This window comes from Anguilla anguilla, chromosome 5, assembly GCF_013347855.1.
Source record: "Anguilla anguilla isolate fAngAng1 chromosome 5, fAngAng1.pri, whole genome shotgun sequence".
Taxonomy (NCBI): domain Eukaryota; kingdom Metazoa; phylum Chordata; class Actinopteri; order Anguilliformes; family Anguillidae; genus Anguilla; species Anguilla anguilla.
The window spans coordinates 5,798,212-6,031,347 of NC_049205.1; the positions used below are offsets into that span (position 1 = coordinate 5,798,212).

At 46.2% G+C, this 233,136-nt stretch overlaps 8 protein-coding genes and 1 long non-coding RNA gene across 16 annotated transcripts; 3 read left to right on the top strand and 6 right to left on the bottom strand.

The window, feature by feature from the left end:
• Positions 1-4,106: 4,106 nt before the first annotated feature.
• On the bottom strand, positions 4,107-9,773 carry ap5s1 (adaptor related protein complex 5 subunit sigma 1). Of its 5 annotated transcripts, none has more exons than XM_035417843.1 (5): positions 9,668-9,773; positions 6,961-7,067; positions 6,532-6,794; positions 4,989-5,280; positions 4,107-4,590 (listed from the first exon to the last, which is right to left on the bottom strand). In XM_035417843.1, the coding sequence occupies exons 3-5, from the start codon at positions 6,711-6,713 to the stop codon at positions 4,462-4,464; spliced, it is 603 nt and encodes a 200-aa protein (XP_035273734.1). In that variant the 5' UTR covers positions 6,714-6,794; positions 6,961-7,067; positions 9,668-9,773; the 3' UTR covers positions 4,107-4,461. The 5 variants fall into 5 exon arrangements, with proteins under 5 accessions (XP_035273734.1, XP_035273733.1, XP_035273732.1 ...); XM_035417842.1 differs by having other exon boundaries at positions 6,532-6,813; XM_035417841.1 differs by having other exon boundaries at positions 6,532-6,831.
• Positions 9,774-18,327: 8,554 nt separating this feature from the next.
• cdc25b (cell division cycle 25B) lies at positions 18,328-29,750 on the bottom strand. The gene is made up of 15 exons (XM_035417832.1): positions 29,130-29,750; positions 28,506-28,588; positions 27,629-27,680; positions 24,909-24,950; positions 24,404-24,440; positions 23,832-23,948; positions 23,610-23,729; positions 23,238-23,372; positions 22,918-23,001; positions 22,646-22,825; positions 22,202-22,300; positions 21,979-22,041; positions 21,628-21,726; positions 21,105-21,350; positions 18,328-20,065 (listed from the first exon to the last, which is right to left on the bottom strand). The coding sequence occupies exons 1-15, from the start codon at positions 29,348-29,350 to the stop codon at positions 19,925-19,927; spliced, it is 1,719 nt and encodes a 572-aa protein (XP_035273723.1). The 5' UTR covers positions 29,351-29,750; the 3' UTR covers positions 18,328-19,924.
• Positions 29,751-46,366: 16,616 nt separating this feature from the next.
• Positions 46,367-49,758, bottom strand: LOC118227481 (cingulin-like protein 1). The gene has a single exon (XM_035417984.1). It carries the CDS (start codon positions 49,756-49,758, stop codon positions 46,384-46,386), a length of 3,375 nt encoding a protein of 1,124 aa, XP_035273875.1. The 3' UTR covers positions 46,367-46,383.
• A 5,734-nt stretch (positions 49,759-55,492) lies between these two features.
• On the top strand, positions 55,493-73,614 carry LOC118227410 (5-hydroxytryptamine receptor 7-like). Its single transcript, XM_035417833.1, has 2 exons — positions 55,493-56,046; positions 72,779-73,614. The coding sequence occupies exons 1-2, from the start codon at positions 55,529-55,531 to the stop codon at positions 73,602-73,604; spliced, it is 1,344 nt and encodes a 447-aa protein (XP_035273724.1). The 5' UTR covers positions 55,493-55,528; the 3' UTR covers positions 73,605-73,614.
• On the bottom strand, positions 56,010-136,484 carry LOC118227416. The gene is made up of 4 exons (XR_004765273.1): positions 136,267-136,484; positions 100,008-100,056; positions 61,304-61,445; positions 56,010-56,076 (listed from the first exon to the last, which is right to left on the bottom strand). It is a non-coding gene; the product is annotated as an uncharacterized LOC118227416 (long non-coding RNA).
• Positions 119,504-120,958, top strand: noto (notochord homeobox). The gene is made up of 3 exons (XM_035417837.1): positions 119,504-120,017; positions 120,133-120,317; positions 120,567-120,958. The coding sequence occupies exons 1-3, from the start codon at positions 119,651-119,653 to the stop codon at positions 120,750-120,752; spliced, it is 738 nt and encodes a 245-aa protein (XP_035273728.1). The 5' UTR covers positions 119,504-119,650; the 3' UTR covers positions 120,753-120,958.
• A 2,486-nt stretch (positions 136,485-138,970) lies between the features above and the next one.
• On the top strand, positions 138,971-147,053 carry emx1 (empty spiracles homeobox 1). Its single transcript, XM_035417839.1, has 3 exons — positions 138,971-139,609; positions 143,938-144,122; positions 146,250-147,053. Exons 1-3 carry the CDS (start codon positions 139,264-139,266, stop codon positions 146,415-146,417), a joined length of 699 nt encoding a protein of 232 aa, XP_035273730.1. The 5' UTR covers positions 138,971-139,263; the 3' UTR covers positions 146,418-147,053.
• A 4,929-nt stretch (positions 147,054-151,982) lies between these two features.
• Positions 151,983-176,685, bottom strand: sfxn5a (sideroflexin 5a). 2 transcript variants are annotated; one of them, XM_035417835.1, is made up of 14 exons: positions 176,504-176,679; positions 174,524-174,592; positions 173,459-173,536; positions 172,894-172,920; positions 172,186-172,240; positions 171,025-171,050; positions 170,577-170,630; positions 170,100-170,156; positions 169,902-169,967; positions 167,293-167,383; positions 165,259-165,374; positions 165,068-165,153; positions 161,072-161,189; positions 151,983-154,487 (listed from the first exon to the last, which is right to left on the bottom strand). In XM_035417835.1, exons 1-14 carry the CDS (start codon positions 176,558-176,560, stop codon positions 154,410-154,412), a joined length of 978 nt encoding a protein of 325 aa, XP_035273726.1. In that variant the 5' UTR covers positions 176,561-176,679; the 3' UTR covers positions 151,983-154,409. The 2 variants fall into 2 exon arrangements, with proteins under 2 accessions (XP_035273726.1, XP_035273727.1); XM_035417836.1 differs by lacking the exons at positions 151,983-154,487; positions 161,072-161,189; positions 165,068-165,153; positions 165,259-165,374 and adding an exon at positions 165,381-166,660 and having other exon boundaries at positions 167,316-167,383; positions 176,504-176,685.
• A 367-nt stretch (positions 176,686-177,052) lies between these two features.
• rab11fip5a (RAB11 family interacting protein 5a (class I)) lies at positions 177,053-216,824 on the bottom strand. 3 transcript variants are annotated; one of them, XM_035417828.1, is made up of 6 exons: positions 215,866-216,824; positions 194,263-194,771; positions 192,815-193,358; positions 184,892-188,539; positions 181,683-181,839; positions 177,053-181,535 (listed from the first exon to the last, which is right to left on the bottom strand). In XM_035417828.1, the coding sequence occupies exons 1-6, from the start codon at positions 216,240-216,242 to the stop codon at positions 181,278-181,280; spliced, it is 5,493 nt and encodes a 1,830-aa protein (XP_035273719.1). In that variant the 5' UTR covers positions 216,243-216,824; the 3' UTR covers positions 177,053-181,277. The 3 variants fall into 3 exon arrangements, with proteins under 3 accessions (XP_035273719.1, XP_035273721.1, XP_035273722.1); XM_035417830.1 differs by having other exon boundaries at positions 184,892-188,254; positions 215,866-216,242; XM_035417831.1 differs by lacking the exon at positions 184,892-188,539 and having other exon boundaries at positions 215,866-216,242.
• Positions 216,825-233,136: the final 16,312 nt, after the last annotated feature.

Here is a 233,136-nt window from a genome sequence, read left to right on the forward strand (position 1 = left end):
TCTGGGTCGAGGTTCCGGATCCAGCGCCTCTGTGATCAACGTCCAGATGACTCCCCGGATGCCCGGGGGGGGGTCTGGGTTTTGCATCAGTACGTGAGGGTCCGTTCTGTTTCCATGGCGAGAACCAACGATGAACTGGGCCCTGCGATATTTGCAGGTACACGGCAGGGGAGTTGCAGTTCACATCCCCTTCCCAGAAGTGAAACAAGATGCCAGCTCTCTTTCTGGTGCTCCTTTTTTTAACACTTTGCCCCTGTTTTGTCACCGTTTGGAGAGGCCAGTCATATTTGTGTGCTCATTACTGCAGTCCCCTCTGTCAGTTCTGGAGAGCACAGACCGTCCCTTTTCTCCAAAAACCTGCCATATCAAGCCACTGCCCTGCAGTCCCCAGTTAAGCTGGCACAGATGCGGGCACAGAGTGGCAGGAGGAGGGCTATCGTGTTGTTTGCGCGGGCAGACGGGCATTTCCAGCCCTGTGCAGTACACGTGTCTGTGTCGGAAAGCACAGCGTCTGTGTCAAAAACCGGAGTACCCACAGGAAGCCCACATAAATGGCGGGCTGGGACTAGAACTCAAAACATCCTTGAAAGGCAACAGTGCAAACCACTGCACCACCGTACTCCACACCTCCCCCCCCCCACACTTCTAACCCCTGTCTCTGCTAAAGCTCTCCTCAGCCACCCCTTGTTGTCAGCGGCGACCGTGGCGGTAATGGCCTCTGAGCGGGGAGCGGGGGGGGGGGCTCTGGCGGGAGAATTGGCTCTAATTAGATGAGGGGCTGGAGCGCCTCTCCAGATAAACGCTGTAATTACCGCCAACAGCGTCGCGGTCGCGCTCGTCCTCCCCCCTCGCCCCCCCACCGCCACCTGGAGCGAAGCATCGAGGAGGGGGGGACACGGAAAAGGGGTGGGGGGGTTAACGGGGTCACCCCTTCCCCGCGCTCCCGCCGCCGGTCCCCCCGGAACGGCGAGGGCGAGGTTCGCGGCGGAGTGGGGTCCCAGCGCGCCGTTAAAAACGCAACGCCGCGCGCCTCGCTCGGAGCGCACGCGCTCCCTCTCCAGAGGCACGTCTGTAAGGCTCCCCCAAACACAACCCTCCCGACCCTGTGACCCGATCTGGAACGCGGTTCGACCGGCGTGATCTCCTCACCAGGCGTTTAGGCTCAAATCTGAACCCAGACTGCCTCCAGATTCAGATCTGGACCAATTCAGCCCACGCCCAGGTTCCCGCCATCAAATAACACGGATATGTTCAGTGTATGAGGAAATGAGTTACACATAGAATACGAAGAGAAGCGTAAAGGGAGCCTTCAGTGACTGGAGCACTAGGAGGACTCAGCCACTTGACTGACTGCACACCCAGCCTTCCAGCGTGGGCCGGGGGAAACGGCCACCGATGTGTCATCATTAATACCTCCATCACTCCAGGGACCAGAAAAGCATGGTCACAGTTTTATTCGCACGCCTGCCTGTAAACCTGTAATTCATTCCCTCATTTATAAAGGTTAGCGAGGGAGCGGGGTGGCCATTTCACAAGGGCTGGGGAGGAAGGGGAATGCAGAGGAGACAGGCGTGACACAGCCGCACGCTTCGGAATTCGAAAGGAACGTCTCTCTGGAATTCCTGAAAGGAACGTCGCTTTGGAATTCCTGAAAGGAACACCGTTTTGGAATCCGGAAGGAACGCCGCTTCGGAATTCCTGAAAGGAACGCCTTCTGCGAACGACAGGCTGGGTCTGCCGCCCGTCTGGTGCGTGATCTACGCGCCCCGTTGGATTCTGGGCTATTCTCGAGCTCTCCAGGTGCGGTTGAGTCGAGCGCGGCGGAACACCGGCGCGTCCGGAGGCCAGAAGGGCGGAGCCGGACGGCGCCATCGCAGGCTCTTCAAAGAGCCTCTGATTCGCCCCACTCCGCCATCTGTAATTGGCCGCCCGCTTGCCGCCACCGCCGCCACCGCTCTCAGCAGGACGAAGCCTCCCCCACCCCCCCCCCCAAACCCCCGCCCCGTCGCGAAGCATCACGCGGGTCTTTCCGGAACGTTCCGCCATGATTGAGCCGTCATTAGGATGCTCCAGACACAGACTCGCAGCCCATCAACGCGTCCCTCCTCATCTCCGGAGACGGATATTTTACCGCCCCCCCCCCCCCACTCCCCTCCCCCCACCCCCGCCCCCACTTCTTCCCCCCTCCCGACTGCTGCATCTGCCAGATCAGATGCTTCCATCCAGTGTGTCACACCGTATGAGAACACAGCGATGGAAAAACACATCGGATTTGGAGTGAGAAGTAAGCACCCTCTGCCCAGGGCCTGGAACAAATTCGGTCCATCACCTAAAACAAGGCACTCAGGCAAGGATGCGTGAAAACCGTTATATAAATACATGTATTTCATTAAACTTGATAATTCCAATTAATTTACCACAGATTAAGTTGCGGTTAAGTTTTTTTTTATAAATAAAGTAATCTCTGTCTCTCTACGCACACAGACTAGTTCACCACCATGACCTCAGTAACCCTCCAGTATCTGGAAACATAAGTACATGAGACTAAGCTTTGGGCTAAAACTGAGGCCTGATTTTTAGCTAGGCTTCAATAAAAGATTTCACATTTTCAAAAATCCTGAGCCGCAACTGAAATCTGTCACCTGACCCGCGTCATCACCTGGCAACCATTTAGTCAGACTCAGCATAGGTCAGGTCAGAGTGTAATGTTTACTGCGCGAACTGGACTTAATGCGCTCGTGGATATGAATAACAAAATGAGTACTGTACCTTATCCGACCTGCGTTCTCCAGCTGTTCCAATGACCTTCGGCATGCACTTACTGCTTTGGATAAAAGCGTCTGCCGAATAAATGTAATGTAATGTAATGTAAAACTTTTGTACCAAAGCGAGCATGACAGCACTGATCATCATGCGCCTGAAATGAGGCCGGCTGGACCGTCCACGTTACAGCAGGCGAAGCGAACAGGAAGGAGTAGGAGGCGGAGAGTGTAGCGGAGAGATTGCGCTTTGATGTCTCCTCTCCAAAAGAACAAGGGAGAGGGGAAAACACGGATATATCTTCAAAAACGGCCGTCCTTCAGAGCAGGGGGGAGGTGGGGTGAGAGAGCTGGGGGGCGGAGGAGGGGGGGGGGGTGAGAGAGCCAGGGGGTAGTGGGGGGGGGAGAGCTGTGGGGGAGGGGGGTGGGGGACAAGGGCTTCCAGATCTACAGAAGTGAGAGAGAGAGACACATTGCTGAGCTGCAGTTCGACGGCAAAACCATGAACAGGCAGCAACGAGAGCAAAGAAGGTCAATTAAACTCAACGTCCCAGAAGCACAGCAGTTGCTCAGACCTCAGCGTGCGTCTCTCAACTCCCAGCCTCCCAACGCTTCCAAAAAACAAACAGGAAAAAAGGAAAGAGGGCCCCAGAAGCTGTACTCCCTCCAGACGTCTCGGCCGCCTGAACGAATTCTCGCTAAATAAACGAGCCGCTCGGCGGCGTTCGCCCGACGCTGAGCATGTGACGCGGTGGGCGGGCCGGCCTATCCTTCGCGCGCGTCAGTCCGCGAGGCCGGCACCAGGGCTTTACCCCCGGTCCTCATCGGTATTCGGGGGGGGGGGCTGCAGAGCGCGGAGACCAGCGGCGGCGACGGCGACGGTCTCCGGGGTCCGTCCTGCGGCACGACCGCGAGCGGCTGCATCTTAACGTCGCCCCGAAGAAAAAGCACCTCGGATGCGGGGGACGCGAAGTGGCGAGGGGGGCGCGCGGCGTGGGGGGGAATGCTAAGAGCCTCGCAGAGGACAGCTGAATAACGGGGGGCGGGGCCGAGAGCAGCTCGCTGTCAATCACGCGCCCCCCAGGCTGGAAACCGCGCACTGCTCCAGCGCTTCTGCCTAAGAAATGCCTGGTCAAATACTGACCTCTAGTGGACAACCGGTGTTTTTTTTTTTCTCCAGCTGGTCGCTGCTACGCTGTTTTTAACCTGCCAAAGCCAAGGCCTTTGTGATTCACCTGTGAGCGAAAACCACTCTAGAATATTATGATGTTGTTATGCTGTTATACAGGCTGACTGCCATAGCAGAGGTGACTTAAACCAAACCAATAGAAAGACCATAACCTAACATAATACTGTGAGGATTTTTTATTTTAAGGATTTAACTAAGTGAGACAAACATGTTAAACTACCTGCAACATCACATTCTAAACTGATAATCGGCAACCTTGTGGCTCGGTTCAGTCAGTGGGTAGGGGCCGGTCTGGACCGGTTCAGACCGGTTGGAGCCAGTTCAGGCCAGGCAGTCTGCAGGTGTGTCAGGTGCTCCGGGAGCATTGCAGGGAGTCCTCCTTCTGTCCACCTGAGCAAGGAACCCCACAGTAACGAGAAGCACCGTCTAAGGCACGAAACGCTGAACACGCACAGCATGGAGATCCACCAATCGCAGCTCTCTCCGCCCTGTCCAGTGCCTGGGGGAGGGGCCTCATTTGGCCATGTAGGCAGCCAGGTCCTTGTCCAGGATCTGGGCGAAACGATGGTTGAGGAAGAGGAGCTGGCCGTGGGGGAGGAGCCGGTGGAGCGCTGCCTCGATGCGGTCGCTCTTCAGAACCACCTGAGGAAGAGCGGTTCAGCTCGGGTCAGCACAAACCCAGAACCAGAACCAGAACCTCTGCAGTAACGACACTCTACAGAACCCCAGAACCTGAACCAGAACCTCTGCAGTAACGACACTATACAGAACCCCAGAACCAGAACCATCTGCATTAATCACACAATTACCACCCTCGCCTTGCCCACACAAACTTATCCCTGCCCCACCCCGCCCCCCTCCCCTGTCCCTGTCTCTGTAGCCCTCCCTGCCCTGGCCTGGCCCTGTCCACAATAACCCCATGCCTCACCCTTCCCTGTCCCTGCCTCTCTGTAGCCCCACCGCTCCCTGCCCCTGACCCCCCCTTCCCTCCCCTGGCCCCGCCCCTCCCCTCCCCCTGGCCCCGCCCCTCCCTCCCTCACCTCGTTGCCGGGCGCCAGCATGCGCAGGTTCTCCAGGCAGATCCGCGCCAGGCCGCGCAGGCAGCTCTCCCCCAGCAGCAGGTTCTCGTGGGGGTGGCACACCAGCGCGAAGCCCACCGCCTGCACCGCCAGCCACAGCACGCAGCCCCCCCCGGGGAACGGGTCCCCCGCCCCCAGGCGCAGGACCCCGCCCTCCGCCTCCTGCAGGGCCGCCAACTCCTCCCCCTGCACCGCCTCCACCACCGGCCGGCCGGTCGCCTCCCGCTGCAGGGCACACGCGCTCCGTACCTGCCTGGGGGGGGGGGGGGGGGGGCGGGGGGTGGGACCAGGGGGGCAGGGGGACTGTTAACAAAAACCTGACATCACCAAGACCCCACAAAAAAAAACCTTCAAATAAGGCTTCTGCATAAAAGTAAAAAAAAAAAGGAACATCAACCCTGGCTATAAATCAATTTACAGTATCAATTACTTTATGATTATCAAAGTGGAGAGGTGCTCGTTGACTGGTGGATTTCATGTCCATGTACAAGGAAATACAAAAAAAAACTCCAAGGTACTCAATTTCCAGAATAAAAGGATTATAAAGCCTTTATTGTTCGGCTCTACCTTGATAGAAAAAACATGATGATATCAAGATACAGCCAAACAAAGGCTTTTTAATCTTTTTCTCTGAGTGTCTGGGAGTTTTTCTTTTTTTCATTATTTTCTTCTGCAAGGATTCAACATATTAGAGAAGCCTATTGAAAGCAATCACACTGAGCCAGTGAAAGATGTTTTCAGTGCATTTATACTTATGTGAATGTGTGTATACGCCAGTGCTCACACGTGCTCTTCTGTGTGTTCATTCCATGCTAATGCACTGTGCTATAGCTTATGCTGCCATTCCTTGGCTAGTCCTGTTTCTTTAGTAGACTTTAGTACACCATCAAGTGACTAATTAACAATGTCAAAGTCATCACTGAGAAGTTTCGATTTCAGGCCTAAAATAACTTGCTGGCTCTCTCTCTGTGGAAATGTGAAATTGTACTTCTGCAGCCGAACAAGTCTACATCTCCACCACTCTGAGTGCCCAATTTCTAATCTAATTCACTATCACTCTACTTCTCCATAGGAGTCCCATTTAATTTAATATTCATTTCCGCTAAATTAAAACAAAAAAACATGCCAAATTCAAGTGGAATACTGTCACATTTTTTCCAGTAAACAGCCTTACCAAAACAGGACCGAATGTTGACGTAGCCAGTTTTATTAAAACAGGACAGAGTATTAATATAGTTAGTTTTATTAAAACAGGACTAAATGTTAATGTCGTCAGTTTTGGTATAAGAAAACAGAATGTTAATGTAGTTTTAGTAAAAGAGGACAGTGTTAATGTAGCCCATTTGGCTAAAACAGGACCGAATGTCAATGTAGCCCATTTGGCTAAAACAAGACTGAATGTCAATGTAGCCCATTTGGCTAAAACAGGCCTGAATGTTAACGTGTGCAAGTTCAGTGAAGGTACCCATAATGCCGCACTGCGTTAGCGCCAGGCTGGGCTCACCTGGCTACCACAGCCAGCTTCTCCTTCTGCAGCAGCCGCCTCTCCTCAGGACCCAGCTCTGGGCCGGGCCCGTCCAGCGCCGCGTCCTCCGGGCCAAACACGCGGGAGAAGAGGACCCTGCTGCCCCCCGGTGGCAGCCCAGCGACGGGGCACAGCGTGTGGATGAGGAAGCACAGCACCATGGCGGGACTGGGACTGGGGACTGGGACTGGCACAGGGCACGAGAACAGGCACTGGGACTGGCACGGGCACTGGGACTGGCACTGGGCACGAGCACGGGCACTGGGACTGGGACTGGCACTGGCACTGTGAGAGGAGGACAGTAGAGCATCACTGGATAATAATGCTTAACAACAATAGCCAAGCAAACAGCGTTGCCCTGGCAACAAACCGCTCTGAAGTCCAGGACAAAGAGCGGTCAGCACTTACCTGGCTTACAGTGCACTCCACAGGAAGTCCCACAGGAAGTTCCAGAGATAAAGTCACCACAGGGCACTTCTCTGATTGGGCAGACACTCCAGGATGTGGCTATCTTCCTTAAAAAAAAACATTGATAACAGATAAGACTGAAGATAGAGTAAGGGCCCTGTTTTTAGAGACAAGGACCAACAGAGATGAAAAAAGCACTGCAAGGGGCAGATGGGAGGATTCTGGATATGCGTGTGTGTGTGTGTGTGTGTGTGTGTGTGTGCGTGTGCGTGCACTAGCATGTGGGTGACAAGTGGCTCACGAAGACCTATGAACACTATGTAGAGCTCTGGCAAAGCAAATTTACAAATAAATATCCTCTTCCCTTTGAATGTCATTGTCACGATCAATATCCATTATTTCTCCTTCCCTTCCAACGCCCCATATGGCAGATAGTTAATGGAGCATGGAGGGCCTCAGTGGTGCATGCAAAGCCAGACTGAGGCTGTGTGTTATTGACTGGAGATACACCATTTAGGCTCCGTGGTCTTCACATTCATGGCCACCTCTACAGTCCTCTGTTTTGTTTTGTGAATAAAAAATTATAATTCAACTTTGCTTCAAATGACTACATCACAATGCAAGATAAAAAAGGAGAAGTACATTCACTTTATTTTTGGCACAAGATTTTACATTGCTCTGATAAGATTTTAAACACTGGCATCTTCATGAAAACTATTTTTATTTTGAGAGTTCTATTATTGGGCTCTTCTGCTACCATGGGGACAGAGATACACTAAAGCCCCAATTTCACCACAGAGCCATTTCACAAGATACGAAAATATGTTACGGACAAAGTCGCTTACCTAAACCCTAAACAGCACGGATTACCGTCTTTCTGGAAGGCACGCTTCAGATCCTAAAATAAGCACGAGCCGTCCGCGGCGGGCCAATATTACCGCCTGTACATCTGTGGAAATATCACGTCTGAAAGACGTCAGTAAGGCCCCGCTGTTGGCTGAGACGCACGACAGACGGCTAATTTGTCCTCATTAATCATCAGCAGGATGCCGCGGCCGAAGGCAGCTAACGGGCTAACCTGAGAAAAGCAGGAGCGTGCCTGCAGGTAACCGGTCGCCTTAGCGCACGCTTCATTCCTATGAGAGAACCTCTCCCAGTTGCTCGTACTAGTGACAAAATTCCAGTTTGTTTAGAATTGACGTGGTGAAGCAGTACTGCAGGGAGTAGAGGAACGCTTGAGTGTGCCCTGCATCTGTCCAGAAGTCTTTTTTTTTTTGGAGTCCGAAGAGCAGAACAGTTGATTTAGCCCTTTGAAGAGCAGGCTTTTTGGAATGTTTTTTTTTTTTTTTTTTCAAAAAATCTAAGCCAGTGTTCTAGAGCTCAAGTGCTTTCAATTACCAGTAGTGATTGTTACATCAGCATTAGAATACTCAGTTAAGGACATTCTAACAACATATTTGTGATCTCACACCTTAAAGGGTCAAAGGGGGCTACATAAGGTAGGCTGGACTGACTGACAAAATCATTAGATGCTAAAGGTTGGATGTGCAGACCCCCAGGGACTGGAAAGAGCACGATGAAAGCCTGTGTCTCTGTGCCCTGGTTCCCACACTCCCAGCTTTGCCACTCCTCCCCCCATATGCTAGTCTGACCACAGCCATCAATTGCATGGATAGCAGAAAAAGTGTAAAAAGTCGTCCCAGCTAACACAAAACATTCTCAAAATGTTGCTGCCATGTAGCGGTAATGTTATAACATTGACAAAGCATTTCAGGAAAATTGCTTGTAAATATTTGTGAAATTGTTATTCATTAACATTGCATTGTATCATAATGTTTTTTTTTTTTTTGTATTGTTTTTGATTGTACTTCCTGCCCAGGGACTGCAAGCTAACTCTCGTGCAATTGTATTTTAATTGTGCACGGCCCCTACCCAATAAATAAAATACGAAAGATACGAGAACATTTTGTGTTAGCTGGGATGGTGCTGCAGGGATATGCAGCGTGATCTCCACATCTCGACCAAATTATGGCAATTATCAGCCGTCTTTTTCATCAACAAGGCGGTTCTACTTGCACCTCTCGCTGATAAAGGAGACGTTTACCAGACTGATGATTTCAAGGGCCCATTTCAAAATTCCGCTTCTTACCACGAGTCAATCGGTATCTGGAGTCCAGACCTTTTACACTTTTCTGATCAGTCCAGATCTGGACTGACTGCCTTATGACACCTCGGCAAGTGCCTAAGTGAAAGTCCATATAGCTGGGTGTGAGGGGAAAGACGACGTGATATCACATTAATCAAAATAGATTTTTTAAAAATACTGTCGGGTATCGGTTCCCTGTTGACCGCCAATCACGCAAAACATTTTCGCTTCATCCAATTTTAGGCATACTTTTTTTTAAAAATTTGACTGTTTGTGACACATTACATGGCCAGGTATAGATCAGACATAAGTATATGTGCATAGTTAGCTAGCTAACATAGCTAAATAGACTATGTTACAATATTGACTGAATACTGAATACGGAACCGAGCGTATTGCCAAAGCAAAATATTAGCTAACTGGCTAGGTTGTCAGTGGGTTCGTTACTGTCATTCATTGTAAACTAGCGTAGGTAGCACACTAGAAACATATGTACGCCCTCTTTTCTTACTTTTCTCTTAATATTTAGTTTGCTAAATTTATCTTAAACAACATGCTCACCTTTCCCTTAGCTTAGATACCGATTTTGGTTCTGCATTTTCAAGTCAGTTTACAATTTCAGTCAGTAGAGTGTTAAAGTAATTCTGGGAGATGGAGTTATTTGCAGAGAATAAGCACTTTGAATGGCCAAATATTAAACTACAAGTCCTACAAAGCAATAGCAACTTCCGTGCTATAAACTGAACGTCATTCGTATGTGTTCTGTGATTGGACTAGACCATTCGAGTAGGGACTTCAAGCCAATCATAGGAGCTGCCTATCATTTCTCAGCTTGCACAAGATTATTGATCATATCTAGTTGGTCGTACCTACACTCGAAGAGCAATCTTACAACATTCCTACAAAAACTACAAAATAGTTTTCATTACAAGACTGCTTTTTTTTTTTTTTTTTACTATGCGTGAAAGTCAAACACAGACTTAATAGACTCAAGGGGGCAGCAATACCCTACATCATTAGTTCGTGCTGTTCTGTCCGCCCCGTTTGTTTTCGGTTTCTTCCTGTGCGTAATAAGTGCATCTGTTTACGTTTACAGCTTTGCCGCTGATTAATGTAAGAACACAATGGGCCAGTTTCACAGATGCTGATTATGCCTAGTCCTCGACTAAGTCCATTTTCAGTTGGGATTCTCTGCACAAAACTAAATTTAGTCCTCGGCTAAGCTTTATCTGTGTCTGTGAAACCGACCAAATAAATTGTGAAAACTGTGATCGGAGCCCTCACTGTAGCCAATGCCGACTGTGCACTGCTCTCTCCTAGTGCCAGACTCAGAGGTTGCAGATTTGATTCCCAGGCTGGGTGCTGTACTTAACCTGAACTGCTTGAGTAAAATATGCACCTGTGAAAAGGTGCTGTATGTTAAAAAAAACGGTAATCCCTGCAAGTTGCTCTGGATACAAGGGTCTGCTGTATGCTGAAATGTAAACATAACTACATTACAGGCATTTAGCAGATGCTCTTATCCAGAGACTTACACAACTTTTACATAGAATTTTACATTGAATCCATTTATACAGCTGGATATATACTGAAGCATTGCATGTTAAGTACCTTGCTCAGGAATCAAACCTATGACCTGTCGGTTACAAGCTCAGTTCCTTCCGACTGTGCTACACTGCCGCCTAATGTGTAGTAACATCTCTCCCTTTGTTGCCTTAATGGCAGTGACCCCCCCTTAGCCCTTGAAATCCTGGATCGACCCATTTGGAGTACCACTGATTAAAATTAAGCCAGGTGTTTGTGCCCGTGGAAGTGAAATAGGCTATAGACTTGGTCTCCACGGTATTGAAAGTGGGCCCTGCCTTGTGTCCTCAGAAGCTTTGTGGGTGAGATTGCATACTCGCAAAGATCTCAGAGCGTAATGAGAAAATGATCTTCTCCAGCAGGGTTCTGTAATCATAATCATCAGGAAAAAGCATTTAAAAATGAGTTTTCAAGAGCCCAATTTTAGATTCTGCTCAGGTCGTGGAGAGTTCTTTGTGAAATCGTAAGAAAATTTCTGTATGGTGCACTAAAGACTCATTAAACCCATTAAACCCTCAAAGAGAAAACCCATTAATCCCCCTGATGGATTTAAAAGTGCAAAAACACCGGTAATCATTAGTTAAGCTTTCTGCCCTCACATTAACATTAACTATACTTCCAATGTAAACTCATTTTAATTGCTGACTTTATAAATATCTATTCTGCTGAAAGAATTTGCCACTCTAAATAATAGCAACTGTACTACATAAAACACCTATGCCTTCTGGAAAGTCGCTGATTATACAATGGCATGTTGCAGTTTCATTATGCATGAACATTTCTTGTGCATTGCGCAATCATACGAAGAATCCCAGAGTGGCTGTTCTGCAAAGTTCTAAGTGTGATCATAAAACCTGATCTGCACACAAGGGCTATTAAAGCTATAGCCTGTGTGCTACATGAACAAAATGGAAGTTATTCTCCAGCCTTTTGAATTCTGTGGAATAATTCATGAATCTCAAAACAAACATTCCACTCATCAAAACACAGCGCCTTCTTTTGTTTCAGTACAAGTTGTTGTTCGCAAGGCTAACATTACATTTAGGGATTAAAAGCGGACCTCTGTGCCTTCTTGGTGATGCCACATTTTTGTATTTCTGAGTGTAACACTGATGTTCTCCACTTCTGTTTGTCTCTCTGGATAAGCGTCTGCCAGGTGATTGTAATGTAAAAGAGGAGGGAAAATTCCTCTTAATTGCAGTTCTACACATCGCCAAGACATCGACAGCTGTGCCGGTCGCCACCACTGCTTTGCTTGTTCACTGATCGCGAGTGTCATGGTAACAACAGGAAATATACGAGTTCCTTAGAATTATGAATGACTGTCCCCAGGGTGAATTTTGACCTCACTCTATTTATGAGTGAAAGGGGGGCAGGTGCTAGACTGCTAAATCTCTCCCCTATCTATAATATAGGGTTTAAAGGCTCAGTAATGTTCTGAGGGTGAAAGAGGACTATTGATTTGTGGGTGGGCGGGGGACCACAGCCACCGATTAATAATTGGGCGGTGGCTGGCATCCTCTGGATTCGTGATTCAAATAGGAGTCCCGTGGAGTGTGTGACCAGATGGGCCTGGTGAAATAACCAGGTTGTCTGGATGAAGTGAGAAGTTTTCTTCATCCGGACATCCACATTTGTTTAGGGCGAAAGATTTGGCCATTGGTTTACTGCCAAAGCAAATCCCTGTGGTTACGTGGACTGTGCCATATCACAGTGCCGACCAGATCAGGCTCATAGTACTGTAAGGTTATCAGACGGACTACTGAGACAACTTGGCTCCACGCCTGGTCTGAACATTGACCTGCCGTTCGTGAGGTGGTGGATAGCTGCCAAAGCTATATATCTATGGCCACCAGAGGGAGTCAGTATCTTTGCATATTTTATTCAGACATTCAGCCTCAAAGATAAAGTAGATGCGAACTCACAGTAAGCGAAAATGTTAGCATGAAAGTTATTTTCAGGCGTACTGAGTTTTGCTAGCATATTAGTCAAAATGTGCATTCAAGATAAATTATTTATTACGAATATTATGATTATGAATTCCTTGTTAGTTCTAAGACTTAGCAACAGCTATATTTTTTCGGGGAGAATATTAATTTAACAGACACCCTATTTGCCCGGCTCTGTTGTGGTTTTAGCGATCTTGCGGGGGCATTGGGTATCTTTGACTTTCTAAAAGGAATATGGTTACTTTTTTAATGTTAAATTTTAAACAGTTGTGGGGCGAATGCAAAATAAAAACTGCTTTGCGACGTTTTGAACTTTACAACGAATGAGAGCGTTTTGGGTGGGGTTCCCACATCCTGTTTTTAACTTCTGACACGCATGTGATAGTACCCACTTCTTCAGTGGCGTATGGCCCGCAGTGTGTCAATCCGATACAACGGTATCCGCTCAGTTGGTCCGGAACCAACGCCTTACTTTTGTTTTCAAAGTGTTACTCTACCAGAGAAGATGTTTACGATTGTGTTGGCACAGTCAACACAACAGGAAGAGTCCGCAGAACTGCAGTCTGGCTAGAACAGGTGAACCTGGTCTCTTGCCTGTAGCGTCACCACTGACGGAGACCCTCATTATTGACAGTGCCTTACACTAGAAAGTAGAAAATCATCCGGTTAGATCCAGACAGATATTATTTACACATGCATTATACATTTTTAAAAAGTCATGTGCCGTGTGCGATGTGTTTCGGTAACCATAGGCCTCTGAAGAGCTCTTCTCCGTGCTCGGGGCTGCAAACCTCCAGCCGTTTCCCAGACACCAGTGTAACAAGCGCACAGCGGTCTGTCAGTCAAACCGCTCATAGAGGCGTGATGTAACCGAGTCTCACTGCGTCAGGCAGAACCTCAAGATTCGCACTTACTGGAACTGCTAGAGCGGGGTGCGCTAACTACAGCTGCATATACTACAATGGTGCATACTGCAGCTACACATACTACAGTTGTGCATACTACAGCTACACATACTACATCTGCGATGGTGAGTCTCAGCAGGCCTATGGCGGGAATGATGTCAGAGGACTGGAGACCGACCGGGGGTTGGGGGATGGGGGACACCCACTGGGACGGGACACAGGAACAGCTGTGCTGAACAGCTGCCTGTCATGGTTACTTAAGCTGAGGCGGTGCCTGGGCCCCAGGGTCCTTGTTCTCTCAGCTGCTGAACACTAACTGAGCAGAGGCCTGTGCTTTAAAATACAGCCTCCCTGCTTGTCAGCAGTAACTGACAAGCACACGTCAACTGTCACTGTCCAGCTAAGCCAGCTTTGCCTTTTCTTATAAAGAGGAACAAGGGATGCATGCTGCAGCCTTTTGTCTAATTTCTTAGTATGCTTGATGTTGATGTAATGTGGCTTTTATATTCTACACTAAAATATATATTTGCGGAGTTAAACATTCCTCAAATATGAATCATCGCTCTTCCTTTGAATAAGGGCTCGGAGACTGAGACAAGGACAAACAGGAAGTGACCTCACAGCGACTGCTGGCCCCTGCTCTCTGAAAAACCAATGAGTGTTCAAGGCTTGGGTTTGAAATCGGAGGAAGAAGCACAGTGTGACACATGGCCTCAGCTGCAGAATGATGGCGCAATGGGGGAAGAGACATTTTGAGCTCACTGAGAAAATCCTTACAAGATAACGAGTGATATTTAGCACACCGTCTTGCACCAGCATACATAATGGCCTGAAAAGGCCTTGTGTTTTTTTTTTTTTTTTTTTTTTTGGTTTTTTCTTTTAGCAAAGTTAAGGTAATGTGGAGAAGAAAGGACGAAATAGCCATAGGGTGAAAAATGAGAGGGGGAAGGATCGAGAAAAGAGGTGAATAGAGAGAAAGCAGAGATAAAGAAAAGGGGGAGAAACGAAAGAGGAAGAGGAAATGAATGAAAGAGGGAGGGAGGGAGAGAGAAAGAAAGAATTGGTGAGAGAGGAGAGAAAGGGAGATATGCTGTATGTATAATGAAGAGTTACAAAAAAAATGTTCCTTGTGGAAGAGAAATAAAAATGTTAGTTTGATAAGAGGAGAGACCATATGACCGATATTACTGTGATGCGGTGGGGGGGGGGGGGGGGCAGAGAGAGAGAGAGAAAGAGACTGTGGGAGAGAGAAGAGAGACAGACAGAGAGAGAGAGAGGGAGGGAGAGACAGAGGGAGGGAGAGAGAGAAGAGAGACAGATAGAGAGAGAGGGAGAGACAGAGGGAGGGAGAAAGAGAAGAGAGACAGACAGAGAGATAGAGAGAGTGGGAGAGACAGAGGGAGGGAGAGATAGAAAGAGTGGGAGAGACAGAGGGAGAGAGAGAGAGAGAGAGAGAGAGAGGGAGAGACAGAGGGAGGGAGAGAGAGAGAGAGAGGGAGAGACAGAGGGAGGGAGAGATAGAGAGAGAGGGTGGGGGTAAGCCTTAGGGGGAATTAACTCGAGAAAAAAACCCCTCAAAGCCTCGCCATGGCAACAAGCAGAAGCAACACCCCTGGCATCCTGGCTGCGTTCCACACAGAGCTACAGCAGAAACAGCAGTTTCACTTCGCCCCACACCACTCACAGCAAACAGGAAGGCTGCGTTTCCCACACCGCAGGAAACTACAGCCGCACTGCGTCCTGTTCGCCTTCAGGAGGCGCTCTCTCTCCCACCGCACCTCATTTCATCAGCTAATTAATGCAAGTTATTTGCTAAATGATTTACAGAATGCTTGAATATGTTTATTTCCCATATGTTCATAACCTGGAGAGATCGATGGGGGAAAAGTCTCTGGTTTTTTCTCTTTTTAAAGTTTGTTGTTAAATTAATTCGGAGTGCACTTTGATCACCGTACGTCCTCTGTTGAGCCAACACACAGCTGTGGACCGCCTCCCCACTCCTGACCCCCCAGCTATCAAAGAGAGAGGGAGGGGGTTTGTTGAGTGCCCAGTTTACGGTCGCCCTTGGCTACTGGGGGAGGTGCCCCACCCATAAACACGGTTCCCTTAGGTCCCATTGAGAAGGAAGAAGAACGTCCTTATGATGACGTAAGAACAGCTGAAATAGAGAGACTACAGAAAGATTAACAGCCCTAGCTCAAAAACCTGCCCCAAACTCGTGATACACTGGGCTTTCGCCCAGTATATCTTCCAGAATTTATTTCAACAAGACGTTTTAATTTCTATTTGTCATTTTAATTACTTGCGGGCGGCAAGTCAAAATGAAATATGCTGCGCACATGCATGGATGAACTTATTATTTTTGAAGTGGGGTTTAAAGAACTACACTACACAAATAGCGATTATGCTCCATTGAGGTTGACAGGCAAGAAATCAATTAGTGTATAACCATGATCAAACCAGACACATCTTAATCGCCGTCTCCAAGCCTCATGCGAATGCAAATTCAAAAAAAGGCAGATGACTGCAATTATATGAACTGCAAAAGAAATGTAATTCATTTACTTTGAAACTTTGGCACCAGCGAAAACAATAATGGCAGGTCATCTGGTTCAATTTCTTGACAAAAACCAGTAATTTAATCTTCAAGCATCATCATCTCCACAAACACCTCATTATCTCATTGTCCTAAAACACATGGTCTCCCTTGGATAGGCAGTCCAAACCACAGTGTGCACCTTGAAATAGATCTGCTCCCCTGGCCAGCTGGAACACAAGCTCCTCAAAACATTGGCGTGTCCCTGGGGGGCACTGCCTCCCCAATAAGTGTGATTAGCCACCCCTGTGGTGTTCCCCCCCCCCACCCCGACACCAGATTGGTTCTGATTGACAGCGCTCTGAGCCAATGAAAATGGCCGATATTGGAATTTTTTTTTTTTTCCCCCAGTGCCCCTACTTGGCTGGTTGTTGCCCCCCTCCCCCTCCTAAAAAGACACAACCCTGCTTCACAGGGGGGCCCCTGTGGTGTCCCAGGGCCACGCTTGGGGGGGGGGGGGGGGGGGGGGGGGTGAGAAACGACGCCTGGTCTCGCTAACGAGGCATCGACCAGGGAGCCAGCGCACGGCGGAGCTCTGGTCTCCGGGGGCAACGGGCCGGCGTCCGCGCCACAGAGCACCACAGCACCGGGCATGCCCGCACCGGGACGCCAAACGAAAGCGTTTCCATGGGAACCCTGGTTTGCGCCACGCTAACCGTGCAGACCGAATGATCCCTGGGGAAAAGTCAGACCCACAGAGGACCCTGTGGACTAAACCACGCCGTCTTAAAACTGCAAACTGCAGCGAGACTCGAGACGTCATTACGGCAGGATTCTGTAACGCAAAATTTAAACAGATTTCGTTTTTTCTATTTAACGAAAATTAATAATCGGGTGCAATAAAAGACGTTTTTAGTTATAGTACAAAAGGACTCCAACTTAGGTCATCACATAAGTAGCTTCAGCTTGACATGAAGGATGATGTTCATAAGATGTTCATAGACATTAGTATATTCAGGTTCTCATCAGGGCTGGTCCAGTGTTCCAGCAGAGGGATGGGGACACTGCGCCGTAGGAGGTCCTCACTTACTGTGGTCATTAAAAGGCACCGATATAGCAGGTTGTTAAACCAGGTGTCAAAATCTCTCTCCCCACGTCTGGCCACCTCATCATCGCCTACATCAGACCGGCCACACGCACATTCCCTTCCCACACCAAATTCCCAGGTCATCACTGCGTCAGAGTTCCTCGTTGAAATCGCTTGTTTAATGAACATTAAAAATGATTAAAATTTAAAAAAAAAGATTTTACTCTCCTTCGTCACCAAAAGTGACATTTAAACACACTGTTCCGAACTGAAACTGAGTAAGATGATATTTGGCCATCTGTGATGGCCATTAAAACACAAATAGCAGAAAAACAAACAATGCCCAAATAAACACTTCCTCCAGGCTAATTTGATGTTGCTCGTTTTCTCTGTAAACTGAAAACCCATGTGATTTGATACATGAAGTGTAGGCAACAAGGACATTTCTGGTCTTTGTTCCAGGACAGTCAGACACTCAAGCACATGACCTTAAACATGGAATTCAGTTAAATAAGATTTTCACCAGCCCAAACTCACCAGCCCAAACTCAAAGCAGTCATTCTGCAAGTAACCACAGCCTGCATGATTGTAAAGGAAAAGATCGTCCTTTTGGATTGAAATCAGACCGCTTTCATTAAGCCAGAGGATGTTTGGCAACTCGATTCGTATTTTTTTTCCCCCTCATCGCTAATAAGCCTGCAAACAGCTAAAATAAACAAATATAAAAGTTCCGTAAAAAGCCAGCAGTTCATTAAAGTCGAAGAAAAACCAGGCAATTAAAATCACGCCCACGGAAAGGCGCTCGTCTGGAGGAGGAAGCCGGGCTTCAGATCCGCGGAGAGGAATCCGCTGCAGGCCACAGCGGCCAATGGAAACGCGCGGCCAGATTTGAAAGTTTTCTCTGGATGAAGGCCAAGAGGAGAAGGGGGGAGGGGGGAGGGGGGGGTTGTTCTGCAATGTGCGGCGCAAACCTCTCACGTGCCGTCCCCACGTGCCCCCGCTCACCCCGGGCTGGGGGGAGGGAGGCCGTGCGTGACCCAGCAGATGAGAGGAATGTGCAGTTGTTTCCAAACACGTGCTGGGGAACCCAGACAAACCGCTCTGGGCGGGAATATTTGAATGGAATGGGAAAGAAAAAAGAAAAGCACAACACACCAGGATTGAACTTTCCACGTTTATTTGTCCCAAGCTGAAACAAGGCAGTTATGAAAACTCTGGTGCGCGCACACACACAGACACGGACACACACACTGAAAGAACTGGGGCCAACAGATCATATCTACACACACACTGGGCCAATTTGGAAAGAGTCCCCCAATTAGGGGGTCTAGCTGACCAGCAGCAGGATCAAAACCCCTAAAACGTGTTTAAACGTGCTCGGACACAGAACGGCCATATTAAATTAGGTAGGGGAGGGGGGGGGGGGATGGGGACCAATGAAAAACAAGCAGTTAGCCATTTTTTTGTTGCATTTTGTCTTTAATGGAGGGCAGTACATTACAGGGAAAGGGATTCTCTTGCAAGAGGGAAGAACACACGGAGCGCATGGCAGGAGGCTGATGTGGTCGAACAGGCTGTGATTCGCCAGATCACTGTGCAAGGTTTCAAAGTTTGAGATTCAAGGCAGTTTATAAAGATATTACACTTGGTCTAAAAAAAAAAACTAAAAAAAAATTTAAGAAATAATTGAAGATTACAAAACAATAAAAATCTTAAATCTGCCGTCTCGCAAGAAAGTCCCATCCGGAACATCACCGCAATACCACAACAAGCTATGAAATTCACAGCATAACCACAGTGTTCTCGGTAGAACGTTGTGGTTAAGACATTTACTTAAAATAATATATTTAAAAAAAAAAAAAATCAGTGCAAAATTAAAACAAACAGGATTTGACATTTGCCCCAATCCCACCCACAAAAAAACAAAAAAAAACCACTTCCCCTTTAGATGTTCTTAACATAAAAACAGCTCATTCAGGCAGCAGGCCATCACCAGATCAGTTATCGCTTGAAAAGGGGAAACTGGATTCTACAGAGACCATGTGCAGATTTGAACACATTTATCCATCTCGTTTCACCACAGCCTACAGAGGAACCTTTCTGAGATTCAACGGGTTGCCAGGGACAACCAGGGGGATGAACCAGGGGTGGCCAGCCTTCGCCACAGAACCAGGGCTGGGCGAGAGAAACCCCGCGACGACAAGGGATCACATGACCTGAACCAAGCAATCAAGTCACATGACTTCTGCACACAAAAACAAACCGCAGTTCCAAAGCCGGCCGTGTCACACCGGCTCCACCCGCCTCAGGGTTCGTGAAGCCTCGCGACACCGCTAGCCGAAACCCACGGACACCGGAGGCGACACGCGTCACGAGGAGAATTAAGTGCTTTAGAGGGAGGAGCAGAGGATTGTGGGCCTGCTCAAGTCGCTTCGACCCCCCCGGGGGGGGTGGCACGGAGGACTACGCCAGGCGATGTTGCCGTGGCGCCAGCACGTGGGGGGGGGCGGGGCCTGGCGGTGAGCGCAGAGCGGCGACTCAGCGTCAGAGCGAGGGAACACCCGCCCGGCTACCCAGCATGCCCCTCTTCTCACCCCACCCAGCGCTGGCATCGCAGGGCCACGACAAGGACATGAAAAGCCAGACGAAAACTTGGGAGAAAACAAAAACGAATAAAATAAAATAGACAGGACTGCAGAAGTGAGTGGCGGAGTGGTGGAGGTGAGGAGGGCGAGGGTATTGGGGGGGGGGGGGGCCTCAGAGCTTCTTGAGCCGGCTGTACAGGTCCCTCTTGCTGCGTTCCCCCGCCCAGGTGCGGCTCTTGAGCCGAAACCTGCGCAGGTCCTCCTTAAAGTCCTCGTGGTGCATGGGCCGGTAGGACTGGGGCTCACACTCAGTCTGCATACGGGGGGGGGGGGGGGAGGGGGCGCTCGGGGGGGGGTATGGTGGGCAGTTCAGTGCGTTCGTCAGGTCAGCAAAACCAAGCCAAGCCAATACAGGTTAGCTGTTTACAACTTTGCACGTCCACATAGCTGCGATAGTCTGAGCAAAGGGTAGTATCCAATTTTGCCACAAAAATGCTCAAATGCACAAGTCCCCAGGGGATGTGGACACAATGCCTTTAGTCGGTTAGGTAGCTGCCGCAGTCTTCTGACAGAGCGAAGATTACACTTTACGGACACCAGTGTTCATCTGTTTCTGCAGCATTGCAAGCTAAAACCCCCACAAAAACGCATTTCCTTTCTAACAGGGTCTTAAATATTTTAAGTCATCAGGAGGAGAACCAGCAGAATTCCAGACCAGCTACGGCACCCAGATGGCCAGCTGCCGCAATGCTTCTGGGCCAATCACCTGCTGGCAGGTTACGGTTGGTAACGAGAGCCCCTTCGGCGCTATGCTCATTAATATTCATGAGGCAGCGTGCTAAAGGACAGCAGCTGTCGCCACCCGTCGCACCGTTAGTCACAAGCGCCACCGAAATGGACGACTGTCTTCGCCGTTAGGACAGACACCTCAGCGGGCAGAGCGGCGAGCTGACCATCTGGTTCCTGTACAGGATCGCTGGTCACCACCGGTGCCAACAGGACCGCGGCTCTCCCCTGCGACCCAATCCCACAGACCGACTACGGCAGAACCGCCGATCCCGCCACGTACAGAGGTGGGTGATCTGCAGCGACCGAATCAGCCTAAATCCTGTAGCTGAGCAGCAGTTAAGTGGATATAGCCGCTTATGAACGTTTTTAAAAACATACAAATATATCAAGAGGGAAGTGTATTAAGTCAGGTTTGAGGAGGGCTTAAGAATTGCACAAGACTGAGAAAGAGGGCTGCATGGCGGTTTAAATTCTCTCCCGTGACCTCTCTGCTGTACCTCATTCTCAGGCATTAATCCGGCTCATTCAGAGGGTGGGGAATGGGGGGGGGGGGGGGAACGCACCTGGAAATGGGGGAAGAACTCCTTGTATCCGCCCTTGAGGACGTAGAGCTCGGGGTAGTGCAGGTTGGGGTACTCGTTCAGCATGCGGTCGCGCTCCCTGACGAAGCGGCACATCCGGGGCCCGCGCTCCGAGGAGAACTCGCAGTGGAACACCAGGAGCACCCGCTTCTCCGGGCAGGAGGGCAGCACGGGGGTCTTCAGCAGCACCTCCTCCACCTGCTCCTCCTGGTGCAGGTTCAGAGCTCCCTGGGGAAACACGGGAAGGGTTGGGAGGAGGCCACACGATTATCATCACCATCATCATCATCATCACCTGACCCTCTGAAGAGTAGGTTGTCTGGAATGTTTTTTTGTTTCCTTCAAAATCAGTGTCAGTGTTCTAGAACTCCAGTGCTTTCAGTCACCAGTAGCAATTGTGACATCAGCATTTAGAATGTTCAGTTGAAGGACTCGCTTCAATTCCTTAACGTTCTAGTTTGAGGACATCCACCAGACTCACACAGCAGGCAGTGGGGAAACTCACCTTGATGTGTCCCCCCTCAAACTCATAGGGGTAGCGACAGTCGATGACAAGGATCCGCTCCACCAGGCGGCTGAACTGTCCATTCAGTGCTGCCACCATCTGGGGGGGGGGGGGGGTAGTCCACGTTAACAGGGTTACCAAGGTAACAGCACACCCAAGCTACTCACAGCCTACTCCCACAAAATCTCTCTCAAGGAAAACCTGAGCAGTAAATGCCCGTTTATAAACAGATTTAGGAATCAGAAATTATGGGATGTACGGGGTGACTGGCAGGCCGGAGGCCCGCGTTTTAAACCAGAGAGCAGAAGCCACCGTCTTAGGAGAGGCACACTGGACCTCAGGGGAGCTCACCATTTCTGGCGTGATGTACTTCAGATCCTGGTGCTTCCCCTCGACGGTGGGCAAGGCGAAGGGCTGCAGGTCAAAGCAAAGCAGGGGGGCGGAGTCAGACCCAGAACATTCGACAGTAATACAGGAGCACCGCTGGTGTTCACTTCAGTTCAACAGTCAATCAGCAAACTGGCCAATGACGTAGGACCGCTGGACCAAACACCGACAGCCCGGGGCGACTCACCTTCGTGAAATCTCCAATCAGCTCCTTGACGTCGTTGTCCAGGAGCTTCTCGATCTCCGTGTGGCAGAAGGATTTGGACCTCTGGGCCAGCCGGGCGGCCTGCGGGGGGAGGGGGGGGGGGAGGGGGAAGGAAGGGGCGCAGGGATTTAGAGAGTCAGTCACATACCCCGCTTGCTTCGTGACAGGCGCTCTGAGCTCAATTTACGGCTACATTAGATCCATTTAAAATCTAGTCACAATGTTCACTCTCACCAACGCCACATTTACACAGAAAACCCATATGGCCGCCAGCACCAACTTCTGAATTTAGCGCTTTAAAATGAAGCACTTATCAAGACATATAAGCGGGGGAATGGGAGAGGTACGGGGGTATGGGAGGGGTACAGGGGGGTATGGAAGGGGTGCGGGGCGTATGGAACAGAGGGGTAACGGGGGGGTACTGACCGAGGGCACCTCCTCCTCCGGGGGGCAGACCTGTGACCCGGCCACGCTGCGGCGTCTCTTCACGCGCACCGGCGTGTTCTCGTCCTGCGGCCGGTCGGGGCGCTTCAGGGGGGCGCGGCCGGGGGGCGACGGGAGGGAGGGGGAGCGGAAGAGCCCGCGCGGCCGACAGCGAATCACGGGCTGCGAGGGAGAGGAGGGGGAGGAGTCAGACGGCTCTGCGGGAACGCGCGCGGTCCCGTGCGAACGCGTTCCCCCGCGGCGCCCAAACCTACCGAGCCGGGCTGATCGGACGCCCTCTCCCCGACCAGCGGAGCGGTCAGCAGGCTGGACAGTCCCATCGGCATCCCAGAGTCACTCTGCAACCAGCAGGGAGACAGGGATCAGCGTTTAGGCAAGAGACACTTTATACAACAAGCAGGGAGACAGGGATCAGCGTTTTGGGGCGCACACACACACACACACCCACACACACGCGCGTGCACACAGAGACAGGGATCAGCGTTTTGGGGCGCACACACACACGCGCACAGAGACATGAAGAGAGACAGCGAAAGAGATGGACAGCCATCCGCTCTGTTATTTGGGGACTCACCTCCACATCATCGTCTAGGACGTCCAGGAAGCCGTCGTCGTCGTCATCGAGGGAGCAGGTGAGGGAGGAGCGGCGCAGGGCGATGGGACTGCCGTCGTCCAATGAACAGAGCCTCTCGGTCGGGGGCGGGGACATCTACACAGTGAAGCAGGGAAACCCAGTCAGTCGAGTTCAGCTCGCACCACCCAAGCCCCAGCCCTGAATTAAACCTGCATATAAACGGCTGATTGGCTGCTGCTATTGCTGCTTTGGATTCTGGGTAATATTTTCCTGAGTGGCCCAAATGACCGGGCTGAACTCCTGCAGAGCAGCTCAAAGGGAGCTCCACTGGAGGGCACTTCACACACGCGCGTTCGGGGCGAGGGGGCGTACCATGAGGGCGGGGGCGGAGTTGGGGCGCTGGGCGAACGGCTCCTTGCCCGTCCCGCTGTGGAAGGACTGCAGGCGGCAGCGGGACACGGGCCTGGCGGGCTTCTTAAACTCAAACCCCTCCTGGAGAAAGAGAGCAGGGAGGGGGGTTAGGGTTAGGGACCACACAGGTGGCGGGACGGTGCTGGGGGTGGGGTGGGGTGGGGGGGACCGCCGGTTCCTTACGTTCTCCTTGTTGCCACGGCTCCCGGCGGGCAGGTCGCCGGGGCGACCGAAGATGCCGAAACGATGGGACTCCGGCTCCTTCCCCTTCAGCGCAGGGCTGGACCCCAAAAGCTGCAGCTGAAAAACAGACAAGGGGGGAGGGGGGGGGTGAGCCACACGGGACAGGCAGGACCAACACAGCCCATCAAAACAAAACAAAACTCCACAGGAAGTGACAACACACAACAGGAAACTCGCTTCCCCAAACAGAACCTCCTGTTCTTTTTTTGGCATCTGGTTTAAAACAAAGGAGAAGGAAGCTGATCTAATGATCAGCTACAAACAGCCCTGAAATGGACAGAGCAGCTTCACACTTATCTTTAAAACCCTCTTCACATTTAATCTGAACACACTGCAGTTTCAACCAAATTTCATACTATGGCTAATATACCACCATTGAAAATGCCTTTTTTTTAACAATTAAATTGCATAATCATAAAGCTTTAAATTTAAAAACATAAAATATGTAAAAACACACACACGCACACGCACACACACACACACACGCAGGCACACACGCAGCATAAACCTACTGGGAGCGAGTTAATTCTTCGGATTGGCATCTTGTTGCTTGGGTAAGAGAGGAAGGAAAAGAACACAATGGCAGTCAGTAATTACAGTCAGTAATTACAGTACGAGACATCAGGGATCAGTCACTGGGGGGGGGGGGCGCTTCCGGTCCTGAGGGTATAGCTATACTACACAGACAGAGGAGAATGCGCATCCACAATAGACACCCTCCCCCTAACTGAAACACAACTCCCCCACAGGGTCCGACCAACACAAACAGCCTGTAATCCCACACCCATTGGAACAGTGCCCAGCCAATCATAGGACGGGGTGAGGAATTTTGCTCAGGGCTTCATTTCATTCATAAAAAGAAGGCGAGAGAGAGAGAGAGCGCACTCTGGGATAGCTCATGTCCCAAGACAACCCCCTTTTTTTGGGCCTCTGTGATTTAGGCGTTCACTTCTAAGCAGTCAAGCGATGATTGGGTGGGGGGTGGGGGTTTGGGGGGGGGGGGGGGCTGATACTCACTCCTTGATCACTTTTCCAGCCTCCTGGATGGCCCTCTCGAACCTACAGCAGCAAAGAACACAGAGGAGAGGAGGTCAGCTGCACATTCGGGGGGGGGGGGGGGTGTCCGTTTCTGCTACCCCAAACATACAACTAAAACATACAACATACAACCCCCCACTCCAAAGTCCTCAATTACACGCCTGACCCACATATGGAGAGTAAGAGCGGTCCAGACAAAAGGCTTACATTCTGAAAAATGTGAGGGGGGGGGGGGGGGGGGGGTTTCTAGGAAAAAGTATTCATGGTTAGGGGGTTTGGGGGGGGGTTAATGACTGATGCCCACCTGTATGCTAAACAGCCAGAGAGGCTATGGGCTGCAGAGGGGGGTTTGGGGGTAGGGGTGGGGGGCAAATCCTCCATATGCCCGATTTCAGCCACCACAAAACCAGTTCTTGCTGGGGGGCTTTTGTTGGGGGTAAGATGGGGGAAGCGGGGGGAGGGGGGGCAGGGGTACGGAGTGTGTCCAACACAAAGACAGCCGGTCTGGTCAGACGTGCCCAAGCAAGCAATCTGCAAGGGCCCCCTCTCCATTCAAAAGAGCCCCATACAGAGGCCCCATTCTTCCATTCAGGAGGCTGAAATGGCAGGGGGGGGGGCACAAAAGTGTGCCAAAACTGAGGGGTGAGCTTTTCATGTCTATAAAGATGGATGAAGAAGAATCCTGTGGAACCCCTTCTTTGGGGGGGGGGGGGGTGTTGGAACAGCTGTACAGCGGAAGTATAGAGGGGCCCCTAAACCACGCGTCAGGAGCAAGACTTAATTAACATCCACAGACAAAGGGGCCCCCCCCCCAGGTAATTCACTCCTCTGGCAGATGGTGTGGGTGCTTGCCACATAAAAGGCAGCTCTTCTTCTTCTTCAAAAAACCCCACCCAGGATTCATTCCAGAATTAGAGGGCAGACTCGTACCTTAAAACACACACACCAACTTTCCACTTTGACTTAGAGATCAGAGCAAGCGTCAAAAAGCGCTCTTAGGTACGTGGGACGCGTCCGTTTCACACCGAGCGGCGTCCGGTTTTCCCCCCCCGCACCGATCAGAGACACGAGCGCCGCAGAGGGCAGGGTGTGAGGAGACGCGCCGTCGCAGGAGAGGGAGAAATTCGTCACGGGCGTGCGAGACGCGGGAGAGAAGCCGAGGCGGGAGCTGAACACACAAATCCCGCTGAACGCGCGTTCAGGAAATCCTAAAAAAAAAACACCTGCGCCCCTCAGCAGCCAGTGACAGCAGGGTGCGTCACCTTCGACCGGGGCGGTTTTGTAAAGTGTTACCAGAGCCCAGCGCCGTTTCTCAACCCTGCACACGGCGTGACGCGCAGCGCCGTGGCGACGTCCTTCCTGGACGCGACCGCATCGTGGAACGCTTCCTGCTTCCTGCGCGAGAGCAGCAGCGCAGCCGCTCGAACCCGGGCTGCGGTCTGACATTTAAAAAACAGACGCGTCAGCCTTCCCGGAGGGCCCGCCCCCGCCCCCCCCCCCCTCCCCAACTGTGAAACACACTGGGGAAAAAAAAACAAAGAGCAGGTACCCCCCTTTTCTCTGTCCCGGGGAACACACCGAACCGAAAGTTAAAAATGACGAGGCACCAAAGCCGCCTGAGTTTCAGAGCTGCAGTCAAAACTGCCAACAGCCACATCCACACAAGCTCAGGGGTCAACAAGTTTTTAATCCATATTATTGCCATTGTTCACAGGTTATAGAAAAGTATACACATGAACTATTCAACTTTGTTATTTTCCATGTGATTAGGGCTGGCTGTGAACCAGGTGCCAATGTAACACAGGCCAGGGCCTAAACTCGACTCCTACAGGCTTTGAACAAAAAGCGAAAAAAAGACTACGAAGCTTTAATTTTCTGTCTAATGAGGCGGTTGTCCTTGGTACTAACGTACTAACGCGTGAACACACACACACGCACGCAGCTCTCTTAGAAGGTATAAAGGATTGCTGTGAATAATGCTTTTTCAGTAGTGTTGACTGTCGACAGGCAGCTCGTTCTGCAGAAATAAAGACCCTTAAAACTGCATCAAGCAAGAGAGTTTTCCTGACTCAACTGCCTCTATTACAAGACAAGGGTGGATTTTCCTGCTCAATCCAACAAGTGAAATTCCAGCAAGAGGGCTGACGTGGATTATTATTGTTTTTTAATGATTTCCTGACTTAAGGGAAATGGAAATTATACTGGTCTTAGCACTTCCAAACCCTTGCAAATCCTGCACCGGACCCATCGCCATCTAGTGGCAATACATCAGTACTGGAAGCCGCATAAGAACAACAGCCTGCAGAGTAGAGCCTAGCGTCCTTCAATCACAATCAGAAAAAGAATAAATATGTGCTGTTCACACCCTCGAACAGCACTTTTAAGCAGTCCACTGGGCCATTACATTTCACCCAGGCACTCTTCCTCCATTAATTTGGACCGGGTACTATGGAAATAATTTAGGAACCTTTTCCACGTCCCCTTGTGCCCACACAGCCATCCAAGACGTGCTAATCAGTTTAATCACATTCAGCAGCACGTTCGCCCCTCATCCAGGCCCCACAAAACCAATTATAATAATCCCAAAGCCAAGCCAACATGGCTGGGGACCAGGAGACAATCAAGCACCACAAAACAGAAAGGGGGGGGGTTAGCAATTAGCGAGACCTGTACAAGCCAACGAGGAAGCCGCCACTTACGTCTCCTCCATGTCCAGAGGGTCCACTGGACTGGGAGAGTCCATTCCCACACCTACGAAAAACAATACATAAACATTCTTAAAAGATAATAAAATCAACACAAACATGTAGCAAGGGATGCCAGAGTCACATGATCTGCTCACAGAACAGCCACTCAAGTGTAATAACTACATTCAGACAAACACCTGTTTTACATTGCATTTCCCCCCTTCAATTAAGAACAATTTCCTAAAATTCCAGCATTCTGGGCTAGGGGCAACTCCCTTCCACAGCATTACAACACATTAGAAGACTTAAAAAAAAAAAAAAAAGAGGAAGCAAACCTTTTTTCAAAGGGCGTGCATCTTAACTGAAAGAGGGGGCATTTTTACAAAGGGAACGGACTTGTCTAGACTGAATGCCGATGGCTTTGCAAAGCACTGGGCCCCGCTGAAAACTAATTTGCATTATATATGAATTTAATCTTGCCAAGGCTTCCTTGATACGGAAGGGAGCTTAGAGTTGCCCTTTATCATAAGCAGATGTAAGAGGACATGCCACAGAATCAGGAAATCTATACCTACTAATGACATGCAATGAGAGAAGATAAAATCAAAAACATTAAATGTTTACTTGCATAGTGTGTGTGTGCCTACAAATATGAATGTGCATGCATGCATGTATAGACACACACGTAATTACATAAAATAAAATGCGTTAAGTTAGTACACACACACACACCATTGGTGGTGGTCGAGGTGATTTTCCACTGTAAAACACTTTGAGCGTCTGGAAAAGTGCTATATAAATGTAACCGTTTCATTTATTAATTCACACACACGTAATTTCTGCCAAAGGTTTTACATTTTGGGGCATGTGAAGAATTAGCTCGACTTACCGGCGTCCGAGGAGGTGTCCGAAGCAAAAGATGGTATTTTCAGAAGGGGTGCAGGGCTTTTCCTTTTCGGGGTATCGCACTGGCTGTAATGGGAAGTCGATCAGTGATTAGACACGAGCAGGAACATCCCCGCACACTAACACTGAATTCAAGAACACAATGAGAAAGATTGACTGCTCCTCTTTCCAGCATTGAAAACAGACAAAAACATTACACATAGCTGGAGTTATGACACTATACAAGCATCTACAGCTACTACAAAGCATACCCTTAAACGTTCCATGGCTTTCTCTGTAATCAAGTTTATAACCCAGCGAGAGTGCAATATTGCTTAGCTAAGCCAACTAGCCTCAAAGCTAACTAGCTAGAAAGAAAAGACACAGCTAGCAAGTCCTTATCATTTAACTACTTTGTCAAATGGCCATATTTAAAAAAAGAAGCTTACTTAGCCAAGTTAACATTATCTGAAAGAAACAGTGCGATTCCATCAAAATTAAATAAAGCTCCATTCTTGCTAAAGTTAGCTAGCTAGCAAGCTAATGCACAAGACCACACGGGTGGAGAATAGCTAATGTAGCATTATCTAGTTAGCAGAGGCCCGTCAGACTAGTTTTATTTTCCTACCTTCCAAGAACAGCGAGGTTGGTCATGTTGAGAGCCAGATTGGTCACAGGGGAGAGCACGGCCGCAGGCTCGGGCGAAAAGAGTTTCCTGAGACAAGGCGAGTTGCTCAAGCATTTTCCAGGTAGCGAAAGCGAAGATAGGCCGGGGATCCCGTCCGGCCTCGCATACCCAAATTTAGTGTTAACAGGACTGAGCTCGCTGGAGACCTGATCGAATTCCATTCTGAAGCCAAATGCAAACGATGCGTTTAAATAATCGACCAAAATGTAAAAATAGAGAAAACCAAAGATCAAACTTGATGGCCAAGTATCAAAAAATATAATGTTACAAAAATAAATTAGCTAGTTGTCTTTATATTAATCAAATTTAATTATGAAGTCTAGATACAAATACAATCAGGAACTTTACACAATTTGCTAGACAGCTAGCGATTTACTTTTAAAAATAAATGATTGAATCGAGCATTGTAAGCAAGTTTGCAGCCCCGGTTAAAAGTATGGGGAAAGGGGAAAAATGAAAGAAAAAAAACTCAGAGAAGCATCTTATTTTTCAGTCAGAGAGCGGCCTCCTCATAATCCACCCTCACCTCCTCTCACTACTGAAATTCGCATTTGCGACGTCTTCTATTTATGTTCAAAATAAAAAGCTTACAAGCGCCAATCCACACATCCAATTACAAGCGAGCTTACAATCCTCAAGGCGTCATATCGTCCAATCAGAACTGAGTTTCCTTTCAGCTGACGTTCTGGTCCACCTTCACCAATAGGAATAGCGCGTTGGGAAGAACAACGCCGCCTGGCAGCCAATCGAGAAGGAGACTGGAGAAAAAGGCGATTGTTTTACGCAAGCATTCTTTTTCCCGCGGAACATTTCAAGCGCGGGGTAACGCCCAAACCACAAATACAGCCAATCAAACAGTAGCCATGAGAGTAACAGAATGCAGCGTGTGAAAATACGTATGAAACAATTTATAGCTTAAAAGCCCCAACGGAAACAATTATTTCGCTTCCAAAAATTAGTTTTTTAATGGAAACACACGTGTAACAATAGAATCTTTACCTTGAAGAGGAAAGCCTATATAGGCAAAAACACTACCCCCTAAAGAAGAAAGCACCCACGAACAGATGATTAGATCATTTTCAAAAAGAAGAGGGAATTTTAAATTCTGAATGGAACTGTGTAGAGTTAATTTAAGATAGCCTTTAGCGTGGTGTGATGTGAATTTTAAAACGGCAAGACTGGATTTTACACCGTTACTAGCCACTGTCACGTTTCCTTAATGTATAGCTACAATTTTCGTTCAGTGTTATTTTAAAGTAGCCAGGGCCATCCACCAAGTTACGGGTTGGCGGGACATTACACATTTCTAAGCTGCACAAGGCTTATATTTGAGTTTAAAAATATGCATAGGCTATCGGTGTGTTGTAATTCCTCGTGAACACGAATTCGCTATTTAAATGGTTCCATGGGGTATTTGGTAGGCTTTTTTTTGTTGTAAAATGATTAAATATAAATATTCAGTAGCCTATTTTAAGCCTGCGACATAAACGGGTTGTTACGTTGAATTTATCATCGCATGAAAGTGCGTCAGCATTCTTATCTCACTTTTGGGTGGAACCTTCATTATTATCTTATATGACTCTCAGTTGTAGAATGCTGGAGACGATGAAAAAAAAAATAGGCCTACAGTCAATAAATACAATGCTGCAGCTCTTCAAACTTCAATACCTTCTACCTCCACTGAATCCCACGTCGCCGCCATCCGCATCGTAGGGCGACTCCTAACTCCGATTCGTTGTTGAACATTGAATTATAGTTTACACGCGCCATCAAAAGGAAATTATCGCATTTAGTTATTTAATACACATTAGAATTGTAGGCTACATCCCTCAGGCATGAAAAAAGAATAAAGAAACAAGAACAAAGTAGCAAAATAGTCTACCATGCTGAATAGTAATAGGACATTGTTTGTTTTTGCCTAGGAACAAAAATGATTCACATCACTTCTCCCGTAGGCTACTTGCACCATGATACAGCAGCCTATAGGTCAAGACAATGCACATTACATTAAAACCGTATTGGAAGATGTAGTAGAAAGTGCATTTTAATTAGAACCCCCTAAGCAATGCATTTCTTGTCTTTCTAAATGTGAAATTACTAATTTAATAACTTCCCCATAAATTGTCTGTATGTCGTACGGCGGGAATTACTTTAACAAATAGCCTAGGTAGCCATACTACATGGGTTTGTCGCAGGCTATTCATGAGCACACAAATAGATTACATTTAGAAAAAATATTTGAATATGTTTTGATTTTAAACATAGCTTACGGCTGATTGCAGGTCGCTACTTCATACTTGTCATGTCATTTAATGTTACAAGTAACAATGTATTCCACTGCGTTACCTATACAACATGCGCAGTGATTTATAGACTAGGCCTAATCCAGTTGCTGTGAACACGAACCCGCCTCTGCCTGCAGTTCCTGAAGCTTTCGGCGGGACGAGCTGTCACAGCTGCGCAGTCCCTGCCAGTTGTCACGACACGTTAACACGTGAGCGGTAAGCGGCGAGCGCGCGACGATCTGAATCGCTCCAGGGCCAGGGCCAGGGCGCGGTCCTCACGTGGCACCAACTCCACAATGTCTGTTTCACGTTTCCCTGCACGTTCATTTTCTAGCCATGGTTTATTTCTGACAAAAATGTTAGACCAAACCCTGTAATTATACACTGAGGAACGGTAGATAAATGTGGTTTTAGGTAAAACAGTAGGCTACAGATTAGTTGACCAATAACAATGAAACTTATGTAAACAAAGCAGGCTGTATGTCACATTTCCCTTTTGCAAGACAGAACCAGGACTTCACATACAATTAAAACTGTAGCCATTTAGCAGATGCTTTTAGCCAAAGTGACTTACTAAAGTCAATTTTGCGTTACTCACATGAATAATTCATGATGACATTTCTAGCATTAACAGAATAATTGGTCGTTATGAGTATGGAGTCCAAAGTCCAGCGGATAAAAGGACTGAGTTATTCATTTGCAAACCCCGGCTCTCCCTGGACTGCTTTCGTTTTCGGTGAAATTAATTGCTTTCATTTTCACGCTGCCACAAGGCACGGTCAACCTCTGTAAACTGGTACACAAAGCTTTTGTTTAAAATGTACTCAGCAGAAAAAATAATAATAAGCTGCTGCTGGTAAATGTCACATTGCTTCCTTTGTTTCATTCACTGTGCACCGATTAAGACTAATCACGTTTGCAGAGTAATAACAAAACAGGTTTCGTTGTGACCACATTACTGCACGCGGTTATACGACATGGGGGGGGGGGAACAACGGGTCAGCTGTCCCGGGTGCTAGGTCAAGGGGGCGGGGGGGGGCAAAAGGGCCTTTAAATAATCTGTTGGAATAATTTGTCAAAAATGGCAATTTCAAAGCATTAAAGTTGGGAATGATAGCATGTCTCTGTTTGTTGCTGTATTTCATCTTTTACATGCGCGGGGGGGGGGGGGCTTTTTGAGATCATCTTGTCCCGGGCACAAGCAAAAAAACACACGGTGGACCTGCTATCCATAATATTGCTCTCGAGTCAAGGCTTAGCCGGTAGTCTGAGCCTCATTTAGCCGCGCGAGGCTCGCCTAATCTCTGAAAGAGAGCAGGCGTCTGATAGCCGCAGACGCGCTGTCTGAGACAATGCGTGGATCGGCGAAGAACAGCGAGCGGCTAAAGTCCGCGCACGCATCTGCACGAGAGCACACGGCGGCACGTGCAGATGGCTCGCACAGGAGCGTTTGCGTGTTGACATGTTCGATAACCTTCCACACAGCAGAGTTTGTGATTTCGGCTTCCTACCCTGCCGTTAATGCGTCCCCTTTATTTATATGTGATTTTTGATTTGGTATTGTGTTGCGTTTCACTAGCATTTTACCATAGCACACATCAGGGTATCACCCCCCCTGGTCTTACTGGCTCCTCAATATGAATGAAAAGTCCACATTAATGGGTTTTACATGATGTCACTTCCTGTATTTGGCGGCACGTGAGGTCATATAGTGAGGACTTGCTATAGGCCACCCAGCCTAATCGCCTTTCCCTTGTTTGGCGTCCAGGGTTTGCCATGCCAGCCTTTGGGACTACGGACACGGAGGATCATGCTTGGAAAAACTACCAGGATGAAACCTGAGGATAGCTCAAATCTCTGGTCTGTGTAGCAGTCACACAGATAATGTGCGAAGCTCCGGGCCGTCCCATCAGACATCTGATCTGCAGGCTCTGAGGTTTCAGCCATCAATGGCCCTGTCATTAGCTCCGTCACAGTGATTAGCACAATCAACAGCTGTCGCCGTGGGAACCTGTGTGTCTGTGTGTGTGTGTGTGTGTGTGTGTGTGTGGGATGCTGGAGGGAGCAATTCCCGCTCTTTTGAGTTCAAACCAGATCACCACCCTGAAGCTTGACCGACCAACCCCCCCCCCCCCCCCACACACACACCGCCTCCTTTCTCCACACTAAAATCCCCCTTTACTGATACACCATCGTCAAGGCAACCCTTCCCCCCACCTTGGTAGCCTCACACTCTGTCAGGCCAGGGGGACAAGCTGTTTGGGCCTCTCCTGTGGTCAGCCAGGGGTCAGGCAGGGTCCCTCTCTCTCTCTTTCTTTCTGTCCTCCCAATAATCCACTCTCTCCTCCCAGCTGCCTCACCCCGCAACACACACACATACAGCCCCCATATATTACCTTTAACCCCGTGAAGCAAAGTTCATTAAAATGTTTTCTCAACATTTCAAGTCAGTGTTCTAGAACTCCATTGCTTTCAATCACCAGTAGTGATTTTTATGTTAGCATTACAATGGTCAGTTAAGAACATTTTAATCACATATGTGATCTTACACCTTAAAGGGTTAAAATGAGTTCCATTCGATTATGTCTCGTGCTGTTCAGTAACTATAACAATGACGATCTTGGACAGAAGAATCTTGCCACCTGCGTAAAGATTTATATTCTCTTCTCTTTTTTTACATCACATTGTGGTTTCCACTATACTGGAAAGGTCTGTTCATTGTGCATGCTTGGCTTATCAGAGAGAACATCTTAAAAGGTACATTCATTGTAGTGAACTAGTAGATTCAAAACTAATGGATTATTTGTTTTGTGTTTTTTTGGCATAGGTACACAAGGATAAAGCCCTATGTATTTGTGTCTCTAAAAATACTTTTGGTTTGAATCAAGAAAAACTGGTATTTTTTTTAGAGGAAACCAACTGCTTCTTACATTGCAGAAGAAAATGGAACTGAGGAAGTCATTATTAGTCAGCCATTAGCTACTTTCTCATTTCAGACCAAATGGCAATACCAAATTTAGATTTTTTTAAGTACACATTCAAGGGACAGGCAAAGATGCTCCATAAATCCAAGATGGCAGACTTGCTGCGACCGGAAAGCTCTGTCCTCTGAGGGCACTGTTGGCATGATGACTCTGTAGCTACACCAGTGTGGACAGCGGGATATACAGTATCCCCGGTGATAAACTATCTCTGATCAGGGTATCTTGATTACAGCAAATAATGGAGTAAATGTTCACCTTTGACTCGTGAAAAGCCGTAGAAATCGCATCGGGGTTCTTGTGGTACGATGGCATCTTTTCAGACAGTGTCTGCGGCATTGTCATGGGAACAGAGGACAAGTTTCAAACGACAGTGTGAGGTCACTGCCCTTCAGTTAGCGCTGGACAAGAAAAGATCGTAAATTTAAATCTTTGACCAGCTGCTCAATTTTCATTACTTTTGGGTGCAACTTGTGCCCTTTCATAAGACCTAAAAGAAATTTAAACTTTTTTTTCTGTTCAGGCCTCAATTTAAAAAGGCACCTGTGTAAATGTGCATAATTTAATGTTAATGTAGCACAATTAACACCCTTTCAACCAAAGCCCTTTGCTCTTTCAATGCTGGTGCGAACTAGTGGGTTTTTTTTCACCACGTGTGGAGATTGGCTGATCTGCATTTTCTGACACCAGGGACTTGCATACTGGCTGTCTTTTACAGTGGAGGTTACCATACGTTTCCTTCGTCCCAGAAACAGCTTTCAACCTTTCAACCGTGTTTACCCGTGCGCAGGCTAGCCAAATTTTCTACAGTATACTGCGCGCGTTGCAGTCTAACTTGTCTTACCAGTCCGTCTTTCACATGGCTCAACCGACAAAACCAGACAGTTTTTAGTCATTCGTCATTTTGACAAAGACTGCGTTGTGTGTTTATGTGTGTGTGTGTGTGTGTGTATAAAGAGAGAGAAAGAGAGAGAGAATATGGCTGTTGTTGTCCTCTATTTTCTCAAGGGTTTAGCTCTATAAACTTCCTGATTTGCAGTGATAGGCATCTGCTGGGGTTTGCCAAAAGGCAAGTCACAACTGTTATTCTCAGGGACAAAAACAAAGCTCCGAGATTAAAGGGAGTTTGCTAAAACAATCAGCCGTCTCTCACACCGAACCTAACAATAAAATCACGTATTTGCATCCAGCGTGAAGATTAACGGCCAGTTACTGACAAAATGATTCAGACGCAGAGGTGGAGAAGTACCAGCCCTTCGCAAGATGTTACCAAAATGCTCACTCAATATTTGTTCAGAAGTCAGAGTAGTGTGTGCAATCCTCAAAGGCCTATCTTTTAATTTCAAACCAATTTACAGAACAACTGTCTGTAAATATTTCAGCAATATGGGATAAAATTGAAAATAAAAATAAAAACGTGTTTATCCTGCAAAGAGTCACATTAGTTCAATCCTGGCTTCCAGGTCTATGTTTTTTATGAATTAAAATGTTTTGAATTTATTTTCTATATATTGAACTGGAAGGTTAAATATTAGTCTGCAAGCTAGTGTTGTAATAAATAGTTGCCTTTCAGGATAAACGCAGAGCTTTTCTGAGTTAGCCGTACCACTGAACCTGGAAAATGAGCAACAAATGAATTCAACAAAAATTGTATTTGTAAAAATTGTTATTGTAAAAACAATAACAGCGACAAAAGAAGCCGTCACCGCAGTAACAGCAGCCGACAACCCTGAGCTGAAAATAACGGGGCTTAGCAGTAGCCAGGGCGCTAGTCTGTTATCCTTTCAGGCCTAACTGGACCATTTGTGATGTTTTAGTTTGGCTGCATTTACACAGACAATGAAAAAAATATACAGAATTTCTTGGGGAGCCACACAAAATGCTTAAAAAGTTTTTTTTTTTTAGAAATACAGACTGTCGGTGACCTTAAAGTAACTTATAGTGTGCTAAATAAGGTAAAATATAAATATAAAGGTAAAATATAAATATAAAAATATATATAATAAATAAAAAAATATAAGAAATAAAAAGAGTGCATAACACATATGATTAAGAATAGAATTACATTTGTGTGTAACCTCAGAAACACACTAAAAGATAATCAACACTGGTGTACAGTTCACTCGTGTTATAATAACACTGACGGACTCCCATCAACGAGCACCACGGCCCCACCTGACAGATTTGGGCATCTGAGCATCTGTAGGGATTAATGAACTCCCAGCAGGAGTGTGGACTGGGGCCCCATTTCCTCCACACATGCCCAAAAACAGGAGAACAAAAGAAGGGGTGGGGTGGGGGGGGCAAGGGGCTCCCCAAGCTGAACTCCCCAAATTCCCTCCCCACCCCCCAAGCCCCTCTGTATGGGACAGACCATGAAGGAAGCCACACACTACACCCATCCCCTTGTCCCGCTCATGCAGCCCTGCTTACAACATACATTGCCTTTCACAACGTGGGCCAATTTGGAGGCAATGTATGTTGTAAGCATATGTTGTAAGCATACATTGCCTTGATTTGGCTCTATGTTCCACAATTTTAGATTTGTAATCAAGCAATTCTCACTTGGTTAAAGTGAAGATTCTCAGCTTCTATTAAAAAGCATTTTTTTGAATTTTGTGTAGAAATTGTGGCACTTTTTATACATACACCCTTACTAGAACTTCAATATATACTTTAAAACCTGAAAATGACTCCAGGCCCACTTTGGCATATAGTGTGTCATAATTCTTCCTGGAACTTCCAAAGACCATGTAAGTCAACAGGACACTGTTAATACTTGTTTCTCTGTCCAAAGTGACCCATCAGCTTCCTCAGAACACAAGGGAATTTACTTGCTTTGCTGTGGTATTAAGGGCTTTTCCCACTGAGATGACTTTGGGTGACTATACAATCGGGTCAAAAACTATCTGAAGATTTAACCCAGTCTGCTGGTTGGTCCTGAAGTCCTGAAGGAGCCTGTCTCATGCAATTCTCCATCATATGATATCAGTCATTCCTTAGTGGACAGCCTTATCACTCCAAATTAAAGGCTCCAGGAGCGTACATCGTGTAGTTTGATTGGTGACGTGTTTAAGTTCACCAAAACCCTGAGAACAGTGCAGTGCAGGTCAGAATAAAAGATAAGTGTTGGTCTCCTTGCGTTTTTTTTTTTTTTGCAGATATAAATGGACAGAGGGTGCTTTTCATTTTAAATTCCCCAATATCACCCTGTCTGTATGCACTATAGAATAGAGAACTTCAAAGAGAATTTTTTCCTGCACACAAATGAATTAGAATACAATATAATACAAATATTACATCCATGACAACATTATGAACACACAGTACTGGGTCACTGTCCAAATCGATAGTTGTGAGTAGGAACCTCCTGGGTAAGCACATATACTGCAGTGTCAGACCCAGCCAGTTCAGAAAGTGAATTGAAATTCAGTTCATGAGCAGAAAAAAAATCTCCATAGAACCTTATGGGAATTTGCAGAGTTCATAAAAATTAATTTCAGTTCACCTCTTAAACTGAGCAGAAATATAATTCACTCCAACCCCGTATCACCTTACATCAGCAGATTCTCCTGAAGGGACCCCTCTCTCTACAGATATTTTTTTTTTTTGGGGGGGGGGGGGGTCCGGTATTGTTCTGGGGACCCATGCGCCACCACACCTCCTTCTTTGAGATGGAGACCCAACACCCGACGCGTTCCACACTTCGCTGACCTCCCCTGCGGAGCGGCTGTCAGAAATCGCTGGCTTTTTGTTTGCTTATTTGTTGTATCTCTCACTTGTGTATTTGCTCTGAAAAACAGCGTGTCGATCATGGTGTGTGTGTGTGTGTGTACGCTATGTTTGAGAGCCCCTCTCTATGCGAAGAAGTAACATAACGTAACATAACAAAAAATAACATAATGACGAGAACAGGCCATTCAGCCCAACAATGTGCGGCATTTTCCTGGCTAAATTACTGCTCTGATAGTATCAGTCCCCAGAGTTTCTGCCTCTACCACGTGACCTGGCAGGCTCTTACACACATTGACCGCTCTCTGCGTGAAAACATTATTCCCCTATGTCTGTACAGTATCTACCTTTTGCTAATTTCCGTTTATGTCACCTCGTTCTACTAACAGGACTCAACCTGAAGCATCTCTTGCAGTTCACTTTGTCGATCCCCTTAACTTAACTTTCTTTCAGCAAGCAGAATTTTTGCAGTGCAATGTGTTTTAAATGTTGTTCTAGAAACACACCAGAGGGTTTTGGGGGGTTAAAAGCACCTCAGGGGGAAACCCGGAAAAAGGTTTTCGGGCCCGCCGGTCACCGGCGTGAACTCGTGCGTCGGTTGGCCGGCCCGGTCCGACTCCCGGGACCAGCTGCCAGCGGTGTTCTCCTCACCGAAACGCGGCACTCGGACGCAAATGGGTCCGGTGCTTTCTCCCCGGGGGCAGACATCACCCAGCCCATTGCTTTACCCCCCCCGCTCCTGTGCCATTTAAATCACAGGCTCGCCAAGACAATGCCTCTCAGGCACACCTCCTCCTTAATGCGCCTGATTACTAGAAAGACAACCCCCCCCCCCCCCCAAAAAAAAAAAGATCTGGGTGTTGTGAAGGTTTGTCAGTAATCTGGATATGTCAGTGCTAAGAGGTTACTTAACCAGCACAAGTTTACAAGTTTTATTGTCTGCTAATAGAGAACGTGTCCATGTATTAAGATAATAAGCTATGGAATGCTCAAAACTGCATTTTTGGGATGCTACGGAAGGCATTACTGTTGGAATTTTCCTAAGGCCTTGGTGCACAGTCCAGGTCCTGCAGGCCACAGTGTCTGCAGGTATGTGCGTCAACCATGCACTGCACCACCTGATTTCACTGATCAGCTTACTTCCTGAACCAAGGAGGTACAGTAAAATAATCCGTATAAGCCAGACGGTGTACTGCATGGTTGGAGGGAATACCTGCAGACACTGTGGCCCCTGTTGAGTAGCGCTATCCTAAGGGAAGTACAGTAACTATCTCTGAGGGACAGCAGCTGTGTTTGGACACTCAGATCAGATTTGCTCCTCCCACAACCCCCTGTTCCTTACCACTGTTCCGTTAGATCTAAAAAAAAAGGTATGAAAAAACATCTAACATGGAACAAAGCTTGTCACTGGGGTGATACACAATAAGTACATAACACTGTAAACCTAGCCATAGGTTTTATAATCCATTTGTACTTTTCTTTTTACTTGTAAAAAGTACTTATTACAACCCAAATTACTTTATTGTACCTCTCAGTGTACATTTGAGAAGAACATAATGTACCTTTATTTCTGAGCGTGCACACAGAACATTAATAGCAGGACACACTGAACCTGAACGACAGAGACTATTAACAGCGCAGGAATCTGTCTGGTCACTGCAGGGGGGCGGCAGGAGGAAGGTGAGCCACACCGAATCTGGCCAGCGAAAGCAGGGGGGGGGGAGGGGGGCTACAGGGGAAGGTGCCGGGTCCGTCCCCCGCAGTCTACTTCCCGCTGGTTTACAGGTCGTAGGGACCCCACCCCTAGCGACGGCGCACGCATTAGCGACAGCCGTTGACATTCTAAATGCCACCATTTTACATGACTCACTGAAGTCAACGGTGGCGTAGGTGGACGTATACCTCTGATTTGACCCCCGCCCCCCCTTCCTTTTTAACTTTGTTAAAGCACGCTGAGGACCAGCTGGGGGTCCTTCTCAGACACCTGGGGGGCTGGGGAGGGGGGGGGGTGTCTCTGTACCCCCTGTGGAGCCCTTGCTGTAAGTCATTCATAAGGTGGTGGAGGTTACAATAACACAAGACATGAGAAATTTAGACAGATGGATGCATTTCCCTGGTTTGTGGTGCGTTGGTGTTTGTGTGTGCCATCATTTGGTAAAAAGTAATTGAAGTAAAAGTAATTAAAGATTTCTCATAATCAATACAAGCCTTTTTTTAGAGCGTCACAAAGCAATAGAAATTACTGTATGTGACACAGTATTTCATTCTTACGATCAGTGCTGTTTTGGCTATTAATCCACCACGGGCCTATCTATCTGTGTCAGTTTTCTCTGTGCCTAACTATGCGTTCTATCTTTATGCACATTAATTCACTGGGGATGTAATAATTATATAATGTCTAATTACGCGTCAGTCTGTGTTATAGCATGAATCATACAGTTTTTAATTGTGCCTCAATTAGCACAGCACTTCAGTGACTGCCGTGGTTAAGATGGAAGAAGGCCTGTTCCTGGGGACAGATATCTCTCGCTGCGTTTGTCAGTTTTAAATGTTCTGTTCCTTCCTTGATGGCGCGCAGCCAAAGGCTCATTCCCATGCAGGTGCTCAGAAGAGTTAAGCTGAAGCAGTTTATGTAAATGAATGAATGAATGAATGAGTCAATGAATAGGGGGGAAGTGCTGGACAGATGCGGGCAAAGGTGTCGCAGTTCCAGGTTGAACATCTGTCCCACCCCTCCAGACAAAGGGGGTGGAGGAGCATCTGCCCCCTGCCCCCCCCCCCCCCCCCCACCCCCACCCCCGAAAAGGAGGCAGGAGCTGACAGATGGGGAGAAGAGAGACAGAGAATGGGCAGGATCCTGCACTGGAATGCACAGAGGAGAGAGACACACAAAGGACGCGGGGGAGAGAGGAGAGAGGGAGAGAGAGCGCTGGAGAAGAGAGAGAGACCGGCTTTGTCCCACCCCCCACCAAACCCACACAGGCACCACAAAGGCTGGAGAGAGGGAGAGGGAGGGTGATAAACGACAAGAGAGAGGGGAAGGCAGTGGTGAAACCAATACGCCAGGCAGAGAGAGCGATCGTCGAGCGAGGGGGGGGGAGGTTGCCAGGGTGACGCCGGAAACACACGACGTTGCCACGACGTCACAGTGACGTCTTATTTACTCAGCCACACGCAGGCCGAGCGACGAGCTCGCGTGAACTCGGGCGCTGGGCCGGAGGTTAAGAGCGTGACGTGCGGTCACTGCAGACGTCCAGCTCATTATACGAAAGTTGGCGCTCTTCAGCATTGTGTGCGGAGGGAGGGTATCGGTCAGTGAAACCAATGACCTCCGGCCAATCAGGAGCCTGCAGCCAGACTGCGCAGGCCACAACGTGAAGTGACACAGTGACTGCGCAGCTCAGCTGGTGGACGGTTGAGTACGGAGCACAGGCGGTTAGCGGTACGTGCAACGTGGGGGGCGGGACGTGGGTGTCTGCATTCTCCAAATCTGACGGGAGGTGTGGAGTGATGAGACAAACACAATTTAAGCATCTCTGGGAAGTGCCAGTCAGTACACACATGCATTTTTTGAGAAGGTGTGGCCTTTTGCCAGCAGTACCCAAAACCAAGTTTGAAAGCCACTTTTCCAATTTGTTCAGGAATCTGTTTGCTCGGTGGGTTTGCTTGTAGCCACAAAGTTATTTTCTGGCAGAAAGTGTGGACACTCCAGCCGTGCATGCAAATCTATCCCGTTCGTTTCGGCCTTTTTTTTCCCCTTCGTGCAAATGTTACCGTCCGCCAGCGGAACTCGAATGCTGACGAATACTGCCCTCTTTTGGCAAGATAGGGTAATTCAGCTAACGAAATCCTGGAAAAAAATCTAATGTGCACATTTGGGCAGTTTACTTAATATAAGAAACAATTTAAATGTTTTTGTAAGGATAGTTTACTCTTTATTTTACTCTATACAGTTTACTCTTCAGTATATTCACTCGTATTTTTGGTCACATTTATAATCGATGCCATTATTTGTTGCTTTGAGAGGATGAAGAAGTGGTATCACTGAGACAAACCTCATTGGGGAATCTGTTTTAAAAGACCTTCTATTACAGAAACAAGACTGATTACAATTCCTCTTCAGCAACAAGGCTATGGCAGACAAGACCAATTGAATATCAGCCCTTTGTAATGGAGTCCCAGATGGAAATTTCAGCTTGAAATTTCCAGAAACTAATGTGTCAAGATTCATTGAAGTGCAGATAAAGTATCACAATTTTTCCAAGATCTCGGTCCAATCAATTTTTTTTTCTTTTTGACCAAGGGGAAGACCACCTTGCCACCCCCAACCCGGGTTAGAAACCCCCCCCCCCCCCCCCCCCCCCCCCCCCGCCGTTACCGTACTCTTTGATGCCGAGGTGGACGAGCTCTTTAGTGTCAGAGTGGGGGGGTCATTTGTTAGTGAATGCAGGGTGTAGTTCACAGTTGTGCTGGAGGACAGCTCAGCTACCCTGACTCTTCAAGGCGTGACATCACAAACATGTGATTAGAATATTCTCGACTGAACATTCTAATGCTGATGCAACAATCGCTACTGGCAACTAGAAGTAACGGAGTTCTAGAACACTGACTTGAGAATTGTGAAAAAAACATTGAAAAAACCTGCTCTTCAAAGGGTTAGCAATAGGCTTACCTGCACTCACTTCAGTTTGAAAATTAAATTACACAGCTGTGTTAAAATAAAAACCATGAAATGTTGCCAAAGCAACAAGAACAACAGAACCACAGCATAATTTTCACAGTATACTCAATGAATAGTTTTTTTTTTTTCAGATGAACTAGTGACAGTGACCTCCATCAGAGAAAATGTGTGATTGATGACGCTGTTATACCAGTTGCACATTTGCGAGGTCCCCCTCCCCCTCTCCCCTTCGCCCTCCCTGCTGAGAAGTTATGAGGGAGGCAGAACCTCAGGATTTGGAAGCTCAGGACTCCCCCCCCCCCCCCCTCCCGGCCCATCTCACTGTCCCCTGAAGGTCCAGCTTTGACCTGACCCCCTGTCCTATCACAACAATTCATGAGCCACGAGGAAAAGAGCCATCAACAGTCACCCACCACCCCACCCCCCCCACCCCCCACCCCCCACCCCGCACACACACACACGCACACACGCACACCGCACACACACACACGCACACACGCACACACACACACGCTGCTAACACCACTGCTGAGATTTTAAAGGCAAAAGGTTGTGTTTTCTCACGTTGGTGAGAATCCAACAGGGTGGAGGGTTGGAGGGATTACTGACACATAAACAAAGTCCTTCATGTTAACAGCTGGACCTTTTTTTTTGCAAAACAATGTAACTATATGAGCAAGCTTGTAAGTGTGTTCAATATATGCATCAACAATATCCAACAACACTGACTCCTAAATATGGCTGATGCTACATTTATAATCATATAGCATAACAACCCAATGTAACCAGGTTATTCACATTGCATATTGTATGTGTAGTATACTCATAGGGGAAAATTATTATTATGACTTGCACAGCAACCTATACTACAAACCCAATAAGTATGCATGAAACAACAATTACATTTTAGGTTGCTTCTCAATAAAGAAAAGAAAGGCTCTAATTCAGCCATATAGCAAGACATGTTTTGTGTCCACTCCCTGAAATTTTAGTAAACCCAGCATATTATTCAAGTGTTAGACACTTAAACGAAGATTAAATTATGTTCCACAAATTGAGACCTGAGAATTGTAGGGTTCCTTCAGCCATTTCTACAATTCTTGTCAGTTCATGGGTTTTTATCTTAGAACTTCCTAAAAACAGGAATTGCACCCAGATTTTAAGCTATTTTACATTTGTAATGCCACACTCATGTAAAGAATAATGCAATAAATACAGCATTTATTTGCATATAACTCATTTTCAAGAGAAAATGTTACTTAGAACCCTGCAATTCTCTTGTCATCTAATGCTTCTAATACATTTCTCTGGCATTGCACACTATGGTATTGACAGACACAACATACCCACTGGAGTTAGAGGCTTTATTTTTGGCATATCCTGCATGTTCCCCCTCTGCTAAATGCTTTGACTTCCTGACTGCCGGACTGCAGGAGCCCAGTGGAGACAGGCGTGTTCTCTGCAGCGCCTCCGGGCTCCCTCTTGTTAAAATCGCCGGCTTGCCACCTCCCGCTCCACCCGGCTCCTGCTGCTCATGGGCTCGAAGCTGTCACTCAGGGAGGAGAGCTGCTCCGTGAGGGTGGTGAAGACTTCATCCTCCTCCTCCTCCAGGCAACTGCTCCTCCCCACCTCCTCCTGTAGCCGCAGTGACATCTGCTCCATCTCGGCCTTCATCTGGGCCAGGGCCTTCTCCTTCTCCAGCCGCGCGCGAAGGACCTCCTTACGGGCCATCGACGTCTGTTTCCGCACCTCACGCCTCACCCAGTCCTCCAGCTGGCTCGGCTCCATTTCGGTCCCCCCAACCGCGTCGGCCTGACGCCTGGCCTTGGCCTTCAGCTCGCCATTTTCAGCCTCCAGCCCGCGCGCGGACTCCTCCAGCCTGCGCGCGGAGTCCTCCAGCTGAACGATGGTCTTCTCGGCGGCGGATAAGGACATGAGGGCCTGGTGCAGCTTGAGGGCGGTGGCGATGACCTTGCACTCCCCGCTGTCCAGGGCGCCCCTCAGGTTCTGCACGCAGATCTCCAGGCGGACGTTCTGACGCTCGCTGGCTTCCAGCATCTTCCGGAGCATGTCCAGCTGCTCCTCCAGATTCCGGCACGTCTGGACCTTCATTTCCAGGAGCTCCAGCGCTCCGGCCAGCTCCCGGGGCGGCTGGGAAACATCTCTCTCCCTCTCGGGAGTCTCAGGCTCCAAGATCCGCTGAAGGTCGGTGTCCACGCTGGCAGGCCGGTTTCCCGCCTCTTCCAGAGGCGAAGTCCTCTTGCTGTAGTCCGGGGGTGAATCAGCTGGAGTGCTACTGAAGGGATACTCCGCGCCCCTCCTGACCTGCTGTTCCACCTCTTCCGATTCCTCTACCGCCTCCAGCTGTCGGTAGAGTGGCACGGCCTTGCCTTTCGCCCTCTCCTGCAATGCCTCGGTCAGCGATCGCTCCTCAAGACCTCCGCCCCTCACTGGGGCTCTCTCATCATCCAGGAACTCCCCCAGCCCCTGTGAGACTACCGCACCACCCTTGGCGTCCAGGGCGCACTCCAGGTCAAAGGTGCGGCGCTCCAGACGGAACTGCTTCTCCTCGCTCTCCTGCAGCATTCTCCTGAGGGCGTCCGTGTCCTTCTCCAAGCCCAGCTTCTCCTCCTCGAGGTCCCTGCAGCGACGAGCTGCCTCTTCGAGCATTTCCTCGCACAGCGAGAGTTTCGTTTGCGCGTCAGCCAGTTTGCTTGGCGGTCTCAGGGGACTGTCTCTCTCTGTTTCGTCACTTCCCCACCTCTGCAAAGACCCATCCACTGGAGTGACGGTCTCGTCCAGGTCAGTAGAAGCTGACGCGACCTCCTGGAACTTCGGTGTGAGAGCCATGACCTCGCGTTCCTTGTCCTCCAAAGCACACTTCAAACTAAAGTTGTAGTGCTCTGACTGCATGTACCTTTCCTCTGCCTCCTGTAGAATACCTCTGAGGATGTTCAGGTCCTCCTTTACGTACAAATTCTCGTCCTCGAGTTCTCTGCAGCTGCGGATTTTGACTTCAAGAGATTCTTCGCAAGACGAGAGCTTATCTTGCATCTCCGCCACCTCCTTCCGTAGGTCTCTAAGCAGACTTTCGCTGTCCGCATCCTTATTCCCCCGCAACTCTGCAATGGCAATGGCCTCACGTTCCTTGTTTTCCAGGGCGCACTTCAGATTAAAGCTGTAGCGCTCTAACTGGACGTACTTGTCGTCGGTCTGCTCTAGCACTTCCTTGAGTGTGCCCAGGTCTTCCCTCATAAGCAGTTTCTCCTCCTCAAGATCTCTGCATCGGAGAGTTTTGTCTTCAAGCGCTTCCTCGCACGACGACAGCTTCTGCCGCACGTCAGCCAGTTCCTTCTGTGTCTGGCTCGGGGTGCCATCTCTGTCTGTTATCACAGGCTCTAGTTGCTCTTGTAGCTCTGCAATTTCAGAGGCAAACTCAGTACTTCTCCTCTCCGCCAACTGTATCCCCTCACTGTATGCTTGCATTCCAGCAAACGCTTCATTTATGCAAATCATTACACATCACTCTCACCTGGGTCCTCAAGCTCTGTCATTTCCTCTGCTTCATTCAGCTGCTGCTGGAGTATTTTCACCTGCTCCTCTTCTTGCGGCTTTTCAGCTGCACCGAACCTCCCCTGCTCGTTCTGCAAGGCCACCACAGTCCCACCGCTCGCTGCTACTCGAGTGTCTATGGAGAGTGAGCCTCGCCTCTCCACGTCCCGACTGAGCTGTTCCTCCAGATCTCTCTTAACTCCGGCGGCCTCTGCAACCTCCTTCTCCAGCTCTGCGATTCTGCCGGTCTGCTGTTTCAACGCCTCCTCCAACCTTAAGTTCTCGCTCTCCAGCAACCGCAGAGACTCCACCTGCGCGGCTCTGTCTGAGTCTGCGGCTGACGCCGACTCCCGCAGCTTCTGGGAAAGGGCTAAAACCTTGAGCTCCTTGTCTTTCAGGGCACACTTCAGGTTAAAGTTGTCGCGCCCTAATTTGACGTTCTTGTCGTCGGTCCGCTGCAGTACGTCCTTCAGCGCGGTCACGTCACCCTGAGTAACTGGTCTCTCCTCAATATCTCTGCGTCCGGACGTTTTCTCTTCGAGCGATTCCTCGTGCAATGATAGTTTCCGTCGCGCCTCAGCCAGTTCCTTCTGTATGCCATCTCTGTCCGTTTCCACACGCTCCAGTTGTTCTTGGAGCTCTGCGATTTCGGAGGCGAACACCGTGCTCCTCCTCTCCGCCAGCTCTATCCTCTCTTGGCTGTACGCCCGCATCCCTGTGAGCGTGTCGTTCATGCACCTCTGCATGTCCATCACGGCCAGATCTCTCAGCTCGGAAATCTTCTGGGCCTCGCGCAAGTGCTTCCGGAGCGTTAGCCGGTCGGTCTTCGCACTGTCCAGCTGTGCCTGCAGATCCACTTGCTGCTTTTGGGCTTTGTTGGACTTCTGCCCCTGGTCCGGCTGAGCCACCTCAGCGTCACTCACTTCCACTTGAGTGTTTACGATGAGCGAGTTTTGCCTCTCTATCTCCTGATCGAGACGTTCCTCCAAATATTTCTTAACCTCTGCAGCCTCATCAACCTCCCTCTCCAGCTCTACAATCCTGCTGGCCTGCTGCCTCAACGTCTCCTCCAATATCATGTTCTCACTTTTCAGCTGGCCCAGGGACTCCATGGTCTCAGCTGTGTCCGTGGAAACTGACACAACCTCCTGTGATTTCTGAAGAAAGGCGATGACCTCCTTGTCACTGTCCATGGAACGCTGCAGATGAACGTTCCTGCTCTCTGCTTGGATTAACTTGTCCTCGCTCTGCTGTAGCATTCGTTGGAGCCTGTCCACGTCCTCCAGCATGCATTGATTTTTCAAAGCAAGGTCTTTGCAGCAGAGAGTTTTTTCTTCGAGCGATTGCTCACACGAGGACAGCTTAGTCTGCATTTTGGCCAATATGTTCTGCAGCTGCCTCAGGATGCTGTCCTGACCTGTATCAATGTCCTCCACATTTTCTAGGCCTACTACATCTGTGCTTTTCTCTTCCACCAGCTGTTCATTTACCTGACTGAGCCTCCTAGTTGTATCACATATGAAATCTTGCATGTCCTTCAGTGCCTGGTCTTTTAGCTTAGTCCTTTTTTGTGAGTCTTCCAGCTGTTGCTGGAGCATCAGTCGCTCGCTTTGCCCCTGCTCCAGTTGTTCCTGCAGATCCTTTTGGAGCTCTTGGGCTTCACTGGACTTCTTCCGCTCGGCCTGCAGAGCTGCCTCAGCTTCATTCAACTCTACTTGGGCGTTTACGGAGAATGAGCTCTGCTTCTGCATTTCCTGGCTGAGCCGCTCCTCCAAATCTCTCCTAGCTATCATCGCGTCGTCGACCTCCGTCCCCAGCTCCGCGATCCGGCCGGCCTGCTCTTTGGCGGCCTCTTCCTGCCTGTGGGTATCCGTCTCCAGCCGCAGGACAGAATCCCGGAGGAGCTGGATGGTCCGGTCCATGCTCGCGGACGCAGCAAACACCTCCTGCAGCTTCTGGGAGGAGGCGGCGACCTCGTGGTCCTTCTCCCTCAGGGAGCCGACCAGCTTGCTGATCAGCTGCTCCGACTGGACGCACTTGACCTCGCTCTCCTTCAGCGTCCCTTCGAGGCGTCCGATGTACCTGTGCAGGTCCAGTTTCTCCTCCTCCAGCTTGCTGTAGTCCTCAGGGCTCCCTCCCGGCGATGGCGCCGCGTAGAGCAGCGCTTCCCGCTTAGCCTCAGCCAGCTCCTGCTGCAGCTGCAGTACGTAGCTCTCTATTTTGGACCTCTCCTGCTCCCTTTCGGCAATCTCCTGCTCCCGTTCGGATATCTCCTGCTCTCTTGCGGACATCTCCCGCTTCCTTTCGGCCTTCTCGATCTCCAGGAGCTCCTGAAGCTGCTGGTTGGAGGCGGCTATCTTCGCCGCCTCGGCGCGTATTTTGCCGAACGCGTCGCCGAAGCACTTCTGCAAGTCCGCCGACTCCCGCTCCCTGTCCTCCGCCCTGGTCTGTGCCTCCTGCAGGTGTCCGCGGAGCACTTCTGCCTCCGCCTCCGCCCTCTCCAGCTGCGCCTCCTGGACGAGCTGCTGCTCCAAAACCGCCCTCTTCAACTGGGCCTCCTGCGCCTCCAGCAGCTCCGCCACGGTGTCGGTCTGCCGCTTTAAGGCCTCCTCCAGTCGCGCGTTGTCAGCCTGCAGCTGCCGCGCGGACTCCACCAGCTTCAGGACGACCTCGGTCTCCTCGATGTTCGGGGTCTGCGACTCGGCCTCCTGCGACCGCTGCGGGGAGGTCGCGGCCTCGCCGTCCTTGTAGTGCAGGCTGACCCTCAGGCTGTGGAAGCTCTCCCGGAGCTGTGCGTTCTCGTCCTCGCTCTCCCTCAGCCTCCCTTCCAGCCAGGCGGCCCGCTCCTGCTCGCGCCGCTTCTCCTGGTCCGTCACGTCGCACTCGCGGACGCGGGCCTCGAGCGCCCCCTCGCACGTGCCCAGGTCCCGCTGCGTCTCCGCCAGCGCCCTCTGCAGGCAGCACAGGGTGCTCTCCCGCCCTGTCCGCTCCACCTGCAGGAGTTCCAGGAGCTCTGCGTTTCTGGCAGCCAGCTTCTTGTTCTGATCCTCTGTCATCTGTGCCTTGTCCAACGTCCCGGCCTGTATTTGCCCGAGGCAGTCCTTGAAGCGCTTCTGCACGGCTGTGGCCACCTGCCCCTGTGCCTTGATCTTCCTCCTGGCCTCTTCAAGCTGTTCGCAGAGTTGTGCCACCTCGGCCTGCAGCTGTATTTTGTCATTTCTCTTTTCCACATGTTGCTGTGGAGGCGTGGGTGTGGCCTCCACCTTCGCCAGCTGCTGGCTGAGTTTGCGCACGGGCTCCAGGTGACGGGACGAGTCACTGTCGCGTTTCCTCTGCATTTCCTATGGCCTGCACTGCTCCTGCGGCAGGGCTAGCTCCAGTTCTGTCCGCGCTACCTCACGCCGCCTCTTTCAAGGCTATGAGCAACTTCACCTCCAGAAACATGCTTTCTGGCTGTAGCTCATCATGGTCCAATTGTATCAGGCAGCAACTGGGAGACAGTTCTTATACTATGCTTTGACGCAACAGCAGTATTTATGACATCACAATGCCTCCAACTGAAACTAACGTTCCAAACAGGATGATTCCACAAATTTTCGCTGTTCAATTAGACATTCAGAGCGTGGTGTAATACTCGACTCTAATTGGCTGGAACTCCTGCTATGGCCTCATATAAATTATTATTACGGTTTGAAATTACGGGAAATTTCAGCCCTGAAACCTATAAAATTGCCAGCACTACCGGAACGATTGGCAGATGTGTTCATTATTTGACTTCTGTACTTTCAGTTTTTATGTTCGCTGATTATGGAACAAATATGATATTTCAACATGTGAAATTGTTGTTTATCCGAAACCGAATGTCGTATGCAAAGATAATGCATTGTATACATATATTTTATTCCCTGAATTCAGCAATGATTTTCGGAAGATAAATTAAGTGAAATTAGCGTAGCGAGCAAGTCCGAACTTGCTAAGATATAGACTACCACCGCCCGTTTCCCGAATACGGATAGCCCTACAGAGAGGCTGAACAGACATAGATGGTAGAGTATGTGCACCCCGTGGAATAAAGTTTTGATCAAATACTTTGAGCAGTTTACGCCATGCTGCATCGTAAGTTCATTAATAGGTTAAATCGTTATTAATGTAGCATCGCTAATTTAACATCAATAAAGTCGTAACGTGTAGTTTACACTGTCGCTTTAAGATTGAAGCCCCATGCTCAAAAAAGTCCACTTCAGATTTTGTAATTTCGCCACAGCGTTTGAATTGTGCCATTTTCCGGTAATAGTGTAACACTTTTTTTCTTTTTCCTGCTCACGGGGCTGAAAATTGCTCACGAACAGCTGGGAGTGACAATAGCATAGCAATACTGGGGACCCATAAAACCGCAATCTGGTTGCAGGCTATATTTTTGTTCACTTACCTGGAAACGAGCGTCCATGAATTGAGCACATGCGCGGTGCCATTTCCTGACTGGGAGTGATCATTCGGGTGGCCTTTTATGTTGTTGCCAGAGGTGGAAAATACGGGATCAGAAAGTGAAAGTCTTTCCACAGCGTTTTGTCCCGAATCACCTGAGTTTGCTAATTACTGTAGCACTAATTAGCGAAATCGACTGGCTCAGATTATGGGTGGAAGAAACACATGGCATGATTTTTTACTTTCTGATCCATGAGACTCGCCATCTCTGGACAGCAAAACAATTCGTAGGTGCAGTAAGTATATAGAATCTCACCGACAGGCTGCGCCACGCTGCGTCACCGTGCATTTTAAGCGGCTCTGGATGACGGCATCTGATTAATGACAGTAAAGAAAAAGACGAGAGAAAAGAGCAATGTAGAAGTGAATGCAGAGTGAATAGAACGCATTTTTATTCTTTTTTAAAATGTTTTTGTTGTTAAATGTAGCTTCCTATGTCAGAATTTAAAATATCCCTGCAGCTTTAACGTATAATGTGGTATAGTGAAGTATCCAGACGGAGTGAGTGACAGTGTGGAAAATGGATTATATAATTATGCTCGTCAATTATTTTAAGCACGACAAATACAATTATATGTCCTTGTAGGCTGGACTGTGCACAGTATAGACGAATGGCACTTTCGGTATTTTATTTAATTTTTTGTTGTTTCTCTGCATATAGGCTATAAGAGGCGCGGCAGCTGGAGAGCGATACGTACTTAGGCTACATTATTTAGATTTTACCACAAGAGGGCGACAGTACACAAATCATGGCCATTTTCCCACTTCCAGCTGTGACGAGCCATGCAATCATGAACACCTGTTTCCAACAGTCTCCAGGGAAATATTTACATATTCCTCAGAGCAATTATCCAAACTGTATCAAGCACTTATCGCACTGGGAATGGTACGGCAGATGCTAATTAAGTACCCCACTTGAGTTATTGTATATTACACTGCGAGGCTGTATATTTTTGGTTGATTGAAATTAACCAGATTTATTGATTCCAAGCAGTGGAAATGGGTAACTAAAGGTTATTGATGCGTTGTCTCTTACCTAGTATCACAGCGTTGCATATTAGACACATTTTTGTATAAAAGGTTAAATAAATGTTAAATGATTCTACAATGCACAAAGACATGAAGCCAGGTTTGCTCTGTAATAATAACATATAAGCTTTATGATGCAGCTGTGTAGTGCAATGGAAAGGGAACCTGGCTTGTAACAAAGAAATTGCATGTTTGATTCCCAGGTACTAGCTATCTGGTAGGACACTGCCATTGTACCCTTGAGCGTGGTACTTAACCTGAATTGCTTCAGTGTATATCCAGCTATATAAATGAATACTGTGTAAAACAAGGAAGAAATGCTAAAGTTGTATAAGTCACTTTGGATAAGAGAATCTGCTAAATGTAAGTAATATAATGACAATTAAGAATTCAATAAAAAAAATCAATTAGGATGGGTTTTGTAGTAAAAAAAAAAAAAGAAATCAGAGAAAAGAAAACAGTTATTCACCATTTAATTCGTTATTTAGGTTCTTTCTACATTAAAAACAAAAAAATATTTAAGTTTTAAAATTCAATGAACAGGATCAAGCGAGGGTCCAACAAGGATGAGTCATTTTTGACCCTGTGGACATGGGAGTACATGCAAAATATGAAAACAACATGAGGGCGAAGGTTATTTGTGCCTTGATTCTTGAAAATATGTTTAAGTGCTGAGGTAAAATATGGCTGGGAAGAGCTTCAAACACTATATTTAATGATGACTGGTTGTTAGGGTGTTCATTAGACTCTTTGGCAGTCTTTTAACACTTATGCTTTCAAGCATGAAGATTTGACACCCCGCAGAACCTTGGATGAAATAAGTGCTTTGTCATTGTGAAATCTAACTGCATTGGAGTGACCCTAGTTCAGAATTTAAAATAAAAAACCCAAAAACTACGTATCATTGCTCCTTGTTCCAAGTAGAACTTTTATCATGAACTTTATTACTGTCCCTAGGCAGGGGAAATAATTATACTCCACGACTATATATTCGTTTTTTTCATTAGCAGTGCGATATTTTTTCCAAAGCTTAATTTTGTTGAGACAATGTCTTTAAAATTTCTTTTCCTTTTTAAATTGTCTTGTTCTCTCAGGGAATAACCTACTGAGTAGTGAATGAAACTACACTGATTGAACATAAGCACTAGTTAGCAGAGGGAACTCTCTCTCTCTCTTCCCAACTGCATTAAAAGAAGAAGAACAGAAGAAAACAATGACTTCCCCATCTTTACTGTATCAGTTAAAAAGTTTTTAAAAATTTTCCTTTGAGCAAACTTTCCATTAGTTGCATAAGCGATGTCTATCACAGTCCGCTGACACTCTTTGGAAATTTTCTAACCGTGCAAGAGAAGAGATAATAAGCTATTGTATTATTCAGTTATATTTAAATGAGGACCACGCCCTTAACCTGACCTCACACGTGTGAACGATGAGGTCACCGACATGCAGATGACCTTGACCTGTGTTCTCTGCACTCAGGCCTCCACAAAATTCAAGGTTAAATTAATTGTGTCCCAATTTGGGAGGGAAATGCTTTAAAAGGGGATTAAGGAGGACCATATGTGGTTTTTGGTGCCAAATGTATTTATTTATTGATGTTTTCCAGGATGAGCTCTTTATTGCTTATTCTAAAAACACAAGGTAAGATGCTTCGAATTGGCCAGCAAGTGCGAGGAAGCATTGCGCAATAGGAATGCTTTTCAGCAGCAGGACTTAATAAAACGAAAGTTTATTAGCACTGGGGGCAAAACAGACGGAACAGAGTAAGGGCAAATCCCAAAAGAAAGCCTGCTTCAGTGCACTAAAGACCTAAAACTGGGACAAACATCCAGCTTGCAGCGGGACAGTGACCCAAAACACAAGGCCAAAACTACACTGGAGTGTGTCAACACGAAATAAGTAGATGTCTTGTCATTGTTGCCAAAAAGGTACATCTTAAACAAACACATAAGCAAATAAATAAATTGGCTTGTCATTGCATACTCGCATTGAAATGGAATGGACATGCAGCCTGGCGACATTTAGTCGCTAAAGAGTTTTAGTGCGTCACAGCAGATCAGAATGAGTCCCATTTTCATCGCCTAGAACTATTAACCGACATCGAGGTAAAGAGAGAGCCAAGCCCGCGCGCACAAGTCAAGCGGACAGGGCGGTTGGCTCAGCACCTCGGACAGCTCCCCGCACGGCTGTCAATAACACAGCACTGTCAAAGCAGCCTTGCTGAAAATCCCCCGGGGGGAGTCTGGATGGCCTGGTTTTGGGGGTCTGTGCACCGGGTCCCCTGCATCACATTACAAGTCACTGTTGCCTCTGGGGGCGTCCAGGAAAATGCTTCGACATTTCTGCGTGCTCTTTATACGGTACACGAACAAGATATGAATAATAATAATAATAATAATACATTTGGACAACGTCAGTTCGTTCATAATTGAAACCTTTTGTATATTTACGAACTAATCCGGAACCAGAGGGGCACTGCCTCACGGCTTCTTTCATTCACTGAAACGCACTCAAATTGTGAATGGGTTCTGCGGAAGCGTGGGAGCGCAGGCGCAGCTAGTCGGTTTTATGCCCATTTCACAGACAAGAGAGGCAAGGCGGGGAAAGCGGACGGTTGTCATGCGAGGCAAACCCTTCTGAAGAAAAATAGAACTTAGAGCGTCTTTTACGGTGTAGAGGAGCGTCATGGATTTTTTAAAGGGGTTTTTAAGGCCAGAAGTGCAGAACTGATTATATGACATCGTCAAATGAGTTCCATGTCTCAACTGTCGCGGTTTCCCCTTGGTTGCAAAGATAAAAGTAATGCCGATGGAAGCGAGAGGATTTACCGTTACTACAGGCATCTTCACTAACATGGCATAACTCTGCTTAACCCGCAATACGGGGGGGTTCTCGTGTTTGTGCGGATTGAAAAGTTACATTTCGAAAGGAGCAACTCCGTTTGTTCTCACTGAAGCGACGGGGTACGACTAGAAGGCTGTATGTGTCTGGAACGGGGTGCGTAACCAACTCTCTAAATGGTACTACGGAACATGGGATTGCAGCCGTGGTATGCTTAACGAGAATATTTTCCAGGACCACCAGTACGCATGCATCGTATTTTGTCGGAATATCTACACCAATTAAAATAGCAGCAACCTCCTGCGTGATTGACACGACGAAAGGTAAAAAAAAAAAAAATTGTGATGGAGCATGAATTACGCATGAATTTCCACAATCAACTTTTAAAAAATTAATCACGTTGGCCACTCGTGTTCAGCGCAGTGCAATTTATATTGTTTGTGATTTTTCTTGCTAACTTTTAAATTCGTTTATCTGGTCTGAAAAGAGTAGGTAATCGTCAATGTGTTATTGAGACGACTTGATCATAAAATATAGTTTGAAATGTTGCAATTCAAGCGGTAGCGGTAGGCTATTTACAAATGACGCTTCAAAAACGCGGAGAGCAAAGACCGAGATTTTTTCTCTCTCTTCAAACATTGGCCAGATCCAGTCTGCGCTAAAAAAAACTATTATGAAGATACCGACCCAGTGTTATCAAGCTGCAGTGAACTATTTTTCGCATGTGCGGTAAGCTAGGATACAACGTATAGAATGGTGATACACGCCAATTCGGAGCTGTTTCAGAACAGACATTTCTCCCTCGGACAAACAGAGGACCTCAGAAACTGGCAGGGCTTATCCCCGTCCACCCCTGCGGCCGAAGCTCTTCTCCCAATGACCGTACAACTTCCCCCTTCGGATCTGCTTACCAGCAACGGGACCAACTCAACCAACGGCGGGGACGACGCAGTCCCGTACGGCGACGTGGAGAAGATTGTAATCGGCATCGTGTTGTCCATCATAAATCTCACAACGATCGGTGGGAACTTGTTGGTCATCATCTCCGTGTGTATAGTAAAGAAACTCAGGCAACCCTCCAACTACTTAGTGGTGTCCCTCGCCGCTGCCGACCTCTCGGTGGCGTTGGCGGTCATGCCGTTTGTCATTATCACGGACCTCGTCGGTGGCGAGTGGCTTTTCGGGAAAGTTTTCTGCAACGTGTTCATCGCCATGGACGTCATGTGCTGTACAGCCTCAATTATGAACCTCTGCCTCATCAGCGTGGACAGGTAAGGCTTCTATTGGGAAAGTTTTCAGGCCTGCAAGATACAAAAAAATAATATTTGTATCATCATAGTTGCTGCCGTTAATTTCCATCCATTAATTTTGGTAAAACATATCCTGTACCATTTTTCCAGGTTGATGTGCCCTTTTCTCACTCTAAGAACCTGCCCCTGAAAAGGTCTCTGCACAGCACTGGTGGGGTTACTGTCACATGTAACATGTTTATATGATGGATTTTTATAGATACGTACATTTTGAAGCTGGCCAGGACACATAGCAGCAGAAGCAGAGACATTTGGGGTGTTGGGGAGCAGGGCAGACACGCAGGCGGATGCAATCTCAACTCAAAGAGCGTATACGGGATCTGCTGTCGTGATTAAAATCCATTCTGCCTGTTCTGGTAACTTGTTGCTTGACCTCACCAGAAGGTCATGGTTAAGGTCATGGAATGAGACTGGGGAAATGGGGGGGGTGCTTTGGCTTACAGTGATAATGTGTATGCTATACACGTACTGAATACGTATGAATGCATTGGGGATATATCTAGAATATATACAGCATGTATGTAAGCTGAAAGCCCAAAAGAACACGAGGGTTCATTATCTCTCTCCCTGCAACAGGCTGTGTTTTATTCAGACACAGCTTCGTAAATAGCGTTGCTTTCACGCCGCCTGAGGACACAAACTTCCTAGAAACCTGCAGCCAAGTGACCTTATTACTAATGGCAGGAGGGGAACACTATTTAACCATTTCAGGTGTCAGTTCACAAATACGTGACTAGAATGTCCTTAACTGAACAATCAGATGCTGATGTAACAGTCACTACTGTTGGCTGAAAGCAATGGAGTTCCAGAATTCGGACTTAGAATTTCAGGGGAAAAAAAACATTCCAAAAAACCTACTCTTGAAAGGGTTAATGGTTGTTCTTATTCTAGTCTGTATAGTGCTACCTGTGCTTCATTATTTACTGAACCTACATTCAACATACAGCTGCACAAGCATAACAACAAGGACATTTGTTTGAAAACACAACAAAAACATAATTTTACTGAGAAATTTCACACAGTTGGCTAGTTTGAACCAGGATTGGGAAATGCAAGTAGAGCTTCTTACTTAAAAAAAAAATCCTACATGTTTTTTATTTTCCCATTTTCTCTTGATAGTTTAGATTCATATTTAATCCTGTTTTGCTTGTGTTTATACAGAGGAAGTAGTCTCGTACATTTGTGAGGCTCAGCGGAATGACATGATATTTATTTTGGCGTTTGTGTCTGGGCAGTGTAATCCCTGTTTTAAGAGGAAAGGAAGCTAAACTCTGTGTATATACGTGTTCTGCAAAATGTCCTGCGTCTCCGGATAGAGATATCCCAAAGGACTGGGTCTGTGGTCTATCCTCTGCCAGAAGATTCCTGGATTTCCAAATTAACTGGCTGACCTCTGGCGTGAGAAAGATGCCGCTCCCAGATATTTAAAAATGTATTTGCCGGCCGGTATTTTTCTCAGAAGGGCACGAAGAGGAGTATTTGCAGAACAGGAAAGGGGAGGCAGCTGGACCACAGCAGCCCACAGGCAAAGACGAGGGAGGGGCAAACACAGGAGGGGCCAGAGTCACACACGAGTGGGAGGAGCCACACAGGAGAGGGAGGGGTTACATATGAGAAGGGAGGAGTCTTTCTTGAGGGGGGAGGAGTCACGTGAGACATTGTGTCATTTGTGTTGTTTGGGAAGAATTTACTGGTTTTAGACGAACGGGAGGAGTCAAGTGAAAGTGGAGGAGTCGGACATTAGAGATAAAACTCACACCACGAAGTCTCACACAATGTCCAAGACAGTGCCAGACATGGCGTCTCTCACAGGAACTAATTTTCAGCTCCCCCCGCTTGACAGAGCAACTGACATTAACAATTACAGACAAAAGGTACATGCTGTTGAGCGTCAACTCTCTCTGGCATGCTGGGAGCTGGAGTTCCACTGCCCCTTTCCAATAATGGGGGAAACCTCAGTATAAAGGGTGTGTAGTTTTTTTCCCCCCATCTGCAGTCATTGGTACAGTGAGTCTGGCAGCTCAGTGCATTAGGCACATTACACTGGCCCCTGGCCACGGTCTTGTCTTATATAAGACTATCTTGAGAATGGAATCAGACAAACCTTTCTCCGGCGCGCACTCTTACGCAGTGATAAGGGGCAGAGTCGTCTCAGAGACGCTCTCACGGTGACGACAGCTCGGCTCGACACCGTCAGCGTGCTTTTCCGCTAAGTGCATCTCCAGACCGGTACAAATGTGTTTATGGGGTTTCTTGGAAACGATTTTATCTGGATGTACTGGAACCGGACGTCTGTGTCTTAGAGGAAGAGAGACAGCACCCCCCCACCCCCCCACCCAACCCCCACCCCTCCCCCCCCCAGGATCCTTATATCCTCCTGAGATCCTGCAAAAAAAAAAGAAGTTAAAGTTTTACAATTTTTGTCTGACTTAATCCAAGTGTGTTGGATGAAAACAAGTTGCTGTGAAAATATTTCAAATATATAACTTATTTTATTTTTATTGAATGTCCATGTAATGTATGTTTTTTTACATTCTCTGAAGACTTGTGCTTAGCATCAATACTGATTGCCTGAGGGAATGTCTGAAAAGTCCTCTCATGAATTCGCTTTTTAAAAACACCATGAAGAACAAGAATCAATCTGACCAATTGGGCATTTTGAAACTCTTGGGGAAAAATGTGCATGCGGTTCCAGTTAAAAAAAAAAATGAATACAGACCATTTAACATGAACAGTAAATGTAATGTTCTGCAATCATAGTTAACCTGTATTTGTGCATTAGTGATGCTGCATTTAGACTGTCTTGTCTGGTAATGTTGTTTGCCAGGTCTGTAGTTTACACAGACCAGGCGAACTGGAGTAGATATTGACTGGGGTCAGGCCAGATCATTATCTGGGCTACAGAGACCATTAGCTAGCTGGAATATAACCTGCGGTATGCACACTACCGTGGCCTTTTCACAACATTTTAAAGGAGGGAATATAACCTGTGATATGGATGGCACAATCGCCTTTTCACAGTTGTACATAAGGGAATATGACCCGCAGTATGGATGGCACCATGACCATTTCACAGTCATTTAAATAAGGGACTACAACCTGCGATATGGGTGGTACCATAGCGCAATAATAACTGCTCACACCTGTGCATGGCAGATATTGACATTTTAACACAAACATGTGTTGCATCCCCCCTCCCCCCCTCCCCTCCTCCCCCCCTCCCCCGATACTAACCCTGAATGTCTTGCACAGACTGCGAAATGATGTCCGTTTTGGTGATTAGCTCGTTAGCTCACGCGTGTAACGATGAACAAGGGCCGCGTTCCCTCCGCATACATAAGGATGAGGGCAGTAAGTCAGATCGAGATTCCGTCTGAATTACTCAGGAGCGCTGTCTGTTCTCCCGGCCGCTTAATTGGATGTAACAGTTATGGCTGTTCTGGCAGGCGGCCCCGACGGGAGGTGGATTTTTCACCACGTATGTTTTGCGTGCCGTTTCCTGAGATCGGCACTGAGAGGGGGGGAGGGGTGTTGGGGTTGGTGGGGGGGGGGGGGAGCCGCCGCCATCGGTTTTCACTCTGCCAGCCGACTCGCTAATGGATCATGCTTTTATGTTATGCCCATAAAAAAAACCCTGATTCCTGGAGCAAAAAACAAAAGAAAAAAAAGAAAGAAACATGATTTAGGCACTTGAATTCTTTTCCGCCCTGGGCCCCCTCACTGTGAGGCAGAGTCTAATTTGTCACAGAGACGGAGATGGCGGCGTAGGGGCCAGATCACGGTTGTACGACAGCTCTGCCTCCGGTCAGTGACTGTGGTGTAGGGTGTGGATTTGGTGAGCTATGTCTCCACTGATGCAGAAAGGATCATTAAAATGACACAAGGTGCACACATCATACGCCTATCTGAGGTTTCTGACAAACGTATTTACGAAGGTCCATTTAGTGCTTACGAGGGTGTTGCGCAAGTCAATATGAATGAGTTACATAGCTTGTGCACACCATTTTTTCTCTGGTCCGCTACCTGCATTTCTGACACAGGGGACCAGATGTCCAGGTGCTCTGAGGCTCTTTCCCCCGCGAAGCCTGTTAGGTAAAAGTGCAGGTAATTAACGCGCTGGTGTTGTTTTTTCTTCTCACCCACTGTTCTAAACGCGATAGCGCTGTGCGTTTCCCTTCCTGCCGCAGGACGTTAAAAAGAGAGAGAGAGAGAGAGAGGGACCCAGGAGACGGGGGGGGGGGGGGGATGGGGGGTGGGGGGGGGGGGCTCAGTGCGTCTCAGAGATACCAGCTCTGTTCGCCCGGTGCAGCGCACAGCCCGACACAGAGAGAGAATCAGCAGATAAGCACCGCAGCACCGGCATCGGGTGGAACCAGTTCAGCTTCCATTTCCATCCCTCTGCCTGGGATGACTTTATGAAAAAGCCAGATAAATTTGGATCAGCCTTTGAATATTATAGGATATTCTATTATATTATATACACTATATGAGCAAAAGTATCTGGATACTCCTTGCTCTGGGGCAGTTTTTTTGTGGTTTTGGGCGAGCCTCCTTAGTTCCATTTGAGGGCAAATCTTAATGTGAATGACATTCTGATGATTCTGTGCTTCCAACTTTGTGGCAACAGTTTGGGGGGAGGCCCTTTCCTGTTTCAGCATGACAGTGCCCCCGGGCACACAGCGAGGTCCATATAGAAATGGTTTTGTCGAGATTGGTGTCATGGAGAACTTGACTGGCCTGCGCAGAGCCCTGACCTAAACCGCACCAAACACCTTTGGGATCAAATGGAAAGCCAACTGCAAGCCAGGCCTTATCACCCAATCAGTGCCCAACCTCAGTAATGCTCTTCTGGCTGAATAGAAGCAAGTCCCTGATAAAGCCCTCCCAGAAGAGTGGAGGTTGTTATAGCAGCAAAAGGTGGACCAGCTCCATATTAATGCCCATAAATTTTGGATGAGACGTTGGATGTCAGGTGTCCACATACATTTGGCCATGTAGCATATATATATATATATATATATATATATATATATATATATATGTATTATATATATAATTATTATTATTTAATGTTTTGGAGGAACTGGAAGGCAGTCTCACGGAAGCTTTGCTTTGACGTAAGCGATGAACCTCACTGCCTGTGACGCTGTAAAAATAGAGCACCTCTTCTGTCACGGAAAGCGTTTGCGCATGGGAACACATTTCGGTAATTACTCACCGGTAACGTACGGGGGGGGGGGACGGTGTCCTCCCGGGGCAAATCGACCGCGAATTAAACCGCGGTGCCGGTGCCCCAGCTCTCCCTGTCAGCCCTAATTTCACCCTCGAAATAATCCGCCGTGTCTTTTTCCTCCTCGTTCCTGAAATAAAGAGAGCAAGCAAGCAGAGAGAGAGGTGGATTGTGGGAAGCGAGTGTGTCAGAGGGGTGGGGGATGGGGGGAGGTCAGAGAGGGGTGGGGTTCAGGGAGGGGGGAGGGGGCGGGAGAGAAGCAGGACGGGGGAGGGGGGGATGCACTCTGGTGATCTTTGGCGACAGCGCCAGGTTCAGGTGGGCTATGGCACGTGTAAAAATCAGTTTCTGTACATTGTGCATATGTACCTGCAAATAGTTTAAACTGTATTTAAAGGTGTTGACCATGAAACATTATTTTGTTTCTCTCCCATATTTCTTTTTTCCTTGGTTGCAGCAGAGAATTAGTATCACGTTCTAAAAGCAGAATACAGACGGAGTCATTGTGCTAGTGCATGCACATCAAAATACAAAAGTAATTTCCCAAAAGTAACTCCTGACAAAAAAAAAAAAAAAAGACGGTTTGAGACACTCACTGTCTGCTATGCTCCATCAAAAGATCTTCACAGCAGGCAGAAGAAACGCTCTATCTCCCCTCATCTTCTGCCAGAACACCGGGCAGCTGTCCTTCCCTGTCTCTGTGATTTATACCTGTGCCCAGACCTGCGTCAGTCAAACCAAACTAAATACTGGGTCACCGCATAATGGTCTTGCATAGTGCGTAACACTTTCACTGGTATCACAAAGATCATACAGTGGTCTTGCATTGTATATAAAGGTTCCAGTGGTAGCGCCAAGATCATATAATATATTTATGAATATATTACGGGGCGACATAGCTCAGGAGGTAAGAGCGGTTGTCTGGCAGTCGGAGGGTTGCCGGTTTGATCCCCCGCCCTGGGCGTGTCGAAGTGTCCCTGAGCAAGACACCTAACCCCTAATTGCTCTGGTGAACGAGAGGCATCAATTGTAAAGCGCTTTGGATAAAAGCGCTATATAAATGCAGTCCATTTACCATCCATTTACCATATAATGGTCCTGCATAGTAAGGAACACTTCCATTGGTAGCACAATAATCAGTAGTTAAAATTAGTTTGAACTGGAGTGATGGAGCCACGCGTTCTTCGATTTATATAAATAACTTCTTTCATGCGCGTCCAAGTACAAAACTTGGCTGGATCCCAGGTTTAAAAAAAGAAAGAAGAAATTCTGAGCCGTTGATCTTCCGATATTGACAGCAGTGCGCGTTCCGCGGGGTCAAAGTTACAGCGACGGTCGTCATTTTCCGTCACAGTCACTTTCGCCGGCGAAGGATCCGGACGCGCCGTCCTGCTGTCGGGTTTCCCGAATTTGCCCCGGCGGTTCACAGTCAGGGCCAAGGCCGGCGCGGAGTGTTAGCGACTGAGTCATCTGCCACCGATCCGTGAAAGAAATCGAACAGCATCTCAGGGGGAGGGCCATTTGCTTGACAGATATCCGTGTTCAGATCAGTGGCGGCCTGCAGAGTCGGGCCAGCTAGCGCACGGGGCAGGCGCGGTGCACCTTCCCAAAAAATCCCCATGATTCTTATACGGTAATCTACATCACCAAGACGCACTAATCACCCAGATGTGCGGGGCATAAGAATCACATAAAGAGGAGAGGCTGAGCACTCCAGCAAAGGTTTAAAACTGGCCCTGTATCGGGAGGCTACTGCAACGGTCCAATGAACCTGCAGCACCAGGATAGCAACAATTCTTCAGATAGTAGTGAGGATAACTATCATTGGCATAAATCGCCTTAAAAATCCATTAAATGCAACCTAATCACCTTAAAAATCCATTAAATGCAACCACCATATGTCTGCATACCTTGTTAGGCTCACTTCCTTTACAAAGCTTTGTCAATAAAAAAACAACAACAACAACAATAATACTGTAACACCATATTCATTGTACCCTAGAGACATGCTTAATATCTCAGAGATCAGACCAGATAGGTCGCATTTATGCGCTGGATCACACAGATTTGATGTCGATTCTTTACGTGGAAACAGGAATTGCTATGTTCCCTTGGTGGTCAGTAGCGGATGAGCGCAGGGCAGTATCTTGCTGAGAAACTCTCGCGGGCAGTTTTGGCACGAGACCGGAGCGCGCGTGAAGAGCCTCCTCTCTCTCTCTCTCCCCGGCTGCGACGAGCGCGCGTGGGAGTTCGTTTTGGAACGGTTCGAGGCGAATCCATTTAATCATTACCATTCATTTGCGCGACCGGCATTTATTGTTTTTTGCATCGCCGCTTGCCCGTACGTACCGGAACGTCGGGTTTGACGGGCTCGCTAATGAGCCTCAAGCGATTTTAATCTCAGCCCCGCGTCTTCGATGAGAGGCGGCGCACTGACGATACCGGCTCTCAGCAGGAGACGATGCGCTAAGCGCGAACATTAAGGCCGGGACCAATCTTCATCTGCTGCCGAGGAAAACGGCACTTAATGCAATAAATCACACAGGTTTTTATACGCAACACTAACGTCTTTTCTCAAAAAATTCAATCTCATATTCCCTTTCTCTTTTTTTGCGGGGATATACTCGAACACTTGGTTGTCAACACACACACACAATAACACTCACAATTTATGCAACACACACACACACACAAAGAACACTCATATTTATCATGCAAACATTTAGATACCTACTCTACTTTTCTTCATCAGCAGCCTATGACAAAATCAATTTTCGCGTTCTAAAATATCATGGTTTTATGATGATAAAACGGGTTATGGCACTACTGGAATATAGTCACACAGCGTAGCGACTTAGAAATATCAACTATCCCTCCAACTATTTGTGCAACCTTTCCATCAGAGTGGAGACCAAACCAGGCAGTAGATTTTATTGCTCTGAGCACAGAGATAATCTATTTTCCTGCCCATATTTTACAAACTGGAGTTAACATTTGGCCGTGAAGTGGAATCTAGATTATTTTCAGCTGCTATACAAAGTTTCACCATTTTACGATTTTATCTGCCCCATGAATAATGCAACGTTTCTTCTAATCAGATTACCCCATACATGGTACAATTGGTACAATCATATTACCCCATACATGATTTTAGATTTCAGCTAACATTTTAAGCAAGGCAAAAATCTCTTGGTCTGTCTCTTTCTGCCTCTCTCTCTCTCTCTCTGCCTCTCTCACTCTCTCCCACACATGTACACACACACACACACACACAGCAGATGAAACGGTTGTTTAAATCGAATGTCCAATGCAGTGTTCCCAGGTGTCCGATCTTTATTTGTGTGCCCGCTTTCTTCCCCGAGTCTGAGTCACTCCCATTATCCAACCAGTCTAAATATATCTGTTTCTGCATCTTATCATTTTCCCTGTCTCAGAGAATACGTTCAAATCTAGTCAATAGATAAATAATGAATAATCGTTGATTATAAGAATTATTTTCCAGATACCGATAATAATAATAATAATAATAATAATAATACTACTAATAATAATAAACTGCATTATGCAATACGAACATTACATGGCCTGTGGCTCTGTGGTTCAGCCGTTGTGGCAGTTAGTCAGGAAGCGGAGGTTTAGGCATTATGCCTCCAGGAAAGAGGGTTCACTGGCCCAGAATAATGTGTGGACCCCCTTTAAGGGACTGCAGTTAAGAAGCTCGTGAAAAGGGCTGTCACTCATGTTCACTGTGCAGTAACCTTTACTGTGACTAGGGGACAGCCTACTCCCCCCCTTACTCATTCAGCCACAGGACGTTCATAAACCACACACCCAGCAAACAAGATTTTGGTGCCCCGGTACATTCCTGGGAGAACCGTGCGTGTGACAGGGTAGAACACCCACTGCCACAGCGTCGCCCGTCATCAGAACCCCTTCATAAATATTCCCAGAATGCACCTGTCTGGAATGTTTCGGTTTCAAAGGCAGGGAGACGAACGCGCAGGAGCGCTCACTCGCGCACACATCCATCGAGTTATGGGAACTCTCGCATGAAGTTTTTTGAAAAAGTCCCACAATCCCAGGAATGTTTCAGTTTCAAAGGTTGGGAGACACACACACTGTTACTTACACACACACACACACACACACACACACAGTGTTAATGAGCTGAGCAGTGCTGAGTACAATCTGCGGCATTAGCCTGGCTCTCTCCCACACTGCCAGGTCATACGAGCGATTTGCCGCGTATCTGAGACAGGGGACAGGACTGAAAAACTCAGACGCGGATTCTAACTGTTCTCTCGCCAAGGCTTGTCATTATCTCACCGCCATCTGGCTCAGCGCAACACCTCCAAAGAATTCTGGAAAGAAATCCACAAAAAAAGAAAAAAAAGAAGAAAAAAAAAGAAGCTAGCTACCTTTCACAGTGTGTTCTTATCGTCTACTCTGCTTTGTTTACTTGGAGACAAATCCGTGCTCAACCGGCCTCCCACACACGCAAACAGGACGCTCATCGCCTCTACCGCTGCGGTGAGACTGGCCGTTCGGGGAACAAATGCGATCCACTATAAACACGCTGTTGACCCTCTGACCGAAAGGGTTTTATTTACACGCGTCAGAAATTCTTGGTCTTCTCGAGCTTTTGCATGTCTCCCTCAGCGACGGCACGATAAGTATATGCATATTTATAGTACGCCCCCGCTCTGTTAAAAGTGTTTAGGCTGCTCATCTGTACGTCGTTTCACAAATAATAATGTGAAAATGGACAGGCATGGTTTTTAAAAAGAAACCTGGCCTTAACTTTCACCAAGACGACAACTTTCGGCCCTGTTTGACGAAGCAGGATTACTGAGTTAGCTGGATAACTGCGCCAAGTAAAACCTGGAACCCTCCCAAATCTGGAACATGCACTGAAGTAAGAAGAGCTGTTCTGGGTTTTACTCAGTGCAGTCGTCCAGCTAACTCAGTAACCCTGCATCGTAAAAATACCCCCCTGAACTGGAAAGACACAGAGAAAAAATATCCACCTGCAAATGGGTGCAACTTCGGTAGAATATGTCACGGACCGACACACTCACAACCTCTCCAAAAACAGAATTTAAAAAGTTAGTGACACCTGCACCCAAACTCATAAAACAGAGCGCTCTCCCCATCCCGAGAGGGCCTCGGAGGGGGGCTCCATCTGCGACCCTGTGAGCATTCTGGGGGGGAGGGGGAGGAGGGGGGCCATCTGCGACACACACACACACACACTCTCCCCCCCCCCCCCCCTCCCCCAGGCGTCCGGAAGCAGAGCTAATTGCATTAGCGGCTCGGGTAGAGATTCTGTGCCATTTCCCCCAAAAAATATAGTGGCTGCCTGTCCCAGAGAGTGCAGGACCAGACAGGAAGGGACCACATCTTTTCAGAGCTGTGCTCAGCAACTGCACTTTTCAAAGGAGGCTTTTATAGGTGAGCCTTTCAAGAGATTATTTTGTATGGGAGTGCTTTATAGCACACACACACACACACACATGCACACTCACACATACATGTACACACACACGTTCACACCCATCCAAATTATGCAAACTCTCTCGCACATAATTTCTTTGACAATCCCGTGAATTTGTGACAAGTTGCCAACATGTTATGGTGGTTAGTGCCACACTACATTATTCACATCTGGTTACGTTGCGCAAACAAAATGGAAGCACACCGGCAGCAGCATTAGTCATCGCGAATGTGAAAAGTCAGCACTCTCAACAAGACTGCCGTCGTGCTGTGAACCGTTCCTCTGGGCCGCTTCACGTTCTAATAATATCGGAGGTTAAAGGTGCGTATTAGACACCGTGCCGCGTGGAGACACACCGCTCATGCAAGACGATTAAAGTTGATGACTACACAGCTTCCAGATGGAGTCACTGCGCAGTGAACTCAGAGGACTAAGGAAGTGTGGACGCAGAGCTTCTGTTAGATTCTCAGAACAAAAGGTACTTTTTCACACCTTTTTTTTTTTTTTCCTGGTACAAACGCTTGTCACTGGGGTGGTATGCTAGAGGAACACAAAATTGTACCTCTGGCCAGTGATACATAATTAATATAGACCCTTTTTGGCTTGTAAAAGGTACTAATTAGCACTCAAATAGACTTTCATTTTACTTCCAGGGTACTTTTAGGAAATTTGTTCCTTGAAGAACAAACATGTCTCCCCATGGTACCTATTTCTGTGAGTGTGGAGGGTTTAATTTATATGTGAATGCTCTTTCTAGTCCGATTTTGCCCTGCCAGCACCTGAAATCATGGTGTAAAAACATGTTCTGATGAACAGATTATAGAAAAACAACACCATGACACTTGAAATGTTTAAGTCTGAAACCTGTGTTGACTTGCCGACAGACCCCCTGCAATTATAAACTCTCAAAATAGACACCTGTACTGCCGGGAAGCTGCATTGATGATGGGTAATTCGGCAGCTTTGAAACTGGGATGTATCCATATTTATGAGGTAATTAAGTTTTCAAAACAGTCAATTAACTTTCTCCTCATTTGCTCCTTGAAACCTCAACATTGTTTGTGCGCAAACTTCATTATAAACAGCCAATTCATATTAGTTAACACAATTGCTCAGCTGCTGAAATTTATTTCTAATCATTTATTATTTAGTAATTAACTAATCACTTAAAAAACAAAAGTAGCACATTTAAAAGATTGTGGTTTCTCACCCTCCACTAACATTTAAACCAACCGACCATTTGGCTATAGTGAGATGTTCATTGGTGCTGGTCATCATCATCATCTCCATATCTCTGACATTAACATCTCCCTATGAAAGTTTGTTTAATTTCTGTACAGATAAAATCTAACTAAAGATGCACAATGCAAGATGTATGGAATATAGTACCCTATTCTTAATATATGAGAATGTGAACAAATTAAATAGAACGTAAACTGGGTTATCTTCGTTTTAATTTCAATCAGTCAAAATTATTATAATTACTCAGTGACACAATTGCAGTCATATTCATAATGCATAATAGCAGCAAAGGGTCTTCTTTTTTGGACTGATTGACAGGCTAGCGACTCCTTCAAAGCTCAGCCAAGTCAAACACAACGATTAGCAGCCAAAGTGAGGGAGAAGCCTTCACCATCTTGTATTCCAGTTCAGTCGAGGGCCAAGGAGACAAGGATGGATAAAATGTGTTATTTGGAAAGAGCCCATCGTCTCCCATAGCCTAAAAGGCCTTCCGTACCACGGATAGCGGTGTTCTTGCACACAGGCAGACACAGCTGGGTTTTGTCCACAGTCAACTCAGGTGTTGCTCATTGCCTGTTATAAGGGTGCTGTCCTGTGGGACATGGAGAGACCAGCTTACACACTGTCGCTTGGGTGGTCTCTTCACTACACACATAGCTCACGACCAATCACGACACTTCATTTAAAAACGTGAATGTTTTCCTTTATTGCGTTTATTTGTGCACGCGCTCTGGAATTCAGATTAATGAACCTGCAATTAAAGACTACCTGAAATGTTCACTTCCTGTTTGGACGCACTGTTTGGTTTAGTTGTTTTGGCTTTCTCGTTCCTTTTGTTCACTAACCACCCATTTTGTGTGTGTGTGTGTGCATTACTCATCCAAAGGAGGTGAAAGGCCTGGTGGCTTCCCATTAGAGCCCACCTCTCTTTTCTAAATCTCTCCACGGCAACACAGCAGACCCACGCAGCAGAGAGCGCCAAACCGCCAGGACATGCCCTCACTTCCGCTGCCCCCCCCCCACCCCCTCCTCCCGCCCCCGCCCGAGATCGATACGCCGCTGTCTGCCCACACCACGGCCCCTCGGCCTCCTCCGTCAAACCCAAAAATAAGACACCGCGTTCGTCTTCCCTCTTCCCCCCCCACCCTTACTCCCACCTCGAAAGACGCGGACGGGCTTGTCGCGGCTGACGGGCGTTCGATTTAGCGGGTGGTCGAGCTTGGCGGCTCCGCGATCGCGCGGTTTTCCAGATCAGCGGGTCTGGCCTGATTTCTGTTCACACTCAGCTTCCCTTCTGACAGTTTTTTTTTGGGAGGTGGGGGCTGCCAGCATAAAAGTGACAAACTCTGATGTTAAGCCTCATCACACCCCCCCCCCCCCACCCCCACCCCCACCCCACCCCACGCCACCCCCATTTCCTTGTGCGCTCTGACACGAGCTTTCGTGCACGGCACAGGGGAACCTGCTCGCCTGCAGGACGTCCCGTGGCCAGTCCCCATTTCCCCCCTCGGCGAGCGAAACCACTCGGCGCGCCTGCTGAAGGGTCTGGAGGAGTCTGCGTCATCGCAGGCTCCGGCAGAGGCGTTCGCCATCTTGAGCGGCGCCGCGGTCTGCCTGAAATCTATTGGACACGGCTGCTCTCAGGTCCCCGTGCAGCTCATTCCTAAAGCGGGTCACGTGATCTCCGGCCTGGGTCCTGTGGTCTTCGCATCCCACACTGTGAAACCCCAACGGGTTCGAGGAAACAAGTCGCCTTGAACCATTTGAACAGGGAAAATGTTCACTGGCCTTTTAATGAAATATTTTTTTCTTACTCTTTTTATTAGAGTTATATTTCTCAATTTTTCACGTTGAGACTCCTCAAGTCACTTAAGACCGACACTCAGGTAATACAGTGTAAGTCAAGGCTTGCTATTCTCCAATCCTGGAAGGTCACAGTCTGTCCTGGTTTTTCTGATTTTCTTTCAATCAGCAGCCAATTTAGGCCCATTTGGAAGCAAGCAGTGCAGACTCCTTAGCCAATCAATGACTGAAATCAAGTGCTTACGTTCAGAGACTCATCAAAAACCAGCAGACGTGGCAGCCCTCCAGGATCTGAGTTTGAGATTCCTGGGCCAGGTCCCCCCGGTCGCGGTGGCAGGAAGTTCACGGCAGGGGGATGTAATTGGCTTTGTCGCCAGTCGACCGTAGTTCCTGGGATTACAGCTGCCTTAGCCCCTCCCACTGACATGCTCTCTCTTGTGCAAATGTGTTCCCCGTTGCCATGGGCAACCTTTCATCTGGTATCCACCAATGACGGCGCCGCAGGCCCTAGGCAATGGCGAAAGCCTTTGAGAGAGAGAGAGAGGGGGCCGTGAAGCACTGCTCTGAGAGGGGAGGACGCCTGTCTAGGTGCTCGTTCCAGTCATTAACACTGATGCCAAGTCCACTCTTAACACCCGCTCTCCAATCTGGGTTTAACTTCACACGTCGGTTTTTTTCCCACTATAAACACCCTGACAGGGAAGTAGGTCCATTACTCATAATCAACAGACGTGTAAAATGGCTGCCAAATGTGTCGATGTCGGGTGTGTGTCTCGGGGCCACTCTTGATCCGTATGCATCTACGTCACTCCTAGGATGCCCATCCTGAGAAATTAGGAATTGATCTATCAGATGTGAAAATGTACCCCCGGTACAAACAGAAATAACCCTCTCCATAGAGCCATAGAACATCCCTTCTACATTACGTAACAACATCCAAACCACAAACTAAACACTTCATGGTCCATATTTACTATAAGCATTCCGCAAATTACCGTTAGTACCGTTGGCGCATGTTTTTAATTTAGCGGATTGTTTGCTAAAACTGGTTCCGTAAATGAGCACAGCCGCGGTGAGTTCATTTAAATGCACTGCCGGTATTCAGATTGTCATTTTTACGTACCACACAATGTCACATGAAATAGCCTACACAACAAGCAGAAGACCAACAGAATCGTTTATAAATTGTTTTTGTTTATTTTTTATTATTATTTATTTTTTATATATTGTTTTAAATAAAAGTTCGTAAATAGTATGCACATGCGAGGCACCGAAGTTGTTGAAAGCTTTTTCCAAAAAAAAAAAAAAAAAGTGTTCTCACAGTCCTGGGTAATTTACTGTTTTTAACATTTTTTTTTAGGACCATTGTGCTCCCTCAACCGTATAATCATAATAGACCACTGATAGCATAATGTCTCCTAACCGCGGGAAAAAAGCTTCAATTATAATGACCTCATGAAATCCAGAGCAGGACTAAACAGAGAGGAACGTTCAGACTCCCCCGTGCGCGGCTCAATGAAAGGTCTTTTTGTTCTGTGGGGGTCTGACGGTGCTCTCGGGTCACAAGTAAATGGGAAAATCATTGTGAATCTCCATCATTATCCCCCTGTAATTGAAGTTCCCCCCTTGGCGGAGTGATTGAAGAGCCCGCGGTGCTCTTAGCGGAGGCTCGGCCTGATTGTCTCTCCCTGTTCCGGCGCATGAGCTCAAACGCCGCCACTTGGCCCTCGTCGGCTCGCGGGGTTTTCTGCAATTCTGCATATCAAAATACTGCCGTTGTTCCCTCCGTCTGGTTTTCATGGTTTTTCGCGGACCTTACAATTTGACGCCGCTTGGGCATGGGTTCGCAGATATAAATTCTCAATCTATACAAAATCGTTTACGCGAGGGAGGCTTTATGAGAGAAGTAATACAAACTAGAGCACACACTTGCCGTTATCACGGAGAATTCAGTCAACAAGGAATTTTTGTTTTGATGATTAAAGTGCCATAAAAGGTTGAAAATCATATTATTAAAAACCTCGCTAGAAGGCTACCCCGCACTACACAAGTACAGACACCATAATACATCGATCGCTTTTTAGTTATTTCTTCTAGGGCTGCATTAAATTGTTGGCTTGTTTGCGTAATATGTCCACTTTGTCTTATTATACAGATATACAGATATAGCTCTCACGTCTTCATCGGTATAACCCCTCAGTGTCACTTTAGCAACAACCCCGTTCACCTCTCCGGAAACTTCTGGTGAAAACCCCGACGAAAACGCCACAGTTTCGGAACGAAAGCACAGATGTTCAGACGACAGCTTGCCCACGTCGCCAGAGACCAAAGATGTGCTCTGACTTGACGTCACTGCGCAGAGCACTAAGCAGACGCGTGCTTTGCCTTGCTCTGGGGCGGGCATTTGTCCGCGAGCCCGTGAATTTCACAAAGAGAAAATTAACTTTAATGTTGGATCCGGAAATTGGATTCAAATATTCTTTGTCTGTGTCTGCCAGCCAATTGCGCGTTAAACATCTGTTGGCGAATTTCAAATCGAAAACTTCCCGTTGTTTAACAGGCTCTTATAATTGCGCTTAGACAATTAAGGCACATGCCGCGATCACCGAAAAGCAGAAAGCGTGGCCTTTTTATATGAAACATAATAAAATATGAATGCAGTAAATGCTGTGCTTGGATTGTACACGTCCATTGCACTGTGTAGTGTAGGAGTGTTAAAAAAAAATACAAGTACTAAACACAAGAGCAGTTTTCCTTCCTGTTTCAAGGCATTGAAGACACATGAAGTACAACACAAAAGACGATTAAATGCCAAAATGCTAAAAAAAAAAAAAAAAAAGCCCCCCCCCCCCCAAGGTAAGTCCTGGTTCCTCTTCCTTCCCCTTTAACCCCTCCCTCCGCCCTCCCGTTACCTTTTCCGGCAGGTACCTGGGGATCATGCGGCCGCTCACCTACCCGGTGCGGCAGAACGGGAAGCTGATGGCCAAGATGGTGCTGACGGTGTGGCTGCTGTCGGCCTCCATCACGCTGCCGCCGCTGTTCGGCTGGGCCACCAACGTGACGGCGGAGCGGGCGTGCCTGATCAGCCAGGACCTGGGCTACACGGTGTACTCCACGGCCGTGGCCTTCTACATCCCCACCGCCGTCATGCTGATCATGTACTACCGCATCTACCGCGCCGCCCAGGTCAGCGCCGCCCGCCACAAGTTCATCAGCTTCCCGCGGCAGAGCGGGCGGCCGGGGGCGGCCGGGTCCGGGGGGGCGGCCGGCGGCGGCGGCGGCGGCGGCGGGGTCGCCGGGGCGACGGGCGAGCGGGGCCCGGGCGAGCGGCGCATGCCCCGGCGGGAGCGGCTGCTGGAGGAGTGCGCGGCGCTGTCGCGGCTGCTCCGGCCCGAGCGGCGGCAGGCCTCGGTGTTCAAGCGGGAGCAGAAGGCGGCGCGCACGCTGGGCGTGATCGTGGGCGCCTTCACCTTCTGCTGGCTGCCCTTCTTCCTGCTGTCGGCCGCCCGGCCCTTCGTCTGCGGCGTGGCCCGCAGCTGCGTGCCCCTGCGCCTGGAGCGCACGCTGCTCTGGCTGGGCTACGCCAACTCGCTGCTCAACCCGCTCATCTACGCCGCCTTCAACCGCGACCTGCGCGCCACCTACTGGAACCTGCTGCGCTGCCGCTACCGCCACATCAACCGCCGCCTGTCCGCCGCCGGCATGCACGAGGCGCTCAAGGCCAAGGACCGGCCCCAGTGCATCCTGTGAGAGAGGGGGGCGGGGCTGGGGGGGCGGAGCCAGTGCATCCTGTGAGAGAGGGGGGCGGGGCTTAGGGAGGCGGGGCTGGGGGGGGCGGAGCCAGTGCATCCTGTGAGAGAGGGGCGAGGGAGCGGAGCCAGTGCATCCTGTGAGAGAGGGGGGCGGGGCTGGGGGGGCGGAGCCAGTGCATCCTGCGAGAGAGGGGGGCGGGGCTGGGGGGGCGGAGCCAGTGCATCCTGTGAGAGAGGGGGGAGGGGCTTAGGGAGGCGGGGCTGGGGGGGCGGAGCCAGTGCATCCTGCGAGAGAGGGGGGTGGGGCTTAGGGAGGCGGGGCTGGGGCAGCGGAGCCAGTGCATCCTGCGAGAGAGGGGGGAGGGGCTTAAGGAGGGGGCTGGGGGGCAGAGCCAGTGCATCCTGTGAGAGAGAGGGTAGGGGCTTAGGGAGGTGGGGCTGGGGGGGCGGAGCCAGTGCATCCTGTGAGAGAGGGGGGAGGGGCTTAGGGAGGTGGGTCTGGGGGGCAGAGCCAGTGCATCCTGTGAGAGAGGGGGCGGGGCTTAGGGAGGCGGGGCTGCGGGGGGGGGGAGCGGCAGAGACAGATTGAGAGAGTAGAGTGAGAGGCGGGGCCCAGAGTGAGAGGGTGGAGTGAGAGGCGGGGCCAGAGTGAGAGGGTGTAGTGGGGTGGAGGGAGAGGTGGAGCCAGAGTGAGAGGGTGGAGTGGGGGTGGGGGAAGAGGTGGAGATACAGTGAAAGGGTGGAGTCAGGGGCGAAGTCACAGACAGTATTGTCACGTTTTGTCATGTCTTGTTGGAGGTGAGTTTCGAGTTTTTCAGAGACTGGACTAAGTTTCCACTCATGGAAATTAACAAATCGGAAACTTCTTATAAAACGAGTGAAAAAAAAAGAAAAAAAAAAAGTTATTTCTTTTGGACTGGATCCCACGATGTCAGCAGCTTGTGTATGTTCTCTATGTTCTTGAGGAATTAAATCCAACCAGGGCTCATGGAATACTGAAAAATATTACAAAGTGTAAAACATATGACTACCTTCATGTGCCAACGGCCTAGACTATTTATATTGTAGACACTGGACTGTAAATATTATTTTAAATTGTTCATAACATGGTACAATTTTAGGACGAGGTGTTGATCAAAAATGACAACAAAAAACAGGATTTCATATTTATATCAATTAATGTGAGTATAATTTGGTATTAGTAATTCATATTGTCCATCACTACATTAGTGATACTTTGAGTATCAATAGAGAACATGGCCATCTAGGCTTGTGATGTCACTAGTCATGTGACCTACCCTGAGCCATTCTGTGAATAAACACCAGAGATCACAGCCTAAAAGGGTGATGTAAATTCATGCTGGAGAGATCTGTTTCCCCCAATGGATAGGCATGTTGTGACCCAAGTTCCATCTTTTACTTCAGCACTTCCTGGATTATACAGTATCTGGCACTTGTCTTGACTCAGAATCTTTAGCATCATCTGTGCAGAACAACCTTGCCTTGAATTCATGTATGTTCGTACGTATTTATTTGCATATTTCTCATATCTGTGAGCACGTAGCAAAAGGGGCATCGCTGTCAAACGGAGATGTTGTCTGCTTCTTGCGTTCATTCTCAAATTCACACCGGTTTACTTAATAAAAAGGGATACCACATGATGAATTTCACTGTGAATTCAAGGAAAAAAATGTCTTTGGCTGGTCTTCATTGCACAAAAGCATTTGCGTCCGTTTGATGTGGATAATAGCTACAGTGGTTGCCTGGAGACTACATTTCTCTGTCTCCCTCTCCCTCCCCCAACGGTTGTATCTCTAAAACATTTTGCTTCTATGATATTGCAACAACAACAAAAAAAAATCCGCAAAAAAAAAGAGCTATTTGTTCTTTCACAGGTTGTTTCCCTAAATGAGAACACCTCAGGTAAGTAATCATATGACAAGCTGAACACCTTTGTAGGTAATTCAAACCAATTCAAACGGTATGATCTAAAAACTGAATTGCATGTCTGAAGCCATGGCTCACATCTTTTAAGAAGCTATTTTTTTGGGTCAGAAAAGAGGATTCATGTGATTTATTTACAAAACAAAAACAGAAAAAAGAATTAGGTTGTTGGGGACATATACAGTACATACAAGGTGCTGTATTTGCTGTATTGTTCATTGTAAACACTTGAACGCATTGTCCAGGAGAGAAATTAAATTTCTACAATGATACAAACCACTTATTTAAAGGGCAAATTAATTAAGACTTGACTCATCCTAATGTCAAAAGTAGTTTACATTAGAATCATTTCGCTCATCGCCCTACTGCCATCTTGCAGAAGGAAAGGTTTGTGGTTTTGACCTGCTGGATTACAGAACTGCAAATGCCTTACAACCTTATTACCACAGTTTCAGGGATTTGTGAATGCTGTATAATTTTGAGTTTATCTTCTAGAAGTTCGCCCAGAGCACCCATCTGTCAAATGATTTTCCACGGCAGCAACCTTCTACAAGAACGATGTCAAAATAGCCGATGTCCAACTAGTCCAACTGTAGGTGGACCCAACTCCAGAAACAGTGATTCTGCTGGTAATTCCTTATTGCAAGCTAATGTCTTTGTCTCAAACTGTGAACATTTCCATCCATCACTGAAATACTTTCCTACCACCCTTTGACAATAAGAAGAAAAATAAAGCTGAAATGAGGCTCCATGCATCAAAGACTCTCACATTTTTCTACAAGACGATATTAACCTTCAGGGGAAGAAAAGGCCGAATGATATAAATCCCACCATTTTTTAATTCCAGGAAAAAGAAGTAGGATTGAGCACCGTACATAACAAGAGAGGCATTTATTCAACTGTAACTAATCTTCACGGCCTACATTTTTGATAATTCGAGGATCCCTCCCGTGGTGAAAGGAGAAGTCGCAAGGCCACAGCTGGAGACACAGGAAGCGCAGGTGGACCCGGCGCAGGCACGAACTGAGTCAGCGTGGGGAGTCGCAGCCGCAGCACCACCTGCATGCAGCGACGTGAGGTCGACAACGCCTGCCCCGGCCAGCTGCTACCTCACATGGATCGCCCCCGCCCCCCCGCCCCGGCCGGCCCCCCTGCCAGCCCCCCTTCCTCCATGTTATTTTCTGGTCACTGACACAGACGCATACGCACAGCTGGCGAACAACGCCGAGTCACCTCTGACGGAGGGAGGACGGATTTTCCCAGAAGCCTCTCCGCCGCCGCGTTTGTGTTTCAGTCGCATCCCAGACTGGCAGAGATCGCGCGGCCATTCAACTGGCCTCTCTTTCAGTCGCATCCCATGAGCCTTTGCAGCTCTCTGTGCGCCGGGTACAGCCTGGCAGAGACAGACTGGCTGAGACAGTGCAGCCGTTTGACTGGCCTCTGTTTGTCTCAGTGATCCCCGGGAGACCAAGCACACCCGTGTGTGAGCGACAGGAACGGGGCGGCTGCAGGTTAAACCCTGTTAATTACACTAGGCCACATCTGGGCCGCATCTGGACCGCATCTGGGCCGCATCAGGGCCGCGACCACACGTCACCCAGACCGGTCCACGGAAGCCGAGCTTGAGTCTGCGCTTCCATTTGAGCTCGACAGACAGTATACGTGCCGCATTTAACCCGGCCATCTACCTGTGACCTTCTTTGCTTCCTCAAAGAGAGAAGAATCGTACGGAAAGACTGTATTGCGCTTCTTTTTAAAAACAGAAAGTACATGAAAATTGGTTGGGGAGAGAAGGGGGGAGGAGCTCCAGATAAACACTTTAGGAAAGAGGGAATGGATATGACTCACAGCGCTACACTAGCAACAAGTAGCCTGGTACAGTTATAGTCATACAAGCAGTGCATTCATGCAGAAATACATTCATAGCAGCAATGCAACCATACCAGCAGTGCATTCATAGCAGCAATGCAACCATACCAGCATTGCAGTCCTACCAGCAATGCATTCATACAGCAAGGCATTCAACCCAGCAGTGCAGTCATATCAGAACACGCTGCTTCTCATGGGATGACATTTGTGCATTTCATTCAATTTGGCCTTGAATAATGTGCCTCATTATGGGGGAGAAAAGCTCTCAAAGTAAAAATAAAATAATTTTTTTTTTTTTTTAAACAAAGAAAAGCAAAACACCTGTGCACTTTTCCTCTGAGACGCGTCAGTGTTCCATTAAGTCAGAAAACATTCTTGTCAGGATGAAAAGCCACGAACTCGAGGGGCAATGCGATACACCGGCGCGCGCTGGATGCTCATTTGCGTACCGATGTTGAATAAAACACGATAAAAGGGTGTCATTATGAAAATGTTACAGCCATATGTGCAACATTTCAATTTGTTCCTAACTCTGTCATCAGAATGCCCCCATGGGGAGCCTGTGGCGTTAGCCAAAAATAAAAACAAAAAAACATTTTAAGAGCTCAGCGCTAGCAGCTATTAAGAGCCAGGTTTGTGGTGAGATCAGGCGCAAAACACTGCAACCATTCTCAAATGAGCTAAAACTGCTGCACCGGCTATTCCGTTGCAATTACAATTTAAAAACAGTTATTTGCATAATACATATTACGGGAGCTTCTTTGCACTTGCAATCCAAGCCTAAACCAGGGGGTGACTATCTATTCTTAAACGATCCATATTTGACATGGTCCATCATAAATGCGCAGATTAAAATACAAATAAAAAATACATATGCTTTATGAAAAAGGAAAACGTGTCGCAGCTGTAGAGCTGTTGATATAGCCTGGCACATCGGAGAGCTCCACTGTACACAAACACCTTGGTCATGTGCTCACGTAACATTTCAGCGAATTAGCTTCAGCTTCTCCACAAATTCGCTCTGTCCCCTGGCGGGGTCCAAGGCAGCCTGGCAGGTAGTCCACCGTCTCGGCGACCCTCGCCCTGCGTCTCTCGGCTCGCATCCCGCGTCCCCAGTCGGCGCGGAAACGGCTAATGCTGCGCGAGCCGCATCAGGCACGGAGAGGTCGTCTAAAAACAGCGCAGGAGACGAGCACGAGCTCGCGCCTCCGAGGAGCACCGATCCCGTCCACAGCGCGGGTTTTGTGCAGTTAATTAAAGTCGAATGTGCATTGTCACGAGCAGACAGAGTCATTTGTTGTGCAGCTGGCACGACGTCTCACAGACTAAAGATCAAAGTAGCCGGGCGAAGGGTAGACATCTTGCGAGAGAAAAAAAGATCAATGATTAACACACGAGGGGTCACTGCCATTGCTCACAACTTATCCCGGCCTACAATTTTTCATTTCAGGTGCATTCAGCTTGGTTTTTAAAATTCATTCAATAAATAGTTTGGCAAAAATTATTTATCATTTCTTTCACAAGCTTTCAGTCAGTGCATGGTTGATGCACCAGTACACTTTTTAATATTGATGTCTTTTCATCAGGTGTTAGCCTATTATTGTATTGCATATATTGCTTATTGATTTTGTTGCTTTCAGTTGAGATATTAGTAGGTGTAATCCACTAAACATAAACAAAACAAAACATAAAACCCTCTTAAGCTTATGTTGGCCACACACCTTATTTTCTGCAGAAATCGAAATCCTATGAAAAAAAAAAGCATTGGAAATCTGCCGAGGATCCCATGGCGGAAGAAACTTCCGGAAACATTCATCACTGTGGCACTCCATCGTCATCGACACTAAGTTGTCATTTGCAATTTGAGCCAAAATGGAAGATCAGGTGAACTGGGAGGATTACCATGCTGAAAACTAGGGGCTACACACCATCAACAGTTCATTTTGATTATTTTGGCTAAAATCGCAAACAACAACGACATCCTGTCACCTGGTTTCCGTGAATAATATTCCTTTTACACAAATTTGGAAATAAACGCAACCATTTTTCCTCGGTGATTGCAGTTTGGCGCAATCATTTTTGTTATCGTACTCACCAAACTGTGTCTGTCAAAAAAAAGCAGATGTGTCAGAGTTCAGGAGTGATGCTGAATACTGAATTCAGCCCTGTGTTTTTTTTATCCTTAGCTTATACATTTGAATGTGGCCTAATGTATGATTGATTGAGCGTTAGTGTATACTGCTAATTAGCCAATTAAAACAGGGTAATGGCTTGGAACAACAGCCATCAAACACACCCATCCCCCAGGACCTGTGCTGCACGCGCCCAATTGTTTCCATTTCATTTCACTCATTTCAAACGTATAACTGACAGCAAATGTCATTCTTGTGCAAAATTACCCATCACTGCCAATGCACTTGTCAGCATAGCAGATGTTTGGAAGGCGGGATTAATGTGGAACTTTCTTGTTCCCGTATTCTAAATGACAATGCTTATTATCGTGTGGGAACGAACACACACACACACACACACACACACACCACACACCACACACATTCACTTTAAAGTCAGAAATAATCATTCATGTACACTGGATGGTAAGAAAGATGTGCTTGGTGGAGGTGCTCTCTAATGAGATCTGCCAATGACACTGAATAAGCATGAAGTCCATGCCGAAGCTCTCTGCAAACAAACTGGCAGCTAGAGAACTGGGCTTGCAGCCCCGAGGTCAAAGGTCAAATGCCTGTATGGAGCACTACCCTCGTAGCAACATGCTTAACCTGGGCTGCTTCAGTGAACATCCATTAGATGGACAGCATGTAAAAAAAAGAAAAAAGAACTTAAAGGTCTGGGTAAGAGCGTCAGTTAAATGCCAAAAAAGTCCAATCACAGAGCGTTCCTTGACATGTCCGTGCAGTTCCTCACGCGCGCATCTCAAAGAACCGGGTCGTAACCCTAAAAAAAAAAAAAGAAAATTTGCAAATTTACTGCTGTAAAACACGGTCTATAAAACAGTATAACAGCCTGCCACTCCAGTTACCCAACCACTATGCTACACCTTCACCCTGAGCATTCCCCCCAGTGAGTCGCCAGTACACCACCAGATATGCACTAGCATGCAGGAGCAGTATATAGGTTATTAAAAAGTAATTAATGCAATGATAAAATGTTTGAAGTCAAAGGCTAGAATATTTGGAAAAGCAAAAAATAATAAATAAATAAAAAGCAAGATGACCATAACCCAGCCTAGCCCAACACACAAGCACATATAATTCCATTGCAGAAAAACCTTTGAACATTTCAAAGAGTCCTAACGTTTTTTCAGTTGGAACAGTCCACAGCTTTCAGCTGCATCGAGAGCTTCGATTATTTTCAAATCGCTGTCTCTTTTCCTCCAGATCAGCTGTTTTTAATTATGATTCATAACGCCAAATGGATTTTAACATTCATGTAATTAATTATACATTTTTATGATGCCGGTCTCTGGTGGTTTGTTTTCGATTCGGTCTCTCAGCAGTGCGCAGTGACAATACTCATGAATATTCTCACAAATATTAACGAAGAATTACACAAAACAGGATCCCGGCAAAAACAACGACAAGGAAAACTGGGGAGCATTTCGGTTGGATTCCCATTCGGTTGCGCGATGAGAAAGATCGCCATTTCGCAAAAAAATGTTCTGTCAAGGCCACAGCGCTCCAGATACGGTGTACATGAATTTGCTGGCATAGTTCCCTGACGGTTGTCTTGTGCCGATGAAAAAAACACGCCGGTTGCCATGGGTGGATAAATCAGATTTTCAGAACGCGCTGAATGCAAGTGTAGTGCACTAACTTGATGTGAACGACCATACATCAACTTCCTTTATAACAGGAAAAAAAACAAAAAAACAAACAAACATCACTTCAAGACCATACCTGCACTCTTCCTTGTGACTTAAAAATAATATTTATTGGATGTCCTGGACACAAAGGCGTGCATTGTGGGAAGGCTTGTTCTAACATTCCGGTGATGTTCAGAGAGCCTAAAATTTTTAGCTGGGACGGTGAAGCATTAAAGATTAAAAATGTTATTTTTTCCCCGATTCGCCGAGCTGCGGGGACACACAGCACATGAATTCACAAGCGCTTCTGCAAACATCACAGAAAAAAAATCAATGAAAAAAATCAATAAAGCCGCACGCTTAGACTCACAAGCTCCCTAACCTTACGCGGAACCATACGGTATTATACTTGTGCTATTATCATAAATGTAGCCATGTTTTTTCGCCGGGTCAGGTGTCGACTGTATCATGCGATTACCGCGGCTCGCCACTTAGCACCACCACTGCTTAAGCCCCCTGAGGCACCGCCCCCCTCCCCCCTAACTGTTTTCCCGGGGGGGAGGGGGGGGAGCGTCTGCTCCTTTTAAGCGCAGCAACGTTTAAATCTCACATCTTGACTTCAGGAAAGAAACATGAAGAAACAGAGAGGCAGAGAAGAGAGGAGAGGAGGTCAGGTCAGGACCCACCATCTGTGGAAATGGCGTTGGCGGGCAGTCTCCGCAGCGTTGGCGGACGGTCTGCGTGTAGCCGTGAGGTTTCTGATCGGGGTGCTGGTTTGGGGTGCCGGGGAGGTTGGGAGGGTGGGGGCGGGGGGGGCATGAAGGAGACAGTAGGGAACATGGTTGTGGAAGCCCCTCTTGCCAAAAACCCGAAAAGCCTGAAGACTTTTTTCAGCGGGGGGTGGTGGGGGGGCTTGGGCCGGAGCGGCGAAGATGCTAACGGAGCGATGACAGACGCGTGGCTCTGACTCACGCCATCGACACTCGACCGTACCGCCACCGCCGCCGCCGCCGTTCCGCCAAACACCCGCGCCGATCAGACGCCCCCCCCCCCCCCACTGACGTCAGCGCCGCGGCGCTCATTGTGATGTGCCATTGTGCTCCATAAACAACTCCCTGACGACGCCGGTGATTAGCCGCAAAAAAAATTAGTCACCGAGCATCGAGCAGCGAGCCAAGTGAATAATGTTTCAGGTGTTGAGCGGCTCGGTAACAAGCTCAATGCAAAAAAAACAAAAAACAACAACAAAAAAAAAAAAAAAAACAGCTCTCTAAAGGTCAGTGTATGTATGACTAGTGTATTTAGCATGCGGTATAAACGATCATCTGCCGCGTATAAATTAACAATCCTTCAAATTGGATTTCACATAGAGCTCCGTCTCTTTCTAAAAAAAAAAAAAAGGTTACAGATTCAATAGCATAAACTGACTACTGACTGACATCACACGCCCCCCCCATTTCCTTTCGCATGAATGGTAGATTACTTCACAAACAGCCCTTCACATTCAATCTCATTTGCAGAAACTTTACTGAAGGTGAACTGAACGGAGTTTGCAGGTGAAAACCCTGGCACTTAGCATGTCAGACATTGACGGGCAGTTAGGGAATTTTGCCTGGGCACCAGAGCTATGCAGACATATGGGGATGTTTGATGAGAACAGTGAGTTTAGTTTAACATCACGTACCCCACGCCTTAGCAGGGACTCTCTCTCTCTCAATGTATTGGTACACTGGTTTTAACCCAGTCCAGAGGGAAGATTGCCCCCTACTGGTGCACCACCACCAATGCATGCCAATAAGGAGTAAGCTATGACTGGCAGGTTTGTATGTGTCTGTGCTCTAAGAAAAAACAGGCGTGGCTCAGCCACACACACTTAAGCTCCGCCTTCTCATACTGTTGCAACAACAATCCAAGAAGTAGGTCAACCAGGTCACATGACGCAGCCCGTACAGGTTCTACAATAAATAATTCTACTATAAATGTTGCACATGGTAAAGGTATCCAAAAAAAGCAGCCCCCAATAAAAGTAAATCTACTACAAATATGGTAGTCTGCGATAAAAGCCATTTTATAAAAGTATGGAATAAATGTTATTCCTATACTAATGAAACAACCACATGGGCAAATCAATCAAAATAAATGTAGAAATAAAGAATTTGGCTTGGAAAGTTAGTATTGTAGTAGTATAGGAGAGACAATCTTACAAATGAGATCAAGAGGATGGAGAGAATAGTACAATTTGTTCAGCGCTGTTCTGAACGCAATGTTTTAGGCAGTTTGAGAAACCACTCATATCCTCAGAACACCATCCCACTAACCTGCACATTTCGGGTGACAGGTGAGTACATTTTGTCTGAAATGAAGGCAAGCATGAAATAAGGTGTGTGTGCATGTGTGTGTGTCTGTGTGCGTACTGTGTGTGTGTCCTTGTGTGTGTAAGCGCATTTGTGCATGTGCACGCGTTTGTGTTTGTATGTTTGTGTGTGTGTGTGTGTGTGTGTGTGTGTGTGTGTACATTTGCATGTGTATGTACGTGTGTGTGTGCGTGTGTGTGCGTGTGCATGTGTGCGTGTGTGCGTGTGTGCGCACATGCAGAAAAGCAGTCTGACACTGTGCAGGAGGGTCCCCCACCCTGACTGCTATATTTGTCCCATAGCCTTCGGATACATGCGTCTGTGTGGGGTAAACGGCCACCCGTGAGCCTGAGCAGGACAGGGAGGGGGGTGGGGGGGTGGGGGGGTGGGGGGGGGTGGGCAACTGGGAGAGAAACAGTCGAGTTTTCAGCTTCTATCAAACCAGCTCAGGTGGCAGAAAACCCGGCCCAAAAAAAGAACAAACAGCATCAGCAGAAAGAGACGCGGAGACAGAGCGGCGGGGGGGGGGGGGGGGTGGGGGGGGGGCCGAGCGTTTCTGAGCAGACGCACGTCATCAGCCGCAGGAAGAGGCGGAGAGAACAGAACACCGCGTCCCGCGGAAGCGGCGCCTTTTCCCAGAGCGCGCCGGCGTACCGGTTTCAACCGCGAAGCCGATCTCGCCGCCGCCGTACGGGAAAAGTGTGAATAATTCAATAAAACGGGAGCCGGACTGAGTGGGGCTGGGGGGGGATGGGGGAATCTCTGCTTTTGTGATTGGCAGGTGAGGCCACACCCCCTTGGGGGAGGGGCCATAGCGTGAGGCCCGGCTAATTGCCTCTGCTGGGATACTGTGTGGTAAGCCTCAAGGAAAATTAATTTAGCTGGCTGCCATTCCACCCAGTGAGCGTGTATTGACTGAAATGTGCGATTCACAAGGCAGTACGTGTGACACAGAGTGTGGATGAAATGTGTGAGCTGCGGGAAAAAAAAAAAAGAAAAAAAAATGTGTGAGATTTGATTTTGATCTGCATGTGACATTAATTTGGCATTTTATCTGACGACAACTGATTTTGATTATCCGGGAAGCGGTAATATGCCATCAAACATTCTCCTCAGGTAAGTATAATGTGAAAAAACACTGTTTTTCCTTGCTGTTAATGTCCCTGATCTGAAGCTGGATACTCAAATAAAAACACTGGCGCTGATTGGCTGGCCAGCAATTGTTGTGGCACCTAACTGTAAAGCATCAATCATTGCGGTAATCCGATGCTGTAATATGCCTTTAGAACCATAAAAGGCGGAATTATTTTGCGTTTTTTTTTTTTGCTTTTGGTGCGGTTTTTAGTGGCCACGTCTTCTGCGAACAAAACATCACTCCCACTCCTCCGTGATTTGTGTTGTTATGCATTATTATGAATCTCATTTGTTCTCTGTTACTCCTATTTGCGCTTGCATTATGGTGCCAAGCTGGCATACATTAGCTCGCACTTAAGTAACTCACTTCTGAATTCAAGTCACAGGATCATCTTGTGGACGAGTGGAGTTGTTCTTACATCCTACACTGTAAATACCGGTCTGCCGTCTGCTTTTATTGAGATTGCATTGTCTGAACTTTGTCGAAGCAGTAAATTCCCACCACCCTCTCGCCGGGGCCTAAATCACAGAGATTAAACATAAAGGGCCTTGTTTCTGCTTATATAAAGGAAAAAACTAACAAATAAAGGAGTGATTTACTTTAACAAACATTTTACAGGCTTACAAATCAGTCGCATCGGTTGCTTTCCAAAATTAAATGTCTGGAGAGGTTTCTAAGAACATATTTCAAAATGAGAACTTTAGCCTAGACTTCTTGTTTTGTTGAGTGTTAATATTACTTAATTAGGATTCACTGAAGTTGTTGATGCTTACTGTATGTTAAAGTAACCCTAGGTATGCAGATAACTAATTATCTGAATACCTACTGGGAACCTATTTCACGATATTGCAGACACATACAGCTTTTTATAACACTAATTAAAATTTTAAATTCAACAGCCCAATTAGATTGGCAGTGATTACGAGAGTCATGATTAAAATAATCACCCTATTATTACCTTGGAGATAATGAATTATCCAACTGCAGACTAAAACGTACAGAACTCATTTATTAGTTACTGACATCAATTGTCATTCCACAATTGAGAAAACATATGACTAAATAACATTTCAATAAACTCTAGTGACGTGACTTGTGTGACGTGTGACGTGTGCGTGTGCGTGTGTGTCTGTGTGTGCGTGCATGTGTGTGTTAAAACTGCCACTCAGAAACATCTCCATAATAAAAGTGAGTTCTGAACACAGAAAAGTTTTCGACATGCCCATCTTTGAAGTAAAAGATTAGTGTAATTGGAACCCAAAGCACTCTTTTATTTAAAAATAAGAAAAACTTTAATTAAAAAGGTGACTGTACAGGGAAAAAAGGGAAAAAGGGAAAAAAAAAAAAAAAAAGGAAAAAAAACCGTTAAAGCCAATTTAGAGTCCTGAAAGCAGATAAGAGCCGGGGATTGTGGGAAGCCGGCGGGAACTCGGCGTGTGAATGACAGGGAACTGACGGCCCCCCTCCGAGCGCGCCCGTCAAACCTGCCGCAGCGCACAACTTTCATGTTCCATTTCACATTCAAATTCCGTAATTGTAACTTATTTTAAAATCCACACACTTTATATATATAAAAAAATAAATAAATTAAAAGAAATATGCAAACGAGCTGCCGGGGACTGTGCGAATGCGTGGGGGCGGGCGCAGGTCTTACAGGGACGGCCTGTATTTCGGGGCTGTCTGAAATAAGGGAACGTGAACAATGACCAGTCCGGCGGCCATCTTGGCGCGTTTAGGAACCAGCGTGAATCACAAATGCCTTTGTGCACGAGGCCCATTCCTCTCAGTGAGATACAGACGCAGCTTTTCTGCCGATCTGTACCCGCGGCGGATAGCAGTGGCAGCATCTCTGCCTGCCTGTGTATGTATGGAGAACCTGTAGCGCTTGACTATGTAATTAATTGCTATTATTAAGCCCCGCAATAAGTCAGAACGTTCGTGAGCGAGAGCAGATCTGGAAGTAATTCAGGGCTACTAGCAAAGATACGGGGATTATACGTGACACTGGCAAAGGGAGACAGAGATTGTTCTATTTTTCCCCACACTCTGTTCTCTAGCTATACTGCATCCTACACTAGGTGTGAAATGCTGAAAAGCTTCATCAGAGCACAGAAGTACTGGCAGGTTTTAACGTCTTACCTGCCGGCAGAGCTGTTTTTATCATCATTTAGGAATGGCATATTATGTTACAATGCAAAGCTGTCCAAATCAACAGTCACATTTGTCCAATCTCAAGTAGTAGCAAGTGCACTGCTAGCCTTAGCGACGCCGCAGATTAGGCTAACACGCTAACGTTCCCTTTTACGATAAAAGGAAAAAGCGGCACCAACCACCGCCTTTCGGCTTCAGTCTCAACTCTGAGATGATGTCACAGTTTCCAGCGTGACTGGGGGAAGGAATCAAAGGTCCCGAAAGTGAGGTGGCGGCACGCTAAACTGGACCGAAGCGGCGCAGAGGAACCTGAGGGGCGCGAGCGGGGCGCGACGTTGGCGGGTTTGTGACTAAACGGGCCGTGTGTCACCGGTGGCCGACCGCAACACGTGGGCGGGATCGCTGAATGTCTGGCAACCCACTCCTCCCTCTCCATCTGCCATGGGGAAATCAAAAAAGGGAAATGGAGGGTGTACGGGGTAGAAGGGGGTGGGGGTTCGGGTGGGGGGCGGGGAGGAGAGAGCAGCTGCCTGTCAGCATGACCAGCGGCCGTGCCCAGAATCAGTCACCCGACCCAAAAGATTTTTAAAAACCCTGCATTTGATATTCAAGCAATCTGCCACTTGTTAGGAAATACTATAACAGGGGAGCAAAGGAGCAAGCCTTTCGCTGATTTCCCCGGAGGATCTGGCAACCACCTGGTTAGAGAGCGCAAGGCCAGCAGAACAATCGTTCCCAGGATGCAGTTCTGCTCACCTGTCTCCAAGTGAGCTGCCCGTCAGGCGTCAGGCTCATTTGCCCACACAGGCCTACTGTACTGCTGAATATCCCAAAGCCAGCTGGGAAACGTTCACAAAATAAGGTCGAATAAGGATGTGCAAAAAAAACCAAAAAAAACAAACAAAAACAAACGCTGTATAGAAACCCCACTGAATGAGCGTCGTCATCATCGCGGCTTCCGCTCTCGATAGCGGTGCAAAAATATTAATGGGACGCCCTTCCCCTCCGCAAGCGGCTGCCAGATGCCACCTTTCATTCAGCCTGTGAATCCAGCATTACGGAGCAAATCTGCGGATGTGCCACCGCTGCGAACGCGAAGCAACATTTCGATGCCGTCACATGGCTTATCGCCTGGGGCAATTATTAAAACGGAGCTGAAACGGAGATGGTACGGTTCGAGCCCACAAGCTTGATTTTTATATCAACCAAATAAGTACAATATTACAGTAAATTCGTTTTTTTTTTTTTTTTTTTTTTGGTTGGGGGGCGTATGGGGGGGGGGGGGGTGTTACCATTCACTGTAAGTTACATGATCAAGAGTTTTAACAAAGAAAAATGCTTTGGTAATCACAAATTAAAATTTCCATAACAAATGAGTCTTTTCTTTGTGAGGTTAGATTGTGGGGGGGGGGGGGGGGGGATAAGGGGATAATGTAATTTCATTATATTACAATTGCTTCACTGACATTATTCCATAGCGACTCACAGAAGCGGAGAACATCAGTGCTAGCCTCAGGAATACAAAAAAGATATCACAAAAGAAGGCACAGAGGCAAATTTTACAATCACTAAGCATAATAAATATTAACATTATAAAAAACTATTTGTAACAAAAAAAGGTATGATTAGACACTAGGGCTGTCAGGAGAAATTAAAAATTATATTATATTATTCTTGGGTCCAGGACAGTAATATTTACCACATATAATATTTCAGAAAGCGTTGGGCCCAGGACAATGTACCTGATTTCCCTCCCCTGACATTGTCCCTGATTATACAGACATACCTATAACATCATCCAATGTTAATACAAGAAACTAAACGGAGAAAAAAAAAGGATATATATCTAAAGGGGTCAGGGGAGCCATCTGAAGAGGTGAGTATGTAGTTTGTGTTAGAAGATGGGCAGGGTTTCTGCTGTTCTGACTGCAGCGGGAAGATGGGCATGGTTTCTGCTGTTCTGACTGCAGCGGGAAGATGGGCAGGGTTTCTGCTGTTCTGACTGCAGCGGGAACATGGGCAGGGTTTCTGCTGTTCTGACTGCAGCGGGAAGCTCATTCCACCAACAAAGGCACAGAAGACCCATTCATAATGCATGTAAATATAGCCAAACAAAGCAAGAATTTGTATCATACGGTTCAAAGAGATGAACGCCTTCACTGTTGACAGATATGCGAACCAACCCTGGTTTCCCACTTGTCAAACGGGGGTTCTCCAAAGCAGGGAAGGGTCAGGCCTCTTGGCAGTGATACTGGTGTGTTCTACAATGTTCTCTCAAACTATATCCCAACACCCCACCCCCCACCACCCCCCCAACTGACAAGAGCAATCACAAAAGAGCACCAATTAATTGACTCCGCATATTTGCATATTCACGATGCCACGATGGTGATCATAGTACATTCTCATCATGTGTGTTTCAGATTAATAATTGTAGGGAAAAGTAATTTTTTTTTTTTTTTTTAGAACGCGAGTGACAGAAATTATATTCCAAGCACGCATTCAAACTTTTGTGAAAGTTAAGGTGTCCTTCACAATGTCTTTTAACCGCAGCACAAGACCTGCTGAGTGCATTTTCCCCCCATCTAATAATACTGAGCAAAGAAAAAGAGATAAATTGTAAAAATTGTAAAGAGAATGTCTCCCAGGAAAACGGATTTTTTATTTTATTTATTTTTTTTACCGTTAGGTCCATTAGGGAATTCGATGGCTGAGTCTTTAATTTGTTGAAGAAATAAAATGATGAAAATATGAAAGAATGAAGACGCCCCCCCCCCCCCCCCCCCCCCCAGGACAAATGCCAGGACATTTTTTAAAAAAACCTCTCAAGGTTCCCTCTGGATGAAGATACGCTCTCGTTTCACACACCACCACCATCACAGGGGGCTTTGGGACGGCAGCCGCGCGGATCAAAAGTTTGCCGTTTTCGGCATAGCTTTCGAGCACCTCGAGGATCTCCAACATCTTTTGTCTTGGAAATTAAAATATGCGAAAGCATCGGTTTTCTTTTCTCCAAGAGCAGTTTTGACGAGTTAATTTCTGCTAATCCCTGAGCTCACCCGTTTGTGAAGAGAAGAGCATTTGCATTTTAACTGTCAAATTTCGGGCCTGCTGATGGTCCGGGACTTTTTTTTTTTGCAGATTGACAGTCGTTTTATTTTTGTGTTTTTTTTTTTTTTTCTTCTACGCGGTCGTCGCAAACTCAGACGAACCACATCTTCATTTGCGAAGCCACCACCGCCGCCGAACGTTCAGCATTCGCTGCCTCGTTGTGTTCCTCGCGAAACGTTCACAGCTTTTATGTCGAGCGGAGGATGACTCACGGGATTGGAAAAGCGATACGGTGTGTAGTTTTTTTTTTTTTTTTTTTTTTTTTTTTTCGCGAGCCACTTCGACGGTTTTATAAAAAAAAAAAAGGAAAAAAAAAGAAAAGGCGTTCGTTCTCCTGCCGCCGCGTCATCGTCTTGATTGGAGGAGATTGTCGCACGCCGCCCGCGCTCACGCCGACCCAGCGAGGGCGGCGGACTTGGCGGGTCTGAACACGCGCGTCTCGCCGCCTCGGCTCTCCGGCTTGCGCGCCCCGCCGATGATGCAGCGACCGCAGACACCGCCTACTCTTTTCACCTACGGCCAGCACTCCGCACCGGAGGTCCGCTGGGCTGTGATGTCATGAACGGGCGGGGCCTGAAGTCCGGTAATCGGGCAAAGCTTCCAAAGCCATCGTTAACACCAGACCAGGCGAACTGAGTCACCACAGCACTTCTGTCGACCCTTCGCTATGCGCTAAGTTACAGTATTTGTTTGTATATTCAGTATTTAAAAAACACACAGTGGCAGTTACAAGTATGTTCCACCTCTGTACCAGGGCTCTCAACCTCCAGTCATGGAAGGCCGCAGCCTCGGCTGGTTTTGCCCCGATTTCCTTTCAATCGACAGCCTAGGTTACGCCCTTGGAAGGCTCGTTAGCGTGCAGAACGTTTGGCCAAAATCAACGGGTAAAAAATTAAGCACTTAAGTGCAGGAACACGTCCAAAAGCGGCAGACAAAGCATCCCTCCAGGATTCGAGTCTGCTCTAAACACACGGCACAATGGCGGTATGCGTGACAGCCCATTCCTACAGCACGTCTAATCTTCCTGCATAGACTTATTAAAGCGCCTGAATTTCCTTCTGTGTGAGGACTGTAATATGCCGTGTCATCTGGCAGTACGGTTTCCATCCAGTGGAAAACAGAATCGACTTGATCTTAATTTAACATAAGCTAACGCTAACAGCGGCCAGTCATGCACCAGTTCTGGAACACTGTGAAGGCAGCTGCATAGCTTCAGCGTGCCACGGATCCTATTCCCAATGAAATAAAATAAAATAAACAGCCAAACGTGGCTAGAGCATCGCGAAACATTCCCATCATTCCCTCCGGCCGGCCGGCCCTCGCTGGGGCGGGAAAGGCCAGTTCTCGGAACGCCGCCACTCGCAACTTTGTGGGAGGTGACAAAACGTTACGTTCGCCCTTAGTTTGTTTCCACGACAACAGCCCGGGAACAATCCACACGCTGTGTTGAAGCAGGCGCCTGGCACGGGTAATTCTCGAAAAAAACAAAAAAAAAATAAAAACTGCTACTTGGTCATGGTGTAATCCACGTGCTACACTGCCCCTCCAGAAAAAGCCGCTCGCTAGTTTAATTAAAAATAGAAACAAATAAATACAAATGTTGCTCCTGCTACTGGAGACAATGATACGATTTTAACAAAACCTCAGTGTCAAAGACAAAAACATCAGGGCTTTTTGACCCTGTCAATGCAAAAGAAAGACGCGCCGGGACCAGAACTGTCCAGAAATAATCGGATTCAGTGTTGAAAACGAGAAAATATCGACTGGTACATGCAAATGTGCAAAGATGGCGCATGATGCTTCTGCCTCTGTTATTCTGTTATTCTGTAGCGGCCAGGGGTGACATGCTAAACGGAGGTTGAATTAAACGAGCAGGATGAGTCAGTCAGTTAGCGACAAACAAAATTGATTCCACTGTAACGACCGCCGTTCATGCGGAAACAGACTTTTTTTTTTTTCTTTTTTTTTCCCTGGACAAACGGGCGCTTTTATTTGCCGGAACGTCGCACGACGTGCGGCGGACAGACGTTCCGCTCTCCGTTTCCACGGAAATTGTGTCGTTTTTCGCTAAATGGCGTCTGACAAGACGGGAGTATAAATATTTGTAGTCGATGGAACAGGTGAATATTCACTCCCGGATTTAAAAAACGGAACCATAAAAGGGGGGGGGGGGGGGGCAGGGGCTTCACTGCCTAGCAGGGAATTATCTGCAGCAGCAGACTCCATGGGGGGGGGGGGGGGGGGGGGGGGCCAGGTCAAAAGAAAAAAAAAAAAAAAAAAAAAGCCGCGTGCGATTATTCTCCCATTAGCGTGCGTTCATACTCAGGCCTCAGCCCCCGGCGGGAACCTGAGGGGAATCTTCTGTGAGCGGGTTAGCGATACGCTACGCTACGCCGCGGCTCGGCGCGCTGCTCTCCTATGTCTCCGCTCGCCGGGTTTCAGCACTACAAAAGGGCCCTATCAGTCAGCGGTGCTGGCTTTCACTGCTTACAGTTGTTCTCTCTCTAGCCCCCCCCCCCCACAAACAGCGCGCAAGGTGCCGTGAGGAGATAAATGCGAGTAGTGACGCCGGGACAGAATAAGGGAGCGAAAGAGGCGCCGTTCCACCTCCTCGCTGAGATGATATTTTTTTTTATCCTTCTGATGGGTTTTCTTTTTGGCTCCTCCCATCGTTGCGGCGACCTCCACCAAAACCGCGTGGAGCCAGACGAGCCTCCGAACTGCATCGCATGCCGTCCGGAGGACTGCGCGACTGCGCAAGGCAAATCGCAGCCACCCGACTGTCCAATGAGCAGCCGGGATTGGAATACCACACAGCGAGAAACTCCGCCCTCCAGGGCAATGTGATGACCAATCACCCAGCGCCCCCTGCAGCATTCCTGTCATTGTCGGCTCAGTGTGCCCTGATTGGCCATTAGGTTACTCTTCATTTCCACAAATTCACTGTGAGCCAAGTTTAATTTTGTGATTGCTTAATTTATTAAACCTTTATGAAAAAGAACTTAAGACTTCTTAGTTCTTGAGACAATATAAACAAAGTTGGGGACTAATGTTGACTGACTGACACTTCTCGAACTTTAAGAGGATAATTTCATACATTTCATGAATGTCCATTAGAAAATGCAACAGAAAAAAAAGCTTCAACTAACACAGTGAGCATTGCTATTTTTCATGATGACCTCAGTCATAAATCATGAATTCATAGCCAGCCTGTCGAATTTTATACATAAATATCTACAGATTTATCTTCAAAATGTAAAGAATGCTTGTGAAAATATGTGGAAAGGCAGGGTAGGCCGCTTACACCAGCGTGGGTGACTATAGACAGCCTTTTGATCTATAGGTATAGAGCTAAACAGACCATCTGCGGTTACATCGATAACAACATGGCTGTGCGCTTCCACCGACAGAGACAGCCTCTACATCGAGATTTAACAGCCAGTCAAAAAGACAAGAGTAGAGAGGACTATTTTAGAAACTGTTCACAGCGACCACTAAATAAAACATCTACATGAAATATGGAAGAGAAATATAGCTGAATATCGTGTACACACAACACACAATTTAAAAAAATTTTATACAGTCAGTTTACAGTATACTGTATTTAGTTACTTCCAGTGCACACATACAAAAAAGCTATATATATGCATATATATATATATATATATGTGTGTATATATGTGTATGTGTATATATATATATATGTGTATATATATATATATATATATACACACACACATATACACATATATATATATATACATATATACACATATACATATACACATATATACATATATACACATACATATATACACATATATATATATATATATATACACACATACATATATACACATATACACACATATATATATATATATACACACATACACATATATATATATATATATATACACATACACATATATATATATATACACATATACACATACATATATATATATATACACACACTATATATATATATATATATATGTATGTATATATATATATTACTCTATACTGTTCTAGTTCTAGTTGTTTAATTATGGATTGTCTATATTTACAGAAGCATGTAGAAACCACTGTATTTCCCACAGCAATATATGGCAATGCAATTACTCCCCAGCAGTTCATGCAGGGACACACACAAAGTTTATGTACAAGTGGAAAACATTTTTGAATTTCTGGGGTCGAGGCCAATTTCTCATCTTTCTTATCAAAAGCCGCAGCCTGCATATCTTTCGGAAAAAAAGAGCCGGAAAAAGATCAGAATAAAATCCACCGTGTCACAGAACGGGCAAAATAAATAAATCATAATAAACAACGTCGGGGAACGTCAGCGATCGCCGAGCAGGATGCATGATGGGACGCCAGACACTAAGTGCCTAATCTGTTTCCTGTTCCCTCCTTCCTCCGTTTCAGCGTTCCGAAAATGACAGCCTATTTCAGTCAACCTCGAACACCCAAATGGAGCAATGTAACGAGATGAATGCGACAGATTAATAGGGATAAGCGTGTGGGGGTTATTTTGAAGAAGCCCATTCTCTGCAGTCATGGTAAAATTCCAGTGGCTGAGCTGTATTTCTGGTTTCTCACCTGAAAGCTTTTAAGTTTTTGTGAGGGCTGCATTATCGGAATGTCATAAATCTGTCTGGAGGCCAACCATGAGACCCATGCGGGTTTTTTTTCCCTTCTTCATTTTATGGACATCCCTTGTACGCTGTTTGGTCTTTGCCAATGTTTTAACGCGCTTTGCTTGTGAACCCCAAAACTGGAGTCAGAAATCAGTGCGGCCATTTTCCTCAGGAAAGAAACAGGAAGTGGGCATTTCACGGGCGATAGACGCCTGGAGGAAGTCTGTATGCAGATGAGCATGAATATTCAGAGGATCTTTAGAACTCCATTCAGGGCTGCGTGAGACCGTCGCAAGCCGCTCTCTCCCCTCCAACAATCTGGACCACCGTCTTTGTCTGAAGAAAAAGCGTGTAATACAGGATGGAGACTGAGTAGTGGCCTACTGAAGATGAGGGAGTGTGTGTGTGTGTGTGTGCGCGCGCGCATGTGTGGGAGAGTGTATGTGTGTGTGTGTGTGTGTGTATACGGGCATGTGTGTGTGCGCGTGAGCGGGCGCATGTTTGCATGTCTGTGTGTGGGGGTGTGTGTGTGTGTGTGCGCGAGTGGACACGTGTCTGCATGTGTGTGTGCTTGTGCGTGTGTGTGACTGTGTGCGTGTGACAGAAAAAGAGAGAAAGAGAGAGAAATGTGAGAGCTTGGGAAGAGGCGGAGTTATTGCCAGAGGAAGTTAATTTATTTCAGCTGAGAGATGAAACCGAGTAGAAACCGTTTCTTTGTTCGGTGTCACACGCAGAACAAAAGGTTCTCGGTTTTATGTACTTTCGTCCCCGAGAATCTCTGAGAACAATCAGAGCTGTCAACACATGACACAATTATAGAGGCCGTGAAATAAAAAAAGCATCTCTGACACTTTATTTTCGGTTTTGCCACGTCAACTCAAAGTCCTGCTACAACTATTTCTACTTTGAGAAATAGGCTCCCTCCAGAAACGACGGGAAAGAGAGAGAGAGAGTCCTAAGCTGAAGATAAGACGTTTGGAGCAAGTAAGTGTAAGTAGTGATTTACGCGAGCCCTCAAAAACCAATGACGTACACTAGGAATGGTTTTCCTTTTACCAGCACTTAAAACATCCATCTACCATCCCTGTTCTCCTCCGTTTGGAATGGCTGGTTGTTCTACGCCAGGGGTGCACCTTTGCTCAATACCTCGACCCGCAGGACCCGGAGTTGTGCAGCGCTCGAACCTGCCTCTCCACCGTGGGGTGAAACTGGTTCCTTCCACCGCGGACTCCCAGAATAAAGAAATCGAATTCAGATCGGTTCAGTTCAAATTGTACAACGCTTTTCCCCACAGAGTCACTGACGTAAAGACGCTTTACAGGGGAAACAAAAAAAAAAAAAAAAAAAAAAAAAAGGGGAAATTGGGCAAAAACCAGGCCCAACCCACAAAAAGCTAGCAACTGAGTTAACACTCAAACGATGGTAAGAAAAAAAAAAAACTCCCCAATGGGAATAGATCTCAGGAGGAACCAGGCTCCAGAGGGGGACCCATCCTCCGCTGGCGGGCCTGGTGTAATGGTAATGATAGTGTGAATGTGCCAGGTCTCAAACAGCGATCACATCATTAGCTTCCATTATCACGCCAAATGTTCTATTCATGAAAAAAAAGGATACAGTTTTTTTTTTGTTGCAAAGTACAGCCAGCGTAACATTTCTCTTGTTTCAAAAATGTCTTAAAAAAGAGGGGGGGGGGAGAGAGAGTGAGGGAGAGAGTGAGAGAGAGACAAAGAGACAGAGAGGGAGGGAGAGAGAGACAGTGTGTGAGAGAGAGAGAGAGAGATCTATATATCAGTTTCAGGATTAAGGGTCGTTATTCAAACACATGTCCATTTCGACTGACAGTGGAGGTCCCTTTAGGTTCCCGAGATCACAGATGTGCCCAAATTAGCCTGGCTTATTACATCAGAAACGATCATCAACGCGAGACGACACGCCACGTCAATCACATTACCCCCTGAGGGCATCTGACCTCAACCGAAGGTCACTCTTATCGCAACGCACCGAGCGCTCCACAGCAGGGCTGGCCAAACATGGTCAAACCTGAACAGGCATTGTGCTAAAAAGTAGATTAAGCATGTGATTATGGTACAGCTTTAAAAAAAACAACTTGTATTTGAACAAGCTTAATTGATAAAGAGATTGGCTTTAATAAGACGAGGACATGGCGGGGAGGGGGAGGGGGAGGGGGAGGGTGGGGAGGGGGGCGGGGCACCAGCGCTGCAGGATGCTCAGTTTGTTACGCTGTGGGAACTGCACGCTGAGATCATTGTGCCGCTATGCCAGCTGTGGTTTGGCAGCGTCTAAAAGTGTCTGTTTCCTTTCTCATGCCCGCACACGTCACAGAGAGTGATTCACAAAAAAGGCGTTGCCATGGAGACGCTAAAATCCGCATCACTTTACACACACACACCCCCCCCCCCCGCCTGGTAGTAAGCAGGTGGGGAGACGGAACGTTACAAGAAGACGCATACACAGTGCCCGAAGGCTCCAAATACTCGTATTTTACCGATCGGAGATTTCCACTAGGACTTCTCTTCCAAAGCAGTGCTGTACTTCGGAGGGTAGCTAACTGTCGGTTCAGCCCCGTAGACTCACCCATGTTCACCACTTTGACACACAGGAGGTCTTATTCCTACTTATCCAAAAAAAATTCCAGTGTTTTTAATTTGGTGTCCACATGTTTCCCAGTACTGTGTGTACAATGTCACAGCCACAAAAGGAGTACTGCAACTGTAATGAAACCACTCAATACTGAAGGGATTCACGTTCTCAACATCGGTGTATTTCGCGGTTGGTTAGTCTTTTTTTTTCTCCATTCACACACACACACACACACACACATAAAAAGAAACACACACACACACGCACATAAAACACCCTCTGTTTCTTAAGTGTCCTTATCTCCGTAGTTTACGTAGTAAATACATAGCATAATTACATAGCAGCGTCGCTACCATCTGTTAGCGCACACAGCTGAATTCACGGTCCTCAGCTCAAAGATCACCCATTCCCATTGATTGACGTTTTGATTAAATGTTCAAGCACAACATCTACATCACATTTTCAAAACATATTTTAAATAAGACTCATTCAAAGCATCGTGCCACTGTATATAAGTGGGTTATAGTTAAATTGTGTTCAGGGGGCCCACACAGCGTCCAGTGGGTGTCCATGTCAGCCAGGGTCCTGTCTGGGTTTCCCAACCCCAAACAAAAGAATATTGGTTCAATATATTTTTAAAAACCTCATCCAGTTCTACATATAATAAATGTTCCACCACCCAACAAAATATTAAAGCCAATCCTGAAACGCGTATGAAAATTCCACAGTTCTGGCGTTTTGTTGTTGTTCCTGGATTTTTCATACATTTTTTTTGATGAGGTTTTTTTTTTTTTGCGACAGCCCAGCGCTATGCCCTCCGCGATTAATAGCGCACAAAAGCGCAGGGCCGCTAAGGGTGCCCGGGTGTCCCGCCGCGACGCGATTATTGGCCAACAATAGCGGGATGACTCACAGTTTTGGCGGACGAGGAGGAAGTGGTGCGGAGGCAAACGCGCTCAGATGTACCCTTTCGTAAACCGCGGTTCAATTTCGTCTCTTTTCGCCAAAAAAAAAAAGAAGAAAAAAAAAAGGAAGCCAGAAAGAGGTTGGCAAGTTACGGCCGACTTTCACCCAACCCTGGGCTTCGACAGGAACAACGGCACAATGACGTGGCCTCAACCTGAGACCGACTGAGAATTAATAACTATTTTTCGGTAATGGAACAAGCCTTGGGTTCAGAAGAGCGCCAAAATAAAAATGAGACGTTTTATGAAAGTGCCGCTTGAGCTGAACAGAGCAGAGAGCCTTGCATTTTAAAAGCAATGGCATACAAGTAACAGAGGAAGAAAACTCAGAAACAGATAAGACAAAATATACATGGGGAGGTTACAGTATTTCATCCACCAACTGGAGAAGATGAAATGAAAAATCTGTTAGTCCTTCAGTCTAACTGCATTTTGTCAGCAGATGAGGAAATTATGTTCTACAGCGTAGGAAACTGATGAAGGCCCTTGATCGTATTTAAGCCCTTTAAAAAGAAAACTTCAAAAACTTTCTTTTATCCTTGCAAAACTTCTCAGCTCCCTGCTGCTGTGCTAAAGCTTTCAGACACACCAGATCTGTTTGGTCCCGCTAGGCTTGGGGTCCAGGGTGTGTGTGTGTGTGTGTGTGTGTGTGCACGCGCCCCACAGTCTGGTTCCCAAACCCTGGGGGTGGGGAGGTGCTGGTGCCGACTAGCTGGCACCCCTATAGGGTGCACCCCAGTTTTGGGGAGCAGCACCCTGGGGAGAAAGGGCTTCAGTGGGAAGGGCCGTACCTGTCTCAGCACACCAGGGAGGCTTACAGGGCAATCTGTACTCCTGCAATGCAGTGACTGCGCAGCTCAACTGGTAGACTGCAGGAAACGACTGCGCAGCTCATCTGGAGGACTGCGCAGCTCAGCCGGTGGACTGCAGGAAATGACTGCGCAGGTCAGCAGGTGGCCTGTGGGAAGTGCCGGTGCTCGTCTGCGCTCTCCTACACCAAGGTGACGCGAGACAATCCAACTAAGCCTTCAGAATAAAACAACAGCAGCAAATCAGGATTTAAAATGAGTTTCATAAAAAACCATCGTCAAAGCCATCAAAGGCCTGAGCACAACTGGATAATGGGGCCCCTCCTACTGAGTCTCTCCCTGTCTGTGTCACGTGACATATAGGATTTACCAATCACATGCAGATATTAAACTGCACCATAATGCCAACTGCCCCCACAACTGCCACACAAACAGACACGCGCATAAACACATACACGTCACAGCCGACGGCTAATCGCAGGAGACGCTAGGGAGCATCGATTGGATGTGCGTGACGGTTTTCAGCAACGCAAACGAGCTTTAGCGTCGTCGACAACGCAGAACCAACGGGACGGGATTCATTTTTTTTTTGCATGCCGGCGTTCGTGCGGAACGAGCGGGGGGACGAATGAGGGAATAACCACAGCCGCTGGGCGCCTCCGGACATCTGTACACCGCCCGCTCGCGTCCATTTTGCTCAACTGACCGCCGTAATAAACACAGAAGACAGACGGTGCTCAGAGCTGCCCCGGCCCTCGGAATCGGTCTTGATTATGGACGCTGATCGCATTTGGGCGCTCTCCAAAAGCGCTTCCGAAATGCAATTTTCATTTTCTGATCAATTCGCCGCCTCCCCCCGCCTCCCCCCCCCCCCCCCCCCCCCCCCCCAGGTCCCCCAGCGGTAATTAAACAACGGATCTGATGGCGTTTCTGTCTGAGGCCGGAGGGTGTTACCTCTGAAAGATCCGCTTCCAATAAAGTAATGATGTCATCACTCACCTCCTAGATTAAACCCAGGCAGGGTGGACGGCAGCTGCGGGTGTTAGCTCTGTTAAATGGGGAAATGAGAACATGAGATACCCTTATTACGTGCTAGGAAGCATATGCTCAAATGAAGGCATAAAATCCTTTTGACTTTTTGGCCGTCCTTTTGGGAAAATCGGGCTCATACGCTTGAACCAGTCCTTAATTCATTCAAGAACGACAACCCGTCAGGTAGTTTTTTTTTTTTTGTTTTTTTTTTCCCTCTTGTTTCAAAATGAAATAAAGTGGATAAACCGATTAAGAATTTAACTGTGTGTATATTCTGGTTCGTGTGTTGGAGGCGGTCTTGAGGCTGTTGTTGCCCGATGGGGTAACTGACACCACTGGCAGGGTTAGGGAGTTATTCCAGACCCAAGGTAAGGCGCTATATTAAGGAGGATTGGAGCTGGGAGCACCACTCAGATACCCCCTCATAAAACTTACCTTTAATCACATTCACAGGGCAGTGTCATTTTACATCACCTGTTACAACAAAGAGCCGCAATTTACAAATAAAACCTGTCATTTCTGGCGTCAGGTAATTTCTCTCCATCTGCTTAAGATGCCAAGCGTGGGCACCTTTTTAATTTAAAGTTACCGTGGCAACATATTTTTTCGCATCTCATTAATTACATGCAAACACTGAACACTGTGCAATGCTGAACCTGTGTCCTTGAACCAAGGCTTCTCTCTAGAGCACAGCTCAGACACAGGTTCTGATCCAAACCTACTTATGCACAGGTTCTGATCCAAAGTGGTAGTGAAACTCAGGATCAGGGGAGGTGGGATTGGATCTTTATCAGTACCAATCCATTCTCGCGCCCCATTTGGGATCTGAACCCATGCTGATCTGCTCTCACACACCCTGTGTGGGTTCTGAACCCATGCTATCCTGCTCAAATCTCCTGTGTGGGATTTGAACCAATGCTGTCCTGCGGTCATACCTCCTGTGTGGGATCTGAACCCATGCTGTCCCATGGCTGTGCTTCAAATAAAACCCTGGTACAATTTCACACAAACTTTTCTTTCAGATCCAGACAACTCCCTTGGGGACTAGCGGGCGCTGGAACAACATCATGTAGTCACCCACCTGTGTTTTTACAGACGGCCAGAACAGCCTGTTCTACAACCCCTGGGCACCTTCAGTTTTCGGTTTTATTATTTACAATGCTAATTGCCGATTTGTTTGGCCAACGTTTTGGTTATTGACTTTAAATGGGCCTTCTGAGCCTGCTGTGACATCACACTTTAGTGTTCCTAACACAGAGGCTCACACCGATGTTCTCCGCTTTTGTAAGTCCTTCTGGATAAGTGCCAGCTTAGTGAACAAAACATCATCATTTTTATTATTATTGACCAAGCAACAAGTTTAAATGCACTTGTGACACTAAAGACAGACTTTTTACCATTCTCATTTTAATGCAAAGCGTAGTCCTTGCCCTCATTTTTTGTGAGTGTACTGTTTGCATACTGAATGTTGCCGAATTCCACCTCATTTACACGTCGATACATCACAAAATATCAGAATAGGTTAAATAGACAGAAAATATTGTTGGGCTGCTCTTCAAATGGTAGAGGGGGAAAGATCAATACAATTACGGGGAAGTGTATTACAGAGAGGAGCTGTGCTGTAACTAGCAGTGAATCGGCAGATCAATTCCTCCTTCCCTTTGCCTGATTGCCCCTTCTCAAAATATTATTCCTTCTCCGTTCAGGTAATTTACGGTTTAATAATGCTTTGCAATGCAGTGCCATTCTAACTCACGCAAGTTATTCATAATTAAGGCCCCCCTTTCACTGCCTCGACTCCATCGCCGAAAGACCTTCAGTGGAAAGACCTCCTTGTTTAACAGTCTTAAGGATGATCCAGTAGCTGCCAGATAATATTTTTTTCCAGATAAAGCCACTTGCTTCATGCACTGTCGTTTAGATGAAGCCAGTCACTTGTGAACCACCGTTTAGATAAAGCCAGTCACTTGTGCATTGCAGTTCAGATAAAGCTATTCTCTTGTGTAACACCGTTCAGATAAAGCCAGTCTCTCATATAGCCAGTCTCTTGTGAACCACCGTTCAGATAAAGCCAGTCTCTCATATAGCCAGTCTCTTGTGAACCACCGTTCAGATAAAGCCAGTCTCTCATATAGCCAGTCTCTTGTGAACCACCGTTCAGATAAAGCCAGTCTCGTGTGCATGGCTCATTACCACCTCTCTGAGCGGGCCGAGACCTACATTTTGTGACAGGTCAGCCTTAGCCTCCAGCGTCCATTTGAGCGCTTCAATTACTTACACAAGCTCGGCTGTCATCAGACAAGGACGGTCATCAGCCGGAGACACTGGGGCCTGCTAAATCCAGCCCAAACAGCCCTTATTAAGTCAGAATCCATTTGTTTTTACATTAAGCTAAAATTACATCCCGAGGAACCAACATCCCAAGGTTTTTTTTTTTTTCTTTTCTTTTTTTCTCTCCCACAAATCAAGCTCTTCCAGCAATGCTCCAAACTCAGCAAACCGAAAAGTTTACGTTTAAAAAAAGTTTAAGCTTAAATCTGTTCGTTTTTCAAAAACAAATCCAGTTCAGAGTATTCAGGGCCAGCTAACCATGACTCAGTCAGGTGAAGGTCTGTGCTCCAGATGTACCAGTAGATAGATTCCTTGAAGGGAAATTGCAACACACCTTCCAGCAGCTCAGTATAGACAACACTAAATAAAATACACATTTTATTTGCAATATAAATAGAAATTGTGTCCGGGAGTACATTTATGTTCTAAAATGATACATGTCTAAATACATCCAGTAACAAGTAGATCAGAAACGAAAAACTCCCAAAACTTCTCTGCATTCTACACCAGTATTCTACACTTTTTTCAATGTTACACCTGCAGCAATTATGCCGCAATTATGCCAATATGCAATTTTAAAGCAGTACTGTGTGGAACAAGGATTTTTATGGTTTCTTTTAGAGACCCCAATGCTGGGTGGGTAGTAAGCGTCTAGCAGTAATTACAATAAGAACGAAGCTGGGAAACTGCAGTGAACAGTAGCTCCTCAACTTTCTGCAACCGATGACTAATTCAATGGCAATGCAATTAAATTGTACCCTACGACCAGTTCAGTGCAAATAATAATAATAATAGACTACGGTCTTAACAAGTGTAATGTTTCATCATTGTGGATTTCAATGAAAAATTCTTTATGTACAATGAGTCATTATTTTTCATATGTGCTCTAGGGGCCTACATGAACCCCTCCCACAACCCACGGTTTTACAAAGGACTAACAGAGGGAGGAGAAAACTTATCTGGCAACCCCAGGGGCAGAGTGGAAGAATGTAAGCGTGGAGTATGTGTTTTATAAAAACCCTGATGGAAATCTCCTGTTCGTGTGTGTGTGTGTGTGTGTGTGTGTGTGTATCAGTGTGTGTGTTGGGGGGGGGGGGGGGGGATGTTGATATCAAAAGAAGGTCTTTAAAGGAATGAGAACAGCGTGGCGTTGGGAGCGGGATAAGCAGGAGGAGCACTGGGCTGTGCAGGGGAGCTTTGATCTCCCATTCCCTCTCATGGGCCGCCGTCGCCACCGCCACCGCAGTCACCACGGAGACGCAATCTGAGCGAGAGTGACAGTGAGTGACAGCGAGCGAAAACGACAAGTGCAACCCCCTGCTGGAGGGAGCGAGGCTTGAGCTGCAAGGGGGGGGGGGGGGGGGGGAAGGGGTTCAAGAACGCACAGAAACCAGTAAGGGGTCTGGCAGCACTGGCTGATTCTGAGGAGGCTTCATAAGAGGCCTTTGAAGAGTAGGCTATGGTTTCAATGTTGCTATCAGAATGGTAATAGTTTTAATGGTATTATCAGAAAAGTATGGCTGTAATGGTTTTATCAGGAAAGTATAGTTTTAATGGTGCCATCAGTAAGATCAGGATGCTTATTTTGTGTGCCTTTCTATGTCGTTTATTAGAAGAAACACTTGCTTCAATTCCTTATCCGAACGAAAGTACAATTAGGTTTAAATAAACCCATCTTGAGAATTCAACAAGTGCCTGGCTTAAGCAAAGCAACTGCACAGTCCAATTACTGTGCAATGTCGACAACAATCATCCTTATCTCGTACATGGGGATATTTGTTGCATTTTCTATGACCGGCAAAGCTTTGAGAAAAGATGGAGATTTGCTGGTATAGGTACTAAATCCAATTCTGGAAAATTCTTCTAAGTGGTCTCTCTAAATGTCAAACCTCTCTCTAATGTATTGTTTTTTTTCCATTTGTGTCTGTTAGTGACTCATTCATGGGAGACAGACATCTAAATGGGGAGCAAGATCCAGAGTCAAGAATTAGTCTCCAAAATGGCTTAAAATAGATGACTTTAATTATTTAGAACTCATCAAGGGGTACCACGGTGATTTTCTGTGCTTGTGAGTGCATGCAAATGAGTGTGTGCGTATGTGTGTGGGCATGTGTGTGTGTGTGTGTGTGTGTGTGTGTGTGTGTGGGGCAGAAAATTGCGTTTAAGAAAACAGAAGGAACCAGCAAATCAGTAGGGGGTGAACACCCTGCCCCAATCATTGCCAACTCAGCTGAATAAATTGGGGGAGGAGGAAAAAAAAAAAAAAAAAGGTACACCTCGTCAGGTATGGGGGCTGGTAAAAGTGAGGGGGGGGGGGGGGGGGGGATACAGGTGCAGAGAGAAGAGGTGAGTCTTTAGACTGAGTCACACCGTTTCTTTAAAAGAAAGAAAAAAAAACCTTACCTGTCCTTTATGTGGGTGGATACATACATTGTTGCCTGACTAAGCAGCACTTTCTGACATTCTTCAGTCTGCATTTTGTATTTTTATTCTCTTTTTCCCAGCATCCCTATCTTATTCAAATCTGGCAAGCGCACCCAGAAGTGTTAAATGATCACGGCATCACGAGCCAGCTGGTTGGAGCGATGCGATCACTGTTATGAAAACAACTTTGAAATTTATAGGCAATTAGCGAAAGATGAGAATACCAAAAAGTAACCGGATATTTCTTAAACTAGCGAGTTTCAGAAAGAAAGTGAAGGAATCGTGACTGTTTTTGGAAAAAAAAACAAGGCTTCTTAGCAGAAACAGTCGTGCATGGAAAAACATGCTAGAACTGCAGTCGTGTATAACTTTCCCCATTCCTTGAGTAACTTCTCACTAACTGATGCACTTTCGATTTCAATTCTCAAACATAATGGTCAATTTATCAGACTCTAATCCTGGCTGCTAGAACAGGTCACTAGATATCACCTCCTAGTGACGCATGAATGCAGCTCATCCACATTTGTGGAAATCCGATAGCTCTCATAACCACGCCAAGACTTCACTGTGCGCCTCAAGCAAAGGATAGAAGCCGTTCCCTATGAAAAGTGATCTTACCCTCTAATGTGCCTCCCGGAAATGGCAGTCTGCACATCTTTTTTCCAGTAATATCCCATTCAATTCACTGCCAATTCCAAAATTTGGACATGCATGACGCGATTCTGCATAACTGGTTGATAATTAATTTTCTGATTTACTTTTTGTTATCGGTGACCTGACAAGTGCGATTAGCTTCACGTTACAACTGCGTACAGCTATTCAGAACACACAGGGGCACGAAAAGGAACTACTTCAGCACATGCTGCCAGCTGGCCTTACCTTGCTCACTTCGCTGGTTTAGTTCTTTCTCATATGTTCTTTTTCTGTGGCTTTTTAGCACTTTTCTAGTCTTGTATATTCAGATTCCACACCCGTGCCTGTCAGAGAGCGCTAATTAGTCTCGGTGCATATTAAAAAGGTGCCCTATTCACACAGCTCTCGGAAAAAAAACGGCACAGATGAAATGTCAAACTATTAGCGGTTACGATTTTTTTTTTTTTTTTTTTTTTTAAGTGGAGTTTTCTGAAGATCGTTTTTTGGAGCGTGTCCAGCTTTTTTCTCCCACGCGGACGAGTAACGCTCGTATCTATTTTTAGACCCGCGGAAGGGCGAGCTCCCGTCCTCTTAAACGCCCGCGGCCGGGGCGACCATGGGGGACCGACGTGCCGCAGGAGGGTGAGCTCATCTCCCCGGACGATCTGAGCTGAAGGGCTGAAAAGGTTTGGCACACTGCCCGCCAAGATGGCATGCGGGTCGGGGGTGATGGGGGTTTTGCGCTGGGGCTGGACACAGAGGGGGAGGACGTGCTGGCTGATGGCTTCAGAGGGGAGTCTGTGGTGGTGTGCTGATCTATGTTCTCCCAAGATTTATGGAGGATGGCCTACTAATACATTTCAATTCAATACAGAAAATATGCCAAACCACCAACCCCCACAGATAAACGATGTGTGACTGTAAAACAACAGGTTAGGAGAAAGACCACTCCGAGCATCAGAACCACTCCGAGAAGCAAAAGCGCTCAAGGACGCAGAACCGCTCCCTGAACCAGAACCGAGCCACAACCACAACCACTCAAAGAACCAGAACCACTCGGGGAAACCAGTCAAGTTGTCTTTGAAAACCAGGCTGGACAGGGCCATTAGAACTGCAAGCTGGCACAGACAGAACAGCAGCTGTCTGCTGTCCATGGGGAAGCGTTCATTCCAGCAGCTTAACACACACTTTGAACTGTGTGCTGTGATCACGCTTTAAGGGACTGACAAACAAAGACGACGACAAATGAACCTCTCTAACAGGGCAGTAAAGCACCAACTGACTTGGCGTGGCTCTTACGAATATGTCCATATGCTGACGTGAGAATAAATTATGAAGAAAAAAAACTACATATCCCCGCTGTCCTTACTAGCTGCTACACTCATTCACTGTATGCCTTAGGGGAAACTAAATAAGACTATTAAATTAAAATACACTACAAATCAAGCAAATGTATTAAATGAGGATAAGGTCTTTTATGCACCAGCGAAATTGACAGTTTTCCAGATTTTTATTTCTAACTTCTTTTGGTGACAGCCTTAAAGTTTTGAGTTAAAAATACTGTTTGGCAGGTTCTTTTGCATGCATTAAACACGAGACCGTGTCAAATGTTTAAGTGTAAGGGATTCCGCGCTATCTGGAACACTGTAAATATTCCAGCCCTTGTAAATTTACATTTTTCATGCGTAAGGACAATCGTGAAAGTGCTGCTCAAAAACATGCATGCACTGCCACCTAGAGTAAAAATGAGGTATGGCAGCCTCTAATGGCATCCGATTTGGCACCTCGGTGCTAACGCTCTGTGGTGACGATGGCTGCGTTTTGCACTCTTGTCTGAAATCATAGAGCACTTGTTATGAACTGAGGCTCAAAGCAACAGGTCTCTCGTTTTCAGAAGAGTTACAGCTGTGGATTTGAAATGTTTAACACTGCAGCGTCCATGGGCCGGCGTGGATGCAGGTTTTGTGTTCTAGCCCAGCACTGCAACAACTGATTGAACTTATCATTGTTTTGATTGATTGAAGAACATGATTAGTTAATTAGTTGAATCAGATATCGTAGCGTTGGGTTAAAGCTGCAGGTCCACCGGCCCTTTTCGGATAAGATTGGACACGCCTGGTTTAACACATCATAGGGGGAGGGGCTTGAATACCTGCTGACACATCACTGTTCCATCCCCCAAGATGAGACCTGAACAGATCTGGTGCACTGCAGCTAAAAGAATGCATTAAAACCCACCAATCCTGCATTCACAGTTCACACCAGAAGCTTGCATAAAAAGGATATGTCCAGTATTTCCCAGGAAGTTAATCTGACTGAGCAAATTTGGCAGAAAACAAATCTGCTATTCAAACCCACAACCTCTGAGCCTCAACCACTAGTTCTATCGAACCTTCATCTTAGTCACAGATGGGCAAACAGAACGGCCTCCGGTGGTCTGGCAAAAATTAAAAAAACAAATAAGAACAAACTGGGGCAGCTATGTAGGGCAACAGCCAGGGAACTGGGCTTGTAACCCAGAAGTTGCAGGATCGATGCCAAAGTGGGGCACTGCCATTGTACTTTTCAGCAAGGTTCTTAACCTGTAAACATCCAGGTGCATAAACTGATCCCAAGTTGTGCAAATTACTGTGGCTTAAGCTGTGCTTAAAATATGTATTTAAAAAAAACTATTTCGCTGACAATCTGCTGACAACCACAACTGTGCAAGTGTCTCTATTCAGACTCAGGGCTGAACCAATGATGGTTAGTATATAGTATATACTATAAAATGGGTATTGTTTCAGTTGGGAAATGTTCCAGTTTAGCTTCTTTCTGGAACTGATTACAGGACCGTGGATCATAATAACTACAAGCCACCGTTCCAAATTCAGTGGAAGGGCAGGGGACAGAGAACGGTGGCCAGTTCTGAAGGTTAAAAGGACACGTGTTCCAATTAAAAAGGCAAGATAAATAGCCAGGGAGTTGCCCTATTGTGGCTTTGCAAATATAAACGAGTACAATGAATCCATCTGCGGTAATTTAAAGAGGTCAGGCCTGCCCTTTTGCACAAATGACAGTGCCGTGTGAGGGACTTAGCATTTAAAATAAAACGTAAAACTCTGTGGTAAATTGGGTCTATCGTCTGCAGAGTGGTAGCAGAGGCTTGCATATAAATGGCATCACCATAGTCAATCACTGGGAGAAATGGAGCTGCAGCCTGTCTAAAATAGAATAGAATTAATAGAAGCGAAATGAAATACAAAGCTTGAAAATTTAGTTCTTTTGAAATGATTAGCCAAGCGTGTGCGTAGCGTGTACACAGTAAAGAGTTAAATAAACTTTAATGAGCACATTTGATCCCTCTAGTCCTCAAGTAGAACTTAAATTAACGCCTAATACTTCGCTGTATATCTGTTGCCAATTGGAGCATTTCAATTTTAATTTCTGGTCGTGATGGAAGTTCACATGGAGAATGCATTTCAGTTACGCCCCCCCCCCCCCTTTCTATCCTCATTAGTGTCACTCAGTGGCACAGCTCAAATCACATGCTTGGTAATCTTGGAATTAAAAACAAACACCCTCAGAACTGCCGTCATCATTTAAATGAAGAGCAACACGACAAAAAAAAAAAAAACATTTGTCGATCGCCGTTTAAACGAGTGTCATATTTTGTCTACGACACCCACGTAGAAGTAAACGCATGCTTCAAAGATAGAAGCCTGTTACTGTGGCAACCACACTATTGACGTACCTCGTACTTGCGTTAACCTTTACCGGTTTAGCCACAAGGTGTCGCTAAGAGTCAAGAGGACGTGGCCGGAGGAGTCAGCCTGTGTGGTCCAAGCAGTAAACCTGTAGTGAGTGGAAATACTCCCTCGCAGACACTAATTTAAGTCATTGTTCGTCAGTGCATGTCCCCTGAAAGAAAGGCAACGAAATTCTAGCAGCCTGTTTAATTAGGGGTCCAAGTTAAAGTACAGATGTTACGGCTTCCCAACTTTTACTGTCTAGCATAATGCGCACAGCCATTGGCGATTTTCGGCTTTGTGCGGGACGTCACTATGGAGACGATTCCCTTTGAAGTATGTTCCTGGACTCTGTGTTTGCCTAGCGGGACAGGTCGTTGTGTTTAATCTGTCTCGTACCGAGTTCTTTGCTTTTAAAAGACATTTTGAAGACGCTTCCATATGGTTTCTTAGACGTCCCCCGTCTTGTAGGCTTGGTGAACTGGCAACGCAATACTGAATTTGATCACGTCTGTGGCTCCTCCACCAGGACTGTGCACTCAGCAATACATCCACCAGGAAATCATTTGACTCAATTAGATTCTAGTACCGGAGAACCGTTGAAGAAAATCCCAAGGAAAGTGCCAGTGAGCTCATCAATGCTAGTCCCCTTCCATTTGGCTCATTCATGTACAATTAGTTTTGATCATTATTGAAGGTTATTTATTTATAATGGTCTTTTTTTTTTTCAAATAAAAATTTGGTTTGACGTGTGGCTTGTATGGTGTTACTCGACTCTGTGAAAACCAAAGCAGACAGCACACCCACATTAAACTAATCTGAGCATCGATCAGTAGGCTTCTTGTAAAATTCAGAATCATAAGGCCAGGCCAGGCTGTCTTTAATCATGTAACACAAAGAATTTAATCGCAAAATCACACACAGCTTCAGATATCTTGTAAAATGCCATCGACAACAAGGGCCAAATTAATAATATCCGCCTATTCAAAGATCTACGAGTGAATCATTCGTATCAGACTCAACACGATAACCAAGGTGCCTGATGTTACAAGAGTCAAATTCCCACAGTTGGTTCAGAGAGCAGTCAGAAAGTAGCTTCTGTCGGTAAATAAAACAATGAACATGTCCATTCAAAGCATCTGTACCTCAAAGTGATTCATTATTCTACTACCAAACACTACCAGCTTTTTTTATTTATTTTTTTTCTTGTGCCAAAACGAGTCGATTTTTGTTCTGTTTCCAGAGCATGACATTACTCTTTAAACCTATTTCTCCTCTACAAAAGGTTGACAGTGTTATGTTATTTTAATGTTTATGCCATTTACAGGAAAATATGATAATAGGGTCAGACTGAACACGAACCCCCCAAAAATTCAGCAAGAGTAAAAAAAAAAATATATATAAAATTTAAAAAAATCTCAATTCCTCCAGTGGGAAGGACAACACACAAACAGTGGCAAGAAAAAAAAAAAATTTGTGGAAAGCAGGTTTAAAAAAACAAAAAAAAAACAATATCCTAACTGCACTGTAAACATAGTAGACACTATGTGTGACTCTTCAGTGTGCACACGCGTCCAATTGAGGTGCCATTTTATATAGGTATTTTTTTTTTTTTTTTTTTTTTTTTTTTTTTTTAACAAATCAACATTTTTGAACCATCGAACAATTCTTTATCCAAGATTGCAGAAAACTGTCAAAAAAAGTATGCTGTAGTTTACTGCATTAGAGCTGTGCTGCTTATGTTTCACAGTAAGTTGCATTTACAAATGTGGTGCAATAACCAAGCGCTGTCCACTTCATATAATTTCCTCTTGACCACTTAATTTATCACAAGCAAAGCCTGTAAAATGCACTTAAAATCTCAGATCTCACCAACAGAACAATGGCGTTATTTTCGAGGCTCAATTAACAGCAATAATATCAGTGTGAAATCTACTCTGATAAAAGCAGCTATCCCTGGTGGACACGGTTAAGCGTTGAGAAGAACATCTGAACTGTGCTTTTACTTTAATCAGAGCTCAGTGACTCAAGCCTGCAGGACGTGTTTGCTGTGAAAGCCAAGCTGGAGAGGTTCACAGAGAGCACAGACACCAGTGCTCAGCATCGCCAGAGCTGCATGTGCTGTCTTTCTTAATGAGCGTGCAAATCAGACGCGGCCAAAAGCCCACTCTGAAATCGACAGAGTTTGTTCAAAACCGGTACCAACGGTGACCAAACTAATTAATTATATGTCGATAAAACATTAATTAAAACATGATTATTAATATTCATCCATCCATCCATCATCTATATCTGCTTATCCTGGGCAGGGTCAAGGGTGGTGCTGGAGCCTATACCAGCATGCATTGGGCGAAAAGCAGGAATACACCCTGGACAGGCCACTAATCTATCACAGTGCACACACACACTATTCACTCACCATCCAACTCACATAATAATAATAATAATAATATTAGCCGTTCTTGAGAATTATATTTTTTCTGGAGATCCGAGGTTCTCTGTGCAACACTGGACATGCCCTTTGGCCGTGCTGTTGCATTGTGGGTAAGGTCGTCCGCTGCTCAGTTTAATTGACAGGCCGGGAGCGCACAGGAAGTGTCAACAGAGGCCGGGTGTCGAAGTCCCGCCCTCCAATTCTCACCTCCATTAAAGAGGGCGTCCGTGCATACTGCCGGACCACCTGCTCAGAGGCAGTTTGTACCAAGCCATGGGGAGCGCCTCCCCCTACGCTACGCCGTCCAATCAAACCAAACCGCCCGCTGTGCGTGTGCACACTTCCCCCGGGAACACGGCTAGAAATGCAAATCCTGTTTCCCTCCACACCACACCAACAAAAACTATTCTGGAATAAGAGAGACCCTATGTGCCAGTTTCGCAGAAACAGATTAAGCCTAGTCCTAGACTGTATTCAATTTTGAATGGAGATTCTGTATACAGAATTTAATTTAGTCTAGGACTAAACATGATCGGTGTCGGTGAAACTGGTCCTAAAATTTTTCCTTTTGTGAAATGATAGCATCAGATAATCAAGGTGATTCTTTGAAAGAAAGTTACTTGCATGAAACAGAGATAAACAAATGAAATGAAATAAATCTACTGATGTAATGGATTGTGTAAATGAATCATTCATATGTGTCACCACAGTATCATTAATGGCTCCTGCAACACGTTTTTACGAAATTCACACAAACTATGTGCCATCCATAGGATACAGTCATGGTGCTGCTATGCTGAATCATTTAATAATATTTTTTATCATTAATTTACATCAATTTCTTTTTCAACTAGAAAAAAAATGAAAAAGACAGAACGTTCTCTGAAATTTGTAACAAGTATTCTAATATATCTGTGAGGAAATGGCAGTTTTGCATAAACTGTGGAAAATGGGAGGGGGAAGAATGATGACTTAAGGCGTTGGTGTTTCTCTCAATGTTAGTGTGTGAACGTGGGCATTTCTATATCAATTATTTCCATAATGAAACTGACACATAATAGCGTTCACATTTCTTTCCCTTTTAAATGGTTAACAATAAAATAAGGAATGCAGCTCTTCACAGGCGCTCTACCTACACGAGGCACAAACATCACAAATGAAGAGAGAGACGGGATTGTACCTCGTACGTCTAGAGAAAGGCACTGCAAGCTAAAGCTTTGACTAATACAGATACAATCACCTGCTGCGCAAGCCTCCCTTTTTTTTCCAAAATGGCAAATAAATAACAAAATATTTCTTGGGGAAAAAAAAAGCAAATATCTGTATTTTACTGAAAAAGCAGTTGGGTTTCCATGGAAACCACTCCAATGGAACTTTGAGGGGGAAGATCATGCATGCTGCTCATCACCCAACCATTCCAATATAAATCAAGCGGGGTCGGGGGGGGGGGGGGGTTAGTGGACGTAACCACGGACACCCATTCAATATCCCAGCGTGACCTGCATCTGTACGTACAGTAGACAGAAAGGCCGGTCCGAGGTACCAAGTCCAGACCAAACTTTTGGGGGAGTGTGAGAAAAAGTCAATGGTTTCAAGCACTAGGGCATTTGGGGGGGATGCACATCTCCCTACAGGAATGGGAAGAGGGCTCTTTTGTGCAAATCGGTTCAATTGCCGAGGCTAAAGTCCCCCCCCCCCCCCCCCTTCTCTCTCTCGCTCCGGGGCTGTCCCGTGCCAGACGGGCCGAATACACAAGCTGGAACCCACACCCTGTGACCGCGGTGCATTGTGAGGGGCCGGTTGCTTGCCGAGAATAGGCCCCTCATTAACTTGGTAATGACCTGGGGCCCCATTGTGGCCCGAGTACCCCACTGGACCTGTCCCGGCCATTGTCCCTCTGACACCTCAAACAGTAGCAATTCACAGCCACTTCCAAGCCCAGGACCCCCCCAGGACCCCCCCCAGGACCCCCAGCCACCCGAGGCCTGAGCTCCACCCCCTTCCTCTCCATCAGAGCACAAAATAGTGCTTTTCAGCTAAAAGGCTGATAATAATAATTATGAATAATAATAATAAATAAATAATATTTTGGAAGTGAGACGTATGATTAAAAATGACTAATGTTCTCAGCATTCCTAACATTGCTGTTCAGGGTGAGTTTATGCTGGATGCGTTCTTTGTTTCACATGATTAATGTTCAATTAAAGTGGCAGCAAATCATATCCAGTATGATGCGATCTGAAGAAGACTGACTAGTGTGATGCCCTGCATTGACTGTGAACAGATCATTTCAGAGAGGGATTGGCATAAACAAGCACACAAAAAAAACCGATTGCAAAGATACTGTGTGCAAAGATAATTTCTTGGGCAAGGAAGATCAGTTATAACAGAATAGTTTGCTCGTGAATTTTCTTCACAAGTTGACTAGTCAGTATTACGGAATAGTGTTGCACAGAACATAGACCAGAAGTCCTAAATGGTTTGTGAATACCAACGGCACTGGACTAGAAAGATGAAGACAAATTAAGGTGTGCAACAAAAGAATTTATGATCAACTGTTAACCCAGCTATGATGTCACAAAGCATGAGACAGAATTCTCAAATCCTGTCCTGAAATCTGCATCCATTAATGCATCCAATTTTTAAAAAATTCTATAACGGAATGCAGACATGAGATAGAAAGGCTGAATATTACATATTTTTATGAGATTACATTATGCATCCATATAAAAAGCTAAATTCTGAATCATGTATGCTTCATAACCACCTATAGAAAGTGAACACACAATGGTGTAATGTAATGGTGCACGCACACACACACACACACGTGCACGTGCAAAGCAAATTAACAAACAGTGATCAGAGTGCGTCTGACGTCGTCGTGCAAAATTCTCAAATTACAACGCCAACCCATCACATCCTACCCAGAGCTGAATACAGAGCACTGGGGGGTTTTTTTTAGCCGTTGCACACAGGTGAGTTAGCCAGCTAGCCAGGAAGACAAGCCCAGGCGCAGAGCAGGTGAGACACAACTCTCATTAGGCCTGTGCTGAGAATTACCTAAAATGAAGAAAGCGCTCCCAGCAGGATGTGGATTGGACCCAGACGGAATACACCTGGGCTTTTAGCCAACCCCTTTCATAGTCAAGGTAGGGCCCATCCTAGTCGTCAAGGCAACTAGGTGACCGCTAATGGTAAAAGGGGGGGGGGGGGGGGACATTCCAGAACGTTATGCAATTTCTTTCATGGAGTCATTAGCACTGGGTGTGCACAAGGAAGGGCTGGGGGGGCTGGGGTGGGGGGGAAAGAGAAGCAGGTTGGGTAAAAAGGTGTCGATCAGGTGGCCAAACAAGCCCTTTTCACCTGGGTCATAATGACGCTAGTGTTTTTCAAGGCCATTGTTCCGTTCAATCACCTGTCAAATGAGGCCCAGGCATTCATAGTACCCTGGAACTGGCCTGGCCCTCTTAGGACTCTGAAGGGGCTTGAGGTGGTTATTTTTATTTATTTTTTTTCTTCCAACTAATCTCATAACCCGTACCCTTTTTCCACATAATTTTATGACAATATTTTGTTTGGTTTTTTTTTTTTAATAAGAGAACAAAGACATAGGAAAATGCAGTGATATGCGTGTGCATTTTTTGGGAAACATTTCAGAGAAGAGATCATTAAAGTTTAAAAAAAAAAAAAAAAAAAGAGGTATTTAAGTTCAAATGTGAATAACAAGAATAGCCAGCATGAAACATTTCACTGTTAACGCTGTGCATATTTAAACCACATTTTATATTAAGCCATGCTCAGGGGATGAAAAATAATCATCTGTATTTTTATAATGTGCTTTTTTAAAAAATTTATTTATTTATTTAAAAAGAGTATGTTACATTACATTACATTACAGGCATTTGGCAGACGCTCTTATCCAGAGCGACGTACAACAAAGTGTATAACCATAACCAGGAACAAGTATGACGAAAACCCTAGAGAGAAGTACCGGTCCAAGTACAGGGAACAACCGCATAGTTCAACTTGGACCCTGATGGTTAAACTGATTAACACTAACAACGAGAACGGCAACAACGCAATCTATGGAAAAATAAAAATAAATAAAAATACAATTAGTCGTTAAGACAGGCGCATCAACTAAGTCACCTATGAAACAGCTGCCTAACGTGTGTGTGTATGTCACCTGAAGGTTGGTCCCTCTTGCCATGTAGATGTTTAATAAATAAACACAAAATATATGTTATAAGCTGGGTTTCGGGTTTGTCGGGGGACTGCACAATGAATGTCATAAGAAGGGACAAATTAACTGTAATTTCAAACAAAATAGCTGTCTATTCAGGCCCAGACATAGTTTACCATACACAAATTTCAAATCGAAATTCTAAAGGAACGAGAAGAGAGAGAAGAGGAAGAGGTGTGGATTGTGTGTACTTGTACAGGTGGGGAAGGGGAGCGTGTTTAAAGGCGTAACCCCAAAACGGGACAGGCCCGTGAGCTCCTGCTCTCCCCAATGCTGCGTTATGAGCCAATAGGAGCTGGGGAGGGACTGGGGTCAGCGTCTGGCTTCAATACACAAAGGGACCACCGGCAAGAGCTCAAGAGCACCAGCCTCACGGTCCCTGACACTACGGTTAACCTGTCGCCATTAACATCAACATCATCGTCATCACTGCCATCATCATTACCACCATCATCATCATCATCATCACCCCCATCATAATTACCCTCAGTACCATTACTGTGGCTGTTACCACTATCCAATTTAGCCAGCTTACAAGGTCATCATATTAAGAAAGAAATTACTCAAGATGCGTTAAAATAAATTATCGTGAGAGCGACACAAGCAGAAAGAATGCAGGAACGAGAGAACTGGGAACACACTACATTACATTACATTACATTCATTTGGCAGACGCTTTTATCCAAAGCGACGTACAAAAAAAGTGCATTTCATGATCGTAGACAACTGCTGAACACGGGTTCAGTAAGGTACAATTACTTATTTTGTACAGCTATTTCTAGCCGAGAACAATGAACACTATTCTGGTCTAACATCTGCAAAGCCAACTAGGCAGAAGAATAGGCTACAGTATTAGGACAAATACATTATATCTATCAGGCAGATGGCTTCATCCAGACCTGCAACGCAGGGGAAATGAGTGCTTCCACCAGATTAATATGAGCAACAGTACCACACCTGCCTAGCAGCATTCCAGGATTCAGCTTCTCTAAAGTACTAGTGCAAGCTAACCAGTAGCCAAAGCACAAATTCTGAATAAATACATTAAACATAATAGTCTAAGGAGAGGAACATTCATCTATAAACATTTCATAACCTTCAGCTAACCTGTCAGTGAGCACTGTGAGAGCAGCAATTCATTTTGTCATTGGGTTCACATTGAGGGAAAACTATGCTGTATGCAGTACTGACATAAGCACATTATAGTGGAAGGGATGTCTTACATAAGCACAAATGTTGAAGAGACTGATTTTGACATCAATAATTCTATAATTTTTAATTTGTTAAAACAGCCACTGCGGTGCAGTTTTTAGTAGGTTCAAGAGGTGACAATCAGTTCACTGAGGTGAGGGTCCTCACCTGCAGGATAATCATTTAAGTGGGTCTAGAGATGGAAGTGTTCGGGGAGTAATGAGGTACTGGTCACTGGGCAGAGAACACCAGGGCACAGTCAGCAAAAGGGTTTTTCTGGTTGGCATAGGAAGATGGTGGCAGTTCTGCGGTCATCATTGTTTCAGACGGACTGTTCCTCTTTTGGAGGGAACATAATTACAAGAGAAGCCATGTTTGATAACAGGACAAGGCACTGGAGGTGCCAGGTGACCAGGGGTCCCTGTTTGAGGTCCAGAGAAGCACAGCTTAAAATGAAATGCAAAGGAACAAAAATAACTTAAGAAAATGTAGTCTTGTGAAGCAGGCCAACATATCCTACCTACCGGCTCCCTAAGATGTGTTGCACACAAGTCTTTACGGGCAGTAATGACATTGTCTTCCATTACTTGACTGAATCTATTACTTCCCTTTATTGCGCTAATTTAGGCGAAAATGCTAAATATATAACGCTGAAATGTAGGCCTATTATTTTGTCTCCTAAAGGTATGCTGGTTTCGAGGCCAATATCAGGGCAGCGCGAGCCCGCAGATGTTCAGGAACTACTGCGTAGGGGGGGTGGGGAGAGCAGTAATATGCATGGTGTAAACACAGACTAACGACTTGATCCTTTCTCTTTCCAGTTGTGAGAAATCCGTTAACTAACTTTAGGGGGGTTGGGGTGGGTGGTCCGTGAGTTACGCACTCTGATGTCCAGTCATTGTTTTGGCATCCTCGCGAGCTCCCGTGTTTGCGCTGTCCATTAAGCGTTCTGGTGTCAGGTAAAGCGAATAATTAGAACGTTCAGATGTCAAAGAGAAACGCTGTTCCCGCGACTGTTTGAACGTGTTTTAACAGTTATTTAAAGTTCTGGGGACGTCGTTTTTGCACTACTTCCCAATGATGGAAATTAGCTTGACAAAGTTTGCAGAGCTGGTCATAATCCTCGCTTAAAAGAGAGGGCGCTTTGTCCGAAAACAGTGTAAGCAAGCAAAGCCGGCCCTTTAAAGAAGCCGCTCGGCTTTTCATCAGTTCCTTTTCAAGTCTCTAATTAAGAACTAATACCGGAGAAGGCCTCTTTACATAACTAATTTCCTACGAAGGAAATAAGTATGCATTGCCACATACAGATGGATTGTCAATAGAGATGAGTCATAAGCATTCGGACAAGATATATTTCTTAATGTTCAGTCTTTAATATTTATTCGTTTTTGATAGGAGCGGAAAACATGGTGCAATTTAATGTTATAAGAGCCTTACTGCAACCAAACTGACAAAATACACAAAATGTGATTATTGATAAATTATTTATTTTCATTGAGAGGCTGCCATCGTGCGTATTTTTATTTATCTTTTTTCCATATGCCATCGTCGATACAGACCTGCCAACCGTGGCAGCTGGTACTCAGCGTTTGTATAGAGAGAAAACAATTCATGTCACAGGTAAGTGTTTTAATTATCAGATCGGATCGCGGATTAACGCGGCCATTGGGATTATGCACCTCGCAGTTAGCAAAACCAGCAGCACCACGTTGTCATCACACCAGGGCCGCAAGATTTGACGCCTGGGTGCAGCTTCGGCCATTTTCCCATTTTCAGCCGACGCCGCAGCTGCAAAACGGGACACTTTCCACAAGGTGCCATCGCGGCACCTGGGCCAGAGGGGCGCGTGACAAACTTCTAGCCTTTCCTGCTCCTTGTGAATTCCATACAACACAGAATAAGCACAAATGGGGGCAGACCTAAAACTACAAATAAATTAACGACTAGGTTGTCAGTACACGGCGGTGTAATAGGTCTACATTAAAACTCACACAGTGCACGTTTCAAATAAACAGGATTCTGCATTGTGGATTTTTTAACCACGTTGTCGAAAGGCATGGGTCGCGCTTTTAAAATAATGCGATTTCTCTATTTTCTATTTGCTCTCCAGTGGTGAAGCTATTTGTTCCGCTGCTTGTAATATGTGCCGACTGGCTTTGATTCCCAAGACACGAATAAGATGATTAGGCGACATCAAGGCCTTCTCAGCGGTAATGATTGCTTTTGGAGCTCAGATCCTCGCAAGAATTTGTACGAAGCCCCCACCCCCCTTTCCAAAAACCAATCCCCCTTTTCGGTGTGTGCTTCCCCGAGTGTCTTGTCATGGCCACAACCATCAGCCCATTGACAATCCCAGCTTGTCACAAGTCAATCAATTAATTGGAGGCCTTGTTGGGCTGGTCTTTCTTTCCTCATCTGCTACTTAAGAAGACAAAGGCGCGGAGGGGGGCCTTTGACACCTCTGACTTTGAGCAGAGTATAAAACGGGGTACATGACCTGGCAGAGCAGCATTCGACATCTCCAGTCCTCGCCTGAAGAACTGACGCGTTTGGATCTAACAGGCTTTGCACTTTTTCCTTTTTTTCCCCCCCAGACTTTGACTTTTTTCTTTAAAATTTTCGAAACATGCAAATTCCACCCAGGCCCGTGGGAACCTACGGTTACCCCATGCGCCCATTCGCGCCGCTGTATCCGGAGTACTCTGGCGGCCAGTGTACCGCGCCTACAAAACCCAGCAGCGGGAAATCGTTCACCATCGACGCGTTACTGGGTCGCTCTGATCAGCCTGGAAACGAACGAGTGAGCCACCCTCACATCGGAAGAAAGTACCATCCTGCGGCCTCGCCTATTCCGCCCGCAGGACAGATGTGCGCACCGATGCCTCACTACCTCTACGCGCCGAACATCGTGCACACCCAACCCGGATACCCCGTGTACTACTGCCCGCCATTCACTTACCAGACGACATGTCGTGGCACGTTTTACGCTGAAGGTAACGACTACTGCCTGATTTTTTTTCTAAGGGATAAAGTGCTTTCTAAACAGTGCAGCTGTCAACCCGGTCTGCGATGCGTGTTGCTAATGTATTGCTTGTCATCTTTCCACAGACACTGCAGCGTCTAAGGCCAATATTCAATCATTCAAACACAAAGGGGGGAAATCGAAACGAATGCGCACCAGCTTCACCAACGAGCAGCTGTCCCGCTTGGAGAAAGAGTTCGCCCGCCAGCAGTATATGGTCGGCTCGGAGAGATTCATCCTTGCGTCCGCGCTGCATCTAACCGAGGCTCAGGTAAATATCTTTGCCGTTCAGCTCCTGCTTCGCCATCCCATATTCCACTCGAACAGTTTAACCAATACGGAGACCGAAATTCAAAGTTTCTCAGTGTGTTCGAGGCGATTCTTCATGCTTATACATTACCATTATTATACATTATTGTATAGTATGCAGGCGGAGGAAACCATACACAACAACTATGAAGCATCGAATGCATTAATAAGCATAATTCAGACCACTAATCGCGTTCCATCCCCTCTACAGGTAAAAGTTTGGTTCCAGAACCGGCGCATCAAGTGGAGGAAACAGTCCCTGGAGCAACAGCAAGCCAAGCTGGCTAAACTCGGCCTCGCGGCCCCGCAGAAGAGCCCTGGCTCGCAGGGCCGCGACGATGAAGGGGAGGAGGAAGAGGAAATCGACTTTTCAGCAGACTCAGACGTGGATATCTAAAAGTCCCGTCGGCGCAACTGCAGAACGCTTATGAACTGTCCCACAACTGGATTTAAAAAAAAAAAATAAAAAAAAAACTTTTGTACATACGCTACTGGAGAGTGGCAGAGTAAACTATTACTATTTGTATAAATATTTATGAAATGGATATATTTTTAAAATTACCCGTGTTGCCTCACTGCTCTGAAGAATGTTTTGTTTTGATACATGTTGTACATTTTTCTATAATCAAGAATAAATATATTTTCAGATTTTATCCAAGCATTTCATTTAATCCACCAACCAAGGTTCACCGAGATCGACCTGGAACAGTCTACACATTAGTGCAGCACATATTTTCACTCGCTGTGTATTGATGTTTTCGGTATAGCGGTATTGGAATGAATTGCAATAAGCCATTACACATTCTAATAGAGGAAGAGGAGCAGGTCCACGTCGTCGTAAGAAAACTAGGCTAATTAAAAACATGTTATGGTGAAACCGTATCCCTGTGAGTTACAGCGTAAAGGACTGAAAACCAGTGAAATACATTATTATAGACCAGTCTACACGTATATGAACGCAATGCCGGAAATTACATTACATTAAATGACAATCATATTTTGTTGAAATAATCAGTTAAATTACATTCGGCGTTCAGGAAAGTGGTTTATGATGTCAGTAGGTTGTTGGATAAATGTTTTAAAAATTGGACCCCCGGGTCATGTTTTCATTTTTCCAAAAGAGAACGTATGTAAATGGTAAAGTGGACTGCATTTATATAGCGCTTTTATCCAAAGCGCTTTACAGTTGATGCCTCTCATTCACACACCAACGGTGAAAGGCTGCCATGCAAGGTACCAATCAGCTCATTGGGAGCAATTAGGGGTTAGGTGTCTTGCTCAGAGAACTGGCAACCCTCCGACTGCCAGACAACCGCTCTTACCTCCTCCTACAGCATATTCTATATGTTTATATACAGTAGAAACAGAATGAAAGTGGTAGAATAACAAAGTCAGAGCATAAATAATCAAGTAGCCCACCAGTTTTGCGGTGGCGTCTATAGATCAGTCCCAAAATATATTTCCAAAATTTCCAAAAAAAAAAAAAAACAAAAAACCTTCCTCACTGGGGAAAAACATCCGACAGCAAGTCAAAACTGACACATCAAACATAAGGCAAGACGTCATGCCATCCTCCAACACACAGACAGACACGCACATACACACACAAATGAATGCATCTTATCTCGAAACAATGTGAATGTAATTAAATTCGGTTCATTGACCGCTTTTAAGTTCGTTAGAATAAAATGGAAGCAATGCAGCCGGTGCCTGACGGCCGTAAACCAGACGGATTACAAAGTCAATTGGATCTCAGAAAGACTAAACCGTGAATTTAACCTTCAGAAACCTATTCTTTATCCTTGCAATTAACGTGTAAAAGTTTGGATTACCTCAGATAACAGGCTTACGTGTATCCAGTTCGATCAAAAGGCACAAACTTAAACAGACGCCGCCGCTGCTTGGCTAAACCGCTTTATGCCCAATAATATGCAGTGTAATTAAATTGTGTTATTGTAAAAGAGCTATTGCATTAACTGTGAGTACAACTCATGGTTCGTACACCACGCTTGATCTCCCTTGTTTGTAATTTAACACGCGGAATACTTTGGCACACTTGATTAACACAATCCAACAAATAACGGTACAGATGAATTAGTTTACAATAAGGTACTGAGACTGAAAATATGTCCATCAAATGGGATTTATCTTCAGTTTTCTGTTGACAGGGGGAGGAGAAAAAAAAAAACATTTGAAAACGGTAGGCGAAAGGATTTAACGTCACACAATCCGATTACACAATGTTATTATTTGGGAATAAAACCAATTAAAATGTCTCTCGGAGACAAAAGAAACAGTAGTACGTTTAAAGATCCCCCGCTTTCCAATTTTTGTGTTAGTCCTACAAATCCCATTTCAGGTCACATTTCACTGTCGTCCAGCCCGAAGAGGAGTAATTAGGGAACAAATACAAAATAAATATTTTTAGTATAAAAGTATAAAAAAAAATATTACAGCCAACTCCGGGTGCACGTCCATTCTAGTCACCATACGAGGAGTTTCCGGAACCAAGGACTATGGTTATTCAAAAGGAGACAATAATCTGGCTTCACATTTTGCCCGTGCCCCGACATGTTATTGAGATCCGTTACAGCTGAGATCCGCAGGAAACGATCTAATGAGATTACTTTTACAGCTGGTCAGTCACCCTACACAGACAACAATGAGTAATAACATGTCAAATGTGTCTGATTGTGTTTGGTTTTGTTTCCAATAGTTTCAGAAAAAGCAGTTTGAACAGAGTGAAAATATGTATTTGAATGAACTTAGCCTCGTAAATAAGCACAATAAAGTTTAAAACAATCATTAAATCAATACATTGATAAATACAACTGTGTGAACTGATCCAAATCCAATCAGATTATCAAACACTTCACATTTGAGAAAACCTGCCTTCAAGTGAGCAGATTACCTGTGGCCAGACCAGGTGAGCAGATTACTTGGGGCCAGGTGGGGTCCTGGAATGGCTCCGACAGCCACAGTTTATGGGACATGTCTGACAGCAGAGTTTGCCTCTAACCCCGAGCTTACGGATTCCCAACATTAAAAATCCCTACAGGCAGTTTAATCCCCATTATAAAAACACACTGCCTTTTTTAAAAATTATTATTATTTTTTTTTTTTTTACAGCTGACAGGACAGAAGAGCGCAGAAGTGCAGTGACAGGCTCACATTCACAGAAGCAGTCAGACGGGACTCTCAAAAACGCAGGAGCAGACAGAACAGGAAGTGATGCTTTGTGTACAGGGTCCCAGGATGAGTTTGAGGGGGTAGAAGCTCCCCACAGTCGGCTTACATCCAGACAGGAAGAGACTCCTGTTGTGGGCCCTGTGTTGTTGATGCCATAACAACAGTTAGAACAGGAAGGAGACAATGGGGAGGGTGTCCAAATTGATCTGAGCGTGTGTGTGTGCATGAGTGTGCATAAGTGTGTGTGTGCGCGCCAGTGCAAGTATGCATCTACGACTGGAACCAAATTACATCACTTCACACAAACTCCAACCATCCACTTGCTCATCTAACCCAAATGCAGAATTCTTGAAGGACATGTGACATAACTATGCTATAGCAATATCATAATAAGACCACTCATGGCTCAAATGTGCCAGCGGTGTGCACTAGTGCACTAATTATTAGTCGCACTGGGTAAGAGCATCGGCTATAAATGCCCAAAACATAAATGTAAAAATGGAATAGGAGGGGTGAGAGCGGAGCTGCAGATTGATTTTAGATTCATGAAAAATACACTTGCACCCCAAAAGGATGCTACGTGATTTCCTGTAATTGGACAACACGGTTCTGGGGAGGCAAAGGTATTCGGGGCAGTGACATACAGAGAGGCAACGTGTCGTGTGTGTCAGACGCACTCTGTTGACTACCTGTCCTCATTGATAAAGACCTCCTAATGGAGACGAGTGTAGGCAGAGTGGAGGACAGCCCTGACAGCTGTATCACAGTCAGGGATTTAAACAGACAAAGAGGGAAGCGGTGGATCCTGTGGCACCGCTGCCGTTTCCTGGGTTGGTGATTAAGAGCACCCCTCCCCCCCCCCCGACACGCACGGGGGGGGGGGGGGGGGGGCACCCACAAATCCCGATAAACCCCGTTTCTGATGAGATCAGTGGGGGCGTAATCTCATTGTGGAGGGGAGTCGCGGGTCCTGTGGGCCGGAGACAGAGAACCCTGGGAAACGGGAGGGACGGCGAGGCCTGGTGACCCCCTCCCGCCGCCATCCCAATTAGCAAAGGATGCTGGGACACTGCTAAACCCCCATGGAATCAGAGTGCGGTGTTTGTCTGCACCACTCACTGTTTTGTCAGCCATTTCACAGGAGGGAAAAGCCTTGGTCCTCCAGATCTACTTTGGTAGCTCAGTAGCTCCCTACCCCCCCAGCCACAGAAGTGTCAACCATCATAACAATTCATAGATGATATTATTATGAATGATAATTATGGCTTTGCATGGAGTGCTAACGCAGGAGGAAAGGGTGTGGGTGGAGTAAGCACAATGCTGTAAAGTTCTTCGCTTCTTTACCATTGGCATGAATGCATACACCTTTACAATGTTCATTTTCAAATTTTAGTAACTGTAAAAATGGACACACGCAGTTTAAGTCTACATTACGAAAATGCTTCACCGCAACTGTAATCCACAATCAGGGGAAATGGAGAAAAAAATAACTGGCCTAATCTACATTGAGACAAATGGGCAATGGTATTCCGAACACCGAGATTGAAATACACATACTTCCATAGTTTCGGCGATCCATTAGCAACTGCAGTCCTGGCCTGTTGTCGCTCTGGTCAAATCTGATTTGACTGACTTGTGCCGCCTCGAAACTGACACAGGTTACACTTAAATCCAGTTCCAATATCCGTCTCTCTCCTTAGGCAAGAAAGCGTGACAAGTGCCGCTACCGTTCGACTAATTGTCAGAGAATAACGTTAATTTGATTGAAAGAACAATATATCGGTACAAAAAAATCTAATCACAATTACCTGCTAAATGCCAGGGATATTGACAGAAACCGTTTGACAGCAGGCACCTGAAAACAGCAACTTTGCCATCTCAAATCTTTACTTTTCCCAGGAAAATGGAGATAGTTTCATGTAGTTTTATTTTCATAACAAATCAGAATGTTTAAATTTGTAAAATAAATGTATACTCTCAAAATGAGCTATGCGGATGGTGGACATTTTTAAAAGTGTCTTTTTTGCCGAAAAATATCTGAAAACGATAGGCCTACGTATGCGGAGATTGAGCCTCAGAAAAAAAGCTCATTTATCTATAGGAACAAGGAGCGCGTTTCTAAAATAATGCGCGTTTCTAAAATAATGCGAAGATCAAATCTTCATCCTACGTGCATCGCCTGACAAGACAGAAGTGAACAGTACGCTATGTGCTTTTCTAGATCCAAAAATGGTCTGTTCATCTGCGTTCTATTTACGAACAGCATATTTGAAACGACACTTCAAAATCCCTTGAAATAACGCGCTTATGGTGGCTCTAATATTGTCAAAATGTACAAATAAACACAGAAATCAAGTGTCCTTAATATTTTATCAGCTCTTCTAAACGGAGTGTGTCAACCTCAGGTTTTCAAAAAAAAGAAATGACTAATCCACATTGACTGACGCATTCGTTAATCACTTCATGAACAGATATGTAGGCCTATATTTGTGTGGTGTTGGACAGGCACATTATATAGATCACATCCATCACGGCAACTTAAAGTTCTAAACTAGTTGAACTCACAGGACCATTTGAACGAAAACAAACTGCGCTTTCGCTATTGGGACCAACACCACGGATTGCTTTTAGAATCACATGGAAATTGGTATCCATGACTTTCGTTGTGCGGCTAGGTGCGAAAATTCTCATGGAGCTAACACTTCTGAAAAACTGCATGAGGTCCGCGCAGTCAAACGGCCTGGCAGAAGAGAAAAATGCAGTTCATTTGAGTCCTGAAACATTTTAGGGTAGGCTATTGTAAAAAATCCTCTTTTTTTGCATTTTATTTGTGAACCAATGGCTTCCACTCTATCTAATAGTCATTAACATCCATTAGAATCGTTTGAAGTCCTCGCGGCCCTTTGTCTCACTCTGAACGGTTTAATATGGAAAATACAATGACTTCTAACGCCGAGACAAGACAGACAAAAAGACGACCGAGGAGAACCCGTTTTAAACCTGCGCAATAGTGGCAATAGAGATTTCCAATAATGCGTTTTAATGCGTTTTTCCAGGAAATAGAGCGTTTCCTGTTGCCCCGAAATTTCAAAAGGACACTGATCGCCTACTCGGAGGACACGCACCGTTATTCATGAGTTCAAGCTCTGTTTGTTAACAACCCCTCTGACGAGAGAGCAAACAGACGCTGTGAAACATCCACTGCACAGCACAGAATACCCAGAAAGAGAGAAAAGTGACCGATGTTGCCACACAACTAATTTTACCCAATAGTGGGATTTTAGATTTTTAGCATTGAAACCATTAAACTCCTGTAAGTATGTATTACAAGACGGATGAATACCATTTTCAAAACTACTTCATACAAGTCAACGTGAAATAAACAGCTGCAGTGTATAACAACCTTGTTTAATTTCACAATGTAACGGCAGTTAGAAGATGCGGAGACCACGGAGACCTCCACAGCCGTCTCCATGACGAAGCGCGAGGAGATGCATTGGACGAAAAGTTGCTATTCCCTTTTAAGCATGCAAAATGGAGTAATTAAGTCAGAATTATTGGGGGGGTGACTGAACGTGATGGAACTGGGGATGCACAGGTGGCTACGCGTCTCCATTTCTCAAGCTGGTGGTACAAACACAAGAAAGTGCTACTTTTCCCATCTCGTTATGATGGGGTGAAAATTTCCAGGTTTTTAAGTGGAACAGATTAGCTGAACACACAGAGCTAATGCGAAACAAAATGGTCAATTAGTTTATTATTGAATAGTGGGTCCTCGCGCACCGCTCGCCTCACGCTTAGGTGAACAACCTGTCACTTGCGTGACCGGAGTCGACTATGCTACCTGCCTGAGCGCTTCCTCCTATGTTTGCTGTTATAAACGGCACTAATTGGTGAGAAACTGGACAATGTGCATACAAGGGTTTAGCGCCTCGTTCTTGGGCATTAAACCTATAAACCACTTCTTACCTTTAAGATTAATTAGGCTGGTGGGTCGCCAATGATTGGCTCATGTAGGTCTACACTTAGTGCTGATATAGTTGAAGCCAGCGTTAATTTGTTTGATCTGAAAGATAGTGATTCATGCACGAAGACAGAAGCTATACCAGGTGTTTAAATGCACCCAATCCTTAATTACCGTATGTTTTTTTTTTAACGGTCTGCAACATACAGCAGTAAAATGCCTGAAAACCTACTGTAAAAAGTGGCAATAGATATGCAGTTTTGTTTAATAATGCACTGCATTTACATTTACATTTATATACAGCTAGTGTTTAACAACATTCGCAAAAAAACCCCAAAAAACTGTTTAGTCTTATTAACCAGACCATTGCCATGACATTGACTGCCACTAGATGGTGCCATTAGCTCATTGCACACGCGCCGCCACACAGTACATTCAGAAGTTTTGATGTTCTCCGTCTGCTAACATAATCCAAGGTCACATCAATCGGTCTTCTCCCAGTTTGGGAACCGTGGTTACAGAAACTTTAAATTCTTCATTCTTAATATCAGGGAACCCCCTCTATTTCTCTCTCTCCCTCCCCCTCACTTCTCCCTCACTATCCCTCCATCTCTCCCTCTCCTTTCCCTCACTGTCCCCCTTTTTCTCTCACACTACCTCTCCTCTGCACCGGTCCAGTTGAAGAAACTTCAGTATCAGAGCAATGTGGGCTATAGTTATGCAATATTAAAACACACACACACACACACGAGGTTAATAACTACAGTGATGCAAGATCTTGATAGGTTATGTACCGAAAAACTATGTAACGACATAGCATAACATAATGATGAGAACAGGCCATTCAGCCCAAAATGCTCCCCATTTTTCTACCACTAATGTGCACCTAGTGGCTCAGCTTATCTGCAAACTAGATAGTATCTAGCACTGTATCAAGTCTGGTCTTGACAACCCACAGAATTTCTGCCTCTACTACATGACCCAGCAAGCTATTCCACACACCGACTACTCTGTGAAAAAAAAAAATAAATAAAAAACTTCCTAACATCTGTGTGGAATTTACCTTTGGCTAATTTCCATTTATGCCCCCCACCCCACCCCACCCCACCCCACCCCACCCCACCCATCGTTCTACTAACACGTATCCCAGCATGCCCCTGTGCGTTTCCCGCGGCCGGCGCGCTGGCGTTTGTTTGCCCACGTTCTCCGCGGGCGCTGACGGCGTTTAGCCGCTCAAACAGAACGGCGTGAGGACCCGCACGGCCGCCGTCAGCCGGGGGGGGGCACAACCCGTCACACCTCTCTAACGGTCGCCGGGGAAACGGCCGCGGGGCTCCGCCCAGCGTGGAAACAGACCGGGAAGAGGCCTCGTTCAGGACCCCCGGTTAAACCAACGCAAGTCATTGCTTTCTGGCTCTTTTTCTAAACCAGCCCTATTTACTCATTTCCTGTGTTTATTTAAGCCAGTGTACCACTGCTAGTTTCATCGAACCCAGCAGACCTGAGTCTTGTTTTTATTTAAACAGATGCACTCTTGTTTCCTCAATGGCCAACAGGTCATAGTGCAAGTTTATTTTTATTTTTAAAAATTCCCCTCAGTCCTTCACATGCAAATGTTATTCTCAGTAATAAGGTTTTGCTTCAATTATCTTTTTATAAATCAGGCACATTAATGAACCGACATTCATGTCACACAGAAGCAAAGATATAAATGCGTTTTCAAGTACTGAATAAAGGTTTTTAAAAAACCCTACCTAGCTGTGTTTTGGCAGAAGGGAATAAAAAAATACCCTGATGTAGTTCAGCTCATGCAAAAACTCAACAAGGCCTGTAGAGCAACTTGTCACTTCTCTTGAGTTACTTACAGAAAGGTGGTACAGTCAGCTCAAATTTACAGTAACAGTACAATTTACAATAGACACTCGTATCCACTTACACAACTCACATTCTACTGAAGCTGTTCAAGCACCTTTGGTCAAGGGCACAATGGCAGTGCCCCACCTGGGGAATCAAACCTGCAACCCTCAGAGCTACAAGTTTCTTACCCATTATGCCACGCTGGCACTGTTCAGAAGGCCTGAAAGGGATGAAGGGATGTAGCTGAAGGAAGAGGAGAAGTGCCTCACTTTAACCTTAGAACTCAACACACCAGACTCTTAGGGGGCACTCTAGAACTTGGCATACCAGACTCTTAAGGGCCACTAAAGAACTCAAGAGCTTACCAGGGACACAGTGAAGTTCAGAATCAACAGACAGGTCCTATGGGCTGATCATTGTTAGAGATCCCTGACCAAACTCTTCTGTGGGCTGGGTTTCTTGTGCTTGCCTTACCTCTGGTACAAAATGAAGGCCTTTTCACATACGACTGCAGTATTCTGATTGATACGCAGTGTCATTGATTGATCACCGTATTGGATACGCACAAGAGGGGAAAAAAAGAGAACAAAAAAAGTTGATGTTTGGCAAGATCAGATTACATCAACAGCTCACGCAGAGTTCTGACAGGCACCTTATAGACCCACATAAAGGATGTGTATGACTCACATGCGGAGAAGACGAGCAAGTGATTAACCAGAAACCTTGTTCTTCCACGTTATTTCAGCGCATGCGTGAACTTCGCACATTTGTCCAGCAGAGGGCACTATAGTCCAGGTTATAGGCACCCTGTAGCGAAAGATAGTTGTCAAGTATAGACAAGACAGTTTGCAATGATCAGAGTGCCATTCATGTTTGAGAAATTATATGCACAGGCCAGTTACTTTAGGCAAATTCAAAATGTAAATTTTAGACAAATCAATTATTTGCACAAAATACAAAAATAAAATTCAAGCGAACAACACTGATTCGTATTTTCTGATCAACAAATAAATTCGGCCGGTGAAGACCTTTGTGTACGATAACAATCAATAATATCCTATCGCTTAAATTATTGCATAAACTATATTTGCATAAATGTGTTTATTTAAACGACACCTCTGCAGTTTGCCTTAAGCCCACGAGGCGGCAGCAAAAGACCACACGGGCCAAGGGGAGCGTGGGGTCTGAACGTTAGACAATAGGCAATACGGAGACCATTACCCTCGTCAAAAAATGTTTTCGTTTCGGCTGTTTTGAACAATAAGTAACTGGCAACAGTCGCATTCCAGCAAGTTTTCTCCACCTTGAAGAATTAATCATACTTTGTGAGTTGCCAGAAGAACGGGGACCCAAGTAAGATTCTGGAAACACAGTGGATTGAAATTAAAACTCGCACCTAGATAATTAAATTACAGATTTTTTTATGAAATAAGTGCAGTAGCTATAATTGCATACGCGTCTGCAATGCATTCGGTTATTTTGAAGCACTACTACGAATGCAGAAAACCAATTCGGCCTCGTTCCAAATGTAATTTTATACAGTTAGTATATTGGGTTTGCCTACTCAGTGTAAATTTAAGGTAACAGATATCCATTACTGGCTGTGGGGTGGTTTGCAGAATATCGAATATCAACCACTCTCCCGAGAAATACTACTGAAACCACAAAAGGATACAATAAATCACGTCGAAGTCGACATTCTGCAGACAATGTGAACCACTCACTGCCTGCATCCGTGCCCTGCATTGTCTGCCAAATAAATTAATATGCCAGCCCTACATATTTAATCATCTGTCAAGGTCACTGGCTAACTGCTCCAATTACAGTGATGTAATTGCGACATGGTTTTGTTCCTACTTGCGTGTAGATTAACAACGGAATTGTTATTTTAGAGATTGAGAGATTGCGAGCTCTACATTTGAACCGTCGTGTATTAATGAGTTCCTCTTATGGGTAAACCTGAAAAACAAGTGACATATTTCAAAATGGAAGACATTTTAATTACGACGATGACCTGTATTGAAACCGTCCATAGTAAAGTACGCCTGTTCTCATTTGATAAACTGTGGCGTTTCTGCAAGGTAAACTCCCATTCATTTTCAAGTTGGTCTCCTAAGAATCGGTTACTCATCAACCTGTGCCGGTCAGGTTCAGCAGTCAGGTCGCGATGTTCTCTAATCATTGATGCAAGGCACCCCGAGCTGAACAGGGACGTTTAATTTTTGCGGTACATTTAAACTAACAATTAATTTGCGGAACAATTAAAATTAACTAGACAAACAATAATAGAGACGGTGACGTCTACGAATCTTTGAAATAGACTCTTGCTACTCTTGGCAGCAGACCTTATACTGCTCATAATAATAATGATAATAAGCCAAATAACGACAGTGTCAATTCTTGCATGTGCCGCTCATGTGTGGAAAAAGTGTCAGTATTTCGATTTAATAAGGCCACACTGCATTGATATTACGAAAAAAAGATGTGAAGCAAGCAAATAACAAGCAAATGAAATTGGGCAAACAAAAACGCTTCAGATGCGCGGCCATGGCGTCAACCAATATTCTGCGGTCTAATCAACTCAAATCGATGAAACCCTGGTTAAAATGTCGATTCATTTCAGCTCGTACTGGTGAAATCCGGCAAAAGAAAAAATAAATAAAAAATCAAGCGTAACGAGGAAAGCACCTCTCACTCCTTTCTTATCGATACTTCAGACCAAACGCTCTCAGGGTAAGTTCGTCCTTTTGCAAAAACAAACAAACAAAAAAAAAAAACCCAGCGTATCTAACACACGCTAAAGAGGCGAGTGTGCGTGAGCCTTCTTGTCAATGAAAATACATATAGACTGCGTGATAAATACATCGGCAACGCAAGGTCAATTGTTGCCATAAGTTGGAAAATTGTCATGAGAGATCCCCCAAAGTATTGTTGCCAACAACAATGTACACCTCCAGAGCAACGTACCGCAAAACAACACTTCATGTTTTTTAATGCTGAAGGGTAACTCGCCGACACAAATACGGCCACAAATAAATCTGCTCTTTATTCATACGGCACGACGCGCAGCGATTTTAAAGCGTGGCAGTTTGAAGCACACAGACACAACAAATCCCACAAACTTCGAAACGAGCCATGCTCAAAATCAGCCGGGAGATTTTAAAAGCCAACTGGCGCCACGTTTTGACATTGTCTGTGGTTCACGTGAAGGGACAAAGCTGGAGGACAGTCACCAGTTGCAGCACTTCTCAAATTTCCCTAAATTATTACAGAACAGCTGAGAAATCTGAGGCTGACCCAATAGACCAATGAATTAGAAGCCTCAGCTAGTGCGAGATTTACGCACGCACATGTAGCCTACACATACGCATGTACAAATACACACACATGTACATGCATACCCATACGCACATACATAGACTGGCACACACACGCGCACAAACACACACACAAGGTCCGTGTTTCGGTGTGTGCTGATGTTTTTTTTTGTTTTGTTTTTTGAGCACCTCAACAATTTCAAATTCATTTCTTTACAGATGGCCCATTACCATTCACCCGCCGAGCCTTCACTTTCAGCCATTAATTACACCTGGAGAGTGAGGGTGAGGGTGAGGGTGACAGACGGACAGAAAGACACACACACACACACACACACTCCTGCCCACCACACCTGCACTGGACCTATGGATGGAGGGGGGAGGTGGCGGGGTGTAATGATCAGCTTGTGGGCCCCTCCAGCAGAGCTTCACATGCAGAGAGTGCAGGAGCAGCCCGGAGCAGCCCCAAGCAGCCATGAGCAGGAGCTGCCCTGATCAGATGCCCTCTGGTATCAGAACACATGTGACTGCTTTCACATGAGGGTGGGGGGCTGTTAAACTGTGCAACTGTGTGCAAGTGCAGGCGTGCGTGCGTGTGTATGTGTGTGTGTAGATCTGCATGTGCGCGCGTGTGTATATTTTGATGCTCATCTCCCTTCATACAATCCTGTGTACGCATACTCTCATATTAAGAGTCACTTTGTTCATCACATGCATCCATCTCTTCAGTGAATATATAGTGTTCTTAATGGGCAGCAACTCAGTATCCAATCCCCCACCACCCCCGTCATGAAAAACGTGTTGCTTTGGCACTTAAAGGGTCACTTTATCTACGTCAGCCTTCCCCCGCTTTTAAACTAAATCAGAATTGTCACTTCAATGAAACGAACCCGTACTCGCTCCACTGGCTTTTCAATTGCGCAAATTCAGTCTGTTTTAGAGTCTAGGCTGAGTTCCTCTAGTGGTCCTCACCTGCCGGCAGTCTTAATACATCACTACGTTCTTTTGCTTTTGGTGACATTATTATCGGCAGCCAATCAATTGCCTTCTGGTTTAGAATCCACCAATCATTGATTTCTCTCGCTCACCAGTGACGGAATGAACCACACGGCACTATTGAACGGTGGCTGGGACCGTGTTGGTTCTTGTGTTTTGGCATCTCCTACGAAAAGCATGTTCTGCATTTTTTTTGTTTTATTCACCCCACTATAAGAAATAACTTCAAAAATTGTTTTTTGACTTTCACATTCTCACGTCTTATGTCATATTAAACTAAATAAAAACAAGTAAAATTAAATAAAACAAGTTTACACATTGTATAGTTACACTGCATATAGTTACATTATGATTTACATGAATCATAATGATAATAACCATCAGAAAATATTCAGTCTGACAATCATTATTATTATGATGAATACAATGATGATAGTGATAGTAATATTAAATATCTTACATTAAATTTATATAAATTCACATAACATAAATACTTATGTTATTAACTGTATTTAACTTGCAAGTTCAAGCAGTATGAGAGTTTAAGTCTGCACTGGCCTGAATAGTCTAAAACTGATTATATCTAATAATAATCAGTAGAGCCAAGTAGTGTTTATTAGTTGTCGCAATACTATAGACTCGAATGCATACAGATTATCTTAGAATTCAGTTAAAATTAACCATTGGATTGCGCGACGCAAAATTCTGCAATCACGTCACTAAACAAGCCGCAACTGCGGCGCGGGACCTCAATGATCAGCACGTGCTGTTAACGGCCAGAGCTCTTTTCTAGCCCTTCTGATTCCGAATCATTCCGAGGAAAAGCCGTAGCAAGTCAGGTTAAGTAAATCACAAACAATTAAGAGGCACACATTCAACGTTAAGAACATGCAAACAATAAAAATAAAAAAATAGATATACTCCTTATTTCGGTAACATATTTGTAACTGTAAACTGAGAAGCTCTTGTGCCCATTAATGCCAGGTTATTACCTGTATGTAGCTGCCCACACACTGCACATGCAAAATCATAGATTTCAATTTATAACTGTTACCACCATGGGTGCTGCTATACCACAAATAAAAATAATAATTATTACTATTATCATAATCATTATTTATTAATAAATAATAAACGATGTTTTTCATTCGCTGCGCGGTGTACACATTTCTGCACACCAAATGTGGCTATACACGCCTCAGAATGTGATTTCCTTCAACAAAAATGTGACGCTTTTCTGATTAAATTCAAAGATTTGTTGTTAGGAATGAATTTACCCAGGAGCTGGAGATTAAGAAGGTCAGGACTGAGGACTATGAACATGATAATTATTCATACATTTACGGTATCTTTAAGGCAAATGGAAGCAACACGTATAAGTATTTCGCCGAATTTCCCGACAACTACACTGCGATGGCCGGCATATGGTGTTGGTGTCAAGTAGGCCAAATGACGACAACCCGATGGGACATTAGCGATGCTGAGCAATGCCACCGTCGCGACAGCCTGTCAGTGACTACATGACTGTCAATTCAACACTTGCATTGGAATCGTGACAGTGTTAATTCACGCTGCCTAACTAATTCGCAGTCGTCACATTTATTGGACGTTGAAAATCAAGGAGTGTACGCGCTTTTTAGTCCAATTAATTATGACACTTGATATAATAATTGCTAGCTATTCGGAAGATTCATACGCAGGTCAGGCCTTCTAACTCTGAGTTTAGCCTTCTGAACTAAGATAACATGTTAATTCATTGTTATTGTTTCTAATTACCAAAACAAAACCAAATATTTAATATTGCAACTACCAGAATCACTATGCACCACTACAGCGGTAGCGTAACACGAATCCCATTCAGATTTGTTTTTAAAAAAATCACATAGGCCATATTTGGAAAGAAATGAGCTTCAATGTTTCAATTCAGACAAGTAAAGGACAGAATATGACTTCGTACTGACTGAAGTTCAATCCACATGCCAATTATTTCCTTAAAAATGCGCGTGGGCATTGGCTCATAAGTCCCCCCACTCTTAAATTATATAATTTACTTTCCCCGTAATTAGCGGTTCCTTCGTAGCATTTTAGCAGGTGAAGCCACAAACAAACCCAGTCGACAGCAATAAAATGAGTGCAGGGAATAATTCTAATGCAGTTATTTAACTAAATAAAAAGGATAAATACCAGTCCGGCTCGCCATTGCAGCCCTTTGTCGGCCTAATTAAACGGGTCTGCTGCTAAATAGTGCGGTGAAAGGAAATAATTAGGTGGACTAAACCGATGACTCAGTGAGTTTAAGATCCTTTGACTTCTAAACACCCAATCAACATCTTGTCCCGTCTCATTATTTTTCTCTGTAATGATTTTCTAATGCTCTCTCTGGGCAAAAGAGCGCGTTAGTTATTAACTTTGAAAGTAGGCCTAAAACCTAAATTGCGTGAATGTGACCTCCCCGTTTGTGCTTCAACTCGGCTAGTAATATTCACAGCAACGTGAGGCTAATATGAGACATCTTCGCTTTAAAACTTTAATTCAGCATCTTTCTAACTTTCAGGAGTGTTGAAGTTAATACATAAGTGTTTACCTACTTATTTTGTGGATCCACAAAAACGTTTCGCTATTCTCCTCCGTTTTCTTTTTGTTGACTTTGTTTGAACGTGTTGCACTTAAACCGACCATTGAGTCGCCAGCTAAACTAACAGCTGCAGCAACATCGGCCAAGCAGTAGATGTTATCACTTGCCGTCATTAAGTTCAACGATGGAAACTGCTCAACTGATATAGGCCTACAGCTGCGATTGATCGAGTTAATATGTGTCCGACGAAACGTGGTATAGCCGAGATTTATTATTAAGTCCGGCTAAAAGCAACTGCCAAAAAAAAAAAGAAACTAGTGGAAGTTGGGGGACAAGTGGTATCTAAATGCGCACTGGACTTTAGCTCACAGAAGTAGACCCCCACATTATCCAACTTAATAAACAGCATTGTCAAGCCACCTAACAGAAACAAAGAAGAATAAATTATACTGTATATCTTCAAGTTTATATCACTAGTTATGTGCAGTTATAGTGAAGTTACAATTACACAATCAGCCCAATTAGAGAATTGAATGATTGATTAATTGATTAACTGATTATGTACTTTTATTATCATAATAATAATAAGATATTGCAAAAAAAAAGTATAAATGTAGCCTATTGCACCGAAGGCAAAAATACAAGTTATAGAAAGAACACCAGAACAGATTTTACACCCTCTTCAGACAGGAGTCTGAAACAAAATTAAAGATAAATTACAGGCTTAATTCTACCACATATTCTCGTGCAAGGTCTTCTCGGGGGCAAACAGTCGCAGGTTTCTAATCTGAGACTGGGGTTTTAGAGTCAATTGGCATTTTTACGCACAGGCGTATTATAAGCACTTATTCACTCAAATGATACCGGCTCGGAGTCAACTGCACGGAGCGCTGAAGTGATACTTTGGCTTCCTTTGAAGGGAGGGAAAATTGGACCAGAGTAATTATTAACCGTAATGGATGTACGAATATAAGACAGACAGCCGTAATCATTATCGTTGATCTAATCTTGCTTCAAGCAAGGGACTAAACTTGAGGAAATTAAGCCGCGGTAGCCTATTTGCCAGACATACTGTAGTGTCGCAAGTTAAGCAATGCAAAAGTTTGAGATAGAATCAAACGAATGTATTTGTTCGGTTTAACTCCAAAGAAAGGAGAACGGTTCCTGGAATTTTCCACTGCTTGTTTAAGTTATTAAACGATATTGCATTTCTATGTCGCTTTGTTTTCTGATTCATACTAGACTTGTACTACTACAGTCATTTCAATTATTAATATTGTTGCTTAATACTTAGATGTTAATATTCATATACATATCGTTAATAATTAGAAGACTACTATAATCAGAATGATACTAGTTGATTTGTATTGACAATTAACATTGAGTTTTATAATTATTATTATTATTATTATTATTATTGGAATGTCAGTAGTAGTATTATAGCACTTTGAAGGCTAAAGATAAATGTTTTAATTCACGGAAGGTCGTTTCAGCCAACAGCAACAAAAAGCATCTTCAAGCCTCCTCCAGAGCGCGTGAACCCAGAATATCGGTGTCTCACACAAGCTGGCGTGCAAAAAGGTGCGGAAGAGAAGGGGTGAAATCGTGAGATGGATTTCGGGAAAGGACTGCGGCGGGGTACAGAAGGGGAGAAGTCGAGGGTTATTATCCTTTCTTTATTTTCTGGTGCTACGTATTCCAAAGAAACGTGACAGGTTCCAGAGAAATAAGCTTACGAACATGCATTCATTTCAAAGCGTTTCTTTTGAAGTGAGTGAGAACACTTAAAAAAAAAGAAATTATATCTAGTAAGACCATTAGTAGACACTATGGGCGGGGCAGGGGTTTTTAGTGGCTCTCATTTTGTCTATAAAAACGTAACCACGCGTTTGTAGGTCATTGCTTATTACATCGTCATACGTCATTTGGACACAAATTGAAGAGAAGAATAATACGTCCAAATGCTGAAAATAGAGGCACCCTCTTATCTTAGGCATAACCTGGGTTCCTATGCGCAAGACAAACTTATTTCACGTTTGCCAAAATTATTAAGATACTAAGTGTTATTGAGAGTCCTGATTTAGAAGCGCCCCGTCAAAAACCACACTGTTACGAACACATCTTACTGTGGCCTAGTGCAAAACTATGCTATGCTTGTGTTGTTCATGGATAATAATATACGCTAAATTAAAATTTTCATAGTTTCCCTTAACCAATGCAGGCCAATTTATCCACGCGCTTTACTGCAAGAGAACAGGTCGAAGTGAATTATGGAGTTGTCCGAGACTGAGAAAGTGCATAACAAAACATTGGCCTTTACAAAAGAGTGCCCCTGCTAGTACGCATCAAATATTACTACAGTAATCAAAATTTTAACCATTGGTAGTTGGCTGGAACAGCCTTAGGCCACACGTTACCACTTTGTCTGTATAACATACTTCCTATGGATAGGCCTGAGGCGAAGACATATCATTTTAATGAGACCACAAGACCAATGAAACGGCCAACGGCCTCCTGGGAGGTTCCGCTCTAATTCCCGAGTAAGTCATATCAAAATCTAACAAATAACCTTGGTATACTTAACGTGTTCTTCATGGCGAGTGTCTTCGTCCTAAATTCATTGGAAGGCTCCAATCCGCGTTTTTTGAGTGATCCATGCTCCGGAGTAGACGGAGCCGTCCAATCAGAGCGGTTTCCTCAGGTACCAATAGGCACCACACAAATCTTTTCCCCTGTCACTCCACAGCCGCTTCAAACAGTGTTTGACTTCATCTTATATCAGCACGTGCCGTCCCATGGATTCATACCTTCTCTATTCACATTTAAGATCCTAAAGCTTTTTTTGTTTTGTTTAACTGCTCAACCCTTTCCCCAAATTAACGTGCAATCGGACCACCTTGCCTCCCCAAATGTCCTTTTAAATGAGTCTACGTATTCATCACCACAGAAGACGAAACGAGTGAGGAACTGTATTTTTCGGGGGGGCGGTATTCACTTGGACTGTCAGACCATGTTTCCGCCGGCGGGCAAGCGCTGTTTCACCATCGAATCCTTGGTTGCGAAGGAGAGTCCTCTGACGGCGGAGGATCCCATCCGACCAACTGCCCTTAGCTATCCGAACCCCGCGGACGCCTTCATGAACGGCTACCAGGGCCCCGCGGGGAGGTCCCTGTATCCGAACCCGGAGCTGGTCTTCCCAGAGACAGTTAATCACCCGTCATTGACTGTTCATCCGCACCAACTCGGAGGTTCGCATCTGCAGCACCCCCACTCGTTCTTTGGAACACAGCACCGTGACCCGCTAAATTTTTACCCCTGGGTTTTGCGGAACAGGTTTTTCGGTCACAGATTTCAAGGTAAACGCAGCTACAATTTTTTTCTCTCTCTTTGTTGCATGTAATTAAAGGCGGATCAAAAATAGGCTAAATTAATCTATCGTGAAGCCTTTTCCGCTGCACTGTCTGGTGAGTGTACAGTAACTTTTCTCTCTGTAAAAGAATGGCTTCGCTGTCGCTTGAGGCCTATGTAATTATGTTATGATTGCTCCGTAAAAGGGTAAGTGTTCATTTAGCAATGACAACATTTGCTCCTTGGCAGACCACTTACGAATACATTATGAATTTCGCAAAGCTTCCAAGGAACGCGAATATGGAAACATGAAAGCAAGTTAAAAGCACATAAGTGCATGTTTCCAAAGAGAATGCACGCTTTTATGATTACAATGAAACAATGTTGTTTAACTCACATGGGTACTGTCTGTAAGCAATGTATTATTGTTATTATTATTATTATTATTATTAGTAGTAGTAGTAGTAGTAGTAGTCGTAGTAGCAGCAGTAGTACTTAACTGGCTATTTGATGATGATTATTATTATTATCAGTTGTAGTAGTAGCAGTAGCAAGAGCAATATCACATTAATTTTTAGGCTATTATTACACGACTCTTGATTTATTAGTGGCTGAAATATATGGTGTTAATTATTGCCAGGTTCCAATATATTATTTGGTGCATATAACCAGCCTTTCCCAAGAGCTCAACAGTCTGTGATAAAAACTACACTTTATGATACATTCAATATGCTTATATATATATATATATATATATATATATATATATATATATATATATATATATATATATGTGTGTGTGTGTGTGTATATATATGAAAACCTATTGTTCTCTATCAGTACGTTGGCCTACTCAGACGTATCTGCATTCTACACCTGTAAAACTGTGCATGCGTCACAATCTCAACAGAGACTAACATTTTAAGCCAACAGAGAGGAAAGGGATTACACATAAAAGAAAAACAGCTCTTTGTTCTGGAAAATGAAGAGAGCACAGATTGAGTTATCTTATTTTTTTCTCGCTGTCCTCTCGTCGCCTCTGGCTACGCTTTGTCGTCGGGCTGGTGTGAGTCAGATAAACTAAAATTGCTTCTTGTCGCGAGGAAAAATGAAACTGGCCGCTTATCCGCATTATACTGGGATTGAAGGCATTCGCCAGCATTCTTTTGCACGTGCTACAACTAACGTACGGAATGAAAAACACAGTCCAGGCGACCATGAACTATGAGGGGACATTCTGATATAACACTTCTGATGCACATCCTCTATAACACAGTGGCCAAAAAAAAAAAAAAAAAACAACTACATAATTTACTGGGCCTCATTGAATTCGCATTTTGAATTTTAAATCGATTCTTTTTTTTTTCTCTTTATTTTTGTTTAAGCAAAAATCACTGAATACATGTTGGTCGATAATGTGTAATGCAATACAGCGTGAGATGAAATTTCCTCTGTAGTGTATGTGAACATCTAGGCTTGTATTTGGCGAATCTTGAAATGGGTTTGTTTTAAAAACACATAATATATGTTTCTCTGCAAAGCTATAGACTTAAGAGACGACCCTTACAAACTCACAGCCAGAACCTAATGCCTATGCATTGCTCAAAGTTTATGTGCATTTTTTCATCATGTACACAAAAAGGAAATATTAAAAACAAGGCACAGTGTGTCCGAACTTTGATTTGTACCCCCAAACAATGAAGTTATTTTTCAAACTGAAAAAAAATGTAATATTTAAAAAGGGATTTTTCAATAAATTGCAAAGTGCTTTGTAACGTTGATACCCTATGTGGATAGCTGTTATCCAGCATTAGATGCTTCGTGTGATGTTACTTTTGTTTATTGGCAATTACTTTTAATTAAAAAAACTTTATTTTCATGGTGGTAGTTGCCAAAGTACAAAAAAGAGAGAAAATAAACAAACCTCCCGAGTTGCCATTAAATTTGAAATAGACTTTACGCGGAACTTTTACCTATTTCAGTATTTACCCCAACATGGTTCGTTGACCTCCGCGTCCACTGAGCAGCTATCCTAACAGCTTTCTGACCCATTCTCAGTAGCATATATTCAGAGCACGATAGGTGTGACTGATGCTGATGTCTCTATTCGTTTCTTCACATAATTAATATATATTTTGAGTTGGACTTATAGCTTCCATAAATTCCATATACAAGCCAAACCACTAGGCCTGAAATAGGTGCCACTCCTTCGTTTTTGTCCAGTTCGTCTTATCGACGTCGAATTTTTAATAAACAAACTCTACTCATAACATTCTCATGGGTACATAAGTAGACGCTAAAACAAACGAGGGGTTTAGTTTTCAACGCAATAATAAACCCAAAGGGGTGCTGACCTCAACTTGAAAAGATGAATAGGATTTTCATACCAACGTAAAATACGCTTTATATTACGTGCGGGAAAAATACATGCGAAATGTAAATATGCCGTTCAGTGCTGGATTGTATGCAACGGTGTGTCAAAAGCTACCGTTTAGAACTTAGAAACCACTCTCACCTGTGAATGTGCTCAAATTTCACGGCTTGTCAAGTTCGAGTGGTCTCCGAAGATTAAAAAAAAAAAACCGTCGTAGTTAACGATGAGCAAGCAGGGTGTTTTATGCCATTCAACGTATAGCCCGGAGTCAAGCAACAGAGAGGAATCTTTCGCAGGTAGAAGAGGCACTGCATTCCTATGAGGATCTCTCAGGCTGCGTCAGAAGTCATTCCACATTTTCACACATTTCCATACAATGTATAACGTATAGCTTAAACACACTCAAGCCACATTTAAGTTACACGTGCTTGCTTATTAGACGGGCTATCACTTTGGTAGTCCCTGTCATAACACGTTTTCTTTTGATATAGACCTATAAATAAAATAAATATATTTTAAATGTTCATATATATTCTATACGAATTGTATCTCCATTACAACACGCCTTTCTTAAAGTCGATAAGTTTGCTATCAGTTACATATCCTCCGTTAACTCAGATGTTGCAGACGCAAATATACGCACCCTGAGATGAAAATGTTCAATTAAAAAAAAAAAAATCTCCAAGGGAATAATTACATGCCATTTCAGAGTTTACAGGGCTTAAAGTTTAAACACTGCTTTGGGCGTTCGACACTCGCTCATGCGGAGAAAAAGTGGTGTTGAGATAATTGGCTGGTATTTTTCTCCCCGTGCAGCCAATTTGCAAAGGAAATATTTTCTTTGTCGGTGATCAAGCCTTTAAGAGAGTCCGTCGCCCGAGTGAGACCTTAAGGTGATTTATGAAGGAACTCTTGTCCGAGGTTGTTTCCGCACCGGACGTTTCTTTGGATAACCCGAAATCGCCATGTTGTTAGAAATCCCGAAAAAAAGAACATTAAATTATAACACATCATTGTCTTGTCAGAAAATGCAGCCAATGCCAAAAAACCTGAATTGTTCTCCTTCGTTTCTTTATCAACTCTGTCATAATCACTGAGACCTGAGATATCGCTCCACTTGGATGGATACTATTGTTTACTCTAGAGTTTATCTGACACTTGTTTTTTCCACAAACATTTTTAGACAAATTTATCTAATTTAAAGTAAATTCATTTCTCTTCAACTAATTTTTCTAGGATGTATTTCACTTTAATGTATTTCAGAACGACTGTGTATTGTTCTCTAATATCATTCAATAACTTACATTAAACTTATTTAAAAACTGATTTCAAAATGTAATTTTCGAACACATGTTTGGTTTATAATACAATACAGGGCAACTATTTTTAGCTGGGGGGGAGCATTGCTAAACAAACGACAAAGCTTAGGGAGGCCTTCACAAAAAAATCAAAACGCACACAACACACTATAAAACAACACAACAACACGTCGTCTATCTCCGAAACAAACCATTTACTGTGTATAATAATAATAATAATAATAATAATAATAATAATACCAGGCCTAGTAATTCAAATGATGATGATGATAATAATAATAATAATAATAATAATAATAATAATAATACATCTGCTATATTCCAACCAAGATGAAATGACAATATCCATAATTTGGTAGTGCAACAGCAAATACACATAACAAAACATGACGAACTAAAGCCAAAATTTGGAGGAAAAAACGACACAGCATTCAAACACGCAAGATCTTACTGGGGTCATTTCCTTTCAATTCGCTCGCCCCGGGGAACTAATAATCCCCGGGCTAATTAGAGCCCTGTGCGCGCGGTGCTAGACCCGTTTCTAGTAGATTTGCCTCCAACAGGGCGCCTGGCCCGCGCGCACAAAGCGAGTGGGAGTGCCTGAGTTCCGACTCTCAAGCCCGCGCTGTGATTGTGTTCTCAGGAAATGATGTTTCCCAGGACAGTCTACTACTGCACGGCCCGTTCGCCAGGAAGCCCAAGCGGATCCGGACGGCTTTCTCCCCGTCCCAACTCTTGCGGTTGGAAAGAGCCTTCGAGAAGAACCATTACGTGGTGGGCGCTGAGAGGAAGCAGCTAGCCAACAGCCTCAGTCTATCGGAAACTCAGGTAACACATCGTTTAAAGACGGCAAAACGGGAATTGGTATCGCAGACTTAGCGTGTTCTTCGGGAGTGGCGACACGATGACGTTGCTTCAAACGCCAGTCACCCACATTCCAATCACCGACCCGAACAAACCACGACTGTCAAAGTAAAAAAAAAAAAAAACATTTACATGAAGCCCTTTTGAAGTTAGCATTTTCTCAGAAGGTTAAAATAAGACAATTTACCAAGAGTATATATTCCCAAAAAACGTGGAATCTTCACAAAAAAGAGAGAACCAAATGCAACATTATTACTTACTACTGCTACTACTACCAATAATAATAATAATAATAATAATAACAATAATAATAATAATAATAATAATAAACCAAACTACATCCTAAATGATAAAATATACCTAAATTAGGGTGTTTCCTTTCATTATTTCAGAGGAATTAAGGTAGCTGGGAAAAAAACAAACAAAGAATGCATGATAACATTAAGTAAAATTCAGTGGTTAAAATACAAAGTAAACTTAAGCAACAATTTGACATGTATAGTTGTTACATTGTAGAACCAGTTTAACAAAAACGTTCTGACTTCTGCAACAGAACAGTTGTGTGCTGCACTGCAAACTGGATAATAGCGTGAGCAAAATGCCCGTAAAGTAGCCTATGTGTTTGGAATTCACCAAAACAAAGTCTTCGAGAAGAATATTTCACGAAATGTTTTAGATGTTTGCGATGGATTTAATTAACAAGAACAGCGTACATCCTAGCTGTTTAAATGGATATCGACTAGAAGAGAAACAGAGAAATGACCAGCATGTAGGCCTAATTCCGAAACATTTACTAAATAAACTTATATTTTGAAATAAGGATAAGTGATTCGTGATAATTATATTTATTTTATAAACAAATTTCGGTATAATTTAATAAGAAACAATTGTTTAAAAAAAAAAAAAAAATAGGAACCATTGGGAGTTATTTTTTCCTTACTTAATTATATTAAATATACAGATATATCACGCCAGGCGTGAACGTTTAGATGTAACTATGCTTCAGAAGACTCGTCGTATTAAAGCTAAGCCGAGCCAGTCCGGAGAGGCTCTAGTTTTCTATGCTTTGTCCAGCAACTTTCGCCTTTTTTGACGATTTACTTACTTATTTTCAGCTATTGTGCAATGAGGGCAAACATTTACGCAGGGCGGATACGCTGATACGCTGAAATGTATATATATATATATATATATAAAAAGTTTTGTGTGACAAGCACACAAGCATGACAAACTACGGAATTAAATGCTAAAATCAATGCAAACAGCAGTGAGGGGAACACAGCGTGCAGTAAAACGAATATTATTTTTTTTACATTAATACTTATTACTCCACTGCCCGTACTCAACAGGAATTTTATGAAAAAAACATAATAAAATAACAGATCTATCTATCTATCTATCTATCTATCTATCTATCTATCTATCTGTCATTTGTTTATTCATTCATGCCCTCTTACAGTCAAAAGAAAAAGTGGAATTCATGAGATCTTTAATAGATGCACAGCACCAAAATCACACTGGCTGTGTGTAAACAGTGCCAGACAGCGTTAAGGTCATTTGCATTTTACATTTAATCACGCTCTCATGCAGAGTGATTTACATGGGCTGTAAGTGCACCTAAGAGGCAAGAAAAGCATTACACAGAAAAGAGTTCAATGATAATTTAACACCATCAGAGTAGATATATTTTATCTCTATGCAGTAGAATGTAATCTATCAGAGATGATTTTACACCAAGCATTATCTGTGACCCTAAAAACTGATTAAGTTACAGACAAATCCAACTCAACTGTGGAGATACATGGATATCAGAAGAAGGTAGAAAATAAGCAGCAATAAGTTATTTTGACCGAGGATGCATCTTACACCAACCAGAAACAACAATGCATCTAGGTTGTTGGGTTTCAACAGAAAATGTCCTCTTTTTTGTGATGTCATAAATGTTGCTAAGCAAAGCTGTGAAAAGAATGTTCTTTCACTCAGGATTCTCACAGTTGATTATACACTATTATGACCACAGGAGGAGGAGACAGGTCGGTGGAGCACCATGCTTTGGTACACATTAGCAGTGGTCTTTTTCTACCTCCTCAGGTCAAGGTCTGGTTTCAGAACAGAAGGACAAAGTACAAGAGGCAGAAGCTGGAGGAGGAGGGGCCAGAGAACCAACAGAAGAAGAAGGGGAATCACCACATCAACAGGTGGAGGATTGCCACCAAGCAAGCCAGCTCGGAGGACATCGATGTGACATCCGACGACTAGAACCACACTCCCGCTACCCTCTCCCAGTCCGACCACACCCCCGACACCCCGATCCCACCAGAGACCATTTCCGATCGCAACCCTATTTATTTAAGTAATATTGTAAGGCATAATTATATCTATAAATATATATATATATATTAAAAAAACAAGGACAAAAATGACTGAATATGATGCCGCCAAGCAGAAAACATTTGCAAGCCTCAAACAGAGGGTCTCCTCGAGTCAAGCTGAGAAACTGACACAAGTCCCAGAGGATCAAAGGCCGACCTTCGCTTTGCCCGAACTTGGGGCCCTGCGTGCCCTGGCTACTGTACCCCAAAACCTGAGCGCCGCGGTCCACCTCTCTGTCACATAGCCGCGGGAAATCGGGGCCACCTGCCATTCAGGGGTGATTTTCACGTTCTGTCGTTTCATTGGTCCTTTTGACCATGGGTCTCGAATGTAGATAACAGATGTTAAACTTTTTTTTTTTTTTTTTTTTACAGTATAACATGCATTGCCTGCACAAGTTCACATGGAAACTTTCTTTTTCTTTTTTTCCCATTTTACTCTAGTTCCAGCCCAAGACAGTGGCTGTCAGAGGTTTTTATTCTGACTAAACTAAACCATCAATAAATGTCACATTTAATTTAAGCACTGTGTTTTTTTTTTTCTATTTAAGTACACTGCAGAAATTTGAGGCGATGTCTTTAAACAACTGCTAGACTGTGGCTCATATCGGGCTGATCTAGACGCTGTTCTGTGTTGTTTGGGCGGGGACATATCTCATTTCAAACTGGGGGGGGGGGGGGGCAAGAAACAGGAAAATTTCTTTAGGGTTTTTAAAATTAATTTTTTTAAATTGGGGGACATTTACAGTATAAACATGTTAATATTGGGGGGAGGGGGGGGATCTGATGGGAGAAATGGGGGGGGGGGGGCAGGGTGTTCCCTCCCACCAGTATGTACACCCATGGGTGGGGCCAAAGTGCAGTTCAAAGTCCAGTTACTTACACACTGGAGGCCCCTCCCCCAAACACTTTCATTTGAAATTTTCCTGTTGAATATTGTACTTGACCAAGTTCTGAAAAATGATTTATCCACAAAGAAATAATATTTTCGTATTGTAGAGAGCTTTGCCATAAATCTGTCGACACACCTGTGTTGTGGACTGAATTGCTTACGCCACTGCTCTGGAAAAAAAGAGCAGAAAATGGAAGAAAGAACATTTTTTTCCTACAGAATATTACAGGGGGTAATACAAGTAATGTTCAGTTTCTTTGAAGAAGTACTTCTCTGGATGCAAACCTCTCGGTCAGCAGATATTCCAGTTGGGTGCAGCAGATTCATACAGATATTACACATATATAACATTAAGAAATATGTTGCTGAATTTCGACGGTTGAATATATGTAAACAATATACTGTTTTTTTTCTTTCTGTCAACTGACCTTAAAAGTATGGAAATGTCATACTTTAAACATCTGTCTTGAATTTTACTCCGAATGTGCATTAAAGAAAATAACACAGGTGAGATTCTTTTTTTTTTTTTTTTGTACATCTATGAAGCTATACAGAAACAGGTCCTACAGATCTTTGGAGACCACGAGAGAGGGAAATATACTGAAGGTTAGTTAATGTAAAATCCCTGAAACAGACATTAAATGTTTTCCCAAGCCGGACAACGTCCTAGTGGTGTAAAGAGGAACTTTCCCAGAACAAAAAACAAACAAAAAAACAAAACTGTAAATTAACAAATAAAGATGTTTTAGAACGAACAATGTAGACCTTCCCCGTTTTGTGAATTTATATATGAAAAAAAGTTGAAGTTTACGCTCATCAAGCATGCAAAAAACGAAAGGGCCAGGAATGTGATAAAGAACCAATAATTACAAAAAAATTAACCCTAAAAAACAAAACCTAAAGTGTAGTTGAAAAGTTTCTTCAAAGAAAACGGCAGTGTCTACATCCGCTGCTCGTGACATGGGGGCCTTGCTCTGCCAGGAATCTATCGAAATGGCAAATAATAAAAAACATATTTTTTAAAAACCAAAACTGGTGTAAAAGGTCTGCGCAGTAGCAACACATGGAAGGGAGGAGCAAGACTTGGAAGGGAAGAGCAAGACTTGGCAGCGCGTGCACGAATGTTTATTTTCAGTGGGGCCGCTGTGACGGGGTACAGACAGCAAGTCCGCTTTCAGCACAAAAGGGGTGACCCTGGCGGCTTGTTTTGAGTACCCCCGGACACTCTATACGCAGCGCAGGTGCAGCCGCGGGCCTCAGAAGCGTGATGTGGCAACACATACCGGCCATTCCAAGAAGCCGGTGCTTTTTAAACTGTGGCGAAGGACAGCGATTCGCCGTAGGAACGAGCCCGGTGGCCGAACGGCCGCGTCTCATTTTACACTGTCGGCGAAAAAAAACTCTGATTATCGGATTTTCCACACCGCGGCTTCTGATTAAATCGCCAGGTCTGTCAACGCTGCACTCGCTACGCGATACCGTTTATCCGTGAGGCTACAGGAGTGCCCCATCCTGAGTGTGAAACTACATCTTAGATAGCACAGCCTTTATCTACACAAACACTAACTTTTATTTAACACGGACTGCTGTTGTAGTACTATAATATAATAACAAGGGAGATGACTCTCGTTCTACTGACACACGCGCGCGCGCGCCTACGTTTGGGAGGAGACAGGGAGACGTCCCAAGGAAATATTCCTCAGACTTGCTCGCATGCTTGTGAGACTTGACTATGCGAGTCGGTTTTGTTTCCCCCAAAGTTGTGTATGCGTGTGTGCCTATAGAGAAAGAAAGATCGCCTGTTATTTCTCCCCATTGCCATTCTATTATATTGATGCAGTAGTTATGGGTACGTGTGGGAAAAAGGGCATGGAAAAATATAATTGAACCATCTGGATAATTTTCAAATATGCAGCTTCAATAAAAATAAATAAATACAATTATAAATGTGCATATTTTCCATTTAATATCCCGGAGACAGTGACTTGGCTTTTGCACATAGGAAATACAACAAAAGCAATTGCTCTTCGTTAAATCCACAAGAGCAGTCTATAAATATTTTCATTTTGAATTTAAAAAATATCTTTTGTATAAACTAATGGGGAATATTAACAGCCAAAAAAGAATACTGATTTATGTCAAACAGATGCAGCAATTTAAGAAAGGCAATATTATTCACAGGTTCTGTGCATTTAAAAATGCATTTCAATTTAAAATTGCGAAGCACGTCCTTAGCTCGGTGCTAGTGCTCGTTGTGAAACGCTAGCAGCTGGAATTGTTGTAATGATAAAACATCTGAGGTGACTCGATTCAGGCGGAGGGCGCCAACCCAACTGAACTGCCGCTAACACGATATTCGCACAGGCGCACGAGAAGAGCGTCGATAATGTCACTTCGTTATCCAGCAGCGGCTGAGCGCGCGGAGGCGGGGAACGGGGTAACGGAATGGAGACGGACGGTTAGCCTGGACGGATTGGCGCACTGCGTCTCACCGTTGCCACGGTGACAGTGAGGAGCATCGCCGCGTGAGAGCAGGTGTCTGCCCAAGGGGTGTACCTAACGAGACGAGCATGGCGCTGGGCTCGACTACGCTCCAGTCAACAAACAATTACTGGCAACTCTCACCTGAAGCACGGAGGGAGGAGGGGGGGGGGGGGGGGGGGGCTGAGGCGGTAGAGGAGTCAGAGAGGAAGCGAGGGAATAAAGGAGAGAAGGGAATAGGATCCTGGGGATTGAGGGATGACACTGAGGAGGGAAGTAAAAGAGGGTGTTACAGAAGAGGAGAGGGGGAGGAAAACCAGAACAGAGCAAAAGGAAGGAAAGCAGAGATGGCGGTGTGGGGCGGGAGGCAGCGAGAGAGAGAGACGGAGACAAACAGAGAGATAGAGAGACGGAGACAGAGAGGTAGAGACAGAAAGACAGACAGAGAGAGACCAAAAGAGAGAGAGAGAGATGAGGGAAGACGTAGAGCAGTGGTTTGGAGAGGCAGCAGGAGGGACTGTAGCGGAGGGAGAAGTGTGTGAGGAGGGAGGGGGGGGCATACTGTTGCCTCTGGGGGTGGGGGGTGGGGGGGCTGATATGTGAAAGTGGATGAACAGCTTGCCGTGGGAGCCCAGGGGGCTGGGAGCGCTGGCCCAGGTGTGAATCCTGTTGTCAGGTGAGACTGTCTCCGCTAACAGCACAGCGTCTGGGCAGCCGGAGGTGCTACCTGGGACAAGCTGATTCCGCCGTCTAAGTGAAATCTCCCTTCAGCTCCAATTAGGAGCGGATCCGGAGGGAGACGCCGGTGGGCCCCGGACACGCGGAGAGAGGAGAGAGTCTCCCGTCACGGGGCCTAACCGCCACACGATGACTCACAGCGCCCGGCAACTCACTACAACACGCAGTACACGCAGTACACACAATACACGCTATACACACAACACGCAGTACACACTACACACGCAATAAACACAACTCACTACAACACGCAGTACACGCAGTACACGCTATACACACAACACGCAGTACACGCGTAGTACACGCTATACACGCTATACACTCTATACACACAGTACACGCTATACACGCTATACACGCACTACACGCTATACACGCAATACATGCTATGCACACAACACGCAGTGCACGCAGTACACGCACTACACGCTATACACGCACTACACGCTATACACACAGTACACGCAGTACACGCTATACACACAACACGCAGTAAACGTTATACACACAACACGCAGTACACACTATACATGCAATACACGCACTACACGCAGTACACGCAATAACAGAGCAAAGTCTCCCGTCACGGGGCCTAACCGCCACACGATGACTCACAGCGCCCGGCAACTCACTACAACACGCAGTACACGCACTACACACAGTACACGCTATACACACAACACGCAGTACACACTACACACGCAATAAACACAACACACGCAGTACACGCACTACACACAGTACACGCACTACACACAGTACACACAACACGCAGTACACACTATACACACAGTACACGCTATACACACTATACACGCAGTACACGCAATAACAGAGCAAAGTCTTATGATCAGAGTACTGCAACACGCAATACACGCAAAAACAGCAGTCTCTTATAATCAGATTACTGCAACATGAAATATATACTGTATATAACAGACAGCATACTGTTATAATGAGATTACTGCAAGATGAAATATATGCAATAATAGAGAGCAGTTTCTCATAATCAGGTTACCGCAATATATTGTACAACATAGTCGAAAGCAGAGAGCAGTGTAGGCCTAATTATATTACCGCAACATGCAATACATTCAGGAAGAGACAGCAGGTTGTCTCAGATTAAAACTATATCCTGTTTAGTGTCCATATGCAACTGGCCAAAGCATTTCTTTTCTTACTGTCAGGCTCAAAAACAAAGGACATAATTATAGCCAAGCAGTGAGACGAGAGAGCGGTAACCGCAAGTTCTCGTGATCAACAATAAAACTGAAAACACGAGCACCTGCTAAAATGTCAGCAATTAATACAACAACAAAAAATAAAACAGCTTTGCACACATTTACCAAAGTACACAATTTATTTTGCATGATTAAAAAATTAATTAACACACAGCGAGCGATCCGTGCGGAGTCGCAAAAAACAAACTCTGAGCGAAGACGGCTATGAACAGAAGCTATGATCTGTCTGACGGTGACATGACAACACTTTTCCCGGGATCAATTTTAATCGATAATTCACAGCACAGGTTTTGCAGCACAGCAATAACTGCTCATTTCACTCTAGGGACAGGGGGTCAAGACAATATTACCAGGGCAATTTAGTTCAGTGTGCCCACGCTGCACTATCAAAGGACAAGGAACTGCAGTGTAATAACCAATAATGCAGGAGTGTCTTGTATATTACACAAGTCGGTACTCTATGGTACTTCGAAGTGAGGTTACATAATCACAATTTCTGAACAGCTGTCCTAACGTCATTGACCGAATTTCCTTGAAAGAAGAACTAATGGTGGTAACCAAAGTGTTTTTGGAGAGTTTCTTGAGGCCCAAAAGCGATTCGGTTTCCCTTTAATACCCCGACATGTCCGTTCTTGCCCCGTTGCCCACTCCAACGGACGAACATGCTACGTTCCCATAACAACCAGGTAAACAAACTAATCTCCTGGTCTAGGCAGACACATGGCAATGCGAAATAAAAAAGGCAAGTTTACTCACACGGAACTCCATCATGCATCAGCAAAAAAATCACAACATTGACAAATAGTTCATTTATTTTCCGCTGCGTGTAAGGTATGGCACTTCCATGTAAACTTACAAGCACACACAAACACACACACACACACACACACACACTTCTACATTGAAGAATTAATACTAGCCCACATAACAGTGCTACTCATGAAAAAAGCTGCTTGATTGGATTTGATATTTGCTTAAAAACACTTAAAATCAATTTCAATTAATCTCTGGTACATTCACATCTTTGGTTATGACTATTATGTTTTTATGTGGTTTTGTTGGCGTGAGATTTTATGTATTTCTTGGTAATCTCTTAAACTCCTGGCTGTAAAAAACTTTCCCCTGATGGGACAATAAAGACTTAAAGTTGAATACATATTTGCCTAACACTTTGATAAAGCAAGAGTCACAGTAGATACATCAGCACATGGCCATTCGCGGGTCGGCAGTAAGGGGCAGTATCTGCTGAAGGTCCTGTGTTCGGACCTGGCGAAAACGCAGAAAACCAAAACAAGGTCAACCGCAAGATCCACTTTCAAACCGTCACAGGTCCTGCTGAACCTCAACACAGCGCGCAAGGCACTCGGCGGGCTCATACGCAGCCGGGGACGAGAATGCTGCCGTTGGCTGAAAACCTGAAACGCTTCGAGCGATAAATCTGAACGCCACGCAGGCCGCTGGGACTGAGACATGGCGTTTCCATGGCGGCACCTGGACGGTCCAGCGATGCGACGGAAAGGCGGTTGCCGAGGTGACCGAGGAAGAGGCCGTCCCTCACGGGAGGTCCGTGCCAGTCCTTGTCCCCTTGGACCCAATTTTTTTGCAATTCTGCCGTGATTAAACTACGGTGGCAGCCACACCGGAGCGTACCATCAAACCGCAGCCACACCCGCACTGGAGCATATCACAGCAATTTGCATTGTTAATTAATTCACCGGTATGTGGGCGGAGCCTGGAAGTCTGTTAGCTGAAGGAGGGCAGTCTTCCACGAGTCCGAGGGTACAAGTCTTTCCATCCATGGTGCCGAAATCCCCATAAGGCAAAACTCTGCCTCTGTGGGCGGGGTTTCCTTACAGGCCACGCCCCCAAAGTAAAAACTGGACCAATGTTGATGGCACGGTAATGTAATGTAAGGTTCGGGAACTGGGGTTCTTGAGAGCACTGACGTTTGGCTCCTCGTTGATAATTCTCAGTTCAGAGGGCGTGGGGATCTGTGATTGGCTGAGGGAACGAGCACACGAGGGTGGGCGTGGTCTCTTTAACTCCAGGGTCAGGTAAATTCTGTAGAACGGCAGCACTCTGACCAGACCCCAAACCACCCCCATGTGAACCCCCCCCCCCCCCTCCCCCGGGTCTATATATGTACTGAACAAATATAGACGCAGAGGTGAAACACTAATATTCACAGTTCAGGATCCTTAAAATGTAAGCTCTGCACTTGGCTCAGTTCAGTCACCGTTATGATGTCATTTCCTGTTCCCATTTTGCTTCTCATTGGTATGAACCATTTCACTTGGACACACTCGTTACTAGTCAACAGAATTTCCCATTTTATGCAGTTGAATATGGCAGAATTTAAGATGCCAGAGCCAGACATTAATTCCTGGCCCTCATAATAATAGCACTGTACACAAAGGTTTTAAGACTATCGGGTGCTTCCCGGTAAGACCCGGACCGGCTCAGACCGCTATGGGACTAGAGTCGCACGCTTGCCCTCGACCTTATCCACCTGCACTGTCTTTGGTAGTTACAGTCCCTTGTTGTAGGTCACCGCCTTGTCATTCGTCGCCATGGCGATCTCTGGCTCCAGTTGTGACACTTCAATCTGAAACGAGAGAAATAAAAAAATAATAGAACAGTTAGAACAGGTCACGACACCTGATTGGCTGAGCCACACACAACTGAAATCTAATTGGCCAGTAAGCATCAGGTTTTTGCTGGCCCGTGTGTATGACTGCTATTGACATACGTTTGAAACACGCAAGATATTCAATATTCAGGACTTATGTGATAGAACGACAGAGGCTGCACTGGGTGCATTTTGGCATAATGTTCGAATGTGATTTGCAATTAAATGTAGACCGGTTTTCTCAACACACTGACAACGTGAGATTTGTTTTTTTGTTTTTGTAGTCACTTCAACCGCGTCCAACTTCACCTCAATGCCTTTTTAGACACCATGACAACATGTTAAAATGTAAATATCTATACACCCAAAATATCTAAGTGTGATACAAACCTCAGTTTGAAGAGGGATAACTTTTCTTACACAGGAGTTTCCAAAAAAAATTCCTCCTTTTCAAAATCCAGTTACACCATGCTTCAAAGAACATGATCCAACTGCACTTGATCACATATTTAGGCAAGCGTGCACTTAAAAGACATTTATATATAAAACTGGCCCCCAAAATACAGCACAGATTCCAACAAATGTCTCAAATGAAACTGGCCAAAACAGACTTTGGACCAGATCAAAGCTGGCTTGCATTACATTACATTTATTTGGCAGAAGCTTTTATCCGAATCGACGTGCAATAAGTGCATACCGAAGGCCATTGGAACAACTATAAAACACAGGTCCGATAAGGTACGATACTCACTATGTAACAGTTATTCATAGCCATGAACACATGATGTCCAGTTCACACAGCTTGCCTGCTTGTATATACGTGCAATAAAATGTACACGTTCGTCATTGGGGCCAGCCGTACTCTTAGAGGACAAATACATCCAGTGCCATCCATTAAGACATTCACTGTATCTGCCTGGCCTCAGGTAGACAAGACACAAAGGTAAAACCTCCACAGCAAGAACGACAACATCAACCACAGCAAAACGAATGCCATCTCCATGAGTTTTGATTTTCAATATGATGAATAACCCCACAATTAGTGCAAATAATAATGAAAAATTATGTTGGTATTTTATGTCTGAACAGTGTGGGTCTGATCTAACGTAAACACAGGCCACATTCCCTTCAGCAGTTCATACAGCATTCACGCGAAACACAACAACACCACTTAGACCACAGGGATCTGATTCCTGAACTAAACAATGAGTTGGTCATTTTTGGGGACCAAAAAAACTAGCCAGCGATGAGAATCTTGGAGAAGCCTCTAAGCTTTAGCCTCCTACATTATCAAACTCATCAGCCACTAAGGAGAGTCATTTACAGCATTCCGATGTACCACAAAAAAAAAATCACAAACGCACAAAATTAAAGGTTTCCAAAGCACTAAAAACTGCCAGAGAAGTGTTCCTCGTGACCCAGAATAACCTTCGCTCTGCTGGCAACGAGTACGAAACAATCTTGAGTGACAAAAAACAAAAAAAAAAAAAATTCCCAAAAAACTAAAGTTGTCGTGATTTGGCAGCGTGGAGCTTTTCCCTCCTGCACACAGTAAACACTCAAGCGTGCATCAAACAGAAAGTAACGCCAGTCGTACTGGTACACTTCCAATTTCAAATTACATCTCCCTAATATTTTAACCAGAAGCAGATGGCAGTGGCTTCAGCGACAGAATCTTAATAAGAAGTCCTGCGGAGTGTGAAGCAGGGAGACGGGATTTGGGACAGAAAGTGGGGAGGGAGGGGGGCGGCGGGGGGGTGCAGGGTGTGGTGGTGGTGGTGGGGGGGGGCAATTAATGCACCTTTTTCAGAGTTTTTTTTTTTTTTGGGCGTGCTGGAAACCCTCTCTCCGAAGTGGAGAGGGGAGCGGGGAGTGAAAAGAAAAACCCCGGTGCATCATGGGAGGTTGCGTGTTGCGAGGTTCCTGGCAGCACATATGTCTGAAGTTTTGTCGCCATATGGCCGAACGGGCTATTTACACTTGTAATTAAATCTTAAACATCTTTCATGCGCACTAAAAGGCATCGCTGGCTGTCTCCGGCATTTTCATTGGCACGGTGGAAGAGAGACAGAATTAGCAAGATGGAAGAAAGAGAGAGAGAGAGAGAAAAAAAAACGGGGGAGTTGGGTGCAGGGGATGTGGGGGTGCGCGGGGGATGGGGGGGGGGAGGTGGAGGCGCTGTGGAAATTAACTGGGTGAAAAAGAGACGAGTGAGAAAGTATGGAGGCTTTCAAAGGCTGACACCTTCCTAAGGAGCTGTAGGTGCAGCAGAGTACAGGTAAGGGGTAGGGGGGGTAATCAGAGTAAAATGGGGAATGTTGGAGGGGGGCGAGGGGGGGCTGTTTTGGCGTGACAGTGTTCGTCTGAGGTACACCATGACAGGCAGTTTAGCCCTGAGCTGCAGGTTAATGCGATTGTGGCCTGGGGGGGGGGGGGGGGGGGGGCGTCGGTAGCCCAGGATGTTGTGATTTGGTGGCATAGGGAGTGCTGATGTGTTCAGAGGGGGGGTGGGGGGGGGGCAGTTGGCCTGGGAGATGGGGCGGGGCAATGGGAGTCTGTTGAAGGCTGGGGAGGATCACCTGACCCGGTCATTTCAGAAATGTAAACCAGGCCTGGGGCACCGGCTGCAGGTGTGTGTGTGTGTGTGCGTGTACGTATGCGAGATCTTTTTAAAACTTCCTTTACTGAGAGCAGACAATGGAAATGTCAAATATCAGGTGGAAAAAAAACATGAATTATTATTATTATTATTTACATAAAAATAATATATAGAAAAAGACATAACACAATTACGATTAAAACATGTTTAAAAAGATGTTTTTGGCAGTTATTGTGAGGTACAGAGATTCACAGTTGAGTTAAGTGTGTTAGTATATTGACAGCGAGCTCCACTGGACGCCAGCTTACACTCCAAATAAGCACCTTCCGATGTGTTAAAATAAAACACATCACAGAATCGCAGCCAAACTTGAGTTGCGACAACCTCATAAGGGTTAATTAAATATAATTATTATATTTCATTTTTGCAACGCAGTGATACAGCTGACCACAAATAAAAGCTTTGGATCGGTTTTACGGTTCTGATTTTTGGTTTCAGAGAGTTTATTTAGTCATCAAAATAATTTAAAAAATGAATTATGCCACCATTCTTTCAGTTAAAAAATGATACCACCATCATTTTACTAAAAAATAATTACACCACCTAACCTTTCACTTTAAAACATTATACTGCCATCCTTTTACTAAGAACACAAGAATGGTGGTATGATTGGTAGCGTAAAAACAATTGCAAAATAAATGTTTTTGCTTAACCTGTGTGCAACCATATTTTAACAAATTTTATTTAAACTTCGCTCAGAAAAACCGACAGACATTTTGCACAATACCAGAGTGATTAGGAACTGTGCTCACATTTGAGCTGCACTGTATTAATTCTCATATTACGGGGTACAAATGAAATCAGACGGCAAAGCAGAAATGAAAATAATCACCGGGAGCCGCGAAGCCGCGAAGTTCTTAAAGAGAGAGCGTTCCCTAATTAGCCTCCGCCGCCGCCGCCGCCACAGTCGCCGCCGCCGCCGCGTTTCGCGCGAAGCTTCGCCGTCCTCGGCTCCGGCGGCAACGCCGAGACAGAAATACAACCCGAGAAGCACCTGCGTCTCCACACCTCGCCCTCGGCGTGCACACGCACACACACACGCACACGCGCGCGTGCAGGCCGCTTCCCCCGCGTGTGGCGACGGAAGGGGGTAGAGTGTAAATGAGGGTCTGACTCTGGCGTTAGATCTCGACTCAGCATCCTTCCTGTTTATGTTTTTTTTTTTTTTTTGGTCTTTGCGTGTCCCCCCCACCCCACCCGTCCACAATCCTTCGCTCCTCTTGCTTGGCCTTGACTTAAAACTTTTTTGTTGGGGGGTGGCAGGGAGGGGTTGCAAATTCAACCTGCAATGTTTCACCGACACTTCGAGATCCTCAAATTACATGGGTCCCATCTGAAATTGCTATTAAAAAAATAATTAATGAATTAAAACGCACCTGCACGCTCAGGAATGTTGCGCTTTTAGCTACGCACAGCTCACACGCCTGAAGCAGCTCAAACCGAGTGTGTGTAATTATACTAAATAAAGATACAGCTGTGGAACAGGAAGCAGCAAAGACAGAAAGTTTGATACCTGAAAAGTACCGGCATGTTTGATAATCGGAGGCGTCTAATGGATCAGAGCGATGTGATCTTGGGCTAAGGCTCAGCACCATAGAGCGATGTGATCTTGGGCTAAGGCTCAGCACCATAGAGTGATGTGATCTTGGGTTAAGGCTCAGCACCATAGAGTGATGTGATCTTGGGTTGAGGCTCAGCACCATAGAGAGATGTGATCTTGGGTTAAGGCTCAGCACCATAGAGTGATGTGATCTTGGGTTGAGGCTCAGCACCATAGAGAGATGTGATCATGGGTTAAGGCTCAGCACCATAGAGTGATGTGATCTTGGGTTGAGGCTCAGCACCATAGAGTGATGTGATCATGGGTTAAGGCTCAGCACCATAGAGTGATGTGATCTTGGGCTAAGGCTCAGCACCATAGAGTGATGTGATCTTGGGCTAAGGCTCAGCACCATACAGTGATGTGATCTTGGGTTGAGGCTCAGCACCATAGAGCGATGTGATCTTGGGTTAAGGCTCAGCACCATAGAGTGATGTGATCTTGGGCTAAGGCTCAGCACCATAGAGGATGTGATCTTGGGTTAAGGCTCAGCACCATAGAGTGATGTGATCTTGGGTTGAGGCTCAGCACCATAGAGTGATGTGATCTTGGGCTAAGGCTCAGCACCATAGAGGATGTGATCTTGGGTTAAGGCTCAGCATCATAGAGTGATGTGATCTTGGGCTAAGGCTCAGCACCATAGAGTGATGTGATCTTGGGTTAAGGCTCAGCACCATAGAGCGATGTGATCTTGGGTTAAGGCTCAGCACCATAGAGTGATGTGATCTTGGGTTAAGGCTCAGCACCATAGAGTGATGTGATCTTGGGTTAAGGCTCAGCACCATAGAGCGATGTGATCTTGGGTTAAGGCTCAGCACCATAGAGCGATGTGATCTTGGGTTAAGGCTCAGCACCATACAGTGATGTGATCTTGGGTTAAGGCTCAGCACCATAGAGTGATGTAATCTTGGGTTAAAGCTCAGCACCATAGAGCGATGTGATCTTGGGTTAAGGCTCAGCACCATAGAGCGATGTGATCTTGGGTTAAGGCTCAGCACCATACAGTGATGTGATCTTGGGTTAAGGCTCAGCACCATAGAGTGATGTAATCTTGGGTTAAAGCTCAGCACCATAGAGCGATGTGATCTTGGGTTAAGGCTCAGCACCACAGAGCGATGTGATCTTGGGTTGAGGCTCAGCACCATAGAGCGATGTGATCTTGGGTTAAGGCTCAGCACCATAGAGCGATGTGATCTTGGGTTAAGGCTCAGCACCAGAGTGATGTGATCTTGGGTTAAGGCTCAGCACCATAGAGCGATGTGATCTTGGGTTAAGGCTCAGCACCATACAGTGATGTGATCTTGGGTTAAGGCTCAGCACCATAGAGTGATGTAATCTTGGGTTAAAGCTCAGCACCATAGAGTGATGTGATCTTGGGTTGAGGCTCAGCACCATAGAGCGATGTGATCTTGGGTTATGGAGATTAGCACCACAGAGTGATGTGATCTTGGGTTAAGGCTCAGCACCATAGAGCGATGTGATCTTGGGTTGAGGCTCAGCACCATAGAGCGATGTGATCTTGGGTTATGGAGATTAGCACCACAGAGTGATGTGATCTTGGGTTAAGGCTCAGCACCATAGAGTGATGTGATCTTGGGTTATGGAGATTAGCACCACAGAGCGATGTGATCTTGGGTTAAGGCTTAGACAGACAGGAGCAATCGTTTCGCGAATGCATTTCTGGTGTGGGAGGGTGGGGCAGGGCGCTTCCTCTACACTCTGCGTAAGTGCATTTGCAGGGCCGGGTGAGGGGGCTGGGGGGCAGCTCATTCCAAAGAGGATGTGCAGAGACATGCCTGTGAATGGGGCTGGCATGCTGGCAGGGCGGGGGGGGGTGGAGGTGGTGGGGGGGGAGGACAGCAGGCACAGCTGGTCTAGGTCAGGGCGAGGGTGGGTGAGGGCGGGGGCAGCTGGAGTGGGATTGTGTCATCACCCTACCCCCTACCCCCCCCGTCAGCGGCGTGACTGTAACCGGAAGGGGGGCGCTGGGCTGTGATAGGCCCTTTGAGCTGTGGCAAAAATACAGCGAGCAGGCAGGCCGTCTGCAGGCGATGATGTCTATGGTAGTTTGACTAGAGCTGGAATCCAAGCACAGTTCCTGGAGCGGCGAACTGTGTTCTTTCGTTAATTACACGGGGTTGCCTGTTCCTGGAGAGGCAGTGAGTGTTCTGTCGGTAATGATGGGGCGGTTTGGGGTGGGGGGGGGGGTCGCCTGTTCCTGGAGAGGCAGTGAGTGTTCTGCCTGTAATGATGGGGTGGAGGGGAGGGGGGGGAGTGGGGTTGGGGTGGGGGGTGTGTTACCTGGGACATCTGGGGGAAGAGGCTGATGGCGAGGGGGAGGGCGAGCCCAAACGCCGCCAGACACACCAGGCTGTGCACCGGCAGCACCAGCCTCCTGTGGGCCTGCAGCAGGGGGAGCCTGAGAGAGACACACACACGCATTACACACGCATTACACACGCATTACACACTCATTACACACACACACGCATTACACACTCATTACACACACACACGCATTACACACACACACACATTACCCAGGCATTACACACACACATTACACACACACGCGCGCATTACACACTCAATACACACACACACACGCATTACCCAGGCATTACACACACACATTACACATACATTACACGGACACGCATTACACAGGCATTATACAAGCATACACTACATTATGCTACGTAATAATATACTATACTACGATATAGTAAACCAAACTATTCTACGTTACACTATAAGATACTGTACCACATTCAACACTATATGAAAATATACTATACCAAACTTTAGTATTTTGTGCTATATTATTATATAGTAAAACAAGCAATAGCAAACTATACAATTCTATACTATAGTATACTACACTACACTATTCTATACTATAAAATAGTATACAGTAATACAAAATCCAATAATATATTACACTACAGCATAGTGAACCATGCTATTCTATACTATAAAATTCCAAACTATACGGTAATACAATATACTACAATATACTATACTACAGCATAGTAAACCATACTATTCTATACTACAAAATTATGTACTATACAGTAATACAGTATACTATAATATACTGCACTACAGCATAGCGAACCGTACTATTCTATAGCATAAATATTCACACATTATGGGCTGACAGGGAGAATCTTGACAGCTCCATCCCTCCGATTCACGGGGATCTGATCTTAAACTCTCACCGCCTCGGACTCCGAAAGTGCGCAGAAATATATATTTATATTAAAGTTTTTTTTTTTTTTTTTTTTTTTTTTTCTCCACCTCGGTCCTCGGACATAATTAACATCCTGCTGCCACTCGGCCCCCCCCCTCAGCCCCCCCCGCCCCTCTTTTTGAGCTAATCCCCTCTTCGCCGAGCGGGACGAGACACCCAGCGGGACTCCGAGCGAAGCCGGGCCTCCCAGCGCCGCTGTCGCCCCCCTAATGACGGGGAGCCGCGGCTTAATGACGGAGCTAATTAACACGTGTGGGCGCGGGGCCTTAATTGGAAGAGGCACCGGGAGGCCGAGCGGTAATAATAATAACAGGGGAGACGTGTCAGAGAGGGGGGGGGAGTTAGCCGCGCTAGCCACTAGCCGCTAGCGCGTTAGCCGCGTAAGGCTCCACAGGCTCTCACAGGCCCGCTCGCGGAACTTTCTGAGGGAGAGTTAGCCGCGCTAGCCGCTAGCGCGTTAGCCCCGCAAGGCTCACGCAGGCTCTCACAGGCCCGCGGAACTTTCTGAAGGAGGGAAAGTTTGGGGCGCGTTGGTTTTGAGCGTTTTCTCGCTGCTTGTTCAGCCTGATTTTAAGGGGGGGGGGCAGAGAGACGGGAGGGGCGGGGCCACAGCTGTGGCTGAAGAGGGGTGTGAGGGGAAGGGTGGGGGTGTTAGAGACGCCCATACCCCCCCACCCCCCCGTACCTAACCCCAAGGCGAAAAGGGGTGTGTGTGTGTGTGCGAGTGTGTACGAGTGCGTACGTGTGCTTTTTTGTATTAAAGGGTTTGTGTGCATGTGTATGTATGTGTGTGTATTATAGGGTCAGTGTAGTGTGGGTGCGTGCACATTAAAGTGTGTGCATATTAATGGATGTGTGCACATGTGTGTGTGTGTGCGCGCGTATTTAAGGGTGTGTGCGTGTGTGTACTAAAGTGTGTGTGCGTATGCGTGTGCATGTGTTTGTGTCTGCGTGTGCGTGTATGTGAGTGCACATGTGTGTATTAAAGTGTGTGCGTGTGTGTATTAAAGTGTGAGTGTGAGTATGTGTGTGTATGTGTGTGCATCTTGGCGTGGGAGTCTCCATCTCTCCACCTCACAGAAGGCTTGGCAGACACACACAGGAAACAGAGCAGAATGACACAAGCAGGGCCGGCCCTCTCAGTCAGACTGCTGATGAGCCCATAACACACAGTCACACAGCCAACATCCATCACACACCTTACCTTTCATATACCAGCCCTCTGGGTTTAAAAACAGCGCCTGAGAACTCAGCAACAGTTCTCGCTAATTAGCTCCTGCACCTGTGTTGATCCGACAGAGTCATAAAGAGCACAAACACCATTTATCTGAGCGAGGCAACGTGCCAAAATGTCTGAATCTCTTAGCCTCGTCTCAACTGAAGACAGTGAGTCCAGATCCGTTTCAAATGTAGTTCAAGACAAAACATCTTTAAAGTTTGTGACAATGGATATTTTTTTATTTCATTTCTTTCCAAGATGGGTTCTGATTCCTTACTGCTCTTTTCCGTCTCGGTTAAGTTTGGAGGCAGCAGCAGAACATTTGGGGTTCTCAAACAACGCTTCTTTCATCTCTTTGGTAGGGACACGGTGCTTATTTAGGGCCAGAACAGGCGAAATCATGAATGATTCGCCTTTTAAAAACAACATTCTTGCAGTGAGGAGCCCTTGTTTTCTCCAACACTGCTCTCTGCAGACGGAAGCTTGCACAGATGTCCTAACTCCTACGGCGCATTCGGATGTGAAACAGAGGAGATAAATCTGGCCCTGATTTCCTCACTGAGGTCCCAAGAGCCAAAATGGTGGATGATCAGCTCACCAAGCTTTCTAGAGCCAGAATGGTGGATGACCGGCTCTGTGTTCACCACTATAGAAGCTGTTGCCACCAATGACAACTGCTTTGGGTCTGAAGTTCAGGTGAAGCCAGAGAATTGTGGGAAGGGGGAACTTGCCGGGGGGGGGGGGGGGGGGTGTGTGCTGTCATTGTCCATTGCCCGGCCGCTCAGCACTTTAATCCATCACCGGGGGTGAAGGGGGTGGGAATGCTATGACAGCCCCTCTTGCACCCCCCCACCCTCCAGTCTTGCTCCATTGAGAACAAGTGAGAGCGAACGGAACGGAACTGAACTGGGCAGGTAACCCAGGTAACCAGCACGGCTCACCTGAGCTGGCGGTCACGTCCCCCAAAACCCCAAACCCCCTGCCCCCCCTCAGCCCCTCGCTCTCTCATTCAGAAGAATCCCTAACACACCTGGGCTGTCAGGTAATCCCCTCCCGCAGGCCCCGCCCACCAGCCCACGTTCCCCCGCCCCGCCCCGCCCCGCCCGGGCCCGCCCTCCGGCCGCGGGCCAGGTGGAAGGACGGCGGCTGTCAGGCCTGCATTTTTCGGGAAAACCGCACTAACCGCCATGACACCCGGTGCGGGACGGCCGTGTAAACAGGCACTTAATTAACTGACTGCATTATCCCGCCCCCCCCCCCCCCCCCCCCCCCCCCCCCCCCCCCCCCCCCCCCCCCCCCCCCCCCCCCCCCCCCCCCCCCCGGAGGCACGCCAGGGGTAATGCCCACGAGGGGGAAGGCGTTGTGTTACGGGTCGCCCCCCCGCCCCCCCCCCCCCCCCCTCGCCTGTCTGCCCACACATGCCCGTCTTCCCCCGTTCCCACAGGGGGGGCAGACTGCCTGGAAACAGCACCTTTTCTTCTCCTGAGCAAAGTTTCAGGACGGGGGGGGGGGGGGGGGGATGGACACGGCCACATTTACAGAAACCCGCTCAGCGGACAGTCTTAGAAAGAACAACTTACAGCGCCGTGCGTACAGCACAGACAGACGTACACGAGCACAGACATGCAAAATGGCTGTAACTTACAGCACCGTGTGTACAGCACAGACAGACATACACGAGCACAGACATGCAAAATGGCTGTAACACCACTGACAGAAACATACAACTGTTCAAAGCAGCAAACAGAGGAGGAACTACTGACACATTAACGGGGGGCTCGAGGGAAGGAATATTCGGCCGCACAACAAAAGGGGCGGAGCTCACCTCTCCAGGAAGGCCATGACCACGGGGGGGAGGACCAGGATGGGCATGGGAAGGACCACTCGGGTCAGGGCCGTCTCCAGCAGTGCCTGAGGGAAAATACCAATGTCAAAAAAAACCCCCCTGTTAAAGCAAACTTTAAAATGAGTAACCACCTCCCCCCCCAGACCCCCCCCCCCCCCCCCCGCACTCACATGCTTGGCGGCTATTTTTGACGTTCCCACCACGTCGCCGTTGGAGTCCAGCACGTCGATGCCCTCGGTCAGCTCTGAGTTCCTCATGAGGACCACGTTACAGACGTTAGCGCTGGCTGCGGAAACAGGCAGGAGGCGCTGTGGGCACAAACCGGGCCTACACACTAATCACTCATACAAGTCTGGCATGAGACCAAGAAAATAAACACTATTCACTGATACAAGTCTGACATGAGACCGAGAAAATAAACACTAATCACTGATACAAGCCTGAAATGAGACAGAGATAATAAACACTAATCACTGATACAAGTCTGACATGAGACCAAGAAAATAAACACTAATCACGGAAAAAGTGATCAGACCGAGAAAGAAAAAACACTAATCACTGATAAAGTGTGAAATGAGACCAAGAAAGCAAACACTAATCACTTATAAAGCCCAAAAAGAGACGATGAGCATAATCATCGATAAAGTTGAATTAGACCGAAGTGTAAACACAAAGCGTAAAAAACCGAAGGAGACTAAATGAATTCAAAGAGACCGCCCTGTTGTGAGCGAGGGTCAGACCACGGAATCGCAAACTGGGGCGGGCTTTCGCCAAAGGCTTTTCAATTTCATACAGCATCATTTGGCAAAAGGCTTAAAATGTGGGCCTTGGGGGTGTGTGTGTGTGTGTGGGGGGGGGGTTCACTTAATTTGGTGCATAAATTGCCAATTATTTTTCCCTACACGGAACTGATAACCCATCCAATTAATTTCAATGGATAAGAAGAGGAACCGTCGCACCGAACAATTCAAGAAATAAAACGGTTCACGGCTCGCAAACATCGGGAAAGATTCAAACCGACGGGCGTCAATCAAACGCAACACAGGAAAGACGAGGTTCGCCGTTTCCTGCGTTTCCCAACTTAGGGCTTTCGGACCGAAATGGAGGCGCCGACGTGGTGGCATATCCACACGAGCAATTAGCGACGCTCCTCTGCTGGAAATAATAACGGGGGTAATAATTTGAGATAAGGACGTACTTAAGAAATCTGATTGAACCGCAGCCTTGGCACTGATGGAACAATTACAGACAGAATGAGGACTCAGCCCCCAAACGTCAAAGTGACGCGCGGCCGAGGTGGATCACGCCCGCCGACACCTCCACTTCCCGCCCGTCAATTACGCCGCTTTAATTACGTTTCTAATACGCAAACAATAAAAAACAAACAAACAAAAAAAAAAAAAAACACACACAAACGCACTGGAAAAAAAAACACAAGAACGACCAAACAAACTGAGAAATGAGGCCTCGACGTGGGAAAGCACTTTAGGGGTAATTATCCAGTTCGTTTGCAGAGGCTCTGACCCAAACGAGGAGGCAATTACCCAGCAAACGCTAAGGGATGGCGGGAACCTGTTGATTTAATTACAGGGGTAGGCAAACAATTTAATTAGAGCCCGACAGCCAGTGGCGGAGGGCTGGGGCGGCCATTACGAGCCCCCTGAGTCGGGCACCGGCGCGGCGGGGCGGGGGGGGGGTACGCTCACCGCGGCCACGCCCTGCCCCACGCACCTGCCCCACATCCCCCCGCCCACCTTCCGCTCAGGGAGAACAGGTACACTGGAGCCAGGAGGAAGGGGCAATGTCAATAAGGATGTGCACCAGCGCACCAGACATGCCCATGGGCATGCACACACACACACACACACACACACACACACACACACGCACGCATGCACAGACAAACATGCCCACACGCATACATGCACACACACACACACACACACACAGACACAAACACTCACACACATATGCGCGCGCACACACGCACACAAGGGTGTGCACACCCTTGTACGTGCACGTGCACACACACATGCAAATGCATTATTGTCATCATTACGCTATCATTTAAGCTCATTTGCCCAATTTTAGGGTCAATGATAAACTTCCACTTTCATGGTGACAGCCACACCACAATAAGGGTTAAAGAGAAGCATGGCCGTGCCCCTGAGATTCGCAAACAGAGAGCGGCACCCGCTACCTACCCACAGCCGGGAACGGAACAAACCTCTGCACCAGAACCCGACCCGCCGGACTGAACCGGTTGGCCTTCCGGATCAGGACGTTGAGCCCCACCTGCGCAGACACACAAGCAGAACGCCGACGGGCCGGTCTGAGCGACACGGAGCAAAGACCTGTGGGAAATGCTCACCTGTGACAGGACCTTTTTTTTTTTTTTATGGTGAGCGAGTTTATGAGACAGCAGAATATTAAAAGAGCAGAAAGCAGCAATGCCACACAACCACCAGGACACTCCCAGACACACTCAGGCCCCCCGGGGTGCCCTGAACTCTCAAACTGCTCTCGACAGTTTTTCGGGACAAGCTGCACGCGCGCCCAAGACCGGAGGCACGTTTTTTTGCAAAAAAAAAAAAAAGAAAGGAAGTTCATCTTTTGCCAAAGAGAAAAAGTGTAAATCTGGGAGGGAGAAGGAAGGAAGGACATTAGGCAGGCATTACGGCTCTAATAAGCGTGGTTTATTTCCTAACGCATCACTTAGCCCCCAAATACGTCCGCGCCGGCACACTGTAAAGGTCACGGTGACGCGCGGGCCGGTTAATAGGTGACTGCAGAACTCTGCGTGTCCAGGTTTAATTTGTGCTGGGGGGGGGGGCACGCGAGGGGGGGGTCCAGCTCGGGGAACAGCTGTGAAAGCAGGCCACAGTATATTGTCATGAGTCTTAATTTGCCTTCAGCCCCCCTGGGGTGTGAGCCAGTGGGCGATCATGTCCCAATTAGATGCCTCGTTTTTAAACAACTCCAAACATGACCCGTTCAGCCCCCCCCCCCCCCCCCCCCCGCCCCCCAACCCCCAACCCCACCACCCTTACCCCTACTCCCAACACCTGCCTACAAGCTCTCAAACCCCCCCCCCCCCCCCCCACCCTCCTCATTACTTCTCTGTGGGCAAGGGATGGTGGTGTGGTGGTGAAGGGGGGGGGCAGTTTAATTACCACCCCACCCCCCCCACCCTGGCCCTCGGGCACTAGCCAATCTGCTGCCGTCAGGCTCCTGATTTCCACAGCGACCCCAGCGGGGCAGCTAATTGGCTCTCGGGGAGCACTGTGATCACACTCGTGGGTGGGGCTCCTTGGAGATACGCCCCTAGGGGGTGGGGGGGGGGGGGGGGGGGCGCAAAATTAGAGCCCTGGGGTTCCTAGGGGTGGATACAGGATCCCTATTTTTAGGGAGGGCGCCGTCTGATCAGAGGTACTAACCCGATGGCGCACGCAACGCGTATCAATACACGGCTCATAAACCATAATAATAGCGGGATTCATAAATTTATTAGCAGTGGATTTATAAATTACGCTCTGTGCCACTTCAATGCAGCTATTTGGCACCTATCATATCACCACAAACATAAAAATGATTAATTAATGAGTGGAATTATTGTGGGTCGTTGGAACGGTGGACTGCACTTAGTCAGCTGCAGCCAGTCAGCGGGGGGGGGGGGGGGGGGGGGGGGGAACCCCAAAAACTGGGGAAAAAAACCCCAAAAACCAAAAAGGCCGCAGGTTCTGCAGTCTTTGGGGTATTTGATTGGAGTGCAGTACAGCCGAGAGCTCAGTGTTAGTGTTATACCGAAGGCCCAAACCACGAATCCTCGGTTTAAGAGGACCAAATCGGAGGGAGCAGTACAATGTAACAGCACAGCACCGTTTCAAACCGAGCTGACATTAGGCTAGCAGAGGTACATGGTCCCGCTGCACCCGTGTTGCCTACGGGCCCCCCCCCCAGAGACGGGCCCGGCGCTCATCCGTGCCACCGAGGTTGCCGGTGTTTGGAGAAAACACGACGGGGCAATTACCGAGAAATCACAACAAACGGGCTGGGCCGGCTACGTTTCCTGCGGGAGCAGAATTCGTGCGCAGCGCGCGAAAAAACCCGTCGTCGCAACGTCCCGGTTATTTACCCGAGAGCAGCCCTGACCTTTTCTCTCTCGCTTGCGCAGCAGACTCCCTCGCGTTCAGGAATAGAAACCACCTTCAGAACCGCCGCGGCACAGCCGAAGCTTCGCTCCGCTTTTACCGGTGGCCAGGAAAGCCGGTAAAAACCGCGTGAAGCGGTAAAACTACCGACAGCGTCCGCTGTCGGAACCGCTCGCTACGCCGTCCCAAACGCTTCGTAAGCGGACACAGAGCCGCATTTCTACTTCTAAGGCTCTGTATGAATATGTTAACAGCCATTTGCACATACTGTATTCAATTGAACCTCAGTAAGTAAAGTCACAAACCAACTGCAACTAAAAATAAAATTCAGTTTAAAAAAAAAAAAAATGAAGTTGCACATAACAGATTCCTTCAGACTGAGTGTATTTGTTTCGGTTTTGTGGAGGGACCCAGGCTCAATCAGTCACAGAGATGGGTTACAGGACTCTGGTTATCAGCCCGTTCTTACTCCAGCGAACCGCCTGCAACCGCCTCAAACCGTCCCAGAGAGTCCGTGCAGACGACCTGCAGTCCAGCCGATACGAGCGCCATGGGGCTCACCCCTAACGGCACGGGGCTCACCCCTAACCGGGCTCACCCCTAACGGGACTCACCCCTAACCGGGCTCACCCTTAACGAGGCTCACCGCGAACGGGACTCACCGCGATGGAGACGGCGCTCGTCACCGCCCCCAGATATCCCAGGAGGAACTTGGAAGCTGCAGCAGGCTTTAAAAAAAAAAATAAAACAAAAAACATTTCGGATGAATGCAGCATCAGTAACTACATAAGGCCACACTCTAAGAAGCAGTAGCAGTCCGGCATCACGTCAATCGCCGTGACGACTCTAATAAGGGGTACCTTTGTGGCGTTCCGGTTGGAGTAGTTAACGCAGGCGTTGTGGCTCTGGTTCAGCCACTGTCAGGGGGGAAACAGAGACGGAACGTGACTGCTCGCCCTCCTGACTTTGCACCCTCCCCCCCATCCATATCTGTTTATTAAAAAGGGAGCCCCAGAGAATTATTATTTCAGGGGGTCCAGAATTCCTAGCTACGCCCCTGGCAGCAAGCATTAGATGTATAAGCTATTGGGGTTACAGGCTAAATTGATTGTAGCCTTTTGCAAAACTGGTTATAGCTACACAAGATAAACAGGTAACACATAAGCAAACTCATGTGAGAAAAGCTGATAGTCATTCATTAAAATGTCTTATAATGGACAGCTTGTTCAGCACTCCAGTTATGCAACCGCAATGAAAGCTCAGACTGAAACACTAATCAGTGGAACAGTGGGGGCCTCCGCAGGGCTGTGAGGTGTGGAAAACAGGGGGTCCCCAACCTGCCAGAAGACTGTGGAGCCCAGCGTCTGACTGGGAAGGAGAAGACCCACGACCTGGAAGGGAAAGGGAAGGTCTCCGGGGTCGTGCCTAGCAGGTCTGAGCGATTCTCAGCGAAGCGCATTTTCAGAGTGACATGATTCAGTCAGTTTAAAGAAAATGAATTTCACGGATAAAAGAACCAAAATCAACAACCAATGTGGTCTTTTAAGTACAATAAATAAAACTGGTGATGCATACGAACTACGCATAAATACTGGGAATCATATACCATGTGACAAGAAAGTGTGCATGCCATTGGCTGCCTACTTGACCAAGTGTAGTTTCAAAGCCACTTTAGTTAATACGTTGGTTACCTGCTAGCAAAATATGTGCCATGGATTACATTTTACTTAAAACAGACATTTAATTACATGCATTTCAAGGGCATCAACAGAACGATGGGCTTACTATTGGTGTTCCAAATGGGACATAACCTGTGAACACAAAAAAAAGGAAAATGTGCATTGGGAGTAATGGTTAAAAAAAAAATACATTTGCAACATAAATCATGAAAAAACCTGACAGCGGCAATCCTTAATTTTTTGGTTTTGGTGGATCTGGCTAAAACTGTGATTACCAGTGATCACAAAAGATTTCAAATGTTCCATTTGAAAAACAAAGCTATGAGTACATTGAGTACTTCTTAGAAGATAATTCAGCTGTAGCTGCACTTTGGGATTTTATATGATTTTTTGCATTCCCCAAGCAAGTTCCTGTGCGTGCGTGATCACATTTGAAAACTTGGCGGGATTGTCGCACCAGACACCACCAGTGGAAAACAGCATAGAGGAGCAATTGAAAACCACAAAAATATTTACTACAATATTATTACAAAAATGCCATTGTGAAAAGGTACCAAATATGGCATTTTTTTATATAAATGAGAATGGATGTATCAAGAACACCAATAGCAGTGACCCTGTGAAATCTGCATATCGCCCTCCACAGTCTACCTGGGGAACACTTTTTTTTTCTTTAAACCTGAATGTTTTCAGAGGACTTTCAAAACATTTTAGACCCCGATTTGAAAAAGGCAAAACAATTTTCCTTGCCTAGAAGAATAAAGAGACTTAACCTCAAAATAGCAAAACCCTTCTGCCCCTCCAGCGAGCTGAATCTTCCTGGGGGGGGGGCCAGATTCTTTATTAAAACACGTTCTCTTCTCTCAGTAAAGCGTCAAGATCACATCTCCGGCGGCTGCGATTGGCCCCCAGGTCGCCAGGGGAAACGGCCTGCCTTACCGAAGGAAATACATGGAAAATTACTCTTTTTTTCCCCCCCCTTCTCGTTATAGCCCTAACTAACTGGTTATATGTGCTAAAGCGTAGGTATCCGTGACAACGCAAGGTGGGCTTCCAACGGCTGTTTTGACACCGGGACAAAATGTTGAGCCTTCGAACCCAACGTCCCCGCTCCTCCTGTCAGAGCCTTAATCAGCCCCCAGCTGTGAAAGACCTTTCCGCTCCGTCCACGAGCGACGTCCCCCCCCCCCGGCTCTCCCCCCCGCGGCGGGCCCCCCCGCGGAGCCCCGCCCCCTCGCGCTCGGCCAGCGCGTAACGAGCGGCGTACCTGACATGCGAAAGGGCATGAGGATCTTCTCGCCGGTGTCGGGGTGGACGGCGGCCTGCGGGGAGATGCGTAATGAGCGCGGTGGCGAGGGGTTCGCGTGTCGCGGAGCGGAGCGGCGGGGAGGGGAGGGGATGGCGGGGAGGGGCACGTTCGCAGGTCTCCGGAACAATATTATGAGCGCCGGGTAATTAGGCTCTCCGTAAAGTGGCGAGGTGCAAATCTTCAGGTGTGGAGTCTTCAGCCACCATCACACACACACACACACACACACACACACGCTGTGCCACACTCAGGTAACGGAGCGAGAGAAAGAGGAGTGTGTGTGAGTGTGTTTCCACTGGATAAGAGTGCGTGTGTGTGTGTGTGCATGTCCGAGACAGAAGCAAGTGTGTGTGCGTGTGCGAAAGAGGAATGTGGAAAGTTCAAACTCCTGCCCCCAGGGGGCAGCGAGCGATTACACTACACCTGCATGCACAGTACAGTAGTCAGAGCACCGGACTCCAGAGGGGCACTGGTCTAAACCCCAGGAGAGCACTGGTCTGAACTGCACAAGGACACTGGATCTAAACCCCACAAGAGCACAGATCTAAACCTCAAATGGCAAATGATCTAAACCCCAGGAGAGCACTGATCTGAACCACAGGACAGCGTTGGTCTATACCCCAAAGAGGCACAGGAGAACACTGGTTTCGACCTCAGGAGACTTACCTGTTTGATTTTCTGAGCTTCCCAAAGCTGAGGATACAAGAATGAGACAAGCGTTTCTTAACAACTGATCTCTTTACCCAAAATGAATTCAGAAAGCATAATTATGACTGTACTCTTAGGACTGGAAACTCTCTGCCTGGCTGTGTGCGATCAGTGCATTTGGGATAGCCTGGGAAGTACAAGTTGTGGTTTTGATGTTTTCACTCATATTCTTTTGTATTATCGTTTTCTTTTCTTGTGTTTCTATCACCCTCCTTTTCTCATTAGTCTGGAATGCCCAGTCGTCCGAATGTAGACTGCCACACCGACCCCTATCTCTCTCCACCCGAATGTTATTGTTAGTGCTGTCTCCGTGGCAACATGCCACATCCCATCACTGCAGCTGTACTCTCCTACTCTCACGCTGAGGTGACCTTTGACCTGTCCGCCTCCCTGAGCCTGGAATGCAGCCAAGGAGAGGGAGACTCCCTCCCCATCGCCTAACCAATCAGAACACCCTAATCATCCTCAAACTCCTCCCTCTTTGTGCATGTGTGTGTGCATGTGTGTGTATGTGTGTCCTTACTTGTGCATTTGACACTCCGGGTGGAAGGTTTCCTTGTTTAAAATCATCCAGCAGTTTCATGCACTCCTTCAGACGACGCTACGGAGACAAATATGAGCTGTACAGGACATATCTCCACACACTCCCAAACCACCACACACACCCCACACTGTCCATTCAAAACACACACCCCAGATTACGCTGTCTATTCAGACACACTCCCCAAACCACCACACACACCCTAAACCGCACACAGAAGCACCATGAGGCTTTCTTTAAAATCATTTTGTGTCTGTATGTATTGACAGGGAAACAAGTGAATCAGGCCAGGACCCAAATTTAGGCCATGACCGAAGTCCCGATCCCACCTCCGGGATGGGGGTGGGGGGGCGCCTCATGGCCCAGCAGGGAGCGCAGTCTGGATCCGCACCGGGGCCGGGCCGGGCGGTTTTGGGGTGGCGCGGTTATAATTGCCCGCCTCGGCGAGGGGTCCGGGGGGCTGCCACAAACACGCCGGTGTGAGGAGCGGGCCGTCCCACGCTCATTAACGGGCAGGCCTGGGGGGCACGTCGCCGGGGCGACGCCAAACCCCCATCCCCACCCCCCCCTCCACATCTCACCTCACCCCCCTCCCCCCACCCCCCCGGGAACCTCTGCTGTAATTAACCGCAGAGGCAGAGAGTTATTAGGGGTTCAAATGGAGTAAGAACCCCAGAACACAGGAAGGGAGCAGGCCGCACTCTGGACCTCAGCCCGTGCCAATAGATCAGCGTGCAGACTTCAGTTCTCCAGGAGGGCTTCAGCTCCCATACTGAATCATGGGAAATGATGTTTATGTGATCACTCGCTCTGACATTCCATTTTCATTTTGGCATCCGTGTATTCCTGCACCCATGCCCCGTCCTGCTTTGTCCAGCCTCTGCCACACATTCTGGGCAGCAGCAACACCCCAAAACCTCAAGAATTCCTACCTTTAATGTTTTTATTTCTAGTTTTATAGACTGGTCAGAAAGAAAATAAACTCATATCTACACATCATCATCGAGAACGGCTGTTAGCACAGGCGTTAGTGAGCGCCTGCCTTACCTCAGATACCAAGAGTGTGCGCGGGTCGATCACATCCAGGAAGTGCCTCAGCCGGCCGGAGAAAGTGTTCTGGAACGGGGGAGGAGGCGGGGGGGGGAGGGAGAGAGAGAACAAATCTAAAATTCTCCTTATCCACCGTCTGCTGCCAGGCCGATGTCTGCACTCGGAGCACGTGATGATCGGCCAATGAGATACGAGCGACGGTGACAACTGAAGTCCAACAGGGCATGTTTAACAGATAATGGACTGCAGGCGTAGAGGAAATCAGCCTCGGGGCCGGCCATTTTACCTGGCCTCGAGATGAAAATATTCAGTAACCCCTTCTCTGTCCGCCTCGACCCAAATATCTCCTCGTGAGCAGCCTGAAAAAAAAAAACTCCTCCCGGCTGTTTTTTTTTTTTTTTCCCCGCCCGAACTGGTCACCGTGGACGACGCACGCAGCAGCTGGAATTCGGGAGCCGCAAATTGGGCCCGAAACTTGGAGGACTCGCTCCCGCGCGCACGGGCGGGCGGCAGCTGCTGTCGAGCCAATTAGAATGCGGCGAGAGGTGGCAGGTGTTTCGCGAGCCAGGTGGCACCTTCCTTATTAACATCCTTTACCAACTGTTTCTGCGTCATTTATTAGTCATGAAACTCCTATTAAAGCAATTAAAAGAAAAGCGGGGAGGAGGAAGATGTGCCGATTTGCTCCCTCAATTATGCCTGTAATTGCACATAATTCTCTGATTGCTGGACCAGGCCAGCAGGCACATGAGATAATTTTTTTTTCTCTTGAAGGGGGGGGGGGGCAATCTTGGGTGGCAATGCCCAGGAAGTTTTCAACTGATTTTAGCTTAATTGAAGCAGATGTGTTTCTGTGAGAGGGCCTCAAAACAGCACAAGACAACACATTTATTAGCTAAGTTTTAACAGCTGGCTCTCTCAAGCAGGGGTTAGAGAAAAGCATCAGCCAGGGAAGATTGTAGCCTACTTTGAAATGAATAGCTTTAAAAGCGCACAATAAGCTGTGCCTTGCACAAGAAAATGCATAATGTTGGGGCAAAAAGCTTGTATCTTTAAATCAAATATTTGCCCTAATACTTTTATTAAAGTATACATATTATATATTGTCTGTTTTCTTGACACAAAAGGCCTCATTATATATTGCACATTTGTCAAAATACTTGCATGTAGACTAGTGCAACGCATGCAGTGGGGCTGGCCTGTTATTTGATTTCTCGCAAAATACGTCAATCCTTTCTACAGTGGGTCCCAACCCTAATTAGGAGCCAGGGTGCCACACTCAGTTCATGTCAGGCAGATATTACCGTGACAGTCAAGCACATTCATCTAATGAATGAAGTCTCCTTGATTGTGCTTGAGATGTAAAATCTGGTGGAGGCAACTGTGTCGAGGGGAGGACGAAAAACAGGAAGTTTTCTTTACGGATCTACGTCCAAGAGTGATCGGAAAGCTCTGGGAGTTTCATGCTGCAGGCGCTGAAACTGCGTTTGAGAACTGAAAGCAGATGTCATGTCGCCTACGGGTGCAAGCGAGAGTACAGTGGGGCGGGAGGCGAAGGTTAATGTTGCTTTTATATATTTCTGTCCGGTGTGGCGATGTTGCACTCGCTCACTAGTGACATTGTCAGCACCAAGAAAACTATTTTTACAACTGATTGGTAAAAAGTCGCTGAATAAGACTGAGCGTTACACAGTAGCGTCCAAGCAAAGATTAGAACACATGGTGTGCACAATGTTAGCTAAACTAATAAGTTAACGATTTCCCTGTCGTGAAACTTTATAGCAATGTTTAACAACAAAACAGAAACGTTCAAAGTGTATTTTAAACATAACACCATAAATATGTGAAAACTCGACCGCTAAGTTGGTCAACATAAAATTGGATCAACAAATATACAGCTCGCAAGTAACACTACAGGAATACGTTTCAAATCACAAGCAACGCTACAAACGCATATGTTCGTAATGGAGCTACTACCTGGTCGAATCGAGATTTCCCCAGCTGGAACTGGGGGTAGATTGTTGATTCCGCCATGACACCAGATTGCTGGATAATTTTTAACCGTTTTAATTTTACTATCTAAATATTGCATAATTTCAAAGGAACAACTCTCGCATCCTGCTGGTCAGCGACACTACTTAAGCAGTTAATCAATGTGATGTCGACGGGATATGTAGTTTGTTTTCATAATTTCGTGATAAAACGGACGTATTAGCTTTACAGCATGACTACAATTCCCTGCTAAACTTTGACGACTCTGTGAAGCATTGTCTGAAGCATTGTGGGATATGTAGTATTATACCAGGCTGTCACACGTTTCGGTTGCGTAACCTTATGTAGTGCCGTGTGGATTATGTAATGATGCTCCGACAGTAATACATCTCTCTCTCTCTCATATAAAATAAGAAAAAAATATTTCAAATTGTTTTAAATTCTATTCTATTTAACCGTGTAGTCCTTTTGGAATATGTGCTTTCCAGAATTATGAAAACATTACACCATCATAATGACGACATTTAAGCCATGTCATATTTGTATTTTCTTTATTAACAAAGTAGAAACACTGTTATCCATGCATACCTGAAGCAGTTTCACTAAACCCAGATCTACAACCCAGAGCCTGACGTTTGCTATAGTGCTCATTATGGCAGGGCGTGCGTAAGGGTGTGTGCATATGCATTTTGATTCCCTGACACGGATCTGCCCCAAAACTACGCTTGGACTCCAGAGAGAACGGGAAAAGACTGTCCTATAGAAGCAGCAGCACTGCTCTGCAAATGGCCTCTGTGGGCTGATGCTATTATATTCCAATATTCCAAATTAAGAAGTTATGGGCGTGAGGGGGGGTTGGGGGTTGCAGGCTCAGCTCACAGACAGAATCCAGCTGAGTGTGATCCAGCCTGATTGACCTCCTGCAGAAATGGGCACCATCTCTGCTGTGGGGTGTGAATTTCAACCAGCACAATTCCACATATGGAAAAATAATGTACCAAAAAAAAAAAAACAGATTTGGGGGTCTTGGGGGTAGGGAGTGGAGGGGGAGGGGGGGTTAGGCTGGGGTCCTAGCTTTGAAAACACGAGCTGAAACATAAAAGATCAGGGGGCAGACCTCACTTCCTGGGTCTGATTATCTAGAGAAATGCACAAACAAATTACAATAGCCTTTAACACAAACAGAAAAAACAGGAAACAAAAAAAACAAACAAACAAAATAAAAACAGGTGCGCTGATCTGTGGGGTAAAACACAACCACGACTGAAAGGATTACAATGCACTCGTTCACGCGGCATCCTAGTAGCATCATTGACCCCGAGGCGGGAAAAGCCATAACGGCAAATATGTTGGCACCCTCACTGCCGTTGTCAGGGTACTTCCTGCGCTTCATGTTTGCCTGAACGTAATTACTTTGAGGTTAACAGAGCCCTCTATTGGCCATAAACTACATTGCAGTCGCCTAAAAATAACGGCCTGCTCTAAAGAGCCGTCCCGTTATTTATCTATGAACTGGAAATAAACCCTATAAATAAATTATCAATCAATCTGAACGGATTTTTCCAGTGATTTTTAAAAATATGACAGTCTTTATACACGTTTATGGCAGTTTTGTGAATTATTTCCCCATGCAGCAAATGCATTTGCTCATTCACTTTAGAGGCATGCGGTCCAGTTGGGAAAACAGTCCTTTATTTAGCATGTCAGCGCTAAAGTCAAACATCTCCGTGGGCAACAATGCATCATGCTGATATTGCCATACAAAAGCTTAAAATAATAACATTTGGCCGGAACGCACGAGATGGAAACAGAAGAAAGGTATATAATATTGCGCAGGTAGACTACAGTGGATTTAATGAAAGAAAAAATAACAATCCAACAGTTTTATGTGTAAATCAGTTGAATATCAGAGCTTTAGAAATTGCGCTCGATATTCCTACCCATTCCAATGCGTTGCTTGCCGTGCGTAATTTTAATAGTGATTTCAGTCGGCCAGAAAAAAAACTCGACCCAGGTGGTCCAATAGGACGTTTTCCTTGCCCAGGTACAAAACAGACTTGGAGAACGACCAACGCGTGAAAGTGGAAAACAGTACACAACTATTCAGGAACGTGCGGACGTGCCTTTCCATCCAAGTTAATGGTATTGAGGCATTGTGGTTTTCTAAATTATTCGACTTGTGTCAATTCGGAGACACGACGACTACTATTGTAGTTGATTTAAAGGCAAAGGACGTTTGTAAACTTTCTTGTCTTGTGAAAAAAAACCAGTGCACGGCAAATCTGAAAAGCAGCAATATTTCATGACAGCGGCGTCATAGACCATTAACTAGCCAAATACATAGCGGAGAGAGCAGTTGATATGGCATGCAGGTTTAATACCATAATACCATCATTGCATCTTGTATGTGAACATGAAGATGCATTATCTCAAAGATCACTTTATTTCAGACATTGGGCTACCTTTCGACTGCCTTGACGTTGCAAATACATATCATTTAAACATAAATTATGGTACTCCAACCAAAATATTTTTTTTATAAGTAGGGCATATTAAAATGCCTTTACAATAACTCATATAGCAAACATTCAATCAGGACTATAAATCCAAAATAATTTCTATGTGCATTACAATGAATTTTATGAGTCTTTATTGCAAAGTAACTAACAGAATACATTTTAATAAAGCATCAACAGAGATTAATAGCAAACATACCAATAACGAACAAGAAAATCAATGTGTTATTAAACATATAAAACTAACAGAATAATATTAACAACTGTAAACGTTCCTCTCTTTCACAATCCCTATGCACATTCCCTGGGCCACAAAAGATAAATATACGAAATTCCAATAATAATAATAATAATAATAATAATAATTAGAGGAAGGATAAGGGAAAGAATAAGAAGGAGGAATATAATAATGAGGATAAAGAGAATGAGAAGACGATTATCAACGAGGTTCAGATCAGTTGTGGAAGAAAGTCATTATATTAATTTCCTGGTCATTAGTGGGAATCACAAACAGGCAATTTAAAAATTAAAGTAACAGAAAAACAAACCCAGAGAGTAACCACAGGAGGGCCGCAGTGAAAACGCAATTCGACAGCATATTCAGAAAAATCACCTTATTTGTTTGACCAGTGCCAAGAGCAGTTTTTAAAGTGCAGTCACGTGTGAAGTAGGCCTATGTCACAGGATTTCTGCGGTGCTTCTTTATCACAGCGGCAACCCCCGTGTGTTTAAAGCGGTGGCATTTTCAGAGAACTTGCATTTATTTCGCCCTGTATTAGCCTATCGTGATTTCGCAACGCGCAGAGATAGTCTCACTTTGTGGAAGTGTGAAAGGGAGGTAGACAATTCACAAGGCGGGGGGGGGGGGGGGGGGGGGACGTGAGAACAGAATTTAAACATCAAATCCGCGGAAGATTTCAACGGATTGCTTTCCCGAATAGTGAAGCTAATCTAGTCAAAAATCACAAATATAAAACGTACTTTTGCCGTCAAGTGCAATAATACTAAACTGGAATTAGTAACTTGGCAACAGACCGCCCTTTCTGCTTTCCTTTTTTTAAATAACCATCACCCCCTCAATTCCCTGTTCATTCTTACATGTGAAATACTTTGTATACACTCAAAAATATTTTACAACACAGCTTTAATGAATTTTATTACGGAAACATGACTTCAATATAAGCCATAGTTCTGAAGAGAAGAAATAATGGGAACCAATACGCAAAAAAGGTGACCAGCGACCACGACATGAATACAGTAAGGCAGCGTTCGGCATTTCTGGCATACAGTATATGGCGTTAATATATATCCCTTCCATTGCGCACACCTGGAAGCGTTTTAAGCGATGTGTGTACGTACGCCGAAGTGGAGAGCGTGGAAGAACGGAGAGGCGAGGGAGTGGAATGCAAGGCGCGGGCGCTTTTTGCTATAAGCGGTGTTATTGGTGAACGCTAAATACCGCGACAGGCAAAGGCCTGCATTTGGAAGAGCAGGGACTGTTGATACGTTTCTCTGGGTTGCTCGATGATCAGCTACAATGCCTGGATAAGCCACACTCTATTGCTCACAAATAGATTATGTCAGGCTGCTATCACGTGTTATCAGACATGCCTAAATGAAAACGTAAAAAAAATCTATTTAAAAAGAACAAAAAAGTAACAGAGGGATGGGGACATGGAGAAACCCGACTTGCCTTGTGAACTCTGATCGGCCAGTAACCTAAGAACACTTTCTGGGATTTTTGCATTCAGACGTGGCTTGAGTTGTCCGATTTTTTACTTGTTCATTTGGCTTGCAGCTTGAGAGTTGCAGGTGCGCTTGCTGTCTGATATCTCGCGAGATCTGGCAATAACAACAAGTCTTGTTCGTGAAGAGGAGGCGGTGCCTAATTAATAATCCCACTCGGAGGCTACACAGGGAGGGGGCCATACTGCCTGGACCATCTCCTGTCAGGTTTTTACCTGGAGACACCTGAAGCCCATGACTGAACACAGCCCCACCCCCAACTCCACCTTCACCGCCGCACCTACAAAACCCAACCCGTTTGACAAAGTTGTGTTTCAAGGCAATAAGCATGCGAACTCAAAAACACCGCCTTACTGGCTGGCAATTTCTTCCAGTGCTGTGACTACATCGACTGAGCAGTGTAGCAGTGAGGAAACTACGAGGAGCTGAGGGGACGGTGGAGGGCGAAGCTTAGCTACAAAGGCTCCGCCCCCCTGTTGTTCCCCCCATCCGGCCAATCACTTGAGCTTGGAGCGCACTTGGAGGAGGGTGGGCGTCTGCTCCATGATCCGCACCAGCAGCGTGTCGATGTAGTCCTCCAGGTCCCGGGTCTGGACCTTCATCTTCTTCAGCTCCGCCTCGCGCTTCTCCAGCAACGCCCCCTGCCTCTCAAACTCCGCCCCCTGCCTCTCCAGCTCCTCCTCCCGCTGCAGCAGCAGAGACACCAGCTCGTTGTGGCTCAGATGGTAATAGGGGGCGGCGCCCTCTGACAAAGCCTGTTAGAGGAGGGGAGAGGAGAAGAGTGGGGGGGGGGGGAAGTCAGGGGCAAAGAAAGAAGTTTAAAAATCAGATCCACAGTCGCCGTTTTGCATTAAAAAGGAGCCTTACTGTGGTGGAGCAGCCCAGTGGGCCCCCGGGCCTACCTTGTTCCTGTCAGCCTCAGGCTCGCCTTGGTGCGCTGCCCGCCCTGGGTGAATGGTGGACTTGAGCTTCTCCAACCCGCTCACCAGGACTGAGCGGCCTTCCGACTTCTTCTCCTCCAGTGGGGCTGCGGTGTTCAGTGGCTTGACAGGGTGAGGACTGTATAAGGAGGAGCATATGAAGATACAGGGGGGAAGGGGGGGTGATCAGGGAGGCAGAAGTCACACACAAGTTAGGGAAAAAGTTATTACCATGGTTATTATTTGTGCCCCGAGTCTTGAGAGAGCTCCAGAACCAAATTTCATAAAATGCAATCCTTGGTTCATTTCACCATCCTTGGAAAAACGCTACACTTTCACACCACCTACAGCCAGGGCGGTGTGTGAAAATTGGGAAGATAGGAGCGCTGGGACTAGAATGTTCCGATCCTGTGCCCCCCCCCCCCCCCCCCATTTAATTTCAATTAGAAACTGTCAGACATATGGGGAGCGACTTGCTGTCCAGATACAAGCCCAACTCAACCCAGAGGTAAACAGAAGGCAATTAATTCAAAATTCCACCAGGATGCCATTTGAGGTGTCACTGATACCGCTATAACAGAACACTTCTCTAGGCATGGAGTTACCCGGCTGTAATGTAAATAGCAAATATGAACTACTTCTCTTTTCCCCAGTAACTACAAGGACATGAGTACATTTTGTGCACAAATGCAGAAAGCGAAAAGGGGCTGTAACTCCACAAGCTCTGGGGACCGGTGCTTCCCTGCCTTCAAGACTGAGGTGAAGCGCTAGAAAGGGAGAGGTGCGGGAGTTGGGCAGGAGTAGCATCCCCGCCACCGCGGATTTGGCGGAAGTGTTGACAGGCCCACCCCCAGAATGGCAGATCCTGTTGGGGGGGGGGGGGGGGGGGGGGATGGGGACGGGGTGTAGGAAAATAAGGAACCCATCAGCGTAGGGATCGCTACTGCTAATTGGACTGGGCTGCCCGCCGCACTCTGGTTCCTCAGTCACACCAAACAAGCATAACACAACGGCCTTCAGGGACACGGTGAGGCCTGCTGGAGCTTGGGGTGTGTGTGTGTGTGTGTGTGTGTGTGTGTGTGTGTGCGTGTTTGTGTGTGTGTGGTGATGTGTGTTGAGTGGTGTGTACGTTCGTGGTGTATGGTAGAGCAGTACACATTATTATTTTTAAATGGACCACAAGCATGTGTGAGATTCATGAACACATTCGATAACTCATTCATGACCACATTTTAACGCACTGGCCATACACTGAAAATCTACGCCAACAGTAAAAATCGGGCCCAAGGACATTATCTCATCAGCAATTCAAATCTGAATGGAGGAAACCATGATACGTTAGACTCTGTGGATGATTACGGTGTGTAACTGGCTTGATATAAGGGTATGGCCAATACTACATCATCAAAGAGGGCAGGACCTGTCCAAGAGAAGCATGCACAAGCTTTATAAACAGGAACAATGTTATTACTAAAGTCGTCATTGAAGTAATATAATATTCAATACCAATAACAAATATTAATATAATACAAAATTAAAACTGCGAACACTGCATGGAAAGTATGAAAATAATCTATAAATAGATCATGAATATAAAAAAATACAAAAATAAAATACACCCACTATGGAAGAATTACTCACCTGAGCTCACCTGTAAAACTCACCAAATCCACATCAGTAGACCTCACAAAAAAATTCAAAGAAACCCCTGCCCTCCCCCCCCACCCCCACCTGACAAATTTAATAAATGTCCTCATATCCTCCTGAGACCAGGCAGAAAAAAGGTTAAGTATTTAAAATGTTTTGGTATAATACAACTGTCCTGGATGGCATGCTACAACAAAAATATTCAAAAATATTATTCATTAGATTTTTACTGAATGTTACTTGTCATGTAGATTTCAGTATAGTAGAATATATGGTTCTTGAGACTCATGTCCCCTACAGGAACCAACAATGAATTGTCAGGTCTTTGGGGGATATAAGGAGAGGAATGTCAGTTTAAACTGTAAATAGGCAGTTCAAAATGAATTGCAACTTGCCATTAATTTCAACCGCATCAACTGACATTTATTAATGCATGTTAAAGGGGAGGGCAACTGTCACAACAAAGAGAACAACATCCCAAAATAAGACATATTGCCCCTTTTAGCTACAAATTAAATAATGAAATGAACAGTGGATTCTCATCAAGAAAATTTTAATTTCATGTTGTATTAAGGGGTGAGGTACTTACCTGCACACTTCGGAAAGCTTCGGAAACCTGGCCCTGTCAATCAGGAACCCGACTTTCTACTTACTGATCAAATGGCCGAGGCAGCATAGCATAATGGGGGAACTAGACCAAACCTCAGAGGTTGCAGGTTCCAGTGCGATAAACTGTCAGCTGTGCCCGTGAACAAAGGTACTTAAACCTGAACTGTTTGGATAAGAAATCGACTAGAAAGATGGAATAAAAAAAATTATCACCTGTGGACAATGTGCTGAAAAAACAAGCCTTGCTTCCTTTATTTTTTCCACGAAAAGACTTTGAAGAGCACAAAACTCCTACATCCATATGGCTTCTCTTCACAGTGCTTTAATCCACAAAAGTAACTACAAAACAAACTCCCTCAATGAACTGAACATAATGGAGTTGGGACAGAAGCTGCATCTAAAGTGAAGTGTAACTCAAGACCTCTACATACCATGTCTCATCAATGAAAAAAAAATCTGGAAAATATGCCTGTGCTACTACATGGGATGAATCACATCCCTCTAACCAACCGCCAAAGAACCAAAACTCCAGCTACAACCATGTAGACCACCCAAGGGAGAGTACTAACTCGCTACTAGCCCAGTGGCTCCCAAACTGTAGGCAGGGTCCCAACTGGTGGGTTGTGGAAAGGGTTGAGGTTGATCATGACACCTGGGAATCCCAGAACTCACTGTATTTCACACAATTCCCAGTAGGATTTTCTGAAATACTTCACCTGCCCATGCAATACACAAGTTACGGTGTATATGCCGTTTTGACATATGTTGAATTCCATATCTGAGTATGCGGCAGGCTAAATTTTTTTTAATTTTTTTAATTTTTATTTTTTTAATAGAAGTGGACACAAATGAATGTATTTTGTTATTGAGTAGGCCGTGGGCATGTACAGTTTGGGAGCCTCGGCATTACGCTGCACGTTTCTGTACGGTCTCACCTGCTCAGTTGACTGGATGGGAGGCTGCCAGCCGTCTGTGTCTCCTGGGGCAAAACCGTGAATGGTGTGTCAATCATTGCAGGAGGTTTGGAGGGAGGGGCGATGGAGGAGGCTTGGGCGGCCCCTGTGGTCGACCTCGCAGGCAGGTGGGGCAGGATTGGTGAGGGGAAGAAGGCTACCTGGGCGTTAGTCTCAGCCAACAGGGAGGGGGTGGAAGAGGCCTGGGGGTTACAATCATGCAGAAAGAGGCTGGACTTTGGGTTAACGCCAACGGGGGGGTGAAGGTTCAGGGTAGGAGCTGCTTCAGCAGGGAGCTCCTCCTTGGGGTTGATAGCAGACCCGATTCCCTTTGGGAGAGAGATGATGTCGGACTCAGAGAACGGGTTGCTTGGCTGCAGCTGCGGAAACAGCACTGAGTCCAGAGGATCTCCCCTCAGAGCCTGTTGCTTCTCCTCCTCATCTCGTGGCTTGTGAAGGTCCTCTGGTGGCAGGTCTACGATGAGGTCCTGTGAGACTGTGGAGCAGAGACCACTTAAGGATGGTAGACTTTGCCATGTGGGTTCAACACTTTCAGTCCATGTTTGCTGCATTGTACCTTTTACGTGGTCAAGGAAACTCTCCCCAAGTCCTTCATTTACTTTCCAGATGGGTGAACAGGTCCCAGGTGAGGTGTCGGGTTGGGTTCCAACATCCAGGACTTGTGTCGAGTCTCCCTCAGTAGAGTTTTCCATCAAGATCGCTTTGTCCAGGGATGTGGAGTCAGTTGGTATGGCGTTCTCTTCATCTGCGGACCATACTGCAAAATGGGTTGTGTCCAGCTCTTTGACCTTGAAATAGCTCTTACTGGTCAACCAGCTTTGATCAGATTTCTCCTCAAGGTCAAAGGCAGAGAACCCAAATTGTGGGACCTCCTTCCCCGAGGACAGCTCATCCTTCATGATGGTGAAAGTTGTGTTTTGGCATTCGGCACCAGTCTTGTCCCACCCGTCCTTGGTGGTTGCTGAGAAACCAGAACGTTCGGATGAAAGAGGAGACGGGCAAGTTTGCTGCAGCTCAGGCCCAAGACCCACAGCTAGAGTTTGGAAAAGATCAGTTGAAGAGTCCTTGGGTGTCCCGGGACGTTTAGTTTCAGCCTCATCTCCCAGTCCGGGCTGAGGGTATTCATTCATATGCTGCTCATTAAGAACCGAATCCTGGAAAAGTCGTGGAGGTTTAGGGGGCGGCCGGCTCACGTCACGGTCGCCGCGAAGCTTCTCCAGCGGAAAAATCTCCGGCGCGGAAGTGGATGAATCCGCCGTGCAAAACGAGGGCGTAATTCCACCTTCCACGGAAGGAGCCACCGTTTCGCCAGCGATGTTTTTCAGCGGGAGACGTTCGATTCCGGTCTCGGATGAGAGGGCGTCATGTGACTCCCAGCTGCTTCCTGGGTCTGATGCTTCAATGGCAGTTACAAAGTTAAGTGCATCTGAAATAGGGGACACTGGAGGACCTGGGTCTCTGGCCTCCAGATAATCGGACAAAGTGCTTCCATTAATTTCTGCAGAAGTGCTGCTCGAGTCCTTCACATTCAAGTTTGCGTTTTTCCCCTCACGCTTTTCTTGGTATGCACCTTCAGGATCTCTACCCAAAGCGATCAAATCTGAATCACTGCACGGGGCATCTAGGGCAATGGTACGTTGTTCAAGAGTGTTATCAGATTTTGTATCTGCGAGAGGAACATTGTCAAGTTTCTGGGAAATTGTCTCTTGTGCTTTGGTTGATGTGCTGGCTGGCTGCTCTTTCTCTAAGGCCTCTTCCGCACAAGTCCTCTGTTTTTCCGGTTCATCTTTCTCCAAGAGCAGTTTGTCTTCCTTGTCAACCTGCACTGGAGATCCAGCGGGTACTTCCACACGCGCCATGGAAACAGGCTCCTCAGGCAAAAATCCAGCAGCGTTTATGGAAACGTCAGAGACAGACTCATGCAGTGTTCCGTCATTAGAATCAGACAAAGAGTTGCCATCTTTGATCGGCAGATCCACCAAGTCTGCAGGCGAGGGGCTTTCCAGCACCTTGGAGAACAAGCTGACAGGTTTTTTGGAGTTCATTTCATTCATGATTCCTTCAGGAATGAAAGGGGAGGGGCTAGTAGCCATTTCATTAGTGCTGTTATTGTTAATCTCAGTGTTATTAGCAATCATGACAGAAAGCGAGCTAGAAGTGTCAGTATTTGGGAGAACTGAATTGGCAAAATCAAATATGTGCGCATAGGAGTCATGAAGATTTTCATGTGCAGCGTGAGTGGTAACTTGAGGTAAATCAAGAACCTTAGTGTTTGTGCTGGGCTGCTCAAGGGAAGCTTCATACGCTGGTTTAAGTGCATCAGTAGTGCTGCTCTCCTGCCCCTCCAAGAGAGTTTCAGACAATTTGTGCGATGGTATGGTGGTGAAAAATGGATTTGTTCCTTTTCCTACGAGAGAGACATCTGGTTCGTAAGTGGATACTTTAGACTCTTCTGAAGCAACTTGTGGAAGAGAGGCAATCTTGTGCATTTCTTCTTTTCCAAAAGCAGGGGGAGCATTCCCGACGACGTCATTTTCTTTCCCAACCCCTTCAGAAGTGCGGAAGGCTGAGGCTGAAGCACGAGCGCCCTCTTCCTGTTCGACTTCGTCCGCGGCATTCTCCATGGCCTCTCCTCGGTCTTTGCCGCAGGGTGAAACGATGGGCTGTCCTGCGCTGCCGCTGTCGGGAATTAGGGAGCCCACGCTCACAAATTGAGGGGAGGACACTGAACAATCCAGAGGTTTGTCCGGATCCCACCCTGAGAAAAGACCAATGCCTGTTTTTTCTTCCCGGAACGGGATGGGTGCGCATCCATCGAGCACCTCCTTGCTACGCTCCCAAGATAACGCCTCAATCTGAGGCGGAGGAAACAGGTCTTTCTTCACGGCCAGCCCCTGCGTCCAGTCAAACCTTTGGCTTTGATGACCCTGCAAGACTGGTATCTTGGTGGGCCGTCGCAAAAGTGAGGGCGAGCCTTCTTCAGCCCCCATGCTTTTTTCATTCATCTTCATCCTCTCTGACGATTCGTCTACGGCTGGTTCCGGAGGAAGTGTCGTTACGTGGGTTGGTGGGGCCAGACCCTTCTGCGAACCCAACCTGCCCGCAGCGAAAGCCTCAAAAGACTCGTCCCATTCACTGAGGTTTTCTGACACAGGGGAAGTGACGAAAGGGTTTGGGGAGGCCCTCGCCCTTGTGCCCAGTGCCCCAAGATGAGACCTCTCTCTTGCCACACCTACAGCGGGGCCAGGCTCCGCCTCCGGGCAGTCCTGGGCAGGACTCGGGTCGGACCAGGAGGAGGAAACTGTCGGAGGCCAGAGGGGGGAACTGGAGAGACAGGGAGCAGGCGGGGCTGATTTTAGGGCATGGTCGCCTAAGAGGTCTACGAAGAAGGGGTTACACTGCAGTCGGGTGAAAAAGGGGTTGGAAGGAGAGATGGTTGGGGTGCCTGGAGGGGGTGTGAAAGGGTTAGCGTGGTGCGCTAGGCCAGGTGAGGCCAGCCCAACGACAGAAGCAGGACGAGGAGCACAAGAGGGGTTATCTGGGGAGGGAGTTAAGGGGTGAGAGGGGACTGTGTCTGAGCAGGTTTCTACCTTAGGAGACACTTCCGGGCTGTGAAGGAAAGGCACAAAGGGTCCTCGTGGTTAGTGGTGTGCCAAAATAAACTACCACCTCAGAAAGGGGTTCACTTTTCCAGCAGATTGCTTTTTATTATTATTTTTTTTAATCAGTAAATTTAGGTTTTTGCTCCCCAGAATGGAGGCATGTTTACACTGAACACATGGCTCCATGTGGCGTATCTATATACTTTTAATTGCTACTACTACTGTGAATAATAATAATAATAGTTTGTTTATCACTCTATCATACAAAAACTGCCCAAAATGCTTTACGCAAACAAAAAACGAAAGTAAAACCAATTTTTCTGTAGTAAGAAAAGTACTTCAGAAGTGTAATTAATGTGAACAGTATTGAGTAGATTTACCAACTGTGGTACAAGGCGATGCTCGAAGCTTGAATTTCCATTATTTGTCTGCTGAAAAAGGGTCCCTTTGAAAACAGACACTGGTTCCACCACCTTAAAAAAACCTGCGTCAGCACCCCTACTCTGAAGAGGACCTTTCCATCAACGAACGTAAGTTGTGTATTTACCTTGAGGGACACAGAAACTCTCAATAAGACACCCCACCCCCCAAGATACGGATTTCCAATGTAAGAAAATAATTGCCACCAAAGTAAATGTTCTTGATGCGGGGAAAATAAACAATTTGTGTACTAACCTGACTGATCTCAGGATTGAAAATTTTCAATGTAAATGAAATGCATTTTGTTATGGACCTTGTGCAGTCAAGAACATTAACTGCTGCTGACATCAAACCCCATTAGAAATTCTTCTCTACAAAATGAAGAATTTTAAATGAATGATACAATGAATTTCGTTGTTATTCTTAGTGTTCTTTTGTTATCTGCCATAGCACACTGATTATAAAAACACACCTCTAAATTAAACACACTCCACACGTTCGCCTGTGAGCTCTGCTCTTGGCTGTACGGGCTCCCTAAACTATGGAATGTGTTTTAAATCTCTTACTCTAGACTTAATATTCAGAATTATTTTTTATGTTATCTTGTTTCTGCATTGTATATTTTCCCTTACACTGAGACTTTAACTTTGATACGGACTCTTTCTTAATATACTGCATTGCCTTTTGCGTCAACTTCCCCGACACCTTTTCCTTTTTGGAGAGCGTTTTTGAGTGCTCGGCATGAAAAGTACTATATAAATATACAATTAATTCACTCATTTTTAGAATAAAGTTTTTAATTTTAAACACTTCTGTGAGGGGGTGGATTCACTGTTCATGCAAAGGGGCGGTGGGTTGGGGGATGATAAAATGACAGGAGCTACTGCAGCAGTGGCGTTACCCCCCGAGTGCCTACAGGGGGCGCTGTAGGGATGTCCACAAGAGCACTGTCAGAGCTAACGGAGTGGGATCGAGTCGATAGCAAAGAGCTGAATCAGCAGGGGTTCAACTTCTGTGATCAATAAGCCTGAACATTTTACACCCTGCCACCACAATAAAATAAGAAAAGACCCAACCCTGTGATTAACTTTTTCAGGCAGAATGTATTTCAGTCCTACTTCAAACCATCCATCTCCAGTTCCGCTCTTAATTAACAGCTGGGGGCATGCAGCCAGGAAGAGACAGAAAGGCTGCTCTCGCGGACTGCCACGCTTAAGATAAGGCAGTCCCCGTGCGAGAGAGTAGAGCGTTCCAATTGTGTCAAAATCGGTGGAATTAATTCCAACGAGCGACAAACTTCGTCTGATTACTGAAACCGATTATCGTTTGTGGCTCTCCTCGGTTGCGCGTCCCTGCAAAGCTGTTCTCCGAGGAAGCACAAAACCGCTCGTCTCCGTGGATGACAAGAGCGTAGCTCGACCCGCGAGACAACACCGCGCTGCCACCTCCGTAATACCAGAGACAGTTTCAGTTTTAATTTTTATTCAACTATCACTGGTAATACTGCGGGTGCGAACTTTTTTTTTTTTTTCCTTGTGAGTTTTTTTTTCACTCGCCTTGCTGACAGACTGCCTGAGAAAGTTGAGATGTGCCAACACCCAAAAATAAAAACCAGCGAGCCATTGGTGTGTGCTCAGAATGCGCTCTGTCTGCGCTGCAGACTAGTTTCATTTCCTTTTTAAACGTCATATCGCCCTGAGCACACCACAATAGCAGCTGCCCCTGTGCCTTAAGATAACAAGTATATTGAAAGAGTAGGCTATACCGCTCAGTCGACGTCGTACATAACATACCTAGAAAAGAGAAAATACAAAGACAAGAGGCATTTACTTGATAATGTGCTAAAAAGAAGCGATTCACATTGACAAGAGTGTGTCATTCTGAGCTAAAAAGACAGACACTGCCTTAGCTTTGCTGATTCTGACAAAATACCCACAGTGCATCACTCTGGCGAGGGGAGAACATAAAAAGCCCACACATTGAGTAATTCAGGCACTCAAACAAAGTACTGCAGCCATACAACACACAGCACATTTGAGAGAAAATATCTGTCAGTCTCTTTTGTTGAATTCCAGCTGAGGACTGATGCTGTTAACAGGTGAACTGGGTATATTCAATTTTTGCTCTCTGGTGAATTATTAGAGGAAAATGCATAGAAAAAAATGTCGTACAATGGTTAGGGAACTGGGCTTGTTAACTCAAAGGTTGTGAGTTCGTGGAACTCACAAATAAACCAGACTGAAAAGTTTATACAATTGAGTAGTCCTATTTGGACAATAAATGGGTCCTCATGATTTTTCAAAAAACAGCTGCACAGTTATAATTACAAATGCTCTACTGCTTGTCCCGTTGCACTTTATATATAATTTTACTAGAACAGAGTCAATGTATACCTGGCAATAAAAGCACTTGAACTTGAACTTGTGAAATGTAAAACTCGTGGTGCGCTGGTTGGTCTGTGTTAATCAGTTTAACCCACAGGGTCCAAGTCAAACTATGCGGTTGTTCCCTGAACGATACTTCTCTCTAGGGTTCTCGACACACTTGTTCCTGGTTATGGTTATACACTTTGTTGTACGTCGCTCTGGATAAGAGCGTCTGCCAAACGCCTGTAATGTAATGTAATGTAATGTAATGTAATGTAATGTCTGGCTTTAACATGCTTTCTGCGGGAGGGTTAAGACCCTATCTGCAATGCAGACGCTTGGGGTAACTGGACCCAGATCAGTAATTGAGCCAGGCATCGTTCCAGGTTCCCGTCAACTGAAATATTACATCCGTCACCGTCCGCACGCAGCCCTTGTGTTTTCTCTCCCAGATTTATCTAGCAGGCCGCACCCATTACCCTATTCCACAAATGCAGGGTCTGCTTGACTGGAAAAATGATCAGTGTTAAATTAGCACAGGCAGAGTACTCTCGGGAGTCGTGAGCCTTCTACAGACTCTGTAACGGTCTATTAATCACCGAACACTTTTCCCTGTTGCACCAGACCGTGGGGTTAAAGTCTGGCCCTCGAGACCCTTAACTGATCTGGATGCTGGAGACTGTGTCTGCTACGACAAGCCCATTCTGGAAATGGCGTCAGACACAAATCTGGCACAATTCATAAGAGCAGAAGTAGTCAAAGGAATTGACAGTTGACAGGTATGGTGTTTGCTTGCAGAGTTGACCCCCTTGGCTTGACACCATTGGTCGCCATTTCTTTGAATTCTCTGGTGTTGCTGTTACTACGGTCACTCTGATAAGTACATTTCTAGACCAGAGAACTCCCATCCGCAAGGTCTCACAGACCCCACTCCACAGAGGCTTCCAGTCCCCCCGTTTCTGCCCAAACTTACCTTCTCGGTTACTTATGATTTAGGGAATGCAATAGTTGATGGCCAACAAAAATTAAAACCCTTAAAAGAAATGTAGACACTACCCAGAATGGAAACCAAGCTCCTTTGTTCCTGAAATGGTGAAGTCGACTTGACTTAAAAAAAAAGAAAGCATGCTCATCAATACCTGTATCAGATGAATGAAGGGTCCCACTTCTGTGACAACACTCACCTTACAGCCATAACTGCCCAACAAACAAAACCTCAAAGGCCTTCATTTCAAATCTTGGTGACCAGGAGCTGGACCACCCCATTTACGTGCATTTTGTTTTGATCCTTCCCAGGGCAGCCATCTTATCTCACGCTAATCTGCAGAGAGCGTTAGCTCTCTGTGCAATAGCAGCTATATCCCATAAGCCCCTGTGACAGGAAAACTGAGATAACCGGGCCAGAGTCACCTTGGTTACGGAGGCACTTCTGACACAGCCGGCTAGTGAGCCAGCAATTAGGGGTCAAAAGGTCAGTGAGAATGGCCCAAACTCACCTTGGCTTGTTGTGGGAATCCTTGGAGCCAAACCAGCCCTTGTGTTTCTCCTCAGCGTGGGGCGGGGCCTCGATATGCTCCGCCCCCTTCCCTGCCGAGTCGCTCCGCCCGTTCTTCTTCTGCTTCTTCCCCTCGGCGGCCGGTTCCGTCGTCGCCACGGGAACCACGAGCGTGGCGGCCTGCACGGACACGGCGGCCTTCTCCTCCTTCCCGGGCTTGTCGAAGGACCAGCGGCGGCCCTCGGCGCCGGGGCCGGGCCTGGGCGGGTCCTCGGCCCGGCGGGTCAGGTTCTGGAGGGAGCGGGAGAGGGGGGAGCACTTCTGGAGCAGGCCCAGGGTGGCGTGGCTTCCGGCGGGGAGGGGCTCGGCCGCGTAGACGTGGCTGCCGTTGACGCAGAGGGAGGACTGGGACAGGGCGCCGCTCTGGGCCTTCAGCGACTGCACGGCGCGGGGCTGGGGAGGCGGGGCCTGCGTGACCTGGCCGGCCTCGTCGCTGAACGCCCGCTTGTGGGTCATGAGCTTCGGCGACGGGTGGGTGGTGTGGTCTGCAGCGAATGGAGAGAGAGAGAGAGAGGAGTGTGAATGCGTGTGTGTGAGTGTGTGTGTGTGAGAGGGAGAGAGAAAAAGAGAGAAAGAGAGTGGTCTGTGTATGAGTGTGTGAGAGAGTGTCTGCGTGTGTGTCTGTGTGCATGTGTGAGAGAGTGTCTATGTGTGTGTGTGTGTGTGAGAGAGTGTGAATGTGTGTGTGTCTGTGTGTGAGAGAGAGAGTGTGAATGTGTGTGTGTATGTGTGTGTGAGAGAGTGATTGTGTGTGTGTATCTGTGTGTGTGTGTGTGAGAGAGAGAGTGTGAATGTGTGTGTGTGTATGTGTGTGTGAGAGAGTCTGTGTGTGTGTATCTGTGTGTGTGTGTGTGTGTGAGAGAGGGAGTGTGTGTGGGTGTGTCTGTGTGTGTGTGTGTGTGTGAGAGAGAGAGTGTGAATGTGTGTGTGTGTATGTGTGTGTGAGAGAGTCTGTGTGTGTGTATCTGTGTGTGTGTGTGTGTGTGTGTGAGAGAGGGAGTGTGTGTGGGTGTGTCTGTGTGTGCAGAGGGGGAGAATGTTTTCTTTGATCTTGACAGCCATAAAAACAGCAAACTCAAACACTAAATATTATGAAAACCTCTTTTCAGCTCCATCAGCATTACTTTCTGAAAAATAAAAGAGCTCAGGGCTCCAAACTCCAACAAGTCAAGAAAAGCTATAACACGTAGCCTCAGAACCTCAAAAGCACAAAGCCTGAAAACTGTCTGGTGAAGAATATGTACGTGAACGTAAAGTAAAGTTAGCCGACCGCTGCCGTAAAGCTGCAGAATTAAACGACGACGAAGAAACAGACAAAATAAAATAAAAGAAATAAACCCCCCCCCCTCCCCACGACATCCCGCCCTGGCAGACTCGGGCGCCTCTCACCGGGGCTGTCGTCGGCCGTCAGGTTGCTGGTCTCGCTGGGGGAGTTGGAGAGGTCGGACACCACCACGCTGATGCCGGCGGTGGGGCTGAGGCTGCCGCCGCGCGAGGACGACTCGCTGCTCTCCGAGCCCAGCGACGTGCTGGACCGCGTGTCCGACGACTTCCGCAGCTTGCCCCGCAGGAAGAAGTTGCGCATCTTGCTCCGCCGCCCCTCCCCGCCCTCGTCGTCCTCGTACTCCTCCTCGCCGCCCCCGTCGCTCGGCAGCCGCGGCCTCCGGCGGGTCAGCGCCCCGACGCCGCCGGGCACGATGGCGGAGGCCGACTCGGCGTCGTCCTGCTTCTTGCTCTTCATGCGGTTCTTCAGCCTGCCGAAGGCCGACAGCGGCTTGTCCTTGGCCGACAGGTCGTACATGCTGGCGGTCAGGTTGTTCCGCGTGAACTGCACCGTCACCTGCACCTCCCCGCGCTCCTTCTCCTTCTTCCCCGTCTTGGAGTGCAGCTTGTACCACCTGCGGCCGCAGACGGGGGGCGACACAGAGCCGAGAGTCACTTGCCTGCGTCTCAGTCTTATGTTCTCCTTCACTACCATTTTACACACTAATCACATTACTGTGAAGCTGCAGTGTATGAAGCATGGATAACAGTTAACCCTTTAAGGAGTAAGATCACAAAATATGTGATTAGAATGTTCTAAATTGAACATTCTAATGCTGATGTAACAGTCACTAATGGTGATTGGAAGCAGTGGAGTTCTAGAACGCTGAGTTAGAAGACCGATTAAAAAAAACATTCCAAAAAACCTTCAAAGGGTTAAGTGCTATGTACCTACATCATCACAACTCAATGTTCCTACAACATTAACTGTATTTAAAATTAGAAAAGAAAAAAAGATTTTTACTGGGTCACAGTAACTGAACAGTGGTTGACATTTTCTTTTTTATTTTTACACCTCATTTTGTATGACATCCTGGTCCTTGCAGACTGCATTTTTAACTCTACACCATTTGTGCACACTTTTCATGCAAGGTGAAAAAGCACACTACCTCATGATAACAGCCATTGAGAGTAAAAGCACGTCCTCACAAGGTCAAACACATAGATTAGGGAGAAACTGCTGTGCTACGGGCCAGTTTGTTTGAACAGTCTAATCTACCTGCAGGAAAACTGCAGAACTTTCCCTCTTAGTCCACAAAAAAGTCTGATGACTGAATCTTAACAAGCTCTTTCTTCAGGTAAAGCACACCTGAGGGGCAGTGGATATGGTGGTTTCCCCAGGTGAAGTGTGCGTCTAGGGTGTTCCTCACCCTACCTGTAACACACCTTCTCAAATGTTAGGCAACCTGATCTTCTACTTTACACCTGCTATGTTACACGGGGCTCGAGGTGGAAAGGCATGTTTCTCTGCATTACAGAACGATCTCGTCATGTTCTTAAGCAGATACTTTGGCCTTGTTGGAAATTAAATGGCATAAAACAACCACGGCATTCCAGGAAAATGCTAGGAACGCCACTTTCTGCCAGACACGCCTTCGTGCGCTAAAAATAGAGAAGAGTGGCACGCAGATTCACACCAGAAAAACAGCGCTGGGTACTACCAAGAGCAGCTCGTTTTTCCAGCTATACGCCTGGCTGCAGATCGATGTCCTGTTGTTATATTCTTACCCCGATGGTAAAATGATTTAACTTTAAAAATTTTTTTTTTTTTAGCTTTATTGGACAGGACAGTGTAGAGAGACGGGAAGAGAGAGGGAGAGCCGTGCGACAAAGGTCGCGCGGTCCGACTCGAACCGCTCGCGTCGCGGCTCGTAATGAGCATGTGGACAGTGCTCCACAAGCTATGCCACGAGACACACACACATTTTACATTTTAAGAGAACCCTGGACTTCTGCATCAGAATGACATTGTCTACAGACATGGCTGTGATCAAGCCCCCTGCTAAACACCGCCTGGAGGCCAGATCCATAAAGATTGAAATCAGTATTGTTTCCCGCACTGCAGGAAGTGGCTAGATCGCATCTACAAAACAAACATCAAAGCAAAAATGCACATTATTTCAAATCTCGAGATTGCAGTTGAAGAGTGCACAGTAAAATGTTCGGTGTTAAATCAACTTTTACAGAGTACTTATGGTGCCAGCAGGACTCAAATGTTCTCTGATAGACCTGAATTAACACTGGTTATTTTACTGAGTAGCGTCCGCAAGATACTCAAAACATGCACATTAGTTACCATTACATGATATTATACTTTAAGGACCTGATTTACCAAGACCTTCAGCAAAATCTTTTAGCACACACAAAATTAATAACACGACCAATGATTGGTACAAAACAAATACCATGGCCAATCATTGGTCATGTTATTGGTTTTGAATGTGCTAAAAGGTTTTGCACATGCTACACGTCTAATTAAATAAATAGTTAATGTATTATTATTTTTATTTAAATCATGTAGTTTTATATAATAAAACTATGCGATTTAAATGGGAAATTCTGCGATTTAAATGGGGAATTCTGCATTTTATTCTCTCTTTGTTCATATTTGGTCTTCTTAGTTACTTGGTCTAGACTGCCTGGGAAAGAAATTTGATTTTTAAAATTTTTTAGATTTAAACTTGCAAACAGTTCATTTTTAACTGTCAGTTTTTGTAATAGGGAGGGCGGAAAAGTGGTTACAGGCCAGCGTGCCCTACTTTCATCTCCTCCTCGCTGTCTTCAGTTCCGCCCACTACCTCTGACAATAAACACCGCACCGAAAACCACTGATTCCAAACACCCACCAGACACGAAGGCACACAAGGTCTTCTCCAAAATGCGTTCATCACCCCCCCCCCTGCCCCTCCCCCCCTTTGCTCCCTAATTTGGAACGCCCAATCGTGTGTAGCGGTTCTCCCTGCCTCAGCCTCCCAAATCGATCCAGGCGGAACTCGCGCCGTTGCCGTCTGCAACGAAAACTTTGGCTCCTCTGTTGCACGCAGAGATGCGCGGAGATGGGGGCTACAGCTGAGCCGGAGAGGAGTTTTACATAACAGTCTCAAAAGAGACAAGCTCCGCATAAAACCAACATGTAGCTACTTTAATTAAAACCTCAAAAGCGGTAACACTTCCCTCAGCAATGCAGCCGTCAGTCAGGCTATACAAGTCTATTCATTGATGGCAGAGAATTAGTACATCCCATGGGACAAGTGAGCAGACAAAAATGAGTGGTATTCACCCAGGAAATGTACTGCAGCCACGTGTGGTGGAAATGAACTTGTAGTTCTGAACAGAAATGATGGACGTATCACATCCCAGCTTAAATGAGTAATGGATGAAATTGCAAGCCTGGAAATGAGACATTAAGATTATTATTTTTTTTTTTACTGAAGCTCAATCACGAAAATGTTGGTATGTAACACACTACCCCTTATATACGACATAGTCCTGCTTTTTCAGAATGCAAAACAAAATGCACGACAGCCATGCAAAAGTCACACATTTAAAAGTGGAGAGGCATTAGCAAGACCCCACAAAGCCCGCTGCTGGGCCCACCTCTTATCGGCCTACGCTATAATGCACAGGTTTCTCTCCGCAACATTATAATTCAGGACTGCATCACGCCTACACCCTCTGAAGAACAGGTATCTTGGAGTGCTCTTTCAAAATTCTAAGCCAGTGTTCTAGAACTCCATTGCTTTCGGCTGCCGGTAGTGATTGTGACATCAGCATTAGAACGTTCAGTTACAGAACATTCTAATCAAATGTCTGTGAACTCGCACACTCATTTAAGGGTTAAACAAATTCATGCTGCCATTTTGTGAGATAACCTACAGGTCTGGATTTGTGCGCGAGCGGCATTTCCTGTCCAGGGGGCATGGGCCGCAGGCCAACCCACACCCACAGACAACCCGCGGAGCGTGTGATCTTCTGAAGTAACGCCAAATTCGGTGCATTCCTTTATGCTCATGCCTGCGTGTCATCGGCAGGGCCGAATGCTGAAAAAACAGGCCACCAGAGGGCCCCGGTCCAGCCAGAGAACGTCTCCAACATGGCCTTAAACAAGCGAGGGGGGAGGCGTCACTTTTCAGGATTTTATATTTTAATTTAATCAAATAAAAGACGGCGAAAGGCAAAGATCGCCTCAGAGATCTCAGGAAAATGGCCGTTTCTTCTCTCAAGGGTTGTGGTGACAGTACAGTGAAACAAAACCCTCTCGACCGCTACCTTTCCCAGTCAGTGGGGATTTGGCGGGAACTTGAGCAACCGAAATCCCACCCATCCCCCACCCCCGTACAGTCACCAGTCACTCACCCCAGCCAGCATGCTGCCTGAGTTGGGATCTCTAGGATGCATGAATTTATCATAAGAGCATTAATTTTCCTTCATTGAGGCACATGCACTTCATACCCATCCACCATCTGCTCATCAAACCGTTGTATTTTAAAGTAAATAGCCCATTTGCTCATTTAAGCATCTACTGTTTTCATTATACAGGCCCTTTGCAAATTAATAAACACACAAGCAAACGTAATGAACCTTCCCTTAGATCGTGGTCAAATTTACCACATCTGGAATGTAGAGTGGAATGCAGTTACCACGCCAAGGTGGGGAAGGGGGAGGGGGGGGGTACATCGGCATTGCCTGCGCTGGCCTCCTTAACAGCAAGGGGCGAGGAATAAGCATGCGAAACCAAAAGCTGCAGAGGCAGAGAGGAAAGGGGGCCCACGCGTTGCGGTCCTATCAGAATGCAACTCCGCCCGGGACAACTGGACGCCTAAAAAAAAAGCTAAAAGCTTTTCCGGACTCACTGTCAATACGAACTCAAATCGAGTCAGATCTCAAAAGAGAGAAACGTTGCACAGAGCGTAGCTGCTGCAAAATTGTGTGCATCATTCAGCATGACGAAAATGTGCTATGGACATAAGATTTCACAAAAATATTTCTAAAAAAAACACTGCAAAATACATTCAAAATAATTACCAGATGAACAATAATAAATAACACAGAAATGGCCTGTTACGTTTCAAACTGGCGGTGAGAACAAAAACTGTAACATACGATAGCTTGGCCAATGAGAAGTGAACGCTAAACCAATCAGGAGTGACGGGTGTGGCCAGTGAAGATTGGTAGTCACACCCACTCCCTGTTCTCACCAATGAGAAGTGAGCTTAACCCCACAGACTAACTGCAATCTGGCATTATTCTAAACCACCAGAGAGAGCGTAAAATGTAAATGAACGTTTAATTACATTGACGGCAAATGCCTGTTTTCAACAACGTGTGGGCCAACTTACAAATCACGATCGAAAAAGTAAGTCACAACAGACATCTCGAAAGTGATTTACATAAACAAGCTTTGCCAATTAGGCAGCGGAAAAAGTCTTCCGGTGACATCGCTAAAAACCGCCATCTGTGAACGCTCCGATAATATTTCAACCTCGGCGAAATTTGCGGCCGTGACAGCTTTTCCACCAACATGTTGCCAGTTTTTGAAAACCAACTGACAGTTTAACCCAAATGCAGGTCAATCGCCTTCCAACATGACCTTTCCATTTTTTCCCCCCGTTTCTATACATAGGGCTGCAAGAATTATTCCAGGAATTAAAATGAACTGATTCGAAGTGTACTAATTAAACTGTTGACGAAAACGTAAATACCAGAGACAAGATGCTCATCTTTGAGATGAACAAACTTCCAAGCACACAGTAAGTATAGTTGAAGAAGAATATTTAGCCACAATTCAACTTTATATAGTGTTGTTATCCTTGATCTTAATTGTCATAAGAATACAACACTAAATACAGATTGTTTCTCAGATCTGAATAATGAAGAGTTATTCAAGTGAAACCCAATCAAAATACCTTTATTTTAGCTTCCTGAAACTACCATCTCACATAATGCATTTCTAAATGAACACTGTCTATGTAAAATTAAGATTTTTAGGTAAACTTACACTCTAAATATAAATCAATTTACATATTTTCATTTGCAAAGACACAGAGATCATGTGATCACACACCGGATTGGATAGGACTGCATAATTCTCTAAAAACCTGCATGTATGTTCCTAGTGTCATTGTGAGAGCACAGCACAGAAGGAATTTTATCCTGAATGACATGGCAAAAAAGCACACACACTCTCACTCCCTCACTCTCAACTGCAGTGCAAGATTTACCCAGCATGCTTAGCGAGCACAGCTCCATTCTGGCTCGATTGATGGAGGCAGCCCAAAACGATCCCAGCAAGCTCACGTATACAAGTCAAGATGCAGAGATCTGTGGGTGCCTTCTTATCCAGCTCACTGCTGCATTAACCTTTAGGTGTAAAAATTAACAAAACGTATAGCCATTCCTCACAGGGCAGCCAAGAACCTGCACGGCTGACGCTAATCGGGTTTATCGATAGCTATCCGAATTCAAACAGCGGAAGAACCGACCCAAAGACAATGCAGACGGGCCTAATCTGTACAGGTCACAAACTGCACTTACCAAACAACTCGAAGACTAGCATCCAAGGGGAGACACTGAAAGCCAACAACGACAACAACAAAGAGCATGTTTCCACACGCAAGCCTGGGCATCTCACTGCACTGGCATTTCATTGCTCAGTAATCGTGATACAAAATGCACAAACACCACAAGACGCACGCATGTTAAAGCACGTTCAGCTCGGTGCAACTCGGACAGGTACGTTCATGCATCAAATTGTGTGTAATTCTCAGTAAAATGATTCATCTGGTGAGGAATGCATTCTTTTATACAATGCATCCTATAATGCAATGCATTACCAAACCATCTGACAAGAAAGTGGTGATGATGAACACATTTGTACACACAATGTAAAATGCTCCTGGATGTACAAGTCTAAAATATCACACTCTACCTTCAACCACTGCTTCTAGCATAAGCTCCCAGCTAAACAACCTGTGCTGTTAATTCACAGTTAAAATTTTAAAATAACACGAGCTTGCGACAGTTTCGTAATGATGCGGCTGCGCCGGGCTGTTTCCAGCTAACTGACTCAACCGGAAAAGTTCGCGCGCCCACTCTGCTCGCCAGGGTCGTGGTGCCACCCCGAATCGTCCCCGAATCGTCCCGGCCAACAGCTGGCCGTCTGAGAAATGTGTTCACGGGTTGCTGCAGTCAGTGGAAACTTCCTGGAGTGTCAGACCCTCACTGTTTAACAGGTAGTGCGAAGGACCGCAAAGGACTCCTGTAATGTGGGACTGACCTCTGGCCCAGTGTCCTGTAATGTCCTCTAATGCCTGAGAACCGAGACTTTCTCAGTAATGTCTTTTGCAATGTGTGACTGAGACCTGACAAGTGGGTTATGTGTGAGTGTGAGTGTGTGTGTGTGTGTATAATGTGTGTGTGTATGTGTGTGAGTGTGTGTGTGTAAGTGCGTGTGCGTATGTGTGTTTGAGTGTGAGTGTGTGTGTGTGAGAGTGTGAGTGTGTGTGCGTATGTGAGTGTGAATGTACTGGTGTGCGTGTGTACAAGTGTACGTGTGTTCATATGAGCATGGCGTGTGCGTTTGTGTGTGCATGTGCCCATCTGCTTGTTTGTGTGTGTGTTTGTGTGTTCAACTCTCACAGTGAACACGCACACAGTTCGACTCTCACAGTGACTTGGCCGTCTCTTAAACTAGTCCGCCACGGTTTCCACACCCTCACACGCAGGGCAGCCAGTTCGCTGCGGGTGAGGACGGGGGGCCAGTCAGGAGAACTACGACCGGAGGAATTCAGAAAGATCTCTGTGGAATGTGAGAGGTTCTCCAAACAGACACACGAGGACACATGGGGTCCACAGGTCCAAACAGCACCAAACAGAGAAAAGCACAAAATCTTTTTTGTATTTTTAACTGGATACGTGCAAATAAATAAACACCCAATTAAAACACCTCAACTGCAGGCTAGTCGTGTGCGAGATACTTGCAAGTGGAGCAACCCGACTGGGACGGCATGAACTTCGTTCAGTCGGTGACTGTTCATCTCAGAACCATTTTAATATGGAAAGAAGACTTGTTTTGACTGTGGAAACTGAGGAAGGGGAACGTTTCCACCCTCAGCTTCAGCTGATCTGAGCAGTTTTTGTGGGTAGAGTATAAAAGAACACGACAGTGAACCTCATTTGGGGTCATAAATGACGGCGAGTTCAAATCATCCAGAGAACGTGCAGGTGTAAAATAAAACACTCGACTGACAGGCATCGGGCGGGCGGGAAACCCCCGTCTGAGAAAATCAGAGAGTGGGAAGTTCAAAGAGGTTTTATGAGTAAGCAGACAAAGCTGATTCATTCATTTGTCTCTCTCTCTTCCTCCGTCTCTCCGTCACTCTCTCGCTCTCTCTCTCTCTTTCCTCAGGTTGCCAGCGACGGGTCTTCTCAGTCGTCTATGGTTGACCCGGAATGCATCCCTTTTGTAAGAGTTTTGATTTATGCTTGCTGGCGGTTTCGTTTTCAATACTTTTTACTTTTCTTGTCAGAGAGGTTATAAAAGGCACTTTAAAGGGGATTTTCTTGTACAGCACAGCAATGCTGACAGCACCACAGCCTCCTGTTACCAACAACAGACCTTCAATAAGACAAATGTCATTTTTAAAAAATTCAAGAGAAAAGATGAGTCAAATACACCATTAGTAAAACCATTTTGGAGATTGGTGAGGTTCGCTATTCCTTGAAAAATAACAAGCAGATTTAGGTATAAGCTTATTTTAGAGTGCGCTGAGGAACTGCCCATGGGGTACAGTTACGTAATCAGGTCCAGTGTCTACCGTCTTCTGCAGAGATGTGGCGGAAGGCGAGGTTCAGCACTGTCAACTTTTACAGTTCCTGCGTTAGCACAAAGCTAACAGTCCCTGCATTAGCACAATGCTAACAGTCCTTGTGTTAGCACAAAGCTAACAGTCCCTGTGTTAGCACAAAGCTAACAGTCCTTGTGTTAGCACAAAGCTAACAGTCCCTGTGTTAGCACAAAGCTAACAGTCCTTGTGTTAGCACAAAGCTAACAGTCCCTGTGTTAGCACAAAGCTAACAGTCCCTGCATTAGCACAACACTAACAGTTCCTGTATTAGCACAAAGCTAACAGTTCCTGTGTTAGCCCAAAGCTAACAGTTCCTGCATCAGCACAAAGCTAAGTCCCTGTTTTAGCGCAAAGCTAACATCCATAAACACTGCATTACAGTGACGTCACTGGCTGTTCCAAAATGGGATTTAGTTAAGAAAACATCTGGCTATAAAAACTAAGCTAAGAGAAACACACAAAAAATAAATAAATAAATAAACTAACAAGGCAGATTGGGTCACCTGCAAACTGCTGTTTCAATCTCTAGGCCGGCCGAGAACACAAACACATTAATCCAGCTCAGGCCTTGCAGCTGCACTGCCAGACCATCGCACCTGGGGACGGAAAAATCCTGATTGTGCAAATCATACCAGTGAGCACAACCTGGAAATATGCTATATATATATATATATATATATATATATATATATATATATATGTATGTGTATATATATATATATATGTATGTGTATATATATATATATATACACACACACATACACACACGGAATGAAGATTACTGCGAGTCGCCTGTTTTTCAGAAGCTGCACTCAGGCCTGTGTTTTTGACCTGCTGGCCCGTCTGGTTCTGGCTCGGTCCAGATTGCGGGGGGTGTCCCCCGTCCCGATTTTTGGGAGCGGTGCCGCTGCAGACGCAGGGGAACGCGCCCCCGCAACGCACCCCCGCCCCCGCAGCGGAGGAACGGCGACTCCGGAATGTTCCATCCCCCCCCTGCCAACGTCACGATGCGGGAAGTGCATCTGCGGCGGGACGGACCCCCCCGTTTCTCTACCGGCTGCGGGACAGCGGCGAAAGATTGAAAGCAGATGCTGGCTCCCCAAAATGAGACGACGAGACAGGAAACACAAACCCAAAATTGCAGTTTTTCGCAGCTGCGGACTGCGCTTCTTCTCAAACTAATATAAAATGGAGGTTAACCAGAGTCTCCTTTTCACAGCACTGCCATGACCACAACTGGCTGTGAGCGCTTCTGCTGGTCCACAGAGCTGCTAATCGCTCAGGAGAGTATAAAAAAAGCACTGAATTGGACTTGGAACCACGTGGAAAGAGACACCACTGAGTGAACAGCACAATCTTTCTGTGGGACCAAGACTGAGTCGCACCACAACAACTCAAAACTAGGAAGAACGAATGATGTTTTTTTCCCCCCTCAAACTATTTGGTATGTACGGACTCTGTGCCGCGAGTCTGTCTTTAAATGTGGGTGTAAACACTGGTTTAAATTTTCTGTCCTTACACAACAACACATGCAAATGCTGGCCGGAGTGCCTATCCACAACAATCCACAGAAGCTACTCTTAACCCTCTTGGACCAAGCCAGGAAAAGCAGAGGGTCTGCCAACTACTGGATTCTGGGATTCGACACCAGACCGTGGGGTCCACCCACACACTGGAGCAGTGCCATAACAGGATGAGCATACTGGACAAGGCTACATTTTGGGGTAAAAAAAAAAAAATTATCGGCTCATTAAGAGGGTGGAGGGCTGAATAGCTTTTGGGAAACGCGACTCTAAAGCACAGCGTATGGAAGAGACAGAAGAGGATCGTGGGGGGGGGGGGGGGGGGGGCGAGGGGAGGCGCTGTGTGTGTGTGTGGACCCAGCCTAGTGGGAATTTGGGCACTGAACTCATCTGCAATCACCACGGGTTCCAGAGCTGCTGGACTCCCATTGGTCGAGGCAGAATGCCAGATGGAACCGCCCGGTCCAATGGGAGCTCATTATCTCTCAGCGATGCAGCACCCCGATTAACAAGGCAGGATGTAGACCTTCCCTGCACTCTTCTGGACCATGACTCAACCAGATGCCTGCAGACTACACTGGGGTTCCGTGACAATAAAGGACAAGGGGAGAGAGGGATGGAGAAAGAGAAGAAAGGATAAATAGTGTGTGTGTGAGAGTGAGAGAGAGAGAGAGAGACTGCTTCAAAGATGTTTTGTGTTGCATCAAGAGCTTCTGACTTGCCAAATAATGCATGGATACGTCTGCCAAATGATGCGAACGTAAATTAGAGAGCAGGAGAACAGAAAGAAGGCGAGTGTGTGTTGCAGGTTTGCGTAAACCAATAGCATTCATTCCCCTTATAATCTCAGGCTGCAGCCAGTAAATGGAAGAAAGGAACAGGCCACACTAATATCCCAATTAGCCAAGCATTCAGAGCACCATAAACTGGAAAGCGACCGAGAGGTTACTGGGGTAATCTCGGCCTAAAGTCTTGCAGTGCTGAAGAACTTGTGGAGACACACACACTGAAACATCAGGAGTTAGTGCCAGAGTACCGGAAGGTACAGTTTTCTCTCCTGTGACACCTCCCTTCCAGAGAGAGAGAGTGGGTGGAGCTAGGAGAATGAGTGACAGGTGATATCCAGATGCAATCGTGATTCGTGCTGCTCTGCCAGAGAGACAGCCACGTCCTACTCAAAGCTCATTGGCTACTGCTGCCTGTATGTAAATGAGCTCCCTGCAAAACATTCCATGTGGGAAAAAACTCATTGGCTGGGCTGATCAAAACAAATGAAGACAAACAAACAACGCCAACATTAGCATGTCCTCTGACTACCTGGGTTCAGCACATTAACCAAATTCACACAAAATCGTGGGAATCCCAACAGAATTAACAGACGCACATCCAGCATGATCCTCTCAAGACTATGCTTAGAGACCTGAAAAATAACAATAGCAATAACTGCAAAAGATACACAATCCCAACTCATTCCCACTTCTTAAAAAAAAGGCGCCAATCAATGGCTCTCGAGCGGCAGCTAAAGCCATAATGCAAGATCTCAGCCTAACCAGTACCATGAACCTTTACTTGTGATGTCACCAGTAATTCAGCATGACATCTGCTGAGGTGGTCCATTATTTCTAACAGTAACTTGAGTTTGAGTCTTCATCTCAACGACAGGTTACAGGTTCGAAGGTGCGGAGAGCCCGCGCACAAACTGGGCTTCAGACGGAAGACAGCGGTCACCATCAACCATCCTTTGACCTGCTGCAAAATCAGGAGGGCCTCAGTCCTGGAGTACTAGAGGATTTCTCTATGGTTTTTCTCTCCGTCTGAACCCTTAACTACATACCTGGATTAATTATCAGGCTTAACGAACGCAGGTGACCAGGTGCTGGTGGAGACACTCAGTCCATCCCCCACTCAGACGCATAGTAATCAGCCGCACCACGCAGCCAATGCCGGCAAGTCTTCCTTGGCCTATATATAACCGAGAGACAGTGAGATCCAGACCACTCTTGCATTTTTATAACCATGTTACGGTTTCAGACACACTTCCGAACGCTCTGACTCAGCTAGTGTCCACACTTAGCACTGAGCATAAAAATGTGAGCATTATCATCCAGTGAGTCAGCTAGCACATTTTCAGCATATTTAACTTAACACAGGGTGGTGTGTGTTACAGTCCTTTTCTGTAACAAGTCCTTTCCCGGATTTGTACTTTTGTTTTATTTATTTTAGGATAAAGACTTGACCATTAAATGACTCTTGGTACTGGACATAAATTTGAACTTTAAATGTTTTCAGCTTGACTATTTATTTTCTGATCTGAGATCTGAGACTGAAATAATGTGACATTTATAAAGTGAAAAAGATCAGCAATTGGCCTCATGGGAAACCTAGAACACCACAAATGTTCACCAAAAAAAAATACTGGTAAAAATGATCAAAATAGAAAATGCTTTGGACACGATTAGGGGTAAACAAGGCGTGTGAATATGTGTGTGTGTGTTTGATATGCAGTGTGAGGTGTGTGCGTGTGTGTGTGTGAAGGTAGCTTTACCCACCCCACAGGGCAGATGACTGAATGACAGCTGTGATGGAGGAGCTCTATTTCTGCAGCCCCCCAGGCTATAAAATCCTTTGCTCTGCTCAGCAGATTCAATCGGATCAATAGGCTTTCTCCCACAATGATCCGCCCGTAACCTGAACCATGGCGTCTGCCCCCCCACCCCCACCCCAAGAGCCCAGCCCCCATCCCCCTAAACCCACCCCCCGCCCCCACAGCCCGGGACAGGACTGTTGCGGGACAGGAGAGGAGAACAGACTCAGAGATTTTCAGGGCTCGCACCCCAGCTGAGACACCTTCCAGTGCTCAGGTTCGCTAACACCTGCTTCAAGGGGTGGAGTTTACGGAGGTTGTAGACGCCAAGTTTTAAATAAGCCATCTCCCTGTGGTTGGCTAAGATAGAAGGCATGGAACAAGGCATACATGCAACACGACCTCACGTGCTGGAAAACAAGGGAAGTTACATCACACAAAGGTACTTCCATGCAATTTTTGAAGGCCTCAGCCCCCCCGTTATTTAATTACATTTGAGTCCTGCTGCACTTGGGGCATTTCTCTGTGCGCTGTAACACAGCAGGAGGGAATGCGAGCCCTCCAGCCATCCCTGGGCGAGGCAGGCGTGGCAGGCAAAGCGGTGGCCGTATCTGTGGGCGGATTGCGAAAGGACTGCGCGGTGGGGGGGGGGGGGGGGGGGGGGTTTGGGCGGGGTTCAAACTCGCACCTCTATGCGAAAGAAAACCCTCTAAACCTGACAGTGTCCTAGAACTGGCCAAACACACTAACCATAACACGCTCTCAATGTGGACAGCAATCCGCTATTGTGGCTCTCCGTTCATGATGAGAGCCTAATAATTATTTTAAAAACACTATAATCACCAGGGGAAAAAAAACAATTCTTGCCGATCACTGACAGCTGTAACAAACAAATAAATAAATAAATAAATAAAGTTTCACAACTATTCAGGGGGAAATAAATCCCTCTTTCATATGAGTATAGATGTTTGGTTAGCAACCTGTTTTCTTGGCAATTCTCTGAGTGTCTTCTGCAGGATTGTTTTTTCAGATTTCACAGGAAACTGAAGGGTGTGTTTGACCTTTGACCCGGGACTGGTTCAGACAGACGCACATGTCAGGAAGCAAAACAAACAGCTGTGAACACCACAACATCTGGGTTAACCACACAGCCCACATTTATCTTTAATGCTGCAGTGGATTGATTTTCACTCAGTCTTACTCAGTTGCTAATGAATTTAAACTGGTTGAAATTAGATCTAACCGATAGCTGTTTAAGCACCTAAAACAAGCTATGTCCATGACAACAGAACCGAAAAGAATCTTAGGGTGGCAATAATTAAAGCTCTAAGAGTTCATCAATTACAAAAACCAATCAGGAATTCAATTATACATACATAAACACAAACATTCACATATACTGTGATTTTACAAATTAATAAAAAGTTGTTTCCATAAAAGGCAGTAAGGATCAAACAAACAGGATAAAACTATTCTCGGGAGGCATGGAGCTTAGATCAACAGTCGCCCAGGACTTGAGTAGGCTGTAAGGCTGTCAAACTGTGGAATTCCAGTGTGAAAAGTGTGTCTCCGTAAATCTGGGTTACCAAGTCATAAACTCGTGACTGAGACTGGAAAACAACACAGGCAGCGAACTTTATGCAAGGCGAAATCAGAAATGCCATTTTCTCCATTATAACACAAAACTACCCAGGACTGCATAAACTCAGGCCTGTTCCGCACAAAGATACGTCTCAAATTATTTCAAAGATTGCTGAAAACAAAACCTTTTCGCAAGCAGTCCAGGGCACAAAAGACCAATTGTGGGTTTAATTCCATCAACACACGGTTTTGGCTGCAGTCTCTCGCCATCTCTCAGCAAAGCAACTGGACCAGGTCTGAAACGGCTCACACGCGCTCGCAACACGCATGCACACACACACACAAACACACACACACACACACACACACACACCCAACACGCATGCACACACACACACACTGTACAGTACAGTACAGTTCCTACTGTACAGTTGCACTGAGATCAAGGAAACTTTAATGTCTGTGTGAAGTGGTGGCGGCGGCATGTAGGAAAAAAAAAATCACAGAAAGGTCACCTCTTACATCGTGTGCAGTGCACTGTATCATTACCACAATCCAATCACTTCTGGTCATGAACTGCTCATGAAAATAGAGAAAACTGAATGGTATGAGTTATACCTATGATGATGTAATTTGCTTGTGGTTAATAGTAATTTACTTATGGCATATGTACCCCTCCCCCCCCACCCACCCACCCGGCTACCCCCCACCCCTGCACGTACGGGGTTTTAGACTCATGCAAATGCTCTTGTAACTCATGCGCATGCAAGTGAAACCAAACCCTGCATGACTTTTATTCTCCCGCAGATGAGACTGTGGATCTCCGGACTGCACAGTGGGTCTTCCGGACCTCCCAGGTTACTGAACCATGAGTGACCTCTAAACTGAGGTGGTGGGGGGCGGAGGGCGGGGGGGCAGGGGGGGGGGGATAGACTCTGATCCAAGAGACCCACTGACCTAACGCCCTAGTCCCAGCACCGTTCACTCGAATCAGGGGGGAGACCCCCCCCCCCCCCACCCCACACACACAGACTTGGACAGATTTTTCCATCATTTGGCCTCTGGGACGCCCTGGCGAAGGCGACGCTTGAAACGCGCTGTGATTCGCAGCAGGCGCGTCCCACATCAGCCCGCCCCCCCCCCCCCCCCATGAGAAAAAACATTCCATGGAACCAGAAAGTCTATGTTTGACTGCACGGCCAGACAGAATGGGAGAAAAAAAGAGGACAATCGATAGGGGCTGCGGTTCGGGAACAAACAAAACCGAAAAGCAGGGGACGGCCGGTAATTTACAAACCAATCTCCATAAATATTACAAATGGACGATTGACTCTCCCTTGGCGAGGCATTGGCACCTGTAAGACTCTGAAATCCTGCTCTGTAATACAGTGCACAAATACACTGAGACAGGAGAGACACAGTCAGACAGAGAGAGACTGCCATGCAGAGAGAGCTATGGGTCTTTTTTTATTTTGGGCGGAACAGGAGTGATTTTTTTTTGGGGGGGGGGGGGGGCCGAGGCGGCAAGTTTATATTGCCACTCTGTGGGTTACATTCAAAACACTCAAAACATTTTTTTGAATGAGTTCTGTATTTTTACTGAGGAAGCAATCATTTATTAAAAAAACAAAAACAAAGGGACATACCAACCTAACAGCAAATATGCCAGAGAGACACTGTTAAAAATAAAGAACAATGTGAAAAACATTTAAGGCTCTTAATGAAGGTTGTGTTCTCTTAAGATACTACGCAACTCTTAATGCCAAAAACCTATATTTGTGATAGTTTTAAAGAAATGAAGTACTGTGAATGAATCTCTAACTGATGCTTGAGACAGAAAACATCTCACTTGTTATTCTCGTACAGTATACAGTATACTAGAGTAGCATATGAGCATATGTAGGCCAACCAAAATCCAGGACCAAAGGGCCTTCTGGTTTTCGTTGTTACTCCACATTTTGACTCATCAGTTAGAGGAAACTCATTTCTTGGCCGCGAACTAGTTGCTGTCCATTTTAAAGTGGAAGCCTTGTGGAGGGGTTGGGGGGGTTGGATTAATTCATCTTTAAAGTGGATGGAGACAGAACTTTGCACAAACACAAACTCACTGACACACTTTAGTGTCCAGGAAGCCCAGATTTAGTAATCGCACTGTTCTGCAACACTGCACCACAGGAAACAAACGGTCACACCAGCGCCCGTCACAAACCCCCCCCAACAGACCTGGGCTTCATCCGTGAACACGCACGCACATAAACTAACACAAGCCCTGCTATCAGGGACAACAGTGGTAAAGCCAAACACGGTCAAGAAATCTCCGGCTTAAAAAAAAAAATTATAAAAAATGTCACGAGATACCGTACAAGATAGCGCGTGAACTACACAGTCAAACGAGAACAGTACAGATAATCACGGAAGCGCTAAATTGCAGTTACTCAGTAAAGCACAAGTTCACCGATCATGCAGCATGTACAAGCAATCATCGGTCTTCTGCGTCTAACTGGCTAAAAACCTGGAACTAATCTCATTTCTCAGACGTATTTTTGAACACACGGGGGCCTTCAATTCAACATGAGAACAAACGAGTGATCACACATCACTCAGGAGCCAAAAAGCAGATACCGGAAAGTGGGATCTAATCTGCAAAATGTGATACAGAGATGTTCAGTCCACCACAGTAATGGTAATGGTGGTAATTCAAGTTCTAAAACGAAGATTTCACAGCACACCCTCGAAGCCGCCATGTTGCACACAACCTTTACCCGCCATGTTGCACACAACCGTTACTCAAGAAGGCCCCCGTGACGGGACATTGGCACTGAAAGGGGTCACAGTGCTCAGCGGAAATCTGGACCAGTCCTGCGAACTTCACACCACTGTGACATGGAGAAAACAGTGTTTTCGCCTCCGACACGGGGGGCACTCTGGGTTTCCTCAGGATAATTCTGGTCCTTTTCTCTGAAAGGCCCGAACGTGGGTCCAGTGAGCTCGGTTCTAGGGACCGCACTGCCTCGCCTCGTCCTCTTTTGTGGCGATAAAATTTTTGTTATTGATAAATTTCTTAGATCAAAACAGACAGGCAAGGAACAGGAACAGACAGGAATCCAAATACCTTCTCCCCAGCCCTAAGGATCGCGCTTAAAGATAATCTAGTGCATGAATGAGAAGCGTAAATCGGTGCGACAATAATGAATAAAATGATTATTATTAATGATTAACAGTCTGAACATAACACAACAAAACATAACATAATGACAAGAACAGGGCATTCAGCCCAACAGTGCTCAGCATTTTCCTGACTAAACTGTACCTAGTGTACCTCTGATTACCTACAGACCAGATAGTATCTAACACCGTATCAAGCCTGGTCTTGAAAATCCCTAGAGTGCCTGCCTCTACTACGTGACCTGGCAGGCTATTCCGCGTGAAATAATTCTTCCCAATATCTCTGTGGAATTCCCTGTTGGAAACCCAGGTTCTAGTGTCAGGCGTGCGAGACCCCACCAGCATTTTAACACCGCGGTGCAAATCTGAAAAGTTGAATCTTTACCTGCAACTTGAGTGCAGACCTTAAACGAGGGTGGATCTGCTTTGGTGTGGACTTCAACTCATGGTTTCAACTGGAAGAGCTGAAACCAGAGCACAGCCCAATTCTACTCAAACTGCTTGAAACAAAACTTTTGACCTTTGTGGAAGCAAGGGGAGAAAGGAGATATGTTTGGGGTGGTGGGGGGGAGAATGGGGGGGGGGGAGGGTGGTTCCTGTGAATATGGAATTCACACTCAAATGCAAACACTGCAAAAGCACTGTGACGCCGTCCAGGTTCAAAATACCTCTTGTCCATTTCAAAATAAACTGACTGCCAAAAAGCCTGTCAAACCCATCTGTTGGGCAGCTGGGAAAACCTGGACCGGAGCAGGCTGATACGGAATGGACCTCCTGCAGCCAGTCGCTCCAGCATATGTAGGGGGGGTTGAAATGCTGGCTGATAAACAGCCAGGCTATCACTGCAGAAACGCTTGGGTAAGCAGGCCAGTCCAATGGGAAATTCTACACCTGCACTCTGAAACGCGAAGAAGAAAAAAAAAAAAAAAACTTTTAACGTGTCGCGTTTCTAAGGTCATTTCCTCTAGTTGAAAAGTACTTCAAACAAATTTGCGAGAAAATGGAAACCTTGAAAATACTTCCCACACCGAAAGGAAAATTCGCGAAGGGTTTCAGAGAAATGCCCACACACGCCTCCTCCACTGTAGTAGTGGCTGTCCCCGCAACGGTCGCCTTGCAAACTTTTCCCTGCAGTGTGATCTCGGTGTGATCCCCCCTCCCAACTGGAATCCTCGACTGTGCCCATGCTCTAGTTTCACAAATATATCACCTGCAAGAGCACAAGCTTTGGAAATCAACCAACCGAATTTCAAAGGAACAAGGAAGCCGAGTGGCATATTCTGGCCCCAGCATGTGCAGATCCCAGACATCTTCTGGCAAACAGGGCGGACCCAACTAAAGGACGACAGCACCCCACAGAATCAAACGCTCGTGGTTCGAGCGGAGCGACCGGGGAGCAGCAGGATGAGGCTTAAATGAGGAACACCGGTTGCACAAATCTTAGGGCGTGTTACAAAAGATGAGCTTCTCATAGGGTCTGTACAGGCAGAAAGGGCAGTGAGGGGATCCTGATCGTTCCGCGGTAAAAAAGGAATCTGGATTCCCGTCACTTCCTGATGGACCTGGGCAGCATCCGCTGTGGTGAAGAATGCGCGGACTCACTAGCCGATCCGCTAAATGTCACGTGACGAGATACAGATCTATAGATCTGAACCTCAGCCCGCACCACAGCAAAGCAGGGAGGGAGGGGTTGGACGGTGTGTGTACGTGTGTACGTGTGTGTGTGTGTGTGTTCATGCAAGTGTACAAATAGGTGATAGGACAGGATAAGATAGAGCTTGCAGGGAAGGTGGGGTTGGATTGTGTTTGTGTACGTGTGTGTGTGTATGTGTGTGTGTTCATGCAAGTGTACAAATAGGTGATAGGACAGGATAAGATAGAGCTTGCAGGGAAGGTGGGGTTGGATTGTGTTTGTGTACGTGTGTGTGTGTATGTGTGTGTGTTCATGCAAGTGTACAAATAGGTGATAGGACAGGATAAGATAGAGCTTGCAGGGAAGGTGGGGTTGGATTGTGTTTGTGCGTGTTTGTGTACGTGTGTGTGTGTATGTGTGTGTGTTCATGCAAGTGTACAAATATGTGATAGGACAGGATAAGATAGAGCTTGCAGGGAAGGTGGGGTTGGATTGTGTTTGTGCGTGTTTGTGTACGTATGTGTGTGTATGTGTGTTCATGCAAGTGTACAAATATGTGATAGGATAGCATAGGATAGAGCTTGCAGGGAAGGTGGGGTTGGATTGTGTTTGTGTGTGTTTGTGTACGTGTGTGTGTGTGTGTGGGGGGGGGGGGGCGTGCGTGCATGTGAGTGTGTGAATGAGTGATAGGACAGGATAGGATACAGCTTGCAGGAAGCGTGTGGTTAGATTGCGTGTGTGTGTGTGTGTGTGTGCATGCACGTGTACATGTGCATACAAATGTATGAATGTGCGATGGGACAGGATAGGACAGAGCTTGCAGAATGAACTTGGAGAATAGAGCAATCTGTTCAACCTGAAATGGTTTAATAATGTATGCAGGAATAGTAATACATGTATGTGTGTTATCTTAGCAAGTTCCTCTGTACTGTGTCTCAGTTCCAGGACCCAACTCAGACCCCTGAGGAACTTCACAGGGTGGGGAGGCAGCGATCTGGGCGTAGGCTATGGGCAGGATGCGCTATGGCCAGCAAGGAGAAGTGAGACAGTGTGCTCATTTTGTGTGTGTGTGTGTGTGTGTGTGTGCGTGTGTATATGTGCATGTGTGAGAGAGAGTGTGTGTGTGTGTTTTTGCATGTCAGACTGCGTTTGTATGTGTGCGAGTTTGTGCGTGGATGAGTGCATATACATGTGTGGGTAAGCGTGTGTGTGCATGTGATTGTGTATGTGTGTGTGTACACGTGTAAGTAGGTGCACGTAAGAGTGTCTGTGTGTACGAGTGTGCTTACATGTGTAAGTAGGTGTATGTGTGTTTGTACATGTCTAGGAGATGAGCAAAATGAAAAGGCACCATAGGTTTGCACGCAACAAGCTACTTTGTTGACCTGGCATGAAAAACAGTTGAATGTCAAGTCCACCATGAAAACCACATCAGTGTACCATGAAAGGAAGCCATCATCTATAGCCACCTGCAAGACTGCAGTCAGCAAAGTCCTGCATCCTCCTCGACTAAAAGGAGATGAAGACTGAGCTGCCTGCAAAATGTGAGACCTACAATTACTGATCCATTGTTAAATACTTGACATAGTCTTGTAGGTGGTGCACTGTGCAGTAGGAAATGCATTGTTTATGTTGATCCCTAGCAACCTCCAACGCAGTTCAACTTTAAAAGGAAAGTCGGCTTCACGCCAATCGACATTTTCTGAACAGCTCTGGCTTAAGAGCATCTGCCAAATGCCAATGTTGCAAATTATTAACAGCAAAAATCGTATCCATTGCGTTTGCACACATGCCAATGCCCGTTTAAAAAACGCCACGATTACGCCAATCTATGACAATTGAGTCGGTTTATAGCTCCGATTAAGTTCAATAAATGGGGTTGCTGCCGGAGGAGGACATATTTGCGATCGTGGCAAGGTAGGCCTCGTCTATTCATCCGCTTGAGAAAGGTCAGTTTATAGCCAGGTATCCCTCGTTCCCTCTCAAGACAGAGCAGAGGGCGTGTCTGCAAAACCGAGAAAAGATTGACACGCTGATCAAACCCCATTAAGTGGTGTATCTCTAGCGAGTAGGCTACACAGTTCGGGAAACCCGTTTTATAATGAGCAAAATAAAAGAGCATGTTGAAGTTATTCGCCAATTCCTTTTAGTATACTTAACCATCGTACAAGTTAGCGTTAGCGAGTTTGTATAACCCTGACTGCAGCCCCCACGTTTTGGTCTAGGGGTAACACATGTGACACCACTCAGCCAAATAATCACCAAAACTAGCAACTACTGGATATTGAGTAAGGGGGTGGTAATGTATGCAGTAAAACAAAGAAAAGGCAAACATACTCATTTCTCATGCATATCCTGTCCTGGAAGACTTTGTCCAAGGGGATGGTGGCTTGTCCAAGAAACACATCGAGACCCATTAGCGCTCTGTGCATCACCGTGAGGACCAGGTCGCTACTCCCGGCGGGGTACGCGTTTCGTCCCTCCGCCTCCAGCACCCCGGGAAGAAGCTCGAAAGAGCATTCCTCCTTCCACTCCGGTGCGGTCGTCTTCTCCACCACACACGTAGAAAATTTCTCCTTTCCGACCTGAATGATGGTATAAACATCGCTGGTGCCGTTTTTGCCTTTCGCCCGCAAGCCCCTTCCACGGAGCACCGTCACCTGAACGTGTGTAGGCACCCATCTCTGCTCGTCGTCAACATTTAGCGAAGACATTTCCAAATCCTCCAGGGGGGGAATGAAATCGGGACACCGTGCTGGGTGGGGGGAGCGGAAAAATAACACGACACCCGCCGCGTCCTTCAAAAAACAGCAGCAAGCACTCAAGCTTCCGAGCCTAGCCTGCGGGTGGACAGCAAAGCATTATTTCTAATTCTCGCCCCTTCTCGGAAAAGTTTGCTACGCTCCTTCGCTTCTGCTGTCCCGTGCCTGCGCGTGTCGGAGCTTATCGCAGACGGTGCTTGGCTCGCCGACGCTCCGCTCTGCCCGGACAGGTTCCCCTCCGCAGAATCGCTACAGAATCCACTGAATGGCTGGGCTAAGGCGAAGCAGTCGCCGACGTCACACTTTATCCTCCCTGCAGGACGAGGAAGTAACAACTGCCGGCGGATTCCGCTTGCTTAGCCTACCCTCGAACTTCTTAAGTATTTTTTTCTCTCGTTATTTTTTTTCCTTATGCCGCGTCTCGAATAAATCTTTTGTCTTTTCTTGAGAACACGACTCTAAATCTCGTTTCAGTACTCAGTACCTCGTTGCCACGACTGACCGACCCACCCTGTGAAAAATAAGCCATCCCCAAAAGTAGCCCACTGCAATAGCGTGGAGGAGCAAGGCTACCCCGGATGACATAATAATGCAGATGCTTAAAGTGTTCACGGTTTGATCTGCACACACCAATAACACTGACACTTATTTCAAGATAATGTTTTATTATGAAACACTCATGGCAAAAACCGGTAAGATTCCTTTATATTCCGTTGGTCTCTGTCGTTGCGGCTCGCCAGATGCCTGCAGGATTCAGCAGAATAAAGTTGACCGTGCTTTTCCCCCATTGCATGTGTGGCCATCACTGAATTAGAGTCAATGGGCGTCGTAAGTTAGTCGACCTTAGAGGCATGCAAGGGTGTGGTTCGGTGCGGAGCCGCGGTAAGTACCGCTGGTATTTTCACGCCCTATAATAATTAGGCTATGACAGAGTTTACGGGACACGTACATAGATTTCAATGGTGATGGTTCAATTAAATGCCCAAACAATGCATTCGTGCGACACTTAATGTTTCCGATGTAACCACTGTAAATGCTTAATGCCAGTCATCATGTCTCATTCCATATCTGTTGTACTGCAGCTAAACTTCACGGTGATTTTGCTTGGAAAACAAATGCTGTGCTGGTTACCTTGATGCATTTATAAATGTTTTTTTTTTTTTTTTTTTTTAAACCTGTCCAAAAGTTATTAAACAGGAACGCATAAACAATGCTTCACACTGAGTATGGATATACATTGTATAAGCAACCCAATATAGGATTGCTAGTGGGTCACATCCAGCTCTTTCCAATTTGTCATCTCAAGAATATCCTTTTGCATTGATGGTGTTATGAAGAGTTCAGATGCAGACTTTATGTCTTGTACATGCTAGCATATCTGGTGGGGCCTGGAACCATTTTGATGACATTAGCAGCACTAAGTCTACCCTGTCTTTCAACTGGGGATCTGGACCATAGTAGTTTTCCATTTTTGGAAGTGAACATGTAAGTTCTTGGTGGTTGAGAGATGACAGGGGGGTTTCTTGGGGGTTGAGAGATGACAGGAGGGTCTTTTGGTGGTTGAGAAACAACAGGAGGGTCAGAATGTGGTATCTCAAAGGCTTCATTCTCATCATCAGAGGAGGATGCCACATAATCAGGGTCCTCCTCAACATTATCCTCAGTCTCAGACATATCCTCAGCCAGCTTTGCCTTGCAAGAAATACCAGCAACACAAAGAGATGGAAATATCTTATCAGATGGTCATTTTGTCGGTTAGGTTTATCATGTATAATCAATGTGTGTTTTTCACTCTCAAAATAAATACGAGAAGTGGGTGTTTCTTCCTGCCACACTTGACTGAACGCACACTGTACATGACTAAAATAGTGGTAACAAAGTTTCACAACAAAATGTCCGGCAAACGCAAGCAGACTTGCAGCTAGCGCACCAGGGGGTGGTGAGGGGATGTTAGGGGGGGGGGGGGCGGTGATGAGGAAGGCAATTAATTTTGCTGAGTGAGCTGTATCACACAAACACTGGGTCAAATTTACAGCGTTTCAAGTCGACAGGGAAATGAGTTTATTGGCCTTTGTTTATTGGGGGGTGGGTGGGGGTGGTGGTGATTCCCCCCCCCCCCCTACAACCCCATGTGCCAAAGATGTGAAATTAGTCCTTTTTGTTTCCTTTGTCTGTGAAACCCAAGAGTGTGTGACTTAGCGCCCCGCCCCCACCATTTCAGAGCTGCGAGGCTTCCCCTCCACTCAGCAACACCCCCCCCCCCCCCGCCCCCAGAATTCAGTGACATCAGTGACATAACGACCGCGCGGACGAGACATGGTCCATGGCGTTGTAGTGAAAGGACAGACATACGTGTTTGGCTTTCGCTATCTGTTCGGGCTGTTCCACGTGACTTTCAATTACACCATTCCCTGGTTATATTTCCCTCAAAACTGTAAAAAAGACAAAAGTTTATGTTTATCATAGGATCCCCACTAGCTTAGCTGCCACCATGGTGACGGCTACTAACGACGATCCAAATCAACACCAACACAAGAACAAACAAATAATAAAAAAACAAGAAGGAAGCGCTCAAATGGACCATCATGGATGATGTAATCAAACACTGTACATCCATCAAAGCCATGCAGAGTTAAGGACTTTTTTTTTTTTTTTTAAAGGCCTTTTTCAGTCCAAGTCTCTTGGCTTTGATTACGCTTCTACTTTCCAGAAATTTCTCTCGCAAGGGCAGTGTGCCGGTCACGGTGATCGCTCTCCGTAACTGTCCAATCATCATTAGCGGAACTGCAGTCTCCAGCCAAGGCTGCTGTTCACAAACCAGAGCACCTCTTCACCAGGGTGGGGTCGGGTGGGGGGGCCTGGGGGACGGGGGACCCAACGGTCTGTGAACACGTGGTAAATAGTATTGTCCTGGGCTCAGATGTAATATAATATAATTTATAATTTCACGCTGGGCCTGGGAATTTCAACCAGCAGCCTCGGGGGAGCATGAAAACGAACAGAAATTTTAATTGGGTAGAAGTATAACGAACACCAACCCCCCTCCCCCCCCTAGCCTGGAACCAGGGATATCCCGGTAACCGCACGTTTCGGTTCGGAGCTCATAAACTGACCCCCCCCCTCCCCCCTCTCCAAATCCCTGAACACGAAGACCGCAGAGAACACGGGGAGGGGGACACCTCACCTGACGATGACCTGCGTGTCGACACGTTGTGCAGACAGCTCAATAAGCGGTAGCATCGAAGGGCAGTGTGTGGGGTTTTCCTTCATTTTACATCCGAATTTCCCTGCAAACCCCAGCGCCTAGAAAAAGACTGGGATGTGCGCGTGTTATTTTCTACCAGAGAGGGTGATGTGACTTGGTGCTGTGGGCCTGATCACAGCCTGGGCAGCGGGGGTGGGGGAGGGGGAGGGAGGGTGGATTGAGAGGGTAATTAATCGCCTGAGAGGTGAATTAATGTGATTCACTGAGCTTGGCACAGCTCCCCCTGAGCCTTACTAGAACGACTCCCTGGCAACCACCGTCCCGGTCACGTCCGGGCTACGCTTGTGCCCCTGACGTCGCCCCGGGTCTGTGTCGCAGCAGTGGCGTGTATCGGGTAAGGGACGAGTCTTGTAACCGAAAGGTCGCAGGTTCGATTCCTGGGTGGGACACTGCCGTTGCACCCTTGAGCATGGCACTTAACCTGCATTGCTTCAGCATGTATAAATTCAGCTGTATAAATGGATGCAATGTAAAATGCTATGTAAAAAGCTGTGTAAGTCGCTCTGGATATGTGTCTGCTAAATGCCTGTAATGTAATGTAGTGCAATGTAACAAGAGCATCGGTACCTGTCACTGTACCCGAGCGAGAATGTCTGGCTGGAGCGGTTTCTTAAGCCTTTTACAATCGCCCCTCTTCCAGTGGGTGGTGCTTGGTAATGTCAGAGTACAGCGCGTTCATTTTGCAGCCTCTCTGCCTGATCACACTTCTGCATCAGGGATGCACACACACACAGACACACACACACACACACACGCACAGCACTCTCTGAGTTATTCTCAACGCTCATTTCTGCTCTTCTGCAAATACACACAGGAACATCTGTCTAAATTATTTTCACAACTCATTTCTGCTTGCCCGTAAAATCAAGGCGTTCAGCAATCCTCGTCTGGCGTGAAGCAATCTAATATTTTTTTTTTTTTTCAAATGAACAATTCTCTTGAATTATGAAAATTAATTGACACAATGGACAAAATCTGTTTTCCCAAGTCACATAATCAGTTCTATTATGTGGCAATGTGTCTTCTAGACTGCTCACAAGAGCTAATGTGAAAGTGTTTTCAAATCAAGACCGGCCCACATTTGTGTGTCAAGGTTGCTAGGGTTACAGGAACACCCCCCTTTGCGTGACACTGATGAGACCGAATTGATAGCGTGTTGATCACACGTCTGCCCTGTTACCGGATTTTCTCGGATATCGCGAGAGTCAAACGCTCAGAAAGGCTAAAGAAATGTCCGCAGTCTCCTCTTGTTTTTCACCCCTTTCCAAACATTCACAGCTGGAGCGGAATCCTGACTGCATTCCACATTCCAGGTCCAATTCAGGCCCAATTCAGCTCCACATGGCTGTCTGAGAGTGGAGACCTGACATTTTCCTCCCATCCTGAAAGAAGGGAGACATATCCCAAGCCTTTCAGGAAAAACTGAATGCAAGGGTTATACTGAAGATAATCACAAATAATCGTGAAAAACGAGGACCTGTTTAATCGTTTGCAGGGCAGGTTTCGTGGAATTTTTTTTTCTTCAAAATTCTAAGTTTGTATTCTAGAACTCCATTGATTTCAGTTAGCCTGTAGAGACAGTCAGGCTAGCATTAGGATGTTCAGGTAAGCACATTATAATCACACATTTGTGATCTCATGCCTTAAAGGGTTAATAAATACATAAGCAATGGGTGGCAGTAATTCCTAGGTATGGGGTACTGCTATTGTGCCCTGTGGTACTCAAACTTAATCTGAAGTGCTTCCGTAAATATTCAGCAGGGTAAATGGACCGTGTGAAAAGAATATAAATTGCGTTAGTCATTCTATTATAAGAGTATCTGCTAAATTCCCAACATGTAAATTGTAAGGGGTGCGATAAAAATAGAAATGTTTGTATCACACTGACTTCAGAAAGGAAATGCTTGCACAGCCCGATGTAATGTATTATATATTTTTTTATCTTTCCGTTTGGTGAGCTCATTTTGGTGATTACAGAATGTGCTAATCTTGGCTGGTGAAAATAGACACGAGTATTCCACATTTCTCTGTGAGCCAAAGTTAAAGGCAGATCGAGTCGGGAGGAGTCGGGGAGTCAACAGACCCGTGGACCGGAGGGATGACAAACATCCGCTATTCCTTGGCCTCCATTCCGCCATTCCAGTCTTCTCTTCTCCACCCTGATTCCCTCCCAATCCCCTCTTTCACATCTTCTATCTATCCTATATTCACCTATATAAAAAAAACTAATCTCTACCTTCCCTACCACTTGTTAATTCTAGTGACGAAGGATTAGCTGTCGCCAGGGTTTCATGGCCTGATCGTTACACTCGTTAATTGCTCCCTGGAATGTCGGTTATTTATGAATCCGTGCCTTTTCTCTGTGCGCCGATCGTGAGTTGCTCTGGGTATGAGCGTCAGCTAAATGCCTAAAAACGTGAAATTGTAAATGCAGGAACATGGCCACCATCTTTCGGTGAAAGACAGGCCGTGGACCTTGGAACGTTGAGAACTTTCAGCGTGTGTTTAAAAAGATGAAAGTGAGGCTTGGACCCAGAATGGTAGGGTGTAAGAAGAAGCATTTAGCCCCTGGGATATCCTTTGCGTCTACTTGAGGGGTGTTATGAAAGCTTTTGGATCAAGCAGATGACAGGAGCACTTGAGATTTTCCAGAAGAATATGATGCGTGTGTAAACACCTGTGTGCGATCCAGGCTGAGCCCACAAGGGGGGGGGGGGGGGGGGTTTGGGGGTTTGGGGGCGGAGCCCACAACATGTGCTCCGCCCTCTCTAACCTGCACGCCGACAATTTTAAGTCCACCCTCACTAGAACCGAAGAGCTTTCTGCTTAATTTGACCGTATCATTTTGTGCAAGGTTTGACATTTCTGACCATGGTTTGGATGGCGCCTGGTAGGTACTGTGCTGCATAGTGGTTGGAGGTTTGGACTCTGATTTGCACATTTGACTCTTGGGGGGATCCTTGTTCACTTGAGTAAGGTATGTTATGTCATACCTAAAAAAAAAAAAGAAAAAAAGATGGAGCCATTTCACGCCAGAACCCCCACCACCAGAGCCAGGTGTTGCTGCCACAATTCCCAGATCTAGCCACTCGCCTCCGGTTAAAATCACTAACCCTTGTACATCCAGATGCGGAAAGCTCCACGTCAGAACCCTCCATTCAGCATTCTCTCACGAGCTGGCCGCCTCATCTATTCGCGCACCTGGCAGCCGTAATTAACGGTCCCGGGCTCGTCTCCGCTGAACAGAGAACTTAACCGCGCGAGATCCACATTAAGACGGGTTGCGCGGCAACAGCATAGCTATTTAGAGGCTGGCAGAAAAAAATGCATATTGTATCATGATGAGAGGTAAAATACCCGGTAGCAGAATCCAATTAATAATAATAATAATAATAATAATAATAATAATAATAATAATAATAATACTTGCTTAAATATTGTTGCCGATTTGGAAACTCCAGCAAGCAGGAGATCACAACTATTAATATGCAAGAAGACAAAGGTGTGAACAGGCTCCTTTGTTCACACCTTCCTGTAAGAGGCAGGTGTAAGTGACAATATTATGACTGGAATAAGAAAATGTAGGCCTATGTTACAGAATGTTAACTAATATTACCCAAAGGTTATCACTGGGGCCAAAATTACATCCAAGTTGACTGCTGGCTGCTATACCACATCGAATGCTGAAATGAGCAGCTATATTTGAGGAATGAGAGCCACTCCTGGTAAATCTCGTGAATAAGTCAAGATTACAACAGTATACAATATCATATTCATAACATAAATGTATTTTACCGAGGCCTTTTGTCTTTTTTGCTTTGTCTCACACACCTTAAATCAGGGGTGTACAACAAGGTCTGATCCGTTTCAGGATTTTGTGCCAACTTCTGCTCTTAATTACTTAATTAGGTCAATCATATCTTGACCTGACATGTGTACAAGCACCAGCTACATCCGCAGACTGCAAGTATGTTCTAAAGATTTAACTGTGCTCAAGTACAGGAGTGAATCAGCGTAGATTATAAAGCTGTCAGAGAACTGAAACTGAGGTGACTGGTTGGAACAAAAACCAGCATGTGGACTCGCCGTCCAGGACCGGAGTTGCGCACCCCTGCCTTAAATGCTTCGATGACCCAGCCATACCTCACCGGGACAGTGAACCAGAGTGGCAGGACTACTCACCTGTTACGTTGCGCTCTTATTTGAATTTTATATTAACCGGGCACTCAGTGGCATTGTCAATCTTACTGCCAAAAACAACGAAACTTGCTTCGTACCGTCATCTGAAATGCACAAGGCTAAAATGACACAACATACCAAAAGCTTTTTAAAAATTTTTTTTTTTTTTTTTTTAAAGCAAAGTATTCAAATAATTATTGGCAGCAAAACGGCGGCGATGTTAGAACCTTCGTAACACACACAACTTTGGTGGGGTGGGGGGGCCAATGCAGACTAGCCAACACTAACATACTTTCCCGTCAGCTAAAGTCAAACCACCTTTCAGAGATGACACAAATCCGTCTGACTAAACAGGAGCAAGCTCAGTGTACGTTTATAATCGTTCATGATTTCCACAGAATAGTGGTGGTCGCTGATGTCATGTCTCTCCTTCTGGCCAAACAGAAATAAATAATGGAGTCCTGGCTGCCTTTCAGCAAACATTTTAGCAAATGAGAAAAATCCTTCACGTCGGGCCTTTGTCTGGATCTTGACCTCCTTCGGCGTCTGATGTAGGATGCCGAATGCACGAATTACTGGACTTCCAACAAACAATCGCATTACCGTAGCTCACACTGCCCCCTGCTGGACAACTGGATACTCTACAGCGGCACTTTATATTTTTCACCTGAGCGGTTTGTGTTCTTCCGTTTCTAATGTACCTTTGATATACAGATACACAAAGTGAACGTTGCTGGGACATTTTTTCATGAGTGTATCACGTTTCCGACTCCCGCCCCCCTTCTTATACGAGTGTCCCAGAAGTTCCCTTGAGCCACCAGTCACCACGCCTGCTGGCAGGTCAGTCGAGCAATCATCAAACAGACTGACAACAGGATCATATTGACAGCAGACAGTGCAATAGCTCTCCAGGACTAGCCCCTGTGATTAAAACACAATTAACTTTGGGGTGGAGGGGTGGGGGGGGGGGGGTGGGTGGGTCTGTCTGTCATTCTACCCGTCAGTCATTATCTAAAGTTCATATCAAGGGTGGAATCCCGAGCATCTGTTAGCAGCTGCTGCAAGAGAGTGTTCAGCGTGGTCGGGCACTAATACGACGGGGCTTTTGAGTGACACCATAAATAGCCGCCTGAGATCGAAAATAGGTGGCTGGGGCGGAAAGGGCCCCCCCATCACAGCCTAGCGGGGACGGAGTGGTAGCCCCGACCGGAGGGCGGATCCGGTCTGAGCACCAAGTGCAAATGGGCCCGTTTAGGGGCTAAAGTGGGCAATTAGATACTTAATCGAGGTTCGCATCCTTGGCCTCGTAACGAAAATTCCTGGCTCCCATCCTCGTCCTCCGACCTCAGCTGTGGCCAAAAACACAATCCGTCAGTCAACCAACCCCCCCCCCCCCCAACACCACCCGCAAAGCCATAAAATGAACACATCATCTCTGCTCCAAAACATAAAAGTGACAAGAAGAGAACTAAAACATTAAAATAATTAAATAAATCAGCTGACATTTTTGCCAGACACTTGCTTCTTGTTTGCCCTGTGCTCTACGATGGGTGCTGAAAAACCCCAGTCAGGTTAAATAAGTAGGAAGTAAGAAATTACCCCCAGAAAAGGGTTCTGCTTTATTACCAGCGGTTTTAGGACATAATGCAGTTCATGGGCTTGCGTATGAACTCGGCATGTTGCAGGCAGCAGTCACTGCAAAGGCCAGTGCTGGAAAAGAAGACACCCTTACAAGCAAGCAGGTTTCATCTCTCTCTCTCTCCCATTTGCCTCCTTGGGGGGGTGGGGTTGTATGTTCTTGAGTGTCGCTTCCGGATTTGCGGATTTTTGGCTTTCTTGCCATCGGCAGGGGACCGAGACCCTGAGAGCAGTTTGTCGCTTCATAACGGACCGTTTAGAACCCGCTGCAGCCAACCGCTGGAAAGCTTATCAGCACGCAAAATGAACAAATTTAGCGAACCCATGTTCGTTCATAAGCGTAACAGACAATGCTACGGACTCTTGGGGCAATTCCTGCTCATGTTTAACACAAAAGCCAAAGATGCTCTCTCCTGGAAACACTGATCGCCTGGAACAGATTCTCAGTGTGATAAATGCAATTTGGCAGTTCTCGAATCCTGTCCTTTTGGGATGGCTGTATCGGGGGGGGGGGGCGGCGCACAGCGAGCAACAGAATGCCCCCCTACCCTTTGGGACAAGGTGATCCCCGTGAGTTGCTTTTACTCAAACCCAAATATTTTGGGAGCTGGTGTGAGATCAGGTGTCGATTGGAAGCCTGTTGTGTGAGAATCTGGTAATGAGTTTTTATCTTGAGAAAGGTCAAGAGGTCAAGTGAAGTGGGGCAGGGGGGAGGGAGGGTGGTGTGGGCAGCCAGGTGAATATTAACCACATAACCAGAGAGAGAGAGAGAGAGAAAGAGGGGGGAGATAGTTAGAGACAGAGGGAGGGAGAGATGGGTAGAGGGAGAGAGAGAGAGAGACTGCATACAACAGACCTGTCCATCCATAAATAACCATTTAAGTGTTGCCCGTTCTTCCATTTCTCTCTCATGGCTTCTCATTCCACATAAGGTAAAATATTTAATCTCACGCATCTATTATCCCTCTCGTCCAGTGCGATGCCTGTCCCAGAGAAATGAAGTTCCTGCTAATGCAGGACCACACAGTCCTCGTTAGCTGACCCTACTGTAGTCCAGTATAATTCTGCTTTTTTCCCCATTTAAAATGTACTGAAGGTTTCTCAAAAGTTAAAAAACAAACGAAAGGCACAGGCTGGGTGGACACTGCATCGGTTGAACATTGTGTTCATTTGACTGAACATCGGGTTCATTTGTTCGAAAACTGGGCTCATTTCCAAATATGGATTACCTTTTATTCACAAAATAGGTGATCAGCGAACTGCACTGTGTACCTTCTGACAATGAATTATTTCTTCACCTCCGTTCCACAGGAGAGATCCCTTATTTATGTACTTAGGTGCTCTGTTTTTCTTGTAGTAGCCCCATTTATGCTTTGTTATACCGTTACTGTTGTCCAAATAAAAGTTGCGGTGTGCTGTTAAACACGGAAATAATTTTTCGACGGGTAAAACTGTATTCGCTGAAGTCGATGTGAAGTAGACGTAGGCGAAAAATAAGTGATAGTGGGCTGTTTATATCTCCTCTGTATTTCACAAATATTTGCTGTATTTACTGGTTGTTTTATAAACTGCAGCAGCAAAACCTCTTTTATGTTTTATCTGTATTCATATTGGCTAGGCCTTACTTACTTTTTTTTTTATCAATGCCAATCTCTGTACTAGGCGAGAATCTTGGTTTCATAGGCAAGCCTCTCCAAAGGCTCCAGTTCGAAATCTGTTTAATTCATAGCAAGCTTCTCCCATTGTCTCTCTGTAGACGACCGTCATCCTATATAAACAGCGCGGTAGATTAATTCAGCGCCGAGCGGCACAGCCGCGAAGCCCACAGACTACCCGCTCCGCGAGCCGCCTCTCGGGCCATAACTGGTCTCCTCGGCGACCACTTGTCCCGGACAGCTGGCGGAGCGGCGCGTGTTTTTCTTCTGGGGCTTAATTTCGGTGTTGGTTTACGAGCTTGGGGTGAGCGATCCCCCCTTTGAGCGGTTTAACTCGATTTATATTTTAATTATCCGCTAAACTGTGGTCGGAAGCCATTTGTGGGAATGCGCAGCGCTTTGACCTCCAGAGATGTCAATCATGGAGAAAAGGAGCTGGTTAGAACGCTGATCCCTCCACCCGATACGCCAAAAAAATGTAAAGGTTTACGGGGAACAGCGGTTTTCACGACTCCAACCTCTAAATATCCCCACTCACATATGCTTACACCTGACATGTGATAAAGACGAAAAAGAATGCCTTATCCTAAAAAAAAAAAAAAAAAAAAAAAAATTCGAAGAACTTGTGCTCTCAGTGGAGATAGGGCTGAGTGGAATCAGCAATTTTATGGCAGGAGGAATTAATTCGTTGCGGTGTGGCGCATATCCCTTTGAACTGTTTGAATAGATTTTCTCTGCAAAAACTGAACACACTGTCCGCGAACATAATTTGGCCTACAGAGAAGTTGTACATGACAGTTTAATCTACTGACCGGAGAAATAAGAAATTTCTATAACTCAATATAGCGATTTTGTTTTGGCACGGTTAAAACCACTGAAAACTGAAAATCTCGTGTGTAGCGCCCTCTGCTGGCCAATGATGTCCGTCTACTTAAAAAAAAAAAAAAAAAAATAATTAAATAAATAACTTCAGTCTCGGCTCCAAAAAGTTAAATTAAATCTCAAAACAACGAAGACTTACTCTAACCTTGTGTAGATCGAAACGCACTAATTTTAATCCCCTGACACATCATTCACGGTGCAGTTTTTGCTGTGACTTCCCTCTTTAAAATGGTTCTGCAGTAATCTAATCATTATGTCAATCACGTTATATGTAGAAATATTTAGAAGAGGCCAACAATACTCATTGCGATTTTCTTTTTACATTTTCTAATGCAATTACTTGAGCTTCCTCGCCACAGTCAGTAATAACCTATATTTTGGGGGGCAACAGTGTCTGATAGTGAGTGAAGTCTAGAGAAATCCCCCCCCCCCCCCCCCCCCCCCCCCCCCCCCCCCCCCCCCCCCCCCCCCGGAACAACCCATGTGTTGGCAGTAAAGCTGGTTCATCCGCCAAGGTCACTAACTACGGCATACGCTGCTATTGTCTCGTTCTATCCGATGAGTCAACAAACCGGGGGCCTGCTGTCGCAGTGGCGCGGGAAAACCTCCGCGCGACCCGTCTGCGCTTTCTCCGCAAATTACCCTCAGGGTCCCGAACTTCAACCGTTTCTTTCTTTTCTTTTTATTTTTTATTTTTTTTGACACCGATTAGCTTTGATGCCCATAATCGAAGCTGCAACCGCCAAAAGAAAAGGAAAAAAAAAGTTGCTTGATCCCACGTCTTTAGGAGGTCGAGCTTTCACAATGAAAGGATGGGTGGAGTGGGGGAGAAGGAAGGAGCGGTAGAAGGGAGGAAGGGAGGGGGCGGGGAAGGCAGAGGTTAGAGTTAGGTCCTTGTTTAATTGACCCGTTCGCATTGAGGGGTACCTATCCAGGGCCTAAGGTTATGGAATGAGCCCACTGCCCTTTGATCTCCCTGGGGGATTCCGTGAGCCTTGTAAGCCCAATATTTCTCTGTGTGTTTTGGGTTGCCAGGGTGGAGGGGGGTGTTTCATTCTTCTGGAGAGAAGGGGCAGGTAGTTAGTAAGACCAGTTAGGGTGTTTTTTTTTTTTTTTTTTTTTTTTTAAAAATAGGATTGTGAGACTGCAAAGGCCATTTTGATTGACCTCCTACAGATGGGACCGAAAGCGCACAGCCCCGGGAGAACGGGCAGGCTAGCGGCCGTTTGGTCAGGATGGGGGGGTTGGGTAGGGGGGGCTGGGTAGGGGGGGCGGGTCCTCCTGCAGTCGCACCGCGTGACGGATTAGCTTGTCTTCGGGAGAACCGCTGGGAAGCGGGCTCAGAGACACAGTCCCCTGGGCGGCATGTCTCTCCGCTTACACTGGAGCGGACTGACCACACGGCCTTTCAAACCACCAGTGCACATCGGTGGAGTCAAACTTATTCGTCTGAATAGGTCCTTGAAGGTCCCTGGCCAGAATTAATATCCACTGACTATATATATAGATTTGGGAGAAATATTTTAAAATATTAAACATAAAAAATATAGTTATGTTATACAGTGCATTAAAAAAAAAAAAAAAAAAACCCTTTTTAAAAACTTATGATGGGGGGAGTCTCCTAAATGCCCTTGAGCCAGGGTGGGGGTCCCTGGATTAGAAATGGTTATAAACCCCCCCCCCCCCCACACACACACACACACACTCTTAGTAGAGGCAGCCAGCCGGCCTTATGGGAAGGGGAGCAAATAGATCCTGACCTCCAGACTCCTGTTCCACTGGGGGTAGAAGAAGAAGAAGAAACAGGAGGCCGACCCCGATGGGCGTCACAATGGCATCGTTGGAACGTGCCTTGGCGCTGCTCTGGGTTCTTAAATGCCGGGACCTCCCTGCAGATGCCATAGAAAAGGAAGGGGAGGATTACCAAAGAGATATTTGCTCTCCGATCGAGACCCCCCCCTCCCCCCACTCAAGTTCATATGACCTTCTACTTCAGACAACCACGACAGATCGACCCACAAATGTCTGACCCTTATCCGCGAGCGGCTGGGGCCCGTGTCACACCCTGGTGTGCTGGGGGGGGGTGACCTGGTGATGAACATGGTGACAATAACAGACACAGTGGCGACATCCCTGCCCTCCGCCCCCCGTTCGGGACTGCGGGTGTTTGGAGAGGGCCGGTAATCCACGGGACACATCGGGGGGGGGGGGGGGGGCTACGCGCTGAATTAGCCCCACTCGCGCGTGCCCCTGTATTGCAATAGTGTTTCAGTGTTATTCAGTCTGCCACTGCTCCTTTGACCCTTGACCTTTGACCTCCGCGCGGACAGGCCCTCTCCCAAAGCGCGCACACGCATTATGCTGGAGGGCGCGGTCGTGCTGGGCATACAACACGGGCCGGCCACTGTGAGTTCCGTGAAATAAGACGACACCAGTAATAATGTTATTGTCCTCCCCGTTCGAGGAATGACAGTATCGTACCATTTCAACGAAATTAGGTCCCTGCTACTGAAACGGCTCCTTCTCGCATTGATTTGCGACTGAAGTAACGTGGATAGCAGTACGCGTCGATCTTTTAACGACCCGGATGCATCAACGGCAAATCTGGTAAACGGACTGCGTTTATATAGCGCTCTTATCCGAAGCGCTGTACAACTGATGCCTCTCATCAGCTGTAAAGCGCTCTGGGGCTAGGTGTCTTGCTCAGGGACGCTTCGACACGCCCAGGGCGGGGGATCGAACCGGCAACCCTCCGACTGCCAGACAAACCGCTCTTACCTCCTGAGCTGCGTCGCCCTGTTCTGATCCTAACACCGCGCCACCACGGGCCCGCAGCCACCTTTATATTCGCATGCCGTTCCGTGGCGTGCCGAGGACAAGATGTCAGTCCCTCTCGCAGCGCGACGGCGCGCCTGTGACAGTTTCCGCGCGGACCGAGTAATTAGCACAGCCGCCGCGCTCAACCGCCCCCCCCGCAGTCACGCGGCTCGCGCCCCTCACCCCCGCCGTCCCCGTGGCGACGCTGGATCTGGATCGCCGCCTCACAATCAACCCCCCCCCCTCCCCCCCCCCCGCGTGCCGACACCCCCGCCGTCTCAAAACTCGCTGTTTACCGCTAACCCGCTTCGCGTGCCTGCCTGCACTGCGCAGGATCGACCGGCTCCCACCGAGGTGGCGCAGCTACTCCGAGATTCGCGCGCGCGCTCTCTCCCGCTCCACGTACCCCTATTAGGCGTCTCGCCTGCTAATATGCAGCGTTACTTCCCGTGTTTTCGTAACCGCGCGATATGTGCTCGTGCTGCGCACGTTAAATCTTTAGCATGACACATGCTGAACACCGCTGATAGACGCAAGTGTAAGCCTGTAAAAAAATAAATAAATAAATAAAAACAGCAATGACCAGTGTACAGAAAAAACGATGTCCAGACTGTCAGACGGTCAGTGTTGATTGTAATATGTATTTACATCCATATTACAAATAAAGTTATCATATTTAGCCCTTAGTTGCAAGTCCTCTGCCTTTTATGACTGCCTGAAGTTGACGACCCACAGACATCACCAGATGCTGGGTATCTTCCCTGCTGATGCTACGCCGGGCCTGTGCTGCAGCCGTCTTCAGTTCCGTGTGTGTTTCTGGGGCGTTTTGCCCTCAGTCTCGTCTTCATCCGGTGAAACGCATGTTCAGTTGGATTTAGGTTGGATGATTTACTCGGCCAGTGAAGAACATTCACACTTTTTTGGCGTTAGCTTCAGCGGTGTGCGGGGGGGGCTAACTGCTCTGCTGCGAGGTGAAGCCCTGTCCGGTGAGTTCTGAGCCATTTGGCTGGATCGGAGCAGACGTTTCGGTACGCTTAGGAACTCCTCCCGCTGCTGCCGTCAGCAGTAACACCATCAGTGGAGACCAGTGTGCCAGTTCCGGTGGCAGCCACGTGTGCCCAAGCCATGGCACTGCCTCCCACAGATGAGGGTGCTATAGCACACTGCCTCCACCATGTTCCACAGATGAGGGTGCCATAGCACACTACCTCCACCATGTTCCACAGATGAGGGTGCTATAGCACACTGCCTCCACCATGTTCCACAGATGAGGGTGCTATAGCACACTGCCTCCACCATGTTCCACAGATGAGGGTGCCATAGCACACTACCTCCACCATGTTCCACAGATGAGGGTGCTATAGCACACTGCCTCCACCATGTTTCACAGATGAGGGTGCCATAGCACACTACCTCCACCATGTTCCACAGATGCGGGCGGTGCGTCGAATCTCGAGCAGCACCTTTCTTTCTCCCCACTTTCCTCTTTCCACCACATTGGTGCAGCTTAATACTCATCTCACCTGCCCATAAAACTTCGTTCCCGAATTCGTTTTTTAAAAATCCACGTCTTCGCAAACTCTGACCTGGCCGTTCTGTTCCTGAGGCTTACCAGCCTAGAGTCAACCGTAGATCTTTTGTTAGCTGTCTTGTACATTAATTCATGATTCAAAGACACTCAGCAGGCCAAGAAACAGCCGAGCAGCCAATTATCTCATTACTTTCCCTCTGCTATAACAGAGTGACTAAAGGGCTGTAATTCCTACACCAATCACCTGATATGGATGCAAATGCCCTCAAATTAAAGCTGCCAGTCTGCGTTTTTTTCACTCACTGTTTTATATCACATCCAATGTGCTGGAGTGCAGAGTCAAAACAACAAAAATTGTGTCACGGTCACAATACTTTTGCATGTGCTGAAAAAGTTTCATTAATCTGCATTGGCTGTTTGATCAGATTGGAATCAACCACATATCACAGGCAGAAAAAAAAAAGAAAAAGAAAAAAAAAAACATTCACACATCCACCCAGGAGCGTAATGAGTCCTGATAATCGAGACGACTTTATGAAATGATCAGGTTAAAAGCGTGATTTACACTGTAGGCCAGGAAATTGTTTGAAAACAGCCTCTTCCCAAACTTAACGACCGACTCTTCCTACAGCCTATGTCGCTGTCTGCATAATGTAGTTCAGTTTCTCGGGCAAGAGCGATCTAATCGGGTGACATTTTTATAATTGGAAGGGAAGCGCTGGCGGTCGCCCCTCTCCCAGCTAATCTCCTAAAGTGTTAGAAGCGCGCGTTTGCGATTATTTTCTTCACCAAGGCAGAAGGCGGGAAAACGGAAAATCCTATATCACTTGCCCTTTGTCATTTGCATCAGGCGATGGCCCGTATATTTCCGAAATGTTA

Bases quoted from the DNA above. Each gene is read 5' to 3' on its own strand.
- ap5s1 (XM_035417843.1), bottom strand. From the start codon at position 6,713: ATGGTGCTGTGCTTCCTCATCCACACGCTGTGCCCCGTCGCTGGGCTG. The intron at 5,281-6,531 runs GTGAGCCCAGCC...CCCCCCCCCCAG, and splicing joins AAGCTGGCTGTGGTAGCCAG to GCAGGTACGGAGCGCGTGTG. The intron at 4,591-4,988 runs GTGAGGGAGGGA...GCTCTTCCTCAG, and splicing joins TGCTGGCGCCCGGCAACGAG to GTGGTTCTGAAGAGCGACCG.
- LOC118227410 (XM_035417833.1), top strand. From the start codon at position 55,529: ATGGTGATACACGCCAATTCGGAGCTGTTTCAGAACAGACATTTCTCC. The intron at 56,047-72,778 runs GTAAGGCTTCTA...CTTTTCCGGCAG, and splicing joins TGCCTCATCAGCGTGGACAG to GTACCTGGGGATCATGCGGC.
- LOC118227481 (XM_035417984.1), bottom strand. From the start codon at position 49,758: ATGCAGAGGAAACGCGACAGTGACTCGTCCCGTCACCTGGAGCCCGTG.
- rab11fip5a (XM_035417828.1), bottom strand. From the start codon at position 216,242: ATGTCTTCGCTAAATGTTGACGACGAGCAGAGATGGGTGCCTACACAC. The intron at 193,359-194,262 runs GTGAGAGGCGCC...CATTCGCTGCAG, and splicing joins GACGGCCGACGACAGCCCCG to ACCACACCACCCACCCGTCG. The intron at 188,540-192,814 runs GTGAGTTTGGGC...TTTCCTTCACAG, and splicing joins GATTCCCACAACAAGCCAAG to CCCGGAAGTGTCTCCTAAGG.
- cdc25b (XM_035417832.1), bottom strand. From the start codon at position 29,350: ATGGAATTCGATCAGGTCTCCAGCGAGCTCAGTCCTGTTAACACTAAA. The intron at 27,681-28,505 runs GTAAGTCGAGCT...TGTTTTTCGTAG, and splicing joins GGACACCTCCTCGGACGCCG to GTGTGGGAATGGACTCTCCC. The intron at 22,826-22,917 runs GTAGGTTTGGGC...TCTCCCTCGCAG, and splicing joins CGTCCGATCAGCCCGGCTCG to CCCGTGATTCGCTGTCGGCC.
- noto (XM_035417837.1), top strand. From the start codon at position 119,651: ATGCAAATTCCACCCAGGCCCGTGGGAACCTACGGTTACCCCATGCGC. The intron at 120,018-120,132 runs GTAACGACTACT...ATCTTTCCACAG, and splicing joins TGGCACGTTTTACGCTGAAG to ACACTGCAGCGTCTAAGGCC. The intron at 120,318-120,566 runs GTAAATATCTTT...TCCCCTCTACAG, and splicing joins TGCATCTAACCGAGGCTCAG to GTAAAAGTTTGGTTCCAGAA.
- emx1 (XM_035417839.1), top strand. From the start codon at position 139,264: ATGTTTCCGCCGGCGGGCAAGCGCTGTTTCACCATCGAATCCTTGGTT. The intron at 139,610-143,937 runs GTAAACGCAGCT...TTGTGTTCTCAG, and splicing joins TTTCGGTCACAGATTTCAAG to GAAATGATGTTTCCCAGGAC. The intron at 144,123-146,249 runs GTAACACATCGT...CTACCTCCTCAG, and splicing joins TCAGTCTATCGGAAACTCAG to GTCAAGGTCTGGTTTCAGAA.
- sfxn5a (XM_035417835.1), bottom strand. From the start codon at position 176,560: ATGGCGGAATCAACAATCTACCCCCAGTTCCAGCTGGGGAAATCTCGA. The intron at 174,593-176,503 runs GTAGTAGCTCCA...CCCCCGTTCCAG, and splicing joins GGAAATCTCGATTCGACCAG to AACACTTTCTCCGGCCGGCT. The intron at 173,537-174,523 runs GTAAGGCAGGCG...TTGTCTCCGTAG, and splicing joins GCACACTCTTGGTATCTGAG to CGTCGTCTGAAGGAGTGCAT.